Source organism: Anomaloglossus baeobatrachus, chromosome 2, assembly GCF_048569485.1.
Source record: "Anomaloglossus baeobatrachus isolate aAnoBae1 chromosome 2, aAnoBae1.hap1, whole genome shotgun sequence".
NCBI lineage: Eukaryota > Metazoa > Chordata > Amphibia > Anura > Aromobatidae > Anomaloglossus > Anomaloglossus baeobatrachus.
The window spans coordinates 7,954,130-8,242,487 of NC_134354.1; the positions used below are offsets into that span (position 1 = coordinate 7,954,130).

The 288,358-nt window shown below is 48.4% G+C and overlaps 3 protein-coding genes across 3 annotated transcripts; 1 reads left to right on the forward strand and 2 right to left on the reverse strand.

The window, feature by feature from the left end:
- Window positions 1–9,706: 9,706 nt before the first annotated feature.
- Window positions 9,707–154,654, reverse strand: TBX15 (T-box transcription factor 15). Its single transcript, XM_075334841.1, has 8 exons — window positions 154,370–154,654; window positions 68,482–68,698; window positions 40,650–40,751; window positions 32,151–32,322; window positions 31,755–31,922; window positions 31,567–31,631; window positions 17,633–17,730; window positions 9,707–13,408 (listed from the first exon to the last, which is right to left on the reverse strand). The coding sequence occupies exons 1-8, from the start codon at window positions 154,578–154,580 to the stop codon at window positions 12,627–12,629; spliced, it is 1,815 nt and encodes a 604-aa protein (XP_075190956.1). The 5' UTR covers window positions 154,581–154,654; the 3' UTR covers window positions 9,707–12,626.
- A 75,769-nt stretch (window positions 154,655–230,423) lies between these two features.
- On the reverse strand, window positions 230,424–237,724 carry WARS2 (tryptophanyl tRNA synthetase 2, mitochondrial). Its single transcript, XM_075332769.1, is given in 7 exon segments — window positions 230,424–231,125; window positions 231,127–231,308; window positions 231,488–231,606; window positions 232,356–232,441; window positions 233,576–233,656; window positions 233,742–233,996; window positions 237,631–237,724. Coding segments are annotated over 7 exon segments (1,080 nt in total). The 5' UTR covers window positions 237,721–237,724; the 3' UTR covers window positions 230,424–230,858.
- A 15,600-nt stretch (window positions 237,725–253,324) lies between these two features.
- On the forward strand, window positions 253,325–271,332 carry HAO2 (hydroxyacid oxidase 2). The gene is made up of 8 exons (XM_075332770.1): window positions 253,325–253,469; window positions 261,716–261,868; window positions 261,937–262,088; window positions 266,660–266,943; window positions 267,749–267,967; window positions 269,909–270,067; window positions 270,145–270,214; window positions 270,307–271,332. The coding sequence occupies exons 2-8, from the start codon at window positions 261,738–261,740 to the stop codon at window positions 270,360–270,362; spliced, it is 1,071 nt and encodes a 356-aa protein (XP_075188885.1). The 5' UTR covers window positions 253,325–253,469; window positions 261,716–261,737; the 3' UTR covers window positions 270,363–271,332.
- Window positions 271,333–288,358: the final 17,026 nt, after the last annotated feature.

Here is a 288,358-nt window from a genome sequence, read left to right on the forward strand (position 1 = left end):
GGTGACTGGATTATAAGACACGATGTAACAGCAGAATAGGGACTGCAGCTCTGGAGGTGACTGGAGGATAAGACACCATGTAACAGCAGAATAGTGACCGCAGCTTTGGAGGTGACTGGAGGATAAGACACCATGTAACAGCAGAATAGTGACTGCAGCTCTGGAAGTGACTGGAGGATAAGACATGATGTAGCACTAGAATAGTGACTGCAGCTCTGGATGTGACTGGAGTATAAGACATGATGTAACAGCAGAATAGTGACTGCAGCTCTGGAGGTGACTGGAGGATAAGACACAATGTAACAGCAGAATAGTGACCGCAGCTCTGGAGGTGACTGGAGGATAAGACACGATGTAACAGCAGAATAGTGACTGCAGCTCTGGAAGTGACTGGAGGATAAGACATGATGTAGCAGGAGAATAGTGACTGCAGCTCTGGAGGTGACTGGAGTATAAGACACAACGTAACAGCAGAATAGTGACTGAAACTCTGGAGGTGACTGGCGGATAAGACACGATGTTGTAGCAAAATAGTGACTGCAGCTCTGGAGGTCACTGGAGGATAAGACACAATGTAACAGCAGAATAGTGAGCGCAGCTCTGGAGGTGACTGGAGGATAAGACACGATGTAGTAGCAGAATAGTGACTGCAGCTCTGGAGGTGACTGGAGGATAAGACACGATGTTGTAGCAAAATAGTGACTGCAGCTCTGGAGGTCACTGGAGGATAAGACACAATGTAACAGCAGAATAGTGAGCGCAGCTCTGGAGGTGACTGGAGGATAAGACACGATGTAGTAGCAGAATAGTGACTGCCGCTCTGGAGGTCACTGGAGGATAAGACACAATGTATCAGCAGAATAGTGACTGCAGCTCTGGAGGTGACTGGAGGATAAGACAATGTAACAACAGAATAGTAACTGCAGCTTTGGAGGTGACTGGAGGAAAAGACATGATGTAACAGCAGAATAGTGACTACAGCTGTGGAGGTGACTGTAGGATAAGACACAATGTAACAGCAGAATATTGACTGCAGCTCTGGAGGTGACTGGAGGATAAGACATGATGTAACAGCAGAATGGTGACTGCAGCTCTGGAGGTGACTGGAGGATAAGACACAATGTAAAAGCAGAATAGTGACTGCAGCTCTGGAGATGACTGGAGGATAAGACACAATGTAACAGCAGAATAGTGACTGCAGCTCTGGAGGTGACTGGAAGATAAGATACCATGTAACAGCAGAATGGTGACTGCAGCTCTGGAGGTGACTGGAGGATAAGACACAATGTAACAGCAGAATAGTGACTGCAGCTCTGGAGGTGACCGGAGGGTAAGACACGATGTAACAGCAGAATTGTGACTGCAGCTCTGGAGGTGACCAGAGGGTAAGAGACGATGTAACAGCAGAATAGTGACTGCAGCTTTGGATGTGACTGGAGGATAAGACACCATGCAACAGCAGAATGGTGACTGCAGCTCTGGAGGTGACTGGAGGATAAGACACAATGTAACAGCAGAATAGTGACTGCAGCTCTGGAGGTGACCGGAGGGTAAGACACGATGTAACAGCAGAATAGTGACTGCAGCTCTGGAGGTGACCGGAGGGTAAGACACGATGTAACAGCAGAATAGTGACTGCAGCTCTGGAAGTGACTGGAGGGTAAGACATGATGTAACAGCAGAATAGTGAGCGCAGATCTGGAGGTGACTGGAGGATCAGACACAATGTAACAGCAGAATAGTAACTGCAGCTCTGGAGGTGACTGTAGGGTGACACGATGTAACAGCAGAATAGTGACTGCAGCTCTGGAGGTGACTGGAGGATAAGACACGATGTTGTAGCAAAATAGTGACTGCAGCTCTGGAGGTCACTGGAGGATAAGACACAATGTAACAGCAGAATAGTGAGCGCAGCTCTGGAGGTGACTGGAGGATAAGACACGATGTAGTAGCAGAATAGTGACTGCCGCTCTGGAGGTCACTGGAGGATAAGACACAATGTATCAGCAGAATAGTGACTGCAGCTCTGGAGGTGACTGGAGGATAAGACAATGTAACAACAGAATAGTAACCGCAGCTTTGGAGGTGACTGGAGGAAAAGACATGATGTAACAGCAGAATAGTGACTACAGCTGTGGAGGTGACTGTAGGATAAGACACAATGTAACAGCAGAATATTGACTGCAGCTCTGGAGGTGACTGGAGGATAAGACATGATGTAACAGCAGAATGGTGACTGCAGCTCTGGAGGTGACTGGAGGATAAGACACAATGTAAAAGCAGAATAGTGACTGCAGCTCTGGAGATGACTGGAGGATAAGACACAATGTAACAGCAGAATAGTGACTGCAGCTCTGGAGGTGACTGGAAGATAAGATACCATGTAACAGCAGAATGGTGACTGCAGCTCTGGAGGTGACTGGAGGATAAGACACAATGTAACAGCAGAATAGTGACTGCAGCTCTGGAGGTGACTGGAGGATAAGACACAATGTAACAGCAGAATAGTGACTGCAGCTCTGGAGGTGACCGGAGGGTAAGACACGATGTAACAGCAGAATTGTGACTGCAGCTCTGGAGGTGACCAGAGGGTAAGAGACGATGTAACAGCAGAATAGTGACTGCAGCTCTGGAGGTGACTGTAGGATAAGACACGATGTAACAGCAGAATAGTGACTGCAGCTTTGGATGTGACTGGAGGATAAGACACCATGCAACAGCAGAATGGTGACTGCAGCTCTGGAGGTGACTGGAGGATAAGACACAATGTAACAGCAGAATAGTGACTGCAGCTCTGGAGGTGACCGGAGGGTAAGACACGATGTAACAGCAGAATAGTGACTGCAGCTCTGGAGGTGACCGGAGGGTAAGACACGATGTAACAGCAGAATAGTGACTGCAGCTCTGGAAGTGACTGGAGGGTAAGACATGATGTAACAGCAGAATAGTGAGCGCAGATCTGGAGGTGACTGGAGGATCAGACACAATGTAACAGCAGAATAGTAACTGCAGCTCTGGAGGTGACTGTAGGGTGACACGATGTAACAGCAGAATAGTGACTGCAGCTCTGGAGGTGACTGGAGGATAAGACACCATGTAACAGCAGAATGGTGACTGCAGCTCTGGAGGTGACTGGAGGGTAAGACACGATGTAACAGCAGAATAGTGACTGCAGCTCTGGAGGTGACCGGAGGGTAAGACACGATGTAACAGCAGAATAGTGACTGCAGCTCTGGAAGTGACTGGAGGGTAAGACATGATGTAACAGCAGAATAGTGAGCGCAGATCTGGAGGTGACTGGAGGATCAGACACAATGTAACAGCAGAATGGTGACTGCAGCTCTGGAGGTGACTGGAGGGTAAGACACGATGTAACAGCAGAATAGCGACTGCAGCTCTGGAGGTGACTGGAGGATAAGACACCATGTAACAGCAGAATGGTGACTGCAGCTCTGGAGGTGACTGGAGGGTAAGACACAATGTAACAGCAGAATGGTGACTGCAGCTCTGGAGGTGACTGGAGGGTAAGACACGATGTAACAGCAGAAGAGTGACTGCAACTCTGGAGGTGACTGGAGGCTAAGACACGATGTAACAGCAGAATAGAGACTGCAGCTCTGGAGGAGACTGGAGGATAAGACACCATGTAACAGCAGAATGGTGACTGCAGCTCTGGAGGTGACTGGAGGATAAGACACGATGTAACAGCAGAATAGTGACTGCAGCTCTGGAGGTGACTGAAGGATAAGACACCATGTAACAGCAGAATGGTGACTGCAGCTCTGGAGGTGACTGGAGGATAAGACACCATGTAACAGCAGAATAGTGACTGCAGCTCTGGAGGAGACTGGAGGATAAGACACGATGTAACAGCAGAATAGTGACTGCAGCTCTGGAGGTGACTGGAGGATAAGACACCATGTAACAGCAGAATGGTGACTGCAGCTCTGGAGGTGACTGGAGGGTAAGACACGATGTAACAGCAGAATAGTGACTGCAATAATACGACGTTCCGCGGGCAGTTTCTTGCTGTCGTCGCTTGCGGTGCTCGGAGGGCGATGACCCCATAATGGAGGCAGATTCGGAGGTGAGGGGAGTTTATGATTATTGGCTTCCTGTTACCTGTGGAAAATATTGTGGGGGAATAACCGCAGCTGTGAGGGGATAATTTAACATTTCTATCACATTCTCACTGCGGTTTCTCAGACTCTTGTGGTGGTGAAGACCTCACACAGTGAAATACGGTATACGAGGCGGCCAGCACTCATGTGCACCATGTGACGGTATTCATCACATACTGAGACTGCTATACAAAATAACAACATGAGATAGCGGAGAAGAGACCGAAATCTGTGCCATAACATGTACCAGTAACACTATACCGCCCCTACCATACACCAACTACTATAATACTGCCCCTACCATACACCAACTACTATAATACTGCCCCTGCCATACACCAACTACTATAATACTGCCCATACCATACACCAACTACTATAATACTGCCCCTACCATACACCAACTACTATAATACTGCCCCTACCATACACCAACTACTATAATACTGCCCCTACCATACACCAACTACTATAATACTGCCCCTACCATACACCAACTACTATAATACTGCCCCTACCATACACCAACTACTATAACACTGCCTCTACCATACACCAACTACTATAATACTGCCCCTACCATACACCAACTACTATAATACTGCCCCTACCATACACCAACTACTATAATACTGCCCCTACCATACACCAACTACAATAATACTGCCTCTACCATACACCAACTACTATAATACTGCCCCTACCATACACCAACTACTATAATACCGCCCCTACCATACACCAACTACTATAATACCGCCCCTACCATACACCAACTACTATAACACTGCCCCCACCATACACCAACTACTATAATACTGCCCCTACCATACACCAACTACTATAATACTGCCCCTACCATACACCAACTACTATAATACTGCCCCTACCATACACCAACTACAATAATACCGCCCCTGCCATACACCAACTACTATAATACTGCCCCTACCATACACCAACTACTATAATACTGCCCCTACCATACACCAACTACTATAATACTGCCCCTACCATACACCGACTACAATAATACTGCCCCTACCATACACCAACTACTATAATACTGCCCCTACCATACACCAACTACAATAATACTGCCCCTACCATACACCAACTACTATAATACTACCCCTAACATACACCAACTACAATAATACTGCCCCTACCATACACCAACTACTATAATACTACCCCTAACATACACCAACTACTATAATACTGCCTCTACCATACACCAACTACTATAATACTGCCCCTACCATACACCAACTACTATAATACTGCCCCTACCATACACCAACTACTATAATACCGCCCCTACCATACACCAACTACAATAATACCGCCCCTGCCATACACCAACTACTATAATACTGCCCCTACCATACACCAACTACTATAATACTGCCCCTACCATACACCAACTACTATAATACTGCCCCTACCATACACCGACTACAATAATACTGCCCCTACCATACACCGACTACTATAATACTGCCCCTACCATACACCAACTACTATAATACTGCCCCTACCATACACCAACTACTATAATACTGCCCCTACCATACACCAACTACTATAATACCGCCCCTACCATACACCAACTACTATAATACCGCCCCTGCCATACACCAACTACTATAATACTGCCCCTACCATACACCAACTACTATAATACTGCCCCTGCCATACACCAACTACTATAACACTGCCCCTACCATACACCAACTACAATAATACTGCCCCTACCATACACCAACTACTATAATACTGCCCCTGCCATACACCAACTACTATAATACTGCCCCTACCATACACCAACTACTATAATACTGCCCCTACCATACACCAACTACTATAATACTGCCCCTGCCATACACCAACTACTATAACACTGCCCCTACCATACACCAACTACAATAATACTGCCCCTACCATACACCAACTACTATAATACTGCCCCTGCCATACACCAACTACTATAATACTGCCCCTACCATACACCAACTACTATAATACTGCCCCTACCATACACCAACTACTATAATACTGCCCCTACCATACACCAACTACAATAATACTGCCCCTACCATACACCAACTACAATAATACTGCCCCTACCATACACCAACTACAATAATACTGCCCCTACCATACACCAACTACAATAATACTGCCCCTACCATACACCAACTACAATAATACTGCCCCCACCATACACCAACTACTATAACACTGCCCCTACCATACACCAACTACAATAATACTGCCCCTACCATACACCAACTACAATAATACTGCCCCTACCATACACCAACTACTATAATACTGCCCCTACCATACACCAACTACTATAATACTGCCCCTACCATACACCAACTACTATAATACTGCCCCTACCATACACCAACTACAATAATACTGCCCCCACCATACACCAACTACTATAACACTGCCCCTACCATACACCAACTACTATAATACTGCCCCCACCATACACCAACTACAATAATACTGCCCCCACCATACACCAACTACTATAACACTGCCCCTACCATACACCAACTACTATAACACTGCCCCTACCATACACCAACTACTATAACACTGCCCCTACCATACACCAACTACTATAATACTGCCTCTACCATACACCAACTACTATAATACTGCCCCTACCATACACCAACTACTATAATACTGCCCCTACCATACACCAACTACTATAACACTGCCCCTACCATACACCAACTACTATAATACTGCCCCTACCATACACCAACTACTATAATACTGCCCCTACCATACACCAACTACAATAACACTGCCCCTACCATACACCAACTACTATAATACTGCCCCTACCATACACCAACTACTATAATACTGCCCCTACCATACACCAACTACTATAATACTGCCCCTACCATACACCAACTACAATAATACTGCCCCTACCATACACCAACTACTATAATACTGCCCCTACCATACACCAACTACTATAACACTGCCCCTACCATACACCAACTACTATAACACTGCCCCTACCATACACCAACTACTATAATACTGCCCCCACCATACACCAACTACAATAATACTGCCCCCACCATACACCAACTACAATAATACTGCCCCTACCATACACCAACTACTATAATACTGCCCCTACCATACACCAACTACTATAATACTGCCCCTACCATACACCAACTACAATAATACTGCCCCCACCATACACCAACTACTATAATACTGCCCCTACCATACACCAACTACTATAACACTGCCCCTACCATACACCAACTACTATAATACTGCCCCTACCATACACCAACTACTATAATACTGCCCCCACCATACACCAACTACTATAATACTGCCCCTACCATACACCAACTACAATAATACTGCCCCTACCATACACCAACTACTAAAATACTGCCCCTACCATACAATAACTACTATAATACTGCCCCTATGTACAAGAATATATCTACTATAATACTGCCCCTATATACAAGAATATAACTACTATAATACTGCCCCTATATACAAGAATATAACTACTATAATACTGCCCCTATATACAAGAATATAACTACTATAATACTGCCCCTATATACAAGAATATATCTACTATAATACTGCCCCTATATACAAGAATATAACTACTATAATACTGCTCCTATATACAAGACTATAACTACTATAATACTGCTCCTATATACAAGAATATAACTACTATAATACTGCCCCTATGTACAAGAATATAATTAATATAATACTGCTCCTATGTACAAGAATATAACTACTATAATACTGCTCCTATATACAAGAATATAACTAATATAATACTGCTCCTATGTACAAGAATATAACTAATATAATACTGCCCCTATGTACAAGAATATAAGTACTATAATACTGCCCCTATATACAAGAATATAACTCCTATAATACTGCCCCTATATACAATAACATAACTCCTATAATACTGCCCCTATATACAAGAATATAACTACTATAATACTGCCCCTATATACAAGAATATAACTACTATAATACTGCCCCTATATACAAGAATATAACTACTATAATACTGCCCCTATGTACAAGAATATAACTACTATAATACTGCCCCTATATACAAGAATATAACTACTATAATACTGCCCCTATATACAAGAATATAACTACTATAATACTGCCCCTATATACAAGAATATAACTACTATAATACTGCCCCTATATACAAGAATATAACTACTATAATACTGCCCCTATATATAATATAACTACTATAATATTGCTCCTATGTACAAGAATATAACTCCTATAATACTGCCCCTATATACAATAATATAACTACTATAATACTGCTCCCTATATACAAGAATATAACTGCTATAATACTGCCCCTATGTACAAGAATATAACTACTATAATACTGCCCCTATATACAAGAATATAACTACTATAATACTGCTCCTATATACAAGAATATAACTACTATAATACTGCCCCTATATACAAGAATATAACTACTATAATACTGCCCCTATTACATGTTGTGGGTTTCTGCACAGTATAGCGGTTTTCTTGTCTTTTCCGTATGAATAGCGCACATTGATCACACTGATAGCAGAGCAGGGAGCAGAGATATTTATTCAGCGTCTGTGCTTGGCACTTATAGACAGAGTGCATTCTTATACACAGTGATATATTACAAAGCTCTCCCCTCCCCCAACGCCAATTCTCACTTAAATACCATTATCTACATCACATCCAAACAGAAATCTGATTATGTCGTATTTGCTTTGTCACACAGCGGCGGTTTTATTAGGTTCATGAGTGCAGCAGAACCCTGCAGACCCCGCGCGGGACTCTCTCCCGTCTTTTGGGTAATCCCCGTGTTCTTCCGTTTACAGCTCTCTTGTACCCTAATGTGAAGTCAAGGATGAAAGTGAAATGAAAATAAATAGAATATGCTTTTTTGCCGCCTTAGGTTTGGGCCTGGGAGGCTCCATGGTGAATCTGTGGTGATGAGCGGGGGCAGGGTCCTGCTGCTTCATGAAGTAAGAGACACAAAGAAAAGCGATATAAAGTAATGATAAAGCGACACAATAATTACACAGTGATACAGAACCTACACAGAGGAGCGGAGGAGCCGGACCCTAACTCCTGCCAGACCCCTGAGCCCTGCCGAACCCCTGAGCCCTGCCAGACCCCTGCCAAAGCCCTGAGCCCTGCCAAACCCCTGTGCCCTGCTGCACCCTAGCCGGACCCCTGACCCCTGCCAAAGCCCTGAGCCGTGCTGAACCCCTGAGCCCTGCTACACCCTAGCCAGACCCCTGACCACTGCCGAAGCCCTGAGCCTTGCCAAACCCCTGAGCCCTGCTGTACCCTAGCAGGACATCTGACCCCTGCCGATGCCCTGAGCCTTGCCGGACCCCTGAGCCCTGCCGGACCCCTGCAGAAGCCCTGAGCCCTGCCAAACCCCTGTGCCCTGCTGCACCCTAGCCGGACCCCTGACCCCTGCCAAAGCCCTGAGCCGTGCTGAACCCCTGAGCCCTGCTACACCCTAGCCAGACCCCTGACCACTGCCGAAGCCCTGAGCCTTGCCAAACCCCTGAGCCCTGCTGTACCCTAGCCGGACACCTGACCCCTGCCGATGCCCTGAGCCTTGCCGGACCCCTGAGCCCTGCCGGACCCCTGCAGAAGCCCTGAGCTCTGCCAGACCCCTGAGCCCTGCCAGACCCCTGCAAAAGCCCTGAGCCTTGCCGGACCCCTGAGCCCTGCCAGACCCCTGAGCCCTGCCGGACCCCTGCAGAAGCCCTGAGCTCTGCCAGACCCCTGAGCCCTGCCAGACCCCTGCAAAAGCCCTGAGCCTTGCCGGACCCCTGAGCCATGCCAGACCCCTGCCAGACCCCTGCCAGAAACCTGAGCCCTGCAGGACCCCTGACCCCAGCTGAAGCCCTGAGCCTTGCTGGACCCCTGAGCCCTGCCGGACCCCTGCAGAAGCCCTGAGCCTTGCCGGACCCTTGAGATCTGCCAGACCCCTGAGCCCTGCCAGACCCCTGCAAAAGCCCTGAGCCTTGCCGGACCCCTGAGCCCTGCCAGACCCCTGAGCCCTGCCGGACCCCTGCAGAAGCCCTGAGCTCTGCCAGACCCCTGAGCCTTGCCGGACCCCTGAGCCATGCCAGACCCCTGCCAGACCCCTGCCAGAAACCTGAGCCCTACAGGACCCCTGACCCCAGCTGAAGCCCTGAGCCTTGCTGGACCCCTGAGCCCTGCCGGACCCCTGCAGAAGCCCTGAGCCTTGCCGGACCCTTGAGATCTGCCAGACCCCTGAGCCCTGCCGGACCCCTGAGCCATGCGAGACCCCTGCCAGACCCCTGAGCCCTGCTGGACCCCTGATCCCTGCCAAAGCCCTGAGCCTTGCCGGACCCCTGACCCCTGCCGAAGCCCTGAGCCTTGCCGGACCACTAAGGCCTGCCGGACCCCTGACCCCTGCTGAAGCCTTGAGCCTTGCCGGACCACTAAGGCCTGCCGGACCCCTGACCCCTGCTGAAGCCCTGAGCCTTGCTGGACCACTAAGGCCTGCCGGACCCCTGACCCCTGCTGAAGCCTTGAGCCTTGCTGGACCCCTGACCCAAGCCAAAGCCTTGAGCCTTGCTGGACCCCTGACCCATGCCAGACCCCTGACCTTCGCCTGATGTTTAAGAAAGAATGGGCCTAGATAACAGTTGGGTTAAAGGAGCAAAGTCTGATCTTGAGGAGCTTCTGTACAGACATAAGATGTTTCCTTCCCGGCTTCTAGTTGTGGGTTGGAAAGAGAGTGTTTTAGAAGATCGTCCTCAATGTTGGGTCAGACAAGAAATATCCACTAATATCTTGGGAGAGCGAGGACGTAGCATGAGTACAATGAGTGGGGGCTGACACATGGTCAATACGTCCGGTTGGTGCAGACACAAAAGACGTAAATTGTGAGAACATTTGATGTGACCTAAACCAAGGCTGACACTACCCAAGACCATAAACTTGTAAAATCCATAATGTCCCAAGTCTTGATACACGGGGAACTCAAGATGTCAGCCATCGTCATGGGGAGTCAACTACGTACAAGTCGTTCTTCACCTTGGATGTCTTCCTTTCAGATTGGAGAGGGTAAAAGAAAGTATCTCCTTGTCTAGGTCTTCTGGGGTCCGTGCCGGGACGTGGTACATGACACTGTTTATGAGAGCACCCATAGGAATATTCAGTGTGTCCTAAAACATCCCCTGGTGACACTGGTGGGAGGTCGATAAGCTCCGGCTCGGGGATCACCATCACACATTAACCTTAGTGGCCCCCCAGATCGTACAGACATATAAGACTGCCACCATAACTCAACTCCGGCAAATATCATCCAGAAAACACAAATACTTGTAAGGCACAATCATTGCTGAATCACTGCAGGCACCGGACGGGAAGGCACAATATTCACTAATGGCGCTTTGGTGCATGGATTTGGTGTAAGGCCGGGCAGCGCGGATAAGGCTTAGACGCTGCCCGCTTTCTACATTGTAGCCGTCATTACCACCTCACAGGAAGAAGGTGTCCACGCCGTTTACTTCATGATTGTAGGATCCAAACCCAGGGACACCGATAAATCCTGATCCTTCCATCGTGGCTTGGCTTGTGCCACCATGCAATATGTTTTTTTGTTTTTGGATCACCCCTGATCACCGCTCCAAAGTGCACAAAGAGCTTTCATTCCTATATCACAACTTTACTGCAATGCAAACATTTCTTAAAGTGAACACGTTAAGATTATAGCTCTGGTGGATACCAGAAGAAAAGCCTTGTCCGTATTTACACGGGTGTAAATAATAGCTGTAACTTGATGAGAAATGACTGGTTGGAGGAGAAGATGTGATGACCTCCTGCAGATCTGAACGAGACCTCCAACGCCTTCTGGGGCTTGTCTAGAACTTTCTTGCGCTGGTTCCACCTCACTTCCCAATGACCAGTTAAGAGGAGACCGTTCTGCCTCATCTCACCATCATGATTACGTTCCGGGCTCCGATTTCACAAGTTCTGTCCTAAGATCGGAGAACAAGTCTACATCCACCACAAGTCTTGTAACACAACTTTCCGAATATCCAAGCTCGATACTACAATAGCCACCGCTCGTTGAGTCCGTCCACATATGTCCACCAGTGGAGAAACATTTCACAAAGTCTTGAAGTAGGTTAAACTTCTGACTGAAGTGATTGTCAGACTCAAGACCCCAATAAGTGACACTTATCAGATCCATTGAGCTGGGAGGATGATCCCATTTTAGGTATCTTCACCCAAGTTTCCAAAAAACAGTTTTGAAGAGATCTAGAAGTTTAGCTGCAAGTATCGTGTATCCATCATTTCCCATCAGTCATGGCTCTGTGCTAATAGTACTACTTTAAGGCACTGTGGTTTCTACTGACCAACCTACGAAGACCCTGATGATCTTCAAACCATATGTACGGACATCTGTGATGATGACCCTGGGACAGCTCCATACTGTCTGCTGTCACAGGCGTTTGTGGCCTGCTGATTGCTCGTTGGGTTGCCAATCATGTGCATGGCATCCATGCCGGAGGACAGGTACTGCCTATCCCCAAAAGCAACATTAGAGGGTGAGGAGCAGAGTAAAGTGCCTTGTGGTGCAGTCAGTTTCTCTGGGCTCGCTGCCAGGCGAGGAGAAGCTGGGAAGTTGTATCCATACAGGTTGTAAGGGTTGTGGATGGAGAAGGCGTTGTAGGAGCCTTGCTGCATGTGGCTGCTTCCGAACATGTGTGAGGATGAGGAGCTGGAGGAAGGGTTCCCTGCTTGCATCATATACTGAAACTGTGAGGATGGGTATGAGCCCAGCTGACCACTATATGCATCCATCTTGCTATTGTTTGGCAAAGAAGAAGGAGCCGGCATTCCCGAGATCAAGGTGGACGTCCTCTGGGACATAAAGGTCTCAGATGGTTGGGTACCAGCCGAGTTTCCTCCCTGAAGCCTGTTGTATCCATTGTCACTCAGACCAGGGTAGCTCTGGAGTGCGGCCATGTTGCTTCTGGCACACGCCGGATACTCGGACAGGTTCAGGTTGCACAGCTGATTTTCCCGGCAGCCAACGTTGAAGGAGTTGGGTGTCAGATGAAAGGTTGGAGGGGAGCAAGATGGAGAGAGAAGGTGGGACGATGCGGAAGGAGATGGCGTCCCGGTGCTGGAGGTGGTAGGAGATGTCCCTGTGCTGCCACCTAGGACAAAAAGGTCAAGAAGAAAGTCAATGACTAAAAAATGATCTCCATGTATACATTACAACAAAAAAAGACTGACAGCTCCTCTAACAGTGTGAACAGGAGCGTATCTCTTCATGAGACACAATGTTTACAAAGACAGGACCAGTCACACACGATAATGGCAAATGCGATGTTTAGCATATTATAATGGCCATTGTCATACCGGCCCAGTAGCCACAGCACTATTATAATGGCCATTGTCATACCGGCCCAGTAGCCACAGCACTATTATAATGGCCATTATCATACCGGCCCAGTAGCCACATCACTATTATAATGGCCATCGTCATACCGGCCCAGTAGCCACAGCACTATTATAATGGCCATCGTCATACCGGCCCAGTAGCCACAGCACTATTATAATGGCCATTCTCATACCGGCCCAGTAGCCACATCACTATTATAATGGCCATCGTCATACCGGCCCAGTAGCCACATCACTATTATAATGGCCATCGTCATACCGGCCCAGTAGCCACATCACTATTATAATGGCCATTATCATACCGGCCCAGTAGCCACATCACTATTATAATGGCCATCGTCATACCGGCCCAGTAGCCACAGCACTATTATAATGGCCATTCTCATACCGGCCCAGTAGCCACATAACTATTATAATGGCCATCGTCATACCGGCCCAGTAGCCACAGCACGGCAACCTCATTGTGCTGGGTCCTGCTCTACCCTACTGCCATTATAGTGTGGTCCTATCTCTGTAGACATTTATACATTACGTTATATAGACCCCTCGTATCAGTATACAGACCCCTCGTATCAGTGTACAGACCCCTAGTATCAGTATACAGACCCCTCATATCAGTATACAGACCCCTCATATCAGTGTACAGACCCCTCATATCAGTATACAGACCCCTCATATCAGTGTACAGACCCCTCATATCAGTATACAGACCCCTCATATCAGTGTACAGACCCCTCATATCAGTATACAGACCCCTCATATCAGTATACAGACCCTCGTATCAGTATACAGATCCCTCACATCAGTGTACAGACCCCTCATATCAGTATACAGACCCCTCATATCAGTATACAGACCCCTCATATCAGTGTACAGACCCCTCACATCAGTATACAGACCCCTCGTATCAGTATACAGACCCCTCATATCAGTGTACAGACCCCTCATATCAGTGTACAGACCCCTCATATCAGTATACAGACCCCTCATATCAGTATACAGACCCCTCGTATCAGTATACAGACCCCTCACATCAGTATACAGACCCTCGTATCAGTATACAGATCCTGCTGCCTCATATCTTTGTTTTCTGACTCGTTGGTCTGTAGGCCTCTGTAGGCCTCTGATCTGGATACGCTGCACACGTGTGATGGTCGCCGTGGTGATTGCTGTGATGTCTGACCTGCTCCCAGTCAGGAGATCACAGAGATGGCTGCCAGGCCGGTGTGGGCCCATGTGATACTCAGCCGCTACCTCAGCTAATTCCCCTCTACTGAACATTGAAGTAATGACTCCTAATGGTCCACATCCACCTGACCATGAAGGTCACCGCCAGCTGCGTGACTCAATGAATGCGCCGGTCTGATGATGGGGTCCCGTTCTGGGGCTGCTAGTCACCTCCGCACCCCTCAAACAGGATTCCTGAACACATTCTTACCAACGGGGCCCCCTCTCTCCATCACATGCTCTGTCGGGGTGGTACATCTACCCCCGCCCCAATGTGTCATCTCCAGCTGTGACAATCCTCTATTATTACTTGTAAAACCCCCTTGTGGCCGACACCTGATTATTGACCTCTGTGGGGAAATATGGCGGCTCGTCAGCTGATCGGTGTCCGTACAATTCATGGATAGGTCAGGGTCGCCAGTTCTTCATTCTGACTCCTAGGCCTTGGTACCTGGTGGACACCCCCTCTATAATGTCTGGACGCCCTATCGGAGTGTGGACAGAGCACACCCCTTCTGTAATGTCTGGACACCCTATCGGAGTGTGGACAGAGCACACCCCCTCTGTAATGTCTGGGCACCCTATCAGAGTGTGGACAGAGCACACCCCCTCTGTAATGTCTGAGCGCCCTATCGGAGTGTGGATGGGGCACGCCCCCTCTGTAATGTCTGGGCGCCCTATCGGAGTGTGGACGGAGCACACCCTCTCTACAATGTCTAGGTGCCCTATTGGAGTGTGGACGGAGCACACCCCCTCTATAATGTCTGGACACCCTATCGGAGTGTGGACAGGGCACGCCCCCACTGTAATGTCTGGGCAACCTATCGGAGAGTGAACGGAGCACACCCCCTCTGTAATGTCTGGGCGCCCCATCGGAGTGTGGACGGAGCACACCCCTTGTATAATGTCTAGGCACCCTATCGGAGTGTGGAGAGGGCACATCCCCTCTGTAATGTCTGGGCACCCTATCAGAGTGTGGACAGAGCACACCCCCTCTGTAATGTCTGAGCGCCCTATCGGAGTGTGCATGGGGCACACCCCCTCTGTAATGTCTGGGCGCCCTATCGGAGTGTGGATGGGGCACGCCCCCTCTGTAATGTCTGGGCGCCCTATCGGAGTGTGGACGGAGCACACCCCCTCTACAATGTCTAGGTGCCCTATTGGAGTGTGGACGGAGCACACCCCCTCTATAATGTCTGGACACCCTATCGGAGTGTGGACAGGGCACGCCCCCACTGTAATGTCTGGGCAACCTATCGGAGAGTGGACGGAGCACACCCCCTCTGTAATGTCTGGGCGCCCTATCGGAGTGTGGACGGAGCACACCCCTTGTATAATGTCTAGGCACCCTATCGGAGTGTGGACAGGGCACACCCCCTCTATAATGTCTGGACACCCTATCGGCGTGTGGATGGGGCACCCCCCCTCTGTAATGTCTGGGCACCCTATCGGAGTGTGGATGGAGCACACCCCCTCTACAATGTCTGGACACCCTATCGGCGTGTGGATGGGGCACGCCCCCTCTGTAATGTCTGGGCACCCTATCGGAGTGTGGATGGAGCACACCCCCTCTACAATGTCTAGGCGCCCTATTGGAGTGTGGACGGAGCACACCCCCTCTATAATGTCTGGACACCCTATCGGAGTGTGGACAGGGCATATCCCCTCTGTAATGTCTGGATGCCCTATCGGAGTGTGGATGGGACACACCCCCTCTGTAATGTCTGGGCGCCCTATCGGAGTATGAATGGGGCACCCCCTCTGTAATGTCTGGGCACCCTATCGGAGTGTGGATGGGGCACACCCCCTCTGTAAGTCTGGGCGCCCTATCGGAGTATGGATGGGGCACCCCCTCTGTAATGTCTGGGCACCCTATCGGAGTGTGGATGGGGCACGCCCCCTCTGTAATGTCTGGGCACCCTATCGGAGTGTGGACGGGGCACACCCCCTTTGTAATGTCTGAGCACCCTATCGGAGTGTGGACGGGGCACACCCCCTCTGTAATGTCTGAGCACCCTGCCGGAGTGTGGACAGGGCACACCCCCTCTGTAATGTCTGGGCACCCTAATGGAGTGCGGATGGGGTGTATTATTAGTGAGACATGGCTGATTTATCTACAGATGGTGCCCACTCTGTCCTTGGCTGGTGTGTAGTTTGGCAGTTGGGCCTTATTCACGATAATAGTGCTGAGCTGCAATATCACTCACGACCTGTGGACAGGGGTGGCGCTGTTTCTGGAATAGGACAGTAGGTGAATCCTAAACTTTGTCAATGCCTCCTCTTACAGAGCGATGGAGGCAATCAGGGTCCACAAAATCAGGAACATTTCCAAAAGTCTGTAATGAAGACAAATTTTACAAATTCTCCAAACGTTCGGTGCTTCACCAACAGCACTTGGGGGTCACTGCTAGAGGAAACCCACCGGTCCATTAGCCGTCCTCTGCCTCCACTCTGTAATGAGTTATTACGCCCCCCGCCCCCGCAGCCCGGCCGCTGCATCCTCTAATGCCATTAATGTGATGCAATGTGCGGCTGATCCGGAGCCAGGAATCATCATAAACTTCTGGGTGGATAATCGGAGAGAAATGCCGTTTTCATCACCTCCATGGCTTATTCCTCAGAGTGTTTTTTTCATCTTTAACTAGAACCACTGGCACAGAACCTCAGCTGTTCAACACATGAGAGATGAAAACTGCTCTCTACCCCCAGACAAGTGTAGCTCCTCGGATCTGGATAGAGGCTGGACTCACCTTGTTGCTTCTGCATGGTCGTAAAATCTTCAAAGGTAAGAGTGCGGACTGGTGGCCTCCAGAAAGCGTACGTCTCCATGATCGCCTCCAGGCCCGTCCTGCAAACGAGAGGAACAATTAGGAAAATCGAAGACAGGATCCATTTATATAACACTCAGTAAATGTGCAGAGCAGATCCCCTGACAACCTGCGAACGACAGCCGGCGCTCTACTCTGCAGACTGCGCACTTCCCAGGAGACCATCTGTGCCCCACCGGGACCATTCCCCAGAGGAAACAACACTTCAGTGATAACAAAGGTGTCCAAAAATCATAGTCCTGGATGTCCTCTACCTCAGATCTCCATTGAATCGATATCTGAACCCAGTGGGGTAACTTGAAGCTTATGGGCCCAATGCAAAAGTTACAAAGGGGCCCTCAACTATTGCAAGTCTTTAATAGCTTTGGTCTTTTCATATTTCAGACTTTTGGGGCCCTTAAACTCCAGGACTCGGGTGCGATCCCAACCCCTGCACTTCTGTACTTACGCCCCTGTCCGGATCCCATGCAGGCTAGTGGTCAGTGGTTTACCGATGATCTCTGCAAACCTCCATCTTGTACCTTGTAGCACAGATTTCATGGGTACCCTAGAACGTTGTTCTACTTCTTACAAGTGAAACCTCTCAAGTCCATATAATGTATTTAGTGGGTGCATGGAGGAAGAACAGTCGAAAAACTGGGGTCTGCACATTTAGATTATTGAGAAATAAAGGGCACCATGCTGGGATCCAGGTTTGCCCATTTGTACCCGACATACGGCCATTACCGAGACTGGTGGGTAGCGGGTCAGGACTAGGCCATCCGGACCTCTTATATTCTGACCACTGCTGCTTGGTTCTCTAGCTCCTTCCTCCACATTTACTGTTCAGGTAGTGCTCATCTAGATGAGATTAATGTAGGTCTAACAAGACGATTTAGGCGGTATCATGATTTTTCCCTGATAGACGATTTCTGGGGAATGAAGGATCAGGCATGTTAATTGTCTCATGTCCGATCCTCTTGGGTTCGGGAAATATGGCAGCAGTAAACTCCTCTCCCCTGATTAAGACATCATGCACACTCGGCCAAGTCGAGCATACACGTGTATGTTGGTTTCAGGAATATAGTTATTGGCCAAACAAGTTTTTGGACAACAATTTTCTCGAGTGTCCGGCCAAGTAAACTCCCCGCAGTATCTCGCGTCATGAAGTGTGTAAGGTGGGGGCTTCACCTTTATACAGGAACCAATTTTACACTTATTTTTTAGCAATCATCTTGTGATCACTTGGATTACTCCATAAGGGCCTGTTCACATTGTTTTCCAGTGTTTTCATGTCTCCTCCGGGGTTTTCAGTCTGAACTCCAGATAAACACTCTTGAGGATGAAGCTGCCACCTCAGCTAGGACACGGCCACGACTGTTGTGTTCTTGGAACTTCTTGACGTGATAACGAGAATATGGAGATGGTAGAAATGTGCCGGGTCTGGTCGGCTGCTGCACTGTCAGAGTCGGCTTTGTGAGAATGTGACGATAAGTGGCTTGAACGGCTCTTGTGCCAGACGCTGGAGATGGACCGACCTTACATACGTGCCTTTGTGTCGAACACAAATGAAAACCAAAGCAAAGCTATTTGAGGGCCTGCTCCTTGGATCTTGCTACATTTGGATCCATTTAAAGAGAGTTTTGTACTTTTAATAGGTATGAAAAATTTGATGTATCTTTTCATCTTTCTTTCCCTTGTCTTAGCGCTCCACATTTTTAATATCGAGCAATAAATCAAACTGTTGTATTGTATGGAAAATGGAACAAGATGTTTTGCATATCTGGATAATGGGATCCACATGGTCTGTGCTGTGTCAGCTACGTCACCAGTGTGGAGCAGAGGAAGGTAAGAGATGTCTTAGGGAAGATGACTGATATCTCCATGATCCAGTTATATGTCATAGGTGATGGACAGATGAGCATTCGAGAGGAAAATCAGATAATGGGAAGTCAGACAAAGAACCAGGAACATCTTGAAGTAGTTGACAAAAGCCACAAGTTGAGCAGTGTCATGGAAGGTTGGCCAAGCCCAGTGAGAGTGGTCCAAGAATCAAGCAAAATAATCAGGGTGCACGTACATCAGCTGTCAGGAGGTTTCCAATTTGGCCACAGATGTGAGACCAAGTTGGAAAAGATATGGTTGTTCTGTGGTCAACAAATAGTTAGGTCTCCTCACACATCTGAAAGGCTTAGTGGAAGATGACTGGGAGTATGAAGAAATATTGGTCGTCTATGATCCTCCCGGGCTTTATCTGACTTCATTCACATTCACTCATTAGTATGGAGATTTGTAGACGTCATGTGTTGGACCGGCAGTAAATTTTTCACATCGCTATACAATACACAGGGTACTACCAAGGGAATATTCAATCACAGCAAAAAACATCTACTCGGCAGTACCAGGTTAGAGGATCATGGGTCTATGGGAATGCAGATCTACGAAGAACATAGGATTGGGTCAGTATCACTTACAACCAAACGTTTGGTGGGATTAGGTGCTGAAGAGGAAGATGAAGGTCAGTCGGATGAGATAAGAGTGTTCATATAAAAAAGGTAAAAGAAAGGAGAATACTAAGAAGAGCTACTGAAGTTAGCAGATACACGAGAACGTACAGTCATATGTCAGCCAAATGGACACATCTTAAAGATCTCAAAGAAAGACCAAGATGAAAGTGATAAGAAAGCAAAATGAAAGGTGACCTGACAGTATGGTCAGGTAAAGGCCATATGAAAGTAGCTAGATGAAGGTCACTTAAATAAGGTACATTGTAGGTTCCTTGTGAGGAGACAGGTAAAGATCACTAGAGTAAGGTAAATCAAAAGTTACCTTGGATTAGGAAAGAATGAAGGTCACATGTGTAGGGTACATTAAGAGTTACTTGGAAGTAGGGAAGGGTGAAGATCAGAAGATCATACGAGTAGGGTACATTGAGGATCACTTGGAAGTAGGGAAGGGTGAAGATCATACGAGTAGGGTACATTGAGGCTCACTTGGAAGTAGGGAAGGGTGAAGATCATACGAGTAGGGTTCATTGAGGATCACTTGGAAGTAGAGAAAGGTGAAGGTCAAACGTGTAGGGTACATTGAGGGTCACTTGGAAGTAGGGAAGGGTGAAGATCATACGAGTAGGGTTCATTGAAGATCACTTGGAAGTAGCGAAGGGTAAAGGTCACACGTGTAGGGTATATTGAGGATCACTTGGAAGTAGAGAAGCGTGAAGATCACACGAGTAGGGTACAGTGAGGGTCACTTGAGTGTACGATAAAGAAAAGGTTTCATGTGAGATGCTAAACAAAATTTGGAGAGACACAAGTCACTGGAGAGAAAGTCGATGAAGGTCCCTCCCGTATGGTAAATGAAAGGTCACTTGGTAGTAGAGTAAGGTGAAGGTCACATAAACTAAGAATGCCTAAGAGTAGGGTAAATGGAAACTCACTTGGAAGTAAGGTAAGAAGGTTTGTTGCAAGGAGAAGGGTGAGAATCATCGAACAATAAAGTAAGGAGAAGGTTACTTTAGAGCAGGGATCCCCAACCTGTAGCTTGGGAGCCACATGAGGGTTGCTGACCTGTGACGTACGTCTCGCAGCCGTCTTCCAGCGTGGCGCATAAGCTCCAAGTCTAGGAAACAGTTATGAAGAGAAAGTCTCCAAGATCTGGGGGTTAGGTATCAACACATGGATCTTGGTATACTGCCTCGGTGTCATTTCTGTGGAAAAGCTTTGGCTGTTCGTACACCGGTACTGGGGGCGTCACTACTGTTAGGGGGGTGGGAGTTGCATGTGGCTCTAAGGGTTAGAAAGGTTGGAGACCTCTGATTTAGAGGAAATAGTTGATGGTCACTTGAGAGGAGATGGATAAAGGTTATTTTTCAGATTTATTAAGCATAAAACAGGACATAGGACATGAAGAACTAAAAGATAACTTTACAGATTAGAGTCGACAGAAAGGAAACTCAACTTCACTAAATTACATCCTAGATCACAAATAACCAGAATGAAGCTTCATCTTATTCTGGACAAAGTATGAGACAACGAAAATACAACAAAATTTAGAGGAATAAGACGTTCAGCACCACACCAAGAACTTGGGAGCATGGCAGAGGCCCTCCACCTAACTATATATCCTAGAGGAATAAGGTGTTCAGCACCACACCAAGAACTTGGGAACATGGCAGAGGCCCTCCACCTAACTATATATCCTAGAGGAATAAGGCGTTCAGCACCACACCAAGAACTTGGGAACATGGCAGAGGCCCTCCACCTAACTATATATCCTAGAGGAATAAGGCGTTCAGCACCACACCAAGAACTTGGGAACATGGCAGAGGCCCTCCACCTAACGATATATCCTAGAGGAATAAGGCGTTCAGCACCACACCAAGAACTTGGGAACATGGCAGAGGCCCTCCACCTAACGATATATCCTAGAGGAATAAGGCGTTCAGCACCACACCAAGAACTTGGGAGCATGGCAGAGGCCCTCCACCTAACGATATATCCTAGAGGAATAAGGCGTTCAGCACCACACCAAGAACTTGGGAACATGGCAGAGGCCCTCCACCTAACGATATATCCTGGAGGAATAAGGTGTTCAGCACCACACCAAGACCTTGGGAGCATGGCAGAGGCCCTCCACCTAACTATATATCCTAGAGGAATAAGGCGTTCAGCACCACACCAAGAACTTGGGAACATGGCAGAGGCTCTCCACCTAACTATATATCCTAGAGGAATAAGGCGTTCAGCACCACACCAAGAACTTGGGAACATGGCAGAGGCCCTCCACCTAACTATATATCCTAGAGGAATAAGGCGTTCAGCACCACACCAAGAACTTGGGAACATGGCAGAGGCCCTCCACCTAACAATATATCCTGGAGGAATAAGGTGTTCAGCACCACACCAAGAACTTGGGAACATGGCAGAAGCCCTCCACCTAACGATATATCCTAGAGGAATAAGGCGTTCAGCACCACACCAAGAACTTGGGAACATGGCAGAGGCCCTCCATCTAACTATATATCCTAGAGGAATAAGGCGTTCAGCACCACACCAAGACCTTGGGAACATGGCAGAGGCCCTCCACCTAACTATATATCCTAGAGGAATAAGGTGTTCAGCACCATACCTAGAACTTGGGAATATTGCAGAAGCTCTCCACCTAACTATATATCCTAGAGGAATAAGGCGTTCAGCACCACACACCAGAACTTGGGAGCATGGCAGAGGCCCTCCACCTAACTATATATCCTAGAGGAATAAGGTGTTCAGCACCACACCAAGAACTAGGGAACATGGCAGAGGCCCTCCACCTAACTATATAACCTAGAGGAATAAGACGTTCAGCACCACACCAAGAACTTGGGAGCATGGCAGAGGCTCTCCACCTAACTATATATCCTAGAGGAATAAGACGTTCAGCACCACACCAAGACCTTGGGAACATGGCAGAGGCTCTCCACCTAACTACATATCCTAAAGGAATAAGACGTTCAGCACCACACCAAGACCTTGGGAGCATGGCAGAGGCTCTCCACCTAACTATATATCCTAGAGTAATAAGGCGTTCAGCACCATACCAAGAACTTGGGAACATGGCAGAAGCTTTCCACCTAACTATATATCCAAGAGGAATAAGACGTTCAGCACCACACCAAGACCTTGGGAGCATGGCATAGGCTTTCCACCTATCTATATATCCTAGAGTAATAAGGCGTTCAGCACCATACCAAGACCTTCGGAACATGGCAGAGGCCCTCCACCTATCTATATATCCTAGAGGAATAAGGCGTTCAGCACCACACCAAGACCTTGGGAGCATGGCAGAGGCCCTCCACCTAACGATATATCCTGGAGGAATAAGGCGTTCAGCACCACACCAAGACCTTGGGAGCATGGCAGAGGCCCTCCACCTAACGATATATCCTAGAGGAATAAGGCGTTCAGCACCACACCAAGACCTTGGGAGCATGGCAGAGGCCCTCCACCTAACGATATATCCTAGAGGAATAAGGCGTTCAGCACCACACCAAGACCTTGGGAGCATGGCAGAGGCCCTCCACCTAACAATATATCCTGGAGGAATAAGGCGTTCAGCACCACACCAAGACCTTGGGAGCATGGCAGAGGCTCTCCACCTAACGATATATCCTGGAGGAATAAGGTGTTCAGCACCACACCAAGACCTTGGGAGCATGGCAGAGGCCCTCCACCTAACTATATATCCTAGAGGAATAAGGCGTTCAGCACCACACCAAGACCTTGGGAGCATGGCAGAGGCTCTCCACCTAACGATATATCCTAGAGGAATAAGGCGTTCAGCACCACACCAAGACCTTGGGAGCATGGCAGAGGCCCTCCACCTAACGATATATCCTAGAGGAATAAGGCGTTCAGCACCACACCAAGACCTTGGGAGCATGGCAGAGGCCCTCCACCTAACGATATATCCTAGAGGAATAAGGCGTTCAGCACCACACCAAGACCTTGGGAGCATGGCAGAGGCCCTCCACCTAACTATATATCCAAGAGGAATAAGACGTTCAGCACCACACCAAGACCTTGGGAACATGGCAGAGGCCCTCCACCTAACGATATATCCTAGAGGAATAAGGCGTTCAGCACCACACCAAGAACTTGGGAGCATGGCAGAGGCCCTCCACCTAACTATATATCCTAGAGGAATAAGGCATTCAGCACCACACCAAGAACTTGGGAACATGGCAGAGGCTCGCCACCTAACTATATATCCTAGAGGAATAAGGCGTTCAGCACCACACCAAGAACTTGGGAACATGGCAGAGGCCCTCCACCTAACTATATATCCTAGAGCAGTGTTTCTCAACTCCAGTCCTCAAGACCCACCAACATATCATGTTTTCAGGTTTTCCTCAATCAGGTTTTCAGGATTTCCTTAATGTTGCACAGGTGATGGAATTATTCCCTGTCTAACATTGAGGAAAACCTGAAAACATGATCTGTTGGTGGGTCTTGAGGACTGGAGTTGAGAAACACTGTCCTAGAGGAATAAGGCGTTCAGCACCAAACCAAGACCTTGGGAGCATGGCAGAGGCTTTCCACCTAACGATATATCCTGGAGGAATAAGGTGTTCAGCACCAAACCAAGAACTTGGGAACATGGCAGAGGCCCTCCACCCAACTATATATCCTAGAGGAATAAGGTGTTCATCACCACACCAAGAACTTGGGAACATGGCAGAGGCCCTCCACCTAACTACATATCCTAGAGGAATAAGGCGTTCAGCACCATACCTAGAACTTGGGAACATGGCAGAGGCCCTCCACCTAACGATATATCCTAGAGGAATAAGGCGTTCAGCACCACACCAAGAACTTGGGAGCATGGCAGAGGCCCTCCACCTAACGATATATCCTAGAGGAATAAGGCGTTCAGCACCACACCAAGAACTTGGGAACATGGCAGAGGCCCTCCACCTAACGATATATCCTGGAGGAATAAGGTGTTCAGCACCACACCAAGACCTTGGGAGCATGGCAGAGGCCCTCCACCTAACTATATATCCTAGAGGAATAAGGCGTTCAGCACCACACCAAGAACTTGGGAACATGGCAGAGGCTCTCCACCTAACTATATATCCTAGAGGAATAAGGCGTTCAGCACCACACCAAGAACTTGGGAACATGGCAGAGGCCCTCCACCTAACAATATATCCTGGAGGAATAAGGTGTTCAGCACCACACCAAGAACTTGGGAACATGGCAGAAGCCCTCCACCTAACGATATATCCTAGAGGAATAAGGCGTTCAGCACCACACCAAGAACTTGGGAACATGGCAGAGGCCCTCCATCTAACTATATATCCTAGAGGAATAAGGCGTTCAGCACCACACCAAGACCTTGGGAACATGGCAGAGGCCCTCCACCTAACTATATATCCTAGAGGAATAAGGTGTTCAGCACCATACCTAGAACTTGGGAATATTGCAGAAGCTCTCCACCTAACTATATATCCTAGAGGAATAAGGCGTTCAGCACCACACACCAGAACTTGGGAGCATGGCAGAGGCCCTCCACCTAACTATATATCCTAGAGGAATAAGGTGTTCAGCACCACACCAAGAACTAGGGAACATGGCAGAGGCCCTCCACCTAACTATATAACCTAGAGGAATAAGACGTTCAGCACCACACCAAGAACTTGGGAGCATGGCAGAGGCTCTCCACCTAACTATATATCCTAGAGGAATAAGACGTTCAGCACCACACCAAGACCTTGGGAACATGGCAGAGGCTCTCCACCTAACTACATATCCTAAAGGAATAAGACGTTCAGCACCACACCAAGACCTTGGGAGCATGGCAGAGGCTCTCCACCTAACTATATATCCTAGAGTAATAAGGCGTTCAGCACCATACCAAGAACTTGGGAACATGGCAGAAGCTTTCCACCTAACTATATATCCAAGAGGAATAAGACGTTCAGCACCACACCAAGACCTTGGGAGCATGGCATAGGCTTTCCACCTATCTATATATCCTAGAGTAATAAGGCGTTCAGCACCATACCAAGACCTTCGGAACATGGCAGAGGCCCTCCACCTATCTATATATCCTAGAGGAATAAGGCGTTCAGCACCACACCAAGACCTTGGGAGCATGGCAGAGGCCCTCCACCTAACGATATATCCTGGAGGAATAAGGCGTTCAGCACCACACCAAGACCTTGGGAGCATGGCAGAGGCCCTCCACCTAACGATATATCCTAGAGGAATAAGGCGTTCAGCACCACACCAAGACCTTGGGAGCATGGCAGAGGCCCTCCACCTAACGATATATCCTAGAGGAATAAGGCGTTCAGCACCACACCAAGACCTTGGGAGCATGGCAGAGGCCCTCCACCTAACAATATATCCTGGAGGAATAAGGCGTTCAGCACCACACCAAGACCTTGGGAGCATGGCAGAGGCTCTCCACCTAACGATATATCCTGGAGGAATAAGGTGTTCAGCACCACACCAAGACCTTGGGAGCATGGCAGAGGCCCTCCACCTAACTATATATCCTAGAGGAATAAGGCGTTCAGCACCACACCAAGACCTTGGGAGCATGGCAGAGGCTCTCCACCTAACGATATATCCTAGAGGAATAAGGCGTTCAGCACCACACCAAGACCTTGGGAGCATGGCAGAGGCCCTCCACCTAACGATATATCCTAGAGGAATAAGGCGTTCAGCACCACACCAAGACCTTGGGAGCATGGCAGAGGCCCTCCACCTAACGATATATCCTAGAGGAATAAGGCGTTCAGCACCACACCAAGACCTTGGGAGCATGGCAGAGGCCCTCCACCTAACTATATATCCAAGAGGAATAAGACGTTCAGCACCACACCAAGACCTTGGGAACATGGCAGAGGCCCTCCACCTAACGATATATCCTAGAGGAATAAGGCGTTCAGCACCACACCAAGAACTTGGGAGCATGGCAGAGGCCCTCCACCTAACTATATATCCTAGAGGAATAAGGCATTCAGCACCACACCAAGAACTTGGGAACATGGCAGAGGCTCGCCACCTAACTATATATCCTAGAGGAATAAGGCGTTCAGCACCACACCAAGAACTTGGGAACATGGCAGAGGCCCTCCACCTAACTATATATCCTAGAGCAGTGTTTCTCAACTCCAGTCCTCAAGACCCACCAACATATCATGTTTTCAGGTTTTCCTCAATCAGGTTTTCAGGATTTCCTTAATGTTGCACAGGTGATGGAATTATTCCCTGTCTAACATTGAGGAAAACCTGAAAACATGATCTGTTGGTGGGTCTTGAGGACTGGAGTTGAGAAACACTGTCCTAGAGGAATAAGGCGTTCAGCACCAAACCAAGACCTTGGGAGCATGGCAGAGGCTTTCCACCTAACGATATATCCTGGAGGAATAAGGTGTTCAGCACCAAACCAAGAACTTGGGAACATGGCAGAGGCCCTCCACCCAACTATATATCCTAGAGGAATAAGGTGTTCATCACCACACCAAGAACTTGGGAACATGGCAGAGGCCCTCCACCTAACTACATATCCTAGAGGAATAAGGCGTTCAGCACCATACCTAGAACTTGGGAACATGGCAGAGGCTTTCCACCTAACTATATATCCTAGAGCAGTGTTCCCCAACTCCAGTCCTCAAGGCCCACCAACAGTGCAGGTTTTTGGGATTTCCTTAGTATTGCACAGGTGATAATGTAATTACCTGCCCAGGTGCTGGTTCCAACAGCAGTGCAATGCTAAGGAAATCCTGAAAACATGCACTGTTGGTGGGCCTTGAGGACTGGAGTTGGGGAACCCTGTCCTAGAGGAATAAGGCGTTCAGCACCACACCAAGACCTTGGGAACATGGCAGAGGCCCTCCACCTAACTATATATCCTAGAGGAATAAGACGTTCAGCACCACACCAAGACCTTGGGAACATGGCAGAAGCTCTCCACCTAACTATATATCCTAGAGGAATAAGGTGTTCAGCACCACACCAAGAACTTGGGAACATGGCAGAGGCCCTCCACCTAACAATATATCCTAGAGGAATAAGGCGTTCAGCACCACACCAAGAACTAGGGAACATGGCAGAGGCCCTCCACCTAACAATATATCCTAGAGGAATAAGGCGTTCAGCACCACACCAAGAAACAGGGAACATGGCAGAGGCCCTCCACCTAACAATATATCCTAGAGGAATAAGACGTTCAGCACCACACCAAGAACTTGGGAACATGGCAGAGGCCCTCCACCTAACTATATATCCTAGAGGAATAAGGCGTTCAGCACCACACCAAGAACTAGGGAACATGGCAGAGGCCCTCCACCTAACTATATATCCTAGAGGAATAAGACGTTCAGCACCACACCAAGAACTTGGGAACATGGCAGAGGCCCTCCACCTAACTATATATCCTAGAGGAATAAGGCGTTCAGCACCACACCAAGACCTTGGGAACATGGCAGAGGCCCTCCACCTAACGATATATCCTAGACCTAGAGGAATAAGGGGTTCAGCACCACACCAAGACCTTGGGAACATGGCAGAGGCCCTCCACCTAACGATATATCCTCTAATGAAGGTATCTGAAGATGGCTTCACCTTGGTCACAGATCGCATTGTAGTCAGAAATCAGACAAAGTATTTACAAAGTTGTTTCACTGTCTATGAAGGGATCAACTGTTGTAAAAGTGGAGATTTCCTTTAAGCCCCCGTCTTTTATTTTGCGGCCCCTTATCCACCTCCAGACAATACACAAAACATGTGATTATAGGAAAAGGTGTTAAAAAATAAATTCTTTGTTAAATGTGATTGTGACAACCTGAGAGTGATTCCTGGGCTTTATAGCCGCCATTCATGTGTATGTTGAGTATCAGTAGAAATTAGCCATATGTTACGGCCAGCCATGCCTCCTAATCCTCTGTTATTAAGACATGTATTACAGCGCTGCCCAACGTCTCCGGCAAATCCCAACCGTCCAGATTTATCAGTATTCACCTCTCGCAGTAATCTGCTTTATGGTGCGGAGTATTTATAGGCCAGACCACTCTTCTACTGCAGATACTTTGAGTTATTTTCAGAACGCTGTAGGCAATTAAAGTGGGATTTTATTGACTGCCGGTCCCGCACCACATACTCTGCATCCCATCTCCAGGAAGAAGGAGAAATCTAACATGACAAGGTCTGGTTTTAACTATTTTTAACCTGCTCTGCTTATAATGAAGCCAACGTGAAGCCCGGGACGTGTAAAGCCGAGGTCTCCATAATGACTGATAAGTGGACGCCCAATAACAGCACTAATATACGAGGTCCCAGACTGCGATGATGATCACTAATATCACCAGCACAGCTCTCAATAACAATCAGACTGCCGAAAACCACAAGAGCACCAAGCCTGTGACACCAGGAAAGTATTACATGGATGGTCTGGTCTACAACATGGTCTAAGGATAACATGGATAGGGTGGTCTACTATCTATGGCTTACATAGATCAACCAGTCTACAATGGATGTCTATGGTTTACATGGAGAGACTGGTCTACAATGGAGGTCTATGGTTTACATTGATGGAATGATCTGCAATGGAGATCAAAGGTTTACATGGATGAAATAGTCTACAGTGGTCTAAAGTTTACTTGGATGAAATAGTCTTAAGTGGAGTTCTATGGCTTACATAGATGGACTGGTCCACAATGGAGATCTATGGCTTAAATGGATCAACCAGTCTACAGGGAGGTCTATGGCTTACATTGATGTACTGGTCTACGGGGAGGTCTATAGTTTACATCGATGGATCCGTTTACAAGAATGTCTATGGCTTACATGGATGGACCCATCTGTATGAAAGTCTATGGTTTACATAAATGGACCCATCTACAAAGGGGTCTATGTCTTACATGGATATACTGGTCTACATTGAGGTCTATGGCTTACACGGATAGACCCATGTACAAAAAGGTCTATGGCTTACATGGATGGACCCTTGAACAAGTAAAACAAGGAGACCTATGGCTTACATGGATGTGCTCGTCTACAGGAAAGCCTATGGCTTACATGGAGGGACTTGTCTACAGGGAGGTCTATGGATACATGGATGGACCCATCTACAAGGAGGTCTGTGCCTTCCATGGATGTACTGGTCTACCGGGAGGTCTATGGTGTACATGAATGGCCCCATCTACAAGGAGTTCTATGGCTTATATGGATTGATTGGTCTACGGGGAGGTCTATGGAAACATAGATGGACCCATCTACAAGGATGTCTATGGCTTATATGGATGGACCCATCTACAGATAGGTCTATAGAAACATGGATGGACTAATCTACAAGTAGATATATGGCTTACATGGATGTACTGGTATATAGGGAGGTCTATGGCTTACAGTGATGGACCCATCTACAGGGAGGTCTATGGAAACATGGATGGAGCCATCTACAAGGAGGTCTATGGCTAACATGGATGGACCCATCTACAAGGGGGTCTATTGCTTACATGGATGGACCCATCTACAAGGAGGTCTATGGCTTACATAGATGGACCCACCTACAAGGAGGTCTATGGAAACATGGATGGACCAGCTACAAGGGGGTCTATGGCTAACATGGATGGACCCATCTACAAGGGGGTCTATGGCTTACATGGATGGACCCATCTTCAAGGGGGTCTATGGAAACATGGATGGCCCCTTCTACAAGGGGGTCTATGACTTACATGGATGCACCTGTCTACAGGGAGGTCTATGAAAACATGCATGGACCCATCTACAAGGGGGTCTATGGAAACATGCATGGATCCATCTACAAGGGGGTCTATGGAAACATGCATGGCCTAGTCTATAAATAAAGGTTTATGTTTTCTCTATTATGAACCAATCTCTAATCAGTCACATATGTTTTATATAATCTTTATATAGTTTACGTATACGAAATGTGTAAGGAAATTCCAAGGAGGAAAAGTAAGAATCAACTCACAGAAATAAAAATGATAAAAAAAAATCCTTGGTTTAGATTTAGTAATGATCCGGGCTTAAATACTCTAACAACTGCTTCTTTTATTAACTCTCCATGGAGTTGGAGGTAAGCGGTGGCTCATTGACCGTTCGCCTCAGATTTTGTGGTTGCACAAAGGGGTGAGGAGAAGGGCCGGGGCTTGATGAATGGATACGTCTTCGTGTTTGATCTGAGTCCACACAGACGTTCCTCTCATGACAATCTTCAACCAAACCAACATAAAAATATCATTTTACGATTTTTTTTTTCTTTTTTTTAAGAAGAAAATGTGTTTGCTAAATGATCCCAGGAAAGATCTGGAGCCAAGAAACCTCAGCTTTGGCCTACACGCTAATTCTCTGACATACCGGTTTCTTCCTGAGTCTCGGAATCCTTTGGCAAAGGGGTTCCTGTCAATCTTCAGCCTTGTAATCTGGAACAAAACAACAGCCGTGACTCACTGAATGCTAATAACACAATAATCCTGAATTACTGATTCTGCAGCACACTCCGGTGACGGCAATGAGGAGCCCCGACTCTCGGCCGGAGGTCTCACCTGTTGGTTCTGGTAGGCGGTCACGGTGGTGAACACAGTCTCGGGAAAGTTGAACGTCTTCACTCCTTCTCCTGCTGGAACGGACTTGGTTGGAGACAACTCGCTGCTGAAGTCCTTGCGAATGACATGGACACGCGGTTGGTACTTGTGCATGGAGTGCAGGATAATCTGTAACCACATACACGGGAGTCATGGTATTATTCCCTGTATCCAAACACAGACCAATGGAGCATTAAGAGGCATGCAGGGTCGTATCCAATGCAGTTAGCTACAATGACATGACATTGAGTGGACTCAGCCGCCTATCTCCCCGAATGACTATGCAACATGTAATAATGGCCTGTGTGAGAAGTGTCCACATTCATTTACAAAGTCTGAGGACCAGGCAGCACTTACATGTCCTTGATCGTCCAGCTCATTGTTGGTGAGTTTGAGCTTGTCGAAGCTGACAACCTGCCTCATCCAAGTGTCCCCGGAGGCTAAAGAGTCCGGATGGATGTAAACACGGGGAGGAACCGGGGAGTCGGCGTTCCCAGCCACCATCCATTTGGAGCTGTGATAGACATATCTGAAAAAGAAGGAAACAGGACCGACTCTGAGACACTGCATATCCATAGGAATGTACAGGGTCAATATCTCCCCTGAATAATGGAGTCTGAAGAGGTGAAGGGGCGATCAGTCACAGCCTGGACAGTCGCTGTGACATAGACCAGAATGTGAAATCATAGGTCTAATCAATATCGGTTCACTCTCTCCATTATTACTCATGTGTATGGAAGCCCTAATGGCAGCCGTAGGCCGAAAAAAAAGTTTAGAGAGGACAGAAGAGTCTGGAGGGGACAAGAGAATCTGGAGAGGACAAGAGAGTCTGGAGAAGACGAGGGAGTCTGGAGAGGACGAGGGACTCTAGAGAGGACAAGGGAGTCTGGAGAGGACAAGAGAATCTGGAGAGGACAAGGGAGTCTGGAGAGGACAAGGGAGTCTGGAGAAGACGAGGGAGTCTGGAGAGGACGAGGGAGTCTGGAGAGGACAAGAGAGTCTGGAGAAGACGAGGGAGTCTGGAGAGGACGAGGGAGTCTGGAGAGGACAAGGGAGTCTGGAGAGGACAAGAGAATCTGGAGAGGACAAGAGAGTCTGGAGAGGACAAGGGAGTCTGGAGAGGACAAGAGAGTCTGGAGAGGACAAGGGAGTCTGGAGAGGACAAGGGAGTCTGGAGAGGACAAGGGAGTCTGGAGAGGACAAGAGAGTCTGGAGAAGACGAGGGAGTCTGGAGAGGACGAGGGAGTCTGGAGAGGACAAGGGAGTCTGGAGAGGACAAGGGAGTCTGGAGAGGACAAGGGAGTCTGGAGAGGACAAGAGAGTCTGGAGAAGACAAGGGAATCTGGAGAGGACAAGAGAGTCTGGAGAGGACAAGGGAGTCTGGAGAGGACAAGGGAGTCTGGAGAGGACAAGGGAGTCTGGAGAGGACAAGGGAGTCTGGAGAGGACAAGAGAGTCTGGAGAAGACGAGGGAGTCTGGAGAGGACGAGGGAGTCTGGAGAGGACAAGAGAGTCTGGAGAGGACAAGAGAATCTGGAGAGGACAAGAGAATCTGGAGAGGACAGATGATCGAGGAGAGGACAGAGTGTGGAGACAATAAGAGGGTCTGGAGAGGACAAGGGAGTCTGGAGAAGACGAGGGAGTCTGGAGAGGACGAGGGAGTCTGGAGAGGACAAGAGAGTCTAGAGAAGACGAGGGAGTCTGGAGAGGATGAGGGAGTCTGGAGAGGACAAGGGAGTCTGGAGAGGACAAGAGAATCTGGAGAGGACAAGAGAGTCTGGAGAGGACAAGGGAGTCTGGAGAGGACAAGGGAGTCTGGAGAGGACAAGAGAGTCTGGAGAGGACAAGGGAGTCTGGAGAGGACAAGGGAGTCTGGAGAGGACAAGAGAGTCTGGAGAAGACGAGGGAGTCTGGAGAGGACGAGGGAGTCTGGAGAGGACAAGAGAGTCTGGAGAGGACAAGAGAATCTGGAGAGGACAAGAGAATCTGGAGAGGACAGATGATTGAGGAGAGGACAGAGTGTGGAGACAATAACAGGGTCTGGAGAGGACAAGGGAGTCTGGAGAGGACAAGGGAGTCTGGAGAGGACAAGGGAGTCTGGAGAGGACAGGAGTGAGGAGAGGACACAGGAGTGTGGAGACAACAAGAGGATCTGGAGAGGACAAGAGAGTCTGGAGAGGAAGAGGGAGTCCAGAGAACATAGTGGAGTCTGAAGAGGACAATGGAGTCTGGAGAGGACAGAAGAGTGTGGAAATGACATGAGTGTAGAGAGGACAGAGGAGTCTGGAGAGAATAGAGGAGTGTGGGGAGTACAGGGGGAATAGTGGAGAGGACAGAAGAGTGAAGAGAGGACCGATTAATATGGAGAGAACAGAGGGGAATAGAAAAGATAGAGGAGTCTGGAGAGGACAGGAGTGTGTACACTGTGTGCAGAATTATTACACAAATGCGTATTGTGATCACATGACACTTTTTATACATGTCGTCCTACTCCGCGCTGTATAGGCTGAGAGCCAACTACCAATGAAGTAAATCCGGTGATGTGCCTCTCTGTAATGAGGAGGGGTGCGGTGTAATGACATCAACACCCTATATAAGGCGTGCTTAATTATTAGGCAACTTCCTTTCCTTTGGTAAAATGGGTCAGAAGAGAGATGTGACGGGCTCTGAAAAGTCCATATTGTGCGATGTCTTGCAGAGGGACGCAGCAGTCTTGAAATTGCCAAACTTTTAAAGCGCGATCACCGAACAATTAAGCGTTTCATGGCAAATAGCCAAGAGGGTCGCAAGAAGCGCTGGGCAAAAAAGGCGCAAAATAACTTCCCATGAATTGAGGAAAATCAAGCGTGAAGCTGCCAAGATGCCATTTGCCACCAGTTTGCCCATATTTCACAGCTGAAACGTTACTGGAGTATCAAAAAGCACAAGGTGTGCCATATTCAGGGACAGGCAAAGGTAAGGAAGGCTGAAAACCACTACCTCTGACCAAGAAACAGAAGATAAAACCTCAAGACTGGGCCAAGACATATCTGAAGACTGATTCTTCACAAGTTTATGGACTGATGAAATGAGAGTGACTCTTGATGGGCAGATGGATGGGCCAGAGGCTGGATCAGTAAAGGGCAGAGAGCTCCACTCCGACTCAGACGCCAGCAAGGTGGAGGTGGGTACTGGTATGGGCTGGCATCATCAAAGATCAACTTATGGGACCTTTTCGGGTTGAGGATGGAGGAAGCTCAACTCCCAGACCTACTGCCAGTTTCTGGAAGACAACTTCTTCAAGCAGTGGTACAGGAAGAAGTCGCTATCATTCAAGAAAAACATGATTTTCCTGCAGGACAATGCTCCATCACATGCATCCAACTACTCCACAGCGTGGCTGGCCAGTAAAGGTCTAAAAGAGGAAAAAATAATGACATGGCCCCCGTGTTCCCCTGATCTGAACCCCATAGAGAACCTGTGTCCCTCATAAAATGTGAGATCTACAGGGAGGGAAAACAGTCCACCTCTGGGAGCAGTGTCTGGAGGCTATGGTGGCTGGAGGCTGCGGTGGCTGGAGGCTGCGGTGGCTGGAGGCTGTGGTGGCTGGAGGCTGTGGTGGCTGGAGGCTGTGGAGGCTGGAGGCTGTGGTGGCTGGAGGCTGCGGTGGCTGGAGGCTGAGGTGGCTGGAGGCTGTGGTGGCTGGAGGCTGTGGTGTCTGGAGGCTGTGGAGGCTGGAGGCTGTGGTGTCTGGAGGCTGTGGTGTCTGGAGGATGCGGTGGCTGAAGGCTGCGGTGGCTGGAGGCTGTGGTGGCTGGAGGCTGTGGTGTCTGGAGGCTGTGGAGGCTGGAGGCTGTGGAGGCTGGAGGCTGTGGTGGCTGGAGGCTGTGGTGGCTGGAGGCTGCGGTGGCTGGAGGCTGCGGTGGCTGGAGGCTGCGGTGGCTGGAGGCTGCGGTGACTGGAGGCTGCGGTGTCTGGAGGCTGCGGTGTCTGGAGGCTGCGGTGGCTGGAGGCTGTGGTGGCTGGAGGCTGTGGTGTCTGGAGGCTGTGGTGTCTGGAGGCTGTGGTGTCTGGAGGCTGCGGTGTCTGGAGGCTGCGGTGTCTGGAGGCTGCGGTGTCTGGAGGCTGCGGTGTCTGGAGGCTGCGGTGTCTGGAGGCTGTGGTGTCTGGAGGCTGCGGTGTCTGGAGGCTGTGGTGGCTGGAGGCTGTGGTGTCTGGAGGCTGCTGCACGTAATGTTGATGGTAAACAGATCAAGCAATGACAGAATCTATGGATGGAGGCTGCTGAGTGTCATCAGTAAGAAAGGGGGCGATATTGGGCACTCATTTTTGGGTTTTGTTTATGTCAGGAATGTTTATTTCTATATGTTGTGCAGTTATATTGGTTTCCTGGTGACAATAAACAAGTGACATGGGAATAGATTTGGTTTTTATTAAGTTGCCTAATAATTCTGCACAGTAAAGGGGGCTTTACATGCTGCGATATCGTTAGTGAATTATCGTCGGGGTCACGGTGTTTGTGACGCACATCCGGCGTCATTAACGAGATCGCAGTGTGTGACACTTATGAGCGACCTTAAACGATCGCAAAAGCAGTCAAAATCGTTTGCCGTGGAGAGGTCGTCCTGAAACTAAAAATCGTTCTCTGCTTATTAGCGATGTTGTTTGTCGTTCCTGCGGCAGCGCACATCGCTGTGTGTGACACCGCAGGAGTGAGGAACATCTCCTTACCTGCCGCCACCGGCAATGCGGAAGGAAGGAGGTGGGCGGGATGTTACGTCCCGCTCATCTGCGCCCCTCCGCTTCTATTGGACGCCTACCGTGTGATGTCGCTGTGATGCCGAACAAACCGCCCCCCTTAGAAAGGAGCCGGATCGCCGGCCAGAGCGACGTCGCAGGGCAGGTAAGTGCGTGTGACGGGTGTAAGCGAGGTTGTGCACCACGGGGAACGATTTGCCCATGTCGCACAACCGACGGGGGTGGGTACGATCGCTTGCGATCTCACTAGCGAGATCGCAGCGTGTAAAGTACCCTTAATAGTTACCTGCACAAACAGATATCCTCCTAAGAAGCCAAATCTAAAGAACCCCACTCCAACTGCCAAAAATATTAAGCTTTGATATTTATGAGTCTTTTTGGTTGATTGAGAACAATCAATAATAAAAAAAAATCCTCTAAAATACAACTTGCCTAATAATTCTGCACACGGTATAGATGACAGGAGTGTAGAAAGGACAGAGGAGTCTGGAGAGGACAGAAGAGTCTGGAGAGGACAGAGGAGTGTGGAGACAACAAGAGGGCCTGGAAAGGACAGAGGAGTCTGGAGAAGATAGAGGAGTCTGAAGAGGACAAGGAAGTGTGACGCCCTGGCCTATCAGGTCGTCACAGGGTATTGTGCAATCTGCCCTTCTGTGCAATATCCGCCTCCTCCTTGGTTGTGGGTCCCCAACTACATGGTGTTGCTGACAACAGCTAGTAAAGTCCTAGGTACACTCTGCACCACACCCACCAGACACATCAGTGGACGGCCTGAGTGGAATAGGGTCGCCCACTTGGGGGGTTGGTTAAGGGGAGGTCAGGAGTGTCAGAAGGAAGTCAGGCTAAATGTTGGGAGCCGCCGCTGCAGAGTGTCTCTACGGGGACTGGTGGTATTGGCGGCTAGTATGGTAGACCCTCCGCAAGTAGGGTATTGCCCCAGCGGGTGTATGGTGCGGTGAGCGTCGGAAGAAGGAGTCCAGACAGGTATTCAGTGCAACTGGTTTACTCACTTGGATGTTAACTGGTTTCGTCTCCAGGTTCCCTTCGTCCCAATGCCAGTCTGGTTCTCTGGTACCTTCTTCCCCTGCACCTGTCTCTGGTAAGTGGGTCCCCGTGGTATAGAACACTGGGGGTCCCCGGTCTGTGGTTTGTCCACTTCTGTCCGCCTGACGGTAGTGTGAGCCCTATGGGGTTGGAGTTTCTGGTCCTGTCCCCGGGTTCTCCCTTTGCTACTGAGTCTTTGGATTATTTAGGGTCAGCGAGGTCCTTGATGGTCTCCTCGCTGTGCAGGTGTTAACAGGTCGGCCTGGAGCTCTTTCCTGTCCTAGGGTCCTGTACCCCATCAGTGCGTAGTTCTGGGAGTACTCCACCGTACTCCACTGGCAACTACCTCTCCTGGGTACCAGGTCACCGTTAACCCAAGTCAGGACATCTCTTCTGTCAACTCTCTCCTAGACTACCACTGACTATTCTCCACAGTCTGCCCCTCCCACCTGGTCAACTAGTGGACTGGAGTGGCTCCACCTCTAGGCGGCCATCCATTGGACCCACCCTACCTAGGTACCATTGTATGGGGGATTGTCGGGGAAAACTGGGATCACCTGGGTTTTTGGTGTTACCGCCACTGGGGTTCTGGGTCCCTAAGGGGGTAGGCCCTGCATCCTGGTGGGGATGCAGAACCTTGTAGAACCCTGAAGGCTTCAAGGGCGCTACAGAAAGAGGAGCCAAAACAGAGGAGACAGAAATGTTATGAAGGGACAGAGGAATCTGGAGGAGGACAGAGGGGTTTGGAGGAGGACAGAGGGGACATAGGGCTCTGGAGAGGACAGGGGCACAGAAAAGTCAGGAGGGGGCAGAGGGGTTTGAAGGGGATAGGGGAGCTTTGGGGTGCACAGAAGAGGGACAGAGAAGACAGAAATGTCATGAGGGGACATATGCGTCTGGAAAAGGACAGAGGCATCTGGAGACGAACAGAGGATTTTAGAGCAGAGAGAGGGCTCTGGAGGGGGACAGAGAGGTCTAGAGGGGGACAGGGGAGTCTAGAGGGGGATAGGGGAGTCTAGAGGGGGATAGGGGAGTCTAGAGGAGAATTCAGGAGTCTGGAGGGGGACAGGGGAGTCTAGAGGGGGACAGGGGAGTCTGGAGGGGGACAGGGGAGTCTAGAGGGGGACAGGGGAGTCTAGAGAGGGACAGGGGAGTCTGGAGGGGGACAGGGGAGTCTAGAGGGGGACAGGGGAGTCTAGAGGGGGACAGGGGAGTCTAGAGGGGGACAGGGGAGTCTAGAGGGGGACAGGGGAGTCTAGAGGGGGACAGGGGAGTCTGGAGGGGGACAGGGGAGTCTGGAGGGGGACAGGGGAGTCTAGAGGGGGACAGGGGAGTCTAGAGAGGGACAGGGGAGTCTGGAGGGGGACAGGGGAGTCTAGAGGGGGACAGGGGAGTCTAGAGGGGGACAGGGGAGTCTGGAGGGGGACAGGGGAGTTTGAATAAGGGCAGAGAAGTCTTGATGTTGCAGAAGTAGAAAGAGGACATTATAGGAGATAGGAAAAGGTGAGAAGGGTCTGAAGAGTAGAGAAGACTTTGGAGGAAGACAGGAAAGACACATCAATGGAAGCTTCTGGTACAAATAAAAAATGATGCCAGAATCCCGGCTAGCCATGAGAAATGTATCGTACTGGTATGAAGGAGTTCAGGAGAAGAGGTAAAGGCTACAGAGCGGCAGGCACAGTGCGCTCGCTGACTGAGTCACTGAAAACTCTCTGAACTCTGCTGAGTATTGTCATATGTGTCGCCCTGGGCAAGCCAGGGGACACAGGTCACAACACCACCACACCCCACACTCCAGGTAGGCTCATCACAGCTAACCTACAAATCCTTGTTGCCTTCCTCCAGGAGTCTGATGATGCACACCAGGGGGTGGGCCAGGTGGTTGGCTCCGCCCACCAAGGAGCTCACAGCTCTGGAGGCGGGAAGAAACCAGGCAGAGTAGCCCAGGCAGGGCTGGAGTGCAGTCTAGTCAGGGAGGAGGAAGTGGAAGGAGTGGAGGAGTAGTCTAGACAGGCAAAAGTCAACAGGAAAGTGAAAGTAGTAAAGGAGGAAAGCAAGAAAAGTGACAGTGAAGAAAGAAAGCCTGAAGGGTCCAGCTTTGTGTAGGGCCAGATCAGCAAGGTCAGCGACGGCGGTGACTGTCTGGAGTGGGACCGTTTGGAAGTTCCTGGAAGGACCCCGTTGGCTGTGTGCCCGGTGGTCTGGAGCAGTGTTCCGAAGGACAGTCAGCACCAGGGCAGGGGCCTCTCGGACCCCGGCAAGGCTAGGAGTCGCCAGATTTGCCAAATCCGTCAGTGACGGGGACGCAGATCCCCCAACAACCAAGTCCCGATTGAAGGCAACAGCCCAACCCGTATTGGAGAGACACCGCCACCGCCACGGCACCAGTTTCTCAGGGCCAGCGCCTGCGGGCAAAGTGTAGAGCTCCTCCGGCCCAGATTGCAGTCGGGGAGCGGGTAACCGGAGGGAATCCATCGCTACCATCAGTCAACACAGGTGCAAGGAAGAGGGACATCACCGTCACCTACCGGGAGTGCAGGTGCAGCCGTCTGTGGGACCGTCCTACCAGCCGTTGGTTTACCGTACAAACTGTGTCCGTGTGTCAGGCTGAGTGAGTACCATAGTGCCGCAAGGCACAGCGCTGCCCCCGCGTCCCTGCGCCCTACACTCTACATCTCATCACCGGGCCCCAAGATCACCAACCCCTACCGACGGAGGGGCAACACAACACCTGGCTGCTCCGCATCACCATCCCCGGGACCCCCATATTGAGCAGCGGTGGTGCAATCACCACAACCGTGGGTGGCGTCACGAACTATAACAATCCCCACATCCAACCACAAACACCCCCCTTTCACTCACGGGCGAGGAGTGTCGCTCGAGAAACCCCGGGATCCGGCCCACAGCTCGAGCCACCAGGAGCAGCTGCCGGACCCGAGCAGAAGGGGTGAGCGCGGTGTGCTGACACCCTCCTCCCCGCCCGCGACACATACATGGAGGTCGTAGAAGACACAGTGTATAGATGAACCCTTGTGACAATAATGGCTTCTCCCCCCCCGTGCGGCGTCCGTCTCACCTGTATCTCTTGTTATCCACAGGCACAATGTCCATCGCGATGTAATATTGCTGGTGAGGATCCAGCCCCGAGATCTTCACTCTCATCGCCGGGAACATTCGCCTGCAAGAAAATCAAACAGGTCAGCACCGAGGACAAGGACGCAATACACGGATTTATACACAGTCATGGCAAAAGTGTTGGTGCCCCTCAAATTGTCCCAGAAAGGAAGTATTTCCCCAGATAATTATTGCAGTTACACGTTGTGTTATACACAGGATTATTTTCTCTGTGTATTGTAACACAAAAATAGAAAAAAGGTAAATTGGACAAAATTTCACCCCAAAAATGGAGTCTTCCTATGAGGTCCTTTGAGGTCTACCTGCCATGTGATCAGTCGGGGTCTATGAGAGGATCTCCCCCGCACGCTCCACCTAAGAGGTTCACGTGTTTCCACTCACATTTGATGTGAGTAAAGGGATAATGTTCATCGTAAAGGGATATCCCACAACAAAGGGCATTTTAATGAAGACATTGCATTATTATTATTATTATTATTATTATTTTTATTGCTGAGCAGCATTGATCCCCCATATCTATACATATGAGGTGGTTACATACAACATACAAATTACAATGACCAGACACAGTAGGTCAGGGGGGTTGTGACAGCTCCGGTGGTGGTGAGGCGGCAGCTCTGGCAGTGGTAAGGAAGCAGCTCCAGTGATTGTGAGGCAGCAGCTTCAGTGGTGGGTGAGGTGGCAGCAACTCCAGTAGTGGTGAAGCAGCAGCTTCTGTGGTGGTGAGGCAGCAGATCCAGTAGTGGTGAGACAGCAGCTTTGGTGGTGGTGAGGTGGCAGCAGCTTCAGTGGTGGTGAGGCGGCAGCCCGAGCAGTGGTGAGGCGTCAACTCCGGTGATGGTGAGGTGGCAGCTCTGGCGGCGGTGAAGCAGCAGGTTCAGTGGTGGTGAGGCAGCAGCTTCAGTGGTGGTGAGGCAGCAGCTTCGGTGGTGGTGAGGCAGCAGCTTCTGTGGTTGTGAGGCAGCAGCTTCAGTGGTGGTGAGGCAGCAGCTCTGGCACTGGTGAGGTAGTAGCTCCAGCATGGTGAGGTGGCAGCAGCTCTGGTGGTGGTGAGCTGGCAGCTCCAATGGTGGTGAGGCAGCAGCTTTAGTGGTGGTCAGATAGCAGCTCTGGCAGTTGTGAGGTAGTAGCTCCAGCAGGGGTGAGGTGGCAGCAGCTTTGGTGGTGGTGAGGCGGCAGCTCCAGCAGTGGTGAGGCAGCAGCTCCAGTGGTGGTGAGGTGGCAGCTCCGGTGGTGGTGAGGTGGCAGCTCCAGAAGTGGTGAGGCAGCAGCTCCAGTGGTGGTGAGGTGGCAGCAGCCCCAGCAGTGGTGAGGCAGCAGCTCTGGTAGTGTTGTGGCAGCAGCTTCAGTGGTGGTGAGTTGTCGTGAATAATTGGACGTGTTGGAGAACAGAATTCCAGAAGATGTGAGCTACGCAAGAGAAGTGGACGTAACTATGGATACCTAAGCTGCAATGCCCTGCACAAGAGGTAAGAGACATGCCTATATCAGGAGAACTACACTATATTTTGAGGTATTTGCTATTATTATTGTTATTATTATTGTTGTTATTATTATTATTATTATTATTATTATTAATAATAAACCTACTACATAAAGGGATAGGATCCTGGAGATGGGAATACCCCTTTAAAGACAGACTGGAGAGGTACGAGATTGTTAGCCATAGGACCACAGAGGAGGAGGTGGGGGATGATGAGGGCCGCCCTAACATTTTTGTAGATTTCAGGTTGAGGAAAGGAGGAATTCTGGAAATATTTTTGAGCTGAAGGGAAAGGAGGTGGCAAGAACTCTGATGTGCAGTTTGAATCAAAAGTCACTTATGATAAGTATACAGACAATACTTGTATCACTGCTGTGACTGCCCAAGGTGACACAGTCCCCTGGCTGTTTTATCACAGGAATGAGTGTTTCTGTCATGTCACCTGTCCTATGACTCATCATAAATCACGTCAGTGACATTTAAGCACTGACCTCATTGACTCGATTTATGATGAGACACAGGATTGGTGACTTGGGAGAAACATTCCCTCCTGTGATAAAACAGGCAGGGAAATGTGTTACATTAGAGGAGCTGCAGGGAGTTTCTGCTGTTTCGTCTGTATACTCACTTAGCATAATTGACTTGTGCATCCCCTTTATATCTTTTCCTGGGACATGACTGCAGATCTGACCCTGTGATACAATGTACAGTGTCAGTGCGCAGCTTGAATAACTGTGTAAATAACTCATCACAGCCATTACTGTCTAAACCGCTGCAACAAAAGTGAGTACACCCCTAAGTGAAAATGACCAATTTGCGCCCACTTAGCCATTCTCCCTCCCCGGTGTCATGTGACTCATTAGTGTTACAAGGTCTCCAGTGTGAATGAAGGAGCAGGTGTGTTAGATTCGGTGTTATCACTCACACTCGTGTGGTCACTGAAAATTCAGCATGGCTCCTCATAGCAAAAAATTCTTTGAGGATCAGAAAAAAAGTTGTTTCTTTCCATAAAGATGGCCGAGGTTATAAGGAGGTTGTCACCACCCTGATCCAGAGCTGCAGTATGGTGACCAAGACCATACAGCGGTATAACCAGACAGAATCCACTCAGAGCAGTCCTTACCATGGCTGACCACAGAAGCTGGCTGCACGAGCTCAGCGTCATATCCAGAGGTCATCTGCTCAGAATAGACGTATGAGTGCAGCCATTTCGTCATGGAGGATGGAAGAGGATCCAGTGGCTCTAATAAGGCCGTCTTGGAAAATAATGGCAGCCACACAAAATATTCAAACTTAGGACACAATTTGTCCCTTTAATTGCCAGTAATGGCTGTGTGTTGGGTGATTTAGAGGACATTAAATTTACACTGTTCTACAAGCTGCACACTGACTACTGTACATTGTATCGAAGTGAGAGGTGTACTCACTTTTGTGATATACTGTAGATCCCCTAAGTTGTTTCAGTTTTCTCTTTTTCGCTATATGGAATATGACAGGGACACTGGGTCTTCGTCTCTGATATTTGGGGAGCTGTGAATTGTGCCTTTCCCAGTTCTGGTCGAGTATGTGGTCAGCATCAGTGGTGGAAAGTCAACAAAGACGATGATGTGGAAGAATTGGAATAAGTTCCCCAAAAACGTTATTCTCCTTGTGAAACCTGGGAGGTCAATTCTGAAAGAGTCTCAAAATCATTGTCTGTTTTGGTGGTTGTAAATCCCGGTGAGATCCGGATACCCCACTATCCTCTAGTGTCAGAGGTTGGCACGTTCTCACCTTTCTGACCACCCTTCTGTTGCCTTCTCTCTTCATCATACCATTACTGGGTCAGTCCTGGGACACCCAACTCCTCCTTGTTATCCAAAGGGGCCAGAGGGAGACACATACATCCTCTGGCAAAAGTAGAGCCTAGTGGACACGGAGATGCCCTGTGATTTAGCCATGCTGGGACGTAATGCGGTTGAGGTTCCTCAGACTCTTCATGGGTCTGTCCAGACCATCAGTAAGTCGTGGTTGCTTTCGGAGAAGGCGTCGTTCCTCTCATTTTCACTCATCATAAATGTTTCCATCTTTCCAACCACAGAATATTCACCAAACCGATCCACCATGGACAAATGCTTCCAGAATCTTCTTCATTGTTGATCGTCAGTCCATGGAAAATGATCATAAATGGTTGAGGCTGAATCGGTGGGGTTGGCGCATTCAGCCTCCCTCCCTGCAGGGGAGATCGTGGAGCCTCGGGGTCTGATCGGGGGATACACACGTCGTATCCAGGGAAGGTTAATGTGGTTACACAAACACAGCCCTTTATTTTCTTGCTTTTCCATGATCTTTGACCTAGACGGTCTGGGTCGGCAGCCAGGACTAAAGTTTGGACTAATTGGTGTTTTCTTCCAGACGTGCAGATTATCACCTCCCTGCAGTTTACTATTGGGGATCCCTTTACACATTACCCTACAACTTCAGCAACCGCAAGGAAACTGTAAAATAAAGAGAGGTTGTAAAAGTCTGCGCTTTGCTCTCGGGCTGGAGGACTTCACATCCGCCAGCTGCCTCCTGCTGGATCCAGTCTGCACAGAAACTCCCTGCTGGGCCGCATTCTTCACGGTAGAGGAAAGTACTGGATCTGTGGAAACGTCACCAGCAGCGCAGCCACAAGGAGAGCTTCCATCCAGTCCAAGCGACAGCCAGCAGAATTGTGAGTGCAGCTCTGGGGGTTACTCTCCATATTTGAGGTTATTCAGAGCCTGATGGGTACATTTCTGATTGGGGTCTGATGAGCTGAGATATAATCACTTGGTATCTCATCAGCAGGGGTCTGATCAGTAGGAATTGGAGTGATAGGGTCTGAGTGGAAGTGATCTGACAGGTCGGGGTCTTCATGGTTGGGGCCTGATCAGTAAAGCCCCATAAACATGAGGCCAATGTCATTCAAACTCACCAATATCAACGCATTCGGACTACAGTGTAATGGATATGGGAGCCACAGAAAATGTATTGGGGAAAATATCACTCGACATGGACAATTTCTGGAGATAAGCCGCCAGCAGACATTCCCATAGAAAACACAGGCACCTGGAGCTATGGAATGGACGTTGTCCAGTTAGCGCCAAAATGTCCACCTCAGGGTATATATACCGGGGTGTGTGAGAGGTAGAATTGATGCCTGCATTGCCCAAATCCTTGGCCTGAAAGATTGTGGCACTGACCCCAGCACAGGGAAGCCCCTGATGAAGCCCTGGAAGACTAAAGGGGGAGAAATGCGTCAAAGTTCTATTCAAGAACATAGGCCACCAAGGCTCATACTGGGCTCAGACTGGGCTCAGACTGGGCTCAGACTGGGGTCCTACTGGGCCCATACTGGGGTCACACTGGGCCCATACTGGGGTCATACTGGGCTCATACTGGGCTCAGACTGGGCTCAGACTGGGGTCATACTGGGCCCATAGTGGGGTCATACTGGGCCCATACTGGGGTCATACTGAGCTCAGACTCGGCTAGTTAATTCCGTATAGGGTCACATACTGTTCACCTATCTTTATGAATGAGCATTGTCTAGTCTAGTCTGTAGGTCGTCGAGGCCACATGCAGTGGGTGACTAGTGACAGGAGAAAGGAGACCATATAGGAGATAGCGTGATCATGATGTGTTGACCGAGACACAGAACATGAGATGATGCTAAGAGTAGAGACCGGCCTCCTAACAAAGTGGCCCCAGGCAGAGGGTCTGGAGGACAAGACTTAGCAACAAGGCCCTAAAGGCCCTGTCACACACAGAGATAAATCTGCGGCAGATCTGTGGTTGCAGTGAAATTGTGGACAATCAGTGCCAGGTTTGTGGCTGTGTACAAATGGAACAATATGTCCATGATTTCACTGCAACCACAGATCTGCCAAAGATTTATCTCTGTGTGTGACAGGGCCTTAAGCCTCAAAGATAACTGGTCAGGATGGACTGGTATGTGAGCGAAGTCAGCTTTCCCAGGCGGAGACCCCCAAGCATCTGAAAGGGCAGGGCTCTTCTCTGACACTACTGTCTACCCCCTTATCTATGAGAAGAGACGTGGAAATGCAGGAAAGGAAAGTGACTGTCATGATTTGGCCTGGAGCGTTAGGCCGGGTTGTGCTGGGACTCACAGGACCAGTAAGATCGGAAACAACCCAGCGGGAGCTGAGATCTAAGATATGTGCCCGCTCTAAGGTATGTGCCCGCTCTAAGATATGTGCCCGCTCTAAGGTATGTGCCCGCTCTAAGATATGTGCCCGCTCTAAGGTATGTGCCCGCTCTAAGATATGTGCCCGCTCTAAGATATGTGCTCGCTCTAAGATATGTGCCCGCTCTAAGATATGTGCTCGCTCTAAGATATGTGCCCGCTCTAAGATATGTGCCCGCTCTAAGATATGTGCTCGCTCTAAGATATGTGCCCGCTCTAAGGTATGTGCCCGCTCTAAGGCATGTGCCCACTCTAAGGTATGTGCCCGTTCTAAGATATGTGCCCGCTCTAAGATATGTGCCCGCTCTAAGATATGTGCCCGCTCTAAGATATGTGCTCGCTCTAAGATATGTGCCCGCTCTAAGATATGTGCCCGCTCTAAGATATGTGCTCGCTCTAAGATATGTGCCCGCTCTAAGATATGTGCTCGCTCTAAGATATGTGCCCGCTCTAAAATATGTGCTCGCTCTAAGATATGTGCCCGCTCTAAGGCATGTGCCCGCTCTAAGATATGTGCCCGCTCTAAGGTATGTGCCCGCTCTAAGATATGTGCCAGCTCTAAGGTATGTGCCCGTTCTAAGGTATGTGCCCGTTTTAAGGTATGTGCCGCTATCTGGTGTGTTGAACCGTTGAGTAAAATACTGTTTTCTAAAATGAACAGGTGATAAAGATGTCCTCCGGTCCTGGTCAGCCGACACAAGTCCACACACCCAGTCAGGACCAGTCTTTCATGTAGTGTTTGGGACGTCTCGAGTCAATTCCTCGCCCATGACCACCTCCCCATACTGCTCTACAGTGTCCCTGGTCTATCCACAGCAGGTGGGAATCCAGCGCAGAACTCAGAAGGGGGAGCACGTGACGAGGTTAGTCTTTGATATACTTTACACACTTTGTGAACCCCTCTATTGAAAGTGGACGTCCCCTTGAAGAACATGTCAGACTGCTATACTACCTAGATACTCATGCAGCACACAGCCTTAAAAGACATTGGGTGATGCTATGAAGGTGCTTGCTGGGTTACCCTAGCACAGACGGAGCGAGGCCCGGCACTGGAGCCAGGACAGGTGCCTGACAATCTGATCAGTAATGGACGGGTTCTCCAGGGTCTGATCGGTGGAGTGGGATCAGTGGTGGTCAGAATGGTAGGAATTCCATTAGGATCTCACATTTGCAGTAAAGCGTCTTATTCCTTCCCAGGGAACAGCCCCGAGTCAGTTAATGAGGATCAGCGATCCTTTGTGAGTGATTGAGCTCTTATTTCATCTTCACATCTATGAATAGCAAATACAAAATTAAAGGAAAATTCCTCCCAGATTTCACCTCCTCATAAACACATCGAGACTTCAGTCTTCATTTTCACTAAAGTAAACACATGACCAGACGTCTGACATCTTCCTCAGCGCCTTCCCAGCCCTTGTATAGGAGTCTTACAGCCGGACTCTCGATGGCTCCCGCCTCTTCCAGTAGGAGCTCGGTAGTATCAGCAGCCTCAACATTTACATAGCAAGATTTAGGGCATTAATGACCCTTCCCAATCAACGCCAAAATGGCCAGGAGTTTCCCTGAAATGACTACATCAGGACAAAGATTTGCTAAACCCAGTTCTTGAAACTGTCCTGTCAAAATCAGGTCTCTTGGTAAAAGTCCAGGAGGTCAGTGTAGTCCCTCCAGGAGAAGTCATGTCTGAGGACCACACCAACAACGAAAAGACTGGGAAGCGCATGTCTACTGAAATTGTTATTATCAAACCCAATCCTGATCTGCCCTAGATCATTTGTTTACCTGGAAAGACACAAATGGATCACCAACTATCGAAAAAAAAATCACTAGATCACAAATCATAGAACCAGATAACTGGATCACAAGTCATGAAAAATACACCACTGGCCAAAAGTCATGGACATTATATCTCTGGATTACAGGTCATGGATGCTGCAACAAAGGATCACAAGTCCTAGATAATACAACAAAGGATCACAAGTCATAGATAATACAACAAAGGAACACAAGTCATGGATACTACAACAAAGGATCACAAGTCCTAGATAATACAACAAAGGATCACAAGTCATGTTTACTACAACAAAGGATCACAAGTTATAGATAATACAACAAAGGATGGAAATTATACCTCTGGATTACAGGTCATGGACGCTACAACAAAGGATCACAAGTTATAGATACTACAACAAAAGGATCATGAGTCATGATTACTACAACAAAGGATCATAATAATATATATCATAATAATAATCATCATAATAATATATATCATAATAATACAACAAAGGATCACAAGTCATGGACATTATACTTCTGGATTACAAGTCATGGACGCTACAACAAAGGATCACAAGTTATAGATACTACAACAAAAGGATCCCAAGTCATGGTTACTACAACAAAGGATCACAAGTCATGGATACTTCAACAAAGGATCAAAAGTCATGGATACTACAACAAAGGATCACAAGTCATGGACACTACAAAAAAGGATCACAAATCATGAACACTACAACTAAGGATCACAAGTCATGGATACTACAACAAAGGATCACAAATCATGGATACTACAACAAAGGATCACAAATCATGGATACTACAAGAAAGGATCACAAGTCATGGACACTACAAAAAAGGATCACAATCATGAACACTACAACTAAGGATCACAAGTCATGGATACTACAACAAAGGATCACAAGTCATAGACAATTTAGCAATGGATCACTAGTCATGGATACTACACCACTGGATCCCAAGTCATGGATACTACACCACTGGATCACATGTCATGGATACTATACCGATGGATCACAAGTCATGGATATTACACCACTGGATCACAAGTAATGGATACTATACCAATGGACCACAAGTCCTGGATACTACACCACTGGATCACAAGTCATGGATACTACACCTCTGGATCACATGTCATGGATACTATACCGATGGATCACAAGTCATGGATATTACACCACTAGATTACAAGTAATGGATACTACACCACTGGATCACATGTCATGGATACTATACCGATGGATCACAAGTAATGGATACTATACCAATGGATCACAAGTTATGGATACTATACCAATGGATCACAAGTCATTGATATTACACCAATGGCTCACAAGTCATGGCTATTACACCACTGGATTACAAGTCATGGATACTACACCAATGGATCACAAGTCATGGATACTATACCAATAGATCACAAGTCATGTATACTATACCAATGGATCACACGTAATGGATACTACACCACTGGATCACATGTCATGGATACTATACCAATGGATCACAAGTCCTGGATATTACACCACTGGATCACAAGTAATGGATACTATACCAATGGATCACAAGTCCTGGATACTACACCACTGGATAACATGTCATGGATACTATACCGATGGATCACAAGTCATGGATATTACACCACTGGATCACAAGTAATGGATACTACACCACTGGATCACATGTCATGGATACTATACCGATGGATCACAAGTCATGGATATTACACCACTGGATAACAAGTCATGGATACTATACCAATGGATCACAAGTCATGGATCCTATACCAATGGATCACAAGTTATGGATACTATACCGATGGATCACAAGTTATGGATACTATACCAATGGATCACAAGTCCTGGATACTATACCAATGGATCACAAGTTATGGATACGATACCAATGGATCACAAGTCATTGATATTACCCCACTGGATCACAAGTCATGGCTATTACACCACTGGATCACAAGTCATGGATACTACACCAATGGATCACAAGTCATGGATACTATACCAATGGATCACAAGTCATGGATACTACACCAATAGATCACAAGTCATGGATACTATACCAATGGATCACAAGTTATGGATACTACATCAATGGATCACAAGTCATGGATATTACACCAATGGATCACAAGTCATGGATATTACACCAATGGATCACAAGTCATGGCTATTACACCACTGGATCACAAGTCATGGATACTACACCAATGGATCACAAGTTATGGATACTATACCAATGGATCACAAGTCATGGATACTATACCAATGGATCCCAAGTCATGGATACTATACCAATAGATCCCAAGTAATGGATACTATACCAATGGATCACAAGTCATAGATATTATACCAATGGATCACAAGTAATGGATACTATACCAATGGATCACAAGTCATGGATACTATACCAATGGATCACAAGTTATGGATCCTATACCACTGGATCACAAGTCATGGATACTATACCAATGGATCACAAGTCATGGATACTATACCAATGGATCACAAGTAATGGATACTACACCAATGGATCACAAGTTATGGATACTATACCAATGGATCAGAATTCATAGATATTATACCAATGGATCACAAGTTATGGATCCTATACCACTGGATCACAAGTCATGGATACTATACCAATGGATCAAAAGTCATGGATACTATACCAATGGATCACAAGTCATGGATACTATACCAATGGATCACAAGTTATGGATCCTATATACCACTGGATCACAAGTCATGGATACTATACCAATGGATCACAAGTCATGGATCCTATACCAATGGATCACAAGTTATGGATCCTATACCACTGGATCACAAGTCATGGATACTATACCAATGGATCACAAGTCATGGATACTATACCAATGGATCACAAGTTATGGATCCTATACCACTGGATCACAAGTCATGGATACTATACCAATGGATCACAAGTCATGGATACTTTACCAATGGATCACAAGTCATGGATACTATACCAATGGATCACAAGTCATGGATTCTATACCAATGGATCATAAGTCATGGATACTATACCAATGGATCACAAGTTATAGATCCTATACCACTGGATCACAAGTCATGGATACTATACCAATGGATCACAAGTCATGGATACTATACCAATGGATCACAAGTTATGGATCCTATACCACTGGATCACAAGTCATGGATCCTATACCACTGGATCACAAGTCATGGATACTATACCAATGGATCACAAGTCATGGATACTATACCAATGGATCACAAGTTATGGATCCTATACCACTGGATCACAAGTCATGGATACTATACCAATGGATCACAAGTCATGGATACTTTACCAATGGATCACAAGTCATGGATACTATACCAATGGATCACAAGTCATGGATACTATACCAATGGATCATAAGTCATGGATACTATACCAATGGATCACAAGTTATAGATCCTATACCACTGGATCACAAGTCATGGATACTATACCAATGGATCACAAGTCATGGATACTATACCAATGGATCACAAGTTATGGATCCTATACCACTGGATCACAAGTCATGGATACTATACCAATGGATCACAAGTCATGGATACTATACCAATGGATCACAAGTTATGGATCCTATACCACTGGATCACAAGTCATGGATACTATACCAATGGATCACAAGTCATGGATACTATACCAATGGATCACAAGTCATGGATACTATACCAATGGATCACAAGTCATGGATACTATACCAATGGATCCCAAGTCATGGATACTACACCAATGGATCACAAGTTATGGATACTATACCAATGGATCCCAAGTCATGGATACTATACCAATGGATCACAAGTCATATATACTATACCAATGGATCACAAGTCATAGATACTATACCAATGGATCACAAGTAATGGATACTATACCAATGGATCACAAGTTATGGATCCTATACCACTGGATCACAAGTCATGGATACTATACCAATGGATCACAAGTCATAGATACTATACCAATGGATCACAAGTTATGGATACTATACCAATGGATCACAAGTCATGGATACTATACCAATGGATCACAAGTTATGGATCCTATATACCACTGGATCACAAGTCATGGATACTATACCAATGGATCACAAGTCATGGATCCTATACCAATGGATCACAAGTTATGGATCCTATACCACTGGATCACAAGTCATGGATACTATACCAATGGATCACAAGTCATGGATACTATACCAATGGATCACAAGTTATGGATCCTATACCACTGGATCACAAGTCATGGATACTATACCAATGGATCACAAGTCATGGATACTTTACCAATGGATCACAAGTCATGGATACTATACCAATGGATCACAAGTCATGGATTCTATACCAATGGATCATAAGTCATGGATACTATACCAATGGATCACAAGTTATAGATCCTATACCACTGGATCACAAGTCATGGATACTATACCAATGGATCACAAGTCATGGATACTATACCAATGGATCACAAGTTATGGATCCTATACCACTGGATCACAAGTCATGGATCCTATACCACTGGATCACAAGTCATGGATACTATACCAATGGATCACAAGTCATGGATACTATACCAATGGATCACAAGTTATGGATCCTATACCACTGGATCACAAGTCATGGATACTATACCAATGGATCACAAGTCATGGATACTTTACCAATGGATCACAAGTCATGGATACTATACCAATGGATCACAAGTCATGGATACTATACCAATGGATCATAAGTCATGGATACTATACCAATGGATCACAAGTTATAGATCCTATACCACTGGATCACAAGTCATGGATACTATACCAATGGATCACAAGTCATGGATACTATACCAATGGATCACAAGTTATGGATCCTATACCACTGGATCACAAGTCATGGATACTATACCAATGGATCACAAGTCATGGATACTATACCAATGGATCACAAGTTATGGATCCTATACCACTGGATCACAAGTCATGGATACTATACCAATGGATCACAAGTCATGGATACTATACCAATGGATCACAAGTCATGGATACTATACCAATGGATCACAAGTCATGGATACTATACCAATGGATCCCAAGTCATGGATACTACACCAATGGATCACAAGTTATGGATACTATACCAATGGATCCCAAGTCATGGATACTATACCAATGGATCACAAGTCATATATACTATACCAATGGATCACAAGTCATAGATACTATACCAATGGATCACAAGTAATGGATACTATACCAATGGATCACAAGTTATGGATCCTATACCACTGGATCACAAGTCATGGATACTATACCAATGGATCACAAGTCATAGATACTATACCAATGGATCACAAGTCATGGATACTATACCAATGGATCACAAGTCATGGATACTACACCAATGGATCACAAGTCATGGTTATTACACCAATGGATCACAAGTCATGGCTATTACACCACTGGATCACAAGTTATGGATACTATACCAATAGATCCCAAGTCATGGATACTATACAAATGGATCACAAGTTATGGATACTATACCAATGGATCACAAGTCATGGATATTACACCAATGGATCACAAGTTATGGATACTATACCAATGGATCACAAGTTATGGATACTATACCAATGGATCACAAGTTATGGATACTATACCAATGGATCACAAGTAATGGATACTATACCAATGGATCACAAGTAATGGATACTATACCAATGGATCACAAGTGATGGATACTATACCAATGGATCACAAGTCATGGATACTATACCAATGGATCACAAGTCATGGTTATTACACCAATGGATCACAAGTCATGGTTATTACACCAATGGATCACAAGTCGTGGCTATTACACCACTGGATCACAAGTTATGGATACTATACCAATGGATCACAAGTAATGGATACTATACCAATGGATCGCAAGTAATGGATACTATACCAATGGATCACAAGTAATGGATACTATACCAATGGATCACAAGTCATGGATACTATACCAATGGATCACAAGTCATGGATACTATACCAATGGATCCCAAGTCATGGATACTACACCAATGGATCACAAGTTATGGATACTATACCAATGGATCCCAAGTCATGGATACTATACCAATGGATCACAAGTCATATATACTATACCAATGGATCACAAGTCATAGATACTATACCAATGGATCACAAGTAATGGATACTATACCAATGGATCACAAGTTATGGATCCTATACCACTGGATCACAAGTCATGGATACTATACCAATGGATCACAAGTCATAGATACTATACCAATGGATCACAAGTTATGGATCCTATACCACTGGATCACAAGTCATGGATACTATACCAATGGATCACAAGTCATAGATACTATACCAATGGATCACAAGTTATGGATACTATACCAATGGATCACAAGTCATAGATACTATACCAATGGATCACAAGTCATGGATACTATACCAATGGATCACAAGTCATGGATACTACACCAATGGATCACAAGTCATGGTTATTACACCAATGGATCACAAGTCATGGCTATTACACCACTGGATCACAAGTTATGGATACTATACCAATAGATCCCAAGTTATGGATACTATACCAATGGATCACAAGTTATGGATACTATACCAATGGATCACAAGTTATGGCTATTACACCACTGGATCACAAGTTATGGATACTATACCAATGGATCACAAGTTATGGATACTATACCAATGGATCACAAGTTATGGATACTATACCAATGGATCACAAGTAATGGATACTATACCAATGGATCACAAGTAATGGATACTATACCAATGGATCACAAGTCATGGATACTATACCAATGGATCACAAGTCATGGATACTATACCAATGGATCACAAGTCATGGTTATTACACCAATGGATCACAAGTCATGGTTATTACACCAATGGATCACAAGTCATGGCTATTACACCACTGGATCACAAGTTATGGATACTATACCAATGGATCACAAGTAATGGATACTATACCAATGGATCGCAAGTAATGGATACTATACCAATGGATCACAAGTAATGGATACTATACCAATGGATCACAAGTAATGGATACTATACCAATGGATCGCAAGTAATGGATAGTATACCAATGGATCACAAGTAATGGATACTATACCAATGGATCACAAGTTATTGAGACAGCAGAGCTAGATGCCATTACCCAGTAGCCCTGTCCAATCAAGCAAAAACAGGTCCTTGCATTCCTAGGGGCCACAAATCATTACCAAAAGATTATCCGTAATTACAGTCCTGTAGCCAAGAATCTCACTGACCTCACCACTAAAGTGTATATATATATATATACCCACAACCTCATCTGGACCCGCATTCCTCCAGCTGAAGACCCAGCGAGCCCAGAGCCCGGTCCTGAATGCTCCGACATCCACCAACGGTTCATTAGTTAAACAGACGCATCAGATACGGGACTGCGAGCCGTACTCGGCCAGACAACGGTTAGGAACAGCCTATCACGTCTGGCAGCCCCGTCAACAGTGACCCTCCCCAGGATCCAGCAGTCTATGGGACTATTTAAAAAGGGGGAAGAATAAGATGACTCAGGGTTAATAAGGAATATCTGGTCATTTGTGTGGTGATGAACTATTCTTAATTATGCCAGACGTATTGTTCCTTTATTCGGTGAGTCAAGGGACATCGGCCATTGTTTCATGTGGGACTGTCCAATGTCTTTTTTGTTTGCCAATTTGTGAAATACCTGCTGATTGCGTGTTGCATCAGCCCCCTGCGGTGCAGTAGTCTGCTTTATCTGGTGGACAATTGGACAAGCGAACAGTGAGGGAACAGCCTTGATTACCTCCCCCAAATCCTATGGGACAATGGCCTGAAATGAGAGCTAAGAAATATAAAAAGGGGCCTGCTCCTATCACCAGTGATTCTACAGGATTTCAGCCTAGGGACCATGGTTCTAGCTGGTGGATTTGAGAACTACTCCACTACTCAACACAGTCCATTTGGAGAACTCAGGTTTGGACTGTCTGATCACCTGGTCATATACCTCGCTCTGCTCAATCGGCTAGCTAATCTTGCTGCCATCTCCTCTCATGGGGTGCCCGCCAAAATTGGAATGCTGGGGAACCAGAGGAAGGGGAAGACTCTGTCACTTGCACCATCTCATGTCCTTGCAGGGAATGTACTACATACTGTTGTCTGATGGGAACCCAATAAAGTCTTCCTAAAGCGGACGAGAGCATCGGTGACCCTCGTGTCTCCATAACAACAACACTGGATCACAAGTCATGGAAAATGCACCACTGGATCACAAAACATGAAAAATACACTACTGGATCACAAATCATGGAAAATACACCGCTGGATCACAAATCATGAAAAATACACTACTGGATTACAAATCATGGAAAATACACCACTGGATCACAAATCATGGAAAATACACCAATGGATGACAAATCATGGATACTTTACACTGGATCACATGTCATGGATACTATAACACTGGATCACATGGCATGGATACTATAACACTGGATCACATGTCATGGATACTACATCACTGGATCACATGTCATGGATACTATAACACTGGATCACATGTCATGGATACTACATCACTGGATCACATGTCATGGATACTACACCACTGGATCACATGTCATGGATACTACATCACTGGATCACATGTCATGGATACTACACCACTGGATCACATGTCATGGATACTACATCACTGGATCACATGGCATGGATACTATAACACTGGATCACATGTCATGGATACTACACCACTGGATCACATGTCAAATATACTACATCACTGGATCACATGTCATGGATACTATAACACTGGATCACATGTCATGGATACTATAACACAGGATCACATGTCATGGATACTATAACACTGGATCACATGTCATGGATACTATAACACTGGATCACATGTTATGGATACTATAACACTGGATCACATGTCATGGATATTACACCACTGGATTACATGTCATGGATACTACATCACTGAATCACATGTCATGGATACTACATCACTGGATCACATGTCAAGGATACTACATCATTGGATCACATGTCATGGATACTACATCACTGGATCACATGTCAAGGATACTACATCACTGGATCACATATCATGGATACTACATCACTGGATCACATGTCATGGATACTACATCACTGAATCACATGTCGTGGATATTATAACACTGGACCACAAGTCATGGATACTACATCACTGGATCACATGTCATGGATACTATAACACTGGATCACATGTCATGTATACTACATCACTGGATCACATGTCATGGATACTATAACACTGGATCACATGTCATGGATACTACATCACTGGATCCCATGTCATGGATATTACACCAGTGGACCACATGTCATGGATACTACATCACTGGATCCCATGTCATGGATACTACACCACTGGATCACATGGCATGGATACTATAACACTGGATCACATGGCATGGATACTATAACACTGGATCACATGTCATGGATACTACATCACTGGATCCCATGTCATGGATAATACACCACTGGATCACATGGCATGTATACTACATCACTGGATTACATGTCATGGATACTATAACACTGGATCACATGTCATGGATACTATAACACTGGATCACATGTCATGGATACTATAACACTGGATCACATGTCATGGATACTACACTGGATCCCATGTCATGGATACTACACCACTGGATCACATGGCATGGATACTACACCACTGGATCACAAGTCATGGATACTATACCGATGGATCACAAGTCATGGATATTACACCACTGGATCACAGTTAATGGATACTATACCAATGGATCACAAGTCCTGGATACTACACCACTGGGTTAGAAGTCATGGATACTATACCACTGGATCACATGGCATGGATACTACATCACTGGATTACATGTCATGGATACTACATCACTGGATTACATGTCATGGATACTACACCACTGGATCACATGGCATGGATACTACATCACTGGATCACATGTCATGGATACTACACCACTGGATCACATGTCATGGATAATACACCACTGGATCACATGTCATGGATACTACATCACTGGATCACATGTCATGGATACTACACCACTGGATCACATGTCATGGATACTACATCACTGGATTACATGTCATGGATACTACACCACTGGATCACATGGCATGGATACTACATCACTGGATCACATGTCATGGATACTACACCACTGGATCACATGTCATGGATACTACATCACTGGATCACATGGCATGGATACTACATCACTGGATCACATGTCATGTATACTACACCACTGGATCACATGTCATGGATACTACACCACTGGATCACATGGCATGGATACTACATCACTGGATCACATGTCATGGATACTACACCACTGGATCACATGTCATGGATACTACACCACTGGATCACATGTCATGGATACTACACCACTGGAGCACATGTCATGGATACTATATCACTGGATCACATGTCATGGATACTACACCACTGGATCACATGTCATGGATACTATATCACTGGATTACATGTCATGGATACTGTGGCGCCCTGAACAAGCCAGGGGCCACAGAGAAGAACACCAACACACCCCACACTCCCGGTCAGGCACACCAAAGTCAGACACAAAACCCTTGTTGCCTTCCTCCAGGGGCTGATGTTCACACCAGGGGGTGGGCCAGGCGGTTGGTCCCGCCCACCGAGGAGTTCACAGCCCTGGAGGCGGGAAAAGCAGGCAGATAGAGTTGAGGAGTGGTGAGAGATGAGTTTGAGAGTTGAAAGTGGAAGGAGTAAAGTGGCAGTTAAGCAGCCTGAAGTTGGTCCGGGTGTGTGGCCCGGACGGATCAGCAAGGTTGGCAGACGGTGGTGACCGTCTGCAGGAGTGGCTATCGGAGTTTACCGTAAGGACCGTGGACGGGCGGTGGCCCGGCGGTACCGGACCGGTACACAAAGAGAAGTCAGCACCATCTGGCAGGGGCTTGCGGACCCCGGCAAGGCTAGGAGTCGCCGTGAATTTGCCAAATCCGTTAGTGAAGGGAACCTCCTGGGTTTCCCAGCAGCCAAGTCCTGTCAGAAGGCAACCGTCCAACCGAGAGAGGGAAACACCGCCACCGCCAAGGCTAAAGTTACCAGGGCCAGAGCCTGCGGGCAAAAGGGGCTCCTCCAGCCCACATCCAAGCTGGGGAGCGGGTTACCGGTGGGAACCCATCGGAACCGTTTACAGTACATAGGTGCAGGGAAAGGCAGTCACCATCAACCTGCCGGGAGGAGAAACACCGCAGCCGTCTGTGGGATCCGTCCATCCAGCCGTTTGTGTTACCGGAGACTCTGTGTTCATCATTGGCTGAGTGAGTACCACCGTGCCGTGCGGCACAGCGCTGCCCCCGCGACCCTGCACCTCACCAGGCCCCGTAACCCGTCTGCCATCCATCCCTACCCCATCACCAGGCCCCGGGACAACCAACCCCCTACCCACGGAGGGGAGAACTAACAACAAAGCTGCTCCCTGTCACCGCTCCCGGGATCCCCCGTCCAGAGCAGCGGTGGTGTCACCATTATCACCACAACCGTGGGCGGCGTCACGGACAATAACAATAAATCCCCACAATCAAAACCCACCCTTTTCACTCACGGGTGAGGAGCGCCGCTCGAGTCCCCGGGATCCGGCCCACCGCTCGAGCCACCACCGAGCAGCAGCAGCCAGACCCGAGCAGTGGGAGAGTGCAGCGTCCCCTCCTCCGCCCGCGACAATACTACACCACTGGATCACATGTCATGGATACTACATCACTGGATTACATGTCATGGATACTACACCACTGGATCACATAGCATGGATACTACATCACTGGATCACATGGCATGGATACTACATCACTGGATTACATGTCATGGATACTACACCACTGGATCACATGGCATGGATACTACATCACTGGATTACAGGTCATGGATACTACACCACTGGATCATATGTCATGGATACTACATCACTGGATCACATGTCATGGATACTACACCACTGGATCACATGTCATGGATACTACACCACTGGATCACATGGCATGGATACTACATCACTGGATTACATGTCATGGATACTACACCACTGGATCACATGTCATGGATACTACATCACTGGATCACAGGTCATGGATACTACACCACTGGATCATATGCCATGGATACTACACCACTGGATCACATGGCATGGATACTACATCACTGGATCACATGTCATGGATACTACACCACTGGATCACATGTCATGGATACTACACCACTGGATCATATGTCATGGATACTACATCACTGGATCACATGTCATGGATACTACACCACTGGATCACATGTCATGGATACTACACCACTGGATCACATGGCATGGATACTACATCACTGGATTACATGTCATGGATACTACACCACTGGATCACATGGCATGGATACTACATCACTGGATTACATATCATGGATACTACACCACTGGATCACATGGCATGGATACTACATCACTGGATTACATGTCATGGATACTACACCACTGGATCACATGGCATGGATATTACACCACTGGATTACATATCATGGATACTACACCACTGGATCACATGGCATGGATACTACACCACTGGATTACATGTCATGGATACTACATCACTGGATCACAGGTCATGGATACTACACCACTGGATCACATGTCATGGATACTACATCACTGGATCACATGTGATGGATACTACATCACTGGATCCCATGTCATGGATACTACATCACTGAATTACATGTCATGGATACTACACCACTGGATTACATGTCATGGATACTACATCACTGGATTACATGTCATGGATACTACATCACTGGATTACATGTCATGGATACTACACCACTGGATCACATGTCATGGATACTACATCACTGGATCATATGTCATGGATACTACATCACTGGATCACATGTCATGGATAATACACCACTGGATCACATGTCATGGATACTACACCACTGGATCACATGGCATGGATACTACATCACTGGATTACATGTCATGGATACTACACCACTGGATCACATGTCATGGATACTACATCACTGGATCACAGGTCATGGATACTACACCACTGGATCATATGTCATGGATACTACACCACTGGATCACATGGCATGGATACTACATCACTGGATCACATGTCATGGATACTACACCACTGGATCACATGTCATGGATACTACACCACTGGATCATATGTCATGGATACTACATCACTGGATCACATGTCATGGATACTACACCACTGGATCACATGTCATGGATACTACACCACTGGATCACATGGCATGGATACTACATCACTGGATTACATGTCATGGATACTACACCACTGGATCACATGGCATGGATACTACATCACTGGATTACATGTCATGGATACTACACCACTGGATCACATGGCATGGATACTACATCACTGGATCACAGGTCATGGATACTACACCACTGGATCATATGTCATGGATACTACATCACTGGATCACATGTCATGGATACTACATCACTGGATTACATGTCATGGATACTACACCACTGGATCACATGTCATGGATACTACATCACTGGATTACATATCATGGATACTACACCACTGGATCACATGGCATGGATACTACATCACTGGATTACATGTCATGGATACTACACCACTGGATCACATGGCATGGATATTACACCACTGGATTACATATCATGGATACTACACCACTGGATCACATGGCATGGATACTACACCACTGGATTACATGTCATGGATACTACATCACTGGATCACAGGTCATGGATACTACACCACTTGATCATATGTCATGTATACTACATCACTGGATCACATGTCATGGATACTACACCACTGGATCACATGTCATGGATACTACATCACTGGATCACATGTGATGGATACTACATCACTGGATCCCATGTCATGGATACTACATCACTGGATTACATGTCATGGATACTACACCACTGGATTACATGTCATGGATACTACATCACTGGATTACATGTCATGGATACTACATCACTGGATTACATGTCATGGATACTACACCACTGGATCACATGTCATGGATACTACATCACTGGATCACATGTCATGGATACTACATCACTGGATCACATGTCATGGATACTACATCACTGGATTACATGTCATGGATACTACACCACTGGATTACATGTCATGGATACTACATCACTGGATTACATGTCATGGATACTACACCACTGGATCACAGGTCATGGATACTACACCACTGGATCACATGTCATGGATACTACATCACTGGATCACATGTCATGGATACTACATCACTGGATTACATGTCATGGATACTACATCACTGGATCACATGTCATGGATACTACACCACTGGATCACATGTTATGGATACTACATCACTGGATCACATGTCATGGATACTACATCACTGGTTCCCATGTCATGGATACTACATCACTGGATTACATGTCATGGATACTACACCACTGGATTACATGTCATGGATACTACATCACTGGATTACATGTCATGGATACTACATCACTGGATCACATGTCATGGATACTACATCACTGGATCACAGGTCATGGATACTACATCACTGGATCACATGTCATGGATACTACATCACTGGATTACATGTCATGGAGACTACATCACTGGATTACATGTCATGGATACTACACCACTGGATCACATGTCATGGATACTACATCACTGGATTACATGTCATGGAGACTACATCACTGGATTACATGTCATGGATACTACACCACTGGATCACATGTCATGGATACTACACCACTGGATTACATGTCATGGATACTACACCACTGGATCACATGTCGTGGAGACTACATCACTGGATTACATGTCATGGATACTACACCACTGGATCACATGTCATGGATACTACATCACTGGATCACATGTCATGGATACTACACCACTGGATCACATGTTATGGATACTACATCACTGGATCACATGTCATGGATACTACATCACTGGATCCCATGTCATGGATACTACATCACTGGATTACATGTCATGGATACTACACCACTGGATTACATGTCATGGATAGTACATCACTGGATTACATGTCATGGATATTACACCACTGGATCACATGTCATGGATACTACATCACTGGATTACATGTCATGGATACTACACCACTGGATCACATGTCATGGAGACTACATCACTGGATTACATGTCATGGATACTACACCAGTAGATCACATGTCATGGATACTACACCACTGGATCACATGTTATGGATACTACATCACTGGATCACATGTCATGGATACTACATCACTGGATCCCATGTCATGGATACTACATCACTGGATTACATGTCATGGATACTACACCACTGGATTACATGTCATGGATAGTACATCACTGGATTACATGTCATGGATACTACATCACTGGATCACATGTCATGGATACTACATCACTGGATTACATGTCATGGATACTACATCACTGGATCACATGTCATGGATACTACATCACTGGATCACATGTCATGGATACTACATCACTGGATTACATGTCATGGAGACTACATCACTGGATTACATGTCATGGATACTACACCACTGGATCACATGTCATGGATACTACACCACTGGATTACATGTCATGGATACTACACCACTGGATTACATGTCATGGATACTACACCACTGGATCACATGTCATGGAGACTACATCACTGGATTGCATGTCATGGATACTACACCACTGGATCACATGTCATGGATACTACACCACTGGATCACATGTCATGGATACTACATCACATGTACTGTGCATGACTTGTGTTCCAGGTAAAAGGGCTGCAAATAATAATAATAATAATAATAATAATAATATTAATAATAAGGTGCTTATTTTGGGGGATTTCAACTCTCCAGTTATTTTCTACAATTCAAGACAATTACATCTCTCAGATGACAGATCAGCCGTCCAGGGGAGATAATCTGCAGGATCTGGTCCTGTCACATAGAGCAGATACAGTCTGAGATGTACAGGTCCGGGAGCACTTGGGCACCTGCGATCATAATACAGTATGTGAAGCTTCAATGTAATATTCAATAGAACATTTCACAGGGAAATGCTAAAAAATTGAATTTTAGGAAAGCTGATTTCAACACATTAAGGGAAGAACTTAAGGCCGGCTTTGCACATCACGACATCGCAGGTGCGATGTCGGTGAGGTCAAATCGAAAGTGACGCACATCCGGCGTCACTTGCAATGTTGTAGTGTGTAAAAACTTTTTGATACGATGAACAAGCGCAAAAGCGTCGTTGTCGTATCATCGCTGTATTCTCCGACATTTCCACAATGCCGATGCAGAGACAGGTACCATGATGTTCCTCATTCCTGCGGCAGCACATCGCTGTGTGAGAAGCCGCAGGAGCGAGGAACATCTCCTTACCTGCCGCTGGCGGCTATACGGAAGGAAGGAGGTGGGCGGGATGTTTACATCCTGCTCATCTCTGCCCCTCCGCTGCTATTGGCCGCCTGCCGAGTGATGTCGCTCTGACGCCGCACAACCCGCCCCCTTAGAAAGGAGGTGGGTCGCCGGCCAGAGCGACGGTCGCAGGGCAGGTGAGTGCATGTGAAGCTGGCGTAGCAATAATTTTCGCTACGGCAGGTATCACAAGATATCGTACCTGAGACGGAGGCGGGGACTATAGCGTGCGACATCGCAGCATCGGCTTGCGATGTCGCAACATGCAAAGCCCGCCTAAATGTGTAGATTGGGACAAAGTCATGGTAACTGGGGATACTGAACATAAATGGGGTAAGTTTAAGGATATACTGCTAGAGTCCTGTAAAAAACTTATACCCTCTGGTAAGAAAATATCCTGGAATTAAAAAACCACTATGGATAAATAAGACTGTACAAAGTATAATAAAACAAAAACAAAGGGCGTTTAAAATCTTGAAGGCTGAGAATACAGAAAGTATAATTATAGAGGACAAAGCAAAGGTTGATATATTAAACAGGCACTTTTCATCAGTGTTCACCAATGAACGGACTGTCCCAGGGATCATTCAACAAGTCAAAAATCCATCTGCCCTCCCCCGATATAACTAATTTAACACAAGAAGAAGTACACCTGTGTCTGAGTAAATTAAATATTTTCAAATCTCCTGGGCAGGGTGGCACTATACTGTACTGGGAGCAGTGGGGGCCAGAGGGATCTGTGCTAGGACCAATTCTTTTTAATCTCCGTATTAATGACCTTGTGGATGGGACTGAGAGTAACGTGTCAGTCTTTGCTGATGACACCAAATTTAAAAAAAGACACCGCTGCAGGTTTTTCCCCTCTGCTCGCTATAAAGACACATTTGCAGGTTTTTCCCTCTGTTCTCTATACAGACACATCTGCAGGTTTTTCCCTCTGTTCTCTATACAGACACATCTGCAGGTTTTTCCTCTGCTCTCTATACAGACACATCTGCAGGTTTTTCCCTCTGCTCTCTATACTGACACATCTGCAGGTTTTCCCCTCCGCTCTTTATACAGACACATCTGCAGGTTTTTCCCTCCGCTCTCTATACAGACACATCTGCAGGTTTTCCCTCCGCTCTCTATACAGACACACCTGCAGGTTTTTCCTCTGCTCTCTATACAGACACATCTGCAGGTTTTTCCCTCCGCTCTCTATACAGACACATCTGGATATTCTCAGAGTTGGCGATACACAAGTCATTAGTAAGTTACCCATAGCCATTCCATAAGTGAGTTGGAGGAGGGCAAAAGCAGCTTTTTAGGCTTAAAAATATCCAATTTTTATTTATAACAAAAGGTTCAATAAAACCAGATACTTCAAGTATCTAAAGAAAAACAAAAAATACAGTAAGACAACTTGCACATAGATGGTACAGACAGTGGGGGGACGCAAGACCCCCAGTGTGCATACAACTGAGTGTTCTATGAAAGAGGGACCCTGCACATAATCCTCTGCATACGTGCACTGATATAGTCCCTGTACAATGGCCATAAAGTCTGGCATGTGCACCTAATGGGTAAAGTCCGCATCTATAGGGGGACAAATATATCAGCCCATAGGCTTACCCATAGGAGAGTTGTCCACACTTAGAAGTAGCACACTGGAATCACTCACTCCAACGCGCGTTTCACCTTCATATTGACTGCTTCTCCAGGGAGAGGTGTTTAAACATAGAGATAGGACTTTAAATACTATGTCATGTGACCGCATTAGATATGTGGTACAGGACCTTCAGGGTGTGTTCCGCCAATCCCGATGCCGCAATCCGTCGCATGTGCGCTGCATAGCATGCGCCTAACTCACCCGCCCTGGCGATGAAGGAGAAATAGAGGGAGGATATGGTCACATGACATAGTATTTAAGGTTCTATCCCTGATATGTTTAAACACCTCTCCCTAAAGAAGTGGTCAATATGAAGGCAAAACGCGCGTCGGAGTGAGTGATTCCAGGGGCCATCAAGAGAAGCATTACTCCACTAGATCCCTGGGGACTGGACATTTCTGGGCCATCAGGAAGAGTTACAGTATTATCCTACTAAATCACAGGAGACAAGGGTCTGGACATTACACCTCTAGGCCATCAAGAAGATGCATAAATCCACTAGATCACAAGGGTCTGAACATTACACCTCTAGGCCATCAGGAAGATGCATAAATCCACTAGATCACAAGGGTCTGGACATTACACCATTAGGCCATCAGGAAGATGCATAAATCCACTAGATCACAAGGGTCTGGACATTACACCTCTAGGCCATTAGGAAGATGCATAAATCCACTAGATCACAAGGGTCTGGACATTACACCTCTAGGCCATCAGGAAGATGCATAAATCCACTAGATCACAAGGGTCTGGACATTACATCTCTAGGCCATCAGGAAGATGCATAAATCCACTAGCTCACAAGGGTCTGGACATTACACCTCTAGGCCATCAGGGAGATGCATAAATCCACTAGATCACAAGGGTCTGGACATTACACCTCTAGGCCATCAGGAAGATGCATAAATCCACTAGCTCACAAGGGTCTGGACATTACACCTCTAGGCCATCAGGAAGATGCATAAATCCACTAGATCACAAGGGTCTGGACATTACACCTCTAGGCCATCAGGAAGATCCATAAATCCACTAGATCACAAGGGTCTGGACATTACACCTCTAGGCCATCAGGAAGATGCATAAATCCACTAGCTCACAAGGGTCTGGACATTACACCTCTAGGCCATCAGGAAGATGCATAAATCCACTAGATCACAAGGGTCTGGACATTACACCTCTAGGCCATCAGGAAGATGCATAAATGCACTAGATCACAAGGGTCTGAACATTACACCTCTAGGCCATCAGGAAGATGCATAAATCCACTAGCTCACAAGGGTCTGGACATTACACCTCTAGGCCATCAGGAAGATGCATAAATCCACTAGATCACAAGGGTCTGGACATTACACCTCTAGGCCATCAGGAAGATGCATAAATGCACTAGATCACAAGGGTCTGAACATTACACCTCTAGGCCATCAGGAAGATGCATAAATCCACTAGATCAAAAGGGTCTGGACATTACACCTCTAGGCCATCAGAAAGATGCATAAATCCACTAGATCAGAAGGGTCTGGACATTACACCTCTAGGCCATCAGGAAGATGCATAAATCCACTAGATCACAATGGTCTGGACATTACACCTCTAGGCCATCAGGAAGATGCATAAATCCACTAGATCACAAGGGTCTGGACATTACACCTCTAGGCCATCAGGAAGATGCATAAATCCACTAGATCAGAAGGGTCTGGACATTACACCTCTAGGCCATCAGGAAGATGCATAAATCCACTAGATCACAAGGGTCTGGACATTACACCTCTAGGCCATCAGGAAGATGCATAAATCCACTAGATCACAAAGACATGGATATTACTCCTTTCGATAAGCGCCATTTTCCCAATAGATCACCAGTGACTGGATCTTACACCTCTTATCCCACTATATCAGCAGTATATGACCCCTCTGGTGTCAGGTTGTCGGGCGCTCACCTGCCGGCTTTGGTGATGATCATCTCCGTCCCGATGTCATGGAACCTCTTCCACAGGTCGGCACATTGCAGCTCCACTTGGATCTCGTCCATAGAAGACACAGATAACGGCTGAGGGTCGGGGACTCGAGAAGGAGCCAGATCCGGGCAGCTCTCATAGGAGCAGGATGTCCTCTCCGCCAGGACCTCAGTGTCCGAGCTGGTGCTGTGCTCAGAATCTGCAAGGAAGAAGCAAAAGCGCAGATGAGAAGATGATGACACAACACCTGCACCCGACTACACCTTTCTACAGGAGAAGCTGCTAACCCCATCACATCCAGAGCTGCACTCACAATTCTTCTGTCACATGGAATCTGACGACTCTGAACTGACAGACATAATGCACTACACAAAGAAGTGTCCTATAGGGGTTGTAGAGCACAGATGAAGACACAATGTAACAGCAGAATAGGGATTGCAGCTCTGGAGGTGACTGCAGGATAAGACACAATGTAACAGCAGAATAGTGACCGCAGCTCTGGAGGAGACTGGAGGATAAGACAATGTAACAGCAGAATAGTGACTGCAGCTCTGGAGGTGACTAGAGGATAAGACACAATGTAACAGCAGAATAGTGACTGCAGCTCTGAAGGTGACTGCAGGATAAGACACAATGTAACAGCAGAATAGTGACCGCAGCTCTGGAGGTGACTGGAGGATAAGACACAATGTAACAGCAGAATAGTGACCGCAGCTCTGGAGGTGACTGGAGGATAAGACACAATGTAACAGCAGAATAGTGACCGCAGCTCTGGAGGTGACTGGAGGATAAGACACAATGTAACAGCAGAATAGTGACCGCAGCTCTGGAGGTGACTGGAGGATAAGACACAATGTAACAGCAGAATAGTGACTGCAGCTCTGGAGGTGACTGGAGGATATAATACAATGTAACAGCCATTCTTTGTGTGCCCTGCCTCTGCTTACGTTGTGATTGATGCCAGGTCACCTCAGAAGATGCCATGAAGAAACTGACACTGCTGCGTTCCGAGCCACCAATCCTTCTAGTACATCACTGGGAACCGATTGTCCTCATTTATTGGCCTCTTCATTGGAAGAGCCGAGAAACAAACAAGAAGCCGCAGTGACGCGTTTTGGGCAGACGGCATGAGTCATGTAGAGAGTCAATACTCTATGTCTTGTGAGTGGCCGGGATGGTGGCCGGACCATGATAGGAGGCGGACCATGATAAGAGCCGGACCATGATAGGAGGCGGACCATGACAGGAGCCGGACCATGATAGGAGGTGGACCATGATAGGAGCCGGACCATGAGGGACGCGGACCATGATAGGAGCCGGCCCATGATAGGAGCCGGACCATGACAGGAGGCGGCCCATGATAAGAGGCGGCCCATGATAAGAGGCGGACCATGACAGGAGGCGGACCATGACAGGAGGCGGACCATGACAAGAGCCGGACCATGACAGGAGGCGGACCATGATAAGAGGCGGACCATGATAAGAGGCGGACCATGATAGGAGGCGGGCCATGATAGGAGCCGGACCATGATAGGAGGTGGACCATGATAGGAGCCGGACCATGATAAGAGCCGGACCATGACAAGAGCCGGACCATGACAAGAGCCGGACCATGACGAGCCGGACCATGACAGGAGCCGGACCATGACAGGAGCCGGACCATGACAGGAGGCGGACCATGACAGGAGGCGGACCATGACAGGAGCCGGACCATGACAGGAGCCGGACCATGACAGGAGCCGGACCATGATAAGAGCCGGACCATGATAAGAGCCGGACCATGATAAGAGCCGGACCATGAGAGGAGCCGGACCATGAGAGGAGCCGGACCATGACAGGAGCCGAACCATGACAGGAGCCAGACCATGACAAGAGCCGGACCATGACAAGAGCCGGACCATGATAAGAGCCGGACCATGATAAGAGCCGGACCATGATAAGAGCCGGACCATAATAGGAGCCGGACCATGACAGGAGCCGGACCATGACAGGAGCCGGACCATGATAAGAGGCGGACCATGACAGGAGCCGGAGCATGATAGGAGCCGGACCATGACAGGAGGCAGACCATGATAGGAGCCGGAACATGATAAGAGCCGGACCATAATAAGAGCCAGACCATGATAAGAGCCGGACCATGACAGGAGCCGGACCATGACAGGAGCCGGACCATGACAGGAGCCGGACCATGACAGGAGCCGGACCATGACAGGAGCCGGACCATGATAAGAGCCGGACCATGATAAGAGCCGGACCATGATAGGAGCCGGACCATGATAGGAGCCGGACCATAATAGGAGCCGGACCATGACAGGAGCCGGACCATGACAGGAGCCGGACCATGACAGGAGCCGGACCATGATATGAGCCGGACCATGATAGGAGCCGGACCATGATAGGAGCCGGACCATGACAGGAGCCGGACCATGACAGGAGGCGGACCATGACAAGAGGCGGACCATGACAGGAGGCGGACCATGACAGGAGCCGGACCATGACAAGAGCCGGACCATGACAGGAGCCGGACCATGACAGGAGCCGAACCATGACAGGAGCCGGACCATGACAGGAGCCGGACCATGACAGGAGCCGGACCATGACAGGAGGCGGACCATGATAGGGGGGACGGACCATGACAGGAGCCGGACCATGACAGGAGCCAGACCATGACAGGAGGCAGACCATGATAGGAGCCGGAACATGATAAGAGCTGGACCATGATAAGAGCCGGACCATGATAAGAGCCGGACCATGATAAGAGCCGGACCATGACAGGAGACGGACCATGACAGGAGCTGGACCATGACAGGAGCCGGACCATGACAGGAGCCGGACCATGACAGGAGTCGGACCATGATAAGAGCCGGACCATGATAGGAGCCGGACCATGACAGGAGGTGGACCATGATAGGAGCCGGACCATGATAGGAGCCAGACCATGACAGGAGCCAGACCATTATAGGAGGTGAACCATGACAGGAGGCGGACCATGACAGGAGGCGGACCATGACAGGAGGCGGACCATGACAGGAGGCGGACCATGACAGGAGCCGGACCATGAGAAGAGCCGGACCATGAGAAGAGCCGGACCATGAGAGGAGCCGGACCATGATAAGAGCCGGACCATGACAGGATCCGGACCATGATAGGAGCCGGACCATGATAGGAGCCGGACCATGATAGGAGCTGGACCATGACAGGAGCCGGACCATGACAGGAGCCGGACCATGACAGGAGCCGGACCATGACAGGAGCCGGACCATGACAGGATCCGGACCATGATAGGAGCCGGACCATGACAGGAGCCGGACCATGACAGGAGCCGGACCATGACAGGAGCCGGACCATGACAGGAGCCAGACCATGACAGGAGCCGGAACATGACAAGAGCCGGACCATGACAGGAGCCGGACCATGACAGGAGGTGGACCATGACAGGAGCCGGACCATGACAGGAGCCGGACCATGACAGGAGCCGGACCATGACAAGAGCCGGACCATGACAGGAGGTGGACCATGATAGGAGCCGGACCATGATAGGAGCCAGACCATGACAGGAGCCAGACCATTATAGGAGGCGAACCATGACAGGAGGCGGACCATGACAGGAGGCGGACCATGACAGGAGGCGGACCATGACAGGAGCCGGACCATGAGAAGAGCCGGACCATGAGAAGAGCCGGACCATGAGAGGAGCCGGACCATGATAAGAGCCGGACCATGACAGGATCCGGACCATGATAGGATCCGGACCATGATAGGAGCCGGACCATGATAGGAGCCGGACCATGACAGGAGCCGGACCATGACAGGAGCCGGACCATGACAGGAGCCGGACCATGACAGGATCCGGACCATGATAGGAGCCGGACCATGACAGGAGCCGGACCATGACAGGAGCCGGACCATGACAGGAGCCGGACCATGATAAGAGCCGGACCATGACAGGAGCCGGACCATGACAGGAGCCGGACCATGACAGGAGCCGGACCATGACAGGAGGTGGACCATGACAGGAGCCGGACCATGACAGGAGCCGGACCATGACAGGAAGTGGACCATGACAGGAGGTGGACCATGATAAGAGCAGGACTCACAAAACGTGTCAGCAGTGAACACAATGATGATTCTCATCATCTAATTCTGGAATAATTCCCCTTCTGAGCAGGGGGCGCCTGGTACCAGGGCCTCAGACAAATATCTGTGATTGTGGGAATTACTTCCCAGAATACGTCCCCTCCTCCTGACTCACCTATACATCCACGCCGCAAGATCTGGCAGAACTGGCCTGATATTTTGTAAATAAAGTCATCAAATTTGCAGTGTCCTGCGCTTAAAGGAGCGGAGATTCCCCAAAAATGGCGGCTACACGATCCTGCCACTCCGGGTACTACAGGTACTGATCCGAGCCCAGAATCACTTCCTAAGCACATTACCTCCCGATACCCCTGAACACATTATTGCATCTCCCGCTGCCCCTGGACACATTATTGCACCCCTGGACACATTATTGCGCCCCTGGACACATTATTGCGCCCCTGGACACATTATTGCGCCCCTGGACACATTATTGCGCCCCTGGACACATTATTGCACCTCTGGACACATTATTGCACCCCTGGACACATTATTGCGCCCCTGGACACATTATTTCATCCCTGGACACATTATTGCGCCCCTGGACACATTATTGCGCCCCTGGACACATTATTGCACCCCTGGACACATTATTGCACATCTGGACACATTATTGCGCCCCTGGACACATTATTGCACCTCTGGACACATTATTGCGCCCCTGGACACATTATTGCACCCCTGGACACATTATTGCACCCCTGGACACATTATTGCACCCCTGGACACATTATTGCACCCCTGGACACATTATTTCATCCCTGGACACATTATTGCGCCCCTGGACACATTATTTCATCCCTGGACACATTATTTTACCCCTGGACACATTATTGCGCCCCTGGACACATTATTGCACCCGTGGACACATTATTGCACCCCTGGATACATTATTTCATCCCTGGACACATTATTGCGCCCCTGGACACATTATTTTACCCCTGGACACATTATTTCATCCCTGGACACATTATTGCGCCCCTGGACACATTTATTTTACCCCTGGACACATTATTGCACCCCTGGACTTATTATTGCGCCCCTGGACACATTATTGCGCCCCTGGATACATTATTGCGCCCCTGGATACATTATTGCGCCCCTGGATACATTATTGCGCCCCTGGACACATTATTGCGCCCCTGGATACATTATTGCGCCCCTGGATACATTATTGCGCCCCTGGATACATTATTGCGCCCCTGGACACATTATTGCGCCCCTGGATACATTATTGCGCCCCTGGATACATTATTGCGCCCCTGGACACATTATTGCGCCCCTGGATACATTATTGCGCCCCTGGATACATTATTGCGCCCCTGGATACATTATTGCGCCCCTGGATACATTATTGCGCCCCTGGACACATTATTGCACCCCTGGACACATTATTGCGCCCCTGGACACATTATTGCGCCCCTGGATACATTATTGCGCCCCTGGATACATTATTGCGCCCCTGGACACATTATTGCGCCCCTGGATACATTATTGCGCCCCTGGACACATTATTACGCCCCTGGATACATTATTGCACCCCTGGACACATTATTGCGCCCCTGGCCACATGTTGCTCTGTTGACATTCGCTGTGAACTCCTCGGGTCTGGGAGAGGTTGTGAGATGTTTCGCCTCAGATGGTGATAATTTGTCTGGGGCACACGGATATGATTGCGGTGAGCTCTGAATTATTCCACATATTTTCCATGTGATTCTCATTACAGCCGCTGCTGCTCCCATGCGAGGTCACAGGAAGCCGGTATATACAACAGGCAACAAACAGCGGAGCAAGTCACCCCCGGCCAGCAGGACTCATGGTGATATGATGTGTGCATTCTGCAGCTCCTTCTCCCCTCTCCCAGCGCTCAGTCACAGACATCGAAAAACTGTGACTTCCTCCCCCTCCTCCTGTATATACCTCACCCACACATCAGCCATACTGTGATCTGTGCCCCGTGTACAGAACCCACCTATACAGTGTCACCACACTACACCCCGTATACAGTGTCACCACACTACACCCCATATACAGTGTCACCACACTACACCCCGTATACAGTGTCACCACACTACACCCCGTATACAGTGTCACCACACTACACCCCATATACAGTGTCACCACACTACACCCCGTATACAGTGTCACCACACTACACCCCGTATACAGTGTCACCACACTACACCCCATATACAGTGTCACCACACTACACCCCATATACAGTGTCACAACACTACACCCCGTATACAGTGTCACCACACTACACCCCATATACAGTGTCACCACACTACACCCCGTATACAGTGTCACCACACTACACCCCGTATACAGTGTCACCACACTACACCCCATATACAGTGTCACCACACTAGACCCCGTATACAGTGTCACCACACTACACCCCGTATACAGTGTCACCACACTACACCCCGTATACAGTGTCACACACTACACCCCGTATACAGTGTCACCACACTACACCCCGTATACAGTGTCACCACACTACACCCCATATACAGTGTCACAACACTACACCCCGTATACAGTGTCACCACACTACACCCCGTATACAGTGTCACCACACTACACCCCGTATACAGTGTCACCACACTACACCCCGTATACAGTGTCAACACACTACACCCCGTATACAGTGTCACCACACTACACCCCATATACAGTGTCACCACACTACACCCCGTATACAGTGTCACAACACTACACCCCGTATACAGTGTCACCACACTACACCCCATATACAGTGTCACCACACTACACCCCGTATACAGTGTCACCACACTACACCCCGTATACAGTGTCACCACACTACACCCCGTATACAGTGTCACACACTACACCCCGTATACAGTGTCACCACACTACACCCCGTATACAGTGTCACACACTACACCCCGTATACAGTGTCACCACACTACACCCCGTATACAGTGTCACCACACTACACCCCGTATACAGTGTCACCACACTACACCCCGTATACAGTGTCACCACACTACACCCCATATACAGTGTCACCACACTACACCCCGTATACAGTGTCACCACACTACACCCCGTATACAGTGTCACAACACTACACCCCATATACAGTGTCACCACACTACACCCCGTATACAGTGTCACCACACTACACCCCATATACAGTGTCACCACACTACACCCCGTATACAGTGTCACCACACTACACCCCATATACAGTGTCACCACACTACACCCCATATACAGTGTCACCACACTACACCCCATATACAGTGTCACGACACTACACCCCATATACAGTGTCACCACACTACACCCCATATACAGTGTCACAACACTACACCCCATATACAGTGTCACCACACTACACCCCGTATACAGTGTCACCACACTACACCCCATATACAGTGTCACCACACTACACCCCATATACAGTGTCACCACACTACACCCCATATACAGTGTCACCACACTACACCAGATATACAGTGTCACCACACTACACCCCGTATACAGTGTCACCACACTACACCCCGTATACAGTGTCACAACACTACACCCCGTATACAGTGTCACCACACTACACCCCATATACAGTGTCACCACACTACACCTCTTACACAGTGTCACCACACTACACCCCGTATACAGTGTCATCCACACTACACCCCGTATACAGTGTCATCCACACTACACGCCATATACAGTGTCACCACACTACACCTCTTATACAGTGTCACCACACTACACCACATTTACACTGTCATCCACACTACACCCCATATACAGTGTCAACACACTACACCCCATATACAGTGTCTCCACACTACACCTCTTATACAGTGTCACCACACTACACCACATTTACACTGTCATCCACACTACACCCCATATACAGTGTCAGGCACAATCGCCTAAGTTGAGAGGAGGACATTCCTGCTTGTAAATAGGAAATAAAGGGGCAGATCAGGAGCAATGGACGCTCAGCGCTGGTAAAGCCGCAGGGACGGAGCGCTGATTCCTGCTTGGTCTCCTAATATCGCACAGGGTTTCAAAAAAATAATTTGGGAAAACAATTGGAGATATGCACAAAAGCTCAGGATCATTCAGCTGTCCCTGGTGTCCCAGCAGACGGTACCAGGGAGGAGGGTCTATAGGGCAGACGGTACCAGGGAGAAGGGTCTATAGGGCAGACGGTACCAGGGAGGAGGATCTATAGGGCAGACGGTACCAGGGAGGAGGGTCTATAGGGCAGACGGTACCAGGGAGGAGGGTCTATAGGGCAGACGGTACCAGGGAGAAGGGTCTATAGGGCAGACGGTACCAGGGAGAAGGGTCTATAGGGCAGACGGTACCAGGGAGAAGGGTCTATAGGGCAGACTGCACCAGGGTACATCTATAGGGAAGACGGCACTAGGGTAGATCTATGGGGAAGACGGCGCCAGGGTACATCTATAGGGAAGACGGCACTAGGGTAGATCTATAGGGAAGACGGCGCCAGGGTAGATCTATAGGGCAGACAGCACCAGGGTAGAGCTATAGGGAAGACGGCGCCAGGGTAGATCTATAGGGCAGACGGCGTCGAGGGTGGTCTATAGGGTAGACAGCATTGAGGGGGGGTCTATAGGGCAGACAGTACCATGGTAGATCTGTATGGCAGACAGCGCCAGGGTAGATCTATAGGGCAGACAGCGCCAGGGTAGATCTATAGGGCAGACAGCACCAGGGTAGATCTATGGGGCAGACGGCACCAGGGTAGATCTATAAGGAAGGCGGCGCCAGAGTAGATCTATAGGGCAGACAGCACCAGGGTAGATCTATGGGGCAGACGGAACCAGGGTAGATCTATAAGGAAGATGGCGCCAGGGTAGATCTATAGGGCAGAGAGCACCAGGGTAGATCTATAGGGCAGATAGCGCCAGGGTAGATCTATAGGGCAGATAGCGCCAGGATAGATCTATAGGGCAGATAGCGCCAGGATAGATCTATAGGGCAGATAGCGCCAGGATAGATCTATAGGGCAGATAGCGCCAGGGTAGATCTATAGGGCAGATAGCACCAGGGTAGATCTATAGGGCAGAGAGCACCAGGGTAGATGTATAGGGCAGACAGCACCAGGGTAGATGTATAGGGCAGAGAGCACCAGGGTAGATGTATAGGGCAGATAGCGCCAGGATAGATCTATAGGGCAGATAGCGCCAGGATAGATCTATAGGGCAGATAGCGCCAGGATAGATCTATAGGGCAGATAGCGCCAGGATAGATCTATAGGGCAGATATCGCCAGGATAGATCTATAGGGCAGATGGCGCCAGTATAGATCTATAGGGCAGACAGCGCCAGGGTAGATCTATAGGGCAGACGGCGTCAAGTGGGGTCTATAGGGCAGACGGCGTCAAGGGGGGTCTATAGGGCAGACAGCGTCGAGGGTGGTCTATAGGGTAGACAGCATTGAGGGGGGGTCTATAGGGCAGACAGTACCATGGTAGATCTGTATGGCAGACAGCGCCAGGGTAGATCTATAGGGCAGACAGCGCCAGGGTAGATCTATAGGGCAGACAGCGCCAGGGTAGATCTATAGGGCAGACAGCGCCAGGGTAGATCTATAGGGCAGATGGCGTTGAGGGGGGTCTATAGGGCAGACAGCACGGGGTGGTCTACGGAGCATACAGCGCCAGGGTGGGTCTATAGAGCAGTCTGTAGGACAGATGGCGCCGGGTGGGTTTCTGTAGGACAGGCAGCGTCAGGGCGGGGGTCTATTGGAGACCCCTGATCTGTGGGATCTCATAATCTCATAATGAAAGAGAACGGACCCATCGGGTAAATCCTAGCCCCGCGTCATCCTCTACAGGTGATATCATGGGACAAAACACAAGAAAACCTGCAAGGAAATCCCATAATGTGATCCCAGAGCGAGATAAAATACAGACAATGACAGAGAAGGCGATAAACCGAGCGAGATCCACTCTGCTACAACGCAGAACCAGACCCAGAACATGGACAAGAACCAGAAACTGGAGACAGCCTGCAATGTGGGGGCGCAGCGCTGCAGGGGTTAACGCTGCTCACCACCTGCTGGGATCCCTGGGAGACCCTCGCCCCCTGCTGGTCACTGTGAGGAGCTGCAGACCCGACCCAGACACTGACACACGGCTGCAAACCACCAGCAATGGAGAGCTCCACAGAGGATCGCTCACACTGCGCACACTGCAACAGACATCACAGAGGATGGCTCACACTGCGCACACTGCAACAGACATCACAGAGGATGGCTCACACTGCGCACACTGCAACAGACATCACAGAGGATTGCTCACACTGCGCACAGTGCAACAGACATCACAGAGGATGGCTCACACTGCGCACACTGCAACAGACATCACAGAGGATGGCTCACACTGCGCACACTGTAACAGACATCACAGAGGATGGCTCACACTGCGCACACTGTAACAGACATCACAGAGGATCGCTCACACTGCGCACACTGCAACAGACATCACAGAGGATCGCTCACACTGCGCACACTGCAACAGACATCACAGAGGATCGCTCACACTGCGCACACTGCAACAGACATCACAGAGGATGGCTCACACTGCGCACACTGCAACAGACATCACAGAGAATGGCTCACACTGCGCACACTGTAACAGACATCACAGAGGATCGCTCACACTGCGCACACTGCAACAGACATCACAGAGGATCGCTCACACTGCGCACACTGCAACAGACATCACAGAGGATCGCTCACACTGCGCACACTGCAACAGACATCACAGAGGATGGCTCACACTGCGCACACTGCAACAGACATCACAGAGAATGGCTCACACTGCGCACACTGTAACAGACATCACAGAGGATCGCTCACACTGCGCACACTGCAACAGACATCACAGAGGATGGCTCACACTGCGCACACTGTAACAGACATCACAGAGGATGGCTCACACTGCGCACACTGCAACAGACATCATAGAGGATGGCTCACACTGCGCACACTGTAACAGACATCACAGAGGATGGCTCACACTGCGCACACTGCAACAGACATCACAGAGGATCGCTCACACTGCGCACACTGCAACAGACATCACAGAGGATCGCTCACACTGCGCACACTGTAACAGACATCACAGAGGATCGCTCACACTGCGCACACTGCAACAGACATCACAGAGGATCGCTCACACTGCGCACACTGCAACAGACATCACAGAGGATCGCTCACACTGCGCACACTGCAACAGACATCACAGAGGATGGCTCACACTGCGCACACTGCAACAGACATCACAGAGAATGGCTCACACTGCGCACACTGTAACAGACATCACAGAGGATCGCTCACACTGCGCACACTGCAACAGACATCACAGAGGATCGCTCACACTGCGCACACTGCAACAGACATCACAGAGGATGGCTCACACTGCGCACACTGTAACAGACATCACAGAGGATCGCTCACACTGCGCACACTGCAACAGACATCACAGAGGATTGCTCACACTGCGCACACTGCAACAGACATCACAGAGGATGGCTCACACTGCGCACACTGCAACAGACATCACAGAGGATCGCTCACACTGCGCACACTGCAACAGACATCACAGAGGATGGCTCACACTGCGCACACTGTAACAGACATCACAGAGGATCGCTCACACTGCGCACACTGTAACAGACATCACAGAGGATCGCTCACACTGCGCACACTGTAACAGACATCACAGAGGATTGCTCACACTGCGCACACTGTAACAGACATCACAGAGGATCGCTCACACTGCGCACACTGTAACAGACATCACAGAGGATCGCTCACACTGCGCACACTGCAACAGACATCACAGAGGATGGCTCACACTGCGCACACTGTAACAGACATCACAGAGGATCGCTCACACTGCGCACACTGCAACAGACATCACAGAGGATTGCTCACACTGCGCACACTGTAACAGACATCACAGAGGATTGCTCACACTGCGCACACTGTAACAGACATCACAGAGGATCGCTCACACTGCGCACACTATAACAGACATCACAGAGGATTGCTCATACTGCGCACACTGTAACAGACATCACAGAGGATCGCTCACACTGCGCACACTGTAACAGACATCACAGAGGATCGCTCACACTGCGCACACTGCAACAGACATCACAGAGGATCGCTCACACTGCGCACACTGTAACAGACATCACAGAGGATTGCTCACACTGCGCACACTGCAACAGACATCACAGAGGATCGCTCACACTGCGCACACTGTAACAGACATCACAGAGGATTGCTCACACTGCGCACACTGTAACAGACATCACAGAGGATTGCTCACACTGCGAATGTGGCGCCCCTGACCCGGTCAGGCACCACCATGCGGGGACAATGCCTCCAGGTAATCTCCAAAGGCCAGGATGAGGTGCACACACAAACACATAGTGACCAGGTCTCCCACATCACTAGAGGGGACCCTTGGGTAGCCAGTAGGGGTTAACTTTCAATTCCCAGCAAGGGGTGTGCTCAGAGGCTGGTTGCTAGGAAGCAGGGCAGAGAGGAAGTGAGGGGAGTCTGGAGCTGGAGGTTGAGGTGTGTGGAAGGGAGCAGAGGGTCTCTCGTGTGAGACAGGTCCTGAGGAGTGCAGTAGCTGAAAGCGGGGGAGAAAGGGCACCGTGGGTCGGCCTGAAAATCATCCAGAGAGAAGGGTGGCTGAGTACGGAGATCCTGGTATCCGAGCACGCAAGGGGAAACAGATCCCCAGTACGGGCAGCAAATCATCCAGAGCTGCTTAACCTACAGGTGGGGGGTACTTTATGCCCTCACCACTACTACACAGAGCTCGAGCCAAGCAGCAATCACCAGGCCCATAAGGGGACAGGGCCAGAAGCCATCCCACCAAGGCCACGCTGCCGGCAGACGAGCCAGAGAGAGGGGAGCAGGGTGGTAACAGCTTCCCTGGAGGGGTCCTACCACGCTTCAAGCAAGGGATCCTCCCAAACAAAAAGAGTGCAAGGAGGGCGAGCGGACAGCTACCCTCAGAGCGGCCTCCTGGAATTCCTGGTTCAACCTGGTTATCACAGTGTCGCCCGGGCATCTCACCGTGACCTCTAAACAGTGAGTAAACACGTTAAAAGACTTCTTGGACTGTGTTTGAGTCATTCTGCGACCTGTGGTCCCACCCACATACACAGGGACCTGGGGCTTGCCTTACTCTCAGGAGGCTATTACAACCGACTGCACCCACCATCAGCCCCAGGCATCCCTTAACCTGCAGTGGCGGTCCGCACTGACCGCAATTCTGAGAGTGGCGTCACGACGTATCCCAAAACGAAGATTCCCTACCTGTGACCAGACCGTCCCATCCCGTGGAGTCCCTAAGGGTAATACACTGCTGCACCGCACCTGTAGGGCTCCACAGAGCTGGCGTCACGAACAGGATTTGGACTAGACCTGTTCAGACAGGTGACCGTGTGCCTCAGAGGTCCGACCGCAAAAATTGAACCGCCGCCATATTGCCATCTTCAAAAGCGCGCGCTGCAGCCCGCGCGAGGGAGAAGAGCACCGCCCACGAAGAGGTGTGGCCGCCCCAGAATCCCCACAATTCAGAGAGCGTACTGACCCAGGAAGTGGAAAGGGAGCGCGCAGATTTTTGAAGAAAAATGGACGCTGCAGGAGGTAATGCCCCTGGTCAGGGCGACGCAGCCCAAGCGATGCCAGCCCCCGTCGCGCTGGACGCAGCAGCGCCTGGTGCCGGTGCCGCGGTCGCAGCCGCGCCGGCTGAAATCTCCCCCATAATGCCAGTTTCCTTGCTGTATGTCCCAGGAGCGCAATGGCTGCCCCAATACGCCGGTAAAATAGACACGTTGACCGGGTTTAAGAAGAAGATCAACACCCTGCTAGACATGCACGCGATGACTGGTAAGCAGAGGGCCGCTGTGGTGCTGGGACAATTGACTGGAGCAGCAGAATTGGAAGCTGAGTCCTGGACCAATGATGACCGGGGCTCTGTTGAGACCATCTTTGCCAAACTAGCAGCTGCTTTTGAACACCGCACAGAGGGAGAGCTGAGGACGGACTTCTATAACTGCCGTCAGAAGCCCCAAGATAGCATAAGAGACTATGCCCTCAGGCTGCAGGCTGCACTACGGGCTCTCAAGCTGGTGGACCCTGTCAGTGATCAGGAAGGAAACCGGATGATGAAGGAACAATTCTTGCGGGGCCTGCGCTCTCCTGAGGATGGGAAGCAGATGAAGCTGTGGTCCCTGGAACACCCTGACGTGGACTTTGCCATTTTGAAAGACAGGGCAGTGAAAGCACTCCAACCTCCTGTGGACACAGACCCCGTCGCACCCGCATGGCCTGCCAGTTCCACGGCTGCAGGAGCGGAATCCTCCTCGCAGTCCCTGGTAACTGCAAAAGGACTCAACGCGTCAGCAGAGACTATAAATACACTATCCTCCCAGGTGCAACAGCTCACTAAGGATGTCGCACAAATCCTGAAAGCAATGCAGTTGCCCTCAGAAACCAAAGTCCCTCATCGGATCCTGCTAGCTGACAGCCCAGAGGACGTCCCTTGGATGCGGAGGAGAAGAGGTCCTACAACCCGAGGCAGGAGTAGTGATCGCTATGACTCATCTGGACAACCCATCTGTCGTCGTTGCCAGGAGGCAGGTCACTATGCAAGGGCTTGCCCTCTAAACGAGCCAAACCTGGGGCCGAGGGCCAGTCCTCAGGATTAAGAAGATCAGGCCCAGGTCGCTGCCGTGATCAGTACGTGGGTGGACGTCCTGTCCTGTCCATCGTCCTGGATGGGATCCCTACCCCGGCATTATTGGACACCGGCTCTCAGGTAACCACGATCCCGTATGTCCTGTATCGCAGGTTTTGGTCGGACGACGATCTCCGACCACCGGACCCCTCCCTCACCATCTATGCTGCCAACGGACAACCTATAGACCAGATTGGGGTCAAGGAGGTAACCATAAAGGTGGGAAGGCAGGAAATGAAGGGACAAGGACTGATTGTTGTGGACACTGATATTAGAGAAAGGAACCCGCAAATGATTTTAGGCACTAATGTCATAGAAAATTGCCTAGGGGAAGTGTTGTTGTTGCTTCACCAGATTGTTGAAGGTGCTGAGGGCAGGTCGCAAAGAGCCTTGCAAAAAGAGATCCGAATCATTCTGAGGAAGCAACAGGTAAAACAGACTGGCGGTGAGATTGGTAGTGTACGGGTGATGGATGCTAACCCCATTGTGATACCCCCACGGAGTGAAATGATGATGTGGTGTAGAGCAGCGGTAGGTCTCAGAGGACAAGATTACCAGGCTGTACTAGAGCCCACTCATTCAGACCACTGGCCCACGATTCTGACAGCCAGGGGGGTAGTTGATGTACACAAGGGACGAGTGCCTGTACGAGTGTTGAACTGTGGGGAGGAGGAAGCCAGACTACCAAGGTACGCTACCATAGCCAAACTGTTTACATGCTCAGATGACGCCATAACACCTGTAGGTCCCCTGACACAAGCTGACTCAACAGAGGATGAGACCTCCCAAAAGCAGTTAGGGGACTGGTGCCAGAAACTACACGTGGGGACTGACTCTACACCCGTCTACCAGAAACATGGGGTTTACAGGGTCGTGCGGGAATACGAGCAGGTCTTTAGTAAGAACCCACTAGACTTTGGTAGGATCAAAGGGGTGCAACATCACATACCCACAGGCAGTCATCCTCCCATTAAGGAAAGACATAGGCCTATTCCACCAGCCCATTACCAGCGCACAAAGGACATGCTGAAGGACATGAAGGAGGCAGGAGTCATAAGGGACAGTTGCAGCCCCTGGGCGGCTCCCCTAGTCCTGGTGAGGAAGAAGGATGGCACGATGAGGATGTGTGTGGATTACAGACGGATAAATCAGATAACACACAAGGATGCCTACCCTTTGCCAAGGATAGAGGAATCCCTCGCTGCCTTAAAAACCTCCAACTACTTTTCTACCCTAGATCTTACTAGTGGCTACTGGCAAGTATCTGTAGCAGAGGAAGATCGGGAGAAGACGGCCTTCACCACCCCAATGGGCCTCTGTGAGTTCAACAGCATGCCATTTGGACTCTGCAATGCCCCCGGGACCTTCCAGAGGCTTATGGAATGCTGCCTAGGGCACCTCAACTTTGAGACCGTCCTGCTCTACCTGGATGATGTCATCGTGTACTCCAAGACCTACGAGGACCACCTGAAACACCTGGCTGAAGTCTTTGAAGCGCTATCCCGATATGGAATGAAGCTGAAACCATCCAAGTGGCATTTACTGAAGCCAAAGGTCCAGTACCTAGGTCACGTGGTCAGTGCAGAAGGAGTAGCACCGGACCCAGAGAAGGTCACAGTCATCCAGGAATGGCCCACACCTACTACCGTTCGGGAGGTACGCCAGTTCCTTGGCTTGGTAGGCTACTACAGAAGGTTCATCAAGGGCTACACGAAAATGGCAGCGCCTTTGCAAGAGCTCCTGGTAGGCCACCCAAAGAAGAAAGGAAAGATCTCCGGCCCGCCATTTCACTGGGGAGAAGCAGAAGAACACTCCTTCAGACAAATGAAAGGGGCCTTGACGGGTGAAGAGATCCTAGCCTACCCTGACTACGGTCTGCCATTCGTACTGTACACAGATGCCAGTAATGTGGGACTGGGAGCAGTGCTTTCACAGGTGCAGGGAGGCAAAGAGCGTGTGATTGCTTACGCCAGCAGGAAGCTCAGGCCTACTGAAAGAAACCCAGAAAATTATAGCTCATTTAAGCTAGAGTTCCTGGCCATGGTATGGGCTATCACAGAGCGGTTCAAACACTACCTGGCAGCCACCAAATTCACTGTCTTCACGGACAACAACCCCCTGACCCACTTGGATACTGCTAAATTGGGTGCCATGGAGCAGCGTTGGGTAGCCCGACTGGCGAATTATGACTTTACTGTCAAGTATCGAGCTGGCCGCAAGAACGGCAACGCAGATGCTCTGTCCAGGATGCCTCACCTAGCAGACGAGGGTGAAGATGTAGATGATCTTGAAGAGATTGAGCTGCCAGCGTTCCATCGCCATGGAGCAAAACAGTGTCGGCAGTTGCGTGCCAACCACCAAGAGGTGACCCTGAACCCACTACCTCACTACAACTGGAAGGAGACCCAGGAAAATGATCCAGCGGTAGGCTTGGTAAAGAAACTGATCAACCAGCCTGGCGCCAGCCTTGACAAAGGAGCCCCACCTGAGGCACAGTACCTATGGAAGGAGAGGGGTCGATTATTCATCTATCAAGACAAACTTTACAGGAGCATCATTGACCCGAGGACGCATGAGAAGGTGTGGCAAGTGATTGTACCACAGAAGGATACGAGGATGGTGCTAGAAGCCTATCACAATGGTGCAGGCCACTTTGGTTGGAAGAAACTGGAGGCCCTACTTAAAGTAAGATTCTACTGGGTGGGCATGAGATCTGCCCTAGAGAAGTGGTGTCGAAACTGCGGGCCCTGCAATCTTAGAAGAAAAGACCAGCCCAGCCAGAGAGCACCACTCCAGCCAATCCAAACTAAACGGCCCCTGGAGATCGTGGCCCTGGACCATGTAAAGTTGGCACCCAGCAGACAAGGCTACAACTACGCTCTCACTATGGTTGACCACTACTCCAGATTCCTGGTGGTAGTACCAGTCAAGGACTTGACCGGTCAGACTGCAGCCAAAGCGTTCCAGACACATTTCTGTCGACCACATGGCTATCCAGACCAAGTGCTCACTGACCAAGGACCAGCCTTTGAAGCTGAAGTGTTTAAGGAGTTTTGTAACCTTTACGGCTGCAAGAAGATCCGTACCACGCCTTACCATCCTCAGACCAATGGCATGTGTGAGAAAATGAACCACATCATTCTCGACCTTCTGAAGACTCTCCCATTAGAAGAACGAAGTCGGTGGCCGGAAAAACTGCCCGATCTAGTGGACATGTATAACAACATCCCTGTGAGTTCCACGAACTGCACACCGGCATACCTGATGAGGGCCAGACCAGGGAGATTGCCAGTAGATTTGGAAATGGGAGTTGAGACCCCTGAAGACCATCAACAAGGTGCTGATTGGGATTCCAACCGCCAAGCCCAATACAAGAAAGTACAAGAGTGTGTGGAGCGAAGCCTGACTCAGCAACGTGAGAAACAAGAAAAGGCCTACAATCGAAAAGCACCTGCTGTTCCTTTGATGCCAGGAGATATAGTTCTCAAGAGAAAGAGAAGACATCATAAACTTGACAATCACTGGGAAGAAGAACCCTATACTGTGTTACCATCGACGCTTAGCAGTGAAAAGACATGCCTTATCAGCAAAGATGGAGGAAAAACAACAGCTGTCGTTTCTAGAGATCGCCTAAAGAAATGTCCTGAACAACTAAGAACCCCTGAAGAAATTCCCAACCCTTTGCCAGTTCAAGAACCAAAAGAAAAGATGATCCATACTGTACTTGGAGATTTCCCAGCAAGTTGGCCTCAATACAATGGAGCAGTAGTTATTCCAGTCATTACATTCCCTCAATCTAGAGAAGTAAGAGAACCAGAAGAACCTGTTCAGAACCTGGAAGAGCCAAATGTAGCTGAAGCAGAAGACCCCGCACTGGTATCAATACCTAGTTTACCCATTATTCACATTGAGACACATACATCGGGTGGGAGGACACAACCTCAGACAGGTGACAGTATAGTACTGCGTAGGTCAACCCGCAGCAACTTTGGTCAGCTCCCATTACGCTATAGAGAAAGTACAGTTTAGTTCAAAGTGACGGTATGAAATGTAATGTTTAACCTGTTTACAGTTAAGTAACGTTTAAGTGAAATGTGCCCACAAGGACTATTGTGAGACCTCTTTAAAATGTTTTCTTTACACTAGTTCACGTGCACTTTTAAAAAATGGACCACCGGTTATGAACTGGCTTTAACCACAAACTTTTGCATTGTAAAAAAAAGTTGCCTCCTTGGTATCAACCACAGAGTCTGCCTGTTAAGGGGCATGGCTCTGCACCAACAAGGGGGCACGCCTGTTTATGGGGCCTGCCCTCCAACACTCGGAAGCGGGTACGCCTGTTTATGGGGCCTACCTTACACCACTCTCCTCAGGAGAGGAAGATTGGAGGAAAGGTCTGGGGAATGTGATGGCCCAGCCCTGGTCACCAAAAGGACCGGCGACCTACCTCCTGGAGGTTTTTGGGTGGGGTTCGGACATGTGGGTGGTTGGTGGTGGAATGGTACCTGGTATGTTTAAATGTAAATAATTGCCCCTGCGTGGGAAAAGTTTGTATTTACCTTTTTTTTCTCTTGTCTTTGCAGCCCGAGGACGTGCTGATGATAACTAAGGGGGAATGTGGCGCCCCTGACCTGGTCAGGCACCACAGAGTATTGCACCCATGCGGGGACAATGCCTCCAGGTAATCTCCAAAGGCCAGGATGAGGTGCACACACAAACACATAGTGACCAGGTCTCCCACATCACTAGAGGGGACCCTTGGGTAGCCAGTAGGGGTTAACTTTCAATTCCCAGCAAGGGGTGTGCTCAGAGGCTGGTTGCTAGGAAGCAGGGCAGAGAGGAAGTGAGAGTAGTCGGGAGCTGGAGGTTGAGGTGTGTGGAAGGGAGCAGAGGGGCTCTCGTGTAAGACGGGTCCTGAGGAGTGCAGTAGCTGAAAGCGGGGGAGAAAGGGCACCGTGGGTCGGCCTGAAAGACATCCAGAGAGAGGGGTGGCTGAGTACGGAGATCCTGGTATCTGAGCACGCAAGGGGAAACAGGTCCCCAGTACAGGCAGCAAATCATCCAGAGCTGCTTAACCTACAGGTGGGGGGTACTTTATGCCCTCACCACTACTACACAGAGCTCGAGCCAAGCAGCAATCACCAGGCCCATAAGGGGACAGGGCCAGAAGCCATCCCACCAAGGCCACGCTGCCGGCAGACGGGCCGGAGAGAGGGGAGCAGGGTAGTAACAGCTTCCCTGGAGGAGTCCTACCACGCTTCAAGCAAGGGATCCTCCCAAACAAAAAGAGTGCAAGGAGGGCGAGCGGACAGCTACCCTCAGAACGGCCTCCTGGAATTCCTGGTTCCACCTGGTTATCACAGTGTCGCCCGGGCATCTCACCGTGACCTCTAAACAGTGAGTAAACACGTTAAAAGACTTCTTGGACTGTGTTTGAGTCATTCTGCGACCTGTGGTCCCACCCACATACACAGGGACCTGGGGCTTGCCTTACTCTCAGGAGGCTATTACAACCGACTGCACCCACCATCAGCCCCAGGCATCCCTTAACCTGCAGTGGCGGTCCGCACTGACCGCAATTCTGAGAGTGGCGTCACGACGTATCCCAAAACGAAGATTCCCTACCTGTGACCAGACCGTCCCATCCCGTGGAGTCCCTAAGGGTAATACACTGCTGCACCGCACCTGTAGGGCTCCACACGCACACTAACAGACGTCCAGCTGTGACAAGTGTGAGGGCTGCAGAGAGCAGAGAAACCACAATATCCCCATTATCTCTGCAGTGGTCTTCTGTATATGGCTGCGAGCGGCCTCTGCACTACAGACATATATTGTCACATTGTCCTCTGTACAGTACAGTGCAGTGATACCTTGTCACATCATCCTCTGTACAGTGCAGTGATACATTGTCACATTATCCTCTGTACAGTGCAGTGATACATTGTCACATCGTCCTGTGTACAGTGCAGTGATACATTGTCCTCTGTACAGTGCAGTGATACATTATCACATTCTCCTCTGTACCGTGCAGTGATACATTGTCACATCATCCTCTGTACAGTGTAGTGATACATTGTCCTCTGAAAAGTGCAGTGATACACATTGTCCTCTGTACAGTGAAGTGATATATTGTCCTCTGTACAGTGCAGTAATACATTGTCCTCTGTACGGTGCAGTGATACATTGTTACATTGTCATCTGTACAGTGCAGTAATACATTGTCCTCTGTACAGTGCAGTGATACATTGTCCTCTGTACAGTGCAGTGATACATTGTTCCTCTGTACAGTGCAGTGATACATTGTTACATTGTCCTCTGTACAGTGCAGTGATTCATTGTCCTCTGTACAGTGCAGTTATACATTGTCCTCTGTACAGTGCAGTGATACATTGTCCTCTGTACAGTGCAGTGATACATTGTTCCACTGTACAGTGCAGTGATACATTGTTCCACTGTACAGTGCAGTGATACATTGTCCTCTGTACAGTGCAGTGATACATTGTTACATTGTCCTCTGTACAGTGCAGTGATACATTGTTACATTGTCCTCTGTATAGTGCAGTGATACATTATACTCTGTACAGTGCAGTGATACATTGTTACATTGTCCTCTGTACAGTGCAGTGATACATTGTCCTCTGTACAGTGCAGTGATACATTGTCCTCTGTACAGTGCAGTGATACATTGTCCTCTGTACAGTGCAGTGATACATTGTTACATTGTCCTCTGTACAGTGCAGTGATACATTGTCACAGGATTGAATACTATATACAGTATACAGGAATATTGCGGAGCGCGTATTTTGGGCACTGCACCCCTCCCGCATACACCGCGTGTTCACTGTCACTTCACCTGATCATTGTACAATAATCCTGGGACCGGGAATCCGGAGCCGGCCATGACAGGTGGCAGCAGCTGCAGAGACACCCCATGGTGCCCGGGCAGGAGAGGTGACTGCGGACCACCTGTCACAGCGAGGCCGGGTCCAAGAGCAATGAGCCCCTGAAACCTCAGAGCAAACTGTGGAGAATGGGGGACAGCGCCCCTATATACTGCAATTATATGTGACAGCGCCCCTATATACTGCAGTGATGTGTGACAGCGCCCCCTATATACTGCAGTGATGTGTGACAGCGCCCCCTATATACTGCAGTGATGTATGACAGCGCCCCTATATACTGCAGTGATGTGTGACAGCGCCCCTATATACTGCAGTGATGTGTGACAGCGCCCTCTATATACTGCAGTGATGTATGACAGCGCCCCTATATACTGCAGTGATGTGTGACAGTGCCCCCTATATACTGCAGGGATGTGTGATAGCGCCCCCTATATACTGCAGTGATGTGTGACAGCGCCCCCTATATACTGCAGTGATGTGTGACAGCGCCCCCTATATACTGCAGTGATGTGTGACAGCGCCCCCTATATACTGCAGTGATGTGTGACAGCGCCCCCTATATACTGCAGTGATATGTGACAGCGCCCCCTATATACTGCAGTGATGTGTGACAGCGCCCCCTATATACTGCAGTGATGTGTGACAGCGCCCCCTATATACTGCAGTGATGTGTGACAGCGCCCCCTATATACTGCAGTGATGTGTGACAGCGCCCCCTATATACTGCAGTGATGTGTGACAGCGCCCCTATATACTGCAGTGATGTGTGACAGTGCCCCCTATATACTGCAGTGATGTGTGACAGCGCCCTCTATATACTGCAGTGATGTGTGACAGCGCCCTCTATATACTGCAGTGATATGTGACAGCGCCCTCTATATACTGCAGTGATGTGTGACAGCGCCCTCTATATACTGCAGTGATGTGTGACAGCGCCCTCTATATACTGCAGTGATGTGTGACAGCGCCCTCTATATACTGCAGTGATGTGTGACAGCGCCCTCTATATACTGCAGTGATGTGTGACAGCGCCCTCTATATACTGCAGTGATGTGTGACAGCGCCCTCTATATACTGCAGTGATGTGTGACAGCGCCCTCTATATACTGCAGTGATATGTGACAGCGCCCTCTATATACTGCAGTGATGTGTGACAGCGCCCTCTATATACTGCAGTGATGTGTGACAGCGCCCTCTATATACTGCAGTGATGTGTGACAGCGCCCCCTATATACTGCAGTGATGTGTGACAGCGCCCTCTATATACTGCAGTGATATGTGACAGCGCCCTCTATATACTGCAGTGATGTGTGACAGCGCCCTCTATATACTGCAGTGATGTGTGACAGCGCCCTCTATATGCTGCAGTGATGTGTGACAGCGCCCTCTATATACTGCAGTGATGTGTGACAGCGCCCTCTATATACTGCAGTGATATGTGACAGCGCCCCCTATATACTGCAGTGATGTGTGACAGCGCCCCCTATATACTGCAGTGATGTGTGACAGCGCCCTCTATATACTGCAGTGATGTGTGACAGCGCCCTCTATATACTGCAGTGATGTGTGACAGCGCCCCCTATATACTGCAGTGATATGTGACAGCGCCCTCTATATACTGCAGTGATATGTGACAGCGCCCCCTATATACTGCAGTGATGTGTGACAGCGCCCCCTATATACTGCAGTGATGTGTGACAGCGCCCCCTATATACTGCAGTGATGTGTGACAGCGCCCTCTATATACTGCAGTGATGTATGACAGCGCCCTCTATATACTGCAGTGATGTATGACAGCGCCCTCTATATACTGCAGTGATGTATGACAGTGCCCTCTATATACTGCAGTGATGTGTGACAGCGCCCCCTATATACTGCAGTGATGTATGACAGCGCCCTCTATATACTGCAGTGATATGTGACAGCGCCCCCTATATACTGCAGTGATGTGTGACAGTGCCCTCTATATACTGCAGTGATATGTGACAGCGCCCCCTATATACTGCAGTGATGTATGACAGTGCCCTCTATATACTGCAGTGATATGTGACAGCGCCCTCTATATACTGCAGTGATGTGTGACAGCGCCCCCTACATACTGCAGGGATGTGTGACAGCGCCCCCTATATACTGCAGTGATGTGTGACAGCGCCCCCTATATACTGCAGTGATATGTGACAGCGCCCCTATATACTGCAGTGATGTGTGACAGCGCCCTCTATATACTGCAGTGATGTGTGACAGCGCCCTCTATATACTGCAGTGATGTGTGACAGCGCCGCCTATATACTGCAGTGATGTATGACAGCACCCTCTATATACTGCAGTGATGTATGACAGCGCCCCTATATACTGCAGTGATGTGTGACAGCGCCCCCTATATACTGCAGTGATGTGTGACAGCGCCCCCTATATACTGCAGTGATGTGTGACAGCGCCCCCTATATACTGCAGTGATGTGTGACAGCGCCCTCTATATACTGCAGTGATGTGTGACAGCGCCCTCTATATACTGCAGTGATGTGTGACAGCGCCCCCTATATACTGCAGTGATGTATGACAGCGCCCCCTATATACTGCAGTGATATGTGACAGCGCCCCTATATACTGCAGTGATGTGTGACAGCGCCCTCTATATACTGCAGTGATGTGTGACAGCGCCCCCTATATACTGCAGTGATGTATGACAGCTCCCCCTGCAGTGATGTGATCAGGCGGACCCTGCAGTGATGTGATCAGGCGGACTCTGCAGTGATGTGATCAGGCGGACCCTGCAGTGATGTGATCAGGCGGACCCTGCAGTGATGTGATCAGGCGGACCCTGCAGTGATGTGATCAGGCGGACCCTGCAGTGATGTGATCAGGCGGACCCTGCAGTGATGTGATCAGGCGGACTCTGCAGTGATGTGATCAGGCGGACCCTGCAGTGATGTGATCAGGCGGACCCTGCAGTGATGTGATCAGGCGGACCCTGCAGTGATGTGATCAGGCGGACCCTGCAGTGATGTGATCAGGCGGACCCTGCAGTGATGTGATCAGGCGGACCCTGCAGTGATGTGATCAGGCGGACCCTGCAGTGATGTGATCAGGCGGACCCTGCAGTGATGTGATCAGGCGGACCCTGCAGTGATGTGATCAGGCGGACCCTGCAGTGATGTGATCAGGCGGACCCTGCAGTGATGTGATCAGGCGGACCCTGCAGTGATGTGATCAGGCGGACCCTGCAGTGATGTGATCAGGCGGACCCTGCAGTGATGTGATCAGGCGGACCCTGCAGTGATGTGATCAGGCGGACCCTGCAGTGATGTGATCAGCCGGACCCTGTGTAATCCTGTGTATTTCTATGACTGCTATATTTGAGGAATTATCCGCGTGTAATAATGAATATTCCACAATATGAGGCGCCGCGCAAATAACCTCCCAGGAAATAGACCCCAAATGTAGAAAGCCGGGGATTAACCCCATCACAACCAGAGAGCAAAAAGCAATGACCATGCACTGCTCTCTAACCCTGACCTCACGCCCTGCTGTCTACCGCTGACCTCACGCCCTGCTGTCTACCGCTGACCTCACGCCCTGCTGTCTACCGCTGACCTCACGCCCTGCTCTCTACCGCTGACCTCACACCCTGCTCTCTACCGCTGACCTCACGCCCTGCTCTCTACCGCTGACCTCACGCCCTGCTCTCTACCGCTGACCTCACGCCCTGCTCTCTACTGCTGACCTCACGCCCTGCTGTCTACCGCTGACCTCACGCCCTGCTGTCTACCGCTGACCTCACGCCCTGCTCTCTACCGCTGACCTCACGCCCTGCTCTCTACCGCTGACCTCACGCCCTGCTCTCTACCGCTGACCTCACGCCCTGCTGTCTACCGCTGACCTCACGCCCTGCTCTCTACCGCTGACCTCACGCCCTGCTCTCTACCGCTGACCTCACGCCCTGCTCTCTACCGCTGACCTCACGCCCTGCTCTCTACCGCTGACCTCACGCCCTGCTGTCTACCGCTGACCTCACGCCCTGCTCTCTACCGCTGACCTCACGCCCTGCTCTCTACCGCTGACCTCACGCCCTGCTCTCTACCGCTGACCTCACGCCCTGCTCTCTACCGCTGACCTCACGCCCTGCTCTCTACCGCTGACCTCACGCCCTGCTGTCTACCGCTGACCTCACGCCCTGCTGTCTACCGCTGACCTCACGCCCTGCTCTCTACCGCTGACCTCATTCCCTGCTCTCTACCTTCTCCCTTTTTCTATCTTTCTCTCTTCCATTCTCTCTAGTTTCCTCTCTTGTTCTTTATCTTTCTTCCTCTCTTTTTCTCGCTTTCTGATTCTTTCTTATTCTTTTTTGTTCTCTGTGTCCCATTAATTCTCTCTTTTCTCTTCACTTTCTTTCCTCATCCTTGTCAATCCCTCTCTTTTTTCTTATTCTCTCTCTTATTTTCTTGCTTGTTTTGCTCTGATTCATTGTTTCTTTCATTATTCTTTCTCTCTCATTTTTTTGCTTTCTAATCCTTTCTTATTTATACTTTCTAGCTTTCCCTTTTTTGTTCTGTGTCCCATTAATTCTCTCTCTTTTCTCTTATTCTCTCTCTTATTTTCTTGCTTGTTTTGCTCTGATTCATTGTTTCTTTTATTCTGTATCCCCTGTGTTCTCTCTTTTCCACCCTCGCTTTCTTTCCTCATCTGTATCATTGCCTCGGCTATTAGTAACTCCTCCGAACGCTGGGAGTCCTCATTCTCTTCAAGTCTCTGGTTCTCTATAAAACACCAAAACCAAGAGAAATTGGGGGAAATTTGCCAAAGTTCTGTAATTCTGAGCCTCCGAGCATCAGCTGTCCATATACAAGTCGAGCGACCATTAACTGTTTCAGGAATCTGAGATGTAAGGAGCGAACGGATACAAAAGAGCCAAGAGCCCAGCATCGAGATTTCAAGGGAGCCAATGAAACCAGAGCAACAAAGATACATGTGTGACGACATGGACTCTGTCAGTGCCTAGCATGGGTTAAGTTTCTTAAAATTCAGCCAGACATGATAGTTTGTTTATAAACGAGGGTTAAGCCCCTCATTGTTTCTACAAGACTCTAAAGGTGGCTAGGAGTCTAGTGTTAAGGCCCCGTCACACTAAGCAACATCGCTAGCAACATCGCTGCTAACGAACAACTTTTGTGCCGTTGCTAGTGATGTCGCTGTGTGTGACATCCAGGAACAACCTGGCCCCTGCTGTGAGGTCGCCGGTTGTTGCTGAATGTCCTGGGCCATTTTTTAGTTGTTGCTGTCCCGCTGTGAAGCCGGCTTCTGCTGAGGCTGGTAACCAATGTAAACATCGGGTAACCAAGAAGCCCTGTCCTTGGTTACCCGATATTTACCTTTGTTACCAGCCTCCGCCGCTCTCACTGTCAGTGCCGGCTCCTGCTCTGTGCACATGTAGCTGCAGGACACATCGGGTTAATTAACCCGATGTGTGCTGTAACTACGAGAGCAAGGAGCCAGCGCTAAGCAGTGTGCGCTGCTCCCTGCTCTGTGCACATTTAGCTGCAGCACACATCGGGTAATTAACCCCATGTGTGCTGTACTAGGAGAGCAGGGAGCCAGCGCTCAGTGTGCGCTGCTCCCTGCTCTCTGCACGTGTAGCTGCGTGAGCTGGTAACCAAGGTAAATATCGGGTTGGTTTCCCGATATTTACCTTAGTTACCAAGCGCAGCATCTTCCACGCGGCGCTGAGGTCTGGTCACTGGTTGCTGGTGAGCTCACCAGCAACTCGTGTAGCCACGCTCCAGCGATCCCTGCCAGGTCAGGTTGCTGGTGGGATCGCTGGAGCGTTGCAGTGTGACATCTCACCAGCAACCTCCTAGCAACTTACCAGCGATCCCTATCGTTGTTGGGATCGCTGGTAAGTTGCTTAGTGTGACTGGACCTTTAAAGTTCTTGTTGACTTATGCAATTGCCTTGGCCAGTGAAGGTCAGACACCCAGACAAATCAATTATGTGAACCTCCCATTGTATCACTATGTGTATTGCTAGGTGTGATGTGGCTGGGCTGTCTCTCCCTCATCTCTGCCAGAGACTGTTACTAATAGGGATATTTTGTATACGACTTGAAATCTAGCCAATAAGAGCCTAGTCTTATCCACCAATCGTGAAGCCATCAATAGTCTGAATGCAGAGCTCATGGGTATAAGAAGGAGGACTGTCCATTGCCCGGGGAGACTCTTGCTACATGATACCAATCTAGGACCTGAGGATCCGATTGGCAAGCCATAACCGAACCTGGATTATAACACTACATGGACTTCAGCATCGAATGCAAGGATTCCGCTGAGATATCAAGGACTACCTAAGGAAGGAATCCAGCCTGGGACAATCCAGTCACCTGACTGCAGGCTTTGCGGTCCTCAGCCAGCTTCCTAAATCTGGCAATATTCCATTCTTTGTGGGTGTCCACTGAAAGCGGGGTGCTGCTGGATTGCAGTAAGTGGCCCTGGAAGCTCTGAGACACGGACATTCTAATCACTGGTGAGCAGTGGAAGGGGGAGACTCTGTTGCCTGTTACATTTGTGTGTTTTGCTGGTTGTGTGTTATGTGCCGTTAATATTTTGTGGATCCAATAAAGTCTAATTATTGTGGTTCCCTCACCCTGTGTTGTCTGAGTAGTGTTACGCCCACGGTTAAGGAGGTCGGCGTTCAGTGGAATGAGTCCTGGGCCACGCTGTCTTTCTAAAGGCGGCCGGGCCAGCGGACAAGAGCACCCACTGACCCCCGTGTCTCCACAGGAGAGCGCTCACTGAGCCCCGTGTCTCCACGGGAGAGCACCCACTGACCCCCGCGTCTCCACAGGAGAGCGCTCACTGCCCCCCGTGTCTCCACAGGAGAGCACCCACTGACCCCCGTGTCTCCACAGGAGAGCACTCACTGACCCCCGTGTCTCCACAGGAGAGCACCCACTGAGCCCCGTGTCTCCACAGGAGAGCACCAACTGATCCCCGTGTATCCACACGAGAGCACCCACTGACCCCCGTGTCTCCACAGGAGAGCACCCACTGACCCCCGTGTCTCCACAGGAGAGCGCTCACTGACCCCCGTGTCTCCACAGGAGAGCGCTCACTGACCCCCGTGTCTCTACAGGAGAGCGCCCACTGACCCCCGTGTCTCTACAGGAGAGCGCTCACTGACCCCCGTGTCTCTACAGGAGAGCGCCCACTGACCCCCGTGTCTCTACAGGAGAGCGCTCACTGACCCCCGTGTCTCTACAGGAGAGCGCTCACTGACCCCCGTGTCTCTACAGGAGAGCGCTCACTGACCCCCGTGTCTCCACAGGAGAGCACCCACTGACCCCCGTGTCTCCACAGGAGAGCATCCACTGACCCCCGTGTCTCCACAGGAGAGCACCCACTGACCCCCGTGTCTCCACAGGAGAGCACCCACTGACCCCCGTGTCTCCACAGGAGAGCACCCACTGACCCCCGTGTCTCCACAGGAGAGCACCCACTGACCCCCGTGTCTCCACAGGAGAGCACCCACTGACCCCCGTGTCTCCACAGCATGTACTGGAGGAAACGCATCACTTATAATATGCGGTGGAAAGGGAAACATCTCAGCAGCCTAAAGCAGTAAATGGAACCATGTAAATCCCTCTGGTGTTACATAGGACTGCAGGGGACATCTACTACATTGTCTGTAGTCAGAGAGATATCTGTGCAGGTGCTGCAACACACAGGGTACACAATACAACGGAGCGCCATGGTGCGAGGGAGAGGGGAGCAGGGTCACCACCTGCACTTACCTGAGGCTGATCTCTGCACTCCCTAATCTCCCTATACGGGTCGCCCCCCCACTCCCCCATTCCCGACCACATGCCTAGGTCCGCGCTTGCCCTAAACTCACCCTGGCTAGTGAGCAGGCTGGCGAGAGCTCTAGTCTCACCTCTGCAGTAAAGAAACACAAGGGTAGGATAATAGATGGGAGGAAAAACTCCAAGCAGCTATTATGCAGCCAACCCAACAGCTGCAAACGACACAAAACTAAAGTTTCTTCCAGAGCCCGGCTCCTTCCAAAGTAACCGCACAGAAATGAGGACTCAGATTCTATCACCGGCCTCAGGTGATTGATCATGTGACTATTTAAAGGAGATGGGTTCTCAAACCGGCTGTACCTGAGGCCTGAAACACACATCCGTGAAACACATGCGTGTTTGGTCCTTTTCCGTGTATACTGGAGACACGGCCAAATGTGCACCAATGTTATTGTATGATAAAAGCTCCACGTGCGTTTTTGATGCATGTCCGTTTGTCCGTGTCCGTGATCCGTACCTGTGTGCGTTTTGCACGGCAGCATGTCCGTTTTCTGCACGCAACACGCAGCACGGACCCAATGAAAGTCAATGGGTCTGTGCGCACGTCCGAGTGACACGGACGCATCTCTGTTTGCTCCCTGTACGTTTTGTGCTTTTTTCATGTGATGTCGGTCTTTTTTCTTTTTCTGTTTGGTTCTCTCCCTCAGTCCGTCGGTCGGTCTCTATGTCTGTCGGTCGGTCTCTCTGTCTTATCTGTCCCTCTCGCTGTCTGTCGGTCAGTTCCCCCCCTCTCTCATACTTACCGTTCCCCGATCTCCGGCGCGGCGCTGCACGGCTGTTATAAAAACTTCGGCGGCTTTTACTATTTTGAAAAAGCCGGCCGCTCATTAATCAATCTCGTATTCCCTGCTTTACCCGCCTGTGATTGGTTGCAGTCAGACACACCCCCACGCTGAGTGACAGCTGTGTCACTGCACCCAATCACAGCAGCCGGTGGGCGTGTCTATACTGTGCAGTAAAATAAATAAATAAATAATTTAAAAAAACGGCGTGCTGTCCCCCCCCATTTTAATACCAGCCAGATAAAGCCATACGGCTGAAGGCTGGTATTCTCAGGATGGGGAGCTCCACGTTATGGGGACCCCCCCAGCCTAACAATATCAGTCAGCAGCCGCCCAGAATTGCCGCATACATTAGATGCAACAGTTCTGGGACTGTACCCGGCTCTTCCCGATTTGCCCTGGTGCGTTGGCAAATCGGGGTAATAAGGAGTTATTGGCAGCCCATAGCTGCCACTAAATCCTAGATTAATCATGTCAGGCGTCTCCCCGAGATACCTTCCATGATTAATCTGTAAATTACAGTAAATAAACACACACACCTGAAAAATCCTTTATTAGAAATAAAAAACACAAACAAATTCCCTCATTACCAATTTATTAACCCCGACAAAGCCCTCCATGTCCGGCGTAATCCACGGACCTCCAGCGTCGCTTCCAGCTCTGCTGCATGGAGGTGACAGGAGCAGCAGAATACACCGACGCTCCGGTCACCTCCACGCAGCAACTGAAGAGAGCCGCGCGATCAGCTGCTGTCAGTCAGGTAACTCACGGCCACCGCTGGAGTTCATTGTCTTTCCTCCTCCTCCTCCTCACTCATCTCCTCCAACAAGCCTTTCCATCAAACTCGATGGTTGCTCGCTCTCCCCAGTCTCACAAGCTCGTTGCCTTGGAGTAACCCTCGACTCTGCTCTATCCTTCAAGCCACACATCCAAGCCCTCTTCACCTCATGCCGATTACAACTCAAAAATATCTCCCGGATCCGTGCTTTCCTTAACCAAGAATCAGCAAAAACATTACTGCATGCCCTCATCATCTCCCGCCTCGACTACTGCAACCTCCTGCTCTCTGGCCTCCCTTCCAACACTCTTGCACCCCTCCAATCTATCCTAAACTCTGCGGCCCGCCTAATCCACCTCTCCCCTCGCTACTCCCCAGCCTCGCCACTCTGCCAATCCCTTCACTGGCTTCCCATCGCCCAACGACTCCAGTTCAAAACCTTAACCATGACCTACAAAGCCATCCACAACCTGTCTCCTCCCTACATCTGTGACCTAGTCTCCCGGTACCTACCTGCATGCAACCTCAGATCCTCACAAGATCTCCTTCTCTGCTCCTCTCTTATCTCCTCTTCCCACAATCGCGTACAGGATTTCTCCCGTGCATCCCCCATACTCTGGAACGCTCTACCTCAGCACATCAGACTCTCCACTACCGTGGAAAGCTTCAAGAGGAACCTGAAGACCCACCTCTTCCAACAAGCCTACAACCTACAATAGCCCTCAGTCCAGTAGACCACTGCGCAACCAGCTCTGTCCTCACCTACTGTTCCCTCACCCATTCCCTGTAGACTGTGAGCCCTCGCGGGCAGGGTCCTCTCTCCTCCTGTAGACTGTGAGCCCTCGCGGGCAGGGTCCTCTCTCCTCCTGTAGACTGTGAGCCCTCGCGGGCAGGGTCCTCTCTCCTCCTGTAGACTGTGAGTCCTCGCGGGCAGGGTCCTCTCTCCTCCTGTAGACTGTGAGCCCTCGCGGGCAGGGTCCTCTCTCCTCCTATACCAGTCTGTCTCGTACTGTTAATGATTGTTGTACGTATACCCTTTCACTTGTAAAGCGCCATGGAATAAATGGCGCTATAATAATAAATAATAATAATAATAATAATAATAATAATAGATTGACACTCACATGTCCTACAGTCACCTCCCCCAGTAATGGCTGATAACAGGGAGTAATAAACTGTACTCAATTGCATTCACATGGAGTAAAGACAGGTGTATAATCCCTTTTTTAATGTCAGGTAAGGTTTTGGGGTCCATCTCCTCAGCAATGTGTTTGTTTCCAGGGCTGGGGGTTTGGTGCAGTGTGTCAGTGACAGTCCCTGGCCTGTGGTGAGGGGCACAGATGTACAGATATCAGATATGTCAGCCGTGTCCTCATCACTGATTTTCTGTAAATAGTTCTCCGCAGATTTCCGAAGTGTCCGGCACATCTGTTCCCTTGTGAGGGGGGTTGAGCTCAACCTTTTCCAAAACTGCCCGGAAAGGGGAAACCATTTTCTGCCTCCTTCCCCAGCAGACAGCTGCCAGCAAGGAGGGGGGATCCCAGAGATATAAATTACAGTCAGCAACAGGCGGCAAACATACACATGGTCCAGAAGCCAAGAAACTAGTGCCCCCTACCCTAACCACTCACCAACACCCAACTGCCTGATCCCTACCCTGACCACTCACCAACACCCAACTGCCTGATCCCTGCCCTAACCACTCACCAACACCCAACTGCCTGATCCCTGCCCTAACCACTCACCAACACCCAACTGCCTGATCCCTGCCCTGACCACTCACCAACACCCAACTGCCTGATCCCTGCCCTGACCACTCACCAACACCCAACTGCCTGATCCCTGCCCTGACCACTCACCAACACCCAACTGCCTGATCCCTGCCCTGACCACTCACCAGCCCCAACCTGCCTGATACCTGCCCTGACCACTCACCAGCCCCAACCTGCCTGATCCCTGCCCTGACCACTCACCAGCCCCAACCTGCCTGATCCCTGCCCTGACCACTCACCAACACCCAACTGCCTGATCTCTGCCCTGACCACTCACCAACACCCAACTGCCTGATCCCTGCCCTGACCACTCACCAGCCCCAACCTGCCTGATACCTGCCCTGACCACTCACCAGCCCCAACCTGCCTGATCCCTGCCCTGACCACTCACCAGCCCCAACCTGCCTGATCCCTGCCCTGACCACTCACCAACACCCAACTGCCTGATCCCTGCCCTAACCACTCACCAACACCCAACTGCCTGATCCCTGCCCTGACCACTCACCAACACCCAACCTGCCTGATCCCTGCCCTGACCACTTACCAACACCCAACCTGCCTGATCCCTGCCCTGACCACTCACCAGCCCCAACCTGTCTGATCCCTGCCCTGACCACTCACCAACACCCAACTGCCTGATCCCTGCCCTGACCACTCACCAACACCCAACTGCCTGATCTCTGCCCTGACCACTCACCAACACCCAACCTGCCTGATCCCTGCCCTGACCACATACCAACACCCAACCTGCCTGATCCCTGCCCTGACCACTCACCAGCCCCAACCTGCCTGATCCCTGCCCTGACCACTCACCAAGACCCAACTGCCTGATCCCTGCCCTGACCACTCACCAACACCCAACTGCCTGATCTCTGCCCTGACCACTCACCAACACCCAACCTGCCTGATCCCTGCCCTGACCACTCACCAACACCCAACCTGCCTGATCCCTGCCCTGACAACTTACCAACACCCAACCTGCCTGATCCATGCCCTGACCACTCACCAGCCCCAACATGTCTGATCTCTGCCCTGACCACTTACCAACACCCAACCTGCCTGATCCCTGCCCTGACCACTCACCAACACCCAACCTGCCTGATCTCTGCCCTGACCACTCACCAACACCCAACTGCCTGATCTCTACCCTGACCACTCACCAACACCCAACCTGCCTGATCCCTGCCCTGACCACTCACCAACACCCAACCTGCCTGATCCCTGCCCTGACCACTTACCAACACCCAACTGCCTGATCCCTGCCCTGACCACTCACCAGCCCCAACATGTCTGATCTCTGCCCTGACCACTTACCAACACCCAACCTGCCTGATCCCTGCCCTGACCACTCACCAGCCCCAACCTGCCTGATCCCTGCCCTGACCACTCACCAACACCCAACTGCCTGATCCCTGCCCTGACCACTCACCAACACCCAACTGCCTGATCCCTGCCCTGACCACTTACCAACACCCAACCTGCCTGATCCCTGCCCTGACCACTCACCAGCCCCAACATGTCTGATCTCTGCCCTGACCACTTACCAACACCCAACCTGCCTGATCCCTGCCCTGACCACTCACCAACACCCAACCTGCCTGATCTCTGCCCTGACCACTCACCAACACCCAACTGCCTGATCTCTACCCTGACCACTCACCAACACCCAACCTGCCTGATCCCTGCCCTCACCACTCACCAACACCCAACCTGCCTGATCCCTGCCCTGACCACTTACCAACACCCAACCTGCCTGATCCCTGCCCTGACCACTCACCAGCCCCAACATGTCTGATCTCTGCCCTGACCACTTACCAACACCCAACCTGCCTGATCCCTGCCCTGACCACTCACCAGCCCCAACCTGCCTGATCCCTGCCCTGACCACTCACCAACACCCAACTGCCTGATCCCTGCCCTGACCACTCACCAACACCCAACTGCCTGATCCCTGCCCTGACCACTCACCAACACCCAACTGCCTGATCCCTGCCCTGACCACTCACCAACACCCAACCTGCCTGATCCCTGCCCTGACCACTTACCAACACCCAACCTGCCTGATCCCTGCCCTGACCACTCACCAGCCCCAACATGTCTGATCTCTGCCCTGACCACTTACCAACACCCAACCTGCCTGATCCCTGCCCTGACCACTCACCAGCCCCAACCTGCCTGATCCCTGCCCTGACCACCCACCAACACCCAACTGCCTGATCCCTGCCCTGACCACTCACCAACACCCAACTGCCTGATCCCTGCCCTGACCACTCACCAACACCCAACTGCCTGATCCCTGCTCTGACCACTCACCAACACCCAACCTGCCTGATCCCTACCCTGACCACTCACCAGCCCCAACCTGCCTGATCTCTGCCATGACCACTCACCAGCCCCAACCTGCCTGATCTCTGCCCTGACCACTCACCAGCCCAAACCTGCCTGATCTCTGCCCTGACCACTCACCAGCCCTAACCTGCCTGATCTCTGCCCTGACCACTCACCAGCCCCAACCTGCCTGATCTGTGCCCTGACCACTCACCAGCACCAACCTGCCTGATCTCTGTCCTGACCACTCACCAACACCCAACCTGCCTGATCTCTGCCCTGACCACTCACCAACACCCAACTTGCCTGATCTCTGCCGTGACCACTCACCAGCCCCAACCTGCCTGATCTCTGCCCTGACCACTCACCAGCCCCACGCTGCTTGATCTCTGCCCTGACCACTCACCAGCCCCAACCTGCCTGATCCCTGTCCTGACCACTCACCATCCCCAACCTGCCTGATCTCTGCCCTGACCACTCACCAGCCCCAACCTGCCTGATCTCTGCCCTGACCACTCACCAGCCCCAACCTGCCTGATCTCTGCCCTGACCACTCACCAGCCCCAACCTAAATGATCTCTGCCCTGACCACTCACCAGCCCCAAGCTGCCTGATCTCTGCCCTGACCACTCACCAGCCCCAACCTGCCTGATCCCTGCCCTGACCACTCACCAGCCCCAACCTAAATGATCTCTGCCCTGACCACTCACCAGCCCCAACCTGCCTGATCTCTGCCCTGACCACTCACCAGCCCCAACCTAAATGATCTCTGCCCTGACCACTCACCAGCCCCAAGCTGCCTGATCTCTGCCCTGACCACTCACCAGTCCCAACATGTCTGATCTCTGCCCTGACCACTTACCAACACCCAACCTGCCTGATCCCTGCCCTGACCACTCACCAGCCCCAACCTGCCTGATCCCTGCCCTGACCACTCACCAGCCCCAACCTGCCTGATCTCTGCCCTGACCACTCACCAGCCCCAACCTGCCTGATCTCTGCCCTGACCACTCACCATCCTCAACCTGCCTGATCTCTGCCCTGACCCCTCACCAGCCCCAACCTGCCTGACCTCTGTCCTGACCACTCACCAGCCCCAACCTGCCTGATCTCTGCCCTGACCCCTCACCAGCCCCAACCTGCCTGACCTCTGTCCTGACCACTCACCAGCCCCAACTTGTCTGATCTCTGCCCTGACCACTCACCAGCCCCAACCTGCCTGATCTCTGCCCTGACCACTCACCAGCCCCAACCTGCCTGATCTCTGCCCTGACCACTCACCAGCCCCAACCTGCCTGATCCCTGCCCTGACCACTCACCAGCACCAACCTGCCTGATCTCTGCCCTGACCACTCACCAGCCCCAACCTGCCTGATCTCTGCCCTGACCACTCACCAGCCCCAACCTGCCTGATCCCTGCCCTGACCACTCACCAGCCCCAACCTGCCTGATCCCTGCCCTGACCACTCACCAGCCCCAACCTGCCTGATCTCTGCCCTGACCACTCACCAGCCCCAACCTGCCTGATCCCTGCCCTGACCACTCACCAGCCCCAACCTGCCTGATCTCTGCCCTGACCACTCACCAGCCCCAACCTGCCTGATCCCTGCTCTGACCACTCACCAGCCCCAACCTGCCTGATCCCTGCCCTGACCACTCACCAGCCCCAACCTGCCTGATCTCTGCCCTGTCTTCTCATCAGGCTACACCTGCCTGGATCCTGTCCTTACCACACTTCGGTCCAGTCATCTCTGATCCCTATCTTCACCACGCACCAGAGCAGAGATGGCAAGACTGATTCAGAGAAAGACAGTGAATAATCTGAGCAAAAACAACTCATAGAAAATGTAAGAGAATGTTGAGATAATCTGAGCTCCGACAATTTGTGAATAATCTGAGCAGAGGCAACTGGGAAATAATCTAAGCAGAGGCGACCAGAGAATAATCTGAGAAGAGACGACCAGAGAATAATCTGAGAAGAGACGACCGGAGAATAATCTGAGAAGAGACGACCAAAAAATAATCTGAGCAGAGACGACCAGAGAATAATCTAAACAGAGGCAACTGGGAAATAATCCGAGCAGACACAACCAGAGAATAATCCGAACAGACACGACCAGAGAATAATCCGAACAGACACGACCAGAGAATAATCCGAGCAGAGACGACCAGAGAATAATCTGAGGAGAGACGACCAGAGAATAATCTGAGTAGAGATGACCAGAGAATAATCTAAGAAGAGACGACCAGAGAATAATCTGAGCAGAGATGACCAGAGAATAATCTAAGAAGAGACGACTAGAGAATAATCTGAGCAGAGACGACTAGAGAATAATCTAAGAAGAGACGACCAGAGAATAATCTGAGCAGAGACGACTAGAGAATAATCTGAGCAGAGACGAGTACAGAAAAGTGTATATGCTGTATAGAGCCCCTTGATGGGACCCCACACCTGTTATCAGACAGGCCTCTCCCGGGCTCAAAGCTACAAATATAAAAGTGCAGAAAGGATCCAGCCCTAACAGCAGCTGATGGGGCAGGAGACCAGAAAAGATGGCGGTCGTCACCACCTCCAATAGCACACTGCAAAAAACAACAATCTGAGCTGAACCTCAGAATAAGGACAGTGTGAACAGGTGCAGGCTGCGCTGGCCGGGGGCGCACACCGCCTGGATCATTGTGCCAACACAGCAGTCAACATAATCGTGTGATCCACTGCTGCTCACTGCATATGTGATAAAACGTGTGACTAGATCCCAATGGTGACCAATCAGCAGTCAGCAACAATGACCAGTCCAGGATTTCCACAAAAACGGGGATGGGGGAGGGGGAATTAAGATTGTGAAAAAGGGAACAGAAGGGAAAAAGGAGCGGCCGCTGATGATAATGTTGCTGGCTGGATTACGATCCGGACCCATGTATAGGCGAATAGACCACACCAAAACATCTTCAAAAGTGCAGAAACTAAGAACAAATCGAGATGGCGCAATACTCGCTGATACACCGGGGGGCTACAATCTTTATATATTGGGTGGGCCTCAAACAGCTTCCAACACAGCCTCTGAAAAAGCAAAGGCGAAACACACAATGAGGTCTCCCCTAGGACCTGCAATCTATGATTTGGGCGCTTTACGTGACGTATGTGCGCTTTATGTGACGTGTGAACACTTTAAATGATGTGTGAGCGCTTTATGTGACGTGTGAGCACTATATAGGACTTGTGTGCACTTTATGTGACGTGTGAGCGCTTTATGTGACGTGTGAGCGCTTTATGTGACGTGTGAGCGCTTTATGTGACATGTGAGCGCTTTATGTGACGTGTGAGCGCTTTATGTGACATGTGAGCGCTATATAGGACTTGTGTGCACTTTATCTGACGTGTGAGCGCTTTATGTGACGTGTGAGCACTTTATGTGACGTGTGAGCGCTTTATGTGACGTGTGAGCGCTTTATGTGACATGTGAGCACTTTATGTGACGTGTGAGCGCTTTATATGACGTGTGAGCACTTTATATGACGTGTGAGCACTTTATGTGACGTGTGAGCACTTTATATGACGTGTGAGCACTTTATGTGACGTGTGAGCGCTTTATGTGACGTGTGAGCGCTTTATGTGACATGTGAGCACTTTATGTGACGTGTGAGCGCTTTATGTGACGTGTGAGCGCTTTATGTGACGTGTGAGCGCTTTATGTGACGTGTGAGCGTTTTATGTGACATGTGAGCACTTTATGTGACGTGTGAGTGCTTTATGTGACGTGTGAGCGCTTTATGTGACGTGTGAGCGCTTTATGTGACGTGTGAGCGCTTTATGTGACGTGTGAGCACTTTATGTGACATGTGAGTGCTTTATGTGACGTGTGAGCGCTTTATGTGACGTGTGAGCGCTTTATGTGACGTGAGTGCTTTATGTGACGTGTGAGCGCTTTATGTGACGTGTGAGCGCTTTATGTGACGTGTGAGCGCTTTATGTGACGTGTGAGCGCTTTATGTGACGTGTGTGCGCTTTATGTGACGTGTGAGCGCTTTATGTGACATGTGAGTGCTTTATGTGACGTGTCAGCACTTTATGTGATGTGTGAGCGCTTTATGTGACGTGTGAGTGCTTTATGTGATGTGTGTGCGCTTTATGTGACGTGTGAGCACTTTATGTGACGTGTGAGCGCTTTATGTGACATGTGAGTGCTTTATGTGACGTGTGAGCATTTTATGTGACGTGTGAGCGCTTTATGTGACGTGTGAGTGCTTTATGTGACGTGTGAGCATTTTATGTGACGTGTGAGTGCTTTATGTGACGTGTCAGCACTTTATGTGATGTGTGAGCGCTTTATGTGACGTGTGAGCGCTTTATGTGACGTGTGTGCGCTTTATGTGACGTGTGAGCGCTTTATGTGACATGTGAGTGCTTTATGTGACGTGTGAGCATTTTATGTGACGTGTGAGCGCTTTATGTGACGTGTGAGCGCTTTATGTGACATGTGAGCACTTTATGTGACGTGTGAGCGCTTTATATGACGTGTGAGCACTTTATATGACGTGTGAGCACTTTATGTGACGTGTGAGCACTTTATATGACGTGTGAGCACTTTATGTGACGTGTGAGCGCTTTATGTGACGTGTGAGCGCTTTATGTGACATGTGAGCACTTTATGTGACGTGTGAGCGCTTTATGTGACGTGTGAGCGCTTTATGTGACGTGTGAGCGCTTTATGTGACGTGTGAGCGTTTTATGTGACATGTGAGCACTTTATGTGACGTGTGAGCGCTTTATGTGACGTGTGAGCTCTTTATGTGACGTGTGAGTGCTTTATGTGACGTGTGAGCGCTTTATGTGACGTGTGAGCGCTTTATGTGACGTGTGAGCGCTTTATGTGACGTGTGAGCACTTTATGTGACGTGTGAGCACTTTATGTGACGTGTGAGCGCTTTATGTGACATGTGAGTGCTTTATGTGACGTGTGAGCGCTTTATGTGACGTGTGAGCGCTTTATGTGACGTGAGTGCTTTATGTGACGTGTGAGCGCTTTATGTGACGTGTGAGCGCTTTATGTGACGTGTGAGCGCTTTATGTGACGTGTGAGCGCTTTATGTGACGTGTGTGCGCTTTATGTGACGTGTGAGCGCTTTATGTGACATGTGAGTGCTTTATGTGACGTGTCAGCACTTTATGTGATGTGTGAGCGCTTTATGTGACGTGTGAGTGCTTTATGTGATGTGTGTGCGCTTTATGTGACGTGTGAGCACTTTATGTGACGTGTGAGCGCTTTATGTGACATGTGAGTGCTTTATGTGACGTGTGAGCATTTTATGTGACGTGTGAGCGCTTTATGTGACGTGTGAGTGCTTTATGTGACGTGTGAGCATTTTATGTGACGTGTGAGTGCTTTATGTGACGTGTCAGCACTTTATGTGATGTGTGAGCGCTTTATGTGACGTGTGAGCGCTTTATGTGACGTGTGTGCGCTTTATGTGACGTGTGAGCGCTTTATGTGACATGTGAGTGCTTTATGTGACGTGTGAGCATTTTATGTGACGTGTGAGCGCTTTATGTGACGTGTGAGTGCTTTATGTGACGTGTGAGCATTTTATGTGACGTGTGAGCGCTTTATGTGACATGTGAGTGCTTTATGTGACGTGTCAGCACTTTATGTGATGTGTGAGCGCCTTATGTGACGTGTGAGTGCTTTATGTGACTTGTGAGCATTTTATGTGACGTGTGTGCGCTTTATGTGACGTGTGAGTGCTTTATGTGACATGTGAGTGCTTTATGTGACGTGTCAGCACTTTATGTGACATGTGAGTGCTTTATGTGACGTGTGAGTGGAGTGCTTTATGTGACGTGTGAGTGCTTTATGTGACGTGTGAGTGCTTTATGTGACGTGTGAGCGCTTTATGTGACGTGTGAGCGCTTTATGTGACGTGTGAGCGCTTTATGTGACGTGTGAGCATTTTATGTGACGTGTGAGTGCTTTATGTGACGTGTGAGTGCTTTATGTGACGTGTGAGCACTTTATGTGACATGTGAGCATTTTATGTGACGTGTGAGTGCTTTATGTGACGTGTGAGTGCTTTATGTGACGTGTGAGCTCCTTATGTGACGTGTGAGCACTTTATGTGACATGTGAGCGCTTTATGTGACATGTGAGCGCTTTATGTGACATGTGAGCACTTTATGTGACGTGTGAGCGCTTTATGTGACGTGTGAGCACTTTATGTGATGTGTGAGCACTTTATGTGACGTGTGAGCACTTTATGTGACGTGTGAGCGCTTTATGTGACGTGTGAGCGCTTTATGTGACGTGTGAGCGCTTTATGTGACGTGTGAGCGCTTTATGTGACGTGTGAGTGCTTTATGTGACGTGTGAGCGCTTTATGTGACGTGTGAGTGCTTTATGTAACATGTGAGTGCTTTATGTGACGTGTGAGTGCTTTATGTGACGTGTGAGCGCTTTATGTGACGTGTGAGTGCTTTATGTAACGTGTGAGTGCTTTATGTGACGTGTGAGTGCTTTATGTGACGTGTGAGTGCTTTATGTGACGTGTGAGCACTTTATGTGACATGTGAGCGCTTTATGTGACGTGTGAGTGCTTTATGTGACGTGTGAGCGCTTTATGTGACGTGTGAGCACTTTATGTGACGTGTGAGCGCTTTATGTGACGTGTGAGCACTTTATGTGACGTGTGAGCGCTTTATGTGACGTGTGAGTGCTTTATGTGACGTGTGAGCGCTTTATGTGACGTGTGAGTGCTTTATGTAACATGTGAGTGCTTTATGTGACGTGTGAGTGCTTTATGTAACGTGTGAGTGCTTTATGTGATGTGTGAGTGCTTTATGTGACGTGTGAGTGCTTTATGTGATGTGTGAGTGCTTTATGTGACGTGTGAGCACTTTATGTGACGTGTGAGCACTTTATGTGACGTGTGAGTGCTTTATGTGACGTGTGAGCGCTTTATGTGACGTGTGAGTGCTTTATGTAACATGTGAGTGCTTTATGTGACGTGTGAGTGCTTTATGTAACGTGTGAGTGCTTTATGTGATGTGTGAGTGCTTTATGTGACGTGTGAGTGCTTTATGTGACGTGTGAGCACTTTATGTGACGTGTGAGCACTTTATGTGACGTGTGAGTGCTTTATGTGACGTGTGAGCACTTTATGTGACGTGTGAGCACTTTATGTGACATGCGAGCGCTTTAAGTGACGTGTGCAGTTATTATTATCAGTATTCTGCGATCCGCCGCAGTTCGCTCCCTCGGTGGGATCATTACTGCAGAGCACATTCTTCCATATTAACCCCCCCCCCGTACAGACGGCAGGACGCATCGTACTTCATCCAATCAGCTCTAAAGTCTGACACTTTCATTTTCTGTTCCTCTAAAAGTCGTGGAAACATCTGTCCTCAGACGGAGCAATAATCTATATATTATTCCTTCTATTTATACGGTGCATCGTTTTCTGCTGCAATTTATCATTGGACAAAACCAAAAAAGAAAAATTACCCCAACAAATCTGACTATTCTAGTATATAATAATAATAATAATAATAATAATAATAATAATAATCTAAGTATATAAAAAGATGCTAATAATAATAAGATTCAGTGTACAGACAACATTATATAAAATACTGCTATTAATAATGCAGAAAATACAGAATACTAATAACATAGAGGATAACAACATGGAATAATAATAATATATCAAGTACTATTTATTTAATCTGTATGCAAATGAGGAGTCCTTGGCGTGGGCGCTGTTCACCTCTTCCTCTGCATATTGGGGTCTTTTCCCCCCTCTTTGCACTGACAGTGCTCGCTTCCCAGAGTGAGGACACTCTGACTGGCGAGTGTGCGCTCTACCTGTGCCCGGCCGCACACACAGTGCTATACCTTCTATATGAATATATACACTGTATACCTTTTATATGGACACATACAGTGCTGGCCAAAAGTATTGGCACCCCTGCAATCCTGTCAGATAATACTCCGTTTCTTCCTGAAAATGATTGCAATCACAAATTCTTTGTTGTTATTATCTTCATTTATTTTTCTTGCAACGAAAAAACACAAAAGAGAATGAAACAAAAATCAAATCATTGATCATTTCACACAAAACTCCAAAAATGGGCCAGACAAAAGTATTGGCACCCTTAGCCTAATACTTGGTTACACAACCTTTAGCCAAAATAACTGCGCACAACCGCTTCCGGTGACCATCAATGAGTTTCTTACAATGCTCTGCTGGAATTTTAGACCATTCTTCTTTGGAAACTGCTCCAGGTCCCTGAGATGTGAAGGGGCCTTCTCTGCCATTGTTAGATCTCTCCACAGGTCTTCTATGGGGTTCAGGTCTGGACTCATTGCTGGCCACTTTAGTAGTCTCCAGTGTTTTCTATCAAACCATTTTCTAGTGCTTTTTGAAGTGTGTTTTGGGTCATTGTCCTGCTGGAAGACCCATGACCTCTGATGGAGACCCAGCTTTCTCACACTGGGCCCTACATTATGCTGCAAAATTTGTTGGTCGTCTTCAGACTTCGTAATGCCATGCACACGATCAACCAGTCCAGTGCCAGAGGCAGCAAAGCAACCCCAAAACATCAGGGAACCTCCGCCATGTTTGACTGTAGGGACCGTGTTCTTTTCTTTGAATGCCTCTTTTTTTTTTCCTGTAAACTCTATGTTGATGGCTTTTCCCAAAAAGCTCTACTTTGGTCTCATCTGACCAGAGAACATTCTTCCAAAACGTTTTAGGCTTTCTCAGGTAAGTTTTGGCAAACTCCAGCCTGGCTTTTTTGTGTCTCGGGGTAAGAAGTGGGGTCTTCCTGGGTATCCTACCATACAGTCCCTTTTCATTCAGACGCTGACGGATAGTACGGGGTGACACTGTTGTACCCTCAGACTGCAGGGCAGCTTGAACTTGTTTGGATGTTAGTCGAGTTCTTTATCCACCATCCGCACAATCTTGCGTTGAAATCTCTCGGTAATTTTTCTTTTCCTTCCACATCTAAGGAGGTTAGCCACAGTGCCATGGGCTTTACACTTCTTGATGACACTGCGCACCGTAGACACAGGAGCTTTCAGGTCTTTGGAGATGGACTTGTAGCCTTGAGATTGCTCATGCTTCCTCACAATTTGGATTCTCCAGTCCTCAGACAGTTCTTTGGTCTTTCTTTTCTCCATGCTCAATGTGGTGCACACAAGGACACAGGACAGAGGCTGAGGCAACTTTACTCCATGTCACCTGCTGCAAGTGTGATTTATTATTGCCAGCACCTGTTAGGTGCCACAGGTAAGTTACAGGCGCTGTTATTACACAAATTACAGAAGCATCACAGGATTATTCACACAGCGCCAATACTTTTATCCACCCCCTTTTTATGTTTGGTGTGGAATTATATCCAATTTGGCTTTATGACAATTTTTTTTTTTTTTTCATTGAAGACAAATTAAATGAAGATAATAATACCAAAGAATTTGTGATTGCAATCATCAGGAAGAAACTGAGTATTCTCTGACAGAATTGCAGGGGTGCCAATACTTTTAGCCAGCACTGTACACTGTATACATTCTCCTATCCGCTCTGTATACAGGCACATACGCTGTACACCTTCTCCTATCCGCTCTGTATACGGGCACATACGCTGTATACCTTCTCCTATCCGCTCTGTATACAGACACATACGCTGTATACCTTCTCCTATCCGCTCTGTATACAGGCACATACGCTGTATACCTTCTCCTATCCGCTCTGTATACAGACACATACGCTGTATACCTTCTCCTATCCGCTCTGTATACAAGCACATACGCTGTATACCTTCTCCTATCCGCTCTGTATACAGGCACATACGCTGTATACCTTCTCCTATCCGCTCTGTATACAGACACATACGCTGTATACCTTCTCCTATCCGCTCTGTATACAAGCACATACGCTGTATACCTTCTCCTATCCGCTCTGTATACAGACACATACGCTGTATACCTTCTCCTATCCGCTCTGTATACAAGCACATACGCTGTATACCTTCTCCTATCCGCTCTGTATACAGGCACATACGCTGTATACCTTCTCCTATCCGCTCTGTATACAGACACATACGCTGTATACCTTCTCCTATCCGCTCTGTATACAAGCACATACGCTGTATACCTTCTCCTATCCGCTCTGTATACAGGCACATACGCTGTATACCTTCTCCTATCCGCTCTGTATACAGACACAAACGCTGTATACCTTCTCCTATCCGCTCTGTATACAGACACATACGCTGTATACCTTCTCCTATCCGCTCTGTATACAGACACATACGCTGTATACCTTCTCCTATCCGCTCTGTATACATACACATACGCTGTATACCTTCTCCTATCTGCTCTGTATACAGACACATACGCTGTATACCTTCTCCTATTTGCTCTGTATACGGACACATACGCTGTATACCTTCTCCTATCTGCTCTGTATACGGACACATACGCTGTATACCTTCTCCTATCCGCTCTGTATACGGGCACATACGCTGTATACCTTCTCCTATCCGCTCTGTATACGGGCACATACGCTGTATACCTTCTCCTATCCGCTCTGTATACAGACACATACGCTGTATACCTTCTATCCGCTCTGTATACAGACACATACGCTGTATACCTTCTCCTTTCCGCTCTGTATACAGACACATACGCTGTATACCTTCTCCTATCCGCTCTGTATACAGGCACATACGCTGTATACCTTCTCCTATCCGCTCTGTATACAGACACATACGCTGTATACCTTCTCCTATCCGCTCTGTATACAGGCACATACGCTGTATACCTTCTCCTATCCGTTCTGTATACAGACACATACGCTGTATACCTTCTCCTATCCGCTCTGTATACAGACACATACGCTGTATACCTTCTCCTTTCCGCTCTGTATACAGACACATACGCTGTATACCTTCTCCTATCCGCTCTGTATACAGACACATACGCTGTATACCTTCTCCTATCCGCTCTGTATACAGACACATGAGCTGTATACCTTCTCCTATTCGCTCTGTATACAGACACATACGATGTATACCTTCTCCTATCCGCTCTGTATACAGGCACATGCGCTGTATACCTTCTCCTATCCGCTATGTATAGAGACACATACGCTGTATACCTTCTCCTATCCGCTCTGTATACGGACACATACGCTGTATACCTTCTCCTATCCACTCTGTATACAGACACATACGCTGTATACCTTCTCCTATCCGCTCTGTATACAGACACATACGCTGTATACCTTCTCCTATCCGCTCTGTATACAGGCACATGCGCTGTATACCTTCTCCTATCCGCTCTGTATACGGACACATACGCTCTATACCTTCTCCTATCCGCTCTGTATACAGGCACATACGCTGTATACCTTCTCCTATCCGCTCTGTATACAGGCACATGCGCTGTATACCTTCTCCTATCCGCTCTGTATACGGGCACATACGCTGTATACCTTCTCCTATCCGCTCTGTATACAGGCACATACGCTGTATACCTTCTCCTATCCGCTCTGTATACAAGCACATACGCTGTATACCTTCTCCTATCCGCTCTGTATACAGACACATACGCTGTATACCTTCTCCTATCCGCTCTGTATACAGACACATACGCTGTATACCTTCTCCTATCCGCTCTGTATACATACACATACGCTGTATACCTTCTCCTATTTGCTCTGTATACGGACACATACGCTGTATACCTTCTCCTATCCGCTCTGTATACAGACACATACGCTGTATACCTTCTCCTATCCGCTCTGTATACAGGCACATACGCTGTATACCTTCTCCTATCTGCTCTGTATACGGACACATGCGCTGTATACCTTCTCCTATCCGCTCTGTATACAGGCACATACGCTGTATACCTTCTCCTATCTGCTCTGTATACAGACACATACGCTGTATACCTTCTCCTATCCGCTCTGTATACAGGCACATACGCTGTATACCTTCTCCTATCTGCTCTGTATACGGACACATACGCTGTATACCTTCTCCTATCCGCTCTGTATACGGACACATACGCTGTATACCTTCTCCTATCTGCTCTGTATACGGACACATGCGCTGTATACCTTCTCCTATCCGCTCTGTATACAGACACATACGCTGTATACCTTCTCCTTTCCGCTCTGTATACGGACACATGCGCTGTATACCTTCTCCTATCCGCTCTGTATACAGACACATACGCTGTATACCTTCTCCTTTCCGCTCTGTATACAGACACATACGCTGTATACCTTCTCCTATCCGCTCTGTATACAGACACATACGCTGTATACCTTCTCCTATCCGCTCTGTATACAGGCACATACGCTGTATACCTTCTCCTTTCCGCTCTGTATACAGACACATACGCTGTATACCTTCTCCTATCTGCTCTGTATACGGACACATACGCTGTATACCTTCTCCTATCCGCTCTGTATACATACACATACGCTGTATACCTTCTCCTATCCGCTCTGTATACAGACACATACGCTGTATACCTTCTCCTATCTGCTCTGTATACGGACACATACGCTGTATACCTTCTCCTATCCGCTCTGTATACAGACACATACGCTGTATACCTTCTCCTATCCGCTCTGTATACAGACACATACGCTGTATACCTTCTCCTATCCGCTCTGTATACGGACACATACGCTGTATACCTTCTCCTATCCGCTCTGTATACAGACACATACGCTGTATACCTTCTCCTATCCGCTCTGTATACGGACACATACGCTGTATACCTTCTCCTATCCGCTCTGTATACAGGCACATGCGCTGTATACCTTCTCCTATCCGCTATGTATAGAGACACATACGCTGTATACCTTCTCCTATCCGCTCTGTATACGGACACATACGCTGTATACCTTCTCCTATCCACTCTGTATACAGACACATACGCTGTATACCTTCTCCTATCCGCTCTGTATACAGGCACATACGCTGTATACCTTCTCCTATCCGCTCTGTATACAGGCACATACGCTGTATACCTTCTCCTTTCCGCTCTGTATACAGACACATACGCTGTATACCTTCTCCTATCTGCTCTGTATACGGACACATACGCTGTATACCTTCTCCTATCCGCTCTGTATACAGACACATACGCTGTATACCTTCTCCTATCCGCTCTGTATACAGACACATACGCTGTATACCTTCTCCTATCCGCTCTGTATACGGACACATACGCTGTATACCTTCTCCTATCCGCTCTGTATACAGGCACATGCGCTGTATACCTTCTCCTATCCGCTATGTATAGAGACACATACGCTGTATACCTTCTCCTATCCGCTCTGTATACGGACACATACGCTGTATACCTTCTCCTATCCACTCTGTATACAGACACATACGCTGTATACCTTCTGCTATCCGCTCTGTATACAGGCACATACGCTGTATACCTTCTCCTATCCGCTCTGTATACAGGCACATACGCTGTATACCTTCTCCTTTCCGCTCTGTATACAGACACATACGCTGTATACCTTCTCCTATCTGCTCTGTATACGGACACATACGCTCTATACCTTCTCCTATCCGCTCTGTATACAGACACATACGCTGTATACCTTCTCCTATCTGCTCTGTATACGGACACATGCGCTGTATACCTTCTCCTATCCGCTCTGTATACAGACACATACGCTGTATACCTTCTCCTTTCCGCTCTGTATACGGACACATGCGCTGTATACCTTCTCCTAGCCGCTCTGTATACAGACACATACGCTGTATACCTTCTCCTATCCGCTCTGTATACAGACACATACGCTGTATACCTTCTCCTATCCGCTCTGTATACGGACACATACGCTGTATACCTTCTCCTATCCGCTCTGTATACAGACACATACGCTGTATACCTTCTCCTATCCGCTCTGTATACAGGCACATACGCTGTATACCTTCTCCTATCTGCTCTGTATACAGACACATACGCTGTATACCTTCTCCTATCTGCTCTGTATACGGACACATGCGCTGTATACCTTCTCCTATCCGCTCTGTATACAGACACATACGCTGTATACCTTCTCCTTTCCGCTCTGTATACGGACACATGCGCTGTATACCTTCTCCTAGCCGCTCTGTATACAGACACATACGCTGTATACCTTCTCCTATCCGCTCTGTATACAGACACATACGCTGTATACCTTCTCCTATCCGCTCTGTATACGGACACATACGCTGTATACCTTCTCCTATCCGCTCTGTATACAGACACATACGCTGTATACCTTCTCCTATCCGCTCTGTATACAGACACATACGCTGTATACCTTCTCCTATCCGCTCTGTATACAGGCACATACGCTGTATACCTTCTCCTTTCCGCTCTGTATACAGACACATACGCTGTATACCTTCTCCTATTCGCTCTGTATACAGACACATACGCTGTATACCTTCTCCTATCCGCTCTGTATACAGGCACATACGCTGTATACCTTCTCCTTTCCGCTCTGTATACAGACACATACGCTGTATACCTTCTCCTATCCGCTCTGTATACAGACACATACGCTGTATACCTTCTCCTATCCGCTCTGTATACAGACATATACGCTGTATACCTTCTCCTATCCGCTCTGTATACAGACACATACGCTGTATACCTTCTCCTATCCGCTCTGTATACGGACACATACATCTATCATACATACTATCTCCTCACATGAACACTATATACTTCGGCCTTGGCAACCGGCTCTGACAGATAAACCCTACTTCTGCATGGCAACCAATCAGAGCTCGGCTTATTCCTGTGCTCACTTTGTGCACTGCTGAGGAGAAGGAAAGCTGCGCTGTGATTGGCTGCATCGTGTTACCTGCAGGAAGTTATGTGTGAGGAGACGCAGAGCCACGGGTACATGATGGGAGCTGTAGTACCCGGGCATTACCTGACACCAATTATACAGGAGGGTGCATGATGGGAGCTGTAGTACCCGGGCATTACCTGACACCAATTATACAGGAGGTACATGATGGGAGCTGTAGTACCCGGGCATTACCTGACACCAATTATACAGGAGGGTGCATGATGGGAGCTGTAGTACCCGGGCATTACCTGACACCAATTATACAGGAGGGTGCATGATGGGAGCTGTAGTACCCGGGTATTACCTGACACCAATTATACAGGAGGTACATGATGGGAGCTGTAGTACCCGGGCATTACCTGACACCAATTATACAGGAGGTACATGATGGGAGCTGTAGTACCCGGGCATTACCTGACACCAATTATACAGGAGGGTGCATGATGGGAGCTGTAGTACCCGGGTATTACCTGACACCAATTATACAGGAGGGTGCATGATGGGAGCTGTAGTACCCGGGCATTACCTGACACCGATTATACAGGAGGTACATGATGGGAGCTGTAGTACCCGGGCATTACCTGACACCAATTATACAGCAGGGTGCATGATGGGAGCTGTAGTACCCGGGCATTACCTGACACCAATTATACAGGAGGTACATGATGGGAGCTGTAGTACCCGGGCATTACCTGACAGCCATTATACAGGAGGTACATGATGGGAGCTGTAGTACCCGGGCATTACCTGACACCGATTATACAGGAGGGTACATGATGGGAGCTGTAGTACCCGGGCATTACCTGACACCAATTATACAGCAGGGTGCATGATGGGAGCTGTAGTACCCGGGTATTACCTGACACCAATTATACAGGAGGTACATGATGGGAGCTGTAGTACCCGGGCATTACCTGACACCAATTATACAGGAGGGTACATGATGGGAGCTGTAGTACCCGGGCATTACCTGACACCAATTATACAGGAGGGTACATGATGGGAGCTGTAGTACCTGGGCATTACCTGAAACCAATTATACAGGCAAGTACATGATGGGAGACACATCTGCAGGTTTTTCCCTCCCCTCTCTATACAGACACATCTGCAGGTTTTTTCCCTCCACTCTCTATACAGACACATCTGCAGGTTTTTCCCTCTGCTCTCTATACAGACACATCTGCAGGTTTTTCCCTCCGCTCTCTATATAGACACATCTGCAGGTTTTTCCCTCCACTCGCTATACAGACACATCTGCAGGTTTTTCCCTCCGCTCTCTATATAGACACATCTGCAGGTTTTTCCTCTGCTCTCTATAGAGACACATCTGCAGGTTTTTCCTCTGCTCTCTATAGAGACACATCTGCAACTTTTTCTCCCATTTTTGGTCAATTAGGAGCCAAAATTCTTTCTATTTGCCAAATCCCAGAATAATGAGAGAGAGAATGTTTTCGGGCATTTTTCTTCCTTTCTGCACAGTAACGTTCCTCCAGGTCATTAGTATTTGGTGGCATTGCCCTTACACTGTGTGACTTTGGGGAAACATTTTGGATCCTTCCAGAAGCTTCTCACAATAGTTGGTGGAATTTGGGCCGATTCCTCCTGACAGATCTGGTGTAGCTGAGCCATGTTTGGAGGACGCCGCTCGCACCGGCCTTTTCAGCTTTGCCCATACATTTTTCATAGGATTGAGATCAGGGCTTTGTGATGGCCACTCCAAAACATTGACTTTGTTCCCCTTAAGCCCCTGTGTAACCAGTGTGACAGCTTCAGGTCATTTTCCATTTGGAAGACCCATTTCAACCCAAGCTGTAAGTTCCTGGCTGCTGTCCTGAGATGTTCTTCAGTATGGCCACATAATCTTCTCTCCTCATGATGCATCTATATTGTGAAGTCACCGGTCCCTCCTACAGCAAAACAACCCCACAACATGATGCTGCCCCCGTGTGTCACAGTTGGGGCGATGTTCTTAGGCTTCAAAGCATCTCCCTTTTGCCTCCAGATGTAACGATGGTCATTATGGCCAAACAGTTCAATTTTAGTTTCCTCAGACCACAGGACGTCTCCACATATTAAGCTCTTTGTTGCTGTTGCATTTACAAACATTAATCTGGGTTTTTTCTGTGTCTTTTGGAGTAATGGCTTCTTCCTGGCAGAGCGGCCTTTCATCCCATGTTGATACAGAACTCGTTTCACTGTGGATAATGACACAATCTTACCAGCTTCCGCCAGCGTCTTCACAAGGTCTTTTGCTTTTGCTCTTGGGTTGATCTGCACATGTCTGACCAAAGCACGCTCATCTCTGGTGTACAGAACCTGTCTATTCCTGAGCGGTATGATGACTGGACATTCACATCTTGTCTGTACTTGTGTACAATTGTTTGTACAGATGAACGAGGCACCTTCAGGAATCTGGAAATTACACCCAAGGCTGAACCAGACTTGTGCAAGTCCACAATTCTCTTCCTGAGATCTTGGCTGATTTCTTTGGACTTTCCCATGATGCTGCACAAAGAAGCCGTGTGTTACAAAACATCCACAGGTGTGTCTGTAATTAACTCAAATGTTGCCAATAAACCTATCAGAAGCTTCCAAATGCATGAATTCATCATATGGGCGGTCCCATAATGTTTAAAGGCACAGTACTCAGTGTATAGAAACTTTTGACTGTGCAGAAAGTAATAAAAGCGCCTGAAAGCATTCTCTCTCTCCTTATTCTGGCGTTTGGGGAATAGAAATTTTGGTTCCTAATTGTCCGAAAACAGGAAAGGTTTATTCTGATTTCATGTCAGATAGTGAGAAAAACCTGCAATTTTTAGTGTATATAAACTTCTGGTTTTAATTGTATATTTCACATAACACTTTATATATTGTGCACTATATAGTGTATGTGGTGTAATAAAAAAATCTGTAAATTATATATTAATGTGATTATAGACTGCATGTTGCACCTCTGTGGATAGTATATAATGCAAATTCTCTGCAATAACCATGTTATAGCTTATTTGTGGGACGCTCACTCAATCTCTGCTGTCAGAGTCGTTATATAATCTGCGGATCTCTATCAGTCTGCGCATAACTCTCTATATTATATATCAGTGCAATGATGTCCAATGCAAATAACAAGTCAGGTGATAATGAGCGGCCCATGTGCTATTTCCCTGTATAAGGCCTCCCATCATATATATATATATATATATATATATATATATATATATATATATATATATATATCTCACTCCCATCATCTCCAGCTGTAACAAATCCCTTCATGTGATTTCCTTGGTTTATCTTTAGGAATCATCACCCATCGTTCCCAGCACAAATGTCCCGATGTTACTTCTCTTACATGTTGTGCTTTTCTCTTAATTCATTTGTTAATCTGCCTTAAGAAGAAGCCTATATTCTCTGCCGGCTGCAAACGTACGTATTCGGGTTAGCCAAAAACAAGTATCACTTTTGGAATACTTTTGTCATTTTTGGGCATAAAAAGTTTTTACATAGAATTTTCCAGTTAACACCGTACCACAATATAACTTTGTATTATACATCAAGTACCGCGGGTATATTAATATACTGTATATATGTGTGTGTCTATATATATATATATATATATATATATATATATATATATATACATATTCACCTGAGGTATAGAGAATAATATATTTATACCATTTATACCATTTATACGATTTATAGCGTATACATTGGACAAGAGCAATGAGGGAAAATCGCCCCCTGCTCTCTGACCAATGTCAATGACGGGGAGCAGATGGTCCATTTTTTTCTCATCCAGATTCCGGATAAGAAAAAAGTTGCAGTATTTTGCAAGTGGATGCCAAAATCAATACAAGTCAATGGGTGGAGAAAAAAAACGGATGCCAAAAGGAGAGCACAATGACGCCACACTGACACCACACTGACGCCACACTGATGCCACACGGACCATCCTAGTGACGTCCGTTTTCATGCATACATTACCATACTGAAGCATAGAACACTGTCAATGGTCCTGTAAACGACTATCCACTATAAAAACGAGCGCTACACAGATGACAAGTGACAAAATATCGTGCTACCTCTCTGGATAAAAACGGGACTGATTTTTCATACGCTCGTGTGACCCCGGCCTAATACTGTATAATGGCCCAAATACCAAAGCACAAGACTAGGCAAAAATATAGCAGAAAAAAAAAACCAACAATAAAAAAGATACGGGCAAGTATAGCATCAAGTATAGTAAATACCAGAGTAAAGAAAAAGTATACAGCGATGGAAATAAAACTGTCCTGTATGCTGTATTATACGTGTATAGTGTGATATGTATTTATACTATATCCTGTATGCTGTATTATACGTGTATAGTGTGATATGTATTTATACTATATGCTGTATGCTGTATTATACGTGTATAGTGTGATATGTATTTATACTGTCCTGTATGCTGTATTATATGTGTATAGTGTGATATGTATTTATACTGTCCTGTATGCTGTATTATACGTGTATAGTGTGATATGTATTTATACTATATGCTGTATGCTGTATTATACGTGTATAGTGTGATATGTATTTATACTGTCCTGTATGCTGTATTATATGTGTATAGTGTGATATGTATTTATACTATATCCTGTATGCTGTATTATACGTGTATAGTGTGATATGTATTTATACTGTCCTGTATGCTGTATTATACGTGTATAGTGTGATATGTATTTATACTGTCCTGTATGCTGTATTATACGTGTATAGTGTGATATGTATTTATACTATATCCTGTATGCTGTATTATACGTGTATAGTGTGATATGTATTTATACTATATGCTGTATGCTGTATTATACGTGTATAGTGTGATATGCATTTCTACTGTCCTGTATACTGTATTATACGTGTATAGTGTGATATGTATTTATACTATGTCCTGTATGCTGTATTATACGTGTATAGTGTGATATGTATTTATACTGTCCTGTATGCTGTATTATACGTGAAAAGTGTGATATGTATTTATACTGTCCTGTATGCTGTATTATACGTGTATAGTGTGATATGTATTTATACTATATGCTGTATGCTGTATTATACGTGTATAGTGTGATATGTATTTATACTGTCCTGTATGCTGTATTATACGTGTATAGTGTGATATGTATTTATACTGTCCTGTATGCTGTATTATACGTGTATAGTGTGATATGTATTTATACTGCCCTGTATGCTGTATTATACGTGTATAGTGTGATATGTATTTATACTGTCCTGTATGCTGTATTATACGTGTATAGTGTGATATGTATTTATACTGTCCTGTATGCTGTATTATACGTGTATAGTGTGATATGTATTTATACTATATCCTGTATGCTGTATTATACGTGTATAGTGTGATATGTATTTATACTGTCCTGTATGCTGTATTATACGTGTATAGTGTGATATGTATTTATACTGTCCTGTATGCTGTATTATACGTGTATAGTGTGATATGTATTTATACTGCCCTGTATGCTGTATTATACGTGTATAGTGTGATATGTATTTATACTGTCCTGTATGCTGTATTATACGTGTATAGTGTGATATGTATTTATACTGTTCTGTATGCTGTATTATACGTGTATAGTGTGATATGTATTTATACTGTCCTGTATACTGTATTATACGTGTATAGTGTGATATGTATTTATACTGTCCTGTATGCTGTATTATACGTGTATAGTGTGATATGTATTTATACTATGTCTGTATGCTGTATTATACGTGTATAGTGTGATATGTATTTATACTGTCCTGTATGCTGTATTATACGTGTATAGTGTGATATGTATTTATACTGTTCTGTATGCTGTATTATACGTGTATAGTGTGATATGTATTTATACTGTCCTGTATGCTGTATTATACGTGTATAGTGTGATATGTATTTATACTGTCCTGTATGCTGTATTATACGTGTATAGTGTGATATGTATTTATACTGCCCTGTATGCTGTATTATACGTGTATAGTGTGATATGTATTTATACTGCCCTGTATGCTGTATTATACGTGTATAGTGTGATATGTATTTATACTGTCCTGTATGCTGTATTATACGTGTATAGTGTGATATGTATTTATACTATGTCTGTATGCTGTATTATACGTGTATAGTGTGATATGTATTTATACTGCCCTGTATGCTGTATTATACGTGTATAGTGTGATATGTATTTATACTGCCCTGTATGCTGTATTATACGTGTATAGTGTGATATGTATTTATACTGTCCTGTATGCTGTATTATACGTGTATAGTGTGATATGTATTTATACTATATCCTGTATGCTATATTATACGTGTATAGTGTGATATGTATTTATACTGCCCTGTATGCTGTATTATACGTGTATAGTGTGATATGTATTTATACTGTCCTGTATGCTGTATTATACGTGTATAGTGTGATATGTATTTATACTATATCCTGTATGCTGTATTATACGTGTATAGTGTGATATGTATTTATACTGTCCTGTATGCTGTATTATACGTGTATAGTGTGATATGTATTTATACTGTCCTGTATGCTGTATTATACGTGTATAGTGTGATATGTATTTATACTGTCCTGTATGCTGTATTATACGTGTATAGTGTGATATGCATTTATACTGTCCTGTATGCTGTATTATACGTGTATAGTGTGATATGTATTTATACTGTCCTGTATGCTGTATTATACGTGTATAGTGTGATATGTATTTATACTGTCCTGTATGCTGTATTATACGTGTATAGTGTGATATGTATTTATACTATATGCTGTATGCTGTATTATACGTGTATAGTGTGATATGTATTTATACTGTTCTGTATGCTGTATTATACGTGTATAGTGTGATATGTATTTATACTGTTCTGTATGCTGTATTATACGTGTATAGTGTGATATGTATTTATACTGTCCTGTATGCTGTATTATACGTGTATAGTGTGATATGTATTTATACTGTCCTGTATACTGTATTATACGTGTATAGTGTGATATGTATTTATACTGTCCTGTATGCTGTATTATACGTGTATAGTGTGATATGTATTTATACTATATGCTGTATGCTGTATTATACATGTATAGTGTGATATGTATTTATACTATATGCTGTATGCTGTATTATACATGTATAGTGTGATATGTATTTATACTGTCCTGTATGCTGTATTATACGTGTATAGTGTGATATGTATTTATACTGTCCTGTATGCTGTATTATACGTGTATAGTGTGATATGTATTTATACTGTCCTGTATGCTGTATTATACGTGTATAGTGTGATATGTATTTATACTGTCCTGTATACTGTATTATACGTGTATAGTGTGATATGTATTTATACTGTCCTGTATGCTGTATTATACGTGTATAGTGTGATATGTATTTATACTATATGCTGTATGCTGTATTATACATGTATAGTGTGATATGTATTTATACTATATGCTGTATGCTGTATTATACATGTATAGTGTGATATGTATTTATACTGTCCTGTATGCTGTATTATACGTGTATAGTGTGATATGTATTTATACTGTCCTGTATGCTGTATTATACGTGTATAGTGTGATATGTATTTATACTGTCCTGTATGCTGTATTATACGTGTATAGTGTGATATGTATTTATACTGTCCTGTATACTGTATTATACGTGTATAGTGTGATATGTATTTATACTGTCCTGTATGCTGTATTATACGTGTATAGTGTGATATGTATTTATACTATGTCCTGTATGCTGTATTATACGTGTATAGTGTGATATGTATTTATACTGCCCTGTATGCTGTATTATACGTGTATAGTGTGATATGTATTTATACAGCCCTGTATGCTGTATTATACGTGTATAGTGTGATATGTATTTATACTGTTCTGTATGCTGTATTATACGTGTATAGTGTGATATGTATTTATACTATATGCTGTATGTAGTATTATACGTGTATAGTGTGATATGTATTTATACTGTCCTGTATGCTGTATTATACGTGTATAGTGTGATATGTATTTATACTGCCCTGTATGCTGTATTATACGTGAAAAGTGTGATATGTATTTATACTGTCCTGTATGCTGTATTATACGTGTATAGTGTGATATGTATTTATACTGCCCTGTATGCTGTATTATACGTGTATAGTGTGATATGTATTTATACTATGTCCTGTATGCTGTATTATACGTGTATAGTGTGATATGTATTTATACTGCCCTGTATGCTGTATTATACGTGTATAGTGTGATATGTATTTATACTGCCCTGTATGCTGTATTATACGTGTATAGTGTGATATGTATTTATACTGCCCTGTATGCTGTATTATACGTGTATAGTGTGATATGTATTTATACTGCCCTGTATGCTGTATTATACGTGTATAGTGTGATATGTATTTATACTGTCCTGTATGCTGTATTATACGTGTATAGTGTGATATGTATTTATACTGTCCTGTATGCTGTATTATACGTGTATAGTGTGATATGCATTTATACTGTCCTGTATGCTGTATTATACGTGTATAGTGTGATATGTATTTATACTGTCCTGTATGCTGTATTATACGTGTATAGTGTGATATGTATTTATACTGCCCTGTATGCTGTATTATACGTGTATAGTGTGATATGTATTTATACTGTCCTCTATGCTGTATTATACGTGTATAGTGTGATATGTATTTATACTGTCCTGTATGCTGTATTATACGTGTATAGTGTGATATGTATTTATACTGTCCTGTATGCTGTATTATACGTGTATAGTGTGATATGTATTTATACTGTCCTGTATGCTGTATTATACGTGTATAGTGTGATATGTATTTATACTGTCCTGTATGCTGTATTATACGTGTATAGTGTGATATGTATTTATACTGTCCTGTATGCTGTATTATACGTGTATAGTGTGATATGTATTTATACTGCCCTGTATGCTGTATTATACGTGTATAGTGTGATATGTATTTATACTGTCCTCTATGCTGTATTATACGTGTATAGTGTGATATGTATTTATACTGCCCTGTATGCTGTATTATACGTGTATAGTGTGATATGTATTTATACTGTCCTGTATACTGTATTATACGTGTATAGTGTGATATGTATTTATACTATGTCCTGTATGCTGTATTATACGTGTATAGTGTGATATGTATTTATACTGTCCTCTATGCTGTATTATACGTGTATAGTGTGATATGTATTTATACTGCCCTGTATGCTGTATTATACGTGTATAGTGTGATATGTATTTATACTGTCCTGTATACTGTATTATACGTGTATAGTGTGATATGTATTTATACTATGTCCTGTATGCTGTATTATACGTGTATTGTGTGATATGTATTTATACTGTCCTGTATGCTGTATTATACATGTATAGTGTGATATGTATTTATACTGTCCTGTATGCTGTATTATACGTGTATAGTGTGATATGTATTTATACTATATCCTGTATGCTGTATTATACGTGTATAGTGTGATATGTATTTATACTGTCCTGTATGCTGTATTATACGTGTATAGTGTGATATGTATTTATACTGTCCTGTATGTAGTATTATACGTGTATAGTGTGATATGTATTTATACTGTCCTGTATGCTGTATTATACGTGTATAGTGTGATATGTATTTATACTATATCCTGTATGCTGTATTATACGTGTATAGTGTGATATGTATTTATACTGTCCTGTATGCTGTATTATACGTGTATAGTGTGATATGTATTTATACTGTCCTGTATGCTGTATTATACGTGTATAGTGTGATATGTATTTATACTATATCCTGTATGCTGTATTATACGTGTATAGTGTGATATGTATTTATACTGTCCTGTATGCTCTATTATACGTGTATAGTGTGATATGTATTTATACTGTCCTGTATGCTGTATTATACGTGTATAGTGTGATATGCATTTATACTGGCCTGTATGCTGTATTATACGTGTATAGTGTGATATGTATTTATACTGTCCTGTATGCTGTATTATACGTGTATAGTGTGATATGTATTTATACTGTCCAGTATGCTGTATTATACGTGTATAGTGTGATATGTATTTATACTGTCCTGTATGTAGTATTATACGTGTATAGTGTGATATGTATTTATACTATGTCCTGTATGCTGTATTATACGTGTATAGTATGATATGTATTTATACTGTCCTGTATGCTGTATTATACGTGTATAGTGTGATATGTATTTATACTGTCCTGTATGTAGTATTATACGTGTATAGTGTGATATGTATTTATACTGTCCTGTATGCTGTATTATACGTGTATAGTATGATATGTATTTATACTGTCCTGTATGTAGTATTATACGTGTATAGTGTGATATGTATTTATACTGTCCTGTATGCTGTATTATACGTGTATAGTGTGATATGTATTTATACTGTCCTGTATGCTGTATTATACGTGTATAGTGTGATATGTATTTATACTGTCCTGTATGCTGTATTATACGTGTATAGTGTGATATGTATTTATACTGCCCTGTATGCTGTATTATACGTGTATAGTGTGATATGTAATTATACTGTCCTGTATGCTGTATTATACGTGTATAGTGTGATATGTATTTATACTGTCCTGTATGCTGTATTATACGTGTATAGTATGATATGTATTTATACTGTCTTGTATGCTGTATTATACATGTATAGTGTGATATGTATTTATACTATATCCTGTATGCTGTATTATACGTGTATAGTGTGATATGTATTTATACTGTCCTGTATGCTGTATTATACGTGTATAGTGTGATATGTATTTATACTGTCCTGTATGCTATATTATACGTGTATAGTGTGATATGTATTTATACTGCCCTGTATGCTGTATTATACGTGTATAGTTTGATATGTATTTATACTGTCCTGTATGCTGTATTATACGTGTATAGTGTGATATGTATTTATACTGTCCTGTATGCTGTATTATACGTGTATAGTGTGATATGTATTTATACTGTCCTGTATGCTGTATTATACGTGTATAGTGTGATATGCATTTATACTGGCCTGTATGCTGTATTATACGTGTATAGTGTGATATGTATTTATACTGTCCTGTATGCTGTATTATACATGTATAGTGTGATATGTATTTATACTGTCCTGTATGTAGTATTATACGTGTATAGTGTGATATGTATTTATACTATGTCCTGTATGCTGTATTATACGTGTATTGTGTGATTTGTATTTATACTGTCCTGTATGTAGTATTATACGTGTATAGTGTGATATGTATTTATACTATGTCCTGTATGCTGTATTATACGTGTATAGTGTGATATGTATTTATACTGTCCTGTATGCTGTATTATACGTGTATAGTGTGATATGTATTTATACTGTCCTGTATGTAGTATTATACGTGTATAGTGTGATATGTATTTATACAATGTCCTGTATGCTGTATTATACGTGTATAGTGTGATATGTATTTATACTGTCCTGTATGCTGTATTATACGTGTATAGTGTGATATGCATTTATACTGGCCTGTATGCTGTATTATACGTGTATAGTGTGATATGTATTTATACTGTCCTGTATGCTGTATTATACGTGTATAGTGTGATATGTATTTATACTGTCCAGTATGCTGTATTATACGTGTATAGTGTGATATGTATTTATACTGTCCTGTATGTAGTATTATACGTGTATAGTGTGATATGTATTTATACTATGTCCTGTATGCTGTATTATACGTGTATAGTGTGATATGTATTTATACTGTCCTGTATGCTGTATTATACGTGTATAGTGTGATATGTATTTATACTGTCCTGTATGCTGTATTATACGTGTATAGTGTGATATGTATTTATACTGTCCTGTATGCTGTATTATACGTGTATAGTGTGATATGTATTTATACTGTCCTGTATGCTGTATTATACGTGTATAGTGTGATATGTATTTATACTATATCCTGTATGCTGTATTATACGTGTATAGTGTGATATGTATTTATACTGTCCTGTATGCTGTATTATACGTGTATAGTGTGATATGTATTTATACTGTCCTGTATGCTGTATTATACGTGTATAGTGTGATATGTATTTATACTGTCCTGTATGCTGTATTATACGTGTATAGTGTGATATGTAATTATACTGTCCTGTATGCTGTATTATACGTGTATAGTGTGATATGTATTTATACTGTCCTGTATGCTGTATTATACGTGTATAGTGTGATATGTATTTATACTGTCCTGTATGCTATATTCTACGTGTATAGTGTGATATGTATTTATACTGTCTTGTATGCTGTATTATACATGTATAGTGTGATATGTATTTATACTATATCCTGTATGCTGTATTATACGTGTATAGTGTGATATGTATTTATACTATATCCTGTATGCTGTATTATACGTGTATAGTGTGATATGTATTTATACTGTCCTGTATGCTCTATTATACGTGTATAGTGTGATATGTATTTATACTGCCCTGTATGCTGTATTATACGTGTATAGTGTGATATGTATTTATACTGTCCTGTATGCTGTATTATACGTGTATAGTGTGATATGTATTTATACTGTCCTGTATGCTATATTATACGTGTATAGTGTGATATGTATTTATACTGTCCTGTATGCTGTATTATACGTGTATAGTGTGATATGTATTTATACTATATCCTGTATGCGGTATTATACGTGTATAGTGTGATATGTATTTATACTATATCCTGTATGCTGTATTATACATGTATAGTGTGATATGTATTTATACTGTCCAGTATGCTGTATTATACGTGTATAGTGTGATATGTATTTATACTGTCCTGTATGCTGTATTATACGTGTATAGTGTGATATGTATTTATACTGCCCTGTATGCTGTATTATACGTGTATAGTGTGATATGTATTTATACTGCCCTGTATGCTGTATTATACGTGTATAGTGTGATATGTATTTATACTGTCCTGTATGCTGTATTATACGTGTATAGTGTGATATGTATTTATACTGTCCTGTATGCTGTATTATACGTGTATAGTGTGATATGTATTTATACTGTCCTGTATGCTGTATTATACGTGTATAGTGTGATATGTATTTATACTATATCCTGTATGCTGTATTATACGTGTATAGTGTGATATGTATTTATACTATGTCCTGTATGCTGTATTATACGTGTATAGTGTGATATGTATTTATACTGTCCTGTATGCTGTATTATACGTGTATAGTGTGATATGTATTTATACTGTCCTGTATGCTGTATTATACGTGTATAGTGTGATATGTATTTATACTGTCCTGTATGCTATATTATACGTGTATAGTGTGATATGTATTTATACTGTCCTGTATGCTGTATTATACGTGTATAGTGTGATATGTATTTATACTGTCCTGTATGCTGTATTATACGTGTATAGTGTGATATGTATTTATACTGTCCTGTATGCTGTATTATACGTGTATAGTGTGATATGTATTTATACTGTCCTGTATGCTGTATTATACGTGTATAGTGTGATATGTATTTATACTGCCCTGTATGCTGTATTATACGTGTATAGTGTGATATGTATTTATACTGCCCTGTATGCTGTATTATACGTGTATAGTGTGATATGTATTTATACTGTCCTGTATGCTGTATTATACGTGTATAGTGTGATATGTATTTATACTGTCCTGTATGCTGTATTATACGTGTATAGTGTGATATGTATTTATACTGTCCTGTATGCTGTATTATACGTGTATAGTGTGATATGTATTTATACTATATCCTGTATGCTGTATTATACGTGTATAGTGTGATATGTATTTATACTATATCCTGTATGCTGTATTATACGTGTATAGTGTGATATGTATTTATACTGCCCTGTATGCTGTATTATACGTGTATAGTGTGATATGTATTTATACTGTCCTGTATGCTATATTATACGTGTATAGTGTGATATGTATTTATACTGCCCTGTATGCTGTATTATACGTGTATAGTGTGATATGTATTTATACTGTCCTGTATGCTATATTATACGTGTATAGTGTGATATGTATTTATACTGTCCTGTATGCTGTATTATACGTGTATAGTGTGATATGTATTTATACTGTCCTGTATGCTGTATTATACGTGTATAGTGTGATATGTATTTATACTGTCCTGTATGCTGTATTATACGTGTATAGTGTGATATGTATTTATACTGCCCTGTATGCTGTATTATACGTTTATAGTGTGATATGTATTTATACTGCCCTGTATGCTGTATTATACGTGTATAGTGTGATATGTATTTATACTGTCCTGGATGCTGTATTATACATGTATAGTGTGATATGTATTTATACTGTCCTGTATGCTGTATTATACGTGTATAGTGTGATATGTATTTATACTGTCCTGTATGCTGTATTATACGTGTATAGTGTGATATGTATTTATACTGTCCTGTATGCTGTATTATACGTGTATAGTGTGATATGTATTTATACTATGTCCTGTATGCTGTATTATACGTGTATAGTGTGATATGTATTTATACTGTCCTGTATGCTGTAGTATACGTGTATAGTGTGATATGTATTTATACTGTCCTGTATGCTGTATTATACGTGTATAGTGTGATATGTATTTATACTATGTCCTGTATGCTGTATTATACGTGTATAGTGTGATATGTATTTATACTGTCCTGTATGCTATATTATACGTGTATAGTGTGATATGTATTTATACTGTCCTGTATGCTGTATTATACATGTATAGTGTGATATGTATTTATACTGTCCTGTATGCTGTATTATACGTGTATAGTGTGATATGTATTTATACTGCCCTGTATGCTGTATTATACGTGTATAGTGTGATATGTATTTATACTGTCCTGTATGCTGTATTATACGTGTATAGTGTGATATGTATTTATACTATATCCTGTATGCGGTATTATACGTGTATAGTGTGATATGTATTTATACTATATCCTGTATGCTGTATTATACGTGTATAGTCTGATATGTATTTATACTATATCCTGTATGCTGTATTATACGTGTATAGTGTGATATGTATTTATACTATATCCTGTATGCTGTATTATACGTGTATAGTGTGATATGTATTTATACTATATCCTGTATGCTATATTATACGTGTATAGTGTGATATGTATTTATACTGTCCTGTATGCTGTATTATACGTGTATAGTGTGATATGTATTTATACTATATCCTGTATGCTATATTATACGTGTATAGTGTGATATGTATTTATACTGTCCTGTATGCTGTATTATACGTGTATAGTGTGATATGTATTTGTACTATATCCTGTATGCTGTATTATACGTGTATAGTGTGATATGTATTTATACTATGTCCTGTATGCTATATTATACGTGTATAGTGTGATATGTATTTATACTGTCCTGTATGCTGTATTAAACGTGCATAGTGTGATATGTATTTATACTATATCCTGTATGCTGTATTATACGTGTATAGTGTGATATGTATTTATACTATATCCTGTATGCTATATTATACGTGTATAGTGTGATATGTATTTATACTGTCCTGTATGCTGTATTATACGTGTATAGTGTGATATGTATTTATACTATATCCTGTATGCTGTATTATACGTGTATAGTGTGATATGTATTTATACTATATCCTGTATGCTGTATTATACGTGTATAGTGTGATATGTATTTATACTGTCCTGTATGCTGTATTATACGTGTATAGTGTGATATGTATTTATACTATATCCTGTATGCTGTATTATACGTGTATAGTGTGATATGTATTTATACTGTCCTGTATGCTGTATTATACGTGTATAGTGTGATATGCATTTATACTGTCCTGTATGCTGTATTATACATGTATAGTGTGATATGTATTTATACTATATCCTGTATGCTGTATTATACGTGTATAGTGTAATATGTATTTATACTATATCCTGTATGCTGTATTATACGTGTATAGTGTGATATGTATTTATACTGTCCTGTATGCTGTATTATACGTGTATAGTGTGATATGTATTTATACTGTCCTGTATGCTGTATTATACGTGTATAGTGTGATATGTATTTATACTGTCCTGTATGCTGTATTATACGTGTATAGTGTGATATGCATTTATACTGGCCTGTATGCTGTATTATACGTGTATAGTGTGATATGTATTTATACTGTCCTGTATGTAGTATTATACGTGTATAGTGTGATATGTATTTATACTGTCCTGTATGCTGTATTATACGTGTATAGTGTGATATGCATTTATACTGTCCTGTATGCTGTATTATACGTGTATAGTGTGATATGTATTTATACTGTCCTGTATGTAGTATTATACGTGTATAGTGTGATATGTATTTATACTGGCCTGTATGCTGTATTATACGTGTATAGTGTGATATGTATTTATACTGGCCTGTATGCTGTATTATACGTGTATAGTGTGATATGCATTTATACTGGCCTGTATGCTGTATTATACGTGTATAGTGTGATATGTATTTATACTGTCCTGTATGTAGTATTATACGTGTATAGTGTGATATGTATTTATACTGTCCTGTATGCTGTATTATACGTGTATAGTGTGATATGTATTTATACTGTCCTGTATGCTGTATTATACGTGTATAGTGTGATATGTATTTATACTGTCCTGTATGCTGTATTATACGTGTATAGTGTGATATGTATTTATACTGTCCTGTATGCTGTATTATACGTGTATAGTGTGATATGTATTTATACTGTCCTGTATGCTGTATTATACGTGTATAGTGTGATATGTATTTATACTGTCCTGTATGCTGTATTATACGTGTATAGTGTGATATGTATTTATACTGTCCTGTATGCTGTATTATACGTGTATAGTGTGATATGTATTTATACTATATGCTGTATGCTGTATTATACGTGTATAGTGTGATATGTATTTATACTATATCCTGTATGCTGTATTATACGTGTATAGTGTGATATGTATTTATACTGTCCTGTATGCTGTATTATACGTGTATAGTGTGATATGTATTTATACTGCCCTGTATGCTGTATTATACGTGTATAGTGTGATATGTATTTATACTGCCCTGTATGCTGTATTATACGTGTATAGTGTGATATGTATTTATACTGTCCTGTATGCTGTATTATACGTGTATAGTGTGATATGTATTTATACTGTCCTGTATGCTGTATTATACGTGTATAGTGTGATATGTATTTATACTGTCCTGTATGCTGTATTATACGTGTATAGTGTGATATGTATTTATACTATATCCTGTATGCTGTATTATACGTGTATAGTGTGATATGTATTTATACTATGTCCTGTATGCTGTATTATACGTGTATAGTGTGATATGTATTTATACTGTCCTGTATGCTGTATTATACGTGTATAGTGTGATATGTATTTATACTGTCCTGTATGCTGTATTATACGTGTATAGTGTGATATGTATTTATACTATGTCCTGTATGCTGTATTATACGTGTATAGTGTGATATGTATTTATACTGTCCTGTATGCTGTATTATACGTGTATAGTGTGATATGTATTTATACTGTCCTGTATGCTGTATTATACGTGTATAGTGTGATATGTATTTATACTGTCCTGTATGCTATATTATACGTGTATAGTGTGATATGTATTTATACTGTCCTGTATGCTGTATTATACATGTATAGTGTGATATGTATTTATACTGTCCTGTATGCTGTATTATACGTGTATAGTGTGATATGTATTTATACTGTCCTGTATGCTGTATTATACGTGTATAGTGTGATATGTAATTATACTGTCCTGTATGCTGTATTATACGTGTATAGTGTGATATGTATTTATACTGCCCTGTATGCTGTATTATACGTGTATAGTGTGATATGTATTTATACTGCCCTGTATGCTGTATTATACGTGTATAGTGTGATATGTATTTATACTGTCCTGTATGCTGTATTATACGTGTATAGTGTGATATGTATTTATACTGTCCTGTATGCTGTATTATACGTGTATAGTGTGATATGTATTTATACTGTCCTGTATGCTGTATTATACGTGTATAGTGTGATATGTATTTATACTATATCCTGTATGCTGTATTATACGTGTATAGTGTGATATGTATTTATACTATATCCTGTATGCTGTATTATACGTGTATAGTGTGATATGTATTTATACTGTCCTGTATGCTGTATTATACGTGTATAGTGTGATATGTATTTATACTGTCCTGTATGCTGTATTATACATGTATAGTGTGATATGTATTTATACTATATCCTGTATGCTGTATTATACGTGTATAGTGTGATATGTATTTATACTATATCCTGTATGCTGTATTATACGTGTATAGTGTGATATGTATTTATACTGCCCTGTATGCTGTATTATACGTGTATAGTGTGATATGTATTTATACTGCCCTGTATGCTGTATTATACGTGTATAGTGTGATATGTATTTATACTGTCCTGTATGCTGTATTATACGTGTATAGTGTGATATGTATTTATACTGTCCTGTATGCTGTATTATACGTGTATAGTGTGATATGTATTTATACTGTCCTGTATGCTGTATTATACGTGTATAGTGTGATATGTATTTATACTGCCCTGTATGCTGTATTATACGTGTATAGTGTGATATGTATTTATACTGTCCTGTATGCTGTATTATACGTGTATAGTGTGATATGTATTTATACTGTCCTGCATGCTGTATTATACGTGTATAGTGTGATATGTATTTATACTGCCCTGTATGCTGTATTATACGTGTATAGTGTGATATGTATTTATACTGTCCTGTATGCTGTATTATACGTGTATAGTGTGATATGTATTTATACTGTCCTGTATGCTGTATTATACGTGTATAGTGTGATATGTATTTATACTGTCCTGTATGCTGTATTATACGTGTATAGTGTGATATGTATTTATACTGTCCTGTATGCTGTATTATACGTGTATAGTGTGATATGTATTTATACTATGTCCTGTATGCTGTATTATACGTGTATAGTGTGATATGTATTTATACTATGTCCTGTATGCTGTATTATACGTGTATAGTGTGATATGTATTTATACTGTCCTGTATGCTGTATTATACGTGTATAGTGTGATATGTATTTATACTGTCCTGTATGCTGTATTATACGTGTATAGTGTGATATGTATTTATACTGTCCTGCATGCTATATTATACGTGTATAGTGTGATATGTATTTATACTGTCCTGTATGCTGTATTATACGTGTATAGTGTGATATGTATTTATACTGCCCTGTATGCTGTATTATACGTGTATAGTGTGATATGTATTTATACTGCCCTGTATGCTGTATTATACGTGTATAGTGTGATATGTATTTATACTGTCCTGTATGCTGTATTATACGTGTATAGTGTGATATGTATTTATACTGTCCTGTATGCTGTATTATACGTGTATAGTGTGATATGTATTTATACTATATCCTGTATGCTGTATTATACGTGTATAGTGTGATATGTATTTATACTATATCCTGTATGCTGTATTATACGTGTATAGTGTGATATGTATTTATACTGCCCTGTATGCTGTATTATACGTGTATAGTGTGATATGTATTTATACTGTCCTGTATGCTGTATTATACGTGTATAGTGTGATATGTATTTATACTGTCCTGTATGCTGTATTATACGTGTATAGTGTGATATGTATTTATACTGTCCTGTATGCTATATTATACGTGTATAGTGTGATATGTATTTATACTGCCCTGTATGCTGTATTATACGTGTATAGTGTGATATGTATTTATACTGTCCTGTATGCTGTATTATACGTGTATAGTGTGATATGTATTTATACTGCCCTGTATGCTGTATTATACGTGTATAGTGTGATATGTATTTATACTGTCCTGTATGCTATATTATACGTGTATAGTGTGATATGTATTTATACTGCCCTGTATGCTGTATTATACGTGTATAGTGTGATATGTATTTATACTGTCCTGTATGCTGTATTATACGTGTATAGTGTGATATGTATTTATACTGTCCTGTATGCTGTATTATACGTGTATAGTGTGATATGTATTTATACTGCCCTGTATGCTGTATTATACGTGTATAGTGTGATATGTATTTATACTGTCCTGTATGCTGTATTATACGTGTATAGTGTGATATGTATTTATACTGTCCTGCATGCTATATTATACGTGTATAGTGTGATATGTATTTATACTGTCCTGTATACTGTATTATACGTGTATAGTGTGATATGTATTTATACTGGCCTGTATGCTGTATTATACGTGTATAGTGTGATATGTATTTATACTGTCCTGTATGCTGTATTATACGTGTATAGTGTGATATGTATTTATACTGCCCTGTATGCTGTATTATACGTGTATAGTGTGATATGTATTTATACTGTCCTGTATGCTATATTATACGTGTATAGTGTGATATGTATTTATACTGTCCTGTATGCTGTATTATACGTGTATAGTGTGATATGTATTTATACTGTCCTGTATGCTGTATTATACGTGTATAGTGTGATATGTATTTATACTGTCCTGTATGCTGTATTATACGTGTATAGTGTGATATGTATTTATACTGCCCTGTATGCTGTATTATACGTGTATAGTGTAATATGTATTTATACTATATCCTGGATGCTGTATTATACGTGTATAGTGTGATATGTATTTATACTGTCCTGTATGCTGTATTATACGTGTATAGTGTGATATGTATTTATACTGCCCTGTATGCTGTATTATACGTGTATAGTGTGATATGTATTTATATTGTCCTGTATGCTGTATTATACGTGTATAGTGTGATATGTATTTATACTGTCCTGTATGCTGTATTATACGTGTATAGTGTGATATGTATTTATACTGTCCTGTATGCTGTATTATACGTGTATAGTGTGATATGTATTTATACTGCCCTGTATGCTGTATTATACGTGTATAGTTTGATATGTATTTATACTGCCCTGTATGCTGTATTATACGTGTATAGTGTGATATGTATTTATACTGTCCTGTATGCTGTATTATACGTGTATAGTGTGATATGTATTTATACTGTCCTGTATGCTGTATTATACGTGTATAGTGTGATATGTATTTATACTATATCCTGTATGCTGTATTATACGTGTATAGTGTGATATGTATTTATACTATATCCTGTATGCTGTATTATACGTGTATAGTGTGATATGTATTTATACTGCCCTGTATGCTGTATTATACGTGTATAGTGTGATATGTATTTATACTGTCCTGTATGCTGTATTATACGTGTATAGTGTGATATGTATTTATACTGTCCTGTATGCTATATTATACGTGTATAGTGTGATATGTATTTATACTGTCCTGTATGCTGTATTATACGTGTATAGTGTGATATGTATTTATACTGCCCTGTATGCTGTATTATACGTGTATAGTGTGATATGTATTTATACTGCCCTGTATGCTGTATTATACGTGTATAGTGTGATATGTATTTATACTGTCCTGTATGCTGTATTATACGTGTATAGTGTGATATGTATTTATACTGGCCTGTATGCTATATTATACGTGTATAGTGTGATATGTATTTATACTGGCCTGTATGCTGTATTATACGTGTATAGTGTGATATGTATTTATACTGCCCTGTATGCTGTATTATACGTGTATAGTGTGATATGTATTTATACTGTCCTGTATGCTATATTATACGTGTATAGTGTGATATGTATTTATACTGCCCTGTATGCTGTATTATACGTGTATAGTGTGATATGTATTTATACTGGCCTGTATGCTGTATTATACGTGTATAGTGTGATATGTATTTATACTGTCCTGTATGCTGTATTATACGTGTATAGTGTGATATGTATTTATACTGTCCTGTATGCTGTATTATACGTGTATAGTGTGATATGTATTTATACTGCCCTGTATGCTGTATTATACGTGTATAGTGTGATATGTATTTATACTGTCCTGTATGCTGTATTATACGTGTATAGTGTGATATATATTTATACTGTCCTGTATGCTGTATTATACGTGTATAGTGTGATATGTATTTATACTGTCCTGTATGCTGTATTATACGTGTATAGTGTGATATGTATTTATACTGCCCTGTATGCTGTATTATACGTGTATAGTGTGATATGTATTTATACTGTCCTGTATGCTATATTATACGTGTATAGTGTGATATGTATTTATACTGTCCTGTATGCTGTATTATACGTGTATAGTGTGATATGTATTTATACTGTCCTGTATGCTGTATTATACGTGTATAGTGTGATATGTATTTATACTGTCCTGTATGCTGTATTATACGTGAATAGTGTGATATGTATTTATACTGTCCTGTATGCTGTATTATACGTGTATAGTGTGATATGTATTTATACTGTCCTGTATGCTGTATTATACGTGTATAGTGTGATATGTATTTATACTGTCCTGTATGCTGTATTATACGTGTATAGTGTGATATGTATTTATACTGTCCTGTATGCTGTATTATACGTGTATAGTGTGATATGTATTTATACTGCCCTGTATGCTGTATTATACGTGTATAGTGTGATATGTATTTATACTGTCCTGTATGCTGTATTATACGTGTATAGTGTGATATGTATTTATACTGTCCTGTATGCTGTATTATACGTGTATAGTGTGATATGTATTTATACTGTTCTGTATGCTATATTATACGTGTATAGTGTGATATGTATTTATACTGCCCTGTATGCTATATTATACGTGTATAGTGTGATATGTATTTATACTGCCCTGTATGCTGTATTATACGTGTATAGTGTGATATGTATTTATACTGCCCTGTATGCTGTATTATACGTGTATAGTGTAATATGTATTTATACTATATCCTGGATGCTGTATTATACGTGTATAGTGTGATATGTATTTATACTGTCCTGTATGCTATATTATACGTGTATAGTGTGATATGTATTTATACTGCCCTGTATGCTGTATTATACGTGTATAGTGTGATATGTATTTATACTATATCCTGGATGCTGTATTATACGTGTATAGTGTAATATGTATTTATACTATATCCTGGATGCTGTATTATACGTGTATAGTGTGATATGTATTTATACTGTCCTGTATGCTGTATTATACGTGTATAGTGTGATATGTATTTATACTGTCCTGTATGCTGTATTATACGTGTATAGTGTGATATGTATTTATACTGTCCTGTATGCTGTATTATACGTGTATAGTGTAATATGTATTTATACTATATCCTGTATGCTGTATTATACGTGTATAGTGTGATATGTATTTATACTGCCCTGTATGCTGTATTATACGTGTATAGTATGATATGTATTTATACTGTCCTGTATGCTGTATTATACGTGTATAGTATGATATGTATTTATACTGTCCTGTATGCTGTATTATACGTGTATAGTGTGATATGTATTTATACTGCCCTGTATGCTGTATTATACGTGTATAGTGTGATATGTATTTATACTGTCCTGTATGCTGTATTATACGTGTATAGTGTGATATGTATTTATACTGTCCTGTATGCTGTATTATACTTGTATAGTGTGATATGTATTTATACTGTCCTGTATGCTGTATTATACGTGTATAGTGTGATATGTATTTATACTGTCCTGTATGCTGTATTATACGTGTATAGTGTGATATGTATTTATACTGTCCTGTATGCTGTATTATACGTGTATAGTGTGATATGTATTTATACTATGTCCTGTATGCTGTATTATACGTGTATAGTGTGATATGTATTTATACTATATGCTGTATGCTGTATTATACGTGTATAGTGTGATATGTATTTATACTATATCCTGTATGCTGTATTATACGTGTATAGTGTGATATGTATTTATACTGTCCTGTATGCTGTATTATACGTGTATAGTGTGATATGTATTTATACTGTCCTGTATGCTGTATTATACGTGTATAGTGTAATATGTATTTATACTATATCCTGTATGCTGTATTATACGTGTATAGTGTGATATGTATTTATACTGTCCTGTATGCTGTATTATACGTGTATAGTGTGATATGTATTTATACTGTCCTGTATGCTGTATTATACGTGTATAGTGTGATATGTATTTATACTGTCCTGTATGCTGTATTATATGTGTATAGTGTGATATGTATTTATACTGCCCTGTATGCTGTATTATACGTGTATAGTGTGATATGCATTTATACTGTCCTGTATGCTGTATTATACGTGTATAGTGTGATATGTATTTATACTGTCCTGTATGCTGTATTATATGTGTATAGTGTGATATGTATTTATACTGTCCTGTATGCTGTATTATACGTGTATAGTGTGATATGTATTTATACTGTCCTGTATGCTGTATTATACGTGTATAGTGTGATATGTATTTATACTGTCCTGTATGCTGTATTATACGTGTATAGTGTGATATGTATTTATACTATATCCTGTATGCTGTATTATACGTGTATAGTGTGATATGTATTTATACTGTCCTGTATGCTGTATTATACGTGTATAGTGTGATATGTATTTATACTGTCCTGTATGCTGTATTATACGTGTATTGTGTGATATGTATTTATACTGTCCTGTATGCTGTATTATACGTGTATAGTGTGATATGTATTTATACTGCCCTGTATGCTGTATTATACGTGTATAGTGTGATATGTATTTATACTGTCCTGTATGCTGTATTATACGTGTATAGTGTGATATGTATTTATACTATATCCTGTATGCTATATTATACGTGTATAGTGTGATATGTATTTATACTGCCCTGTATGCTGTATTATACGTGTATAGTGTGATATGTATTTATACTGTCCTGTATGCTGTATTATACGTGTATAGTGTGATATGTATTTATACTATATCCTGTATGCTGTATTATACGTGTATAGTGTGATATGTATTTATACTGTCCTGTATGCTGTATTATACGTGTATAGTGTGATATGTATTTATACTGTCCTGTATGCTGTATTATACGTGTATAGTGTGATATGTATTTATACTGCCCTGTATGCTGTATTATACGTGTATAGTGTGATATGTATTTATACTGCCCTGTATGCTGTATTATACGTGTATAGTGTGATATGTATTTATACTGTCCTGTATGCTGTATTATACGTGTATAGTGTGATATGTATTTATACTATATCCTGTATGCTATATTATACGTGTATAGTGTGATATGTATTTATACTGTCCTGTATGCTGTATTATACGTGTATAGTGTGATATGTATTTATACTGTCCTGTATGCTGTATTATACGTGTATAGTGTGATATGTATTTATACTGTCCTGTATGCTGTATTATACGTGTATAGTGTGATATGTATTTATACTATATCCTGTATGCTGTATTATACGTGTATAGTGTGATATGTATTTATACTGTCCTGTATGCTGTATTATACGTGTATAGTGTGATATGTATTTATACTGCCCTGTATGCTGTATTATACGTGTATAGTGTGATATGTATTTATACTGTCCTGTATGCTGTATTATACGTGTATAGTGTGATATGTATTTATACTGTCCTGTATGCTGTATTATACGTGTATAGTGTGATATGTATTTTATACGGTCTCCTCTTTGTGTTATATATGTATAGTGTGAATAGTTTCTTGTGTGTTTTGTGCATATATAGAAAATGATTGAATCCTTGGTCCGCAGCACTTTGGTCTCTTGTTATATATTAAGTGAAGCTGTGACCCAAGACCCCCGACGTCCAGCTCCAGAGCCCCCCATAGACCCGAGCCTCCTATATACACACGAGCCCTGATTGCAGGCAGTGACCGGGTATATACCTGACAGCCCGGCGTACAGAGGTCAGTCCAGGCAGAATTATCATGCTATATATTACTGAGCTGGGACTTAGATAACTGTCAGATATGACATTGCTATGTCACATCATACAGGGCAGTCCCCTATAATAACATCATACAGGGCAGTCCCCTATACCATTATCAGGCCTGGCAGTCCCCTATAATCACATATTACAGGGCACTCACATATTGTGCTAAAATATGAGGCTGACATGTATGTGCCTGTCTGGTGTAATACCACTATATAACGGTAAACGCATATAATACAGGGCAGTCACATATACTGATATTATCCAAAGCACTCTTCATATAAGAATATAATCCAGAGCAGTCACATATAGGAGTATAACCATAAGCAGCCACATTTAGGGATATAATCCGGAGCAGTCACATATAGGAGTATAACCATAAGCAGCCACATTTAGGGATATAACACTGAGCAGTCACATATAGAAATAAAATCATGAGCAGCCACATTTAGTGATATAATCCGGAGCAGTGACATATAGGATATAACATAGAAATAAAATCATGAGCAGTCACATATACGAATATCATCCTCAGCTGTCACATATAGGAATATCATCCTGAGCAGTCACATATAGGAATATCATTCTGAACAGTCACATATAGGGATATCATTCTGAGTAGTCACATATAGGAGTATACTCCTGAGCAGTCACAGATAGGAGTATATGCCTGAACAGTCACATATAGCGATATCATCCTGAGCAGTCACATATAGGAATATCATCCTGAGCAGTCACATATAGGAATATCATCCTGAGCAGTCACATATAGGAATATCATCCTGAGCAGTCACATATAGGAATATCATCCTGAGAAGTCACATATAGCGATACCATCCTGAGCAGTCACATATAGCGATATCATCCTGAGCAGTCACATATAGGAGTATCATCCAGAGCAGTCACATATAGGAATATCATCCTGAGCAGTCACATATAGGAATATCATCCTGAGCAGTCACATATAGGAATATCATCCTGAGAAGTCACATATAGCGATACCATCCTGAGCAGTCACATATAGCGATATCATCCGGAGCAGTCACATATAGGAGTATCATCCAGAGCAGTCACATATAGGAATATCATCCTGAGCAGTCACATATAGGAATATCATCCTGAGCAGTCACATATAGGAATATCATCCTGAGCAGTCACATATAGGAATATCATCCTGAGCAGTCACATATAGGAATATCATCCTGAGCAGTCACATATAGGAATATCATCCTGAGCTGTCACATATTGGAATATCATCCGGAGCAGTCACATATAGGAATATCATCCTGAGCAGTCACATATAGGAATATCATCCTGAGCAGTCACATATAGGAATATCATCCTGAGCAGTCACATATAGGAATATCATCCTGAGCAGTCACATATAGGAATATCATCCTGAGCAGTCACATATTGGAATATCATCCGGAGCAGTCACATATAGGAATATCATCCTGAGCTGTCACATATAGGAATATCATCCTGAGCTGTCACATATAGGAATATCATCCTGAGCAGTCACATATAGGAATATCATCCTGAGCTGTCACATATAGGAGCAGGCTCCAGCTCTCGCTGTACAGACACTGGATTTCCTTCCGTTGCTCTTTGGTCCTCCTCCGGATTTTAACCCCGATCATCCCTTACTCAATCACTCACATATGATAATATAATATCGGGCAGTCACATAGAGAGATATAATATCGGGCAGTCACATAGAGAGATATAATATCGGGCAGTCACATCAGGAGATATAATATCGGGCAGTCACATCGGGAGATATAATATCGGGCAGTCACATCGGGAGATATAATATCGGGCAGTCACATAGAGAGATATAATATCGGGCAGTCACATCGGGAGATATAATATCGGGCAGTCACATCGGGAGATATAATATCGGGCAGTCTCATGGAGAGATATAATCCTAGGCAGTCACATCAGAAGATATAATACTAGGCAGTCACATCGGGAGATATAATATCGGGCAGTCACATCAGGAGATATATTATCGGGCAGTCACATCGGGAGATATCATATCGGGCAGTTACATCGGGAGATATAATATCGGGCAGTCACATCGGGAGATATCATATCGGGCAGTTAATTCGGGAGATATAATATCGGGCAGTCACATCGGGAGATATAGTATCGGGCAGTCACATCGGGAGATATAATATCGGGCAGTCACATCTGGGGATATAATATCGGGCAGTCACATCAGAAGATATACTACTAGGCAGTCACATCGGGAGATATAATATCGGGCAGTCACATCGGGAGATATATTATCGGGCAGTCACATCGGGAGATATCATATCGGGCAGTTACATCGGGAGATATAATATCGGGCAGTCACATCGGGAGATATCATATCGGGCAGTTACATCGGGAGATATAATATTGGGCAGTCACATCGGGAGATATAGTATCGGGCAGTCACATCGGGAGATATAATATCGGGCAGTCACATCTGGGGATATAATATCGGGCAGTCACATCAGAAGATATAATACTAGGCAGTCACATCGGGAGATATAATATCGGGCAGTCACATCGGGAGATATAATATCGGGCAGTCACATCAGGAGATATAATATCGGGCAGTCACATCAGAAGATATAATACTAGGCAGTCACATCGGGAGATATAATATCGGGCAGTCACATCGGGAGATATAATATCGGGCAGTCACATCGGGAGATATAATATCGGGAAGTCACATCGTGAGATATAATATCGGGTAGTCACATAGGAAGATATACTACTAGGCAGTCACATCGGGAGATATAATATCGGGTAGTCACATCGGGAGATGATATCGGGCAGTCACATCGGGAGATATAATATCGGGCAGTCACATATGGAGATATAATATCGGGCAGTCACATATGGAGATATAATATCGGGCAGTCACATCAGGAGATATAATATCGGGCAGTCACATCAGAAGATATAATACTAGGCAGTCACATCGGGAGATATAATATCGGGCAGTCACATCGGGAGATATAATATCGGGCAGTCACATCGGGAGATATAATATCGGGCAGTCACATCGGGAGATATAATATCGGGCAGTCACATCGGGAGATATAATATCGGGAAGTCACATCGTGAGATATAATATCGGGCAGTTACATAGGAAGATATACTACTAGGCAGTCACATCAGGAGATATAATATCGGGCAGTCACATCAGAAGATATAATATCGGGCAGTTACATAGGAAGATATACTACTAGGCAGTCACATCGGGAGATATAATATCGGGCAGTCACATCGGGAGATATAATATCGGGAAGTCACATCGTGAGATATAATATCGGGTAGTCACATAGGAAGATATACTACTAGGCAGTCACATCGGGAGATATAATACTAGGCAGTCACATTGGGAAATATAATATCGGGCAGTCACATCAGGAGATATAATATCGGGCAGTCACATAGGAAGATATAATATCGGGCAGTTACATCGGGAGATATAATATCGGGCAGTCACATAGAAAGATGTAATATCGGGCAGTCACATAGAGAGATATAATATCGGGCAGTCACATAGAGAGATATAATATCGGGCAGTCACATCGGGAGATATAATATCGGGCAGTCACATAGAGAGATATAATATCGGGCAGTCACATAGAGAGATATAATATCGGGCAGTCACATCGGGAGATATAATATCGGGCAGTCACATCAGGAGATATAATATCGGGCAGTCACATCGGGAGATATAATATCGGGCAGTCACATCAGGAGATATAATATCGGGCAGTCACATCAGGAGATATAATATCGGGCAGTCACATCGGGAGATATAATATCGGGCAGTCACATCAGGAGATATAATATCGGGCAGTCACATCAGGAGATATAATACAGGGCAGTCACATTGGGAGATATAATATCGGGCAGTCACATCGGGAGATATAATACAGGGCAGTCACATTGGGAGATATAATATCGGGCAGTCACATCGGGAGATATAATACAGGGCAGTCACATTGGGAGATATAATATCGGGCAGTCACATCGGGAGATATAATATCGGGCAGTCACATCGGGAGATATAATACTAGGCAGTCACATTGGGAGATATAATATCGGGCAGTCACATCGGGAGATATAATACTAGGCAGTCACATTGGGAGATATAATACAGGACAGTCACATCGGGAGATATAATATCGGGCAGTCACATCAGGAGATATAATACAGGGCAATCACATCGGGACATATAATATCGGGCAGTCACATCAGGAGATATAATACAGGGCAATCACATCGGGGGATATAATATCGGGCAGTCACATCGGGAGATATAATATCGGGCAGTCACATCAGGAGATATAATACAGGGCAGTCACATCGGGACATATAATATCGGGCAGTCACATCGGGAGATATAATATCGGGCAGTCACATCAGGAGATATAATACAGGGCAATCACATCGGGAGATATAATACTAGGCAGTCACATTGGGAAATATAATATCGGGCAGTCACATCAGGAGATATAATATCGGGCAGTCACATCGGGAGATATAATATCGGGCAGTCACATCAGGAGATATAATATCGGGCAGTCACATCGGGAGATATAATATCGGGCAGTCACATCAGGAGATATAATATCGGGCAGTCACATCGGGAGATATAATATCGGGCAGTCACATTGGGAGATATAATATCGGGCAGTCACATCGGGAGATATAATATCGGGCAGTCACATCAGGAGATATAATATCGGGCAGTCACATCGGGAGATATAATATCGGGCAGTCACATCAGGAGATATAATATCGGGCAGTCACATCGGGAGATATAATATCGGGCAGTCACATCGGGAGATATAATACTATGAGGTTTCAAAGACTGTGGAGAAATAGGCGCATAGGGTCTTACCAGATAAAAACCAGATAATGATAATTAAGGTGCACTCACCTATAGGGGCTGTGAAAACGTCACACCTACAATCGCATAATCACGGGTGGAGATCGCAGCAGCCCCGCAGGAATATTAGACGAATTTTTCAAAGGAAAAACGGGTTTCACCTCCGCGTTTATCAGCAATGCAGGCCGGGATTATTAACCCAAGTCCTTTATTGCAGGCACATATACAACATATACAGGTCAACGCGTTTCAGGGGTCTCTGCCCCCTTCTTCAGGACAGTGTCCACTATCCTTGTCATTACTATATTGTCCTGAAGAAGGCGGCAGAGACCCCTGAAACGCGTTGACCTGTATATGTTGTATATGTGCTTGCAATAAAAGACTTGGATTAATAATTCCGGCCTGCATTGCTGATAAACGCGGCGGTGACCGCCGTTTTTCTTTAGAAAAATTCGGAAAATTCGGAGATATAATATCGGGTAGTCACATCAGGAGATATAATATCGGGCAGTCACATCGGGAGATATAATATCGGGCAGTCACATCAGGAGATATAATATCGGGCAGTCACATCGGGAGATATAATATCGGGCAGTCACATCAGGAGATATAATATCGGGCAGTCACATCGGGAGATATAATATCGGGCAGTCACATCAGGAGATATAATATCGGGCAGTCACATCAGGAGATATAATATCGGGCAGTCACATCGGGAGATATAATATCGGGCAGTCACATCGGGAGATATAATATCGGGCAGTCACATAGAAAGATGTAATATCGGGCAGTCACATAGAGAGATATAATATCGGGCAGTCACATCGGGAGATATAATATCGGGCAGTCACATAGAGAGATATAATATCGGGCAGTCACATAGAGAGATATAATATCGGGCAGTCACATCGGGAGATATAATATCGGGCAGTCACATCAGGAGATATAATATCGGGCAGTCACATCGGGAGATATAATATCGGGCAGTCACATCAGGAGATATAATATCGGGCAGTCACATCAGGAGATATAATATCGGGCAGTCACATCGGGAGATATAATATCGGGCAGTCACATCGGGAGATATAATACAGGGCAGTTATATCGGGAGATATAATATCGGGCAGTCACATCGGGAGATATAATATCGGGCAGTCACATCGGGAGATATAATATCGGGCAGTCACATAGAAAGATGTAATATCGGGCAGTCACATAGAGAGATATAATATCGGGCAGTCACATAGAGAGATATAATATCGGGCAGTCACATCGGGAGATATAATATCGGGCAGTCACATCGGGAGATATAATATTGGGCAGTCACATGAGGAGATATAATATCGGGCAGTCACATCGGGAGATATAATATCGGGCAGTCACATCGGGAGATATAATATCGGGCAGTCACATCAGGAGATATAATATCGGGCAGTCACATCGGGAGATATAATATCGGGCAGTCACATGAGGAGATATAATATCGGGCAGTCACATCGGGAGATATAATATCGGGCAGTCACATCGGGAGATATAATATCGGGCAGTCACATGAGGAGATATAATATCGGGAAGTCACATCGGTAGATATAATATCGGGCAGTCACAACGGGAGATATAATATCGGGCAGTCACATCGGGAGATATAATATCGGGCAGTCACATCGGGAGATATAATATCGGGCAGTCACATCGGGAGATATAATATCGGGCAGTCACATCACGAGATATAATATCGGGCAGTCACATCGGGAGATATAATATCGGGCAGTCACATCACGAGATATAATATCGGGCAGTCACATCGGGAGATATAATATCGGGCAGTTACATCACGAGATATAATATCGGGCAGTCACATCGGGAGATATAATATCGGGCAGCTACATAGAGAGATATAATATAGGTCAGTCACATCGGGAGATATTATATCGGGCAGTTACATCGGGAGATATAATACAGGGTAGTCACATCAGGCGATATAATATCGGGCAGCTACATAGAGAGATATAATACAGGACAGTCACATCGAGAGATATAATATCGGGCAATCACATCGGGAGATATAATATCGGGCAGTCACATCGGGAGATATAATATCGGGCAGTCACATCGGTAGATATAATACAGGGCAGTCACATCAGGAGATATAATATCGGGCAGTGACATCAGGAGATATAATATCGGGCAGTCACATAGAGAGATATAATATCGGGCAGTCACATCGGGAGATATAATATCGGGCCGTCACATCGGGAGATATAATATCGGGTAGTCACATAGAGAGATATAATATCGGGCAGTCACATCGGGAGATATAATATCGGGCAGTCACATCAGGAGATATAATATCGGGCAGTCACATAGAGAGATATAATATCGGGCAGTCACATCGGGAGATATAATATCGGGCAGTCACATCAGGAGATATAATATCGGGCAGTCACATCAGGAGATATAATATCGGGTAGTCACATAGAGAGATATAATATCGGGCAGTCACATCGGGAGATATAATATCGGGCAGTCACATCAGGAGATATAATATCGGGCAGTCACATAGAGAGATATAATATCGGGCAGTCACATCGGGAGATATAATATCGGGCAGTCACATCAGGAGATATAATATCGGGCAGTCACATCGGGAGATATAATATCGGGCGTCACATCGGGAGATATAATATCGGGTAGTCACATAGAGAGATATAATATCGGGCAGTCACATCGGGAGATATAATACAGGGCAGTTATATCGGGAGATATAATATCGGGCAGTCACATAGAGAGATATAATACAGGACAGTCACATCGGGAGATATAATATCGGGCAGTCACATCGGAAGATATAATATCGGGCAGTCACATCGGAAGATATAATATCGGGCAGTCACAGGAAGATATAATATCGGGCAGTCACATCGGAAGATATAATATCGGGCAGTCACATAGGAAGATATAATATCGGGCAGTCACATCGGGAGATATAATATCGGGCAGTCACATAGAGAGATATAATATCGGGCAGTCACATCGGGAGATATAATATCGGGTAGTCACATAGAGAGATATAATATCGGGCAGTCACATCGGGAGATATAATACAGGGCAGTTATATCGGGAGATATAATATCGGGCAGTCACATAGAGAGATATAATACAGGACAGTCACATCGGGAGATATAATATCGGGCAGTCACATCGGAAGATATAATATCGGGCAGTCACATAGGAAGATATAATATCGGGCAGTCACATCGGGAGATATAATATTGGACAGTCACATCAGGAGATATAATATCGGGCAGTCACATCGGAAGATATAATATCGGGCAGTCACATAGAGAGATATAATATCGGGCAGTCACATCGGGAGATATAATATCGGGCAGTCACATCAGGAGATATAATATCGGGCAGTCACATCAGGAGATATAATATCGGGCAGTCACATAGGAAGATATAATATCGGGCAGTTACATCGGGAGATATAATATCGGGCAGTCACATCGGGAGATATAATATCGGGCAGTCACATCGGGAGATATAATATCGGGCAGACACATCGGGAGATATAATATCGGGCAGTCACATCGGGAGATATAATATCGGACAGAAGCAGTATATAGGGATATAGCACTAGGCAGCATATAAAGGGATATAGTGCCAATCAGTAGTATATAAGTAGCACCAGGCAATGTCTATATGGGAGTACAAAGGCCTGGCAGGCAGTATATAGTTGTATAGTACCAGGTAGTATATATTTATAGGGACATAGTACCAGGTAGTATATATAGTACCAGGCAGTATGTAGGGATATAGTACCAGGGATTATATAGAAATATAGTACCAGGCGGTATGTAGGGATACAGTGGCAGGTAATATATAGGGATTCAGTACCAGTCAGTATATATAGTACCACGTGGTATATAGGGATACAGTGGCAGGTAGCATATAGGGATACAGTGGCAGGCAGGCAGTATATATATATATATATATATAAATAATATATATATATATATTTATATATAGTGGCAGACAGTATACAGGGATACAGTGGCAGGCAGTATATATATATATATATATATATATATATATATATATATATATAAATAATATATATATATATATTTATATATAGTGGCAGACAGTATACAGGGATACAGTGGCAGGCAGTATATATATATCTATATATATATATATATATATATATAGATATATATATATATATACAGTGGCGGGCAGTATGTAGGGATACAGTGGCAGGCAGTATATATATATATATATATATATATAGATAGATATATATATATATATATACAGTGGCGGGCAGTATGTAGGGATACAGTGGCAGGCAGTATATATATATATATATATATATATATATATATATATATATACAGTGGCAGGCAGTGTATAGGGATACAGTGGCAGGCAGTATATATATATATACAGTGGCAGGCGGGCACAATCACAGGTAGTACCGATCCTGTTGTCACGGATCCAGTGTAATGCGGGCGCAGTATGGGGGCACATGCAGGTTTGGGGGGCACATGCAGGTTTGGGGGGCACATGCAGGTTTGGGGCGCACAGCTCCTGCACCTACCAGGGTTGAGGTCCAGGCTGCAGGCCCCCCCGTCCTCTCCGTCCCCCATGTCCCCCTGTGGGCTCAGTCCGTCCATGGAAAGATCCAGGCCCTTGTCCGGTTCCCAGTCCCGAAGTTTCCTTTTTTTGTGACCCCCGATTAGAGCCTCCACCGAAAATGCATGAGCCCTGGAGCTGAGAGTGACCCCCGGGCATCTCCTCCTGTCACTCATGGTCCTGCCAGCCGGAGCCCTACATGTGCCCTGCTGCCCCACCGACTGCTGAGCCCGCACTGCTCCAGAGCCGGGACTGGGAGGGTCCACACCCCCAAACCAATGACTGACAGCCCCAGCCTGGGGGAGAGGGGAACCAAATCTGTCCAGCGTCCTCCCCTGCACACAGCATTAACCCTCACTGCTCTCAGTGACAGCAGGAGTCAGCTCAGGACACCCCGATATAGAAGAAAGCCCCCAACACACCAAGGGACACATACAGACAACACATGAGCAGTGCCCCACTGTGCTGCTGAACATGTCCAATGTCAGGACACCCCGATATAGAAGAAATCCCCGGACACACCAAGGGACACATACAGACAACACATGAGCAGTGCCCCACTGTGCTGCCGAACATGTCCAATGTCAGGACACCCCGATATAGAAGAAAGCCCCCGACACACCAAGGGACACATATAGACAACACATGAGCAGTGCCCCACTGTGCTGCTGAACATGTCCAATGTCAGGACACCCCGATATAGAAGAAAGCCCCCGACACACCAAGGGACACACACAGACAACACATGAGCAGTACCCCACTGTGCTGCTGAACATGTCCAATGTCAGGACAGCCCGATATAGAAGAAAGCCCCCGACACACCAAGGGACACACACAGACAACACATGAGCAGTGCCCCACTGTGCTGCTGAACATGTCCAATGTCAGGACACCCCGATATAGAAGAAAGCCCCCGACACACCAAGGGACACACACAGACAACACATGAGCAGTACCCCACTGTGCTGCCGAACATGTCCAATGTCAGGACAGCCCGATATAGAAGAAAGCCCCCGACACACCAGAGAACACATACAGACAACATATGAGAAGTGCTCCACTGTGCTGCCGAACATGTCCAATGTCAGGACACCTCGATATAGAAGAACGCACCCGACATACCAAGGGACACACACAGACAACACATGAGCAGTGCCCCACTGTGCTGCCGAACATGTCCCATGTCAGGACACCCCGATATAGAAGAAAGCCCCCGACACACCAAGGGACACACACAGACAACACATGAGCAATGCTCCACTGTGCTGCTGAACATGTCCAATGTCAGGACACCCCAATATAGAAGAAAGCCCCCGACACACCAGAGAACACATACAGACAACATATGAGCAGTGCTCCACTGTGCTGCCGAACATGTCCAATGTCAGGACACCCCGATATAGAAGAAAGCCTCCGACACACCAGGGGACACATACAGACAACACATAAGCACTGCCCCACTGTGCTGCTGAACATGTCCAATGTCAGGACACCCCGATATAGAAAAAAGCCCCTGAAACACCAAGGGACATATAAAGACAACATATGAGCAGTGCCCCACTGTGCTGCCGAACATGTCCAATGTCAGGACACCCCAATATAGAAGAAAGCCTCCAACATACCAGAGAACACATACAGACAACACATGAGCACTGCCCTACTGTGCTGCTAAACATGTCCAATGTCAGGACACCTCGATATAGAAGAAAGCCTCTGACACACCAAGGGACACATACAGACAACACATGAGCATTACCCCACTGCGCTGCTGAACATGTCCAATGTCAGGACACCCCAATATGGAAGAAAGCCCCTGACACACCAAGGGACACACACAGACAACACATGAGCAGTACCCCACTGTGCTGCTGAACACGTCCAATGTCAAGACACCCCGATATAGAAGAAAGCCCCCGACACACCAAGGGACACATACAGACAACACATGAGCAGTGCTCCACTGTGCTGCTGAACATGTCCAATGTCAGGACACCCCGATATAGAAGAAAGCCCCCGACACACCAAGGGACACATACAGACAACAAATGAGCAGTACCCCACTGTGCTGCTGAACATGTCCAATGTCAAGACACCCCGATATAGAAGAAAGCCCCCGACACACCAAGGGACACATACAGACAACACATAAGCAGTTCTGCACTGTGCTGCTGAATATGTCCAATGTCAGGACACCCCAATATAGAAGAAAGCTCCCGACACACCAAGGGACACACACAGACAACACATGAGCAGTACCCCACTGCGCTGGTGAACATGTCCAATGTCAGGACACCCCAATATAGAAGAAAGCCCCCGACACACCAAGGGACACAAACAGACAACACATGAGTGCCCCACTGTGCTGCTGAACATGTCCAATGTCAGGACACCCCAATATAGAAGAAAGCCCCGATAACACCAAGGGACACATACAGACAACACATGAGCAGTGCCCCACTGTGCTGCTGAACATGTCCAATGTCAGGACACCTCGATATAGAAGAAAGCCCCGGACACACCAAGGGACACATACAGACAAGAGCAGTGCTTCACTGTGCTGCTGAATATGTCCAATGTCAGGACACCCCAATATAGAAGAAAGCCTCCAACACACCAGAGAACACATAGAGACAACACATGAGCAGTGCTCCACTGTGTACTGAACAAGTCCAATGTCAGGACACCCCAATATAGAAAAAAGCCCCCGAGACACCAAGGGACACATACAGACAACACATGAGCAGTGCTCCACTGTGCTGCTGAACATGTCCAATGTCAGGACACCCCAATATAGAAGAAAGCCCCCGACACACCAAGGGACACACACAGACAACATATGAGCAGTACCCCACTGTGCTGCTGAACATGTCCAATGTCAAGACACCCCGATATAGAAGAAAGCCCCCGACACACCAAGGGACACATACAGACAACACATGAGCAGTGCTCCACTGTGCTGCTGAACATGTCCAATGTCAGGACACCCCGATATAGAAGAAAGCCCCGGACACACCAAGGGACACACACAGACAACATATGAGCAGTACCCCACTGTGCTGCTGAACATGTCCAATGTCAAGACACCCCGATATAGAAGAAAGCCCCCGACACACCAAGGGACACATGCAGACAACACATGAGCAGTGCTCCACTGTGCTGCCGAACATGTCCAATGTCAGGACATCCTGATATAGAAGAAAGCCTCCGACACACCAAGGGACACATACAGACAACACATAAGCACTGCCCCACTGTGCTGCTGAACATGTCCAATGTCAGGACACCCCGATATAGAAGAAAGTCTCCAACATACCAGAGAACACATACAGACAACACATGAGCACTGCCCTACTGTGCTGCTGAACATGTCCAATGTCAGGACACCTCGATATAGAAGAAAGCCTCTGACACACCAAGGGACACATACAGACAACACATGAGCAGCACCCCACTGCGCTGCTGAACATGTCCAATGTCAGGACACCCCAATATGGAAGAAAGCCCCTGACACACCAAGGGACACACACAGACAACATATGAGCAGTACCCCACTGTACTGCTGAACATGTCCAATGTCAGGACAGCCCGATATAGAAGAAAGCCCCCGACACACCAGAGAACACATACAGACAACATATGAGCAGTGCTCCACTGTGCTGCCGAACATGTCCAATGTCAGGACACCTCGATATAGAAGAAAGCCCCCGACATACCAAGGGACACACACAGACAACATATGAGCAGTGCTCCACTATGCTGCCGAACATGTCCCATGTCAGGACACCCCGATATAGAAGAAAGCCCCCGACACACCAAGGGACACACACAGACAACACATGAGCAGTGCTCCACTGTGCTGCTGAACATGTCCAATGTCAGGACACCCCAATATAGAAGAAAGCCCCCGACACACCAAGGGACACACACAGACAACACATGAGCAGTGCTCCACTGTGCTGCTGAACATGTCCAATGTCAGGACACCCCGATATAGAAGAAAGCCCCCGACACACCAAGGGGCACACACAGACAACACATGAGCACTGCCCCACTGTGCTGCTGAACATGTCCAATGTCAGGACACCCCAATATAGAAGAAAGCCCCCGACACACCAAGGGACACACACAGACAACACATGAGCAGTGCCCCACTTTGCTGCCGAAAATGTCCAATGTCAGGACACCCCGATATAGAAGAAAGCCTCCGACACACCAGGGGACACATACAGACAACACATAAGCACTGCCCCACTGTGCTACTGAACATGTCCAATGTCAGGACACCTCGATATAGAAGAAAGCCCCCGAAACACCAAGGTACATATAAAGACAACATATGAGCACTGCCCCACTGTGCTGCTGAACATGTCCAATGTCAGGACACCTCGATATAGAAGAAAGCCTCTGACACACCAAGGGACACACACAGACAACACATGAGCAGTACCCTACTGCGCTGCTGAACATGTCCAATGTCAGGACACCCCAATATGGAAGAAAGCCCCTGACACACCAAGGGACACACACAGGCAACACATGAGCAGTACCCCACTGTGCTGCTGAACATGTCCAATGTCAAGACACTCCGATATAGAAGAAAGCCCCCGACACACAAGGGACACATACAGACAACACATGAGCAGTGCTCCACTGTGCTGCTGAACATGTCCAATGTCAGGACACCCCGATATAGAAGAAAGCCCCCGACACACCAAGGGACACATACAGACAACAAATGAGCAGTACCCCACTGTGCTGCTGAACATGTCCAATGTCAAGACACCCCGATATAGAAGAAAGCCCCCGACACACCAAGGGACACATACAGACAACACATGAGCAGTTCTGCACTGTGCTGCTGAATATGTCCAATGTCAGGACACCCCAATATAGAAGAAAGCTCCCGACACACCAAGGGACACACACAGACAACACATGAGCAGTACCCCACTGCGCTGGTGAACATGTCCAATGTCAGGACACCCCAATATAGAAGAAAGCCCCCGACACACCAAGGGACACAAACAGACAACACATGAGTGCCCCACTGTGCTGCTGAACATGTCCAATGTCAGGACACCCCAATATAGAAGAAAGCCCTGATAACACCAAGGGACACATACAGACAACACATGAGCCGTGCTTCACTGTGCTGCTGAACATGTCCAATGTCAGGACACCCCAATATAGAAGAAAGCCTCCAACACACCAGAGAACACATACAGACAACACATGAGCAGTGCCCCACTGTGCTGCCGAACATGTCCAATGTTAAGACACCCCAATATAGAAGAAAGCCCCTGACACACCAAGGGACACATACAGACGACACATGAGCAGTGCCCCACTGTACTGCCGAACATGTCCAATGTCAGGACACCCCGATATAGAAGAAAGCCCCCGACATACCAGAGAACACATACAGACAACACATGAGCAGTGCTCCACTGTGTACTGAACAAGTCCAATGTCAGGACACCCCAATATAGAAAAAAGCCCCCGAGACACCAAGGGACACATACAGACAACACATGAGCAGTGCTCCACTGTGCTGCTGAACATGTCCAATGTCAGGACACCCCAATATAGAAGAAAGCTCCCGAGACACCAAGGGACACATACAGACAACACATGAGCAGTGCCCCACTGTGTACTGAACAAGTCCAATGTCAGGACACCCCAATATAGAAGAAAGCCCCCGACACACCAAGGGACACACACAGACAACATATGAGCAGTACCCCACTGTGCTGCTGAACATGTCCAATGTCAAGACACCCCGATATAGAAGAAAGCCCCCGACACACCAAGGGACACATACAGACAACACATGAGCAGTGCTCCACTGTGCTGCTGAACATGTCCAATGTCAGGACACCCCGATATAGAAGAAAGCCCCGGACACACCAAGGGACACACACAGACAACATATGAGCAGTACCCCACTGTGCTGATGAACATGTCCAATGTCAAGACACCCCGATATAGAAGAAAGCCCCCGACACACCAAGGGACACATACAGACAACACATGAGCAGTGCTCCACTGTGCTGCCGAACATGTCCAATGTCAGGACACCCCGATATAGAAGAAAGCCTCCAACACACCAAGGGACACATACAGACAACACATAAGCACTGCCCCACTGTGCTGCTGAACATGTCCAATGTCAGGACACCCCGATATAGAAGAAAGCCCCCGAAACACCAAGGGACATATAAAGACAACATATGAGCAGTGCCCCACTGTGCTGCCGAACATGTCCAATGTCAGGACACCCCAATATAGAAGAAAGCCTCCAACATACCAGAGAACACATACAGACAACACATGAGCACTGCCCCACTGTGCTGCTGAACATGTCCAATGTCAGGACACCTCGATATAGAAGAAAGCCTCTGACACACCAAGGGACACATACAGACAACACATGAGCAGTACCCCACTGCGCTGCTGAACATGTCCAATGTCAGGACACCCCAATATGGAAGAAAGCCCCTGACACACCAAGGGACACACACAGAGAACATATGAGCAGTACCCCACTGTACTGCTGAACATGTCCAATGTCAAGACACCCCGATATAGAAGAAAGCCCCCGACACACCAAGGGGCACATACAAACAACACATGAGCAGTTCTGCACTGTGCTGCTGAATATGTCCAATGTCAGGACACCCCAATATAGAAGAAAGCTCCCGACACACCAAGGGACACACACAGACAACACATGAGCAGTACCCCAGTGCGCTGGTGAACATGTCCAATGTCAGGACACCCCAATATAGAATTAAGCCCCCGACACACCAAGGGACACAAACAGACAACACATGAGTGCCCCACTGTGCTGCTGAACATGTCCAATGTCAGGACACCCCAATATAGAAGAAAGCCCCGATAACACCAAGGGACACATACAGACAACACATGAGCAGTGCCCCACTGTGCTGCTGAACATGTCCAATGTCAGGACACCTCGATATAGAAGAAAGCCCCGGACACACCAAGGGACACATACAGACAAGAGCAGTGCTTCACTGTGCTGCTGAACATGTCCAATGTCAGGACACCCCAATATAGAAGAAAGCCTCCGACACACCAGAGAACACATACAGACAACACATGAGCAGTGCCCCACTGTACTGCCGAACATGTCCAATGTTAAGACACCCCAATATAGAAGAAAGCCCCTGACACACCAAGGGCCACATACAGACAACACATGAGCAGTGCCCCACTGTACTGCCGAACATGTCCAATGTCAGGACACCCCGATATAGAAGAAAGCCTCCGACACACCAGAGAACACATACAGACAACACATGAGCAGTGCCCCACTGTACTGCCGAACATGTCCAATGTTAAGACACCCCAATATAGAAGAAAGCCCCTGACACACCAAGGGACACATACAGACAACATATGAGCAGTGCCCCACTGTACTGCCGAACATGTCCAATGTCAGGACACCCCAATATAGAAAAAAGCCCCCCAGACACCAAGGGACACATACAGACAACACATGAGCAGTGCTCCACTGTGCTGCTGAACATGTCCAATGTCAGGACACCCCAATATAGAAGAAAGCTCCCGAGACACCAAGGGACACATACAGACAACACATGAGCAGTGCCCCACTGTGTACTGAACAAGTCCAATGTCAGGACACCCCAATATAGAAGAAAGCCCCCGAGACACCAAGGGACACATACAGACAACACATGAGCAGTGCCCCACTGTGCTGCCGAACATGTCCAATGTCAGGCTACCCCCATATAGAAGAAAGCCCCCGACACACCAAGGGACACATACAGACAACATATGAGCAGTGCCTCACTGTAATGCTGAACATGTCCAATGTCAGGACACCCCAATATAGAAGAAAGCTCCCAAGACACCAAGGGACACACACAGACAACACATAAGCACTGCCCCACTTGATATAGAACAAAGCCCCCGACACACCAGAGGACACATACAGACAACACATGAACACTGCCTCACTGTGCTGCCGAACATGTACAATGTCAGTGTAGCACCCCACGGGGCAAGAGGTTAACTTTACTCGTTGCCAGGCCAGTGATGTCCAGTCAGGGGGATTTCACGGGTGGCCCTATCCAGATTCGTGGCCCCGAGGTGTACAATAAAGAAGGGGGGTGGTGAAAGATGATGGTGGAGGTTTGTCTTGTGACGCCACCTGTGGTATGCGGCCAGGGTATAGGCGCTGCTGTCGCTGTCCTCCGGGGCGGATGGTTATAGCAGTTAAGATGTTTCTGCTCCCCACAGGTGGAGCAGGCCCCGGGGAGGATGATGAGGGGGTAATGATGGCTGGCGCTTAAGCGCGGGGCGCCGGCAAAGACAGGCGGACACAGTCTGCGGTTTCAGGTTTCTTTACTCACAGTCCTGGTTTACCCGGGAGATACCAGTCACCGCTGTGATGGACCCCAGCCGATCCCAAGCAATTCGAGGTCACCGTCGGTGTTCCCACTGTGAGTCCTTTCTGGTCGGGGTCCCTCCAATCCCGCTGTATGTGGAATATGGAACAGGCTGCGGGTGTTTCCTGCACTCTCCGCAGACCCTGGAATCCCGTGTAGCTGTAGAGAACCCGGGCTGAGCTACCTGCTCCAAGCCGCGGGTCCTATGGTGCTCCCAGAGGTGGAGGTAGAAGAAGATTGGACCAAGGTCCCAGGTGTGTCTCTCACCCCAAGCTGTGCCCGTGGTTGACTGGCTAAATGTGAAGTTGCTCCTTCCCTTTTTCCCCAAGTGGTGCCTGCCGCCAGGTGGTTGTCCTAGTAACCAGGAAAGTTCCATGCTTCATGATGGCCACCCCCTATCTACCCCAGGCCATCCTCCCGGTGGGAAAGCACCTTACTGTGTTTGGTGTGTGAATGTGAGAAACACCAGCGATTAACCTCTTTTTTCCCGAGATGAGTACTACATCTTAAGGGACATGCAGTACCCTGTGGCGACTGAAGCCTCAGGGGCGTCACATTCCCCCACAGAAAATGGCAGTACTCCCGGGCTGCAACCAAACAAAATTAGTGCACAGCAATTTTTTTTTAGTATGCAATAAACAAGTTAACAATTTTCATTTTATGGGAGGCACCATTAAATATTTCAAACATATACCGGTTAGCAAGATGATTAAGTGCAACAAGAAAAACAAACATCAACATTTGCATAGAAAAATCAGTTATTCTTGCTTGGTTGCTGGTGGTGCCAGAGGGATGGTCCCAGCCCCCTGGCTCTGGATACTCAAAGGATAGCCTTGGGCAAAGTGTCCAACTTTGTCACAACGCCGACAGATTGGCTGCCCATCAGCGTCGTAACGATCAGGAAGCTTGGGCAGCGGGTTCCTCCCGCGTCGCCGCCAGGGGAGGTCTTCAGCACTGGAAGCCAGTTCAATGGTTGCAGGTTGTGGAGTCCCTTGCTTGGATTGCACTGCTTTGGTCAAAGTAGCCATATCTTTAATCAATTCCAGGATGTGGAGCCACAGTCCATTGATGGAGTCCTCACCTAGGGTCTGTTCCTTGGCTCTCACCAGCACTGATGTAGCTGGCACCAACCCCGGTTGCTGAAGCATAGCACCGCAGGGATCAGGCTCACGCAATGCCCGATGGCCTGCTCTTTAAATTCCGCAAAGCTGAGGTCAGGGTTTTGCATGGATACAATGCGCATCTGGGTCCGGGGGGCATCGGACAGAAGCCCCTCGATAAACTGATCAGTCAGTAGGCGGTTCTCATCTATCACCCCCTCTGGTTCCACCTGGCGAGCAGCTCTCATTGCCTCCTGCAGGTTTAAAGCATAGTCCTGAATACTTTCCTGCCCCTTTTGCTTACATCCATAAAATCGCATCTTTATCTCGGCTGCTGCACGGGTATCAAAGGTCTCCTTGAGTTTAGTCAAAATGTCCTTTGCTACTCTTTTATCAGTCTCCGGCCAGGACTTGACTTCTCGCCGGGCTGCCCCGGTCAGTTGGCCAATAAGAACGCTGGCTTTCTGGTCCTCCGTCATAGGGTACATCCGGAATAAACAGTATAGTCTCTCCTTGAAGTCAGCCAGGGTATATGCCGCCCCGGAATACTGGGGGAGCCACGTCGCTCCTGGGAGGTATGGCCTGGTAAACGGTAGCACCGGAGCTGGGGTCAATGCTGCACCTCCGGCAGCAGGGACGGTTTGGTCTCTTTCCTCCCTGGACATGTCTTTGCAGGCACAGGGTTTCCTGTTGGTTTCCGGCATTGGGGCTCTCTTTCGCGCTTTCTGGACTCCGCCCACGAAAGCACGCCCCTCGTTTTCCGCTCTGCGCAAGTAATTGCGACTATCCTTTTCAAAACATGCAGTTTAAGGCGCACAGTACCCGATTAGCCTGGGCACGTTATCCTGTTCATGACACCAAATTGTAGCACCCACGGGGCAATGGGTTAACTGTTTACTCGTCGCCGGGCCGGTGATGTTGGGTCTGGGGATGTCACGGGTGGCCCTTTGCCCGGTTTCGTGGCCCCGAGGTGTCCAATAAAAAAAGGGGGAAAGGGTGATGATGGTGTAGGAATTATGTCATGACGCCACCTGTGGTATGCGGACAGGTATTAGCCGCCGTTGCTGTCGCTGTCCTCTGGGGCGGATGGTTGCAGCAGCTAAGATGTTTCTGCTCTCCACAGGAGCAGGATGATGATGAGGGGAGTAGTGATGGCTGGCACCGAAGTGTGCGGTAGCGGCAAGGACAGGCAGATACACCCTCTGCGAGTTTCAGGTTTATTTACTCACAGTTCCAGTTTGCCCAGGAGATACCGGTCACCGCTGTGATGGACCCTAGCCGATCCCGAGCAATTCGAGGTCACCGTCGGTGTTCCCACTGTGAGTCCTTTCTGGTTGGGTTCCCTCCAATCCCTCTGTATGTGGAATGTGGAACGGGTCGCAGGTGTTTCCTGCCCACACCACAGACCATGGATTCCCGTGTAGCTGTAGAGAACCCGGGCTGAGCTGTCTGCTCCAACCCGCAGGTCCTATGGAGCTCCCAGAAGTGTGAGGTAAAAGAAGATTGGACCGAGGTCCCAGGTGTGCCTAACCCCAAGCTGTGCCCGTGGTTAACTGCCTATGTGTGAGGATACTCCTTCCCTTTTCCCCAAGTGGTGCCCGTCCCCTAGGTGGTTGTCCTAGTAACCCTGAAAGTCCCATGCTTTGTGATGGCCAACCCCCTATCTACCCAGACCTTCCCCCTGGTGGAAAAGCCCCTGACTGTGTGTGGTTTGTGAATGTGAGAAACACCAGCGATTAACTCCTCCTTACCCGGGATGAGTACGACATCTTAAGGGATATGCAGTACTCTGTGGCGAGTGAAGCCTCATGGGCGCCACATCACGACACCTCAATATAGAACAAAGCCACCAACACACTAGGGGACATATACAGACAACACATGAGCAGTGCTCCACTGTGCTGCTGAACATGTCCAATGTCAGGACACCCCGATATAGAAGAAAGCCCCCGACACACCAAGGGACACATAAAGACAACACATGAGCAGTGCCTCACTGTGCTGCTGAACATGTCCAATGTCAGGACACCCCGATATAGAAGAAAGCCCCCGACACACCAAGGGACACATACAGACAACGCATAAGCAGTGCCTCACTGTGCTGCTGAACATGTCCAATGTCAGGACACCCCGATATAGAAGAAAGCCCCCGACACACCAAGGGACACATACAGACAACGCATGAGCAGTGCCCCACTGTGCTGCCGAACATGTCACTGGCAAAAATTCTGGCCTCCCCTGGCTCTGAGGATGTTCATTCAGTTGTTTACTTTTGTATAATAAAAGCAGATCACAGACGGCACAAAACTAAAGCAATTTCAAATGTCAACTTTCTGGCTTTAAGAAAGACTAAAGAAAAATCATGAAAACACAATGTGCAACCAGTAACAGTGACTTTTCAAGACCAAACAGGGGGAAAAATTATGGAATCACTCAATTCTGAGGAAAAATTATGGAATCATGGAAAACAACCAAAAAAAGAGCCCTCCAATACATCACTAGTATCTTGTGGCACCACCTCTGGCTTTTATAACAGCTTGCAGTCTCTGAGGCATGGACTCTTCATCAATCTGGCTCCAACATTCTCTGATTGCTGTTGCAGCTCAGCTTTGCAGGTTGGAGCCTTGTCATGGACCATTTTCTTCAACTTCCACCAAAGATTTTCAATTGGATTGAAATCTGGACTACTGTATTTGCCGGCCATGATATTGACCTTATGTGTCTTCTTTCAAGGAATGTTTCCACAGTTTTTGCTCTATGGCAGGATGCATTATCATCTTGATAAATGATTTCATCATTCGCAAACATCCTTTCAATTGATGGGATAAGAAAAGTGTCCTAAATTTCAATGTAAACTTGGGCATTTATTGTAGATGTAATGACAGCCATCTCCCAAGTGTCTTTACCTAACATGCAGCTGTAAATCATCAATGACTGTGGACATTTACATATTCTCTTCAGACAGTCATCTTTTTATTGTTTAGCTTTTCTGTATGTAAATTCCATTTCTTTTAGGCGGTTTCTTACAGTTCGGTCACAGACATCGACTCCAGTTTCCTCCCATTCGTTCCTCATTTGTTTTGTTGTGCATTTCCTGTTTTGGAGACATATTGCTTTAAGTTTCCTGTCTTAACACTTTGATGTCTTCCTTGGTCTACCAGTATGTTTGCCTTTAAAAACCTTCCCATGCTGTTTGTATTTGGTCCAGATTTTAGACACAGCTGACTGTGAACAACCAACATCTTTTACAACATTGTGTGATGATTTACCTTCTTTTAAGAGTTTGATAATCCTCTCCCTTGTTTCAATTGACATCTCTCATGTTGGAGCCATGATTCATGCCAGTCCACTTGTTGCAGCAGCCCCCCAAGGTATGATCACTCCTTTTTAGATGCAGACTAACGAGCAGGTCTTATTTAATGCAGGTGTTAGTTTTGGGAATGAAAATTTACAGGGAGATTCCATATTTTTTTCCTCATATTTGAGTGATTCCAAAATTTTTGCCCCCTGTTTGGTCTTAAAAAGTCACCATTACTGGCTGCACATTGTGTTTTCATGATTTTTTTTTACTGTTTCTTAAAGCCAGAAAGTTGACATTTGAAAGGACTTTAGTTTTGTGCCGCCTGTGATCTACTTTTTTAAACAAAAGTAGACAACTAAATGAACATCCTCAGAGCCCGGGGAGAACATCATTTTTGCCAGGGGTTGTAGAAGAAAGCCCCCGACACACCAGGGGACGTATTCAGACAACACTTGAGCACTGCCCCACTGTGGTGCTGAACATGCCCAATGTCAGGACACCAAAATCATTCTACAAGGGGCCCGACTGCCCAGAGGAACCAAGGTGCACCCGAATTCTGCTAATATTCAGCAGGAGGGGACACTGGAGTCAGGCAGAAATAGCAGATAACAGCGAACAGTAGATATCATGCACTGCTGCTGCAGTCAGTCCCTGTAAAGGGCAGATAGAAGAATAGTAGACTATGCTCACTTTTACTACTGTCACCAACCCCGGTAATGACTGATAACAGGGAGTAATAGATTGTACTCACCTGTCCTACAATCCCCTCCTCCAGTAATGGCTGATAACAGCGAGTAATAGATTGTACTCACCTGCCCTATCTATAACAGTTCTTTCTAGATGAGGGGTCTCAAACTCAGCTGAGTATAAGGGACAAACATAGAAAAAAAAATTATTTGGGGGGTGCCGCATTCTTTGCTGGACTCAATGACATTTTTAGTGATGGTATATTTTTCCTATACATCTTTTACATCACGTTTTTTGAACATTTTTCACTTGTTTATTATAATAAATGTGCACTCTTTTATTTCACTTTATATATAAAAAGTATTTTTTAATGGGGAAAATAAAATCATTCTTTATTTTGAATTTTTTTTTTTACATTTTATCCCCTTCTTGGATGTAATATCGTTTTCCAATTACCACTATATAATAATTTTGCCAATATTTTGTAGTAATATTTCCATCCTGGTCCTCATCTTTTAATAATGTCCCCATCCTGTAGTAGTGTGCCCATATTGTCCCTTGTGGTAATAATGTGCCCATATTGTCCCCTGTGGTAATAATGTGCCCATTTTATCCCCTGTGGTAATAATGTGTCCATATTGTCCCCTGTGGTAATAATGTACCCATATTGTTTTCTGTGGTAATAATGTGCCCATATTGTTTCTTTGTAGTAATGACCCATATTGCCCCCTTGTAGTATTGTGCCCATATTCTCCCCTTGTAGTAATGTCCCAAATTGTCCCCTTGTAGTAATGTGCCATATTGTGCCCTTGTAGTAATGTCCCATATTGTGCTCTTGTAGTAATGTCCCATATTGTGCTCTTGTAGTAATGTCCCATATTGTGCCCTATTGTAGTAATGTGCCCATATTGTCCCCTTGTAGTAATGTCCAATATTGTCCCCTTGTAGGTAGTAATGTCCCATATTATCCCCTTGTAGTAATGTGCCCATATTGTCCCCTTGTAGTAATGTGCCCATATTGTCCCCTTGTAGTAATGTACCCATATTGTCCCCTTGTAGTAATGTGCCCATATTGTCCCCTTGTAGTAATGTGCCATATTGAGCCCTATTGTAGTAATGTGCCCATAATGTCCCCTTGTAGTAATGTGCCCATATTGTGCCCTATTGTAGTAATGTGCCCATATTTTCCCCTTGTAGTAATGTGCCTATATTGTGCCCTATTGTAGTAATGTGCCCATATTGTCCCATTGTAGTAATGTGCCCATATTGTGCCCTATTGTAGTAATGTGCCCATATTGTCCCATTGTAGTAATGTGCCCATATTGTGCCCTATTGTAGTAATGTTCCCATATTGTCCCCTTGTAGTAATCTGCCCATATTGTCACCTTGTAGTAATGTGCCCATATTGTGCCCTATTGTAGTAATGTGCCCATATTGTCCCATTGTAGTAATGTGCCCATATTGTTCCCTATTGTAGTAATGTGCCCATATTGTCCCATTGTAGTAATGTGCCCATATTGTGCCCTGTTGTAGTAATGTCCCATATTGTCCCCTTGTAGTAATGTGCCCATATTGTCCCCTTGTAGTAATGTGCCCATATTTCCCTATTGTAGTAATGTGCCCATATTTCCCTATTGTAGTAATGTGCCCATATTGCCCTATTGTAGTAATGTGCCCATATTGTCCCCTTGTAGTAATGTGCCCATATTTCCCCCTTGTAGTAATGTGCCCATATTGTCCCCTTGTAGTAATGTGCCTATATTGTGCCCTATTGTAGTAATGTGCCCATATTGTCCCATTGTAGTAATGTGCCCATATTGTGCCCTATTGTAGTAATGTGCCCATATTGTCCCATTGTAGTAATGTGCCCATATTGTGCCCTATTGTAGTAATGTGCCCATATTGTCCCCTTGTAGTAATGTGCCCATATTTCCCCCTTGTAGTAATGTGCCCATATTGTCCCCTTGTAGTAATGTGCCCATATTGTCCCCTTGTAGTAATGTACCCATATTGTCCCCTTGTAGTAATGTGCCATATTGAGCCCTATTGTAGTAAGGTGCCCATAATGTCCCCTTGTAGTAATGTGCCCATATTGTGCCCTATTGTAGTAATGTGCCCATATTTTCCCCTTGTAGTAATGTGCCTATATTGTGCCCTATTGTAGTAATGTGCCCATATTGTCTCATTGTAGTAATGTGCCCATATTGTGCCCTATTGTAGTAATGTGCCCATATTGTCCCATTGTAGTAATGTGCCCATATTGTTCCCTATTGTAGTAATGTGCCCATATTGTCCCATTGTAGTAATGTGCCCATATTGTGCCCTGTTGTAGTAATGTCCCATATTGTCCCCTTGTAGTAATGTGCCCATATTGTCCCCTTGTAGTAATGTGCCCATATTTCCCTATTGTAGTAATGTGCCCATATTGTGCCCTATTGTAGTAATGTGCCCATATTGTCCCCTTGTAGTAATGTGCCCATATTGTCCCCTTGTAGTAATGTGCCCATATTGTCCCCTTGTAGTAATGTGCCCATATTGTCCCCTTGTAGTAATGTACCCATATTGTCCCCTTGTAGTAATGTGCCATATTGAGCCCTATTGTAGTAAGGTGCCCATAATGTCCCCTTGTAGTAATGTGCCCATATTGTGCCCTATTGTAGTAATGTGCCCATATTGTCCCATTGTAGTAATGTGCCCATATTGTGCCCTGTTGTAGTAATGTCCCATATTGTCCCCTTGTAGTAATGTGCCCATATTGTCCCCTTGTAGTAATGTGCCCATATTTCCCTATTGTAGTAATGTGCCCATATTGTGCCCTATTGTAGTAATGTGCCCATATTGTCCCCTTGTAGTAATGTGCCCATATTGTCCCCTTGTAGTAATGTGCCCATATTGTCCCCTTGTAGTAATGTGCCCATATTGTCCCCTTGTAGTAATGTACCCATATTGTCCCCTTGTAGTAATGTGCCATATTGAGCCCTATTGTAGTAAGGTGCCCATATTTTCCCCTTGTAGTAATGTGCCTATATTGTGCCCTATTGTAGTAATGTGCCCATATTGTCCCATTGTAGTAATGTGCCCATATTGTGCCCTGTTGTAGTAATGTCCCATATTGTCCCCTTGTAGTAATGTGCCCATATTGTCCCCTTGTAGTAATGTGCCCATATTTCCCTATTGTAGTAATGTGCCCATATTGTCCCCTTGTAGTAATGTGCCCATATTGTCCCCTTGTAGTAATGTGCCATATTGAGCCCTATTGTAGTAATGTGCCCATAATGTCCCCTTGTAGTAATGTGCCCATATTGTGCCCTATTGTAGTAATGTGCCCATATTTTCCCCTTGTAGTAATGTGCCTATATTGTGCCCTATTGTAGTAATGTGCCCATATTGTCCCATTGTAGTAATGTGCCCATATTGTGCCCTATTGTAGTAATGTGCCCATATTGTCCCATTGTAGTAATGTGCCCATATTGTGCCCTATTGTAGTAATGTTCCCATATTGTCCCCTTGTAGTAATCTGCCCATATTGTCACCTTGTAGTAATGTGCCCATATTGTGCCCTATTGTAGTAATGTGCCCATATTGTCCCATTGTAGTAATGTGCCCATATTGTTCCCTATTGTAGTAATGTGCCCATATTGTCCCATTGTAGTAATGTGCCCATATTGTGCCCTGTTGTAGTAATGTCCCATATTGTCCCCTTGTAGTAATGTGCCCATATTGTCCCCTTGTAGTAATGTGCCCATATTTCCCTATTGTAGTAATGTGCCCATATTTCCCTATTGTAGTAATGTGCCCATATTGCCCTATTGTAGTAATGTGCCCATATTTTCCCCTTGTAGTAATGTGCCTATATTGTGCCCTATTGTAGTAATGTGCCCATATTGTCCCATTGTAGTAATGTGCCCATATTGTGCCCTATTGTAGTAATGTGCCCATATTGTCCCATTGTAGTAATGTGCCCATATTGTGCCCTATTGTAGTAATGTGCCCATATTGTCCCCTTGTAGTAATGTGCCCATATTTCCCCCTTGTAGTAATGTGCCCATATTGTCCCCTTGTAGTAATGTGCCCATATTGTCCCCTTGTAGTAATGTACCCATATTGTCCCCTTGTAGTAATGTGCCATATTGAGCCCTATTGTAGTAAGGTGCCCATAATGTCCCCTTGTAGTAATGTGCCCATATTGTGCCCTATTGTAGTAATGTGCCCATATTTTCCCCTTGTAGTAATGTGCCTATATTGTGCCCTATTGTAGTAATGTGCCCATATTGTCTCATTGTAGTAATGTGCCCATATTGTGCCCTATTGTAGTAATGTGCCCATATTGTCCCATTGTAGTAATGTGCCCATATTGTTCCCTATTGTAGTAATGTGCCCATATTGTCCCATTGTAGTAATGTGCCCATATTGTGCCCTGTTGTAGTAATGTCCCATATTGTCCCCTTGTAGTAATGTGCCCATATTGTCCCCTTGTAGTAATGTGCCCATATTTCCCTATTGTAGTAATGTGCCCATATTGTGCCCTATTGTAGTAATGTGCCCATATTGTCCCCTTGTAGTAATGTGCCCATATTGTCCCCTTGTAGTAATGTGCCCATATTGTCCCCTTGTAGTAATGTGCCCATATTGTCCCCTTGTAGTAATGTACCCATATTGTCCCCTTGTAGTAATGTGCCATATTGAGCCCTATTGTAGTAAGGTGCCCATAATGTCCCCTTGTAGTAATGTGCCCATATTGTGCCCTATTGTAGTAATGTGCCCATATTGTCCCATTGTAGTAATGTGCCCATATTGTGCCCTGTTGTAGTAATGTCCCATATTGTCCCCTTGTAGTAATGTGCCCATATTGTCCCCTTGTAGTAATGTGCCCATATTGTCCCATTGTAGTAATGTGCCCATATTGTGCCCTATTGTAGTAATGTGCCCATATTGTCCCCTTGTAGTAATGTGCCCATATTGTCCCCTTGTAGTAATGTGCCCATATTGTCCCCTTGTAGTAATGTGCCCATATTGTCCCCTTGTAGTAATGTACCCATATTGTCCCCTTGTAGTAATGTGCCATATTGAGCCCTATTGTAGTAAGGTGCCCATATTTTCCCCTTGTAGTAATGTGCCTATATTGTGCCCTATTGTAGTAATGTGCCCATATTGTCCCATTGTAGTAATGTGCCCATATTGTGCCCTGTTGTAGTAATGTCCCATATTGTCCCCTTGTAGTAATGTGCCCATATTGTCCCCTTGTAGTAATGTGCCCATATTTCCCTATTGTAGTAATGTGCCCATATTGTGCCCTATTGTAGTAATGTGCCCATATTGTCCCCTTGTAGTAATGTGCCCATATTTCCCCCTTGTAGTAATGTGCCCATATTGTCCCCTTGTAGTAATGTGCCCATATTGTCCCCTTGTAGTAATGTACCCATATTGTCCCCTTGTAGTAATGTGCCATATTGAGCCCTATTGTAGTAAGGTGCCCATAATGTCCCCTTGTAGTAATGTGCCCATATTGTGCCCTATTGTAGTAATGTGCCCATATTTTCCCCTTGTAGTAATGTGCCTATATTGTGCCCTATTGTAGTAATGTGCCCATATTGTCCCATTGTAGTAATGTGCCCATATTGTGCCCTATTGTAGTAATGTGCCCATATTGTCCCATTGTAGTAATGTGCCCATATTGTTCCCTATTGTAGTAATGTGCCCATATTGTCCCATTGTAGTAATGTGCCCATATTGTGCCCTGTTGTAGTAATGTCCCATATTGTCCCCTTGTAGTAATGTGCCCATATTGTCCCCTTGTAGTAATGTGCCCATATTTCCCTATTGTAGTAATGTGCCCATATTTCCCTATTGTAGTAATGTGCCCATATTTCCCTATTGTAGTAATGTGCCCATATTGCCCTATTGTAGTAATGTGCCCATATTTTCCCCTTGTAGTAATGTGCCTATATTGTGCCCTATTGTAGTAATGTGCCCATATTTCCCTATTGTAGTAATGTGCCCATATTTCCCTATTGTAGTAATGTGCCCATATTTCCCTATTGTAGTAATGTGCCCATATTTCCCTATTGTAGTAATGTGCCCATATTGCCCTATTGTAGTAATGTGCCCATATTTTCCCATTGTAGTAATGTTCCCATATTGTGCCCTATTGTAGTAATGTGCCCATATTGCCCTATTGTAGTAATGTGCCCATATTTTCCCATTGTAGTAATGTGCCCATATTGTGCCCTATTGTAGTAATGTTCCCATATTGTCCCCTTGTAGTAATGTGCCCATATTGTCCCCTTGTAGTAATGTGCCCATATTTCCCTATTGTAGTAATGTGCCCATATTTCCCTATTGTAGTAATGTGCCCATATTTCCCTATTGTAGTAATGTGCCCATATTGCCCTATTGTAATAATGTGCCCATATTGTCCCCTTGTAGTAATGTGCCCATATTTCCCTATTGTAGTAATGTGCCCATATTGTCCCCTTGTAGTAATGTGCCCATATTTCCCTATTGTAGTAATGTGCCCATATTGTCCCCTTGTAGTAATGTGCCCATATTGCCCTATTGTAGTAATGTGCCCATATTGCCCTATTGTAGTAATGTCCCATCCTGTAGTAATATACCCTGTTATGACGTTGTTCACATACAAAAAAAAAAAAAGATTCTTCTCACCATTCCTCCGTTCCCTCGGTGTCTTCCTTACCTGCTTCTTGCAGCACGCAGGCACCTAGACCCCGTGAGGGCCGTGGTGATTGCTGTCCTCTACATGGGGCTGCCACTATCAGCGCTTTCCTTCTGGGGAATGATTTGCGGCACTGCTGATCTCCTCACAACCTTACCAATGGTGGCCGCGCTGGCCAATCAGAATACACCCACGTTAGCTGCTGGCCTCTGATTGGCTGGCAGCAGCTGCCATTAGTAAAGCTGTGTAGAGACGTGCTTTGCTGCGCGATGCCTCAAATTATATTCGCTAGAAGGAAAGTGCTGACGACGGCGGCCCCATGTATGTACCAGGCGCAATCTCGTACCGGGGTCTAGGTGTCTCTGGGAGAAGCAGCCTGAGGGGCCGCGTGTTTGAGACCTCTGTTCTAGATAATACATATCTGTACTGTACACACATTATTATTGGGACAATTCACACTGTTTGATGACATCCATCACACATAACATTTCTTTCTCACCTCTACACACATCATCCATACCGTCATCCTATTACTACACATGACTAGAGATGAGAAAACCTTTCAAGATTTCTTTTGGTTCAGGTTTGCCAAATGACCCGGTGTTCACCGAAATGTTTGACGAACACACCGAACCCCATTGGATTCAAAGGAAGTCAAAACTCATGTGTTATAAAATGGGGTAGGGGGCTGCAAAAGAAAGAAAATCTAATATATAAGGCCTGAAACACACGTCCTTGAAAACCACGTGCGTGTAATACGGGTCGTTTTTCGGGTCCGTTTTCTGTTTTTTAGGTCCGTTTTTATGGTATGTGTGGCCTGCGTATGTATCCCGTATGCTAGCCGTATGTGCGTGTGAAATGTCCGTGTGTGCGTGTGAAACTTAACTGACATGTGTGTGTGTTGCCCGTGAGAAATGTTGCGTGTGTGATGCAAAATGTCGTTACTACATGCCGGCTGACAGCAGACAGAGTTGCGCGATGAGAATTAACTCGGGTGAACTTCACCCCACTTCATTGTCATGCTGCGGCTCTGTCTGTGTGCCGTGTACTGATTAGCGGTCACCCGTGAAGGATTCACCGGTGACCGCTAATTCCCCGAGTGACGGAAGTGAGCAGCCCTCTCTCATGCTCACTGATCCCCGATCACCGGCGCGGCGCTGCACGGCATTCACACTGCTCTGGCGGCTTTTATTATTTTGAAAAAGCCGGCCACTCATTAAACAATCTCGTATTCCCTGCTTTCACCGCCCACCGGCAAATATGATTGGTTGCAGTGAGACACGCCTACACACTGAGTGACAGCTGTCTAACTGCAACCAATCACAGCCGCCCGTGGGCCTGTCACTATGGAGCAGAGAAATAAATAAATAATTAAAAAAAACAGCGTGCGGTCCCCCCAATTTTAATACCAGCCAGATAAAGCCATACGGCTGCAGGCTGGAATTGTCAGGATGGGGAGCTCCACGTTATGGGGAGCCCCCCAGCCTAACAATATCAGCCAGCAGCCGCCCAGAATTGCCGCATCTATTAGATGTGACAATTCTGGGACTGTACCCGGCTCTTCCCGATTTGCCCTGGTGCGTTGGCAATCGGGGTAATAAGGAGTTAATGGCAGCCCATAGCTGCCACTAAATCCTAGATTAATCATGTCAGGCGTCTCCCCGAGATACCTTCCATGAGTAATCTGTAAATTACAGTAAATAAACACACACACCTGAAAAAATCCTTTATTTGCAATAAAAACCACTAACAAATACCCTCATTCACCACTTTATTCAGCCCGAAAAAGCCCTCCATGTCCGGCGTAATCCAAGGAGTTCCAGCGTCGCTTCCAGCTCTGTTACATGGAGGTGACAGGAGCTGCAGAAGACACCCCCGCTCCTGACAGCTCCATGCAGCAACTGAAGACAGCCGCGCAATCAGCGATCAGGTCACTCAGGTTACTCGCGGCCACAGTTGTATGTTCCAGCGGTGGCCGCGAGTAACCTCAGTGACATGATCGCTGATCGCTCGGCTGTCTTCAGTTGCTGCATGGAGCTGTCAGGAGCGGCGGTGTCTTCTGCAGCTCCTGTCACCTCCATGTAGCAGAGCTGGAACTCCGTGGATTACGCCGGACATGGAGGGGTTTTTCGGGCTGAATAAAGTGGTGAATGAGGGTATTTGTTAGTGGTTTTTATTGCAAATAAAGGATTTTTTCAGGTGTGTGTGTTTATTTACTGTAATTTACAGATTACTCATGGAAGGAATCTCGGGGAGACGCCTGACATGATTAATCTAGGATTTAGTGACAGCTATGGGCTTCCAATAACTCCTTATTACCCCGATTGTCAACGCAACAGGGCAAATCGGGAAGAGCCGGGTACAGTGCCAGAACTGTCGCATCTAATGTATGCGGCAATTCTGGGCGGCTGCTGGCTGATATTGTTAGGCTGGGGGGCTCCCCATAACGTGGGGCTCCCCATCCTGAGAATACCAGCCTTCAGCCGTATGGCTTTATCTGGCTGGTATTAAAATTGGTGGGGACCGCACGCCGTTTTTTTAAATTATTTATTTATTTCTCTGCTCCATAGTGACACGCCCACCGGTGGCTGTGATTGGTTGCAGTTAGACAGCTGTCAATCAGCGTATGGGCGTGTCTCACTGCAACCAATCATATTTGTCGGTGGTTGGGGAAAGCAGGGAATACGAGATTGTTTAATGAGCGGCCGGCTTTTTCAAAATAGTAAAAGCCGCTGGAGCTTTTATAACAGCTGAGCAGCGCCGCGCCGGAGATCGGGGAATGGTAAGTATGAGAGAGGGCGGGGAACTGACCGACAGACAGCGAGAGGGACAGAAAAGACAGAGAGACCGACCGACAGACAGAGGGAGAGACCAACCGACGGACTGAGGGAGAGAATGACAGAAAAAAAAAAGACCGACATCACATGAAAAAAGCACAAAACGTACAGGGAGCAACAGAGATGCGTCCGTGTCACTCGGGCGTGCGCACAGACCCATTGACTTTCATTGGGTCCGTGGTGCGTGTTCCGTGATGAAAACGGACATGCTTCCGTGCAAAATGGAGACACAAACGTAGCACGCACACAGACCCACGGACCTTAATGAAAAACGCACATGTGTCCTCAAACATTAAATAACATTGGTGCACGTTTGTCCGTGTCTCCGGTATATACGGAAACGGAACAAACTCGCACATGTTTGACGGATGTGTGTTGCAGGCCTAAAGCTGAGTGTATCTATGTGTGTATGTATGTGTGTATGTATGTCTGCTAAAAGAATCTGCACCGTGGCATTTACAAATGCACAGACACCCCATGTGACTCAGGGAACATCATAGACTATATTTTGACAGGAAAATTTAACCCCGCACTTTACAGTTACTCTTCAAAAAATCTGCCTCTATTAAAGTCAATGGAGCCTGGAACTACAGGTTATTAATAGCATTTGTGATTGGTTGCTATAGGAACAAAGGACATTGTTAGTATAAGAAGCTTGTGTGTGAGGTAATATGATGTCGGTGGGGAGACGGATAGAGAAAGACAGAGAGAGACAGACAGTCAAAGAGACAGACACAGACAGACAGGGAAAGAGACAGAGAGAGACATACAGACAGACACAGACAGAGACAGACACAGACAGGGAAAGAAACAGACAGAGACAGATGGGGGAAAGAGACAGACAGACAGACGGGGAAAGAGACAGACAGACAAAGAAGGAGAAAGACAAAGAGACAGACAAAGACAGACAGGGAAAGAGACGGGTTAAGAGACAGACCTGGAAAGAGACAGATGGGGAAAGAGACAGACAAGGAAGGAGACAGACAGAGACAGGCAGAGATCAACAGAGACAGGAAGACAGGGAAAGAGATAGACAGAGAGACAGACAAAGACAGACCTGGAAAGAGACAGATGGGGAAAGAAACAGAGAGATAGAGACAGACAAAGAAAGAGATAGACAGAGACAGGCAGACAGGGAAAGAGACAGATGGGGAAAGAGACACACCTTGAAAGAGACAGACCTGGAAAGACACAGACCTGGAAAGAGACAGACGGGGAAAGAAACAGATGGGGAAAGAGACAGTCGGGGAAAGAGACAGTCCTGGAAAGAGACAGACTGGGAAAGAGACAGACTGGGAAAGAGACAGATGGGAAAAGAGACAGATGGGAAAAGAGACAGATGGGAAAAGAGACAGATGGGAAAAGAGACAGACCTTGAAAGAGACAGACCTGGAAAGAGACAGACTGGGAAAGAGACAGACTGGGAAAGAGACAGATGGGAAAAGAGACAGATGGGAAAAGAGACAGATGGGAAAAGAGACAGATGGGAAAAGAGACAGATGGGGAAAGAGACAGACCTTGAAAGAGACAGACCTGGAAAGAGACAGACCTGGAAAGAGACAGACCTGGAAAGAGACAGACCTGGAAAGAGACAGACGGGGAAAGAGACAGACTGGGAAAGAGACAGATGGGAAAAGAGACAGATGGGAAAAGAGACAGATGGGAAAAGAGACAGATGGGGAAAGAGACAGACCTTGAAAGAGACAGACCTGGAAAGAGACAGACCTGGAAAGAGACAGACGGGGAAAGAGACAGATGGGGAAAGAGAGAGACACAGACAGACAGACAGAGATAGAGAGAGACAGACAGACACAGAGACACAGAGAAAGAGACAGATAGACTGATACAGAGACAGACACCGACAGACAAGGAAAGATACAGACGGACAGAGACTGGGAGAGAGACAGTATCTGGCAACGTCGGGTACTACAGCTAGTAAGTAATAAAGCAGGATAGTTATACTTAGCGAGTCTCCCCGCGGCTCCGCTTATTATCCCTCATACATACTCATTGCTTTCCCCGCCCACTGTAAGTCACAGCTTCTGATTGGCTGCAGTCAGACCACGTCCCCACCATCTCTGACAGTGTCTGAGGTTGGTTGAAATCATACATGCTGTCGGCATCCTTATAGTCATGTAAAAATAAATACATTTTAAAAATGGCGTATTGTATATTGATACCCAGCACAGATAGAGCCTATGGCTACAGGCCGCCATCCCAGCTGTGTGGGGTATCTTGGCTGTGTATCAAAATAAGTGGAACCGCATGCAGCTTTTTTTAACCCTTTAGTGACGGAGCTAATTTTCACCTTAATGACCAGACCAAATTTTGCACTTCTGACCAGTGTCACTTCATGAGGTTATAAATCTGGAACGCTTCAACGGATCCCGGTGATTCTGAGATTGTTTTTTCGTCACATATTGGACTTCATGTTAGTACCAAATTTAGGACAATATTTTTTGCGTTTATTGAAGAAAAAAATTGAATATTGGCAAAAATTTTGAAAATTTAGCAATTTTCAACTTTTGAATTTTTATACCGTTAAACCAGAGATTTCTGTGACACAAAATAGTTAATAAATAACATTTCCCACATGTCTACTTTACATCAGCACAATTTTGGAAACAAAATTTTTTTTTGTTAGGAAGTTAGAGGGGTTCAAAGTTTATCAGCGATTTCTCATTTTTACATCAAAATTTACAAAACCATTTTTTTAGGGACCACATCACATTTGAAGTGACTTCAATAGGCCTAGATGACAGAAAATACCCAAAAGTGACACCATTCTAAAAACTGCACCCCCCAAAGTACTCAAAACCACATTCAAGAAGTTTATTAACCCTTCAGGTGCTTCACATGAACAAAAGCAATGTGGAATGAAAAAAAGCAAAAATTAAATTTTACCTAAAAATGTTGCTCTAACCCAAATTTATTCACTTTTAGAAGAAATAACACAACAAAATGGACCCCAAAACTTGTTCCCCACTTTCTTATGAGTGCGCCGATACCCCACATGTGGTCAGAAACCTCTGTTTGGACAAATGGGAGGGCTCGGAACAGAAGGAGCAATATTTGAATTTTGGAAAGCAAATTTGGCTGAAATAGATTGCGAGCACCATGTTGCATTTACAGGTCCGCTAAGGTACCTAAACAGAAGAAACCCCTCACAAGTGACACCATTTTGGAAACTAGACCCCTCAAGGCTTCTATCTAGGGGTATAGTGAGCATTTTAGATCCACAGGTACTTCACAGATTTTGTTAACGTTACGTTGTCATATTGAAAATTTTAATAATTTTCTCAAAAATGTTGCTTTAGCATCAATTTTCTCACTTTTTCAAGAGGTAATTCCAAAAATTTGACCTCAAGGTTTGTTAACCACTTTTTTATGAGCGCGGTGATACCTCACATGTGGTCTGAAACCTTTGTTTGGACAAATGGGAGGGCTTGGAACGAAAGGAGCAATATTTGAATTTTGCAAAGGAAATTTGGCTGAAAAAGATTGCGGGCACCATGTCACATTTGGAGGACCCCTGAGGTACCTAAACAGCAGAAACCCCGCACAAGTGACCCCATTTTGGAAACTAGGCCCCTCAAGGAATTTATCTAGATGTTTGGTGAGTACCCTGAACCCCCAGGTGCTTCACAGAATTTTATAACGTTGAGCCATGAAAAAAAAAAAATAAAATTTTACCACAAAATTGTTATTTCAACCAGGTAGCTTTTTTTTTTACAAGAGTAAAAGGAAAAAATTCAGCATAACATTTATTGTGCAATTTCTCCTGAGTTTGGCGATACCTTATATGTGGTGGAAATCAACTGTTTGGGCGCATGGCAGGGCTCGGAAGGGAAGGAGTGCCATTTGACTGCAAAATTGGCTGGAATCAATAGCGGACGCCAGGTTGCATTTGGAGAGCCCCTGAGGTGCCTAAACAGTGGAGGTCCCCCACAAGTGACTCCATTCTGGAAACAAGACACCTCAAGGCTTTTATCTAGGTGTATAGTGAGCAGTATGAATCCACGAATACTTCACAGAATTTGATAAGCTTAGGTTGCCATATTGAAAATTTTCATTTTTTTCACAAAAATGTTGCTTCAGCATCAAATTTCTCACTTTTTCAAGAGACAACAACAAACCGTGGACCCAACAGGTTGTTATCCAATGTCTTATGAGCACAGGGATACCCCACATGTGGCCAAAAACCTCTGTTTGGATAAATGGGAGGGCTTGGAATGGAAGCAGCACCATTTGAATTCTGGAAAAGTTGAGATAAATTGCGGGCACCATGTCACATTTGCAGGGCCCCTTGGGTACCTATACATTAGAAACCCCCCACAAGTGACCCCATTTTGGAAACTGGATTTTATTCAGGAGTATAGTAAACATTGTGAATCCACAGGTACTTCACAAAAATGTTGCTGTAGCAACCAATGTCTCACTTTTAGGCTATGTGGCCATGATCCAGCGACACGGCGTGTAGTACACAGTGTCAGCCTCCTGCAGAGATGTGAGTGTTGTCCACGGGAGAACGCAGCTGCCCATGCCCACGATTTGGGTTCAGGCCGCTGTGGAGCTCTATGCTACCTGCAGAGAACACTCATCTCCGCAGCATAAATTGACATGCTGAGGCTCGGGAAGCTGCGCCACAGGTCAGTTTATGTGGCGGAGAAAAGAAGCACATTGGGCAAGCACATTGGGCATGGGATTTCTAAAAATCCTTCCACTGTGCTTCTACTGCACAATGCAGCGTTATGGACGCAGGGAAAACACTCTGCGCCCAAAACGCTGCAAATCCCGATTGTGGGCGCACAGCCTAAAATGCTACAATGGATGAATGGATAGATGTCAAACATATATAACGTCCCACCCCCTGCATATTCTAAGCTGGCGCCCTTTAGTGCCTTTCATGTGGCACTAAAGGGTGCCTAGCCTTGTATTTAGCCCCCCAAAAAAATAATAATTAAAATAAACGACGTGGGGTCCCCCCCATTTTTGATAGCCAGCTAGGGTAAAGCAGACAGCTGTAGCCTGCAAACCACAGCTGACAGCTTCACCTTGTCTGGTGATCAATTTGGAGGGCTCCCCAGGCGTTTTTTTTAAAAAAAAAAAAAAAACGTGGGGTCCCCCCCAAATTAAATCACCAGCCAAGGTGAAGCGGACAGCTGGGGTCTGGTATTCTCAGGGTGGGAAGAGCCATGGTTATTGGACTCTTCCCAGCCTAAAAATAGCAGGCCGCAGCCGCCCCAGAAGTGGCGCATCCATTAGATGCGCCAATCCTGGCGCTTCGCCCCAGCTCATCCCGCGCCCTGGTGCGGTGGCAGACGGGGTAATATATGGGGTTGATACCAGCTGTAATGTCACCTGGCATCAAGCCCTGGGGTTAGTGATGTCACGGCATCTAAACAGATACCCGACATCACTAACCCAGTAAGTAATAGACAAAAAAAAAAGACAAAAAAAAAATTTATTTGAAAAAACACTCCCCGAAACATTCCTCTTTCCCCAATTTATTGAAAATAAAGAAATTCCGGTCGCTGTAATCCATTTTGGAGGTCCCACGCTGACTCTGGATCTTCTAGAATATGGGGGGCACGTTCAGGGAACGTATCCCCCATTTTCTGGAAGAGCAAGCTCTCCATGAGCAGTGTGGGTGCAGTAATCTGAGAATACTGCACTCACACTGCCCCGGTCCAACTTAGGGCAGAGTGACCTGCAGTAACCTCATTCCAGAATATGAGGGGCACACTCACAGAACGTACCCCCCATTTTCTGGAACAGCAGTCTCTCCATGTGAGGACCACACTCCTCACATGGAGAGACTGCTGATTACTGCACTCACTCTCCCCCGGTCCACAGTGGAGCAGCCTGTGCATCAGCGACGTCAGCGTCCCTGCAAGACTGATGTCGCTGATGCACAGGCTGCTCCACTGTGGACCGGGGGAGGAATCCAGCTGACAGCCGCTGTCTGCGCATGCGCCGCCAACATTCAAGAAGGAGGCGGCGTGATCGCGGGACGGATCACCAGCCAGGTAACGTATGACCGGGGGCTGGGGGGGGGGTGATGGGGGGTGACCTAGTGGGACCTGGGGGGACCTGGGGACACCTTTCTGCCGCATGTGACGTTTCACATGCGGCAGAAAGAGCAGAATGAATGCGGGGGAGGGGGGTGGCTCTGGAGACCCGGAGGGGGCTCCGGTGACCAGAGGGCTCCGGTGGACCGGAGGAGGGGTCAGGGGGAGGACATTTCCCTCCGATCTGAAATGTTTGATCATTTCAGATCGGAGGGAAATGAATGCAGAGCCGGCGGCGGCAGTTTTCAGCGCGCGTCGGCGCCATCTTGCACGCTCCGGAGGGGGGCTCTGAAGAACTGGAGGGGGCTTTAGGGACCAAAGAGCTCCGGTGTACCGGAGGAGAGGTCAGGAGGGGGACATTTCCCTCCGATCTGAAATGTTTGATCATTTCAGATCGGACGGAAATGAATGCAGAGGCGGCGGCGGCGGGAGTTTTCAGCGCGCGTCGGCGCCATCTTGGATTTTCCGGAGGGGGGGGGGGTTGGATGGATTTCTCCGGTACCGGGGGCTTTGGGGGCACTAAGGGCTCACATTTATTTCTCATCTGACATGTTTGATCACGTCAGATGAGAAATAAATAAATTTTACCAGCCATTTTTTTTTTTTTTTATGCTGTCGCCGGTATACGGTGTATACCGGCGATCGCATTAACGGGGTGCATAAAAAACACCCCGATTCATAATCTGGGGGGTCTCAGCTACCCCCGGTAGCTGAAACCCCCGAGATTTTTCGTCACTGGGGGGCGCTACAGGGTTTTTCCGGCCTGACGTCTCAAGACGTCGGAACAGAATAAGTACCCTGTTTTTCCGACGTCTTGAGACGTTAGGCCGTCGCTATGGGGTTAAATTATTTAAATAAATAAACAAACGTGCGGTCCCTGCCAATATGGGGGCTGGTATTCTCAGGCTGGGGAGACCCATGGCTATTGCCCCCCCCCAGCCTAAAAATAACTGCTCGCAGCTGCCCCAGAATTTTTGCATTCATTAGAAGTGACAAGCTCGGCGCTTTACCCAGATCTTTCCAATTGGCCTGGTGCAGTGGCAATCGTGGTAATAAGGGGTTAATCACAGCTCACAGCTGGCAAAAATTAATAATAAAACAAACATTGAAAAAATGCTTTATTTAAAAAAAACCCCAAAAAACAGAACCCACACTCTTTAACCAATTTCTTAACCTCTAAAGCACCCAGGTCTGACGTAATCCACAGACACAACGTCCCACGATGATCCCAGCTCAGTTACATCCTGAAGTCACAGCACACGGTCACATTAGAGACCATGACTGCTCGCTGCGGCTTCAGACAGAGACTGACTGAGCTACAGCTGTGAGTGGTGACATCACTGATTTTACCTGAGGTCACAGCTGGAGGTTCCCATGGTACCGCGGCTGTGACCTCAGATATACTGACCTCAGGTGAACTCATTGAACTCACTGACCTCACCTCAGGTCATCTGACTTGAATAAGACCAGCATCTTCTCGCGCAAACCACATTTTTTTCCCCAAGATATGCAGATTTGGTGCTGAAATTTACACTTCACATTCCTGCAATAAATCTGCATCTTCTGACAAAAAATTGTATCATTATCACATCTGCTTTTGTTTTTTTTTTTGCCAGAAGATGCAGATGTGGTGCAGGAATTTGCAGTATAAATTTCAGCAACAAATCTGACATCTGCACTGTGAAAGTGACAGTGACTGCCGGAGTGTAATATAAGCTGGTATACATGGGCGAGGGATGCAGTCCTGTGCCAGCCCCAGCACGCTGCAGACAGGGGGGAAAGAGTGTATAGTGGCAGGGTTGTAGAGGTGTTACCTGGTTGCAGTGGAACGTCCCGGCCGTTAGGATCTTATTCACACCGTGCAATGTTATATTCAGCGTTACTACAGATGACTTGACTGATGACTACAGAGCTTTACTGAACACACATTTTAAACATTGCTGCATTTTGCTGATGGCAAACCTTATCATTATGACACTCATAAATGTACAGTATACACTTAATACAAACATGTAGGTCTTCAGGGGGTTGCAGGTCACAATTCACCTTCTTACATTCCTCCCCTCTTTAACCGTGGCCGTCTTCGGCAATGCAGAAATCTGGCAATAAAACCAACATAAAATCTCTATCAACTCTTTTCTTCTCCTAAATCTCCGGGTCAAACAAAGTCTATGTTCTAAAATATTGTCCCGTGGGCCAGCCGTTTCCCAGCCCAAGAGCACATTAATTCGCCAGACATCATATCGAAGACCACCATGTGGTTTTGTCTATGTCTCCCACCTGCCGCAATGGTGGTACAGTCCTTAAAACTATTCATCTATAAAGAATAAAACACGTCCTGACCCGGCCGGTACATCGGGTCACCCGTCTACCCTCCCTTCACTCACGGTTTTTGGGACTGGGCACAGTGTCTCAGGGGTTGGTTAGGGCAAAATCCATAGGGGCAGGGTGTGAAGGGGCAAAGTCTATGGGGGCAAACTTCAAACGGCTGTTTGGAGCACAGTTCCTGAGAGCTACAAGGAGCATGTCCTTGTCTGAGGGGGTATCCTCCTACAACCCAGAGAGCTCAAAGTCCTCCAAATATAGCAGAGGGTTGTGCGAGAAGCGTAAAACATGGAGGGGGGGGGGCAGCACTCCAAAAAAAAAAAACACAGCCCCATCCGGCAACAAGGGCAATGTCTCCTGCCCTTTAAACTTTTAACCTGAAGGCCTTTTCCGGCCAATGTGGCGTCCTGCCCGACTGAGGGTCCTGATGGCAGCCCAACATTCATGGTAGTACCGGGCACGGTGCCGATAGGGGCAGCAGGTTGCTGGTACTCCTGTTTGGCCACACGAGGATCAGGGCCACAAGCACCACTCGGGTCTGGGCCTACAGGCTGCTCTTGGTGAGGGATCTCCTTTCGGCTGATAGAAAGGGTCCTCTTGCATCGCCATCTTTGCCATTCTTCCTTGGCCTCCTCCTCACACTTCTCAACCTCCTCTTCAGAGGTTGGGCTACCCCTACCGCATACCACCACTTGCAGCACCACAGGCACATGAATGACATCCTTTTCCCCACATACAGGGTCTGTAAGCAAGCGGAGAGGTTATCCCATTTTACCGCGTTAACATATATATTGTACCCGGCTATAAACCCAAAGCCCCGGGTCTCAGTAAAGTCCGCTCTTTTCGGTCCTGCCAGCCACTCCTGGGTTAAGGCATCTGCCTCATCCTCTCCTCCACCACATATCTAATGTCTTGGCCGTTTTAAGGGAGAAATTGGTGACAAGGGGCAGGGGACCGCAACTTATCTAGCTCCAGTCGATTGCGGTGCGGGGTGGGGGTTTTGACGGCTCACTCACTTGGACAGGGGGATGACGTCTTCCTCTGAATCGTCTTCCTCCTTCTCAAGCTGGCTCCAGCAGACTGGTTCCAAGGGGTGGGCATTTCAGGGAGGTCCTGAGGGGCATTACCCCTGCTGACCTCCTCAGTGGGGGAATCTGTCCCAGCAAATACTGCCCCACTTCCATCCAGTCCTGCTGTAGATGAGGCCCAGTGCTGGGTTCTGTACCGTCCCCCACATTAGATATATGGGGGATACGTTGTCCATGTCCACTGCTCTAGGAGCACGACGGTCAACTGCAGCCCCAGGGGTCATCAGCCGGTTGATGTCCTCCAGCTCCACCTCACTTTCAGCAAAACTTTCTTCTCCAGTAATAAGTCTGCACTCAGGGGATCAGGGCAGCAAGCTGCTACTTCTCCTACCTCCGACACCAAAATTGCCTCGGCCCATGATGTGACACAATCTTCTGGCGGGCGGGCCCTGCACTCAGCCCTCACTTCTGGAGTAACCAAACACAGATTGCTATACACATAGGGTGGGCGGGGAAAGAAGTGAATATTCATGAAGTTTAATAAACGGGCCCAAAGGAGTGTCTAACTGCAATGATTTCCCTGGCCAATCGCAGCCATGCCAATAACTTTAAGGGAACCTTTAAGAGAGCCTTTTAAAGCCATTAGGTGTCCCAACAGCTGGGAACTCCAAAAAAACGTAAAGGCTCTTTTAAAAGCTCCGTTAAAGTTTCCGGGCCACACAGCTGCCGGGAGACCTGGTAGCTGTAAGCTCCGGTAACCTTTAGGTTACCAGAGCTCACAGTCATCGAGTCTCGCGGCAGCTTTCAACCCAGTAACTTTAATGGAATTTGTAAGAGAACCTTTAACGTTCCTTGAGTTATGAGCTGCTGAGACATCTGGAGGCTGTGAAATGTTACCAGAGTTCACAGCCTCCAAGTGTCCCAACAACTGGCAACGCAAAGAAACTTAAAGGCTCTCTTAAAGGCTCTCTAATAGGCTCCTTTAAGGTTTCCGGACTTCACAGCTGCTGTGAGCTCTGATAACCTTTAGGTTTATTTATACTGCAAATTACTGCACCAAATCTGCATCTTGTAGAAAAAAAACGCATCACTACCGCATCGCGTTTTGATGCAATTTTTTTTTGCCAGAAAATATAGAGATTTGATACAAGAATTTGCAGTATAAATTTCAGCACCAAATCTGCATCTATTGGCAAAAAAACAACAATGTGGTTTTGTGCCAGGAGGTGCAGGTCTCATTGAACTCAGGTGACCTGAGGTCAGTAAGTTCAATGAGTTCACCTGAGGTCAGTTTATCTGAGGTCACAGCAGCGGCAATGTGGGAACCTCCAGCTGTGACCTCAGGTAAAATCAGTGATGTCACCGCTCACAACTGCGGCTCAGTCACTCTTTGCCTGAAGCTGCAGCGGGCAGTCATGTGCTCTAATTTGAATGCGTGCTGCAACTTCAGAAGGTAGCAGAGCCAGGATTGTTGTGGGAGATGGTGTCTGTGGATTATGTTGGACTTGGGTGTTTGAGGGGTTAATAAAATGGTGAAAAAGTGTTTTTTTTTTAAAATAAAGTATTTTTGGGGTGTTTGTGGGTTTTTTTTACTCATAGACCCTTACTCATCACTAATCTAGGGCTTCATGACAGCTGTAAGCGCTCATTAACCCTTTATTACCCCGTTTGCCACCGCACCAGGGCAAGTGCTGGGTAAAGTGCTGGCATTATCGCATGTAATGGATGTGACAATTCTGGGCTGCAGGCTGCTATTTTAGGACTGAGGGGCCAAAAAACCATGGGCCTCCCCAGCCTGAGAATACCAGCCCCCAGCGGTCAACTTTATCTTGGCAGGGACCGCACTAAAAAAAAAAAAAATATTTCAATAATTTTAAAAATCTGCATGGGGCTCCTCTTATATTGATACACAGCCAAGAATATCGCACACAGCTGGGGCTGCAGCCTGTAGCCGTTGTTTATCTGTGCTGGGTATTAATATACAAGGGAACTCTACGCAATTTTTGAAATTTATTTTTATTTTTGTACGACTATAGGGAAGCAGACAGCATGTGTGATTCCTACCAATCACAGAGAGGGTGAGGGGCGCAGCCTGACTGCAGCCAATAAGAAACGCTGGGATGCCAGTGGGCGGGGGAAGCAGTGAATATGTATGAGGGATAATGAGCGGCCCTGGAAGTAGCATTACAGCCATGGGGAGACTCAGTAAGTCCTGCTTTAACCATTTTGCTTCCTTTTTTTACAGTGATTTTCCAGGCCAATACTGCTAATCCTGGACGCGGCTGTGTTGGGGCCGGGGGAGGATGGTTTCTGCAAAACAAACTGTTACCGAACAAAACCGAACATTGACGACTTTTGAGAAAAGTGTTTTGGTTTCTGAGGCCGAACGGGCCAAGGCTCGTACCGAATGTGAAACGGACGAACCTTTTCCGAACAGGTTTGTTCATCTGTACACGACACCCTGCTGGGAAAAATGCTCCATCTGTACATGTGCCCCGTATACATTTCTGCCCGGAAAATACATCATGTTCACATATATTTCCTGTATACAATTGTATCTGGACAATCCTCATATATTATTCATCTTACACCTATAGATCTATGTGACTATACATCTGCCCCTATATACCCAACCTACAGATCTATGTGACTGCTGTGCATCTGCCCCTATATACCCCACCTACAGATCTATGTAACTGCTGTCATCTGCCCCTATATACCCCACCTACAGATCTATGTGACTGCTGTACATCTGCTCCTATATACCCCACCTACAGATCTATGTGACTGCTGTACATCTGCCCCAATATACCCCACCTACAGATCTATGTGACTGCTGTCATCTGCCCCTATATACCTCACCTACAGATCTACGTGACTGCTGTACATCTGCCCCTATATACCCCACCTATAGATCAATGTGACTGCTGTACATCTGCCCCAATATACCTCACCTACAGATCTATGTGACTATACATCTGCCCCTATATACTCCACCTACAGATCTATGTGACTGCCGTATGCATCTGCCCCTATATACCCCACCTATAGATCTATGTGACTGCCGTATACATCTGCCCCTATATACCTCACTTATAAATCTTTGTGACTGCTATACATCTGCCCTATATACCTCACCTACAGATCTATGTTACTGCTGTACATCTGCCCCTATATACCCCACCTACAGATCTATGTGACTGCTGTACATCTGCCCCTATATACCCCACCTACAGATCTATGTGACTGCTATACATCTGCCCCTATATACCCCACCTACAGATCTATGTGACTGCTGTACATCTGCCCCTATATACCCCACCTACAGATCTATGTGACTGCTCTACATCTGCCCCTATATACCCCACCTACAGATCTATGTGACTGCTATATGTGACGCCCTTGGGAAGCCAGGGGTTACAGGTCACAACACCACATGCACCCCACATTCCCGGCAGGTACATCTAGGCTAACCTAAAATCCTTGTTGCCTTCCTCCAGGGGCTGATGTCCACACCAGGGGGTGGGCCAGGCGGTTGGCTCCGCCCACCGAGGAGTTCACAGCCCTGGAGGCAGGAAAACCAGGCAGATAGAGTTTGGACAGGAAGAAGAACGGAGTCAAGCTAGGGAAGTGAAGTAGCAGTGGAGCTAAGGAGAAAAGCTGAAGTGACAGAAAAGTGGGAGTAGTAAAGCCTGAAGTTAGTCCGGGTGTGTGCCCCGGACAGTGACAGCAAGGTCAGCAGACGGCGGTGACTGTCTGCAGGAGGACTGTTTGGAGGTTGCTGGAAGGACCACGGACGGGTGGTGACCCGGCGGTACCGGAGCAGTATACGAAGAACACCAGGGCAGGGGCCTTTCGAATCCCGGCAAGGCTAGGAGTCGCCATAATTTGCCAAATCCGTCAGTGAAGGGGACCTCTGTCTCCAAACAACCAAGTCCCGATTGAAGGCAACAGTCCGACCGATGAGGGGAGACACCGCCACCGCCAAGGCACCAGTTTCCCAGGGCCAGCGCCTGCGGGCAAGAGTAGAGCTCCTTCGGCCCAGCTTGAAGCCGAGGAGTGGGTAACCGGTGGGAACCCATCGCTACCAAAGAGACTTTCATAGGTGCAGGGAAGAGACCGTCACCGCTAACTGCAGGGAACATCAGCACCGTGAACCGTCCGAGGGACACGTCCAACCAGCCGTTTGTTTACTGAGAACTGTGTCGTGTTTACTGGCTGAGTGAGTACCTCCGTGCCATGCGGCACCGCGCTGCCCCTGCGCCCCTGCACCTCCACAGGCCCCATACCCGCCTGTCCACCATTCCAATTCCATCACTGGGCCCCGGGATCACCAACCCCTACCCACGGAGGGGCAAAACAACAACTGGCTGCTCCATACCATCACTCCCGGGATCCCCAGCCAGAGCAGCGGTGGTGTACACACAATCACCACAACCGTGGGTGGCGTCACGGACAATAAACTATCCCAAAACCCAAACCCCTTTCACTCACGGGCGAGGAGCGCCACTCGAGTCCCCGGGATCCGGCCCATCGCTCGAGCCACCGAGCAGCGGCAGGCCGCGGCAGCCGGACCCGAGCAGCAGGGGGAGAGCGCAGCGTCCCCTCCTCCGCCTGCGACATATACATCTGCCCCTATATACCTCACCTACAGATCTATGTGACTGCTATACATCTGCCCTATATACGTCACCTACAGATCTATGTGACTGCTATACATCTGCCCCTATATACCCCACCTACAGATCTATGTGACTGCTATACATCTGCCCCTATATAACCCACCTATAGATCTATGTGACTATACAGTGCCTACAAGTAGTATTCAACCCCCTGCAGATTTAGCAGGTTTACACATTCGGAATAACTTGGCATTGTGACATTTGGACTGTAGATCAGCCTGGAAGTGTGAAATGCAACAAAAAAGAATATTATTTCTTTTTTTATTTATTTTTTTAAATTGTGAAAAGTTTATTCAGAGGGTCATTTATTATTCAACCCCTCAAACCACCAGAATTCTGTTTGGTTCCCCTAAAGTATTAAGAAGTATTTCAGGCACAAAGAACAATGAGCTTCACATGTTTGGATTAATTATCTCTTTTCCCAGCCTTTTCTGACTAATTAAGACCCTCCCCAAACTTGTGAACAGCACTCATACATGGTCAACATGGGAAAGACAAAGGAGCATTGCAAGGCCATCAGAGACAAGATCGTGGAGGGTCACAAGGCTGGCAAGGGGTACAAAACCCTTTCCAAGGAGTTGGGCCTACCTGTCTCTACTGTTGGGAGCATCATCCGGAAGTGGAAGGCTTATGGAACTACTGTTAGCCTTCCACGGCCTGGACAGCCTTTGAAAGTTTCCACCCGTGCCGAGGCCAGGCTTGTCCGAAGAGTCAAGACTAACCCAAGGACAACAAGGAAGGAGTTCCGGGAAGATCTCATGGCAGTGGGGACATTGGTTTCAGTCAATACCATAAGTAACGTACTCCACCGCAATGGTCTCCGTTCCAGACGAGCCCGTAAGGTACCTTTACTTTCAAAGCGTCATGTCAAGGCTCGTCTACAGTTTGCTCATGATCACTTGGAGGACTCTGAGACAGACTGGTTCAAGGTTCTCTGGTCTGATGAGACCAAGATCGAGATCTTTGGTGCCAACCACACACGTGACGTTTGGAGACTGTGTGAAGCCCCGCCGGTGCTGTGTCGGCGTCGGTGCGTTACCTTCAGGGACTCCACGTTGCTGGATCTCCGTCACTGGTAGGAAATCTTCTGTTTTGATCGTGACGCCACTCTCAGTATTGCGGCCAGTAGGGACCGCCACTGCAGATTGAGGGTCGCCTGGGGCTGATGGTGTGTGCAGTTAGATGTAGTAGCCTCCTGAGAGTGAGGCAAGCCCCAGGGCCCTGTGTAGGTTTGTAGTACCACAAGTCGCAGAATGACCACACAGGCAGGATGTCTTTCAGGGTTTTTACTCACTTCAGGTAGCAGGGTGAGTAACCCGGGCGTAGCTGAGATGAACCAGGTAGGAACCAGGTATCCTTCAGGCTGACTTTATGAGGGTGACTACTGACTCGCCTTCCTTAGCCCTTGGTGGTTTGGGGTGACCCCGACTTTGAGTCCCTATGGGGGTCACCCAGGGAAGATGCTGCAGCCTCTCTCCCCTTGTTGTTTGCCGTGTGCTTGTTCCCCGGACCAGGCCACTCCAGCCTCTTGCCTCCTATGACCTATGGGCCCTAACTTGCGGTTACGTGGCTGCGGCTTTTGTAGTGTTGTGGTGTGGGCTTTAAGAGCCCCACACCGGCAGGTTTAGCAGAAGGAAGTTGAATCTATCCCCGCTTCGGGATCTGCCGCCCGGTTGGGCCTGGTGCTCTCTAGCAGTCTCCTTACTTCCCACTCCGTGCACTCTCTAGCTGAAGCTGGCTTTCAGGCAGCACTCCTAGTTGACCGTTCTCCCCCGTCTGTAGCCACTGCGCGGGCGCTGTTAGACAGCAACAGCCCCACAGGTCTGCTCCTCACTGAGCCCTATGGAGTTCTGCTCTAACTGACTCACTGCCCCTCCTCTCCTGTTCTTGCCTACGCCACCTAGCAACCAGACTCTCCACCACACCCCTTGAGAGGAGATGGAGGCTCTACCCCCTCCACTATTCCAGTGAAGGTGAAGGCTTGCCCCCTCCTGGGATCCCCAGGGGTCCTCTCATGGGTACATGTGTGAGACCTGATCACTATGCGCCTGTGTTCCACACCCCAGTCAGCCTTCTGGATTACCTGTATTGTACTGTCCCCAGCATGGGTGCAGTACTCAGTGGTGCCTGACCAGGTCAGGGGCGCCACATTCCCCCTTAGTTATCACCAGCACGTCCTCGGGCTGCAAGACAACATTTTAAAATGCATAAAACATTAAAACATGTAAAACATTTTTAAAACCACCAGATATCAGACATCACCACCCTCCACCCACAAGTCCGTTAACCCACCCAAAACCCTCTCAGGAGGCAGGTCACCGGTCCTGTTGGTAACCAGGTCTGGGCCATCAGTTTCCCCAGACCTTTCCTCCAATCTTCCTCTCCCGTTGGCCGCGACTTCAGCCACTTCTGGCAGGATGTAGAGGCGGCTTACATGGGCTGGTGGTTTCAGGGTATACCTGGCCTGGTGGATCCGCGCCGTCAGCCTCTTCTGGCAGGATGCAGAGGCGGCCTCCACAGTTGGTGCTGACCAGGTACCCTCTTTGTGGTGGTGAGCCAAGGCCCCATAAACAGGCGTGCTCTCTGGTCGCAAGTGAGCCAAGGCCCTTTTCTACGGACGGGCCCCCCTGGTTGCAGACGAGCCAAGCCCCTAAACAGGCTGGCCCTGGTGGTGGTGCCACTGGTGTAACTATTTACACTGCGAGAGTTTGTGGCTATAGCAAGTTCATAGCCTTAAAGTTTATTTCTCACAATAGTTTTTGTGGGCGCATTTCTTAAACGTTGCAAACAAAACTTTTCAAAACTGGTCAAACTTTCTTTACTTCTTTCTTTACTCTACTCCTCCGTTTCACCAGGGCGTGGGCATGTAGGGCACCGGCACCTGTGACTTTCTTGCTCTCCGTCGTCGTCCGTGGTTGTTTCATCTGTAGGATCTTTGTCTGTGGTTGTTTCATCTGTAGGTTCTTTATCTTTCCTTTCTTGGTCTTCATCTGTTTCCTTTTTTGCATCTGTTTCTTTATCTCTGTCTTGTCTTTCTTGTTTTTCTTGTCTTTCTTGTCTTTCTTGTCTTTCTTGTCTTTCTTGTCTTTCTTGTCTTTCTTGTCTGGGACATGGTGCTACGTCTAAGGCATAGTAGCCCCTTTCTCCTTGATGCAAGGTGAACTGTACTAAGTCTCCAATTTTCAAATTTCTGCCTGAATGTCCTTGGGGGTATGCGGAGGGAGCAGATACCGATCCACCATCTCTTGTGGGAACTGGGCCTCTAGGTCAGCCTTCAGCTTCCAGTATTCGGGGTCCTCTCCTATCAGGGTCTTCCTAGCAGGGACCTCTTTGGACTGGGGAGCGGTGTCTGCTCTGGCCTTGCAGGCCGGGGTAAATGATGAGGTAATCTCTTCTTGGCGGGCCGCGCCCGGCATGGCGGCGGCCTGGTCTTGGCGGGCCGCGCCCTGTTTGGCGGCGGCCTGGTCTTGGCGGGCCGCGCCCTGTATGGCGGCGGCCTGGATCGGCGTCGCTGTCGCGATGGAATCGGTGCAGGCTGGGCTGGGCGTCGCTGCAGGGACCGGGTCTTGGTGAGCCGAGCAGGGCATCGCTGCGGCGGCCGGGGCTTGGCGGGCCGAGCAGGGCATCGCTGCGGCGGCCGGGGCTTGGCGGGCCGAGCAGGGCATCGCTGCGGCGGCCGGGGCTTGGCGGGCCGAGCAGGGCATCGCTGCGGCGGCCGGGGCTTGGCGGGCCGAGCAGGGCATCGCTGCGGCGGCCGGGTCTTGGCGGGCCGCACCTGGCGTGGCTGCGGCCTGGCTCAGCGTTACGCCTGCGGCGCGGATGAGGGTCGCGGTGGCAGCCGGTTCTTTGCGGGCCGGACTGGGCGTTGCTGCAGGGACCGGGTCTTGGTGGGCCGAGCAGGGCATCGCTGCGGCCGCTGGGGCTTGGAAGGCCGCACCTGGCGTGGCTGCGGCCTGCTTCAGCGTCGCCGCACCGGACGCCTCTTCGGGGACCGCGGGCGTGGCAGCAGGGGTCGGGGCACTTGCGCTGGCCGGGGCATCACTCGACTCACCCACCGGTGGCAGCATCGGGGTCTGCGTCATCGCCGTCCTGTCTGGCACTCGGCGCGCGGCTCTCCTTTCATAGGCCCGAACCGCCGCGGTCATCTCCAGCATTTCCATTCGTTCTTCCCGGATCTGCTCCACAACCCGGGTCTCCAGTCGGTCGCAGAACTGGGCCAGCTCCCGATACCACCAGGCAGCGGAGCCCGGTTCTGGATTTCTGCGGTCAGACGCCATTTCTTCTGCGCCCTCTTCTGCACGACTCTCCAGCTGTGGACTCGCCGTTGCCTCTGATAGCAAACTGTTCAGTTTCTGCTCTGCCTCTTTCAGCAGCTCCTCTCCCAGCAGCAGGCTTGTGGCTTCCTTTCTGTCCCGACGTCTCTGGACGCTTCCACTCTCATAGCTGGCAAGGTCAGAACTCTGCAGGGGATCTCTGGGTAGCCACACCTCTTCGTGGGCGGTAACTTCTTCCAGCGCGGGCTGCTGTTGTTTTTCAGCGCGCTTTTCATGGTGGCAATATGGCGGCGCTTCCAATTTTTCAAGCGGACCGCCCAGGCACATGGTCACCTGTCTGAACAGGTCTAGTCCTTATCCTGTTCGTGACGCCAGATGTGAAGCCCCGCCGGTGCTGTGTCGGCGTCGGTGCGTTACCTTCAGGGACTCCACGTTGCTGGATCTCCGTCACTGGTAGGAAATCTTCTGTTTTGATCGTGACGCCACTCTCAGTATTGCGGCCAGTAGGGACCGCCACTGCAGATTGAGGGTCGCCTGGGGCTGATGGTGTGTGCAGTTAGATGTAGTAGCCTCCTGAGAGTGAGGCAAGCCCCAGGGCCCTGTGTAGGTTTGTAGTACCACAAGTCGCAGAATGACCACACAGGCAGGATGTCTTTCAGGGTTTTTACTCACTTCAGGTAGCAGGGTGAGTAACCCGGGCGTAGCTGAGATGAACCAGGTAGGAACCAGGTATCCTTCAGGCTGACTTTATGAGGGTGACTACTGACTCGCCTTCCTTAGCCCTTGGTGGTTTGGGGTGACCCCGACTTTGAGTCCCTATGGGGGTCACCCAGGGAAGATGCTGCAGCCTCTCTCCCCTTGTTGTTTGCCGTGTGCTTGTTCCCCGGACCAGGCCACTCCAGCCTCTTGCCTCCTATGACCTATGGGCCCTAACTTGCGGTTACGTGGCTGCGGCTTTTGTAGTGTTGTGGTGTGGGCTTTAAGAGCCCCACACCGGCAGGTTTAGCAGAAGGAAGTTGAATCTATCCCCGCTTCGGGATCTGCCGCCCGGTTGGGCCTGGTGCTCTCTAGCAGTCTCCTTACTTCCCACTCCGTGCACTCTCTAGCTGAAGCTGGCTTTCAGGCAGCACTCCTAGTTGACCGTTCTCCCCCGTCTGTAGCCACTGCGCGGGCGCTGTTAGACAGCAACAGCCCCACAGGTCTGCTCCTCACTGAGCCCTATGGAGTTCTGCTCTAACTGACTCACTGCCCCTCCTCTCCTGTTCTTGCCTACGCCACCTAGCAACCAGACTCTCCACCACACCCCTTGAGAGGAGATGGAGGCTCTACCCCCTCCACTATTCCAGTGAAGGTGAAGGCTTGCCCCCTCCTGGGATCCCCAGGGGTCCTCTCATGGGTACATGTGTGAGACCTGATCACTATGCGCCTGTGTTCCACACCCCAGTCAGCCTTCTGGATTACCTGTATTGTACTGTCCCCAGCATGGGTGCAGTACTCAGTGGTGCCTGACCAGGTCAGGGGCGCCACAACTGGATGGCACTGCATACGACCCCAAGAATACCATCCCTACAGTCAAGCATGGTGGTGGCAGCATCATGCTGTGGGGCTGTTTCTCAGCCAAGGGGCCTGGCCATCTGGTCCGCATCCATGGGAAGATGGATAGCACGGCCTACCTGGAGATTTTGGCCAAGAACCTGCGCTCCTCCATCAAGGATCTTAAGATGGGTCATCATTTCAGCTTCCAACAAGACAACGACCCAAAGCACACAGCCAAGAAAACCAAGGCCTGGTTCAAGAGGGAAAAAATCAAGGTGTTGCAGTGGCCTAGTCAGTCTCCTGACCTTAACCCAATTGAAAACTTGTGGAAGGAGCTCAAGATTAAAGTCCACATGAGACACCCAAAGAACCTAGATAACTTGGAGAAGATCTGCATGGAGGAGTGGGCCAAGATAACTCCAGAGACCTGTGCCGGCCTGATCAGGTCTTATAAAAGACGATTATTAGCTGTAATTGCAAACAAGGGATATTCCACAAAATATTAAACCTAGGGGTTGAATAATAATTGACCCACACTTTTATGTTGAAAATGTATTAAAATTTAACTGAGCAACTTAACTTGTTGGTTTGTAAGATTTATGCATCTGTTAATAAATCCTGCTCTTGTTTGAAGTTTGCAGGCTCTAACTTATTTGCATCTTATCAAACCTGCTAAATCTGCAGGGGGTTGAAGACTACTTGTAGGCACTTTACATCTGCCCCTATATACCTCACCTACAGATCTATGTGACTGCTGTACATCTGTCCCTATATACCCCACCTATAGATCTATGTGACTGCTGTACATCTGCCCCTATATACCCCACCTACAGATCTATGTGACTGCTGTACATCTGTCCCTATATACCCCACCTACAGATCTATGTGACTGCTGTACATCTGTCCCTATATACCCCACCTATAGATCTATGTGACTGCTGTACATCTGCCCCTATATACCCCACCTACAGATCTATGTGACTGCTGTACATCTGCCCCTATATACCCCACCTACAGATCTATGTGACTGCTGTACATCTGCCCCTATATATCTCACCTACAGATCTATGTGACTGCTGTACATCTGCCCCTATATACCTCACCTACAGATCTATGTGACTGCTGTACATCTGCCCCTATATACCCCACCTACAAATCTTATGTGACTGCTGTACATCTGCCCCTATATACCCCACCTACAGATCTATGTGACTGCTGTACATCTGCCCCTATATACCCCACCTACAGATCTATGTGACTGCTGTACATCTGCCCCTATATATCCCACCTACAGATCTATGTGACTGCTGTACATCTGCCCCTATATATCTCACCTATAGATCTATGTGACTGCTGTACATCTGCCCCTATATATCTCACATACAGATCTATGTGACTGCTGTACATCTGCCCCTATATACCTCACCTACAGATCTATGTGACTGCTGTACATCTGCCCCTATATACCCCACCTACAAATCTATGTGACTGCTGTACATCTGCCCCTATATACCCCACCTACAGATCTATGTGACTGCTGTACATCTGCCCCTATATACCCCACCTACAGATCTATGTGACTGCTGTACATCTGCCCCTATATATCCCACCTACAGATCTATGTGACTGCTGTACATCTGCCCCTATATACCCCACCTACAGATCTATGTGACTGCTGTACATCTGCCCCTATATATCTCACCTATAGATCTATGTGACTGCTGTAAATCTTCCCCTATATACCCCACCTATAGATCTATGTGACTGCTGAACATCTGTCCCTATATACCCCACCTACAGATCTATGTGACTCCTGTACATCTGCCCCTATATACCTCACCTACAGATCTGTGACTGCTGTACATCTGCCCCTATATACCCCACCTACAGATCTATGTGACTGCTGTACATCTGCCCCTATATACCCCACCTACAGATCTATGTGACTGCTGTACATCTGCCCCTATATAGACTCCACTTATAGCTCTATGTGACTGCTGTACATCTGCCCCTATATACCTCACCTACAGATCTATATGACTGCTGTACATCTGCCCCTATATATCTCACCTACAGATCTATGTGACTGCTGTACATCTGCCCCTATATACCCCACCTATAGATCTATGTGACTGCTGTACATCTGCCCCTATATACCTCACCTACAGATCTATGTGACTGCTGTACATCTGCCCCTATATATCTCACCTACAGATCTATGTGACTGCTGTACATCTGCCCCTGGGTACACCCACCTATAGATCTATGTGACTACTATACATCTGCCCCTGTATACACCCACTTATAGATCTATGTGACTGCTGTACATCTGCCCCTATATACCCCACCTATAGATCTATGTGACTGCTGTACATCTGCCCCTGGATACACCCACCTATAGATCTATGTGACTACTATACATCTGCCCCTGTATACACCCACTTATAGATCTATGTGACTGCTGTACATCTGCCCCTATATACCCCACTTATAAATCTATGTGACTCCTGTACATCTGCCCCTATATACCTCACCTACAGATCTATGTGACTGCTGTACATCTGCCCCTATATATCTCACCTACAGATCTATGTGACTGCTGTACATCTGCCCCTGGATACACCCACCTATAGATCTATGTGACTACTATAAATCTGCCCCTGTATACACCCACTTATAGATCTATGTGACTGCTGTACATCTGCCCCTATATACCCCACCTACAGATCTATGTGACTGCTGTACATCTTCCCCTATATACCTCACCTACAGATCTATGTGACTGCTGAACATCTGTCCCTATATATCTCACCTACAGATCTATGTGACTGCTGTACATCTGCCACTGGATACACCCACCTATAGATCTATGTGACTGCTGTACATCTGCCCCTATATACCCCACTTATAGATCTATGTGACTGCTGTACATCTGCCCCTATATACCTCACCTACAGATCTATGTGACTGCTATACATCTGCCCCTATATACCTCACCTACAGATCTATGTGACTGCTGTACATCTGCCCCTATATATTTCACCTACAGATCTACGTGACTGCTGAACATCTGCCCCTATATATTTCACCTACAGATCTATGTGACTGCTGTACATCTGCCCCTATATACCTCACCTACAGATCTATGTGACTGCTTGACATCTGCCAGTATATATACCACACTTATAGATCTATGTGACTGCTGTACATCTGCCCCTATATACCTCACCTATAGATCTATGTGACTGCTGTACATCTGCCCCTGGGTACACCCACCTATAGATCTATGTGACTACTATACATCTGCCCCTGTATACACCCACTTATAGATCTATGTGACTGCTGTACATCTGCCCCTATATACACCCCACCTACAGATCTATGCGACTGCTGAACATCTGTCCCTATATACCCCACTTATAGATCTATGTGACTGCTGTACATCTGCCCCTATATATCTCACCTACAGATCTATGTGACTGCTGTACATCTGCCCCTATATACCCCACCTATAGATCTATGTGACTGCTGTACATCTGCCCCTGGATACACCCATCTATAGATCTATGTGACTACTATACATCTGCCCCTGTATACACCCACTTATAGATCTATGTGACTGCTGTACATCTGCCCCTATATACCCCACTTATAAATCTGTGACTCCTGTACATCTGCCCCTATATCCCCCACCTACAGATCTATGTGACTGCTGTACATCTGCCCCTATATACCTCACCTCCAGATCTATGTGACTGCTGTACATCTGCCCCTGGATACACCCACCTATAGATCTATGTGACTACTATAAATCTGCCCCTGTATACACCCACTTATAGATCTATGTGACTGCTGTACATCTGCCCCTATATACCCCACCTACAGATCTATGTGACTGCTGTACATCTTCCCCTATATACCCCACCTACAGATCTATGTGACTGCTGAACATCTGTCCCTATATATCTCACCTACAGATCTATGTGACTGCTGTACATCTGCCCCTATATACCCCACTTATAGATCTATGTGACTGCTGTACATCTGCCCCTATATACCCCACCTACAGATCTATGTGACTACTATACATCTGCCCCTATATACCTCACCTACAGAACTATGTGACTGCTGTACATCTGCCCCTATATATATTTCACCTACAGATCTACGTGACTGCTGAACATCTGCCCCTATATATTTCACCTACAGATCTATGTGACTACTATACATCTGCCCCTATATACCCCACCTACAGATCCATGCGACTGCTGTACATCTGCCCCATTATACCTCACCTACAGATCTATGTGACTGCTGTACATCTGCTCCTATATATTTCACCTACAGATCTATGTGACTGCTGTACATCTGCCCCTATATACCTCACCTACAGATCTATGTGACTGCTGTACATCTGCCCCTATATACCCCACTTATAGATCTATGTGACTCCTGTACATCTGCCCCTATATACCCCACCTACAGATCTATGTGACTGCTGTACATCTGCCCCTATATACCTCACCTACAGATCTATGTGACTGCTGTACATCTGCCCCTATATACCCCCCCTACAGATCTATGTGACTGCTGTACATCTGCCCCTATATACCTCACCTACAGATCTATGTGACTCCTGTACATCTGCCCCTATATACCCCACCTACAGATCTATGTGACTGCTGTACATCTGTCCCTATATACCCCACCTACAGATCTATGTGACTGCTGAACAGCTGTCCCTATATACCCCACTTATAGATCTATGTGACTGCTGTACATCTGTCCCTATATACCCCACTTATAGATCTATGTGACTGCTGTACATCTGTCCCTATATACCCCACCTACAGATCTATGTGACTGCTGTACATCTGTCCCTATATACCCCACCTACAGATCTATGTGACTGCTGTACATCTGCCCCTATATACCTCACCTACAGATCTATGTGACTGCTGTACATCTGCCCCTATATACCTCACCTACAGATCTATGTGACTGCTGTACATCTGCCCCTATATACCTCACCTACAGATCAATGTGACTGCTGTACATCTGCCCCTATATACCCCACTTATAGATCTATGTGATTACTATAGATCTGCCTCTGAATACACACCACCTATAAATCTATGTGACTGCTGTACATCTGCCCCTATATACCCCACCTACAGATCTATGTGACTACTATGCATCTACCTCTATATACACCCCAGCTATAAATCTGTGACTACTATAGATCTGCCCCTGTATACACCCTACCTATAGATCTGTGACTACCACACATCTGCCCCTATATTGACTCCACTTATAGCTCTATGTGACTAATGTACATCTGCCCCTATATACACCCCACCTATAGATCTATGTGACTACTATACATCTGCCCTATATACAGTGCCTACAAGTAGTATTCAACCCCCTGCAGATTTAGCAGATTTGATAAGATGCAAACTTCAAACAAGAGCAGGATTTATTAACAGATGCATAAATCTTACAAACCAACAAGTTAAGTTGCTCAGTTAAATTTTAATACATTTTCAACATAAAAGTGTGGGTCAATTATTATTCAACCCCTAGGTTTAATATTTTGTGGAATATCCCTTGTTTGCAATTACAGCTAATAATCGTCTTTTATAAGACCTGATCAGGCCGGCACAGGTCTCTGGAGTTATCTTGGCCCACTCCTCCATGCAGATCTTCTCCAAGTTATCTAGGTTCTTTGGGTGTCTCATGTGGACTTTAATCTTGAGCTCCTTCCACAAGTTTTCAATTGGGTTAAGGTCAGGAGACTGACTAGGCCACTGCAACACCTTGATTTTTTCCCTCTTGAACCAGGCCTTGGTTTTCTTGGCTGTGTGCTTTGGGTCGTTGTCTTGTTGGAAGCTGAAATGATGACCCATCTTAAGATCCTTGATGGAGGAGCGCAGGTTCTTGGCCAAAATCTCCAGGTAGGCCGTGCTATCCATCTTCCCATGGATGCGGACCAGATGGCCAGGCCCCTTGGCTGAGAAACAGCCCCACAGCATGATGCTGCCACCACCATGCTTGACTGTAGGGATGGTATTCTTGGGGTCGTATGCAGTGCCATCCAGTCTCCAAACGTCACGTGTGTGGTTGGCACCAAAGATCTCGATCTTGGTCTCATCAGACCAGAGAACCTTGAACCAGTCTGTCTCAGAGTCCTCCAAGTGATCATGAGCAAACTGTAGACGAGCCTTGACATGACGCTTTGAAAGTAAAGGTACCTTACGGGCTCGTCTGGAACGGAGACCATTGCGGTGGAGTACATTACTTATGGTATTGACTGAAACCAATGTCCCCACTGCCATGAGATCTTCCCGGAACTCCTTCCTTGTTGTCCTTGGGTTAGCCTTGACTCTTCGGACAAGCCTGGCCTCGGCACGGGTGGAAACTTTCAAAGGCTGTCCAGGCCGTGGAAGGCTAACAGTAGTTCCATAAGCCTTCCACTTCCGGATGATGCTCCCAACAGTGGAGACAGGTAGGCCCAACTCCTTGGAAAGGGTTTTGTACCCCTTGCCAGCCTTGGGACCCTCCACGATCTTGTCTCTGATGGCCTTGGAATGCTCCTTTGTCTTTCCCATGTTGACCAAGTATGAGTGCTGTTCACAAGTTTGGGGAGGGTCTTAATTAGTCAGAAAAGGCTGGAAAAAGAGATAATTAATCCAAACATGTGAAGCTCTATGTATAGCAGTTACATAGATCTATGGGTGGATGTATATGTGGTGCCCTGGACTAGCCAGGTCGTCACAGGTACTGCAACACACACCCCCACCCTGAGACAGGCACATCAGCCAGACACAAAATCCTTGTTGCCTCCCTCCAGGGGCTGATGTCCACACCAGGTGGGGTGGAGCCAGGCGATTGGCCCCACCCACTGAGGAGTTCACAGTCCTGGAGGCTGGAAAAGGAAGGGAGTTCAGTTAGGGAAGTGAGAGAGGAGTGAAGTGGAGGAGCTGGACTGACCGTATCCGGGTGTGTGGCCCGGGCACTTAGAGCAAGGTTGGCAGACGGTGGTGGCCGTCTGCAGGAGAGGCAGATCAACGCGGAACCGTAGGACCGGGGACGGGCGGTGGCCCGCCGGTACCGAACCGGGGAGCGAAGTGAAGCCAACACACACAGGCAGGGCCTGCGGACCTTGACCAGGCTTGGGGTCGCCATTAGAGGTCAAATCCATCAGTGACCGGAACCCCAGGGGTTTCCTAACAGCCAAGACCCGATTGAAGGCAACCGTCCAAACAGCGAAAGGGAAATACAGCTACCGCCACAGCTAGAGTTCCAAGGGCCAGAGCCTGTGGGCAAAAGGGCTCCTCCGGCACATACACACGCTGGGGAGCGGGTTACCGGTGGGAATCCATCGGAACCGAACACACACAAAGGTGCAGGGAAAGGCAGCCACCACCAACCGTCTGGGAGAGACTACAGCAGCCGGCTGCGGGACCCGTCCATCCAGCCGTTTGGTTTACCAGAGACTTTGCGTACATTTGTGGCTGAGTGAGTACAACCGTGCCATCCGGCACCGCGCGGTGCAGTCCATGCGACCCGGCACCTTGCAAACCCTGCCTCCCCGTCACCTCACCGGAGGGGGAAGACAACATCCCAGCTGCTCCCTACCATCGCTCCCGGGATCCCCGTCACCAGCAGTGGTGGTGCCCAACCTCACCACAACCCGTGGGTGGCGTCACGGACTAAATTCCCCAATCCAACCACCCCTTTCACTCACGGGCGAGGAGCGCTGCTCGAGTCCCCGGATCCGGCCCACCGCTCGAGCCACCGAGCAGTCATCGCAGCAGCGCCGGACCCGAGCGTTGGCGAGCGCAGCGCAGCGGCGTCCTCCCCGCCCGCGACATATACAGGGGCAGATGTATAGCAGTTACATAGATCTATAGGTGGGTGTATACAGGGGCAGATGTATAGCAGTTACATAGATCTGTAGGTATATCTGTAGGGTATATAGGGGCAGATGTATAGTAGTCACATAGATCTATAGGTGGGGTACAGTGCCTACAAGTAGTATTCAACCCCCTGCAGATTTAGCAGGTTACACATTCGGAATAACTTGGCATTGTGACATTTGGACTGTAGATCAGCCTGGAAGTGTGAAATGCAGCAAAAAAGAATGTTATTTCTTTCTTTATTTATTTTTTTTAAATTGTGATAAGTTTATTCAGAGGTCATTTATTATTCAACCCCTCAAACCACAAGAAATCTGTTTGGTTCCCCTAAAGTATTAAGAAGTATTTCAGGCACAAAGAACATGTGACTGCTATACATCTGCCCCTATATACACCCACCTATAGATCTATGTAACTGCGATACATCTGCCCCTATATACCCACCTACAGATCTATGCAAGTGCTATACATCTGCCCCTGTATACACCCACCTATAGATCTATGTGACTGCTGTACATCTGCCCCTATATACACCCACCTATAGATCTATGTAACTGCTATACATCTGCCCCTATATACCCACCTACAGATCTATGTAAGTGCTATACATCTGCCCCTATATACACCCACCTACAGATCTATGTAAGTGCTATACATCTGCCCCTGTATACACCCACCTATAGATCTATGTGACTGCTGTACATCTGCCCCTGTATACACCCACCTATAGATCTATGTGACTGCTGTACATCTGCCCCTGTATACACCCACCTATAGATCTATGTGACTGCTGTACATCTGCCCCTGTATACACCCACCTATAGATCTATGTGACTGCTATACATCTGCCTCTGTATACACCCACCTATAGATCTATGTGACTGCTGTACATCTGCCCCTGTATACACCCACCTATAGATCTATGTGACTGCTGTACATCTGCCCCTATATACACCCACCCATAGATGTACGTGAACACTATACATCCGCCCCATTATACACTGCACACACACAGCTCTGGCAAAAGTTAAGAGGCCACTTCCAAATTGTCAGATTTTCTGATTTTTCTCTATTTGTGAGTAAAATATAAATTGTTCTTTCTTCTATAATCTACTGACGAGGGCTCCAAATCTCCAGCAATAAATATTATATTTATTTTCTGAAAATGAGAAATGGTGAAAATAGCACAATGCACAGAATGCACAGGACGCACAGGACGCACAGGACGCACAGGACGCACAGGACGCACAGGACGCACAGGATGCACAGCGCTTTCACCTCAAATAATGCAAAGAAAACAAGTTCCTCATCATTTACACAACAATATAATAATGTTTTATCTCAGGAAGATTCAGAAATCAATTTGTAATCCCAGCTTTCCTGCGTCTTGGCCTCTTTCTTCCAGTCTTCACACTGCTTTTGGGTGACCTTATGCCGCTCCTGGTGCAAAAATGTAAGCAGTTCACCTTTGTTTGATGGCTTGTGACTATCCATCTTCCTCTTGATTAAATTCCAGAGGTTTTCAATGGGGTTCAGGTCTGGAGATTGGGCTGGACATGACAGTGACCTACAAAAGGAATGGCAACTGGCAGCTGGGGTGAAGTGCATGGCAAGAACAGTTGGTAACAGGCTTGTAGAGGCAGAGCTCAAGTCATGTAAAGCTACAAAAAAGCCTTTCATCAATGAGAAGCAAAGAAGAGCCAGGCTGAAGTTTGCCAAATACTATAATGATTGGACCATAGAGAACTGGAGTAAGGTCATCTTCTCTGATGAGTCTAATTTTCAGCTTTTCCCAACACCTGATCATCTAATGGTTAGACGGAGACCTGGAGAGGCGACAAGCCACAGTGTCTTGCTCCCACTGTGAAATTTGGTGGAGGACCGGTGATGATCTGGGGATGCTTCAGCGAGGCTGGAATTGGGTAAATTAGACTTTACAAAGGACGTATGAATCAAGCCGCATACAAGGTTATCATGGAAAAACACGTCCTTCCTTCTGCTCAGGCAATGTTCCCCAACTATGAGGACCGTTTTTTCCAGCAGGACTATGTACCATGCCACACAGCTAGGTCAATCAATGTGTGGATGAAGAACCACCACATCCAAACCCTGTCATAACCAGCCCAATCTCCAGACCTGAACCCCATTGAAAACCTCTGGAATGTAATCAAGAGGAAGATGGATAGTCACAAGCCATCAAACAAAGAAGAACTGCTTACATTTCTGCACCAGGAGCGCATTAAGATCACCCAAAAGCAGTGTGAAGACTGGAGGAAAGCGGCCAAGATGCAGGAAAGCTGGGATTACACATCATGGTTATTCCACAGAATATTGATTTCTGACTCTTCCTGAAATAAAACATTATATTGTTGTGTGTAAATGATCGCTGCAACACATCCAGGTGCGACTGTTCTAGATCCAGGAGGAAGAGGATGATAATCAGCAACCGAGGGCCCCGTGTCACCGCAACCAGGAGGAGCAACCGAGGGCCCCATGTTACTGAAACCAGGAGGAGCAACCAAGGGCACCGTGTCACCGCAACCAGGAGGAGCAACCAAGGCCCCCTTCTCACCAAAACCAGGAGGAGCAACTGAGGACCCTGTGTCACCGCAACCAGGAGCAAGCAAGGGCCTCGTGTCACTGAAACCAGTAGGAGCAACCGAGGGCCCCGTGTCACAGCAACCAGGAGAAGCTACCGAGGGCCCCATGTCACTGCAACCAAGAGGAGCAAGCAAGGGACTTGTGTCACTGAAACCAGGAGGAGCAACCGAGGGCCCCATATCACCGAAACCAGGAGGGGCAACCGAGAGCTTCATATCACCGAAACCAGGAGGAGCAACTGAGGGCCACACCAACCAGAGACTGCAGCACATATCGATCAATGCAGAATATTATGAGAAATATGGGAGAAACTACTGTATGATCATAATCTGTAGAGAAAGAGGATTATATGATCATCACCGAGTATATAGGATAGAATCCGAATACAATGAGCCCTCGCCCCGTGTGTCAGTGCACAGTATACAGGGATTATCGGATTATTATCTGTATCTGATCATTATCTGTATCTGATCATTATCGGTATCTGATCACTATCTGTATCTGATCACTATCTGTATCTAATCACTATCGGTATCTGATCACTATCGGTATCTGATCACTATCGGTATCTGATCACTATCGGTATCTGATCACTATCGGTATCTGATCACTATCGGTATCTGATCACTATCGGTATCTGATCACTATCTGTATTTGATCACTATCGGTATCTGATCACTATCGGTATCTGATCACTATCGGTATCTGATCACTATCGGTATCTAATCACTATCGGTATCTAATCACTATCGGTATCTGATCACTATCTGTAACTAATCATTATCTGTATCTGATCACTATCTGTATCTAATCATCTGTATCTAATCATTATCTGTATCTGATCATTATCTGTATCTGATCATTATCTGTATCTGATCACTATCTGTATCTAATCATTATCGGTATCTGATCACTATCGGTATCTGATAACTATCGGTATCTGATCACTATCGGTATCTGATCACTATCTGTATCTGATCATTATCGGTATCTGATCACTATCGGTATCTAATTATTATCGGTATCTGATCACTATCTGTATCTAATCATTTTCTGTATCTGATCACTATCTGCATCTAATCATTATCTGTATCTGATCACTACCTGTATCTAATCATTATCTGTATCTGATCACTACCTGTATCTAATCATTATCTGTATCTGATCACTACCTGTATCTAATCATTATCTGTATCTAATCATTATCTGTATCTAATCATTATCTGTATCTGATCATTATCTGTATCTGATCATTATCTGTATCTGATCATTATCTGTATCCGATCATTATCTGTATCTGATCATTATCGGTATCTAATCATTATCTGTATCTGATCACTATCTGTATCTAATCATTATCTGTATCTGATCACTATCTGTATCTAATCATTATCTGTATCTAATCATTATCGGTATCTGATCATTATCTGTATCTAATCATTATCTGTATCTAATCATTATCGGTATCTGATCATTATCTGTATCTGATCATTATCGGTATCTAATCATTATCTGTATCTGATCACTATCTGTATCTGATCACTATCTGTATCTAATCATTATCGGTATCTGATCATTCTTAGTATCTGTTGTACAGAATCCCCGAAGCAGAGAAGAAAGGAGCCCGGACTCTGCAAGACGGGGGATGGGGGGGATTATATGTCAGTACAGTATATATTATAGGATTATTCAGGGGATGTGAGGATTATGGATTATACATGATTTTATAGTGTAAATGATTAGCAGATCAGTATTCATGGGGGACACACGATGTGCAATTATTATATATTACAGCTAATCCTGCAGTAATATGATATTGTGTTCAGGAAATCCCAATCTATAATCCTCACACAGAAGGTGAATGACCGCTGTAATATTCTGTGAGATCCTCACACAGAAGGTGAGTGACCGCTGTAATATTCTGTGAGATCCTCACACAGGAGGTGAGTGACCGCTGTAATATTCTGTGACATCCTCATACAGGAGCTGAGTGACCGCTGTAAAATCCAGTGAGATCCTCACACAGGAGCTGAGTGACCGCTGTAATAGTCTGTGAGATCCTCACACACGAGGTGAGTGACCGCTGTAATATTCTGTGAGATCCTCACACAGGAGGTGAGTGACCGCTGTAATATTCTGTGAGATCCTCACACAGGAGGTGAGTGACCGCTGTAATATTCTGTGATATCCTCACACAGGAGGTGAGTGACCGCTGTAATATTCTGTGATATCCTCACACAGGAGGTGAGTGACCGCTGTAAAATCCAGTGAGATCCTCACACAGGAGGTGAGTGACCGCTGTAATATTCTGTGACATCCTCACACAGGAGGTGAGTGACCACTGTAATATCAAGTGAGATCCTCACACAGGAGGTGAGTAACCGCTGTAATATCAAGTGAGATCCTCACACACGAGGTGAGTGACCGCTGTAATATTCTGTGAGATCCTCACACAGGAGCTGAGTGACCGCTGTAATATTCTGTGAGATCCTCACACAGGAGGTGAGTGACCGCTGTAATATTCTGTGAGATCCTCACACAGGAGCTGAGTGACCGCTGTAATATTCTGTGAGATCCTCACACAGGAGCTGAGTGACCGCTGTAATATTCTGTGAGATCCTCACACAGGAGATGAGTGACCGCTGTAATATTCTGTGAGATCCTCACACAGGAGGTGAGTGACCGCTGTAATATTCTGTGAGATCCTCATACAGGAGCTGAGTGACCGCTGTAATATTCTGTGAGATCCTCACACAGGAGCTGAGTGACCGCTGTAATATTCTGTGAGATCCTCACACAGGAGGTGAGTGACCGCTGTAATATGCAGTGAGATCCTCATACAGGAGCTGAGTGACCGCTGTAATATTCTGTGAGATCCTCACACAGGAGGTGAATGACCGCTGTAATATTCAGTGAGATCCTCACACAGGAGGTGAGTGACCACTGTAATATCAAGTGAGATCCTCACACAGGAGGTGAGTGACCGCTGTCATATTCAGTGAGATCCTCACACAGGAGCTGAATGACCGCTGTAATATCAAGTGAGATCCTCACACAGGAGGTGAGTGACCGCTGTCATATTCTGTGAGATCCTCACACAGTAGGTGAGTGACCGCTGTAATATCAAGTGAGATCCTCACACAGGAGCTGAGTGACCGCTGTCATATTCAGTGAGATCCTCACACAGTAGGTGAGTGACCGCTGTCATATTCAGTGAGATCCTCACACAGGAGCTGAGTGACCGCTGTAATATCAAGTGAGATCCTCACACAGACTCTGGCATCTTTCCTCCAGCCACTGACGTTTCTGGATTGTGAGTCATGGGAAAAGCAAAAGAATTGTCAACGGATCTACAGGAAAAGATAGTTAAACTGTACAAAACAGTAAAGGGATACAAAAAGATATCCAAGGAATTGATAATGCCGGTCATCAGTGTTCAATCTGTGATTAAAGCAAAATCAGGGGCTCTGTAAAAACCAAACCACGATCAGGTAGAGCAACAAAAATATCAGCCACAACTGCCAGGAAAAGTGTTCAGGACGCAAAGAAAAACCCACAAATAACATCAGCTGAAATCCAGGAGTCACTGACAACTAGCGGTGCGGCTGCTTCAAGACACACAGGAGGCACGTGAAGAAAAATGGGCTGCATGGTGGTGTCGTCAGAAGAAAGCCATTACTGCACAAATGCCACAAAATATCTCACCTACAATACGCCAAACAGCACAGAGACGAGCCCCCAAACGGCGCAAAGACGAGCCCCCAAACGGCGCAGAGACGAGCCTCCAAACGGCCCAGAGACGAGCCTCCAAACGGCCCAGAGACGAGCCTCCAAACGGCCCAGAGACGAGCCCACAAACGGCCCAGAGACGAGCCCACAAACGGCCCAGAGACGAGCCCACAAACGGCCCAGAGACGAGCCCACAAACGGCCCAGAGACGAGCCCACAAACGGCCCAGAGACGAGCCCACAAACGGCCCAGAGACGAGCCCACAAACGGCCCAGAGACGAGCCCACAAACGGCCCAGAGACGAGCCCACAAACGGCCCACAGACGAGCCCACAAACGGCCCACAGACGAGCCCACAAACGGCCCAGAGACGAGCCCACAAACGGCCCACAGACGAGCCCCCAAACGGCCCACAGACGAGCCCCCAAACGGCCCACAGACGAGCCCACAAACGGCCCACAGACGAGCCCCCAAACGGCCCACAGACGAGCCCCCAAACGGCCCACAGACGAGCCCCCAAACGGCCCACAGACGAGCCCCCAAACGGCCCACAGACGAGCCCCCAAACGGCCCACAGACGAGCCCCCAAACGGCCCACAGACGAGCCCCCAAACGGCCCACAGACGAGCCCCCAAACGGCCCACAGACGAGCCCCCAAACGGCCCACAGACGAGCCCCCAAACGGCCCACAGACGAGCCCCCAAACGGCCCACAGACGAGCCCCCAAACGGCCCACAGACGAGCCCCCAAACGGCCCACAGACGAGCCCCCAAACGGCCCACAGACGAGCCCCCAAACGGCCCACAGACGAGCCCCCAAACAGCCCACAGACGAGCCCCCAAACAGCCCACAGACGAGCCCCCAAACAGCCCACAGACGAGCCCCCAAACAGCCCACAGACGAGCCCCCAAACAGCCCACAGACGAGCCCCCAAACAGCCCACAGACGAGCCCCCAAACAGCCCACAGACGAGCCCCCAAACAGCCCACAGACGAGCCCCCAAACAGCCCACAGACGAGCCCCCAAACAGCCCACAGACGAGCCCCCAAACAGCCCACAGACGAGCCCCCAAACAGCCCACAGACGAGCCCCCAAACAGCCCACAGACGAGCCCCCAAACAGCCCACAGACGAGCCCCCAAACAGCCCACAGACGAGCCCCCAAACAGCCCACAGACGAGCCCCCAAACAGCCCACAGACGAGCCCCCAAACAGCACAGAGACAAGCCCCCAAACAGCACAGAGACAAGCCTCCAAACAGCCCAGAGACAAGCCTCCAAACAGCCCAGAGACAAGCCTCCAAACAGCCCAGAGACAAGCCTCCAAACAGCCCAGAGACAAGCCTCCAAACAGCCCAGAGACAAGCCTCCAAACAGCACAGAGACAAGCCTCCAAACAGCACAGAGACAAGCCTCCAAACAGCACAGAGACAAGCCTCCAAACAGCACAGAGACAAGCCTCCAAACAGCACAGAGACAAGCCTCCAAACAGCACAGAGACAAGCCTCCAAACAGCACAGAGACAAGCCTCCAAACAGCCCAGAGACAAGCCTCCAAACAGCCCAGAGACAAGCCTCCAAACAGCCCAGAGACAAGCCTCCAAACAGCCCAGAGACAAGCCTCCAAACAGCCCAGAGACAAGCCTCCAAACAGCCCAGAGACAAGCCTCCAAACAGCCCAGAGACAAGCCTCCAAACAGCCCAGAGACAAGCCTCCAAACAGCACAGAGACAAGCCTCCAAACAGCACAGAGACAAGCCTCCAAACAGCACAGAGACAAGCCTCCAAACAGCACAGAGACAAGCCTCCAAACAGCACAGAGACAAGCCTCCAAACAGCACAGAGACAAGCCTCCAGGTGAGTAACCGCTGTAATATCAAGTGAGATCCTCACACACGAGGTGAGTGACCGCTGTAATATTCTGTGAGATCCTCACACAGGAGCTGAGTGACCGCTGTAATATTCTGTGAGATCCTCACACAGGAGGTGAGTGACCGCTGTAATATTCTGTGAGATCCTCACACAGGAGCTGAGTGACCGCTGTAATATTCTGTGAGATCCTCACACAGGAGATGAGTGACCGCTGTAATATTCTGTGAGATCCTCACACAGGAGCTGAGTGACCGCTGTAATATTCTGTGAGATCCTCACACAGGAGGTGAGTGACCGCTGTAATATGCAGTGAGATCCTCATACAGGAGCTGAGTGACCGCTGTAATATTCTGTGAGATCCTCACACAGGAGGTGAATGACCGCTGTAATATTCAGTGAGATCCTCACACAGGAGGTGAGTGACCACTGTAATATCAAGTGAGATCCTCACACAGGAGGTGAGTGACCGCTGTCATATTCAGTGAGATCCTCACACAGGAGCTGAATGACCGCTGTAATATCAAGTGAGATCCTCACACAGGAGGTGAGTGACCGCTGTCATATTCTGTGAGATCCTCACACAGTAGGTGAGTGACCGCTGTAATATCAAGTGAGATCCTCACACAGGAGCTGAGTGACCGCTGTCATATTCAGTGAGATCCTCACACAGTAGGTGAGTGACCGCTGTCATATTCAGTGAGATCCTCACACAGGAGCTGAGTGACCGCTGTAATATCAAGTGAGATCCTCACACAGACTCTGGCATCTTTCCTCCAGCCACTGACGTTTCTGGATTGTGAGTCATGGGAAAAGCAAAAGAATTGTCAACGGATCTACAGGAAAAGATAGTTAAACTGTACAAAACAGTAAAGGGATACAAAAAGATATCCAAGGAATTGATAATGCCGGTCATCAGTGTTCAATCTGTGATTAAAGCAAAATCAGGGGCTCTGTAAAAACCAAACCACGATCAGGTAGAGCAACAAAAATATCAGCCACAACTGCCAGGAAAAGTGTTCAGGACGCAAAGAAAAACCCACAAATAACATCAGCTGAAATCCAGGAGTCACTGACAACTAGCGGTGCGGCTGCTTCAAGACACACAGGAGGCACGTGAAGAAAAATGGGCTGCATGGTGGTGTCGTCAGAAGAAAGCCATTACTGCACAAATGCCACAAAATATCTCACCTACAATACGCCAAACAGCACAGAGACGAGCCCCCAAACGGCGCAAAGACGAGCCCCCAAACGGCGCAGAGACGAGCCTCCAAACGGCCCAGAGACGAGCCTCCAAACGGCCCAGAGACGAGCCTCCAAACGGCCCAGAGACGAGCCCACAAACGGCCCAGAGACGAGCCCACAAACGGCCCAGAGACGAGCCCACAAACGGCCCAGAGACGAGCCCACAAACGGCCCAGAGACGAGCCCACAAACGGCCCAGAGACGAGCCCACAAACGGCCCAGAGACGAGCCCACAAACGGCCCAGAGACGAGCCCACAAACGGCCCAGAGACGAGCCCACAAACGGCCCACAGACGAGCCCACAAACGGCCCACAGACGAGCCCACAAACGGCCCAGAGACGAGCCCACAAACGGCCCACAGACGAGCCCCCAAACAGCCCACAGACGAGCCCCCAAACAGCCCACAGACGAGCCCCCAAACAGCCCACAGACGAGCCCCCAAACAGCCCACAGACGAGCCCCCAAACAGCCCACAGACGAGCCCCCAAACAGCCCACAGACGAGCCCCCAAACAGCCCACAGACGAGCCCCCAAACAGCCCACAGACGAGCCCCCAAACAGCCCACAGACGAGCCCCCAAACAGCCCACAGACGAGCCCCCAAACAGCCCACAGACGAGCCCCCAAACAGCCCACAGACGAGCCCCCAAACAGCACAGAGACAAGCCCCCAAACAGCACAGAGACAAGCCTCCAAACAGCCCAGAGACAAGCCTCCAAACAGCCCAGAGACAAGCCTCCAAACAGCCCAGAGACAAGCCTCCAAACAGCACAGAGACAAGCCTCCAAACAGCACAGAGACAAGCCTCCAAACAGCACAGAGACAAGCCTCCAAACAGCACAGAGACAAGCCTCCAAACAGCACAGAGACAAGCCTCCAAACAGCACAGAGACAAGCCTCCAAACAGCACAGAGACAAGCCTCCAAACAGCACAGAGACAAGCCTCCAAACAGCACAGAGACAAGCCTCCAAACAGCACAGAGACAAGCCTCCAAACAGCACAGAGACAAGCCTCCAAACAGCACAGAGACAAGCCTCCAAACAGCACAGAGACAAGCCTCCAAACAGCACAGAGACAAGCCTCCAAACAGCACAGAGACAAGCCTCCAAACAGCACAGAGACAAGCCTCCAAACAGCACAGAGACAAGCCTCCAAACAGCACAGAGACAAGCCTCCAAACAACACAGAGACAAGCTTCCAAACAACACAGAGACAAGCCTCCAAACAACACAGAGACAAGCCTCCAAACAGCACAGAGACAAGCCTCCAAACAGCACAGAGACAAGCCTCCAAACAGCACAGAGACAAGCCTCCAAACAGCACAGAGACAAGCCTCCAAACAGCCCAGAGACAAGCCTCCAAACAGCACAGAGACAAGCCTCCAAACAGCCCAGAGACAAGCCTCCAAACAGCCCAGAGACAAGCCTCCAAACAGCCCAGAGACAAGCCTCCAAACAGCCCAGAGACAAGCCTCCAAACAGCCCAGAGACAAGCCTCCAAACAGCCCAGAGACAAGCCTCCAAACAGCCCAGAGACAAGCCTCCAAACAGCCCAGAGACAAGCCTCCAAACAGCCCAGAGACAAGCCTCCAAACAGCCCAGAGACAAGCCTCCAAACAGCCCAGAGACAAGCCTCCAAACAGCCCAGAGACAAGCCTCCAAACAGCCCAGAGACAAGCCTCCAAACAGCCCAGAGACAAGCCTCCAAACAGCCCAGAGACAAGCCTCCAAACAGCCCAGAGACAAGCCTCCAAACAGCCCAGAGACAAGCCTCCAAACAGCCCAGAGACAAGCCTCCAAACAGCCCAGAGACAAGGCTCCAAACAGCACAGATACAAGCCCCCAAATAGCCCAGAGACAAGCCTCCAAACAGCCCAGAGAAAAGCCTCCAAACAGCCCAGAGACGAGCTGCCAAACAGCACAGAGACAAACCTCCAAACAGCACAGAGACAAACCTCCAAACACCACAGAGACAAGCTCGAAACAACACAGACGAGCCACCAAACAGCCCAGAGACAAGCCTCCAAACAGCACAGAGACAAGCCTCCAAACAGCAAAGAGACAAGCCTCCAATCAGCAAAGAGACAAGCCTCCAAACAACACAGAGACAAGCCTCCAAACAACACAGAGACAAGCCTCCAAACAACACAGAGACAAGCCTCCAAACAACACAGAGACAAGCCTCCAAACAACACAGAGACAAGCCTCCAAACAGCCCAGAGACAAGCCTCCAAACAGCCCAGAGACAAGCCTCCAAACAGCCCAGAGACAAGCCTCCAAACAGCACAGATACAAGCCCCCAAATAGCCCAGAGACAAGCCCGTAAACAGCATAGAGACAAGCCTCCAAACAGCCAAGAGACGAGCCTCCAAACAGCCCAGAGAAAAGCCTCCAAACAACACAGAGACAAGCCTCCAAACAGCCCAGAGACAAGCCTCCAAACAGCCCAGAGACAAGTCTCCAAACAGCCCAGAGACAAGCCTCCAAACAGCCAAGAGACAAGCCTCCAAACAGCCAAGAGACAAGCCTCCAAACAGCCAAGAGACAAGCCTCCAAACAGCCAAGAGACAAGCCTCCAAACAGCCAAGAGACAAGCCTCCAAACAGCCAAGAGACAAGCCTCCAAACAGCCAAGAGACAAGCCTCCAAACAGCCCAGAGAAAAGCCTCCAAACAACACAGAGACAAGCCTCCAAACAACACAGAGACAAGTTCCCAAAAAAGCACAGAGACAAGCCTCCAAACAGCACAGATACAAGCCTCCAAACAGCACAGATACAAGCCCCCAAATAGCCCAGAGACAAGCCCGTAAACAGCATAGAGACGAGCTGCCAAACAGCACAGAGACAAGCCTCCAAACAGCACAGAGACAAGCCTCCAAACAGCCCAGAGACAAGCCTCCAAACAGCCCAGAGACAAGCCTCCAAACAGCCCAGAGACAAGCCTCCAAACAGCCCAGAGACAAGCCTCCAAACAGCCCAGAGACAAGCCTCCAAACAGCCCAGAGACAAGCCTCCAAACAGCCCAGAGACAAGCCTCCAAACAGCCCAGAGACAAGGCTCCAAACAGCACAGATACAAGCCCCCAAATAGCCCAGAGACAAGCCTCCAAACAGCCCAGAGACAAGCCTCCAAACAGCCCAGAGACGAGCTGCCAAACAGCACAGAGACAAACCTCCAAACAGCACAGAGACAAACCTCCAAACACCACAGAGACAAGCTCGAAACAACACAGACGAGCCACCAAACAGCCCAGAGACAAGCCTCCAAACAGCACAGAGACAAGCCTCCAAACAGCAAAGAGACAAGCCTCCAATCAGCAAAGAGACAAGCCTCCAAACAACACAGAGACAAGCCTCCAAACAACACAGAGACAAGCCTCCAAACAGCACAGAGACAAGCCTCCAAACAACACAGAGACAAGCCTCCAAACAGCCAAGAGACAAACCCCCAAACAGCCCAGAGACAAGCCTCCAAACAGCCCAGAGACAAGCCTCCAAACAGCCCAGAGACAAGCCTCCAAACAGCCCAGAGACAAGCCTCCAAACAGCCCAGAGACAAGCCTCCAAACAGCCCAGAGACAAGCCTCCAAACAGCCCAGAGACAAGCCTCCAAACAGCCCAGAGACAAGCCTCCAAACAGCCCAGAGACAAGCCTCCAAACAGCCCAGAGACAAGCCTCCAAACAGCACAGAGACAAGCCTCTAAACAGCACAGAGACAAGCCTCCAAACAGCACAGAGACAAGCCTCTAAACAGCACAGAGACAAGCCTCCAAACAACACAGAGACAAGCCTCCAAACACAGAGACAAGCCTCCAAACAACACAGAGACAAGCCTCCAAACAACACAGAGACAAGCCTCCAAACAACACAGAGACAAGCCTCCAAACAGCCCAGAGACAAGCCTCCAAACAGCCCAGAGACAAGCCTCCAAACAGCCCAGAGACAAGCCTCCAAACAGCCCAGAGACAAGCCTCCAAACAGCCCAGAGACAAGCCTCCAAACAGCCAAGAGACAAGCCTCCAAACATCCCAGAGAAAAGCCTCCAAACAACACAGAGACAAGCCTCCAAACAACACAGAGACAAGCCTCCAAACAACACAGAGACAAGTTCCCAAAAAAGCACAGAGACAAGCCTCCAAACAGCACAGATACAAGCCCCCAAATAGCCCAGAGACAAGCCCGTAAACAGCATAGAGACGAGCTGCCAAACAGCACAGAGACAAACCTCCAAACAGCAAAGAGACAAACCCCCAAACAGCAAAGAGACAAGCCTCCAAACAGCCCAGAGACAAGCCTCCAAACAGCCCAGAGACAAGCCTCCAAACAGCCCAGAGACAAGCCTCCAAACAGCCCAGAGACAAGCCTCCAAACAGCCCAGAGACAAGCCTCCAAACAGCCCAGAGACAAGCCTCCAAACAGCCCAGAGACAAGCCTCCAAACAGCCCAGAGACAAGCCTCCAAACAGCCCAGAGACAAGCCTCCAAACAGCCCAGAGACAAGCCTCCAAACAGCCCAGAGACAAGCCTCCAAACAGCCCAGAGACAAGCCTCCAAACAGCCCAGAGACAAGCCTCCAAACAGCCCAGAGACGAGCTGCCAAACAGCACAGAGACAAGCCAAACAGCACAGAGACAAGTTCTCAAAAAAGCACAGAGACAAGCCCCCAAATAGCCCAGAGACAAGCCCGTAAACAGCATAGAGACAAGTATCCAAACACAGAGATGAACCGCCAAGCAGCCCAGAGACAAGCTCCAAACACGGACGAGCCGCCAAACAGCGCAGAGACAAGCCTCCAAACAGTACAGAGACAAACCCCCAAACAGCCCAGAGACAAGCCTCCAAACAGCCCAGAGACAAGCCTCCAAACAGCCCAGAGACAAGCCTCCAAACAGCCCAGAGACAAGCCTCCAAACAGCCCAGAGACAAGCCTCCAAACAGCCCAGAGACAAGCCTCCAAACAGCCCAGAGACAAGCCTCCAAACAGCCCAGAGACAAGCCTCCAAACAGCCCAGAGACAAGCCTCCAAACAGCCCAGAGACAAGCCTCCAAACAACACAGAGACAAGCCTCCAAACAACACAGAGACAAGCCTCCAAACAGCACAGAGACAAGCCTCCAAACAGCACAGAGACAAGCCTCCAAACAGCACAGAGACAAGCCTCCAAACAGCACAGAGACAAGCCTCCAAACAGCACAGAGACAAGCCTCCAAACAACACAGAGACAAGCCTCCAAACAACACAGAGACAAGCCTCCAAACAACACAGAGACAAGCCTCCAAACAACACAGAGACAAGCCTCCAAACAACACAGAGACAAGCCTCCAAACAGCACAGAGACAAGCCTCCAAACAGCACAGAGACAAGCCTCCAAACAGCACAGAGACAAGCCTCCAAACAGCACAGAGACAAGCCTCCAAACAGCACAGAGACAAGCCTCCAAACAGCACAGAGACAAGCCTCCAAACAGCACAGAGACAAGCCTCCAAACAGCACAGAGACAAGCCTCCAAACAGCACAGAGACAAGCCTCCAAACAGCACAGAGACAAGCCTCCAAACAGCACAGAGACAAGCCTCCAAACAGCACAGAGACAAGCCTCTAAACAGCACAGAGACAAGCCTCCAAACAACACAGAGACAAGCCTCCAAACACAGAGACAAGCCTCCAAACAACACAGAGACAAGCCTCCAAACAACACAGAGACAAGCCTCCAAACAACACAGAGACAAGCCTCCAAACAACACAGAGACAAGCCTCCAAACAGCCCAGAGACAAGCCTCCAAACAGCCCAGAGACAAGCCTCCAAACAGCCCAGAGACAAGCCTCCAAACAGCCCAGAGACAAGCCTCCAAACAGCCCAGAGACAAGCCTCCAAACAGCCCAGAGACAAGCCTCCAAACAGCCCAGAGACAAGCCTCCAAACAGCCCAGAGACAAGCCTCCAAACAGCCCAGAGACAAGCCTCCAAACAGCCCAGAGACAAGCCTCCAAACAGCCAAGAGACAAGCCTCCAAACAGCCAAGAGACGAGCCTCCAAACAGCCCAGAGACGAGCTGCCAAACAGCACAGAGACAAACCTCCAAACAGCCCAGAGACAAACCCCCAAACAGCCCAGAGACAAGCCTCCAAACAGCCAAGAGACGAGCCTCCAAACAGCCCAGAGACAAGCCTCCAAACAGCCAAGAGACAAGCCTCCAAACAGCCAAGAGACAAGCCTCCAAACAGCCAAGAGACAAGCCTCCAAACAGCCCAGAGAAAAACCTCCAAACAACACAGAGACAAGCCTCCAAACAGCCCAGAGACAAACCTCCAAACAACACAGAGACAAGCCTCCAAACAGCCCAGAGACAAGTTCCCAAAAAAGCACAGAGACAAGCCTCCAAACAGCACAGATACAAGCCCCCAAATAGCCCAGAGACAAGCCCGTAAACAGCATAGAGACGAGCTGCCAAACAGCACAGAGACAAACCTCCAAACAGCAAAGAGACAAACCCCCAAACAGCAAAGAGACAAGCCTCCAAACAGCCCAGAGACAAGCCTCCAAACAGCCCAGAGACAAGCCTCCAAACAGCCCAGAGACAAGCCTCCAAACAGCCCAGAGACAAGCCTCCAAACAGCCCAGAGACAAGCCTCCAAACAGCCCAGAGACAAGCCTCCAAACAGCCCAGAGAAAAGCCTCCAAACAGCCCAGAGAAAAGCCTCCAAACAGCCCAGAGAAAAGCCTCCAAACAGCCCAGAGACGAGCTGCCAAACAGCACAGAGACAAACCTCCAAACAGCCCAGAGACAAGCCTCCAAACAGCACAGAGACAAGCCTCCAAACAGCCCAGAGACGAGCCTCCAAACAGCCCAGAGACAAGCCTCCAAACAGCCCAGAGACAAGCCTCCAAACAGCCCAGAGACAAGCCTCCAAACAGCCCAGAGACAAGCCTCCAAACAGCCCAGAGACAAGCCTCCAAACAGCTCAGAGAGGACGAGGCCGGCAGGGAAAGACTGTCAGACATTACTGGATTACAAGCTGCTGCGGAATCTCATTTCTGTGATGTCAGGGATATAAAACATGATCTTAAGTTTAATATTCTGGATATAAGAATATTAAAAGTAAGATGAGTGTAGCGCTGGAACCCACGTATCCCGGGGAGAAGATACAGACTCCCGCAGATACGGACAGATCCACCCTTGGAGCTGCCCCCGGAGCACAGAGACGTTCTCCATGGAGCTGCCCCCGGAGAACAGAGACATTCTCCATGGCAGCGGGAAACCGGTCCAGAGGCCATGCACAGTCGGGGTGCCTAGACCCTAGGACGAGGAAGGTTGCATGTCTCTTGTTAATCAACCAGCAGAGGTTTCAGGCCTTGTTCTCCCAAATCCCAGAGAGCGAAACGGAAGCCCAACGCGGGGGATAGGGTGTCCGTCAGAATCCACAGAGATCCCAAGGGTCAGATTTCGCAGGCCACAGCTCCCAAACACACACAGAACCGGGAGTGGACTTCTCCGTTCCATGCGAAGTCGTCCAAAAGGAAAGACAAACACAAAGTGCAGGAGGAAGGGATACCTGTTCACTCCCTCGGGTGTGGGACCCGAATGCACCCTCCAACAGCAGCCGGTCACTGGCAACTTGGTTTACCACTGGACTTGTGTGAAATTACTGAACTGTGAGTACACCATTGACCCCTGGTCCAATACGGGGTGCCACTTCCAGCAGCCATCACTCCCAGGTTCCGACCCAGGGCTCCGGGACTACGCCTCCCCTACCTGTGGAGGGGATCCCATCTAGCTGCCCCGTTCCACCAGCCCCGGGCGCCCCATCGCCAGGCAATGGGTGGCGTCACAGACAAAAATCCCCTGTAAATATGCCCTTTACGACGGCCGGCCGTGCGAGCCAGTGTCTGGTCACCACTCGAGCCACAGCAGCAACCCGGATCCGAGCAGCCCCAGAAGCAGCAGCGGCCCCCGCCTGCAACAGTCAACACTGCAGTCTTGGGGTCTTGGGTTCAATTCCCTGATCTCCCCGGGTTTTCTCTGGATTCTCGTTTCCTCCCAAAGGCCTCCTTCACACGTCCATGCAAATAACGAACGGTGTAGGTGCGTCTATGTGTCCGTGTGTTAGCCATGTGACATCTGGATAGCACACGGACAGCAAGAACTTGTATACCTCCGGCACTGCTGTTGCTTCCGGGTCCGCTCATTATGCTCATGAATATTCACGGCACTGATTCTGGATCTGGGAGGACCAGCAGCGCCGGAGACAGGTAAGATAGATGATATAGATAGATGACAGATGTAGATACAATTGGAGGCAAATACACAAACTAGTAAAGTTTACTGCTGTGCCGCCCCCGTGTCAGCAGCCGGGCTGCTCGGATCCGGATCCGCGGTGGCTCGAGGGGCGTCCGGACCCGGGGGTCGTGCGGCCACTCAAATGAAGGGGGTATTTACAGGGGTTTGTGTAGTTAAAGTTTGTGACGCCACCCGTGGTGTGTGGTAAGGTGGAGTACCACCGCTGCAGTTGGGAGTACCTGGGGGCGATGACAGGGGCAGTCAGGTGTTCGGGAAGTGCCGTTCGGTGTGAAGGGGTCACTTTCGTACTCACTCAGTCCATTAAGCTGACACCAACAACTGGATAAACCACAGTTCTGGACACCGCTGCCGCTGAGGGGAGCACGTTTGGGTCCCGTTTCTGCTGGTGTTGCCGGATAATCTGTGACCTTTCCCGTGGCACCTTGTTTCCTTCTAGTTGGCCCCGGTAGTGTAGAACTAATCGGTTCTGCTCCCCAGTGTGGCTAACGGAGGGAGCTTGCTCTCAGGGCTCATGCTTGGGATTTTCTGGACCGTTTTTTGTGGAAAGTCCTATCCCCCTCGTTGCGCTAGTACCCCGATTTTGGAGCGGGTGGAGAGCGAATCTTGAAGGCTCCGTTCTCATCGGGTGAATTGTCAGGTTGCCTGAAGCTACTCCCTGACCTAGGGTCCACGTACCCCGTCGTGCCCTGGTCCCTGCCCAGTGATGGTACAAGGTCACCGGCTGTCCTCCTCGACAGTTCCGTGACCGTTTTCATGATCCCCTGTGACCGGGGTCCAGCTCCTACCAGGCCCAGACCAACATCTGTTACCTAGTGACTTCCAAGGAGCCCAGCTCCTGACCTCCTCTCTCCTTCACTTCCAACACTTCGCTGACCTACTCCTGACCTCCCTTAACCAACCCCCCAAGTGGGCGACCCTATTCCACTCAGGCCGTCCACTGGTGTGTCTGGTGGGTGTGGTGCAGAGTGTTCCAAGGATTTTGATTGGCTGGTATAAGCAACACCATAAGTTGGGGACCCTGTTATGATCAAACCTGCAGATGTGTCTGTATAGAGAACGGAGGGAAAAACCTGCAGATGTGACTGTATAGAGAGCAGAGGGAAAACCTGCAGATGTGTCTGTATAGAGAGCAGAGGGAAAACCTGCAGATGTGTCTGTATAGAAAGCAGCGGGGAAAAACCTGCAGATGTGTCTTTATAGAGAGCAGAGGGAAAACCTACAGATGTGTCTGCATAGAGAGCGGAGGGAAAACCTGCAGATGTGTCTGCATAGAGAGTGGAGGGAAAACCTGCAGATGTGTCTGTATAGAGAGCAGAGGGAAAAACCTGCAGATGTGTCAGTATAGAGAGCGGCGGGAGAAACCTGCAGATGTGTCTGTATAGAGAGCAGAGGGAAAAACCTGCAGATGTGTCTGCATAGAGAGCGAAGGGAAAAACCTGCAGATGTGTCTGTATAGAGAGCGAAGGGAAAAACCTGCAGATGTGTCTGTATAGAGAGTGGAGGGAAAAACCTGCAGATGTGTGTATAGAGAGCGGAGGGAAAAACCTGCAGATGTGTCTACACTGTAATAGATAGTCACTGATGCGTTTGGTAGAGGACAGAATATCCCAGACACATTTGTGAGTTGCATTTCGGGGGTCTCGGGGTTTCGGGGGTCTCGGTGCCCCTCTCGTTATTCAGCCTCGGTGCCGCACATGGTGGGAATTAATCTCATGACCTGTGTATGAAATTGAGCCCTTCAGGGTCAGACACCCCGCGGAGATCGTGAGTGACCCCGAGTCCCGCAGGAAAGCGCAGTGTCTGCAGCGCTGACGGCCTCTGCACAGAGAGCACTGGGCGGGTAATGAGGCTGCGGAAGTCTTCACCCCCCAATCATGTTCTATACCGGAACATCTAGACCCCCCCCCCCCCCCCAACACACACACACAGCTTCGGGGGTCACACTCCACTCACAACACACGGCAGTGGAACTGCTCACAGCTGGGGGGTTGTTACAAGTGCATCCAATACAACTACAAGACGCACACATCACCTGCACTGATACACTGTACCAAACCATCAGCAGAAGAGAGATAAGAGTCACTGGGGAAATCGCTCCATCTATCTATGGGATCACGGCTGGAATTCAGACCGTCAGCAGAATAGTGAGTGCAGCTCTGGAGTATAATACAGGATTAGTAATGTATGTACACAGTGACTGCACCAGCAGAATGGTGAGTGCAGCTCTGGAGTATAATACAGGAGGTAACTCAGGATCAGTAATGTAATGTATGTACACAGTGACTGCACCAGCAGAATAGTGAGTGCAGCTCTGGAGTATAATACAGGAGGTAACTCAGGATCAGTAATGTAATGTATGTACACAGTGACTCCACCAGCAGAATAGTGAGTGCAGCTCTGGAGTATAGTACAGGAGGTAACTCAGGATCAGTAATGTAATGTATGTACACAATGACTGCAGCAGCAGAATAGTGAGTGCAGCTCTGGAGGATAATACAGGAGGTAACTCAGGATCAGTAATGTAATGTATGTACACAATGACTGCAGCAGCAGAATAGTGAGTGCAGCTCTGGAGGATAATACAGGAGGTAACTCAGGATCAGTAATGTAATGTATGTACACAGTGACTCCACCAGCAGAATAGTGAGTGCAGCTCTGGAGTATAATACAGGAGGTAACTCAGGATCAGTAATGTGCACAGTGACTGCACTCCATACCTAATTGCTGGGTGCACTGTCCCCTTAATCTTGGCCCCATGCCTCTAACTCCCGTCTTTCTGAAGTCTCCGGGTTCTTATGGCTCGGCAGAGGGGGGTGAATATTAGGAACTTGCCCCTCAGTCGGTGATCTCTGCAGGTGAAGCCGCTCCCCTTTCTTTCTCTCTCTTGCTGGTCGATGTCTCCCTCTTGTGGCTGATTTTTGGTACTGCACCTTCCCATGTTATGTTTATGGGCGGTGGGTTCCCCCTTCTCGTACTGAATTCTCCACCGTCCAAGGTCCCATCGTTACCAAGTTTTAACAGTGCTTAGAAGACATCTAGACCCACAGTCCTCGTGGTGTGACAAGTTTTGGGTTTCGGAGATCCGGAACCCAGGCTCCCCCAAATCTCTGATACAGATACCTCTGGATCTGAAGGTCCAATCAATAATCCAAGATATAGGTTTCGTTCTGTACACCTGCCTATATGTTGTCACAGATGCAGGTTTTTTTTTTTTTGATGGAGGAGCAGCAGCACCCCCCCCCTCCCATCCCCCAGAAGTACAGCAACTAGGGCCCCATGTTAAAGGGAATCGTCAGCAGATTTTTGCTCCCCCATCTGAGAGCAGCATAATGTAGGGGCAGAGACCCACAGAGAGCTCATGAATATGCTGGACTACCAGCAGCACACCAAATAGTCCTGTAACGATAAAATCACTGATTAATCAGCGGGAGGGTATCAAAATGACACTAAGTAGCCCAGTAAGTGACACATCGCTGGAATCAAGGTCTCTGCCCCTACGTTATGCTGCTCTCAGCTTAGGAGGCAAAAACCTGCTGACAGATTCCCTTTTAAGTCTGTAGAGTATTTCCATCTTTTTGCCGCCACCTAGTGACTGTTTTCGGTACTACAGCCTTCCCATGTGGAGTCAAGGCGCGGGGGAGTTTTCTCCTTCCAGTGCCGGTTTCTCCTCCATCCGCTACTAGGTGAATCCCCGGACGTGCTGCACAATGCTGAGGGAGGACCGGCCGGACAGTGCTGGGCTGCCATCTTGCTGAATAACTCGCTGACCTTGTTGGGCCTTTCAAGGTCCTCAATGTTACATGTCTGGAGATCACTAAGTTTGGCCACATCTGTAGCCTCCCGCCTCAGGCCTGGTGCCCCCAGAGGGTCTTAGATATGAAGGCGAAACTCTTCAGCATGGGATGACTCCGGGAATGGTGACTGTACAGTCCTGCATGTCTTGTAGCCCTAGAGGCTTTGGTCCTCCATTGGGGCCTCTTCATACGCAGCGTGGTCAGAGATGCTACAGGTGGGCCCCGACTCAGGCACGATTCTCCTACCATATTTCCAGCAGATTGGACAGGATCCACAACCAACTGTGAATCCGGCTCCTCCGGGGATGTGGAGCTCGGGCCACTCTCCAGCCGTGAATCCGGCTCCTCCGGGGATGTGGCGCTCGGGCCGCTCTATAGCCGTGAATCCGGCTCCTCCGGGGATGTGGAGCTCCGGCCGCTCTCCAGCTGTGAATCCGGCTCCTCCGGGGATGTGGAGCTCAGGCCGCTCTCCAGCCGTGAATCCGGCTCCTCCGGGGGATGTGGAGCTCGGGCCGCTCTCCAGCCGTGAATCCGGCTCCTCCGGGGATGTGGAGCTCGGGCCGCTCTCCAGCCGTGAATCCGGCTCCTCCGGGGATGTGGAGCTCGGACCGCTCTCCAGCCGTGAATCCGGCTCCTCCGGGGATGTGGAGCTCAGGCCGCTCTCCAGCCGTGAATCCGGCTCCTCCGGGGATGTGGAGCTCGGGTCGCTCTCCAGCCGTGAATCCGGCTCCTCCGGGGATGTGGAGCTCAGGCCGCTCTCCAGCCGTGAATCCGGCTCCTCCGGGGATGTGGAGCTCAGGCCGCTCTCCAGCCGTGAATCCGGCTCCTCCGGGGGATGTGGAGCTCGGGCCGCTCTCCAGCCGTGAATCCGGCTCCTCCGGGGATGTGGAGCTCAGGCCGCTCTCCAGCCGTGAATCCGGCTCCTCCGGGGATGTGGAGCTCGGACCGCTCTCCAGCCGTGAATCCGGCTCCTCCGGGGATGTGGAGCTCGGGCCGCTCTCCAGCCGTGAATCCGGCTCCTCCGGGGATGTGGAGCTCGGGTCGCTCTCCAGCCGTGAATCCGGCTCCTCCGGGGATGTGGAGCTCGGGTCGCTCTCCAGCCGTGAATCCGGCTCCTCCGGGGATGTGGAGCTCGGGTCGCTCTCCAGCTGTGAATCCGGCTCCTCCGGGGGATGTGGAGCTCGGGCCGCTCTCCAGCCGTGAATCCGGCTCCTCCGGGGATGTGGTGCTCGGGCCGCTCTCCAGCCGTGAATCCGGCTCCTCCGGGGATGTGGAGCTCGGGCCGCTCTCCAGCTGTGAATCCGGCTCCTCCGGGGATGTGGAGCTCGGGTCGCTCTCCAGCCGTGAATCCGGCTCCTCCGGGGATGTGGAGCTCGGGTCGCTCTCCAGCCGTGAATCCGGCTCCTCCGGGGATGTGGAGCTCGGGCCGCTCTCCAGCCGTGAATCCGGCTCCTCCGGGGATGTGGTGCTCGGGCCGCTCTCCAGCCGTGAATCCGGCTCCTCCGGGGATGTGGTGCTCGGGCCGCTCTCCAGCCGTGAATCCGGCTCCTCCGGGGATGTGGAGATCGGGCCGCTCTCCAGCCGTGAATCCGGCTCCTCCGGGGATGTGGAGATCGGGCCGCTCTCCAGCTGTGAATCCGGCTCCTCCGGGGATGTGGAGATCGGGCCGCTCTCCAGCCGTGAATCCGGCTCCTCCGGGGGATATGGAGCTTGGGCCGCTCTATAGCTGGGACACCATTCCCTGTCCATGCCGTTCACCAGGGCAATCGGGATGAGCCGGGGACAGCCCCAGAACTTATGCATCTAATGAATGTGCCAATTGTAGGGTGACTGCAGGCTGCTATCTTGAGGTTGGAAAGGGCCAATATCCATGGGTCTCCCCAGGCTTATAATACCAGCCTTCAGCCGACTGCTTTACTTTGGCTATCAAAAATGAAGGGGGCCTCATGCTGTGTATTTTACATTTTTTATTGAAATAAGGAGGGTTTCATAGTTAATTATCAAAAATATGGCGGGAGCCCACACAGTTTTTTATTATTATTTTTTTTCCCACAGTGGTGATCCGGCCAATCACAGCCACGCCCACACCTGACATGGCCGTAATGGGGCTGGAAGTGCCCACACCAGAGAAGCTTGCTCATTGGCTGGTCTGTAGCTTTTCAACAAGCTTTATTCAGATGACAAACCTGAACAGGACATACAGGTAGAAGTCTGTGTTCGGGGCAGAGACACTGACTCCCGGTTTCGGGTACAGACCCCGCACTTTACAGTTCAGCTTCTCTCATCACTAGACAATAGATTCAATTCAGCAGCGTTAAAAGGGCCGGTGTCCCCATTATAGAAGGCTCCATTGTACAAGGGCTCCAAGGAAACGATCCCACAAACAAAAAGCTGCAGAACGTCTTCTACAATCAGCGGGGAGGGAAGGAGGACGAGCGTCAGTCAGCGGGGAGGGAAGGAGGACGAGCATCAGTCAGCGAGGAGGGAAGGAGGACGAGCGTCAGTCAGCGGGGAGGGAAGGAGGACGAGCGTCAGTCAGCGGGGAGGGAAGGAGGACGAGCGTCAGTCAGCGGGGAGGGAAGGAGGACGAGCGTCAGTCAGCGGGGAGGGAAGGAGGACGAGCGTCAGTCAGCGGGGAGGGAAGGAGGACGAGCGTCAGTCAGCGAGGAGGGAAGGAGGACGAGCGTCAGTCAGCGGGGAGGGAAGGAGGACGAGCGTCAGTCAGCGGGGAGGAAAGGAGGACGAGCGTCAGTCAGCGAGGAGGGAAGGAGGACGAGCGTCAGTCAGCGAGGAGGGAAGGAGGACGAGCGTCAGTCAGCGAGGAGGGAAGGAGGACGAGCGTCAGTCAGCGGGGAGGGAAGGAGGACGAGCGTCAGTCAGCGGGGAGGGAGGGAGGACGAGCGTCAGTCAGCGGGGAGGGAGGGAGGACGAGCGTCAGTCAGCGGGGAGGGAGGACGAGCGTCAGTCAGCGGGGAGGGAAGGAGGACGAGCGTCAGTCAGCGGGGAGGGAAGGAGGACGGGCGTCAGTCAGCGGGGAGGGAAGGAGGACGGGCGTCAGTCAGCGGGGAGGGAAGGAGGACGGGCGTCAGTCAGCGGGGAGGGAAGGAGGACGGGCGTCAGTCAGCGGGGAGGGAAGGAGGACGGGCGTCAGTCAGCGGGGAGGGAAGGAGGACGGGCGTCAGTCAGCGGGGAGGGAAGGAGGACGGGCGTCAGTCAGCGGGGAGGGAAGGAGGACGAGCGTCAGTCAGCGGGGAGGGAAGGAGGACGGGCGTCAGTCAGCGGGGAGGGAAGGAGGACGGGCGTCAGTCAGCGGGGAGGGAAGGAGGACGGGCGTCAGTCAGCGGGGAGGGAAGGAGGACGGGCGTCAGTCAGCGGGGAGGGAAGGAGGACGGGCGTCAGTCAGCGGGGAGGGAAGGAGGACGGGCGTCAGTCAGCGGGGAGGGAAGGAGGACGGGCGTCAGTCAGCGGGGAGGGAAGGAGGACGGGCGTCAGTCAGCGGGGAGGGAAGGAGGACGGGCGTCAGTCAGCGGGGAGGGAAGGAGGACGGGCGTCAGTCAGCGGGGAGGGAAGGAGGACGGGCGTCAGTCAGCGGGGAGGGAAGGAGGACGGGCGTCAGTCAGCGGGGAGGGAAGGAGGACGGGCGTCAGTCAGCGGGGAGGGAAGGAGGACGGGCGTCAGTCAGCGGGGAGGGAAGGAGGACGGTCGTCAGTCAGCGGGGAGGGAAGGAGGACGGGCGTCAGTCAGCGGGGAGGGAAGGAGGACGGTCGTCAGTCAGCGGGGAGGGAAGGAGGACGGGCGTCAGTCAGCGGGGAGGGAAGGAGGACGGGCGTCAGTCAGCGGGGAGGGAAGGAGGACGAGCGTCAGTCAGCGGGGAGGGAAGGAGGACAGGCGTCAGTCAGCGGGGAGGGAAGGAGGACGAGCGTCAGTCAGCGGGGAGGGAAGGAGGACGAGCGTCAGTCAGCGGGGAGGGAAGGAGGACGAGCGTCAGTCAGCGGGGAGGGAAGGAGGGGCGGGGCATCAGCAGGTATGAAGGGAGATATCACTCACTGGCCTCGTCATCTCAGTCCAACCAGCTGGCAGACCGCCTCATACATGGGAGCCGCCACCTCCCGCGCCCCCTGAGCCCCGCGGTCCAGCACCTCGGTAAGGAACCCCACGTCCCCTCTGAGTCTCTGGATCTCCTCCCGGATGGGCGCCAGCCGAGCGATCACCGCCTCCGCCACCACCAGCTTGTACTGCGCAGTGTCCAGGCCCCGGCTCTGCTGCACCAGCTCCTCGGGGGCGTGGCCGGTCACAGCACTATGGATGGCCACCAGGTTAGAGGACGCCCGGCCGCTCCTCAGGGGCGTAGGTCACCTCCGAGGTGCAGTCCGTCACAGCCTTACGGAACTTCAAGACTATCTCATCAGGGGTGTCCGTCAGCCGCACAGTGGCCAGGTTTTGGGGGTCCGACTTTGACATCTTCACCATCGGGTCTCGAAGGGAGCGGATCTTCTTGGAGCGACCTGTAAACACACAGGACATTAACCCTTACATCATGTCCCATGTCCTCCCGCCCCTCCACCTCCCCCCTCCCCCCCTCCAGCCACTCCTCCCACCCCTCCACCTCCCCCCGCCCCCTCTAGCTTTCCCGCCCCGCCACCTCCCCCCGCCCCCTCCACGTCCCCCCGCCACCGACACTCACTCATCAGAGCTCTGGGGATCGGGAAGAATTCTCCGTATCGATTATTGAAGATCCGCGCCACATCCTGCGTCAGCTCCAAGTGCTGCGCCTGGTCATCCCCGACCGGGACGTGAGTGGACCTGGTACAGAGGAAAGCGGACGTCAGAACGGCACCGATATACTGGACCCGGCCCAGGAGCAGCTCCCGTCATCACAGGACGCACTGACGCGTTTCAGGACCCATCCATCCGAGTCTTACTAACCTCATCACAGCTGAGCCCACTAATAAAGGCCGCAGCGGCCATGACAGCGACACCACAGACGCGATCCAGGCCGGGTTATCACAGCACAGCCAGAACTCTGGATTTAGCACAGACCCACGCGTTTCAGGTCGCAGCGCGGCCCCCATTGTACTTCAGTAACTTGGGCTGCGACTTCATAATGGTCCTTATTACATTAAATCACTAAATTCTGACGCGTTTCAGGTCGCAGCGCGGCCCCCAATGTACTGCAGCGCGGCCCCCAATGTACTGCTCAGTAACTTGGGCTGCGACTTCATAATGGTCCTTATTACATTAAATCACTAAATTCTGACGCGTTTCGGCGCCGTCTTGTTCTCTACTTTATAAAGGTTACCCTAAAATCACTGAAAAAACACCCAAAAAAAACCCCCAAAAAACTACCATCGCCCCTGAATTGTGAGACCTGATTATGTCACAGAATTAAATCGCCGGTGACCGACGCGTTTGGGGAAGACAGGCTGCGGATCACAGGAGATATGTAACCATACAACACATGTCAGGCCGGTGTGACCGGAAAGCCCCCGATCTGCCCGAGCACCGACTGGATCCGGATTACAGCGGGTTCCTCGTCCTCCTCTGGGACTCACCGGTAGAGCAGAATATCAGCCCCCTGCAGCACGGGGTACGTGAAGAGCCCGACGCTCCCCTCATTCTGCTGAATCTGACTTTTCATCTGTCAATCAAGAGAAAAACTTCACTCAGGTCATAGGAGACTGGAGGATAAGACACCATGTAATAGCAGAATAGTGAGTGCAGCTCTGGAGGAGACTGGAGGATAAGACACCATGTAATAGCAGAATAGTGACTGCAGCTCTGGAGGAGACTGGAGGATAAGACACCATGTAATAGCAGAATAGTGACTGCAGCTCTGGAGGTGACTGGAAGATAAGACACCATGTAATAGCAGAATAGTGACTGCAGCTCTGGAGGAGACTGGAGGATAAGACACCATGTAATAGCAGAATAGTGACTGCAGCTCTGGAGGAGACTGGAGGATAAGACACCATGTAATAGCAAAATAGTGACTGCAGCTCTGGAGGAGACTGGAGGATAAGACACCATGTAATAGCAGAATAGTGAGTGCAGCTCTGGAGGAGACTGGAGGATAAGACACCATGTAATAGCAAAATAGTGACTGCAGCTCTGGAGGAGACTGGAGGATAAGACACCATGTAATAGCAGAATAGTGAGTGCAGCTCTGGAGGAGACTGGAGGATAAGACACCATGTAATAGCAGAATAGTGAATGTAGCTCTGGAGGTGACTGGAGGATAAGACACCATGTAATAGCAGAATAGTGAATGCAGCTCTGGAGGTGACTGGAGGATAAGACACCATGTAACAGCAGAATAGTGAGTGCAGCTCTGGAGGTGACTGGAGGGTAAGGCACAATGTAATAGCAGAATAGTGACTGCAGCTCTGGAGGATAAGACACGATGTAACATCAGAATAGTGAGTGCAGCTCTGGAGGATAAGACATGATGTAACAGCAGAATAGTGAGTGCAGCTCTGGAGGATAAGACATGATGTAACAGCAGAATAGTGACTGCAGCTCTGGAGGTGACTGGAGGGTAAGGCACAATGTAATAGCAGAATAGTGAGTGCAGCTCTGGAGGATAAGACATGATGTAACAGCAGAATAGTGACTGCAGCTCTGGAGGTGACTGGAGGGTAAGGCACAATGTAATAGCAGAATAGTGAGTGCAGCTCTGGAGGATAAGACATGATGTAACAGCAGAATAGTGAGTGCAGCTCTGGAGGTGACTGGAGGATAAGGTGTGATGAATGGGGTGGCTCCGGGCACTCACCTTCCACTGCGGCAGATGCCGGAGCCGCGGCATGGAGGTCAGGCAGCCGATGATCCACCCGAGCTGGGCGTGCTCCGGGACCTGCAGGAGAGCAGATGTCGTTATCTCCGCTGATGGCGGCGGTGGTCCTCGTGTCTGCAGCTGATGTGGCGCCCCCTGTACTGACCTGGGACTGCTGGAAGAGGCGGCTCTTCTCGGGGTTCACCCCACAGGCCAGTAGGCAGGCGGCCATGTCCAGCACACTCCCGCGCAGCACGGCCGGGCTCTGGGGCACCGTGATGGAGTGAAGGTCCACAATGCTGAACAGCACAGAGCTGAACTCCTCCTGCAGCCGCACCCACACCTGCAGCGCCCCCAGATAATTACCCAGATGGGGGGTGCCGGTGGGCTGAATCCCGGAGAAGACGCGCGGAGAGGCGCCCTGCAATACAGGAGGGAGACTGAGACCACAGCCACACTCTGACCGGCAGTCCCATGTAACACCACAGATAACACAGTGATGAGTACGGATAATGTAATAATGTCACCGGCAGTCCCATGTAACACCACAGATATTGTATCTATAGCGATGATGTAACCTGACACCAGAGGGCGCTGCACACCCCGACCATCAGCGATGCTATAACCTGACACCAGAGGGCGCTGCACACCCCGACCATCAGCGATGCTATAACCTGACACCAGAGGGCGCTGCACACCCCGACCATCAGCAATTATATAACCTGACACCAGAGGGCGCTGCACACCCCGACCATCAGCGATGATATAACCTGACACCAGAGGGCGCTGCACACCCCGACCATCAGCGATTATATAACCTGACACCAGAGGGCGCTGCACACCCCGACCATCAGCGATGATATAACCTGACACCAGAGGGCGCTGCACACCCCGACCATCAGCGATTATATAACCTGACACCAGAGGACGCTGCACACCCCGACCATCAGCGATTATATAACCTGACACCAGAGGACGCTGCACACCCCGACCATCAGCGATTATATAGCCTGACACCAGAGGGCGCTGCACACCCCGACCATCAGCGATGATATAACCTGACACCAGAGGGCGCTGCACACCCCGACCATCAGCGATGATATAACCTGACACCAGAGGGCGCTGCACACCCCGACCATCAGCGATGATATAACCTGACACCAGAGGGCGCTGCACACCCCGACCATCAGCGATTATATAGCCTGACACCAGAGGGCGCTGCACACCCCGACCATCAGCGATGATATAACCTGACACCAGAGGGCGCTGCACACCCCGACCATCAGCGATTATATAACCTGACACCAGAGGGCGCTGCACACCCCGACCATCAGCGATGCTATAACCTGACACCAGAGGGCGCTGCACACCCCGACCATCAGCGATGCTATAACCTGACACCAGAGGGCGCTGCACACCCCGACCATCAGCGATTATATAACCTGACACCAGAGGGCGCTGCACACCCCGACCATCAGCGATTATATAACCTGACACCAGAGGGCGCAGCACACCCCGACCATCAGCGATTATATAACCTGACACCAGAGGGCGCTGCACACCCCGACCATCAGCGATTATATAACCTGACACCAGAGGGCGCTGCACACCCCGACCATCAGCGATTATATAACCTGACACCAGAGGGCGCTGCACACCCCGACCATCAGCGATTATATAACCTGACACCAGAGGGCGCTGCACACCCCGACCATCAGCGATTATATAACCTGACACCAGAGGGCGCTGCACACCCCGACCATCAGCGATGATATAACCTGACACCAGAGGACGCTGCACACCCCGACCATCAGCGATGCTATAACCTGACACCAGAGGACGCTGCACACCCCGACCATCAGCGATTATATAACCTGACACCAGAGGGCGCTGCACACCCCGACCATCAGCGATTATATAACCTGACACCAGAGGGCGCTGCACACCCCGACCATCAGCGATTATATAACCTGACACCAGAGGGCGCTGCACACCCCGACCATCAGCGATTATATAACCTGACACCAGAGGGCGCTGCACACCCCGACCATCAGCGATTATATAACCTGACACCAGAGGGCGCTGCACACCCCGACCATCAGCGATTATATAACCTGACACCAGAGGGCGCTGCACACCCCGACCATCAGCGATTATATAACCTGACACCAGAGGGCGCTGCACACCCCGACCATCAGCGATTATATAACCTGACACCAGAGGACGCTGCACACCCCGACCATCAGCGATGCTATAACCTGACACCAGAGGACGCTGCACACCCCGACCATCAGCGATGCTATAACCTGACACCAGAGGGCGCTGCACACCCCGACCATCAGCGATTATATAACCTGACACCAGAGGGCGCTGCACACCCCGACCATCAGCGATTATATAACCTGACACCAGAGGGCGCTGCACACCCCGACCATCAGCGATGCTATAACCTGACACCAGAGGGCGCTGCACACCCCGACCATCAGCGATTATATAACCTGACACCAGAGGGCGCTGCACACCCCGACCATCAGCGATTATATAACCTGACACCAGAGGGCGCTGCACACCCCGACCATCAGCGATGCTATAACCTGACACCAGAGGACGCTGCACACCCCGACCATCAGCGATGATATAACCTGACACCAGAGGGCGCTGCACACCCCGACCATCAGCGATGATATAACCTGACACCAGAGGGCGCTGCACACCCCGACCATCAGCGATTATATAGCCTGACACCAGAGGGCGCTGCACACCCCGACCATCAGCGATTATATAGCCTGACACCAGAGGGCGCTGCACACCCCGACCATCAGCGATGCTATAACCTGACACCAGAGGGCGCTGCACACCCCGACCATCAGCGATTATATAACCTGACACCAGAGGGCGCTGCACACCCCGACCATCAGCGATGATATAACCTGACACCAGAGGGCGCTGCACACCCCGACCATCAGCGATGCTATAACCTGACACCAGAGGGCACTGCACACCCCGACCATCAGCGATGATATAACCTGACACCAGAGGGCGCTGCACACCCCGACCATCAGCGATGCTATAACCTGACACCAGAGGGCGCTGCACACCCCGACCATCAGCGATTATATAACCTGACACCAGAGGACGCTGCACACCCCGACCATCAGCGATGCTATAACCTGACACCAGAGGACGCTGCACACCCCGACCATCAGCGATGCTATAACCTGACACCAGAGGACGCTGCACACCCCGACCATCAGCGATTATATAACCTGACACCAGAGGACGCTGCACACCCCGACCATCAGCGATGCTATAACCTGACACCAGAGGGCACTGCACACCCCAACCATCAGCGATGCTATAACCTGACACCAGAGGGCGCTGCACACCCCGACCATCAGCGATGATATAACCTGACACCAGAGGGCGCTGCACACCCCGACCATCAGCGATGATATAACCTGACACCAGAGGGCGCTGCACACCCCGACCATCAGCGATGCTATAACCTGACACCAGAGGGCGCTGCACACCCCGACCATCAGCGATGCTATAACCTGACACCAGAGGGCGCTGCACACCCCGACCATCAGCGATTATATAACCTGACACCAGAGGACGCTGCACACCCCGACCATCAGCGATTATATAACCTGACACCAGAGGACGCTGCACACCCCGACCATCAGCGATGATATAACCTGACACCAGAGGGCGCTGCACACCCCGACCATCAGCGATTATATAACCTGACACCAGAGGGCGCTGCACACCCCGACCATCAGCGATGCTATAACCTGACACCAGAGGGCGCTGCACACCCCGACCATCAGCGATGCTATAACCTGACACCAGAGGGCGCTGCACACCCCGACCATCAGCGATTATATAACCTGACACCAGAGGACGCTGCACACCCCGACCATCAGCGATTATATAACCTGACACCAGAGGGCGCTGCACACGTGACCGTTTCTGTAGGATTAATCATCTGACCACTGAGTTGTCAATCATTTCCGGCCCCGGGGGTCGCGCTCATGTCCGGGTCCCGGTGCTACCTGCGCTCTGGGCTGCGGGTCTGTGCACAGTGTACGGAGCCCATGTCTCAGCCGCCTCCGCACTGCACGCCGGACTATGGAGAGCGCCATCTTTATGACGTCACTCTGAGGTCAGCACCGCCCACAAGTCATGTGACCATTCCAGAAAGCGAGTCACGTGATACGGAGGCGCCGCGAGCTGCACAGAGGAAGCTCCGGGGAGGAGGCTGCTGGGGGTTGTAGTGCTCCGGGGAGGAGGCTGCTGGGGGTTGTAGTGCTCCGGGGAGGAGGCTGCTGGGGGTTGTAGTGCTCCGGGGAGGCGGCTGCTGGGGGTTGTGGTGCTCCGGGGAGGAGGCTGCTGGGGGTTGTAGTGCTCCGGGGAGGAGGCCTGCTGGGGGTTGTAGTGCTCCGGGGAGGAGAGGCCTGCTGGGGGTTGTAGTGCTCCGGGGAGGAGAGGCCTGCTGGGGGTTGTAGTGCTCCGGGGAGGAGGCTGCTGGGGGTTGTAGTGCTCCGGGGAGGAGAGGCCTGCTGGGGGTTGTGGTGCTCCGGGGAGGAGGCTGCTGGGGGTTGTAGTGCTCCGGGGAGGAGGCTGCTGGGGGTTGTAGTGCTCCGGGGAGGAGGCTGCTGGGGGTTGTAGTGCTCCGGGGAGGAGAGGCCTGCTGGGGGTTGTAGTGCTCCGGGGAGGAGGCTGCTGGGGGTTGTGGTGCTCCGGGGAGGAGGCTGCTGGGGGTTGTAGTGCTCCGGGGAGGAGAGGCCTGCTGGGGGTTGTAGTGCTCCGGGGAGGAGAGGCCTGCTGGGGGTTGTAGTGCTCCAGGGAGGAGGCTGCTGGGGGTTGTAGTGCTCCGGGGAGGAGGCCTGCTGGGGGTTGTAGTGCTCCGGGGAGGAGAGGCCTGCTGGGGGTTGTAGTGCTCCGGGGAGGAGAGGCCTGCTGGGGGTTGTAGTGCTCCGGGGAGGAGGCTGCTGGGGGTTGTAGTGCTCCGGGGAGGAGGCTGCTGGGGGTTGTAGTGCTCCGGGGAGGCGGCTGCTGGGGGTTGTAGTGCTCCGGGGAGGCGGCTGCTGGGGGTTGTAGTGCTCCGGGGAGGAGGCTGCTGGGGGTTGTAGTGCTCCGGGGAGGAGGCTGCTGGGGGTTGTAGTGCTCCGGGGAGGAGGCTGCTGGGGGTTGTAGTGCTCCGGGGAGGAGGCTGCTGGGGGTTGTAGTGCTCCGGGGAGGCGGCTGCTGGGGGTTGTAGTGCTCCGGGGAGGAGGCTGCTGGGGGTTGTAGTGCTCCGGGGAGGAGGCTGCTGGGGGTTGTAGTGCTCCGGGGAGGAGGCTGCTGGGGGTTGTAGTGCTCCGGGGAGGAGGCTGCTGGGGGTTGTAGTGCTCCGGGGAGGAGGCTGCTGGGGGTTGTGGTGCTCCGGGGAGGAGAGGGCTGCTGGGGGTTGTGGTGCTCCGGGGAGGAGAGGCCTGCTGGGGGTTGTAGTGCTCCGGGGAGGAGAGGCTTGCTGGGGGTTGTAGTGCTCCGGGGAGGAGGCTGCTGGGGGTTGTAGTGCTCCGGGGAGGAGAGGCCTGCTGGGGGTTGTGGTGCTCCGGGGAGGAGAGGCCTGCTGGGGGTTGTGGTGCTCCGGGGAGGAGGCTGCTGGGGGTTGTGGTGCTCCGGGGAGGAGGCTGCTGGGGGTTGTAGTGCTCCGGGAAGGAGAGGGCTGCTGGGGGTTGTAGTGCTCCGGGAAGGAGAGGGCTGCTGGGGGTTGTGGTGCTCCGGGGAGGAGAGGCCTGCTGGGGGTTGTGGTGCTCCGGGGAGGAGAGGCCTGCTGGGGGTTGTAGTGCTCCGGGGAGGAGAGGCCTGCTGGGGGTTGTAGTGCTCCGGGGAGGAGAGGCCTGCTGGGGGTTGTAGTGCTCCGGGGAGGAGGCTGCTGGGGGTTGTGGTGCTCCGGGGAGGAGAGGTTTGCTGGGGGTTGTGGTGCTCCGGGGAGGAGAGGCCTGCTGGGGGTTGTGGTGCTGCGGGGAGGAGAGGCCTGCTGGGGGTTGTGGTGCTCCGGGGAGGAGAGGCCTGCTGGGGGTTGTGGTGCTCCGGGGAGGAGAGGCCTGCTGGGGGTTGAAGTGCTTCGGGCAGGTGCAGTGCGGGGTTATTTGACTCCAGCACCGCCCGGCAGTGAGATAAGAGGTAGAGCTGTAATGAGCGGCAGGAATATCTGCATGCTACCCAACCAGCCCACCGGGGCCAAACCGGACCCCAACCAGCCCACCGGGGCCAAACCGGACCCCAATTTACCCACCATGGCCAAACCGGACCCCAACCAGCCCACCGGGGCCACACCGGACCCCAACCATCCCTCAAGGGCTGGACCAGATCCTGACAATCACCCCATACTCACAGCCCCCGCCCCCGCCACCTCTGTATGGCTGGTAACGGCTCTGCAGGCTGCGCTCGCTGTGCAGGGCTGTGGGGATCGGCTCCGCAGGTTTCCTTCTACATTCTCCTGAGGACATTGTTATTCAGATACAAATGTGCAGCTTCCGGCGCCTCCCGCACAGGGCACAGCGCAGCGCTCCGGCTCCAGGTCTGTGCAGGCCTCAGCACTGATCGGTCAGGAGTGGCCCCACCACAGGGGACCCTGAACTTACCCTTAGTGGGAGGAACTTCACTAAGCACCCACCGTGAGGCAGACACCAGGGCAATTACAGACACAGGTACAAACAGGCAGGGGCTCTACAGTAGCCAGGACCTCCGGGGAAGAGGAGGCTGGAGGCACAGCCAGGGAGGACGGACACAGCCTCTAGTACAGCAAGGACCTCCGGGGAAGAGGAGGCTGGAGGCACGGCCAGGGAGGACCTCCGGGGAAGAGGAGGCTGGAGGCACGGCCAGGGAGGACCTCCAGGGAAGAGGTTGTTGGAGGCACGGCCAGGGAGGATGGACAGAGTACTGTCAGGACCGAGAGACAGGCAATGACACCAGTACACTGAAACAGAAGCTCAGCAAGAGCTGACAAATAGCTGGCTAGGGTGAACCACTAACTAACTGAGCACATTGATCAGGCACCTCCCCGAGTGGGCAGGTGCCTTATGTAGCCGGTGGCTCTTGCCCATAGGCTTGATGGCCCTTTAAGAGAAGGGCAGCAGTGCATGTCCTAGGAGCACTCCTGGAGGCCCCGGGAGGAGGAGCGCGTGGGTAAGCATGGTGACAGCTGGCTGCGGTAAGTAAGTGCACATCCCTGCGGGGAGGGGTGGAGGGCCACCAGTGCTACAGTACCCCCCCACCCACCCTACACCAGGCCAAAAACAGATCTCTGAGAAGATGTCCTCAGAATTGATTGATGAAGAGAGGGCTGGAGGAAGGGTGGGGCGGGTGGTCTTTCTTCTTGGACACGGAGCCGGTGACCAGCACAGACATCTGAGGGCTCAGAGATACTTTGACCTTCCTCTCTTCTCTCTTCCTAATGCTTAATGGTTGGCGAGATCTTCTTTTCCTGATCTTCCGCCCTTTTCTCTCCACACATTCCTCTGATCATTGTGGCCATAGAGTTCTATTATAACCTCATCGCTCCTCAGGGCTTGTCTCCACGGTGCCTCAGGGCTTGTCTCCACGGTGCCTCAGGGCTTGTCTCCACGATGCCTCAGGGCTTGTCTCCACGATGCCTCAGGGCCTGTCTCCACGATGCCTCAGGGCCTGTCTCCACGATGCCTCAGGGCCTGTCTCCACGATGCCTCAGGGCCTGTCTCCACGATGCCTCAGGGCCTGTCTCCACGATGCCTCAGGGCCTGTCTCCACGATGCCTCAGGGCCTGTCTCCACGATGCCTCAGGGCCTGTCTCCACGGTGCCTCAGGGCCTGTCTCCACGGTGCCTCAGGGCCTGTCTCCACGGTGCCTCAGGGCCTGTCTCCACGGTGCCTCAGGGCCTGTCTCCACGGTGCCTCAGGGCCTGTCTCCACGGTGCCTCAGGGCCTGTCTCCACGGTGCCTCAGGGCCTGTCTCCACGGTGCCTCAGGGCCTGTCTCCACGGTGCCTCAGGGCCTGTCTCCACGGTGCCTCAGGCTTAGATGTTCTGACTTCTTAATTTCTTCTGACTCTGAATTTTATGGTGAGGACGCAGGAGAGGTTTTCTTCTGATGACTCTTCCATATTTGTGCACGTGTCTCTGAACAGTAGAACAATGCACCACAACCCCAGAGTCTGCTGAATCCTCCTGAGGGTCTTTTGCAGTCACGCAGGGGCTCTAGCAGTCCTACCAGCAGCTGTCAGACATTTTGCTTGTTCTTCCAGACCTGATCTCCTCCACTTTTCCTGGTAACTGACATTTATTAATTATCAAACTGAGGAAACTGCAACTTGCAGATGCTTTGCTATCTTCTTACAGCCTCCTCCTGCTCCTCCAGCCTCCACCATTTTCAGAGTGCTAGGCAGCTGCTTAGAAGAACCTGCTGCTTTCTGGCACAGGGTTAGGCTGGGTTTTATAAAGCTGTGACATTCGCATCATCGGCCTTTCCTAATGATGATAGTGATCGTGCCACAACCCCAACAGGACAATCCAGGGCTGGAGCCCGCTCACAGGTATCTGAGCCCCGATATTCACTGCGGAGGCTGATAGAGGCTGGCAAGGAAGATGAGGCCGTCGCTCGGAGGCCGGGTGTGACTGACGCCTGGATCACACCTTGGCTTCTGAGCTTACAATCCACCACCGCCATCTGTTATTAATTTACAGGATACAAGTTACATTTTAGCATCAGTTTATAGCTTAGTTACCTCTTGTTGCCTTTGAAAAATGTGTCTAGGATTAGATACACGGTTCAGCAGACAGTATCACACAGGAGAGGACTAGATACACGGCTCAGCAGACAGTATCACACAGGAGAGGACTAGATACACAGCTCAGCAGACAGTATCACACAGGAGAGGACTAGATACACAGCTCAGCAGACAGTATCACACAGGAGAGGATTAGATACATGGCTCAGCAGACTATCACACAGGAGAGGATTAGATACATGGCTCAGCAGACAGTATCACACAGGACAGGATTAGATACACAGCTCAGCAGACAGTATCACACAGGAGAGGATTAGATACATAGCTCAGCAAAGAGTATCACACAGGAGAGGATTAGATACACGGTTCAGCAGACAGTATCACACAGGAGAGGATTAGATACACGGTTCAGCAGACAGTATCACACAGGAGAGGATTAGATACACAGCTCAGCAGACAGTATCACACAGGAGAGGACTAGATACACAGCTCAGCAGACAGTATCACACAGGAGAGGATCAGATACACAGCTCAGCAGACAGTATTACACAGGACAGGATCAGATACACAGCTCAGCAGACAGTATCACACAGGACAGGATCAGATACACAGCTCAGCAGACAGTATCACACAGGAGAGGATTAGATACACGGCTCAGCAGACAGTATCACACAGGAGAGGATTAGATACACAGCTCAGCAGACAGTATCACACAGGATGGGATTAGATACCCTGGCGGCTCTGGGGTTGTGCTGCCCCCCTGTTAGCGGCGGCCCCTGATTTGCTCCTGGGGTCGGTGCAGGTGTCCTGCCCTCTCCTAGAGGCGGGCTGAGGTCAGAGGTCACCGGGCTGAAGGTTGGGGGTCTCCGGTCGTCACCTGCTATAGTGGGGTCGGCGCAGGCGTCCTGCACATGGTGTTGGCTGAGGATAGAGTCCAGTGAGCGGCAGCTCAGCCCCATCATGTGGTGACCCCCGAGTGCTGGGGATCAGTCAAAGCTACCATTCTGGACTCTGGGAGAGCTGGGTGACGGATGATCAGACCCTGCCGATACCGAGCGGCAGAGGACAGCTGAGACCGCCGGCTCCAGGGCACTGCTGAGCGGTGTATGAGCTGCCAGGAGGAGCAGGAGAGGGACCAGGCCATGTGTGAGGATTGTCGCCGTCCTCTGACTCATGACTGATAATAACGACGTCTCCATCCGATGGCCTCCATTATACCCGCACTTCTCCTGCAGTGTCAGTGCGGTGTCCGGCAGTGAGTACAGACCAGGATCTGATGGCCTCCATTATACCCGCACTTCTCCTGCAGTGTCAGTGCGGTGTCCGGCAGTGAGGGCAGACCAGGATCTGATGGCCTCCATTATACCCGCACTTCTCCTGCAGTGTCGGTGCGGTGTCCGGCAGTGAGTGCAGACCAGGATCTGATGGCCTCCATTATACCCGCACTTCTCCTGCAGTGTCCGTGCGGTGTCCGGCAGTGAGTACAGACCAGGATCCGATGGTCTCCATTATACCAGCCCTCCTCCTCCTGCAGTGTTGGTGCGGTGTCCTGCAGTGAGTACAGACCAGGATCCGATGGTCTCCATTATACCAGCCCTCCTCCTCCTGCAGTGTCAGTGCGGTGTCCGGCAGTGAGTACAGACCAGGATCCAATGGCCTCCATTATACCAGCTCTTCTCCTGCAGTGTCAGTGCGGTGTCCTGCAGTGAGTACAGACCAGGATCCGATGGTCTCCATTATACCAGCCCTCCTCCTCCTGCAGTGTCAGTGCGGTGTCCGGCAGTGAGTACAGACCAGGATCTGATGGCCTCCATTATACCCGCACTTCTCCTGCAGTGTCAGTGCGGTGTCCGGCAGTGAGTACAGACCAGGATCTGATGGCCTCCATTATACCAGCACTTCTCCTGCAGTGTCAGTGCGGTGTCCAGTAGTGAGTACAGACCAGGATCTGATGGCCTCCATTATACCAGCACTTCTCCTGCAGTGTCAGTGCGGTGTCCAGTAGTGAGTACAGACCAGGGTCTGATGGCCTCCATTATACCCGCACTTCTCCTTCAGTGTCGGTGCTTTGTCCGGCAGTGAGTGCAGTCCAGGATTTGATGGCCTCCATTATGCCCGCACTTCTGCAGTGTCAGTGCGGTGTCCGGCAGTGAGTGCAGACCAAGATCTGATGGCCTCCATTATACCAGCTCTTCTCCTGCAGTGTCAGTGCGGTGTCCGGCAGTGAGTACAGACCAGGATCCGATGGCCTCCATTATGCCAGCCCTTCTCCTGCAGTGTCAGTGCGGTGTCCGGCAGTGAGTACAGACCAGGATCCGATGGCCTCCATTATGCCAGCCCTTCTCCTGCAGTGTCAGTGTGGTGTTCGGCAGTGAGTACAGACCAGGATCTGATGGCCTCCATTATACCCGCCCCTTCTTTCTACCACCCGTCCGACCGAGCACGTGAAGCTTTCTCTAGCGCCCCTCTTATAGTCAGGCCAATTATGGAATTGCCCGACAATAAGCAACGAGGCCGCTATTCTACTATGCCGATGATTGAGGGGTTCCCGGTGAGAGTAGGGTATATATTCCCCCGACCTCAGCGGACGGAATATATATAAACCTTCCCAAATCTCACTGGTCGCCCCACAATGATCCTTGGCATAAACTCGCTGCCACCAACCGAATACGGTAACTATTCGCCGAGCACACAGACGTGGGATTCCAGACCGAGATAACAACAGCCCAAGATTAAATTATATATTTTAATCGGCCTAAGCCACACTAGAAACTACAATATATACAATATGGAATCTACAGAATATATACATAGGTCAGAGTACATCTACAAGTAAGTTATGGTTACAAACAGGCATACAGTTCAAGCAGTTACCTTGTGCGTTTGGCCACAGGGGGGCGCTGTTCGACCAGGGTTCCAGGGACTTTCTCACAGGTGTGTAGCACACTTGACCCCCGAGCAAAGAACAAGCCAAAATGTCTGAACTGGGTTTATCAAACTGGCTCTATCCATGTCCCCTCCTCTTTTGGTGACCTCACAGGGGAGCACTGCCCCACCCCTGTCTTGACTCTAAAATAATGTCCCAAGTGATTATTGGCCATAACTTTGCCTGGGAACGTCGTAGGCGGATGCCAATGCTCTCATTTTTACAGTTATGATTTTACCTTCAAAATGATAGGACACATGGCTAGTCTGCTGGTCCTCCACTGGCCCATATCACGTTTGGGCTACCTACGGAGGTCCCACACCTATATAAAATATGTGCTAGAATTGTCAGCATGCTGGGACGCCATATTTCTGCTTGCCATATTTATAGGAAGCACGGCTCACGAGATATTACACATTTATTCCTGGTGCCCGTCTCTTCAGGATGTGTGTTAACTGGTTAGGACTTCTCCTACAGGGTCACCGAGGGGGGTCTTCCTCTCCTTTTGTTCTAAAGACCTGAACAGGACACCTAATCTCCATATCATAGGAGATGGCCTTTGGATGTGTAATTGGATTCGACACTTTCCCAGATCTGAACCTGCAAAGGATCTCTGTGGGTGAAGGGAGGGGGGTGACATCAGGGAGCGCTGACTGAAATTATGACTACATCATAATTCCTCTTCATATCCCAGGATTTACCTCACACCTCCGCCCTTTTGAGGGCGCTAGGGGGCAGCACACTCCGGTGTTCCCCCGTGCGCCCGTCCGCGACCTCTCCTTGTCGGGACAGCCCGTCTGCGTTACCATGGTCACAGACCTTCTTGTCGCGAATGATGAAGTTGTATTGCTTGAGCGCAAGGCTCCATCGCAACAACCTCCCATTGGTCTCAGAGACAGTGTGCAACCAGCTGAGGGGATTGTGGTCCGTCTCCACGATGAAGTGGCGCCCGTATAGATAGGGTTGCAGACGCTGCAGAGCCCACACTATGGCCAGGCATTCCTTTTCCATCGTGGAGTAGGCCACTTCCCTCGGCAACAGCTTCCTGCTCAGATACAAGACTGGGTGCTCTTGGCTTACAGAGTCCACCTGGCTGAGCACCGCACCGAGGCCGAAGTCACTGGCGTCGGTTTGTACTACAAACGGCCGCGTGAAGTCGGCTGCCTGTAGCACGGGCGGGCTGGACAGGGCATCCTTTAGGGCCTGGAAGGCTGTCTCGCAGTCCACTGTCCAATCGACTGCAGAGAGCAGCTTCTTCTTGGTGAGGTCCGTCAGGGGCTTCGCTAGGCTACTATAGTGTGGAACAAACCTCCTATAGTACACGGCGGTCCCCAAGAAGGACATCACCTGCTTCTTGGTTCTGGGGGTGGGCCAGGATGTGATGGCTTCCGCTTTCCCAGGCTCTGGCTTCAGAGCTCCCCTGCCTACCCGGTGACCCAGGTAGAGGACCTCACTCATGGCCAGCTGACACTTTCCCGGCTTGATGGTCAAACCTGCCTGGTGGATGTGCCTGAGCACCTGTGCTAGATGCTCTAGGTGGTCCTCCCAGGTGGGACTGAAGATGGCAATGTCATCCAGGTACGCAGCCGCGTACCCTTCAAGTCCCTTGAGCAGGGTGTTGACCATCCGCTGGAAAGTGTCAGGGGCATTCTTCATTCCGAAGGGCATCACCATGGACTCGTACAGTTCAAATGGGGTAATAAAGGCAGAGTGTTCCCTGGCCTCGCGAGTCAGGGGGATCTGCCAATATCCCCGACTCAGATCCATGATGGTCAGGTACTGAGCCCCGGCCAACTGATCGAGCAGGTCATCGATGCGTGTCATTGGGTACGCATCGGCGACTGTGACAGCATTGAGCCCCCTGTAGTCCACGCAGAACCGAGTGGTTCGGTCCTTCTTAGGGGCGAGGACTACAGGCGAGGCCCAAGCGCTGTTGGATGCCTGGATCACCTTCAGCTTCAACATTTCGTCAATCGCATGACGCATGTGTTGCTGCACCTCCAGAGAGACCCGATATGCTGAACGCCGGATCGGGGGATGATCCCCAGTGTCCACGTGATGGATGGCCAACTCAGTCCTTCCGGGCCGGTTGGTGAACAACTCCCGGAAGGGGTGTAGGGTGGCCCACAGCTGGGACCGTTGGTCCCCCAAAAGCTGGTGGCCAACCTCCACATCCTCAATGGATCCACCTGCCCTGACCTGGGCGAGCATATCCAGGAGGGTTTCCGCATCTCCCTCTTCGGGCAGGTTGCACACGGGGAGTGCACATGCCTCCCGCTCATGATGGGCCTTCATCATGTTCACATGGAAGGCCTTCCGCCTTCCACGGCCAGGGTCTAGGGTGACCAGGTACATTACAGGGTTGAGCTGGTGGTACACGAGGTATGGGCCTTCCCAGGCGGCCTGAAGCTTATCCTATGGTACGGGGACCAGTACCCACACCTTTTGACCCACTTGGTAGGTCCTCTCACAAGCATTCTGGTCGTACCAACGCTTCTGATCGGCCTGGGCTTGACCCATATTGTCGTGCACCAGCTGCGTGAAGGCCTGCATTTTGTCCCGGAAGTGCACAACATACTCAATGACAGACACACCAGGGGTGGCCAAATACCCTTCCCAAGCCTCTTTCACCAGAGCCATGAGTATCTCGTAGGTATTCCGGTCTCCAGCTGTAAGACTGGCCACAGCAGCTTGAAGGAGGGCGTCCGAACCTCTCAGGCTGGAGGGAGTGGCAGGTGGTGATCTGCGGCACACCGCAGAGCCTGGTGATCCGCCGTCCACTGCAGAGCCTGGTGATCCGCTGTCCACTGCAGAGCCTGGTGATCCGCTTTCCACTGCAGAGCCTGGTGATTCACTGTCCACTGCAGAGCCTAGCATCTGGCTCTCTGAGGACCTTTGGGTGAGCTCCTCCTCATCTTGTCCATAATTGCCAGGTTGTGCGATGTCCTCTGCAGAGCGGCTCTCTGGCGTCGTGCTCCTGGAGGACTCGTGGACAACCTCCTCATCGCTGCGCACGACACCGTCCTCCACCTCTTCGGCTCTGGCCAGAGCATTGGCCAGTTGCATAGCTCTGCTCCTGGTGCCCTCAGCCATTCTTGCAGACTTTGGTAACTGAAACAGAACTGCCACCTGATGCCTCCACACACCTTACAGTATCTGCACTCTGACACTCTAGTGTTGGTCTGGTCTGAAGACCCCGGCAGCCACAGCTGCTGCAGGCAGTCTTTAGTGTCTGGGAGTATGGGTCTCACACACACTATTATCTCGATCCCACCGCTTGCCACCAATATGTCATGAACGGGGGGTAGGAAGCGGGAATTATTCTTTCTACCACCCGTCCGACCGAGCACGTGACGCGCTCTCTAGCGCCCCTCTTATAGTCAGGCCAATTATAGAATTGCCCGACAATAAGCAAGGAGGCCGCTATTCTATTATGCCGATGATTGGAGGGTTCCCGGTGAGAGTAAGGTATATATTCCCCCGACCTCAGCGGACGGAATATATATAAACCTTCCCGAATCTCACTGGCCTCCCCACAATGATCCTTGGCATAAACTCGCTGCCACCAACCGATTACGGTAACTATTACGCCGAGCACACAGACGTGGAGTTCAGGATCGAGATAACAGAACAGCCCAAGATTAATTATATATTTTAATCGGCCTAAGCCACACTAGACACTACAATATATACGATATGGAATCTACAGAATATATACATAGGTCAGAGTACATCTACAAGTAAGTTATGGATTACAAACAGGCATACAGTTCCAGCAGTTACCTTGTGCGTCTGGCCACAGGGGGGCGCTGTTCGACCAGGGTTCCGGGGACTTTCTCACAGGTGTGTAACACACTTGACCCCCGAGCAAAGAACAAGCCAAAATGTCTGAACTGGGTTTATCAAACTGGCTCTATCCATGTCCCCTCCTCTTTTGGTGACCTCACAGGGGAGCACTGCCCCACCCCCGTCTTGACTCTAAAATAATGTCCCAAGTGATTATTGGCCATAACTTTGCCTGGGAACGTCGTAGGCGGACGCCAATGCTCTCATTTTTACAGTTATGATTTTACCTTCAAAATGATAGGACACATGGCTAGTCTGCTGGTCCTGCACTGGCCCATATCACGTTTGGGCTACCTACAGAGGTCCCACACCTGTATAAAATATGTGCTGGAATTGTCAGCATGCTGGGACGCCATATTTCTGCTTGCCATATTTATAGGAAGCACGGCTCACGAGATATTACACATTTATTCCTGGTGCCCATCTCTTCAGGATGTGTGTTACCTGGTTAGGACTTCTCCTACAGGGTCACCGAGGGGGGTCTTCCTCTCCTTTTGTTCTAAAGACCTGAACAGGACACCTAATCTCCATATCATAGGAGATGGCCTTTGGATGTGTAATTGGATTCGACACCTTCCCAGATGCTGAACCTGCAAAGGATCTCTGTGGGTGAAGGGAGGGGGTGACATCAGGGAGCGCTGACTGAAATTATGACTACATCATAATTCCTCTTCATATCCCAGGATTTACCTCACAGCCTCCATTATACCCACACTTCTCCTGCAGTGTCGGTGCGGTGTCCGGCAGTGAGTACAGACCAGGATCCGATGGCCTCCATTATACCCGCACTTCTCCTGCAGTGTCAGTGCGGTGTCCGGCAGTGAGTGTAGACCAGGGTCTGATGGCCTTCATTATACCCGCACTTCTCCTGCAGTGTCGGTGCGGTGTCCGGCAGTGAGTACAGACCAGGATCTGATGGCCTCCATTATACCCGCACTTCTTATCCTGCAGTGTCGGTGCGGTGTCCGGCAGTGAGTACAGACCAGGATCCGATGGCCTCCATTATACCAGCCCTCCTCCTCCTGCAGTGTCAGTGCGGTGTCCGGCAGTGAGTACAGACCAGGATCCGATGGCCTCCATTATACCCACACTTCTTTTCCTGCAGTGTCGGTGCGGTGTCCGGCAGTGAGTACAGACCAGGATCCGATGGCCTCCATTATACCCGCACTTCTTATCCTGCAGTGTCGGTGCGGTGTCCGGCAGTGAGTACAGACCAGGGTCTGATGGCCTCCATTATACCCGCACTTCTTTTCCTGCAGTGTCGGTGCGGTGTCCGGCAGTGAGTACAGACCAGGATCTGATGGCCTCCATTATACGCGCACTTCTCCTGCAGTGTCGGTGCGGTGTCCGGCAGTGAGTACAGACCAGGATCTGATGGCCTTCATTATACCCGCACTTCTTATCCTGCAGTGTCGGTGCGGTGTCCGGCAGGGAGTACAGACCAGGATCTGATGGCCTCCATTATACCCGCACTTCTTTTCCTGCAGTGTCGGTGCGGTGTCCGGCAGTGAGTACAGACCAGGATCTGATGGCCTCCATTATACCCGCACTTTTTCTCCTGCAGTGTCAGTGCGGTTTCCGGCAGTGAGTACAGACCAGGATCTGATGGCCTCCATTATACCCGCACTTCTTCTCCTGCAGTGTCAGTGCGGTTTCCAGCAGTGAGTACAGACCAGGATCTGATGGCCTCCATTATACGCGCACTTCTCCTGCAGTGTCGGTGCGGTGTCCGGCAGTGAGTACGGACCAGGATCTGATGGCCTCCATTATACCCGCACTTCTCCTGCAGTGTCGGTGCGGTGTCCAATGTCTTGTAGGTTTATGATGAGTTATTACATCTTCTGGTTATTATGATGACATCAGTCTCTGGTGTCAGCCGCCCATCATCTGTCCTCTGGGGCACCCTGTAGGTTACAGCCTTGCAGTGCGGTGTATGGAGGTGATGTGCATAGTGTGCAGCGCTCGCTGTGGTCACTATGTGCCCGGACATGAGCCACGTCATTATACAGCCACTGTATTGTCGTATGACACTATACGGGGATGTTATACAGACACTATATAGCAGTATTATACAGACACTATGGAGCTGGTATACACACACTGCATGGCAGTATTACACATAAAATATATGGTGGAATTACACAGACACTATATGAGGGTAGTATACAGACGCTATGGCAGTATTACACAGACACTGCATGGCGATATTACACAGACACTATATGATGGTATTAGTGTATGGTGCTATTATACAGACACTGTATGATGGTGTTATACAGACGCTATGGCAGTGGTATACAGACACTGCATAGCGGTATTACACAGACACTATATTGTGGTATCACATATACACTATATGGCGGTATTATACAGACACTGTATGGCAATATTACACAGACACTATATGGCGGTATTACACAGACACTATATGGCGGTATTATACAGACACTGTGGCGGTATTACACAGACACTATAAGGCGGAATCACATAGACACTACATGGCGGTATTACACAGACACTGTATGGCGGTATTATACAGACACTGGCGGTATTACACTGACACTATATGGTGGTTTTACATAGAAATATGGTGGTGTTATACAGACAGTGTATGGTGTTATTATACAGACATTGTATGACGGTGTTATACAGACGCTATGGAGGTGGTATACAGACACTTAATGACGGTATTACACAGACACTATATGGTGGCATTACACAGACACTATATGACGATATTATACAGACACTGTATGGCGGTGTTATACAGACACTATTGAGGTGGTATACAGACACTGCATTGCGGAATTACACAGACACTATATGGCGGTATTATACAGACACTATGGCAGTATTACACAGACACTGCATGGCGGTATTACACAGACAGTATATGGTGGTATTACACAGACACTATATGATGGTATTTAACACACACTACATGGCGGTATTAGACAGTGTATGGCGCTATTATACAGACACTGTATGATGGTGTTATACAGACACTATGGCGGTATTATACAGACACTGTATGGCGGTATTACACACACTATATGGCGGTATTATACAGACACTGTGGCGGTGTTACACTGACACTATATGGTGGTATTACACAGACACTATATGGTGGTGTTATACAGACAGTGTATGGTGCTATTATACAGACACTATGGCGGTGTTATACAGACGCTATAGAGGTATACAGACACTGCATGGTGGTATTACACAGACACTATATGGTTGTATTACACACTACATGGTGGAATTACAAAGACACTTTATGGCGGTGTTACACAGACACTATAAGATGATGTTATACAGACACTATGGAGGTAGTATACAGACACTGCATGGCGGTGTTACACAGACACGATATGGCGGTATTACACAGACACTATATGGCGGAATTAAACAAACTATGACGGTATACAGAAGACAGTGTATGGTGTTATTATACAGACAGTGTATGGTGGTATGATATAAACACTGTATGACGGTGTTATACAGACGCTATGGAGGTGGCATACAGCACTGCATGGCAGTATTACACAGGCACTATATGGTAGTATTATACAGACAGTGTATGGCAGTATTGTACAGACATTATATGGCGGTATTATACACACACAATATGGCGATATTATACAGACACTATATGGCTGTATTGTACAGCCAGTGTATGGTGGTATTATACAGACAGTGTATGGCGGTATTACACAGACACTATATGACGGTATTACACAGACACTATATGGCGGTATTATACAGACACTATATGGCGGTATTATACAGACACTATATGGCGGTATTATACAGACACTATATGGCGGTATTATACAGACACTATATGGCGGTATTATACAGACAGTGTGTGGTGGTATTGTACAGCCCGTGTATGGTGGTATTATACAGACAGTGTATGGCGGTATTACACATACACTATATGGCGGTATTACACAGACACTATATGGCGGTATTATACAGACAGTGTATGGTGGTATTATTCGGAGACTGTGTAGCGGTGGTATTTGACAGGTCGCCATCATCACTTTATTCCTGGATGGTGCCGCTCCGTTGGGCACAGGTCTTGTGTAATACCGCCTGTCAGTGCTCCCAGTGCCCCCCACCCCTGACCACAACCGTCAGCCACAGGACAATGTGCTCCCAAATACAAAGCCAGAGGTCAGGACGGGGTTAATCCATTGCGGACTGTTTGTTCATGCAGCACAGTGACAGGCGGCAGCGGTGGTGAGCGTCTGCAGGACGGGATTGGACGGCAGAAGGAGTTGTGTCTTGGACTTTAGACAGAGAGGGGTACAAGAGCCCCCTCCACCCGCCGGGCCTGCTGGATCCAGAGCCTGTATACAGGTAAGAGTGTGTGCCAGGGGGGCCGGGGGGCACAGACTGCCAACGCTGCAAGTCTGATAGAGACCGCACACAGCGGAATACAGACAACACTGACAGAGGGCGGCTACATCAGTGCTGAGCGTTATACAGGGGCTGATATCAGCGCTGAGCGTTATACAGGGGCTGATATCAGCGCTGAGCGTTATACAGGGGCTGATATCAGTGCTGAGCATTATACAGGGGCAGATATCAGCGCTGAGCGTTATACAGGGGCTGATATCAGCGCTGAGCGTTATACAGAGGCTGATATCAGTGCTGGGCGTTATACAGGGGCTGATATCAGCGCTGAGCGTTATACAGAGGCTGATATCAGTGCTGGGCGTTATACAGGGGCTGATATCAGCGCTGAGCGTTATACAGGGGCTGATATCAGTGCTGAGCGTTATACAGGGGCTGATATCAGTGCTGAGCGTTATACAGGGGCTGATATCAGTGCTGAGCATTATACAGGGGCAGATATCAGCGCTGAGCGTTATACAGGGGCTGATATGAGTGCTGAGCGTTATACAGGGGCTGATATCAGCGCTGAGCGTTATACAGAGGCTGATATCAGTGCTGAGCGTTATACAGGGGCTGATATCAGTGCTGAGCGTTATACAGGGGCTGATATCAGTGCTGAGCGTTATACAGGGGCTGATATCAGTGCTGAGCGTTATACAGGGGCTGATATCAGCGCTGAGCGTTATACAGGGGCAGATATCACTGCTGGGCGTTATACAGAGGCTGATATCACTGCTGGGCGTTATACAGGGGCTGATATCAGTGCTGAGCGTTATACAGGGGCTGATATCAGTGCTGAGCGTTATACAGGGGCTGATATCAGTGCTGAGCGTTATACAGGGGCTGATATCAGCGCTGAGCGTTATACAGGGGCTGATATCAGCGCTGAGCGTTATACAGGGGCTGATATCAGTGCTGAGCGTTATACAGGGGCAGATATCAGCGCTGAGCATTATACAGGGGCAGATATCAGTGCTGAGCGTTATACAGGGGCTGATATCAGTGCTGAGCGTTATACAGGGGCTGATATCAGTGCTGAGCGTTATACAGGGGCTGATATCAGCGCTGAGCATTATACAGGGGCTGATATCAGTGCTGTGCGTTATACAGGGGCTGATATCAGTGCTGAGCGTTATACAGGGGCTGATATCAGTGCTGAGCATTATACAGGGGCAGATATCAGTGCTGAGCGTTATACAGGGGCTGATATCAGTGCTGAGCGTTATACAGGGGCAGATATCAGTGCTGAGCGTTATACAGGGGCTGATATCAGCGCTGAGCATTATACAGGGGCTGATATCAGTGCTGTGCGTTATACAGGGGCTGATATCAGTGCTGAGCGTTATACAGGGGCTGATATCAGTGCTGAGCGTTATACAGGGGCTATCAGTGCTGAGCGTTATACAGGGGCTGATATCAGTGCTGGGCGTTATACAGGGGCAGATATCAGCGCTGAGCGTTATACAGGGGCTGATATCAACGCTGAGCGTTATACAGGGGCTGATATCAGTGCTGAGCGTTATACAGGGGCTGATATCAGTGCTGAGAGTTATACAGGGGCTGATATCAGTGCTGAGCGTTATACAAGGGCAGATATCAGTGCTGAGCGTTATACAGGGGCTGATATCAGTGCTGGGCGTTATACAGGGGCTGATATCAGCGCTGAGCGTTATACAGGGGCTGATATCAGTGCTGGGCGTTATACAGGGGCTGATATCAGTGCTGGGCGTTATACAGGGGCTGATATCAGCGCTGAGCGTTATACAGGGGCTGATATCAGTGCTGGGCGTTATACAGGGGCTGATATCAGCGCTGAGCGTTATACAGGGGCTGATATCAGCGCTGAGCGTTATACAGGGGCTGATATCAGCGCTGAGCGTTATACAGGGGCTGATATCAGCGCTGAGCGTTATACAGGGGCTGATATCAGCGCTGAGCGTTATACAGGGGCTGATATCAGTGCTGAGCGTTATACAGGGGCTGATATCAGTGCTGAGCGTTATACAAGGGCAGATATCAGTGCTGAGCGTTATACAGGGGCTGATATCAGTGCTGAGCATTATACAGGGGCTGATATCAGTGCTGAGCGTTATACAGGGGCTGATATCAGCGCTGAACGTTATACAGGGGCTGATATCAGCGCTGAGCGTTATACAGGGGCTGATAACAGCGCTGAGCGTTATACAGGGGCTGATATCAGCGCTGAGCATTATACAGGGGCTGATAACAACACTGAGCGTTATACAGGGGCTGATATCAGCGCTGAGCGTTATACAGGGGCTGATATCAGCGCTGAGCGTTATACAGGGGCTGATATCAGCGCTGAGCGTTATACAGGGGCAGATATCAGTGCTGAGTGTTATACAGGGGCAGATATCAGTGCTGAGTGTTATACAGGGGCTGATATCAGCGCTGAGCGTTATACAGGGGCTGATATCAGTGCTGGAGCGTTATACAGGGGCTGATATCAGTGCTGAGCGTTATACAGGGGCTGATATCAGCGCTGAGCGTTATACAGGGGCAGATATCAGTGCTGAGCGTTATACAGGGGCTGATATCAGCGCTGAGCGTTATACAGGGGCAGATATCAGTGCTGAGTGTTATACAGGGGCAGATATCAGCGCTGAGCGTTATACAGGAGCAGATATCAGTGCTGGAGCGTTATACAGGGGCTGATATCTGCGCTGAGCGTTATACAGGGGCTGATATCAGTGCTGAGCGTTATACAGAGGCTGATATCAGTGCTGGAGCGTTATACAGGGGCTGATATCAGTGCTGGAGCGTTATACAGGGGCTGATATCAGCGCTGAGCGTTATACAGGGGCTGATATCAGTGCTGAGCGTTATACAGGGGCTGATATCAGTGCTGGAGCGTTATACAGGGGCTGATATCAGCGCTGAGCGTTATACAGGAGCAGATATCAGTGCTGGAGCGTTATACAGGGGCTGATATCAGTGCTGAGCGTTATACAGGAGCAGATATCAGTGCTGGAGCGTTATACAGGGGCTGATATCAGCGCTGAGCGTTATACAGGGGCTGATATCAGTGCTGAGCGTTATACAGGGGCTGATATCAGTGCTGGAGCGTTATACAGGGGCTGATATCAGCGCTGAGCGTTATACAGGAGCTGATATCAGCGCTGAGCGTTATACAGGGGCTGAGCGTTATACAGAGGCTGATATCAGTGCTGAGCGTTATACAGGGGCTGATATCAGTGCTGGAGCGTTATACAGGGGCTGATATCAGCGCTGAGCGTTATACAGGGGCTGAGCGTTATACAGAGGCTGATATCAGTGCTGAGCGTTATACAGGGGCTGATATCAGTGCTGGAGCGTTATACAGGGGCTGATATCAGTGCTGGAGCGTTATACAGGGGCTGATATCAGTGCTGGAGCGTTATACAGGGGCTGATATCAGTGCTGGAGCGTTATACAGGGGCTGATTTCAGCGCTGAGCGTTATACAGGGGCTGATATCAGTGCTGAGCGTTATACAGGGGTGATATCAGTGCTGGAGCATTATACAGGGGCTGATATCAGTGCTGAGTGTTATACAGGGGCTGATATCAGCGCTGAGCGTTATACAGGGGCTGATATCAGCGCTGAGCATTATACAGGAGCAGATATCAGTGCTGGAGCGTTATACAGGGGCTGATATCAGTGCTGAGCGTTATACAGGGGCTGATATCAGCGCTGAGCGTTATACAGGCGCAGATATCAGTGCTGAGCGTTATACAGGGGCTGATATCAGTGCTGGAGCGTTATACAGGGGCTGATATCAGTGCTGGAGCATTATACAGGGGCTGATATCAGTGCTGGAGCGTTATACAGGGGCTGATATCAGTGCTGGAGCGTTATACAGGGGCTGATTTCAGCGCTGAGCGTTATACAGGGGCTAATATCAGTGCTGAGCGTTATACAGGGGCTGATATCAGTGCTGGAGCATTATACAGGGGCTGTTATCAGTGCTGAGCGTTATACAGGGGCTGATATCAGCGCTGACCGTTATACAGGGGCTGATATCAGCGCTGAGCATTATACAGGAGCAGATATCAGTGCTGGAGCGTTATACAGGGGCTGATATCAGTGCTGAGCGTTATACAGGGGCTGATATGAGCGCTGAGCGTTATACAGGGGCTGATATCAGTGCTGAGCGTTATACAGGGGCTGATATCAGTGCTGAGCGTTATACAGGGGCTGATATCAGTGCTGAGCGTTATACAGGGGCTGATATCAGTGCTGAGCGTTATACAGGGGCTGATATCAGTGCTGAGCGTTATACAGGGGCTGATATCAGTGCTGAGCTTTATACAGGTGCTGATATCAGTGCTGAGCGTTATACAGGGGCTGATATCAGTGCTGGAGCGTTATACAGGGGCTGATATGAGCGCTGAGCGTTATACAGTGGCTGATATCAGTGCTGAGCGTTATACAGGGGCTGATATCAGTGCTGAGCTTTATACAGGGGCTGATATCAGCGCTGAGCTTTATACAGGTGCTGATATCAGTGCTGGAGCGTTATACAAGGGCTGATATCAGCGCTGAGCGTTATACAGGGGCTGATATCAGCGCTGAGCGTTATACAGGGGCTGATATCAGCGCTGAGCGTTATACAGGGGCTGATATCAGTGCTGAGCGTTATACAGGGGCTGATATCAGTGCTGAGCGTTATACCGGGGCTGATATCAGTGCTGGAGCATTATACAGGGGCTGATATCAGCGCTGAGCGTTATACAGGGGCTGATATCAGCGCTGAGCGTTATACAGGGGCTGATATCAGCGCTGAGCATTATACAGGGGCTGATATCAGTGCTGAGCGTTATACAGGGGCTGATATCAGTGCTGGAGCGTTATACAGGGGCTGATATCAGTGCTGAGCGTTATACAGGGGCTGATATCAGTGCTGAGCGTTATACAGGGGCTGATATGAGTGCTGAGCGTTATACAGGGGCTGATATCAGTGCTGAGCATTATACAGGGGCTGATATCCGTGCTGAGCGTTATACAGGGGTTGATATGAGCGCTGAGCGTTATACAGGGGCTGATATCAGTGCTGAGCGTTATACAGGGCCTGATATCAGTGCTGAGCGTTATACAGGGGCTGATATCAGTTCTGGAGCGTTATACAGGGGCTGATATCAGCGCTGAGCGTTATACAGGGGTTGATATCAGTGCTGAGCGTTATACAGGGGCTGATATCAGCGCTGAGCGTTATACAGGGGCTGATATCAGCGCTGAGCGTTATACAGGGGCTGATATCAGCGCTGAGCGTTATACAGGGGCTATCAGTGCTGAGTGTTATACAGGGGCTGATATCAGCGCTGAGCGTTATACAGGGGCTGATATCAGTGCTGGAGCGTTATACAGGGGCTGATATCAGCGCTGAGCGTTATACAGGGGCTGATATCAGTTCTGAGCGTTATACAGGGGCTGATATCAGTGCTGAGCGTTTTACAGGGGCTGATATCAGTGCTGAGCGTTATACAGGGGCTATCAGTGCTGAGTGTTATACAGGGGCTGATATCAGCGCTGAGCGTTATACAGGGGCTGATTTCAGCGCTGAGCGTTATACAGGGGCTGATATCAGTGCTGGAGCGTTATACAGGGGCTGATATCAGCGCTGAGCGTTATACAGGGGCTATCAGTGCTGAGCGTTATACAGGGGCTGATATCACTGCTGAGCGTTATACAGGGGCTGATATCAGTGCTGAGCGTTATACAGGGGCTGATATCAGTGCTGGAGCGTTATACAGGGGCTGATATCAGCGCTGAGCGTTATACAGGGGCTGATATCAGCGCTGAGCGTTATACAGGGGCTGATATCAGCGCTGAGCGTTATGCAGGGGCTGATATCAGTGCTGAGCGTTATACAGGGGCTGATATCAGCGCTGAGCGTTATACAGGGGCTGATATCAGTGCTGAGCGTTATACAGGGGCTGATATCAGCGCTGAGCGTTATACAGGGGCTGATATCAGTGCTGAGCGTTATACAGGGGCTGATATCCGTGCTGAGCGTTATACTGGGGCTGATATCAGTGCTGAGCGTTATACAGGGGCTGATATCAGTGCTGGAGCGTTATACAGGGGCTGATATCAGTGGTGAGCGTTATACAGGGGCTGATATCAGTGCTGGAGCGTTATACAGGGGCTGATATCAGCGCTGAGCGTTATACTGGGGCTGATATCAGCGCTGAGCGTTATACAGGGGCTGATATCAGTGCTGAGCGTTATACAGGGGCTGATATCAGTGCTGAGCGTTATACAGGGGCTGATATCAGTGCTGAGCGTTATACAGGGGCTGATATCAGTGCTGAGCGTTATACAGGGGCTGATATCAGTGCTGAGCGTTTTACTGGGGCTGATATCAGTGCTGAGCGTTATACAGGGGCTAATATCAGCGCTGAGCGTTATACAGGGGCTGATATCAGTGCTGAGCGTTATACAGGGGCTGATATCAGTGCTGAGCGTTATACTGGGGCTGATATCAGTGCTGAGCGTTATACTGGGGCTGATATCAGTGCTGAGCGTTATACAGGGGCTGATATCAGTGCTGGAGCGTTATACTGGGGCTGAAATCAGTGCTGAGCGTTATACAGGGGCTGATATCAGTGCTGGAGCGTTATACAGGGGCTGATATCAGTGCTGAGCGTTATACAGGGGCTGATATCAGCGCTGAGCGTTATACAGGGGCTGATATCAGTGTTGGAGCGTTATACAGGGGCTGATATCAGTGTTGGAGCGTTATACAGAGGCTGATATCAGTGCTGAGCGTTATACTGGGGCTGATATCAGTGCTGAGCGTTATACAGGGGCTGATATCAGTGCTGGAGCGTTATACAGGGGCTGATATCAGTGCTGAGCGTTATACAGGGGCTGATATCAGTCACATTGCATTCTTGTGTTGAACACTTCTCTGTTTTTCAGACAGTTGCAAGATAGAAAGTCAATTATTAATCTTCAGAGTAGTGACTGCAGCTCTGGAGGTGACTGGAGGATAAGACACAATGTAACAGCAGAATAGAGACTGCAGCTCTGGAGGTGACTGGATTATAAGATACGATGTAACATCAGAGTAGTGACTGCAGCTCTGGAGGTGACTGGAGGATAAGATATGATGTAACCGCAGAATAATGACTGCAGCTCTGGAGGTGACTGGAGGATAAGATATAATGTAACAGCAGAATAATGACTGCTGCTCTGGAGGTGACTGGAGGATAAGACACAATTTAACAGCAGAATAGTGACTGCAGCTCTGGAGGTGACTGGAGGATAAGACGTGATGTAACAGCAGAATAGTGACTGCAGCTCTGGAGGTGACTGGAGGATAAGACACAATGTAACAGCAGACTTATGACAGCAGCTCTGGAGGTGACTGGAGGATAATTCCTGGTGTAGCAGCAGAATAGTGACTGCAGCTCTGGAGGTGACTGGAGAATATTTGTCAGAGGTTTTTCCTATCGTCGCCGGCTGTCTTGGTGGCGGCTGCAGGGTATGTGCAGATTACAGATTATGACCGTCCGCATGATAAATTCTCTGAGGTCAGTACAGCCAGATTCCCCGGTGCCGACCAACAGATTGTTAGTTCATAGGCAGGCTAGCCACAGTTAATCTCTGCTTGTTAGTCTCTTTTTATCACATGTTATGGGGGAGCCAATCACATCTGCTCCCCTCCTATATATGCTGGTTGGATCCTTCCTTCTATGCCAGCTATAGTTTATCTTCGCTGGTCTGGTGAGGTGTTGTGATCCAGACTATCTGGGGGTTGTAGTACTTGTTGCTGTGAGCAGTTGTGGTGTTAACCCCTATTGTTGCTACCTTCCTGCTCTTGCTTTTCTCTCGTTGTTTGTTCCTGTGAGTTTCCAGTGTGTCAGAGTTTGGGTTAACCCTTGTCTGTCTTTGTTTCTATCTTTTTTGCTCCTTTCTTCCCTGGTGAGAGGGAGGAATCAGCTGAGTTCTGATCAGGAGCATAGTAAGGCACGAGACTCGGTCATCTCCACTATTAGGGGTAACCCTGAGGTTACGGATATCCTCGGGACCCCCTTTGAGTCCCTGTCCCTCGCTTTCCTACAATCCCACTGTGACAGTCGTAGCAGAGCTGGATGGATTGTGGCGCTGTCCTGCATGCAGTGTTGGTGCGGTGTAGTCTTCTGTGGATGTCATTACTTGTAGTGGCCTCTGGGGCGGCGCTGTTACCTTTCTCTCCCCCAGGTCCGGGCAGGGGGATGCCGAGATGTCCCTCATTTGCCTGTCGGACTATGAAGCTTACGCCAAAGATCACTTACCTAAAGCCACGTGGGAGTATTACGCAGCGGGAGCCGACGACTGCTGCACCCGGGATGACAACTTACTCGCCTTTAAGAGGTAATACGTGAATCTCGGGGTTGTCAGAGTAATGGAAGCCGGGAATTTACTGACCCTGTGCTCCGCAGGATTCGCCTGAGACCCCGGATGCTGCGAGACGTGTCAGTAATGGACACCAGAACCACCGTCCTGGGAACCCAGATTAGCTGCCCCATCGGGATCGCACCGACGGCCTTTCACTGCCTGGCCTGGCCGGATGGAGAGAGGAGCACGGCCAGAGGTAGGAGGGACGGGGCAAGGATTGCGGGGTCCACGGCAGCGAAAGCCAATGCCCCCCTCCAACCCCTCAAGCAAAGGCAGGAGCCATAGACTAGAGTAATGGACACCTAACGCCCCCCCCACCTCTCTGATGGGTCCGGTCACCACCTCCCACCACTTACACCAAAATAATAGAGTTAATATATAGAATCATTCATTGCTGACCATTCACACAATCCGGTAACATATCGCGAGAGTCGTCCCTGACAGCCAACACTATAATGTCACACCCAAGGACTGTCACCGGCCAAAGCTTACCTAGAATGGAGACTAATGAAGCCCAACAGCGGGGCCAGCATTTGGAGAATAGCCTAAATGTAAGAAAACAGACTCATTATAGATAAAGAAAGATGTACAATATGTTGGGTTTTGTGTCAGTCATGCAACAAATACAGCTTGCAACAAAACTGGTTCTGGTGCCGTATTCATGTACTGACGATGGTTCTGGTGATGTATTCATGTACTGATTGTGATTCTGTTGCTTATACATGTACTGATGGTGGTTTTGGGGATGTTTTCCTGTACTGTTGGTGGTTCTGGTGATGTATTCATGTACTGATGAAGGTTCTGATGCCGTATTCATTTACTGATGGTGGTTCTGGTGATGTATTCATGTACTGATGGTGATTCTGGTGCCTTATTCATGTACTGATGGTGGTTCTGGTGATGTTCTCCTGTACTGATGGTGTTCTGGTAATATACTGATGTATTCATGTACTGATAGAGGTTATGATGCCATATTAATTTACTGATGACGGTTCTGGTGATGTATTTATGTACTGATGGAGGTTCTGATGTCATATTAATTTACTGATGTTGGTTCTGGAGATGTTCTCCTGTACTGATGGTGTTTCTGGTAATTTACTAATGAATTCATATACTAATGGTGATTCTGGTGCCTTATTTATGTACTGATGGTGGTTCTGGAGATGTTCTCCTGTACTGATGGTGCTTCTTGTAATGTACTGATGTATTCAAGTACTGATGGTGGTTCTGGTGATGTTCTCCTGTACTGATGGTTTTTCTAGTAATGTACTGATGTATTCATGTACTGATGTTGGTTCTGATGCTGTATTCATGTACTGATGGTGGTTCTGGTGAAGTATTCATGCTGATAATGTACCTCCTATAAATATCGGGTCTGATACAAACACCAATATTGATCACTGACCCCTGTTGCAAACAGTCTCAGACAATCTTTTGAAATTAAGCAGAGCTGACTTCAGACTTCAGAGCTGACTCCATTGGTATATAGATCCAAGACTTCATGTCTCAACTGGCCATCACACCATCCGCCCCCAATGAACAAAGGCCGATACCAGGGGCAGGCGATTCATTTCCCAAAGGACCACATGAGACACTGTGACTGTCGTGGAGGACGAAGCGATAGGCGTGACACAATATTAATTATATTATTTTATATTGATATTAATTGTATCACTTAATATTGAGCAGAATTAGCCCTCCTATATACAGTATGAGCCCCACATAGTCTCCTATATTCAGTAAAACCCCCCACATGGCCTCCTATATAGATTATGAGCCTCCACATAGCCCCCTATATACAGTATGAGCCCCCACAGTCTCCTATATACAGTAAAAACCCCCACATAGCCTCCTATGTACATTATGAGCCTCCAAATAGCCCCCTATATACAGTATGAGCCCCACATAGCCCCCTGGATACAGTATGAGCCCCAACATAGCCTCCAATATACAGAATTAGCCCTCACATAGCCCCCTATATACAGTACGAGCTCTCACATAACCTCCTATATACAGTATGAGCCCCCACATAGCCTCCTATATACAGTATGAGCCCCCACATAACCTCCTATATACAGTATGAGGCCCCACATAGCCTCCTATATATAGTATGAGTCCCCACATAACCTCCTATATACAGTATGAGCCTCCACATAACCTCCTATATACAGTATGAGCCCCCACATAACCTCCTATATACAGTATGAGCCGCCACATAACCTCCTATATACAGTATGAGCCCCCACATAACCTCCTATATACAGTATGAGCCCCCACATAACCTCCTATATACAGTATGAGCTCTCACATAGCACTCTATATACAGTATGAGCTCTCACATAACCTCCTATATACAGTATGAGCCCCCACATAGCCTCCTATATACAGTATGAGCCCCCACATAACCTCCTATATACAGTATGAGGCCCCACATAGCCTCCTATATACAGTATGAGCCCCCACATAACCTCCTATATACAGTATGAGGCCCCACATAGCCCCCTATATACAGTATGAGCCCTCACATAGCCTCCTATATACAGTATAAGCCCCCACATAGCCTCCTATATACAGTATGAGCCCCCACATAGCCTCCTATATACAGTATGAGCCCCCACATAGCCCCCTATATACAGTATTAGCCCCCACATAGCCTCCTATATACAGTATAATCTCCCATATAGCCTCCTATATACAGTATGAGCCCCCACATAACCTCCTATATACAGTATGAGCCCCCACATAACCTCCTATATACAGTATGAGCCCCCACATAACCTATATACAGTATGAGCCCCCACATAGCCTCCTATATACAGAATTAGCCCTCACATAGCCTCCTATATACAGTATGAGCCCCCACATAACCTATATACAGTATGAGCCCCCACATGGCCTCCTATATACAGTATGAGCCCCCACATGGCCTCCAATATACAGTATGAGCCCCCACATGGCCTCCAATATACAGTATGAGCCCCCACATGGCCTCCAATATACAGTATGAGCCCCCTCATAACCTCCTATATACAGTATGAGCCCCACATAGCCTATTGCACATATATAATTATATACAGGAAATGCCCAGGTTATAGCAGCATGCAATGTGTGACTATTTCCGTGCTGATTTTGCTGGTATGCTTCTTTTGGTTGGATGCTGCCACTCAATGGTTCTTTGGGTTGGATGCTGCCATTTGATGCTTCTTTGGGTTGGATGCTGCCAATCAATGGTTCTTTGGGTTAGACGTTGCCGATTGATGCTTCTTTGGGTTGGATGCTGCTAATCGATGGTTCTTTGGGTTGGATGCTGACGATTGATGGGTCTTTGAATTGGATGCTGCCGATCGTTGGTTCTTTGGACTGGATGCTGCCGATCAATATTTCTTTGGACTGAATGCTGCCGATCGATGGTTCTTTGGGTTGGATGCTGCCGATCAATGCTTGTTTGGGTTGGATGCTGCCGATCGATGCTTCTTTGAGATGGATGCTGCTGATTGATGGTTCTTTGGGTTGGATGTTGCAGATTGATGGTTCTTTGGGTTGGATGTTGCAGATTGATGGTTCTTTGGGTTGGATGTTGCAGATTGATGGTTCTTTGGGTTGAATGCTGCCGATCGATTGTTCTTTGGGCTGGATGCTGCCATTTGATGCTTCTTTGGGTTGGATGCTGCCGATCAATGGTTGTTTGGGTTGGATGCTGCCAATTGATGCTTCTTTGGGTTGGATGCTGCCGATCGATAGTTCTTTGGGTTGGATGCTGCCGATTGATGGTTCTTTGGGCTGGATGATGCTAATCGATGGTTCTTTGGGTTGAATACTGCCGATTGATGGATCTTTGGGCTGGATGATGCTAATCGATGGTTCTTTGGGTTGGATGCTGCCGATTGATGGTTCTTTGGGTTGAATACTGCCGATTAATGGATCTTTGGGCTGGATGATGCTAATCGATGGTTCTTTGGGTTGGATGCTGACGATTGATTGGTCTTTGGATTGGATGCTGCTGATCGCTGGTTCTTTGGATTGGAGGCTGCCGATCGATAGTTCTTTGGACTGGATACTGCCGATTGATGGTTCTTTGGGTTGGATGCTGACGATCGATGCTTGTTTGGGTTGGATGCTGACGATCGATGCTTCTTTGGGTTGGATGCTGCTGATTGATGGTTCTTTGGGTTGGATGCTGCTGATTGATGGTTCTTTGGGTTGGATGCTGCTGATTGGTGTTTCTTTGGGTTGGATGTTGCCGATTGATGGTTCTTTGGACTGGATGCTGCCGATCGCTGGTTCTTTGGATTGGAGGCTGCCGATCGATGGTTCTTTGGGCTGGCTGGTGCCGATAGATGGTTATTTGGATTGGATGCTGGTGATTGATGGTTATTTAGGTTGGATGCTGCCATTTGATGCTTCTTTGGGTTGGATGCTGCAAATCAATGGTTCTTTGGGCTGGATGCTGCTGATCGACGGTTCTTTGGGTTGGAGGCTGCTGATCGATGGTTCTTTTGGTTGGATACTGACGATCTATGTCTTTTTGGATTGGATGCTGCCGATCGATGGTTCTTTGGGCTGGACGGTGACAATCGATGGTCCTTGGGTTGGTTGCTGCCAAGCAGCTGCTGTTCTTTCCTGGTTCAGTGTTCTGCTTCTTTGGAGAAGCTGGTGGTCTTGGTGGTGAATTCCCTGGTAGTCTGGGAGGAGAATCTTCCCTCTGCTCGCCCTGCCTATGAGTTATATACTGATGAGATTTTTTCCTCCTCACTCTCGATGCGGCAGCGGCCGAGGCTCTGAGTCTGTGCTATGTGGCCAGCACCTATTCCACCTGCTCCGTGGAGGAGATCGTCTCCGCCGCCCCGGACGGTTTCCGGTGGTTCCAGCTCTACGTGTACCGGGACCGGAGGCTGTCGGAACAGCTGGTGCAGCGGGTGGAGGCGCTGGGGTTTCAGGCTCTGGTCCTTACTGTGGACGTCCCATACACCGGCAAGAGGAGGAGCGACATCCGCAACAACTTCCGGCTGCCTCCGCACCTCAAGGTGAAGAACTTCGAGGGAGTTTTCGAGGTAAGTGCAGTTTAAGAGTTATTACTATATCCCTGGTGACCAGGGGGTTTTATAATGAGATCCCTGGTGCCTAGTGGATTTTATTATTTTATCTAGTGGGTTTTATTACTGTATCCCTGGTGTCTAGTGGGTTTTATTATAACGTTACTGTTGTCTGGTAGGTTTTATTATAACGTCCCTGGTGTCTAGTGGGTTTTATTCTTGTGTCTAGTGGGTTTCATTATTGTGTCCCTGGTGTCTAGTGGGTTTTATTCTTATGTCCCTGATGTCTAGTGGGTTTCATTATTGTGTCCCTGGTGTCTAGTGGGTTTTATTCTTGTGTCCCTGATGTCTAGTGGGTTTCATTACTGTGTCCCTGGTGTCTAGTGGGTTTTATTCTTGTGTCCCTGATGTCTAGTGGGTTTCATTACTGTGTCCCTGGTGTCTAGTGGGTTTTATTCTTATGTCCCTGATGTCTAGTGGGTTTCATTACTGTGTCCCTGGTGTCTGGTGGGTTTTATTCTTGTGTCCCTGATGTCTAGTGGGTTTCATTATTGTGTCCCTGGTGTCTAGTGGGTTTTATCCTTGTGTCTAGTGGGTTTCATTAGTGTCCCTGGTGTCGGGTTTCATTATTGTGTCCCTGATGTCTAGTGGGTTTTATTCTTGAGTCCCTGATGTCTAGTGGGTTTCATTAGTGTCCCTGGTGTCTAGTAGTTTTATTACTGTGTCCCTGGTATCTCGTGAGTCCTATATATATATATTTTATTTTTTTTTAAGTTTAGTGACCTCCTCATACTCATTGGTGTCTTTCTGGATGTTTTGTTAGGAGCACTGCGGTCCCGATAATTATGGGGTCCCAGTGAACACTCTGGACCCGTCCATTAGTTGGAAGGATGTTTCTTGGCTGAGAAGTCTGACTCGGCTGCCAATCATCGTGAAAGGGATTCTGACCAAGGAGGATGCGGAGCTGGCGGTGGAACACGGAGTGCAGGGAATCATCGTGTCCAACCACGGCGGCCGGCAGCTGGACGGAGAGCTGGCCACGGTATACACCGCGCTGTGCAATTATACAAAAGAACTGCAGCTCCACTGTGCATTCTGGGTAATATAAGGGGTTAACGACAGCTATGACATGTCAAAAATCACAGCTGCCATCAAGCCCTAAGTTAGTAATAGTGAGGTACTAACCAAGTAAGAAAAAAAATAAATCCAAACCCACAAAATTCTTTATTTGAGATAAAAACCACACTCCCTCCTCCTCCTCCTCCTCCTCTTTATTAAACCCCAAACCCCCCCTGCAGGTCCGAGGTAACTCACGACGACATCCAACGACTGCCGGTGAACCCCTGCTGCTGGACTGTTGGATTGTGGGACACGGCCGCACAGCAGTCCGGCAATCAACTGAGTGTGAACTCCGGTGACCTCAGTGCCGGACTACCGTGCTGCCGAGTCCTGCAATCTGGCGAGTTCACCGGTGGTCACACTTGTTACCCGGCTGTGACCTCTGGTGACCTAACTGATGTCACCGCCTCTCACAGCCGCAGTGATCGGTCGCGTTTTCTAATGTCACTGCTCACCGCAGCCTCTGGATGTAGCAGAGCCGGGATCATTGTGGATGTTGTGTGGATTCCGCCGGACCTGCATCAGTGTTTTGAGGGTTAAAAAAGGGGTGAAAGTGTGTATTTTATTTCAAATTAAGAATTTTTTGGTGTTTTTATTTTTTTCACTTACAGATTAGCAATGAGGGGCTCATATCATAGGCCCCTGTTTATTACTAACTCAGGCCTCGATGACAGCTGTATTTGACAAGTAACATCTATCATTAACCCCTTATATTACCCAGATTGCCACCGCACCAGGGCAAGGGTAAAGTTCTGGGACTGTCGCATTTAATGGATGTGATAATCCTGGGCGGCTGTGGGCTGCTATTTTTAGGCTGGGAGGGACCAATAACCATGGGGCTCCCCAGCCTAAGTATACCAGCCCCCAGCTGTCTGCTTTACTGCACCTGGTTATCAATGATGGGGGATCAGCCAATCACAGGCATGCCCATACCTGACATGTCAGTGATTTGGCTGGAAGTGCCCACACCAGAGAAGCTTGTTGATTGGCTGCTCTGTGGCTTTTCAACAAGCTTTATTCGGATAACAAACCCGAACAAGTACCAGATGTACAGGTAAAGGTTCGTGTTCGGATCTGAGACCCTGAAACCTTGTGTTCAGTACGGACCCCGCACTTTACAGAGTTCGGTTACGCTCGTCCCTGCTCCAGATACTTCATATAATTGGGTGCAAATAATTCTTGACTGATCCATATGAGGGGGGGGTGCCACACATTACAATGCGTTTCGCCGGTGGAGTCATCAGGGGAGCAAATTCTGACCATAGGAAAGCATGAAACAGACAATGGCGGTTGCTGAGAGCGGACGGACCTCCCCTCCTGGTATACAGGTGCGGGCAGCAGATATACCTGGGTGGGTTCCACCAGTGTTTGTGGTGGCAGGTACTCTTAGCAAGTTATAGGATAAAGTGCTGGATTTTTCTACTTTCCATCATTCTCTATTACAGTCTATGGTAGCTTGAAGTTATTATGTCTCAGGCTTCTACTTAGTCCATCCCCAATGCTTTACACTGCAGCTCTGCTCTATTAGGACATATAAGCACTGACCACAGCTCAGCTGCATTGCCTATTACAGTCTATGGTAGCCTGAAGTTATCATTATGACTCGGGCTTCTTTTTCGTCTATCCCCAATGCTTTACACTGCAGCTCTGCTTGTCCATGGTCTCAGCTGTTTCCGTGCTTCACTTTCTGTGCTTTTTATACCCTTGCATTGAGTTTTGTGCTGCCGTTACCCACCCTCTTGGGTCTGTACCCACAGAGCCCCCAGTACCAGACTGCGACCCCCCGGAGACCCCAGACATAACGTCCGGCAGACAGTGGCGCCCTCTCCACCCTCCTGAGCCCTCATAGCTCTTGTCTCCGCAGATTGACGCGCTGTCGGAGGTGGTGGACGCGGTGCAGGGTCGGATCGAGGTGTACATAGACGGGGGGATCCGGACGGGCAGCGATGTCCTGAAGGCGCTGGCTCTGGGAGCGAAGTGCGTGTTCATCGGACGCCCCATCGTCTGGGGTCTCGCATACAAGGTGGGAGAGGGTCTCTCGCTGCGGGGTCCCGGCAGATATCGGGGGTCAGTCGTTACCGGGCTCCTGTCTCTCACCAGGGAGAAGAAGGCGTCCGGGGCGTGCTGCAGATCCTGGCCGACGAGTTCCGGCTGTCCATGGCGCTGTCCGGTGAGGCTGCCAGATCATCAGATTGTGGACCCCTTGGGTTCTGCATTACAGGGGTCTCCTGGGACCACTCACTCCTCCATTCTCCTCCGCAGGGTGCCGCAACGTGTCTGAAATCAACCGAAACCTCATCCAGTTCTCTAAACTCTGACGCCGGTCCTCAGGGGAAGGAAGAAAATGTGAGGGCTAGATAGTCCTCGAAGATGACCCTCAGCCCCCCGCACCCACAGAACGGAGCCCCCCATAAATTGTCTGAGAGGAGCGCAGTGATGTCTCCTGATTCTTCACTTCTGGATCAGTTGTTGACTAATGGACCCGCAGTATTTTATTATCTGGAGATTCTAGAAATCTGCGCCCTCCTCCACCGCAGCCTGCGACTTCCTCCACCGTAGCCCGCGACCTCCTCCATTGCAGCCCGCGACCTTCTCCATTGCAGCCCGCGACCTCCTCCATTGCAGCTCGCGACCTCCTCCATTGCAGCCCGCAACCTCCTCCATCGCAGCCCGCGACTTCCTCCACCGTAGCCCGCGACCTCCTCCATCGCAGCCCGCAACCTCCTCCATTGCAGCCCGCGACCTTCTCCATTGCAGCCCGCGACCTTCTCCATTGCAGCCTGCGACCTCCTCCATTGCAGCCCGCGACCTCCTCCATTGCAGCCCGCGACCTCCTCCATCGCAGCCCGCGACCTCCTCCACCGCAGCCCACGACATTCTCCACCGCAGCCCGCGACCTCCACCATCGCAGCCCACAACCTCCTCCACCGCAGCCCACGACCTCCTCCACCGCAGCCCGCAACCTCCTCCACCGCAGCCCGCGACCTCTTCCTCTGCAGCCCGCGACCTCTTCCTCCGCAGCCCGCAACCTCTTCCACTGCAGCCCGCGACCTTCTCCATTGCAGCCCGCGACCTCCTCCATTGCAGCCCGCGACCTCCACCATTACAGCCCGCGACCTCCTCCATTGCAGCCCGCGACCTCCTCCATCGCAGCCCGCGACCTCCTCCATCGCAGCCCGCGACCTCCTCCGCACCGGCACTAGCACCAGATTCTAGGGAGCAATAATTATCTCATCTCAAAATAAACTCTAAAATCTAAAGCTGTGCAGAATGGTGAAATAAACGAGATTAGTGAATGGAAATCTTCATTATTAGGGTATCTATACCCTGGGGGCTGTAATGGAGGCTGCAAAAGTAATGACTAGGTCTAGAATGGGCAAAATCTCCAACATCCTCAGATCTTCTGTGCTAAAGACACTACAGAGGCATAGCAAAGCTAGATCATCCTCAGATCTGCTCCTTACAGACACTTCAGGGGTGAGGGGTGTGTAAGAACGACATACTGTGTGGGGACATCATACTGTGCGGAGGGCTGTGTGTAGGGACATCATAGTACTTAGGAACTACATGAATACATCACCAGAACCACCATCAGTACAGGAATACCCCATCAGAACCTTCATTGGTACATGAATACAGCACCAGAACCACCATCAGTACATTAATACATTACTAGAACTATGATCAGTACATGAATACATCACCAGATTCAGTGTTTTGACTACAAATACAAAACTTAGTATAGCAATTAAATTGAACTTTGAGGCAGCCCCATATACATTTGTATCACCTGAACCTACAACTCCCAGTACGTCCTTAGCAATGGTAAGGAGATGCATGCTGGGAGTTGCCAGCCTTCATCAGACCATACAGGATCCGCAGTACTGATGAGACATGGTCAGTGTCACACACATTGTCATCCCGGTGCCTTATAGGTGACATCTCCTCTGATCGATGTTCTCTTTATTTTCACCTCCATCTTCTCCAGACGCCATGATGACTTCCATCTTGTCTCATCGTCTGCAGCACTTCCCGATATGATGCCCTTACAACTAACAGCGTGGTAATACAGATATCTGCCCTATGCTGTGCCCCCGAATAATCAGTGCCCCTCACTGTGCCCCCTCCACAAAATATAACCCACCCACTGTCCCTCTTGGGGCCTGTGCACACATTGCAGCTTTATTCTGTGCACACATTGCAGTTTTATTCTGTGCACACATTGCAGTTTTATTCTGTGCACACATTGCAGCTTTATTCTGTGCACGCATTGCAGCTTTATTCTGTACACGCAATGCAGCTTTATTCTGTGCACGCATTGCAGCTTTATTCTGTGCACGCATTGCAGCTTTATTCTGTGCACGCATTGCAGCTTTATTCTGTGCACCCATTGCAGCTTTATTCTGTGCACGCATTGCAGCTTTATTCTGTGCACACATTGCAGCTTTATTCTGTGCACACATTGCAGCTTTATTCTGTGCACACATTGCAGCTTTATTCTGTGCAAACATTGCAGCTTTATTCTGTGCAAACATTGCAGCTTTATTCTGTGCACACATTGCAGCTTTATTCTGTGCACGCATTGCAGCTTTATTCTGTGCACGCATTGCAGCTTTATTCTGTGCACACATTGCAGCTTTATTCTGTGCACGCATTGCAGCTTTATTCTGTGCACACATTGCAGCTTTATTCTGTGCAAACATTGCAGCTTTATTCTGTGCACACATTGCAGCTTTATTCTGTGCACATTTCTCACAATTTCCTGATGCCAGAAAAGTGAATGAAAATCCGGACGTCTCCTGCACAAGTTTCTTATTTTCTTCTTGCAGTTTTTGGGGCAGATTTACATCTGCAGCAGGTCAATTATTTTGAGCATTTTGGACGCTGCATTTTTCCTTCCAAGAGATGCAGAAAGTCTCTATACTGTTCCCTCACACTGTCCCCCCCACACTGCCTGATCTCTATCCTGTGCCCTCACACTGTCCCCCCCCACACTGCCTGATCTCTATCCTGTGCCCTCACACTGTCCCCCCCGCACTGCCTGATCTCTATCCTGTGCCCTCACACTGTCCCCCCCAGGCTGCCCGATCTCTATACTGTGCCCTCACACTGTCCCCCCCACGCTGCCCGATCTCTATACTGTGCCCTCACACTGTCCCCCCCCCACGCTGCCCGATCTCTATACTGTGCCCTCACACTGTCCCCCCCACGCTGCCCGATCTCTATACTGTGCCCTCACACTGTCCCCCCCACGCTGCTCGATCTCTATCCTGTGCCCTCACACTGTCCCCCCCACGCTGCCCAATCTCTATCCTGTGCCCTCACACTGTCCCCCCCACGTTGCCCGATCTCTATACTGTGCCCTCACACTGTCCCCCCCCCACGCTGCCCGATCTCTATACTGTGCCCTCATACTGTCCCCCCACGCTGCCCAATCTCTATCCTGTGCCCTCACACTGTCCCCCCCACGCTGCCCAATCTCTATCCTGTGCCCTCACACTGTCCCCCCACACTGCCTGATCACTATACTGTGCCCTCACACTGTCCCCCCCCACGCTGCCCGATCTCTATACTGTGCCCTCATACTGTCCCCCCACGCTGCCCAATCTCTATCCTGTGCCCTCACACTGCCCGATCTCTATCCTGTGCCCTCACACTGTCCCCCCCACCCCCCACTGCCCGATCTCTATACTGTGCCCTCACACTGTCCCCCCCCCACGCTGCCCGATCTCTATACTGTGCCCTCATACTGTCCCCCCACGCTGCCCAATCTCTATCCTGTGCCCTCACACTGTCCCCCCCACGCTGCCCAATCTCTATCCTGTGCCCTCACACTGTCCCCCCACACTGCCTGATCACTATACTGTGCCCTCACACTGTCCCCCCCCACGCTGCCCAATCTCTATCCTGTGCCCTCACACTGCCCGATCTCTATCCTGTGCCCTCACACTGTCCCCCCCACCCCCCACTGCCCGATCTCTATACTGTGCCCTCACACTGTCCCCCCACACTGCCCGATCTCTATCCTGTGCCCTCACACTGTCCCCCCCCCACACTGCCTGATCTCTATCCTGTGCCCTCACACTGTCCCCCCACACTGCCCAATCTCTATCCTGTGCCCTCACACTGTCCCCCCACACGATCTCTATCCTGTGCCCTCACACTGTCCCCCCACACGATCTCTATCCTGTGCCCTCACACTGTCCCCCCACACGATCTCTATCCTGTGCCCTCACACTGTCCCCCCCACGCTGCCCGATCTCTATCCTGTGCCCTCACACTGTCCCCCCCACACTGCTCAATCTCTATCCTGTGCCCTCACACTGTCCCCCCATGCTGCCCAATCTCTATACTGTGCCCTCACACTGTCCCCCCCCACGCTGCCCGATCTCTATCCTGTGCCCTCACACTGTCCCCCCCACACTGCTCAATCTCTATCCTGTGCCCTCACACTGTCCCCCCACACTGCCCGATCTCTATACTGTGCCCTCACACTGCCTGATCTCTATCCTGTGCCCTCACACTGTCCCCCCCACACTGCTCAATCTCTATCCTGTGCCCTCACACTGTCCCCCCCCCACACTGCCCAATCTCTATCCTGTGCCCTCACACTGTCCCCCCACACTGCCCGATCTCTATACTGTGCCCTCACACTGCCCGATCTCTATCCTGTGCCCTCACACTGTCCCCCCCACACTGCCCAATCTCTATCCTGTGCCCTCACACTGTCCCCCCACACTGCCCGATCTCTATACTGTCCCCCCACACTGCCCGATCTCTATCCTGTGCCCTCACACTGTCCCCCCACGCTGCCCAATCTCTATCCTGTGTTATAGTTAGATATATCTATCCTGTGTAAGTTAGTTATAGAGGACAAACAAAAGACTGAGATATTAAATAGTCATTTCTCATCTGTATTCACCAAGGAACTGACTGTACCAGGGATCATTCAACAAGTGAAAAATCAAAGTCCATCACCCGATATAATTAATTTAACACAAGATGAAGTACGCCTACGTCTGAGTAAATTAAACATTGACAAATCCCCAGGGCCAGATGGCATTCATCCACGAATATTGAGGGAATTGAGCTCCGTAATCGACAGACCGCTGTATCTCATCTTTTTAGACTCGCTTGTAACAGGGTTGGTGCCTCAGGATTGGAGGATTGCTGATGTGGTACCGATATTTAAGAAAGGTAAGAGGGTGGATCCAGGCAACTACCGTCCAGTAAGCCTGACATCAGTAGTATGCAAAGTTTTTGAGGGCATTTTAAGAAATGACATGCAAAAATATATTGCAGAAAATAATATGATAACTGACAAACAGCATGGATTCATGAAAGATAAGTCGTGTCTAACCAACCTGTTGGGGTTCTATGAGGGGGTCAGTGCAGATCTGGATATTGGTAATGCAGCTGATGTGATTTATTTGGACTTTGCAAAGGCATTTGCTCCTGTACCACATAATAGCCTTATACTAAAGCTCCAGAAGCAAGGACTAGGGGACACAATATGCAACTGGGTAAGGAATTGGCTAAAAGATAGAAAACAAAGAGTAGTCATAAATGCTACATTCTCTAAATGGGCTATAGTCAGCAGTGGGGACCGCAGGGATCTGTACTGGGAGCAGTGGGGGCCGCAGAGATCTGTACTGGAAGTAGTGGGGACCGCAGGGATCTGTACTGGGAGCAGTGGGGGCCGCAGGGATCTGTACTGGGAGCAGTGTGGGCCGCAGGGATCTGTACTGGGAGCAGTGGGGGCCGCAGGGATCTGTACTGGGAGCAGTGGGGGCCGCAGGGATCTGTACTGGGAGCAGTGGGGTGCCGCAGGGATCTGTACTGGGAGCAGTGGGGGCCGCAGGGATCTGTACTGGGAGCAGTGGGGACCGCAGGGATCTGTACTGGGAGCAGTGGGGACTGCAGGGATCTGTACTGGGAGCAGTGGGGACCGCAGGGATCTGTACTGGGAGCAGTGGGGGCCGCAGGGATCTGTACTGGGAGCAGTGGGGGCCGCAGGGATCTGTACTGGGAGCAGTGGGGGCCGCAGGGATATGTACTGGGAGCAGTGGGGGCCGCAGGGATCTGTACTGGGAGCAGTGGGGACCGCAGGGATATGTACTGGGAGCAGTGGGGGCCGCAGGGATCTGTACTGGGAGCAGTGGGGGCCGCAGGGATCTGTACTGGGAGCAGTGGGGGCCGCAGGGATCTGTACTGGGAGCAGTGGAGGCCGCAGGGATCTGTACTGGGAGCAGTGGGGGCCGCAGGGATCTGTACTGGGAGCAGTGGGGGCCGCAGGGATCTGTGCTGGGAGCAGTGGGGACTGCAGGGATCTGTACTGGGAGCAGTGGGGGCCGCAGGGATCTGTACTGGGAGCAGTGGTGACCGCAGGGATCTGTACTGGGAGCAGTGGGGGCCGCAGGGATCTGTACTGGGAGCAGTGGGGACCGCAGGGATCTGTACTGGGAGCAGTGGGGGCCGCAGGGATCTGTACTGGGAGCAGTGGGGGCCGCAGGGATCTGTACTGGGAGCAGTGGGGGCCGCAGGGATCTGTACTGGGAGCAGTGGGGGCCGCAGGGATCTGTACTGGGAGCAGTGGAGGCCGCAGGGATCTGTACTGGGAGCAGTGGGGGCCGCAGGGATCTGTACTGGGAGCAGTGGGGGCCGCAGGGATCTGTGCTGGGAGCAGTGGGGACTGCAGGGATCTGTACTGGGAGCAGTGGGGGCCGCAGGGATCTGTACTGGGAGCAGTGGGGGCCGCAGGGATCTGTGCTGGGAGCAGTGGGGGCCGCAGGGATCTGTACTGGGAGCAGTGGGGACCGCAGGGATCTGTACTGGGAGCAGTGGGGACCGCAGGGATCTGTACTGGGAGCAGTGGGGACCGCAGGGATCTGTACTGGGAGCAGTGGGGGCCGCAGGGATCTGTACTGGGAGCAGTGGGGACCGCAGGGATCTGTACTGGGAGCAGTGGGGACCGCAGGGATCTGTACTGGGAGCAGTGGGGGCCGCAGGGATCTGTACTGGGAGCAGTGGGGGCCGCAGAGATCTGTACTGGAAGTAGTGGGGGCCGCAGGGATCTGTACTGGGAGCAGTGGGGACCGCAGGGATCTGTACTGGGAGCAGTGGGGCCGCAGGGATCTGTGCTGGGAGCAGTGGGGACCGCAGGGATCTGTACTGGGAGCAGTGGGGGCCGCAGGGATCTGTGCTGGGAGCAGTGGGGACCGCAGGGATCTGTACTGGGAGCAGTGGGGGCCGCAGGGATCTGTGCTGGGAGCAGTGGGGACCGCAGGGATCTGTACTGGGAGCAGTGGGGACCGCAGGGATCTGTACTGGGAGCAGTGGGGGCCGCAGGGATCTGTACTGGGAGCAGTGGGGGCCGCAGGGATCTGTACTGGGAGCAGTGGGGGCAGCAGGGATCTGTACTGGGAGCAGTGGGGACCGCAGGGATCTGTACTGGGAGCAGTGGGGACCGCAGGGATCTGTACTGGGAGCAGTGGGGGCCGCAGGGATCTGTGCTTGGACCGATTCTTTTTACTCTCTTTATTAATGACCTTGTGGATAGGATTGATAGTACAGTGTCAGTCTTTGCTGATGACACCAAACTATGTAGGATATTAAAAACTGACCTGGATAGTATAATATTACAAAAAGATCTGGATAAGATGTCAGAATGGGCAGATACTCGGCAAATGAGATATAATGGTGATAAATGTAAAGTCATGCACCTAGGACGGAGTAATCCTATAGCTGCGTATACATTAAATGGAAGTAAACTCGGGGCTACAGAACAGGAGAAAGACTTGGGTATTCTCATTACAAATGAGCTGAGCAGCAGCATCAATGTCAGGCAGCAGCTGCAAAAGCAAACAAGATTCTAGGGTGTATAAAAAGAGAGATTAGATCCCGTGATCCCAACGTATTGTTACCCCTCTATAAATCACTTGTAAGGCCACATCTGGAATACGGGATCCAGTTTTGGGCTCCACATTTTAAAAAGGACATTCAGAAGTTAGAGTCAGTTCAAAGGCGGCAACTAGATTACTACAAGGAATGGAAGGCCTCCCATATGATGAGTAATGGAGGCCTCCCATATGATGAGGAATGGAGGCCGCCCGTATGATGAGGAATGGAGGCCGCCCGTATGATGAGGAATGGAGGCCGCCCGTATGATGAGGAATGGAGGCCGCCCGTATGATGACTAATGGAGGCCGCCCGTATGATGAGGAATGGAGGCCGCCCGTATGATGAGGAATGGAGGCCGCCCGTATGATGAGTAATAGAGGCCGCCCGTATGATGAGGAATGGAGGCCGCCCGTATGATGAGGAATAGAGGCCGCCCGTATGATGAGGAATGGAGGCCTCCCATATGATGAGGAATGGAGGCCGCCCGTATGATGAGGAATGGAGGCCGCCCGTATGATGAGGAATGGAGGCCGCCCGTATGATGAGGAATGGAGGCCGCCCGTATGATGAGTAATGGAGGCCGCCCGTATGATGAGGAATGGAGGCCGCCCGTATGATGAGGAATGGAGGCCGCCCGTATGATGAGGAATGGAGGCCGCCCGTATGATGACAGGTTGAAAAAGTTAGACATGTTTAGCTTAGAAAAAAAGACGTCTCAGAGGAGATCTCATTTATATGTATAAATACATGTGTGGTCAATATAAAGGACGGCGCAGGACTTATTTCTTCCAAAGACAGTACTAAGGACCAGGGGGCACTCACTGCGGGGGGCACTCACTGCGGGGGAAGAGAAGAGATTCCGGCAGCTAAATAGGAAAGGGTTCTTTACAGTTAGAGCGGTCAGACTGTGGAATGCGACCACAAGAGGTAGTAATGGCAGATACTAGAACAGCTTTCAAAAAAGGGCTGGATGATTTCCTCAGTACACACAACATTGTTGGTTATAAATGACTTAGTGACTAAATGTAGAACTGGTGGAGGAAGAGGAACTAGATGGACCTAGGTCTTTTTTCAACCTAAGTAACTATGTAACTATACACTGTCCCCCCCACACTGCCCAATCTCTATACTGTGCCCTCATACTGTCCCCCCCACGCTGCCTGATCTCTATCCTGTGCCCTCACACTGTCCCCCCCACACTGCCCGATTTCTATACTGTGCCCTCACACTGTCCCCCCACACTGCCCAATCTCTATACTGTGCCCTCACATTGTCCCCCCACACTGCCCAATCTCTATACTGTGCCCTCACATTGTCCCCCCACGCTGCCTGATCCCTATCCTGTGCCCTCACACTGTCCCCCCACACTGCCTCATCACTATACTGTGCCCTCACACTGTCCTCCCCCATGCTGCCCAATCTCTATCCTCTGCCCTCACACTGTCCCCCCCCCCCACACTTCCTGATCTCTATCCTGTGCCCTCACACTGTCCCCCCCACGCTGCCCAATCTCCTATCCTGTGCCCTCACACTGTCCCCCCCCCACACTGCCTGATCTCTATCCTGTGCCCTCACACTGCCCAATCTCTATCCTGTGCCCTCATACTGTCCCCCCCCACACTGCCCAATCTCTATCTTGTGCCCTCACACTGTCCCCCCACGCTGCCTGATCTCTATCCTGTGCCCTCACACTGTCCCCCCCACGCTGCCCGATCTCTATCCTGTGCCCTCACACTGTCCCCCCACGCTGCCCAATCTCTATACTGTGCCCTCCCACTGTCCCCCCACACTGCCCGATCTCTATACTGTGCCCTCACACTGTCCCCCCCCACACTGCCCGATATCTATACTGTGCCCTCACACTGCCTGATCTCTATCCTGTGCCCTCTCACTGTCCCCCCACGCTGCCTGATCTCTATCCTGTGCCCTCACACTGTCCCCCCTCATGCTGCCCAATCTCTATACTGTGCCCTCACACTGTCCCCCAACACTGCCCGATCTCTATCCCGTTCCCTCACACTGTCCCCCCCACATTGCCCAATCTCTATCCTGTGCCCTCACACTGTCCCCCCCACGCTGCCCGATCTCTATACTGTGCCCTCACACTGTCCCCCCCCCCACACTGCCCGATCTCTATACTGTGCCCTCATACTGCCCCCCCCCACACTGCCCAATCTCTATACTGTGCCCTCACACTGTCCCCCCCACGCTGCCCAATCTCTATCCTGTGCCCTCACACTGTCTCCCCCACACTGCCCAATCTCTATCCTGTGCCCTCACACTGTCCCCCCCACGCTGCCCGATCTCTATACTGTGCCCTCACACTGTCCCCCCCCACACTGCCCGATCTCTATACTGTGCCCTCACACTGTCCCCGCCCACACTGCCCAATCTCTATACTGTGCCCTCACACTGTCCCCCCCACACTGCCCAATCTCTATACTGTGCCCTCACACTGTCCCCCCCACGCTGCCCGATCTCTATACTGTGCCCTCACACTGTCCCCCCCCACACTGCCCGATCTCTATACTGTGCCCTCACACTGTCCCCCCCACGCTGCCCGATCTCTATACTGTGCCCTCACACTGTCCCCCCCACGCTGCCCAATCTCTATCCTGTGCCCTCACACTGTCCCCCCCCCACACTGCCTGATCTCTATCCTGTGCCCTCACACTGTCCCCCCACACTGCCCAATCTCTATCCTGTGCCCTCACACTGTCCCCCCAACACTGCCTGATCTCTATCCTGTGCCCTCACACTGTCCCCCCACACTGCCCAATCTCTATCCTGTGCCCTCACACTGTCCCCCCCCACGCTGCCCGATCTCTATCCTGTGCCCTCACACTGTCCCCCCACGCTGCCCGATCTCTATACTGTGCCCTCACACTGCCCGATCTCTATCCTGTGCCCTCACACTGTCCCCCCACGCTGCCCAATCTCTATACTGTGCCCTCACACTGTCCCCCCCACACTGCCCAATCGCTATACTGTGCCCTCACACTGCCCGATCTCTATCCTGTGCCCTCACACTGTCCCCCCCCACACTGCCCGATCTCTATACTGTGCCCTCACACTGTCCCCCCCCCCCCACACTGCCCGATCTCTATACTGTGCCCTCACACTGCCTGATCTCTATCCTGTGCCCTCTCACTGTCCCCCCACGCTGCCCAATCTCTATCCTGTGCCCTCACACTGTCCCCCCCCCATGCTGCCCGATCTCTATACTGTGCCCTCACACTGTCCCCCAACACTGCCCGATCTCTATCCTGTTCCCTCACACTGTCCCCCCCACGCTACCCAATCTCTATCCTGTGCCCTCACACTGTCTCCCCCACACTGCCCAATCTCTATCCTGTTCCCTCACACTGTCCCCCCACACTGCCCAATCTCTATACTGTGCCCTCACACTGTCCCCCCACACTGCCTGATCTCTATCCTGTTCCCTCACACTGTCTCCCCCACACTGCCCAATCTCTATCCTGTGCCCTCACACTGTCCCCCCCACACTGCCCAATCTCTATCCTGTTCCCTCACACTGTCCCCCCACACTGCCCAATCTCTATACTGTGCCCTCACACTGTCCCCCCACACTGCCTGATCTCTATCCTGTGCCCTCACACTGTCCCCCACGATGCCCGATCTCTGCACAGCGCTCCCTCAGATTCCTCCTCTGTCCCCACTTCCCCTGTATCCTCCGCTCCATTGGAGCAGGTACTTTCCCGCCACCTTCTTCTCTGCGGAGGAGGGACCTGATCCGTCTGTTGATGTCGCCAAGACCCCCCGTGATGCGGATATGATTGAATGCAGGGAGGCTTATACATGCAAACCGACTGTCCGTGTTGCTCGGTAAATGGCCGAATCCCACTCAAAGGGGCAGCAAAACTCCGGCCCCTGAGGATCCTCTTGGACCCTGAGGCGGCTGACCGTGCCCCCAACTCCCAGCATCACCCCTGCCTCCACTAGTGGATCAGAGCTTGGCTGAGCCCTTTATTTGGGGGGACACAATATAATGTCTGTTTTCATGGGGGATTATTTCGGCATGCGCTGTGATCCTCGATGACCCCCCCTCTACTATGTATCTAATCTGTAGACACAAGGGCACCGCTCAGGGCCGAGGAGCGGGACACAAACTTGGGAAAACTTTCAAGGTCTCTTCTGAAGACTCTTTCCATCCTGTTTTCTCCAGAAGCTTCCGAAATAACCCCCCAAAAAGTACAGAACACACAAGTGGGGTCCAGGGAGAGGAATAAAGTGAAAAGGGGGTCGCACTTCTGACTCCTGGGAGGACTGGGTGGGCACCGCATTAAGAATGTGATGTTTTTGGGGGCGTCCAGGAGAGGAGTGCAGGGATGAAGAGACATATGGGGAGGGGGGGTATGAGGCTGCAGCTGTGACCTCCAGAGCCACTGTCTGTCCTCAATGACTAGATACTTATGTATCACTGTATGTGAATAGGAAAGATTAGATGGGGGAGGGGGCGCTGCAACTGGAGAAAAAGTTTGGGTTTTCACATTTTGCCTCTTCGGTGTTTCCCTCTGTTACTCGGCTGTTTCTATGGTTATGGACAATTCTAAACATTCCATCAGTTGTTACATTTTATTGACAAATCCATGAAGTTTCTATAAAGACTGAATATTTCCAGCGCTGACCCCGATTCCTCCAGACTTCTGCCCTTCCCCCGGCGGCTGCGTATCGGCCCTTGGGCAGCTGTGTATGGGCCCCTGGGCGGCTGGGTATCGGCCCCTGGGCGGCTGGGTATCGACCCCTGGGCGGCTGGGTATCGGCCCCTGGGCGGCTGGGTATCGACCCCTGGGCGGCTGGGTATCGGCCCCTGGGCGGCTGGGTATCGGCCCCTGGGCGGCTGGGTATCGGCCCCTGGGCGGCTGGGTATCGGCCCCTGGGCGGCTGGGTATCGGCCCTTGGGCGGCTGGGTATCGGCCCCTGGGCGGCTGTGTATGGGCCCCTGGGCGGCTGGGTATCGGCCCCTAGGCGGCTGGGTATCGGCCCCTGGGCGGCTGGGTATTGGCCCCTGAGTTTCCCCCCTCATCCTCCATCATTACATTCTCCGATATCTGAATCCCGAGGATGCCGACACTGGTGAAATAAAGACAATGGAGATGGAGAGAGCGGCCCGTGGCCATTGCTTCCAGTGTCCATTCTGTCCTGGTCCAGTGATGGCCCCAGGCCTTGGTTTGCACAGGTCTGCCAGAAATTTCATGAATTTGTTGATCTAGAATGGAGAAACTGATGGAATGTTTATAATTGTATATCAGTAACCATAGAAACGTTCTACTAAAAGCAAAAAACACCAAAGCCACAAGATGTGAAAACCAAAATGTGTCTCAAAGCTTGTGGCCCTCTTGCACACTCGGCTGCACCCTACACTCGCCTGCACCGTACACTCGCCTGCACCCTACACTCGTATGTACCCTACACTCGCCTGCACCGTACACTCGCCTGCACCATACACTCGCATGCACCCTACACTCGCATGTACCCTACACTCGCATGTACCCTACACTCGCATGTACCCTACACTCGCATGTACCCTACACTCGCATGTACCCTACACTCGCATGTACTGTGCACTTGGTTGCAGTCTACACTCTGATGCACCCTACACTTGGATGCAGTATACACTATACACTGAAATGCACCCTACATGCGGATGTACCCTACACTTGAATGCACCGTGCACTCGGAGGCACCCTACACTTCAGTTGCACCCTGCACTTGGTTGCAGTCTACACTTAGATGCAGTCTATACTTGGATGCACCCTACACTCACATGCACCCACACTCGCATGCACCGTGCACTCGGCTGCACCCTACACTCGCATGTACCGTGTACTCGATTGCAGTCTACACTCGGATGCACCCTACACTTGGATGCAGTGTACACTGAAATGCACCCTACATTCGGATGCACCCTACACTTGGATGCACCGTGCACTCAGAGACACTCTACACTTCAGATGCACCCTGCACTCGGTTGCAGTCTACACTTGGATGCAGTCTACACTTGGATGCACCCTACACTCACATGCACCCACACTCGCATGCATCGTGCACTTGGCTGCACCCTACAGTTGGATGCACCCTGCACTCGCATGCACCATGCACTTGGTTGCAGTCTACACTCCAATGCACCCTACACTTGGATGCAGTGTACACTGGAAGGCACCCTACACTCGGTTGCACTCTACACTCAGAGGCACCCTGCACTCCTTATAGTCCATGATAAGAATCTGTCAGAATCTAGAACCTGCTCTGATCTCCACAGATTTCCTCCAGTAGCGGATCAGAGCTGACACTTCTGCACTGTCTTTGGTTGAGCTTTATATTTGGGGGGACACGTTATAATCTCTGTTCTCACGGGGGATTTTTTGGGGATGAGCGGGTGATCCTCTGACCCCCTCCCCTATTATTTATCTTATCTGTAGACACAAGGGCACGGGACTGGAGCAGATTAATCTCCGCTCAGGGCCGAGCGGGAAAGAAACTTTCAAGGTCTCTTCTGATGACATTTTCCATTCTATATAATTCAGGAGATGCTGAAAAAAAAACACAAAAAAAAATGTACTGAACACATAAATAAGGGGTGAACAAGGAAAAGGGGGTCACACTCCTAACTACTGGGAATACTGGATCAGGGGCATATTTAGGGGGGGCAGGTGGGACATTTTCTGTGAACACAGCTGGTAGGTGTGCGCAGTGGAAGCCGCTTGATGTGGTGGTAGACGGTGTCCCCCAGACGGCTGCAGCTTGTCGACCCCCGGAGTAGGAGTTGGCCATTTTCTGACAGCCGGCTCAGAGAGGGTTAACAAGCCGGTGCCCAGCTTTCAATTGTGCTCTCGTATTTCAGGTGCGAGTATAATTGAAGCCCTGACCACCGGCACTTCCAGGCCAGGGCAACCTCGAGAGGATACTATGCACCCTAGACTCTGATCACACCGCTGATATCAGTCTACTGCACCTTATAGGTACTGATTGTCGCTACATTACGCATCTCACAGGATCCTTCACATTGCGCCGCGAGCTGCAATGCATTTCAATGAGTGCTGGATCCTGCCTAGAAGAATGCGTTCAGTTGCGTTGTAACAGGATCCTGCTTTTGTACTGAGCATGCCCAGAACCAGTCTCGCGTGATCTGTCTGTCTCTCCTCCTCCTCCCTCACCCTCTCTATCTCTGTCTTTCCCCCTTCCTCTCCTGTCTCTCTCTCCCACCTGAGAGCTGCAGACACTCGTAACCAAGGTAAATATCGCGTAACCACTTCTCTTAGTTACCCGATGTTTACGTTGGTTACGTGTGCAGACAGCCCTGCTCCTAGCAGCTGCAGACACTCGTAACCAAGATAAATATCGGGTATCCAAGGCCGATGTTTACCTTGGTTACCAGCGTCTGCAGCTGTCAGAAGCCGGCTCCCAGTCTAGCTCCCCTCACTCCCGATCACATGACTCCAATGCCCGCCCCTAAATATCCAGTGCAGGATCCTGCAAAATAACATATGCGTTTGCATACGTTATTTGCTGTAAAAGCAGGATCCGTACTTCCGCTAAAAAAACGTTTTCAGCGGATGTTAAAAAGACGTAGTGTGAAACCAGCCTAAGTGCTCAAATGGAGCTGAAGAAACCAAAGATTTTTGTCATGTAATTTATTGTGAGGAGACTGTATGGGTAGAGGGGGGAATGTGTGAGGAGACCGTATGGGAGAAAAATGTAGGGTGGGAGAATAGTGTGAGGAGACAGTATATGGAGAAAGTAATGTGTGAAGAGATAGTATGGGGAGGCGGGAGTGTGTGATGAGATGGTATGGGAGAGCAAGGAATGTGTGAGGAGACAGTATGGGGAGAGCAAGGAATGTGTGAGGAGACAGTATGGGGAGAGCAAGGAATGTGTGAGGAGACAGTATGGGTAGAGGGGGAATGTGTGAGGAGACAGTATGGGTAGAGGGGGAATGTGTGAGGAGACAGTACGGGTAGAGGGGGAATGTGTGAGGAGACAGTATGGGTAGAGGGGGAATGTGTGAGGAGACAGTACGGGTAGAGGGGGAATGTGTGAGGAGACAGTACGGGTAGAGGGGGAATGTGTGAGGAGATAGTATGGGGAGAGCAAGGAATGTGTGAGGAGACAGTATGGTGAGAGCAAGGAATGTGTGAGGAGACAGTATGGGTAGAGGGGGAATGTGTGAGGAGACAGTATGGGTAGAGGGGGAATGTGTGAGGAGACAGTACGGGTAGAGGGGGAATGTGTGAGGAGACAGTATGGGTAGAGGGGGAATGTGTGAGGAGACAGTATGGGTAGAGGGGGAATGTGTGAGGAGACAGTATGGGTAGAGGGGAGAATGTGTGAGGAGACTGTATGGGAGAAAAATGTAGGGTGGGAGAATAGTGTGAGGAGACAGTATATGGAGAAAGTAATGTGTGAGGAGATAGTATGGGGAGGGGGAATGTGTGAGGAGACAGTATGGGAGAGCAAGGAATGTGTGAGGAGACAGTATGGGTAGAGGGGGAATGTGTGAGGAGACTGTATAGGTAGAGGGGGAATGTGTGAGGAGACCGTATGGGAGAAAAATGTAGGGTGGGAGAATAGTGTGAGGAGACAGTATATGGAGAAAGTAATGTGTGAAGAGATAGTATGGGGAGGCGGGAGTGTGTGAGGAGATAGTATGGGGAGAGCAAGGAATGTGTGAGGAGACAGTATGGGTAGAGGGGGAATGTGTGAGGAGACAGTATGGGTAGAGGGGAGAATGTGTGAGGAGACTGTATGGGAGAAAAATGTAGGGTGGGAGAATAGTGTGAGAAGACAGTATATGGAGAAAGTAATGTGTGAGGCGATAGTATGGGGAGGGGGAATGTGTGCGGAGACAGTATGGGAGAGCAAGGAATGTGTGAGGAGACAGTATGGGGAGAGCAAGGAATGTGTGAGGAGACAGTATGGGGAGATCAAGGAATGTGTGAGGAGACTGTATGGGTAGAGGGGAATGTGTGAGGAGACCGTATGGGAGAAAAATGTAGGGTGGGAGAATAGTGTGAGGAGACAGTATATGGAGAAAGTAATGTGTGAATAGATAGTATGGGGAGGGGGAATGTGTGATGAGACAGTATGGGGAGAGCAAGGAATGTGTGAGGAGACAGTATGGGGAGAGCAAGGAATGTGTGAGGAGACAGTATGGAGAGTAAGGAAAGTGTGAGGAGACAGTATGGGGAGATCAAGGAATGTGTGAGGAGACTGTATGGGTAGAGGGGAATGTGTGAGGAGACCGTATGGGAGAAAAATGTAGGGTGGGAGAATAGTGTGAGAAGACAGTATATGGAGAAAGTAATGTGTGAATAGATAGTATGGGGAGGGGGAATGTGTGATGAGACAGTATGGGGAGAGCAAGGAATGTGTGAGGAGACAGTATGGGAGATAAATGTACAGCGGGAGAGAAATGTGATGAGAAAGCTATGTGTGAAGAAACAGTATGAGGAAGGTGAGTATGTTTTGTTTTTATACACGTGCACTATACATATAGAAGGCTATGTGGGGCTAATACTGTCTATAGGGAGCTATGTTTAGGCTAATACTGTATATTTGGGCATCACCGCACACCATCTCCTCATGTGCCTCTTGAAATGTGCACGTTGAGAGGCCAGAAGAAGCCATAAATGGAAAGTTAAAGCACTCATTAGAGTGTCCAAGTGTGCGGTCACTTGTGTCCTGGGACTCGCTATGGTGGGAGGAAGGAAGATCAGGGTGAGGATTATGTGGTCCTGACTCTTGACTAGTCAGACTGGACCGTGTGGAAGACAGGATGGTGCTGGGAAACAGGCTGGAAGCATTAGGGTGGAAACACATCTATGCGAGTAAAATCGGTCCGACTGGGCTGAAAAATACTCGGCTGATTTTAGTTCATGTTAGGTGCGAGTGCAACGCAAGTGCGATGCTTTTTGCTCGCGTGTGTGTTGCGTTTGCGATGCTAGTTTCATGCAACATCTTAATTAGATAAAAGCTATTACACATGTGTCATTTAATTAACCTATGGGAATGTGCTGTCACATTCATCTAATGAGCATAGTTCCTGCCACACTCGCAAATGTGAACGCTGGTGCGCGTGTGTGATGCTACTTTTAATCCCCTTCCATAGGAAATCATTGGGACAAATGGTGCGAGAAACTCGCAAAAAAGCAGCATGCTGCGATTTTTTTCTCAGTCCGATTTTGACTGAGAAAAAAATCGCAGATGAGAGCTGAATCATTCACTAACATGTGTCCGATTCCAATGCTAGTTTTTCTCGCATTGCTCTACTGCGAGAAACTCGCAAGTGAGAAGCAGCCCTTATCTGCAATCCAGCCCCAGCCTGCTCGCCCTGTTCTGGCTTCATCAGTGGTGTCCCGCGCCCCCTTCAAAGTGAGACAGAAAGCGAGGTCTA

Coding starts and splice junctions, on each gene's coding strand:
- TBX15 (XM_075334841.1), bottom strand. CDS start 154,580: ATGAGTGACAGGAGGAGATGCCCGGGGGTCACTCTCAGCTCCAGGGCT. Junction 68,699..154,369: donor CAGCCTGGACCTCAACCCTG/GTAGGTGCAGGA, acceptor TCTTCCTTGCAG/ATTCTGAGCACAGCACCAGC. Junction 40,752..68,481: donor ATCATCACCAAAGCCGGCAG/GTGAGCGCCCGA, acceptor ATTTTCTTGCAG/GCGAATGTTCCCGGCGATGA.
- HAO2 (XM_075332770.1), top strand. CDS start 261,738: ATGTCCCTCATTTGCCTGTCGGACTATGAAGCTTACGCCAAAGATCAC. Junction 262,089..266,659: donor AGAGAGGAGCACGGCCAGAG/GTAGGAGGGACG, acceptor TCGATGCGGCAG/CGGCCGAGGCTCTGAGTCTG. Junction 270,215..270,306: donor GCTGTCCATGGCGCTGTCCG/GTGAGGCTGCCA, acceptor TCTCCTCCGCAG/GGTGCCGCAACGTGTCTGAA.